The 282,129-nt window shown below is 39.6% G+C and overlaps 15 protein-coding genes and 1 long non-coding RNA gene across 35 annotated transcripts; 7 read left to right on the top strand and 9 right to left on the bottom strand.

Annotated features, from left to right (window-relative positions):
• The first annotated feature begins 1,965 nt into the window (after window positions 1-1,965).
• ALS2 (alsin Rho guanine nucleotide exchange factor ALS2) lies at window positions 1,966-38,590 on the top strand. Of its 2 annotated transcripts, none has more exons than XM_033064832.2 (34): window positions 1,966-2,015; window positions 6,092-6,181; window positions 8,096-8,250; window positions 8,710-9,626; window positions 11,927-12,287; window positions 13,156-13,324; window positions 13,777-13,873; window positions 14,276-14,353; window positions 15,318-15,494; window positions 17,121-17,292; window positions 17,680-17,860; window positions 19,549-19,614; window positions 21,982-22,144; window positions 22,916-23,047; window positions 23,274-23,402; window positions 23,717-23,787; window positions 24,132-24,198; window positions 24,488-24,690; window positions 24,834-24,899; window positions 26,291-26,389; window positions 26,904-27,068; window positions 29,159-29,270; window positions 29,565-29,642; window positions 29,752-29,885; window positions 31,739-31,906; window positions 32,177-32,294; window positions 32,775-32,932; window positions 33,669-33,791; window positions 34,292-34,468; window positions 34,863-34,908; window positions 35,413-35,474; window positions 36,086-36,235; window positions 36,490-36,586; window positions 37,860-38,590. In XM_033064832.2, exons 2-34 carry the CDS (start codon window positions 6,162-6,164, stop codon window positions 37,896-37,898), a joined length of 4,950 nt encoding a protein of 1,649 aa, XP_032920723.1. In that variant the 5' UTR covers window positions 1,966-2,015; window positions 6,092-6,161; the 3' UTR covers window positions 37,899-38,590. The 2 variants fall into 2 exon arrangements, with proteins under 2 accessions (XP_032920723.1, XP_032920722.1); XM_033064831.2 differs by having other exon boundaries at window positions 31,718-31,906.
• Window positions 38,591-40,091: 1,501 nt separating this feature from the next.
• On the top strand, window positions 40,092-65,863 carry MPP4 (membrane palmitoylated protein 4). 5 transcript variants are annotated; one of them, XM_033064704.1, is made up of 24 exons: window positions 40,092-40,605; window positions 41,041-41,097; window positions 42,631-42,676; window positions 44,603-44,717; window positions 45,297-45,394; window positions 46,281-46,358; window positions 47,059-47,139; window positions 47,693-47,824; window positions 49,854-49,935; window positions 51,079-51,164; window positions 52,158-52,229; window positions 52,659-52,855; window positions 53,941-54,005; window positions 54,771-54,788; window positions 55,779-55,817; window positions 56,528-56,548; window positions 57,817-57,831; window positions 59,251-59,292; window positions 60,075-60,245; window positions 61,001-61,081; window positions 61,991-62,084; window positions 62,888-62,996; window positions 63,885-64,019; window positions 65,406-65,863. In XM_033064704.1, exons 4-24 carry the CDS (start codon window positions 44,684-44,686, stop codon window positions 65,595-65,597), a joined length of 1,842 nt encoding a protein of 613 aa, XP_032920595.1. In that variant the 5' UTR covers window positions 40,092-40,605; window positions 41,041-41,097; window positions 42,631-42,676; window positions 44,603-44,683; the 3' UTR covers window positions 65,598-65,863. The 5 variants fall into 5 exon arrangements, with proteins under 5 accessions (XP_032920595.1, XP_032920592.1, XP_032920596.1 ...); XM_033064701.1 differs by having other exon boundaries at window positions 45,273-45,394; XM_033064705.1 differs by lacking the exon at window positions 46,281-46,358 and having other exon boundaries at window positions 45,273-45,394.
• Window positions 65,864-65,949: 86 nt separating this feature from the next.
• On the top strand, window positions 65,950-81,397 carry TMEM237 (transmembrane protein 237). Of its 2 annotated transcripts, none has more exons than XM_033064706.1 (13): window positions 65,950-66,869; window positions 68,992-69,023; window positions 69,952-69,962; window positions 70,483-70,539; window positions 71,909-72,022; window positions 72,383-72,497; window positions 73,033-73,190; window positions 73,817-73,940; window positions 74,890-75,081; window positions 75,668-75,741; window positions 76,232-76,325; window positions 77,113-77,234; window positions 78,732-81,397. In XM_033064706.1, exons 1-13 carry the CDS (start codon window positions 66,570-66,572, stop codon window positions 78,797-78,799), a joined length of 1,461 nt encoding a protein of 486 aa, XP_032920597.1. In that variant the 5' UTR covers window positions 65,950-66,569; the 3' UTR covers window positions 78,800-81,397. The 2 variants fall into 2 exon arrangements, with proteins under 2 accessions (XP_032920597.1, XP_032920598.1); XM_033064707.2 differs by lacking the exon at window positions 65,950-66,869 and adding an exon at window positions 67,785-68,262.
• A 3,148-nt stretch (window positions 81,398-84,545) lies between these two features.
• STRADB (STE20 related adaptor beta) lies at window positions 84,546-96,224 on the bottom strand. 2 transcript variants are annotated; one of them, XM_033064894.2, is made up of 12 exons: window positions 96,000-96,224; window positions 93,419-93,475; window positions 93,008-93,088; window positions 92,554-92,653; window positions 91,787-91,908; window positions 91,226-91,334; window positions 90,666-90,789; window positions 90,043-90,214; window positions 89,255-89,359; window positions 88,813-89,042; window positions 88,195-88,237; window positions 84,546-87,736 (listed from the first exon to the last, which is right to left on the bottom strand). In XM_033064894.2, exons 2-12 carry the CDS (start codon window positions 93,428-93,430, stop codon window positions 87,596-87,598), a joined length of 1,239 nt encoding a protein of 412 aa, XP_032920785.1. In that variant the 5' UTR covers window positions 93,431-93,475; window positions 96,000-96,224; the 3' UTR covers window positions 84,546-87,595. The 2 variants fall into 2 exon arrangements, with proteins under 2 accessions (XP_032920785.1, XP_032920786.1); XM_033064895.2 differs by lacking the exon at window positions 88,195-88,237 and having other exon boundaries at window positions 87,576-87,736.
• A 115-nt stretch (window positions 96,225-96,339) lies between these two features.
• On the top strand, window positions 96,340-123,020 carry TRAK2 (trafficking kinesin protein 2). Its single transcript, XM_042779446.1, is given in 18 exon segments — window positions 96,340-96,629; window positions 102,180-102,492; window positions 103,444-103,638; window positions 106,971-107,024; window positions 107,604-107,674; window positions 109,240-109,356; window positions 110,528-110,737; window positions 112,539-112,617; window positions 114,298-114,428; window positions 114,632-114,706; window positions 115,316-115,453; window positions 116,207-116,286; window positions 116,991-117,194; window positions 117,325-117,623; window positions 117,948-118,226; window positions 118,453-118,552; window positions 119,086-119,668; window positions 119,671-123,020. Coding segments are annotated over 17 exon segments (2,766 nt in total). The 5' UTR covers window positions 96,340-96,629; window positions 102,180-102,455; the 3' UTR covers window positions 119,785-123,020.
• A 792-nt stretch (window positions 123,021-123,812) lies between these two features.
• Window positions 123,813-128,401, bottom strand: LOC116998644 (caspase-8-like). The gene is made up of 7 exons (XM_033064635.1): window positions 128,065-128,401; window positions 127,706-127,811; window positions 126,472-126,607; window positions 126,268-126,383; window positions 125,638-125,776; window positions 124,624-125,125; window positions 123,813-124,339 (listed from the first exon to the last, which is right to left on the bottom strand). Exons 1-7 carry the CDS (start codon window positions 128,370-128,372, stop codon window positions 124,204-124,206), a joined length of 1,443 nt encoding a protein of 480 aa, XP_032920526.1. The 5' UTR covers window positions 128,373-128,401; the 3' UTR covers window positions 123,813-124,203.
• Window positions 128,402-131,667: 3,266 nt separating this feature from the next.
• Window positions 131,668-142,777, bottom strand: CASP8 (caspase 8). The gene is made up of 9 exons (XM_033065450.1): window positions 142,603-142,777; window positions 138,398-138,727; window positions 138,100-138,205; window positions 136,938-137,076; window positions 135,472-135,560; window positions 134,693-134,804; window positions 133,198-133,687; window positions 132,320-132,463; window positions 131,668-131,767 (listed from the first exon to the last, which is right to left on the bottom strand). Exons 2-8 carry the CDS (start codon window positions 138,706-138,708, stop codon window positions 132,331-132,333), a joined length of 1,380 nt encoding a protein of 459 aa, XP_032921341.1. The 5' UTR covers window positions 138,709-138,727; window positions 142,603-142,777; the 3' UTR covers window positions 131,668-131,767; window positions 132,320-132,330.
• Window positions 142,778-144,255: 1,478 nt separating this feature from the next.
• On the bottom strand, window positions 144,256-152,075 carry LOC116998781 (caspase-10-like). The gene is made up of 8 exons (XM_033064883.1): window positions 152,010-152,075; window positions 150,474-150,813; window positions 150,231-150,330; window positions 149,531-149,666; window positions 148,569-148,657; window positions 147,071-147,176; window positions 145,820-146,324; window positions 144,256-145,342 (listed from the first exon to the last, which is right to left on the bottom strand). The coding sequence occupies exons 2-8, from the start codon at window positions 150,785-150,787 to the stop codon at window positions 145,171-145,173; spliced, it is 1,422 nt and encodes a 473-aa protein (XP_032920774.1). The 5' UTR covers window positions 150,788-150,813; window positions 152,010-152,075; the 3' UTR covers window positions 144,256-145,170.
• Window positions 152,076-152,893: 818 nt separating this feature from the next.
• CFLAR (CASP8 and FADD like apoptosis regulator) lies at window positions 152,894-168,495 on the bottom strand. Of its 2 annotated transcripts, XM_033065142.2 has the most exons (11): window positions 168,239-168,495; window positions 164,462-164,893; window positions 163,481-163,586; window positions 162,467-162,602; window positions 162,207-162,304; window positions 161,521-161,572; window positions 160,721-160,770; window positions 159,684-159,762; window positions 156,187-156,682; window positions 155,113-155,261; window positions 152,894-153,732 (listed from the first exon to the last, which is right to left on the bottom strand). In XM_033065142.2, exons 2-10 carry the CDS (start codon window positions 164,755-164,757, stop codon window positions 155,126-155,128), a joined length of 1,449 nt encoding a protein of 482 aa, XP_032921033.1. In that variant the 5' UTR covers window positions 164,758-164,893; window positions 168,239-168,495; the 3' UTR covers window positions 152,894-153,732; window positions 155,113-155,125. The 2 variants fall into 2 exon arrangements, with proteins under 2 accessions (XP_032921033.1, XP_032921032.1); XM_033065141.1 differs by having other exon boundaries at window positions 152,894-155,261; window positions 168,239-168,494.
• Window positions 168,496-171,444: 2,949 nt separating this feature from the next.
• On the bottom strand, window positions 171,445-175,235 carry NDUFB3 (NADH:ubiquinone oxidoreductase subunit B3). 3 transcript variants are annotated; one of them, XM_033064339.1, is made up of 3 exons: window positions 175,164-175,235; window positions 173,263-173,410; window positions 171,445-171,709 (listed from the first exon to the last, which is right to left on the bottom strand). In XM_033064339.1, exons 2-3 carry the CDS (start codon window positions 173,406-173,408, stop codon window positions 171,553-171,555), a joined length of 303 nt encoding a protein of 100 aa, XP_032920230.1. In that variant the 5' UTR covers window positions 173,409-173,410; window positions 175,164-175,235; the 3' UTR covers window positions 171,445-171,552. The 3 variants fall into 3 exon arrangements, with proteins under 3 accessions (XP_032920230.1, XP_032920231.1, XP_032920229.1); XM_033064340.2 differs by lacking the exon at window positions 175,164-175,235 and adding an exon at window positions 174,686-174,968; XM_033064338.1 differs by lacking the exon at window positions 175,164-175,235 and adding an exon at window positions 174,439-174,617.
• Window positions 174,959-224,882, top strand: FAM126B (family with sequence similarity 126 member B). 5 transcript variants are annotated; one of them, XM_033064333.1, is made up of 14 exons: window positions 174,959-175,044; window positions 175,585-175,628; window positions 194,011-194,113; window positions 195,011-195,089; window positions 195,989-196,090; window positions 201,542-201,721; window positions 203,610-203,690; window positions 204,337-204,452; window positions 205,204-205,299; window positions 206,161-206,277; window positions 206,952-207,039; window positions 210,795-210,954; window positions 212,120-212,287; window positions 217,028-224,882. In XM_033064333.1, the coding sequence occupies exons 4-14, from the start codon at window positions 195,039-195,041 to the stop codon at window positions 217,630-217,632; spliced, it is 1,764 nt and encodes a 587-aa protein (XP_032920224.1). In that variant the 5' UTR covers window positions 174,959-175,044; window positions 175,585-175,628; window positions 194,011-194,113; window positions 195,011-195,038; the 3' UTR covers window positions 217,633-224,882. The 5 variants fall into 5 exon arrangements, with proteins under 5 accessions (XP_032920224.1, XP_032920223.1, XP_032920227.1 ...); XM_033064332.1 differs by having other exon boundaries at window positions 175,036-175,092; XM_033064335.1 differs by lacking the exon at window positions 174,959-175,044 and adding an exon at window positions 175,141-175,202.
• A 451-nt stretch (window positions 224,883-225,333) lies between these two features.
• ORC2 (origin recognition complex subunit 2) lies at window positions 225,334-242,972 on the top strand. The gene is made up of 16 exons (XM_033064343.2): window positions 225,334-225,467; window positions 226,447-226,590; window positions 226,868-226,954; window positions 227,834-227,923; window positions 229,173-229,204; window positions 230,412-230,469; window positions 231,343-231,527; window positions 231,975-232,073; window positions 234,133-234,242; window positions 236,951-237,083; window positions 237,486-237,582; window positions 238,671-238,817; window positions 239,970-240,141; window positions 240,382-240,443; window positions 241,138-241,256; window positions 241,870-242,972. The coding sequence occupies exons 1-16, from the start codon at window positions 225,374-225,376 to the stop codon at window positions 241,954-241,956; spliced, it is 1,716 nt and encodes a 571-aa protein (XP_032920234.1). The 5' UTR covers window positions 225,334-225,373; the 3' UTR covers window positions 241,957-242,972.
• Window positions 242,973-244,145: 1,173 nt separating this feature from the next.
• Window positions 244,146-249,505, bottom strand: NIF3L1 (NGG1 interacting factor 3 like 1). 2 transcript variants are annotated; one of them, XM_033064344.1, is made up of 7 exons: window positions 249,465-249,505; window positions 248,749-249,183; window positions 247,889-248,051; window positions 247,329-247,455; window positions 246,824-246,962; window positions 245,434-245,517; window positions 244,146-244,555 (listed from the first exon to the last, which is right to left on the bottom strand). In XM_033064344.1, the coding sequence occupies exons 2-7, from the start codon at window positions 249,173-249,175 to the stop codon at window positions 244,371-244,373; spliced, it is 1,125 nt and encodes a 374-aa protein (XP_032920235.1). In that variant the 5' UTR covers window positions 249,176-249,183; window positions 249,465-249,505; the 3' UTR covers window positions 244,146-244,370. The 2 variants fall into 2 exon arrangements, with proteins under 2 accessions (XP_032920235.1, XP_032920236.1); XM_033064345.1 differs by lacking the exon at window positions 249,465-249,505 and adding an exon at window positions 249,369-249,453.
• Window positions 249,506-249,544: 39 nt separating this feature from the next.
• PPIL3 (peptidylprolyl isomerase like 3) lies at window positions 249,545-254,362 on the top strand. Of its 4 annotated transcripts, none has more exons than XM_033064346.2 (7): window positions 249,545-249,618; window positions 250,269-250,316; window positions 251,477-251,551; window positions 252,340-252,433; window positions 253,103-253,170; window positions 253,561-253,679; window positions 253,965-254,362. In XM_033064346.2, exons 2-7 carry the CDS (start codon window positions 250,314-250,316, stop codon window positions 254,089-254,091), a joined length of 486 nt encoding a protein of 161 aa, XP_032920237.1. In that variant the 5' UTR covers window positions 249,545-249,618; window positions 250,269-250,313; the 3' UTR covers window positions 254,092-254,362. The 4 variants fall into 4 exon arrangements, with proteins under 4 accessions (XP_032920237.1, XP_032920239.1, XP_032920240.1 ...); XM_033064348.2 differs by having other exon boundaries at window positions 249,581-249,641; XM_033064349.2 differs by having other exon boundaries at window positions 249,602-249,622.
• Window positions 254,363-260,540: 6,178 nt separating this feature from the next.
• On the bottom strand, window positions 260,541-269,640 carry BZW1 (basic leucine zipper and W2 domains 1). Of its 2 annotated transcripts, XM_033064931.1 has the most exons (12): window positions 269,515-269,640; window positions 269,020-269,093; window positions 267,158-267,334; window positions 265,490-265,584; window positions 265,185-265,250; window positions 264,789-264,924; window positions 264,122-264,231; window positions 263,836-264,006; window positions 263,420-263,566; window positions 262,962-263,100; window positions 261,988-262,110; window positions 260,541-261,768 (listed from the first exon to the last, which is right to left on the bottom strand). In XM_033064931.1, the coding sequence occupies exons 2-12, from the start codon at window positions 269,081-269,083 to the stop codon at window positions 261,737-261,739; spliced, it is 1,260 nt and encodes a 419-aa protein (XP_032920822.1). In that variant the 5' UTR covers window positions 269,084-269,093; window positions 269,515-269,640; the 3' UTR covers window positions 260,541-261,736. The 2 variants fall into 2 exon arrangements, with proteins under 2 accessions (XP_032920822.1, XP_032920823.1); XM_033064932.1 differs by lacking the exons at window positions 269,020-269,093; window positions 269,515-269,640 and having other exon boundaries at window positions 265,579-265,584; window positions 267,158-267,235.
• Window positions 269,641-272,256: 2,616 nt separating this feature from the next.
• Window positions 272,257-276,613, bottom strand: LOC116998422. Its single transcript, XR_004418391.1, has 3 exons — window positions 274,696-276,613; window positions 273,443-273,568; window positions 272,257-272,379 (listed from the first exon to the last, which is right to left on the bottom strand). It is a non-coding gene; the product is annotated as an uncharacterized LOC116998422 (long non-coding RNA).
• Between the last annotated feature and the right edge of the window lie 5,516 nt (window positions 276,614-282,129).

The following is a 282,129-nucleotide window of genomic DNA, read 5'->3' as shown; positions in this document are numbered from 1 at the left end:
ACCTGAAGATGGGGAATTAATAAATCCAAACTTTCTGCTAGTTTATTTCATCTAAGAACTTCCAGTGTAGTAAGCTGGATAGTGAAGGGATGGGTTTCACATAGGAGCAGGCCTCGACTTCTCTCCCTGCCTGCAGCAGTTCTAGGTTTCAGACTTCAGCTTCTAGGCCCTCAGGTGAGCTTTCTGAGCACTGACTGAGCTGTGCTTTCTGCAGGAGCTGTACATTGACTTGTCCTTGCTTTGGCATTTACATCAGCAGGGCACCTGTGTGTCCCTGTTGGATTGCGTGTCTAAGGGATGTGATGAGTGGTGGCTGATAGAAAACAGTCTTGTCCATATGTCAGAATAACCAGAGCAAACTGATTAATCCTGCCCACTGAAGAGCAGGGAATACAAGGGATTTACCCTGGATGTGAACAGACAAAAGTCCCCTTCTTTCAGTCCTGCATGAGCAGGACTTACTGTGCAGCTTCCTAGGAGTAACACCCCACCCACACACAGAAAATGACAAGGGGCTGAGGGAGCAGACATTGTCCTGTGATATTTTTATGCTGACCCATGAGGTCCTTCAGTTTTCATTTGACTGCATCACATTAAATCTTCCCTTTGCTTCTCTGTTTTGATGTCCAAGAATAACACTCTTTCCTTGAGCAAAAGGATTTCTTCAAAGCAAAAATGTCTTGGGAAGGCAGAAACAATTTCTGTATCTTGGTGCAACCAAACCACCCAGCCTTTGCACAGTAAGAAGGAGCTAACACACCTGGAAGGCTTGCTTTCCTTCACATGATTTTCTTTTGCACCCCCATTAGCCATAATTTGCTAAATAGCTATCATCATGGACTTTGGTCTTCTCTTTATTTTCCAAGTATTCTTTGAGCCACCAGGAAACAGCAGTAATTTAGATGTGCTGTCCAGGCATGAGAAGGGTTGTCTAGATGCAACACACTCAGCACCAAACTGGTTATGTAGTCTTTTATTCTGGAAAACACTTTTTGCTGTTACAACCAAATAATACTTGTATTTTCAAAGAATGGAAAGATAAACACACAAAAAGTGGACAATATAAAATGTACATGAAAAATTCATATGAAGATTGAAAATTTTAATCTTGTGTACTTTTTGTGTCAGGGAGTAGAGGGGAAATACTGTCACAAAGAGAAGTAATTCAACTTTTGCCAGTTAGCCAGAGCTGATAAATGAAGAAACCATGCTTACAGCTGGTGATTGTTGTTATTGAAAAAAATATGGAGTAATCATTCCAGTTAGTGGAGAAAACACTCTAATAGAAATGTTTAATAGCTATCCTTAGAAAATGTAAGAATTTATAAAGGAGAGCCTATAGCTGTCTTTGGAACCATGCTTTTTAAATGAAAGTTTCAGGCAACATAAAAACGGATCGACTGAGAGGTGACATAACAGTAACAGTACGTTTGTAAAAACTCATTCAAATAGAAACACTTGTATATACCCATAAAGGGATATGTGTATATATATACACACAAACACACACATATATATGTATATTATGTATATACGCATATTGGTGTATTTATGTGTACATATTTCAAATGTATTCTGTGAAATCCATGCCTGTAGAAAAGCACACATAGACGTCTGTGCACGCAGCACGCCGGTGGCATCACAGCTATTCACACCAGGCTGGTCCTCAGGGGAAGCTGTGCATTGGGCCCTGCGGGAGCTGTGTACAGGCCCGCTTCCCGTTAAAGCAGTAGCTGACAGGCGGGTTTGCGGAGCAGGAAGGGCCGGGCGGGCGCTGTCGCTGTCACCGATCCCGCACGGGCCGGCCCCGGACTCTGCTCTCGCCCCTCGAGCATTTCCTGACGCGCGCCCACGTGTCGCTGCCGTCCCTGCCTGTTTTGTCCCGGGCAGGGACCCGTCGGCGCTCGCGCGGCGCTGGCCCCGCCCCCTGCGCGTCCCGCGCCCCCGCGTGAGTCAGCCGGGCGGCGCGAGGGGCCGCGGGCAGCGCGCGGCTGAGGGCGGCGCGGCGGCAGCAGGTGCGGGGCGCGCGGGGTGCGCGGGAAGGGGGAGCCGCGCCTGAGGGCAGCCGCGCGCGCCCCGCGCCTCCCTCACCTGCGCTGCGGGACGGGAGCGCCGGGCGGCACCGGGGACACCGGGCAGGCCCTGCGCCACCGCCGGCTGTGCCCGGGGACCTGGGGAGAGGCTGAAGAGCAGCTCTGACGGACCCTGGGTGTCCGGCTCTCACCGCGCTGTGATGGGCTGGTACAGCAGAGATATCGAGGTGTATTTCTGTAGGGTCTGAAGGGTCTCCCTCTTGGTGAAAAGCGACCCCCGCACTGTAGCTGACATGCCTTTCATCTCCTTCCACCTGCGTTTAAATGTCCTGTGCCTTTGCGTGACTTGCTTGCTGAGGGAGAATGCAGTTCAGCTTTTGGAGTGTGTAGAGTGCTGCTGTGGCTGCAGTGTCCTGTGCAGGTGGCACAGTGTGCTGTCACTGTCACAGACCTCCTCTGCCAGAGCGAAGGTATTTTGGTGAGGCACCGGGGAGCAGCCGGAGTGGTCATAGATGATCTGTAGTTAATCACTGCTGTTGTAGGGCACAGCTTATGTAAACTAGCTGTACGTACCACTTTCAGTTTCTGTGTTTGAAGGGGATACATATGAGAATGTGCCAAATTAATGTGTAATTTCAAAAGAAAAAGTGGTAGAAGGACATTCAGAATTTTTTGAGTCTCTTACGAGTGTGGTAAATATTAGATTTTTAATTGCATGCTGTAGCAGATAATTTTCAGCTGTGCTGTTTTTATTTTTTCCCCTGATTTCTTTATTGCTGTATTTTGCTACCGTCCTGCATTTGCTGGAACTGATATTAAAACCTTTGTACCCTTATCCAAAGAGATTGCAACCCTCTTTCAGTGGCCAGTTGTTTTATTTTGTTCTGAGCAGATCTTAATCACACAACATTAAAAGCAGTGGTTAGTGCTGACCAAAACACAAGGGCTTCTTTAACTGGTCGTACATTGTAAGTAAACCGTGGTTGCCAACAGTAAATGATGTTGACAACTCTGTTTTGAATGAGGAAGCTTGCAGATCACCTCTTCAGAACCTGACTAGGTAATTCTGTACAGCAAATAGGCAGTCTTAGTCCTGCAAGTTATTGCTAAATGTGATGCAACAAATTTATTAAAAATGTGTTTGGAAATACTTAAGTAAACATGCATGAAAGCTGTAGAAATATTGGCAGTGTTTATTGACACAGCAGGTAAATGAGCACATCAGGCTCATGGGAGTTCTAGTGTTTCTCAGAGTCAGAGGCATAGCAGCTGTTGCTGTTCAGTAATGTAAGGTTACCATACCTGTGGTGCTCGCTCAGAAATGGTCAGGGAAGAGCACAGTCTGTGATAATGAGAGTAGTGTTTGCTCCACGTCATTCCCAACCATGGAGTCATTACGGTGTGGTAGCATTTGATTTCTGGAGAATTAGCCTTTAACTTTGAAAGTGGAGAGTATGACATCAGTGTCATGCCAGTGACCATCTGTCTGTAGCACAAACCCATTTCATAATTGGCACTCCTTGCTGCTTTCCACTTGCAGTGTTGAGAGAAAAATGTAGATGGTAAAAGTATGGGCAGGGCAGTGAAGGTGCTGGTATCACACTGAGCTTCCATGCAGGAATGTTGGTTTGTGCCTGGGTGTGCACCTCTGTGAATGCTAAATCCAATAACAATTTAGGTAATCTTAGTGGAAAGGAAATAATGTAGTTGTAATGTGAGAATAAACAAGGAAAATTACTTGTGTCTATTGGGAGGAAGGAACCTTTTGTTACAATTATTTTATTTAGTTTGTGGCTGTGGCAATGCAACTTGTATTTCGCATTGGCTGTGAAATGGGCATAATGTTGTGCTGTCCTAGGAGCAAATGAAAACTTGAATTGAGCTTGGAAGTGATTTCAAAATGTCTTAAAGATGTCTTGCATGGAAAGAAAACAGTTTGACTCTTGATTTCCCTTATATGCATAAATGCTTGATAATACAACCCTAAGTGTGACTTCTATAAAGAAATCTATCACTGCCATCATGTCATGCTCTTAGTTTCTTCTTCTTAGTTCACCACTGTTGCAACTTTCTTACTTAATAATTATGTAAATAGTTTTTCAATTTGGCCTTGAAGGGGGATCTTGCAAAACAACTAATCAAATGCCTGTCTTTAACTCTGTTAGAAGCAAAAGGTTTTATGACAATTACAATATTTTTTTTTGCAGTTGAGGCTCATAAAAATGAATAAAATGCTTTGAGTCCTTAAAAAAAGTTTATGAATTCTAAAAATAAAGAATTTTAAGCCTCAGTTCTTTAACCTCAAATAACTATATGCAATGTAAATGGTGTATTTGTTGATATTTCAATTACTCTATCAAAGTGTTCATCTCTTTGATTCTGTGATCTCCTGAGTCTTTTCATTTGAAGATAGAGTACTTCACAAAGGAGTGGTGCCAGCATTTTCAAGAGAATGTATTGTAGGGTTGGTTTTGAGTGGGCTAAAGAAAACCCTAAATGTACTTGTTCTGAGCAGGGACACATCAGGAAGTTATGGTTCCAAAAACATGCTTCCATTTCCTTTGATGTTTCATCTACACCTCTGCTACCGAGGCATGGAATGACAGTTCCCTTACATTTGTGAGACTTCCTTTGTTAATATTTTAAAAGTTAATTTTTACAATTGTAAGTGGTTTTTTTCTTGTGTAGTTGAGGAAGGAGATGCTCTCTTGAAAGCGGTATCTTTCTGGTGACAAGTGTGTCCTTGTGTTCCTACAAAGTATGCTCTGTTTTTTGGGTTTTTTTAGAGCAGGGTACCACAATACCATGTTATCAAATCTTTATCTTTTTGAGGTCTGTTCCTTGCCAACTCTGAAGCCAAAATCACTCTTTTTAGGGTATCTGAAAGACCAGAATTGTTTGTGTGCCGTGTTGTTTCTATATGCGAAGGTCTCTCTGGTAATTCATTATTCAGAGCACTCCAGTGAAAGTGTTGGAGGTTTTGTTAGTTATTTTAATTATTTATCAACTTGATGATTACTCTTTCCAAGTGTGCATTGAAACTTCTGTATGAGAGTTGTACATCTGAATATATTTTGTGTCTTGTATTCATGGCTGGCCATATTTATTTCTGTTTTCTGTATGCAAAAGATTCAGACTATTTATTTTGGGTCTTAAGATTTATACTGACTAATTTGTTTTCTGATTTTGTTAGAGTGGATATCAGACAGCTATTGTAATAACACAACAGTTCTAAAGCGTTTATATGTGAAACTTTGAATGAGTGTTTGTACAGAATGCATTAATGTAACTAAAACTTGTAATACTTCATATAGTAAGGCAGTAGATCAAGAGAAATCGCAGTTCTTTTAATACTAAAGAAAAACTAAACAGATCATAAGAAACAAAGATTAACTGTAGCTTTGTTTTATTCCAAGAAAAATGTGTCTTCGTGAGGATGGGAAGGTGTGAGGGTGAACTTGCAAAACACAAAATCTGAGAGCTAGAGCAGGTCCTTTTTTCCCCTTGCCTTCCGTGACTGTCTTTTATCTCCATAGGCATCTGTTACCAGTTTGCATGAAGTGTTTTGAACTCTGCTTTCTGCATTTTTGCCCAGGCAGAATTGCACCTTCTAATGGTGATGTGTACTTTGGTTCAGGAATGAAGTTACAAATTCAGCTCCTGATCGTTTTCTGCTCATGCAAATCTGTTCACCTTAAATTTATCTGAGTATTGAATTCTGTCTTCTGACTGAAAATGAATCAATTTGGTGTTTCTTGAGTGGTATAATGAGAATTGTATAGAGAGATTGATGTAAATTTCTGCCTTTGAATGAGGTTTTGTTCATTCTGTCCTTACAATAGACCCACTGTGAGCTGAGTAGTTAGGACAAGTCTGGCTGTTTTGCTTTTGTCTGCCAACTCAGTGTGAGTGAACTAAATATAAATACTTGAACCATCATAGCAGTGTGGAAGTGGTTATTTATTGAATGTAGGAGCTAAACCTTTGGGATTTTTTGGGTTTTGTTATTATTGTTTTATGTTATTTGTGATTAAATAGCTGTTTTTTATGTTTTTCAGTTTATAAAAATTATATTGTTCCTTTTGAAAGAGGAACAATTTGATGGTGATGGAGTGCTGCCACTGACAGATGGACTCACAGGAGAGAAGGTGAGAATGAACAGTTAGGTGTAACCACAGAGGCTCCCTGAAATAGGCCAACTCATGATCATACTGAAAAATTGAGTGATACCAGCATACTCTTTATGTAACTTGTCTTAAAACTTACAGTAAAGGGAAGATTATTAACTTAGCTTCAGTTGTGGCTGGAACACTAAAGTTGCTGCAACAGCAACTTCTTCTTTAAGCTTATCATTGTAATTTCTGGAGCCATAGCCACAGGCTGCAAACTTGAAAATAACATTCCCAAGTGAACAGAAAATCCTGTCTGGTACCTGCACCTGTGAATTTTGATTCTGGATCAGTAGCCCTGCAGTGGACTTTTTTTGCACTGAGATACTTGATAGAGGTCTGATGTTTTTGTCACAAATCCTGTTATGTGAATGTCCAAATTTGTTTTACACTGTTTTCTGAAGACCTCTTAAATAGATAAAAGCACAAATATCAGGGGTTGAACTGATTTGATGTACAGTATGTTGATAAAAATTCTCAGTGTTATCATTTTGTGTTCTTTGGAGTGCTTTGTCCATCTGTGCAAAATCTGTATTTTTATCTTAGGTGAAATATTCTTATATTGATACAAAATTTTTAAGCCTTTCTTTTTTTTCTTTGTTTTGATTGGTTCCTTTTTAATTTACTTCTGTTCTAAACACAAGTCCTATGTATTTGAAATGCAAGGTGAACTCTGCATTTAAATCTGTGTTTGCTTTATGGAATAATGTATTTACTTGAATTTTAGAAGAGTTCTCAGCTGTCACCTTTTAATTTTTTTCCTTTCTGTTTTCTAAAAAAATAAGGATATTTGGGATGGGCACAGGAGCTAAGAGATAATTGGATTTCTTAGCTATTCTTAACTTGAATGTTTCAGAGGCAGATTGTATGAAGATGTTCATCTTGTGCACTTCAGTTAGTAAAATATGTAGTTTAACAAATCCGTAGTCTGCAGGAATAGGGCTACTTGCATGAGTTTGCCTGCAGTGTGGTGTATCAGAATAGTTTCTTTGGGGCGTTGGTGCAGGTTTGGAGTGCATTTAATTTCTTGTGCCTTTTCTTGTAGACAAAGACTGTAATTCTATCAAAACTTTTCTTGCTATCTTAAAATATTTAATTTCACAAGTTCATGTCAAGCTGCTAGAACTGATTTATGCAGGGAGTGGAGTGACTTGGCTGTTGTCAAATAAGGAGCTAAACTATTTTCTTTCTGAGTAGATAACAATCTGGTCTGTATAAAGTTCTAAGGAAATTTAAGCATGACTCTTAATTTAAGTGTAGTCTTAATTTAAGCCAGTCTATATTGATGCTTAATGTAACCTTTTGTATTTAAATCATGGCATTCTGCAAATTGTTAAAACTGTGGGCTTGTCAAAATTCCGAGGAATTTCCTTGTGCTCAGTTGGAGAAGTTGCTGATGGAACATTCAAACCACAGTGTGTTGAGGTGCTAAACCAGTTTTGGATACTTCCAGTCACTCCTGCAAGCCCTGATGCTCGCACACTATTTCAGGATTTTTTTTTTATGGTTCAGTTGATTTGAATACCTGGCTCCTTTGAATATGAGACACTCATCAAGAATTTGCAAAAAAGGAAAAAATCCCAAACAATCAAAACCTCATCAATCCCTAGAGGTAGAAATGGAAGTGTGTGAAGGATGAACTCTTACAGGTGTAATGCTTTAAGCACACTGTTAATGGGAGCAATTGGTACACTGAAAAAAGCTTATGATTTCAAACAGAAGACACTTATTCATTTAAATAGCATGTGCTTTACAATTTGATAATAGTAATTTAAATATGTTGTCTTGAAAGTAAAACTAATGTCTGAACTACCAAGCCTTTCCTACGTAGGTATTACTGAACCACAGGAAACTTCATCCTGATTGTGTTCCAATTTCATCCAATCTTTGTAGCTCAGAAGAGGCAGAAGGAGCCAAAGAGAGAGGCCTGGTCTATGTTTGGAAGGCTGGTTCCTGCTCTATAACTCCAGAAAGGCTTCCAGGCCTCAGTGGAAAGACAGTGTTACAGGCAGCCCTTGGAATCCATCATGGGTTACTTCTAACAGAAGGTAATGAACACCTTAATTGGAACAATCTGGGGCAATAACAATCTTCAGCTATTGTTGAGTTTTTTTCTTTTAGAGATGATACTAGATCTGTGTTTGGAAAGGTGAGGACTGTACTTTGTGCTCTTCATACACATTTGTATGTCCTTAGTGTGTTCTTAAGTTAGAAAGGACCAGTGAGTACTCTTAACTCACTTGACTTAAATATAATAGAACTTCTAGCAGAAAAGCATTACTTACTTTAACACTACATGTGTGTGCAGGGTCACATTAATGTGAGGTGTAGAATTCAGCAGCAGCCAGTAGCCTTCTTACATCAATAGCATCAGTAGTTTGCTGAGCCTGGAATAAGCTAGGAATTCATATCTCTTTGTCTAAAGCAGTCTTCATATTTTTGCTTTGGTTTAACAATTGGTTTAACACTTTTACTAGGATTGGTTTTGGTTTTTTCTGCCCTCCCAGGTGGAGAGGTCTACAGTTTTGGAAAACTGCCCTGGAGATCAGGACCTGAGGAATGTGTTAACAGTCCTGTCTTAGAAAATACTTTGCTTGGACATCGTATTATTACAGTGGCAGCTGGCAGCTTCCATAATGGAGCGGTGACGGACAGCGGTGTGGTGTACATGTGGGGAGACAATTCTGCTGGCCAGTGTGCCGTTGCCAACCAGCCGTGTGTGCGAGAGCCCCAGCTCGTCAGCATCTGTGATTCTGAAACCAGCCCTCTGTTATCAGTACGGATTTTGCAACTGGCATGTGGAGAGGAGCACACGCTGGCACTATCGCTGAGCAGGGAGATATGGGCCTGGGGGAGCGGCTGCCAGCTCGGTCTCATAACAACAACTTTCCCAGTGACAAAGCCGCAGAAGGTAGAGCACCTGGCAGGACGTGTTGTGCTCCAGATCGCTTGTGGGGCCTACCACAGCCTGGCTCTGGTACAATGTCTCCCTGTGCAGGAAATGAAACCTATCCCAGAGAGATGCAATCACTGCAGTCAGCCTCTCATTACCATGACGGACAAGGAAGATCATGTAATCATTTCAGATAGTCACTGCTGCCCACTGGGTGTGGCACTGTCTGATAACCAGCCAGAAAACCACGGTTTCTGTCCGTCATCGGACACCCCCGAGGGCAGAAGCGTGATAGCTGGCCAGAGTGAAGACTGTCAGAAACCACTTGTGGAGCAACACAGGCTTCTTGGTTTAGAATCTGATGGACGAAGTGGCCTTTCCAGCAGCAATGGACGGGAAGATAGTGCAATTTCTAGTTCAGGAAATACTCTGTTCTCGGATAAAAAAGAAGTGAAAGAGTACTTAATTGGTTTGTCAGATAACTCATTAAGTGAGAACCTGAATAAAAACATCTGTACAGAGCCTGAACAGGTTGGTACCTAATCACTAGCTCATAATTTGCTATAACTTCTCTTCCATATGTGACAACATTGCTCTTGTTACAAAAGAAAAACTTAGTTTAATATAGCAATGGTGTTTTTATAGTTTCCAAGTGTTTTTTTCACTGATGGGTCTCAACTTTTAAGTGGAAGATTTTTTTGTCCTCCATTGTTGTTCAATTGTGAACCTCCATTGTGGGCAGCCTTGACAGTGCCGTAGTCTCTCCTCGTCACAGTTTGCAGTACCAGAGCCACGTGAGCCAATTCCTGATGCATGGATTTCCATTTGTGTGGGGCAGTAACAATTAGTGAATCTTACTGGTACTCATCTGATTTATCTTTAAGGTTTAATTTTTGTACCTGGAACAAATCCCTCACAAATCCATCTGATTTCTTAATCAGTTAAAAATTGTGGATTGCAAATTGCTAAAAGTTTTGACCAAAAGGTTTCTAATGCTAATAATGTCGGGGTGGCATAAACTCATAAAAAGGGATGGGAGATGTGTAAGTACTACTCTGTGTGGTGTGGAAAATGATTCAACAACACTGTTTTGATGCTGTAGCATCAAAGAAACAGAACAGTCAAGTAGTCATCTCTTAGTAAGCATCAGAAAATGCTTGACTTGATGGTTCAGGGGCTGTTTGTGTTTGTTCAAGAGCTGACAAAATGCTGTTTTCTGGTTTAAGTTACTAGACAGAAAACTAATCCAGCATCTTGCAGTGCAGTCTGGCAGTCCTTACCTAACTGTTGGCCAGTGAGGAGCCCTGCTGCTCTGTGGCCTAATTTGCAAAACTGACAGTAGAGTTCTGAAAATTTCTTTTGTCATTTTAAAGTATTGTGCAGACATATATTTGTTTATTTTTTTAATAGTTGCAGTAAGACATTCTCCACGGTGGTTCTGGAAAATAAATTTCACAATACCTAAAAAATAGTTGATTTTTCTTACTGCCTCTGATGGAAACAAAACCCCCATAGTTTTAAAAATCTGTCCAGTAACTTGATGGTTCAGCAAGTTATGCTTTCTTACTCTGAGGAAAACTTACTTTAGAGAAGTGGCTATTGTGTAAATACATTTGCTCTTTGTTTTGCTTTTTGCTGTTACAAATGTATTGTAGCAGCTGTGGGCTCCTAAGACTCTTGCAAGAACACCAGCATTGGGAAATGACTGAAAAATGTAGTTTCATGCTCCCTTTCTCAATTCCTTGTTCCTGGCGTATTTCCAGAGCACTGTTTTCCTTGCACTGTTTCAGGACTCAAGACTGGAATTGATTCACTGAGTCTTCTGTAATTGGCATATATGTGAAGAGCAGAGATGAGATCTAATGCAATGTTTCAGCCTTAGTAAAATCCATTTTTCTTTGCTTTCTTACACAAATGAAATTTTCTTTCCTGTATTGCTAGGTGTGTCTTTTAGAAATACGATGAAGTAAACAGAACCAATCCCAGCCCTTTAACCTAAGCTTTAAAGAAGCTTAAAGAAGTCAAAGATTGTTTTTATTTTGAATAAAATGAATTGTAATAATTTTAATACTTGTAATGATACCATTTTCCGCTGTGTATTAGATGGAAAAATGGGACTTTGCTGTCTTTATTTTAATATCCAAACTATTTGTCAGAGATCATTTTGGGCATTGTTTCTTTTTTGGTGGGTCAGCTGATTGCCGTTACAGGTAATGGTATGCTAGGACTAATAATTGCCTTCAGCCAGTTTGTCCCTCCTGTGACTTGATGATTGTTGACCAAGCTTTATATGGATACAACAGTGGTTTAAGGGGACACAGCCCAGACTGGTTTTAAGATAGGCCTTGCAAAATGAATCCATGAATTGCTGTTTACCTTTTACCATCTTGAAGAGAGAACTTGTCTTTCTGAAAATAGAGTATGCTCACTGCTGCACTTTCATTGGTGGCAAAGAAGTTGGTAATAAGCTTAAAATTATATCCCTTTTTATATTTGTTCACAAAGATCCTTCTTCTGTTGGTATTTAAAAACCCCAGACTTAGTCTCTTATGGATGAGCTACGAGACAGGTGCAACAGACAAAGCCCAGACCGTTTAGAAATGGTGTTTGGTGCTACCTTTATAAAAATTGTTCTGAGCAATGAAGCATAAAAACCATAGATAATTTATACTATATACAGTTAAAATACATCTATAACTTACAGTATATACAGTTTGTAATAAACATTGTGGTGTTCAGTCCAGCCCATGGTTGGTATAATGACTGTGTATCATCATCCTACTGTTCTGTGCTGTCTGCTCTGATAGTTTCCAATTTCCATTTGGTTTTAGCCATCTCAAGAGGAACAGCTCAGTGCTTGTATCCCTGGCCCTCCAGGTAGCAGCACATCCACCCTGAACAGCCTGGTGGCCTCGTGTGCCTCAGCAGTTGGGGTGAGAGTCGCTGCCACCTACGAGGCTGGAGCCCTGTCCCTGAAGAAAGTCATGAACTTCTACGGCACATCGTCGAGTGAGCCAGGGCCTCAGTCGGGCAGCAGGTCCCCAGGGCCTGAAGCTCTGAAGGACAGCCGAGAAGAGCAGGTCAGGCTGGAATCCATGCAGGGGAAGAAGAGTTCCAGTTTAGTAGATATTAGAGAAGAGGAATCTGAAGGAGGGAGTCGAAGGCTTTCCCTGCCTGGCTTGTTGTCACAAGGTAAACAAGCATGTTGGGGAAAAAACACTGGGAAACTTATTACAATGTGGGGGTTTATGAGTGAAAAAAACCCAAATATTTATTAAACACAAATCTAATGATCTCTCAAAGGTGTGTATGAATTCTAAACAATTTCTTAGGACTTGAAAGCAGAGGGGAGAGTGAGGACTAGCAGATACTGTGTGCAAAGAAAACCAAAATCAGTGCATTTACAAATGAACTGTCTTGTTAAATTAAGGTAAACTGAGCACGTTGGAGGAATCATATTGCCAAATTATGCTGAGATATCTTTCATGTTGGTTTTGCAGCAGATAAAAATCAGTGTGGTTTGTAATCTGCACTGCACTGAGCTGGTTTTGAGCCAGGGACCTATAAGTATTCCAGTTCCCACTGCTGAACTTCAAAATTAATGATCTTCTTGCCTCACAGATTTTAGTGTTGCTAATTGCTCTGAATATGTATATGGTTTAGTTCTATGTTGGTCTTGGATCTGAGAGGAGTTTTAGGAAGTATTGAAGTATTCTCTTCACTGCAAGGATATATTGTCTTCCAAAACACTTCAATGTATAGTTTGTTTCAGTTCACTTGCGTCATTATAACTGCATGGTTCTTATGTCTGCTATCCTTTTTAGCAGCTGGTGAAAACTACTTGACAATTGTCTGGTTTTAGCACCTGTGTTACTTCTTTGTATCCATAACCTATTTGTCTTGCCTGTCAACCATTGTTCTCAGGCTTGAACTATAAACACTGCTTTAAGAAGTTCGGATCACTTGCTGTTGACTAGTGCTGTTACTGTGTAACACACAATCTGAGTGATACATTCACCAAAATGATCACAAATTTTTCTAATTCTTGACCTCTGCTCAGTTTCCCCAAGGCTCTTACGGAAGGTAGGACGGGCAAAAATGAGGACTGTGGCTCTGACTCCAACCTATAGTGGTGAAGCTGATGCTCTTTTGCCCTCTCTAAGAACAGAGGTGTGGAGCTGGGGGAAGGGCAAGGAAGGACAGCTAGGGCATGGTGATGTTCTGCCAAGGTGAGATTTCATTGATAAATTTTTTTTTTATTTTATTCACTATATTGCTAGAAAATATATTGAGTATTGAACTCTCTCAGCTTCTCAAATCTAAACATCTGCCATGCATTGTATTCTTGTTGTTTTAAGTGTTGTGACCTAAGTTTCTCCAAGTGACATGTTTTATGCTGCATTATTACCAAGCATCAATCAATTAGAACTTTTTCCTTTGTAATCAGTAACAGCTTTGGTGATATTTTGATTTTGTCCAAATTGAGGTGAGATCTATCATCAACTTTTGCCCTTCCTGGCCATTTTTATTAAGCTGGTTTATTGCCAGAAGGTTCCATATATCTTTGTTTTTCTAATTTGTTTTGGGGAAGAAAATAAAACCTTGAGTGTTTTTGCATTAACAGTACCTTTGATAATATTTTTTGTTTTTCCCACCTTCTACCCCTCTTCCCTCTTGACAGGCTTCAGCCACTGTGTGTGAAAAGCCTTGATGGAAAGGAAGTGATTCACGTCTCTGCTGGTGGCCATCATTCCTTAGCACTCACTGCCAAATCCCAGGTACAAGTGATTGTTACCATTTACTGTTTAACTCTGACATAATTACCATGTTTGGTCTTTTCTAGTTTTCAGTTTCTTTTGCTTCTAAACTTCTGTTCCTGTTTGCTGGGGGCAGCATGGAAGTAGTGTGAGATCTAAATTCTGTTTCTTCCTGAGTTCTACATGTACCATCAACATTATGTTTAAAGATTGCTGTGACTTGATTTGGTGCATTCTGTTTCTAAATGTGAGAAGAAAATCTGAGAATGTAGGAAGGCAGTGAAAATTCAGGAAGTGCTTCTCTGTACATGAATTCTGTAGCCTTGACTTGTGGGTTTGCACACTTTGTGTTGTACTGTCACAGTTCAGTATGTTTCCATGTATATAAATGTACTTTCTGATGTTCACCACTGCTTCTTGCAGGTGTATTCCTGGGGCAGTAATATCTCTGGCCAGCTTGGTCACTTGAACTCCCCAACAACTGTCCCTCGTCTCACAAAGGTACTTTGTTTTTTGTGGTTTTACTCTTTTAGCTTAGGGTCTCATCTTGTACAAGTGAGTGCATAGTAATTTCTGAGAATGACCTTCTCATGGATCCATGTGCTATTTAATAACAGAGCCCTTGATTTTCTTTGGCTTATGCTGTGAAATGATCTTTAGATGAGCTTGTGAAAATCTACCCAAGAAGTCATTTACATAGACTTCCGCTGGGTTTTGACCACAATAAAGTTCTAGAACTGAGAAATGTGACTGGTTCTATCTTCCTATCAGATTTCACTTGGAAATTATGTTTGGTTTCTCTGATATTGATGTTGCAGGGTTAAAACATCTAAATACTTCAGAACTCTGTTTTTATTCTAAACAATTGTTCCTAGCGTTTTTAGCTTGCCTGGACCATGGCCACATTTGTTGTTTCTGTATTTCCAGAGCTTTGCAGTATTTTGGCAGTGGGTTTTTCTCTTTGTTTTGAACTTTTCACCACATTGAATGACTAGCAAAATAACAATTTCTGGGTTAGACCACAGCCTTCCCCATGTTTTCTGGTGCTCATCTTAATGGAAAACTAGCTGCGCAATTTTCCTGCTTAAGCCTTATGCAAAGTAATGTACAGCAGATTAACTGTCTCCCCAGTTTATATAGATTTCCCAGTTAAATGTAGAGGGGAGAATAGTGTTCCAACTTTAATCAAGCTCACTTGATGCCCATTTAAAAATAAAACTGATTTGTAACTGAAAGACAAAAAAACTCGGCCATTAGAAAGAAAACTGGAAAGAAAGAGTTTTCAGTCTATGTGTAAGGAGTTTATTTGTTATGAGACCCTGAAGTTGAAAAATTGTCCAGTTATTGCGATAATTTATCTTGGCAGGTGTATTATGTATGTGTACGATTAGCAGAGTTATGTACTTTTCTCTCCTTCCAACTTGGGGTGATGATTTTCAATGTCTTCCTTCCTCTTGAATTTTAGGTGTGTGGTGATGGTATTTGGACTACAGCAGCAGGACTAGATTATTCTCTCTTCCTAGCAGATGAGAAAGACTTCCAACCTGGATTATATTACTGTGGCCAGGAGACATCACCAGAAAACAATATGAATGAAAATAGCTGTACTAAGAGTCCAGTTCTGTTAGTAGCTTGTAGTAAGGTGAGTGTTGTTTCCTTTAAGTCAGTGCAGATCATACTGGCGCTCTTAGGAGACAGCGCGGTGCTGGTGGCTCCATGAGCTTCAAGGGTGTTAAGCCACGTGGTTGGTTCCTGGTAGTCAAATGAGGAGCACATTGGATGGAGGGCAGAGAGGAGGCTGAGTTAGTATTGTTCTCTCCCCTGCCTGTTTCTTGGCTTTCCCTTCTGTTTGAGGGACAACAAGGTGTTTCTAGTGTGTTTAATCCGTTTCCTTCTGTCTGTGCATGCTGCAGAAATGCACTCAAAAGAGTGCATTGTGCACTGTTTCACCAGTCTTTGTGTTGAGTCTTCACTGCTCTTGCTCTTCACTTCCTGGTCTCTGAGCTGCCTGAGGCCACTGGCTGCTCTATTCTGTTACTCCATTCCAATATTCTGCCTCTTGTTTGTGACTGGGCAGAAGGTCCCTGTGAGTTCTGCACCATCTCCTTCCCTACCCCTCCCTTTCAGGAGTACAAAGGGGGATGTGAGCAAAAATATGCCTCTGATGTTAATGGGAGACAGGAGGTGCCCCTACACAATTTTTTTTCATGAAACTGAATTTTACATATGCCTTGAGGTTGGCATGAGATAGGGGTGTGAACTCTGACTGCATGTCCTCCTCCAAGTTGTGTATAGTTTCAGACCAGTATGAATTTAAGATAACTAAAAGGAAATTGTGAGGGTAGAGAATGCCTTAGCTCCTCTGGGTATCACTGCTATTTCCCTAAATTGAGCAGAATAGCAGTTTGGGAAGTGTTTTGAGGAGGGACAGAGATTTAGACACTGGGTCTGGGTCTGTGTCTGTGCATGCAGACACACACGCCTGTATTCCTTCTGTAAGATTGTTGCTAGCCATTCCCTTCTCTTCAAGGGAGACTGGTAGGCTCTTGCATATGAGAATTGGTCGCTTGTTGAACAACTCTGGCTCAGTGTTTCAAAGGAATCCTCTATTTAGCAATCAAGGAAATAAAAGTAGAGCTCAAACTCTGAATTATTCTGTGGCATTGCAGGTGAGCCAGAATTAGTGAGGAGCCACAATGCATCCCTGGCACTTGTGTTGACTCTAGAGAAGAATTTTGCTTTGAACTACTGTGGAAAGCAAGTAGTACTGTTAGTAATATTGCAGTATCGATAAACTGGACTCTTATCAATAAATTGACATATTCCGGGTCCAGAAAGGACCTGTCCAGAACACAGTCATAGTTCTAATAAAAGCTTGTTCTTCTCTCTTTGCATTTAATAGGAGAAATGTACGATGTAATTTGATAACATTGTTGATATAAGCATATTGCAGTTCTAAAGTGACTGAACTTAAGGTCACTATCACTTAAACACAGAATGGTTGTATGAGCCACCTTAAAAGGTGGTCTGTTTATTGGCTCTGTCAGAGTCAGGAAAATGAACAGCAGTGGCTATAAATGTATCTTCAACTTTTGCCATTCTTGTATTAAGCCATATTGAATGGGTTGTTTCTCACTGAAGGTAATTAATGCTTACTATCATTTAGTGGTCTTCAAAATATGCTTTATTTGCATTAATCTATTTTTAAATTGGAGTATAAAAAGAAAAACACTAAAGCTGCTGTTTTTTTCTCTTTTTCATCTTTCAGATAGGGTACATAAGCAATGTGATAGCTGGTGGTGACAACTGTCTGGCCTTAGTAGACAAAAACGTAATGGGATATATTGCCAGTTTGCATGAGTTGGCTGCTACTGAGAGAAGGTTTTATTTCAAACTCAGCGAGATCAAATCTCAGGTTCTTAGACCTCTTTTAGGTTTAGGTAAGACTTTCTTTTCATGTTTTCCTTGATATTGTTTCCCCTACATTCCACAACAAATTTCTGTTACGCAAAATTTGAAAGTAATAATATATTTTCAAGATAAAACGAAGGTCTTGCTTTCTCCCCTGCTTGGATGAAGAGGTGAAAGACAGTTGCATTCTGATAGTGTGGCATTCTGTTAATGTTTGCACTTTGCTGATGGTTTCACCTGAAATACCTTTGTTATTTGTGCTGTGTTTAGTCTAAAACTGTTGAATTTCTGATTCTGGATAATGTAGCCATGAAGTGATGCTGATAAAACATCTAAACAGCACTATGTTGAGGTTGTCTCTTAATGGGTGCTGCTCTTTCATAAGGTGAGCTAAATTGCTTTCTGGTCTGTTACAGATAATTTGGGGAATGCAAATGCAATCCAGCTGTTACAGGAAATGGCAAGCAGGTTCAGCAAGCTCTGCTATCTCATTGGTCAACATGGAGCTTCTTTAAGTAGCTTTCTTCATGGAGTAAAAGAAGCCAGGAGCTTGGCCATCCTGAAGCATTCCAGTCTCTTTTTGGATAGTTACACTGAGCAAGTATCCAATTCCCTCTCATCTTGAGTCTCTGCAGGCTTAATCTACTGACTGCAACAAGCCCTGAGTTAAGGGAAAGTAGGTCATAAGGAAAGCTATGTAACTGTTGTATTGTTGTGATTTAGAAATGTATGGAGAGTTTTACACAAATGGATTCATTTTGTAGTGAGATGTATTTACAAGTCTTCACCAGTGGAGCACATGAACAGCATCACCTTCCTTTGTGTAAAACTCTGGGTACAGACTCTTCCTTGGTTGCTGCCTGTAAGCCTAAATATTCATCACTTATTAAGGATCTTGTAGTATAATGTGATAGGCTTAGCATTGCTAGGCTGCTGATTAAAGCTACCTTGGGGGGTTTATTTATGTTACAGGATACTTTTTCAATAGTCATTGACTAAAGACTGTTTTCCAGAAAAACTACTTCTGTCCTCATACCTGCTAAACAGCTTCCATTACACCTGTGACCCAAAAGCTGGAGCCGCTTTAGTACTCAGAATTAAGTCTGGATTTTCCTGGTTATTGTTTTTATTGGCTTAATGCTTTTGGGAGCAAAGATCTGTGCAGTTAGGCTGTTTTCTGTCTTTTCTGTCAGTAACTTCTGGTTTCTGGACAGTTTTATTTAAATGTGACAGAAGTCTCATCATACTTAATACTTAGAGTTTTTTGTGAAAAATAATGGCTTACCCCAAAGTTTAAAAGTGTCCTATCTGAATGTAGCCTTGGATACCAGGTATCTGAAAATATCTAAGGAAACAAAATTTTGAGATTATTGACTTCAGTTGTTATGCAGTAGTTGTCAACTCCATTATGCAGCAGCAGATTGAATGGACAACTAGTTGTACTTTTTTTTAACAAAGGCACCACCAATAACATTTTTGCTAGGTCAGTGATGAGCTTATGCTGTATCACCCCAAAAGAAGCTTCCATTTCTGTTTATAATTGTTCATGATTCTAAATATGTATTTTCTCATTTTCTTACTTAGTCTCCAACTTGAATTTTTCATGTAACCTGGATTTTTAAAATTGGTTCTCATTACTCAAAAATAGAAGGTTTTAATTTCTTCTTCCTCAAAGACTGAGATACCTAATCTCTGTTCTCACTACTGCTTGTCTTGTGCTCTCCCCCTTTGCTCCCTGTTGCTTACATGTTTTTATATGTATGGCATCAGAACCTCAGAGTTATGCCATGAACATCTTTCAAGGCAGCACAATTATAATATATTAATAAGCTAAGCAGCAACCTCTTCCCTTGGAGAAAGGTGGTTTTGTTTTTCTTTTTAATGATGATGGGGAGAGGTCATAAAATGTTGAATAGCAGGAAAAAGAGAAAATTCCTCTCTTGAAATTTCCTTCGTGACTATAATTAGAAACTAGCAGTACTAATGGTTGAAACAGGTGGTTTAATCTGTACATGCCCAAATCTGAGAGAAACAGAAATTAAATTAAAGGAATCTCTCTGCATTGTGGTAATGGCAGCAGAAATGTGTGGTAATGCATGATCAGTGCTCCATGTGGAAGGTGAATGCCAAATGTTCAGTAACACTGAGCGTTGCTCAAGTACTGTATGACTTGTGTAGTAAAAGATGTTACAGATGACATTATGAACTCTTGGACATTTCAACAGTTTCTACTTCCAGGAATGTTTTCATTTTGTAACTGAAGATCTTTTTCTTCCCTGTGTTAGGTATTGTACTTCAGTGACAAACTTCCTCGTAATGGGAGGATTTATGCTCCTTGCAAAGCCAGCAATGTAAGCAAACCTTTAACCATTTTTAGGATATTTTTCTCAATTAGTAAAGAACTGTAAAGAATGGAGAATGTGTAGTAATGACCATGCAGAGACTTGGTCTCAGCATACTTAAGTTACACTCATTTCTTTTCCTTCAGATCAAGAGAAAGTTACCTCCTTTTAACTGTGATAAAAATTTAGGTTAAAATGCTGCTGAGTTCAGTTAGTTCATCTTGAAGGTGGAGAAAGGAGGAAAAAATTTGTTATTGGAAATTTCTTCAAAGAAATACAGTTTAGATAATGATTTTTGAAAGCTTTGGATAAATGAGGTTAAATGTTATTATTCAGTGTTCGTGTTTATTCTTTCAAATGTTGCTGTTAAGAAATGATGCAAAATAACATTTCTGCACGTGCATCTTCTCTGCATCTCAAGATTTGTTTGCTCTGTTTCATGCGGAGATGCTGTAGATGTGAGGAAGGAATTGAATTTTAAGGCCCGAGACAGTACAGTTGAGGTTTCTAGAACACAAAGCTTTTTTCTCATTTCTATAGTATTTTTGTCTTGAAAATAATGACACTGGATCTCTCACCCTAGTACTTTGAAGAAGTCGTTGTACTGAGGGTAATTTTTTATTTGTCTGTGGAATTGCTGCCTTTCCTTCACAAATTCTGTAATCTGGGAGTGATTCAGTTAACGTTTATGGAGCACTTTGGATGCAGTGTAAATTATGGTACTGGAAGTTCTTGGAAATGCAGGTACTTGCATGAAGAATATTCTGCCCTTGAGAACCAGTTCCAAAGTCTAAATACAGAATCCCCCTGCAGAGAGACACTGAGAATCTTTCTTCATTAGTCAGGATTTTTAGGGTGACTTAGAGGAAATCTTTGCTCAAGTATAAGCTTGTTTATAATTCATACTGAAATCGCCCATGCTGAATTCATCACATCAGTTGTCATTGTTGGGTGTCGCAGCTTCTCCTACTGCAACCAAGATCTCATTAGGTAAATAACGCTCCAGGGAAGAGGTGTTGTGCAAGTTTTGTTCTGCTCCTTGCAAAGGAAGGTTAAGAATATCTTTGCTGCTAAGGATGAATTTCCCCCTCACTCCTTCCCTGAGGGGTACTGTCTTAAGTAAGTGGTTAATGGTGTCAGCCCATCTGTTATGGATGTTCTGCAGCATGAATGCATTAGATGTAGTCCTGACTTTTAAAAGTGCCAGTTTCAATGGAAGATGGCAGGTTTTTGAGCATGTCCTCTAAAAGAGCAGCCAAGCTGTAGTGAGTGTTGTCTGTTATTGTTTGATGCTTTTCAACAGAGAAACCTCCTTATGAGGATCTCAAAATTAAAAAGAGCAAGCTGTCCAGAGGCATAAATTTAAAATTAGGAAAAACAGACTCCTCTCTCTAAAGAAGACTTTATTCCTAAGGCTTGTTCAATAACAGTGTTCTTAAATACCACTAGCAGACCCGGACAAGGTACAGTATTTTGTGTGAATGGGATCTCACTAACAGTGTAGCATTCTTAGGGAGCCTGCTGTGAACTCTGCTCTGTTTTGCTGTCCATGGGGCCTGCTCTCTCAGCTCACCTGATTCTTGCAGCTTGTGGTTTAAATGTTTCCCAGCTGGTTGTGTTTCAGTGCATGTGTCCTATGTGCCAGCACCAGTGAGTGCACACCTATGGTGAAGGAGAGGGAAAAATAGGTGTGCTTTCCTTTTAATGAAGAAATCCTGGGTTTGTGTGCTAATGTACTGTCTTCAGAATCATTTCTCTCTTCTTCTCTGAACTAGATTAGTTCTCCCTCTTGGAAATCAGACTGAGGATTGAATAGATTTCCTGCCTTTCTCTGAGGTAGGATGTAATTTTTGCAGTTAGGGGAAGAACTACTCAGTTACCTTGAAAACAGCAGGGAAAGAAATTATTTCAGTATATTTAGGGAAGTGCACTAGGGCAAAGTTAAGATTTTTTCAGGCCTTCTTGTATAAATCAACAGTGTTAGAAACTTATTACTCTAAAGACAATGGAGAAGTCCTTCCACCTGTTGGTTCTTTACTAATCAAGTCATGAAGAGGAAAAAGCAATTGGTTGCACTCCAAATGAGCAACATAGTCAGCTTGCTTCAGCCAGTTTGATGATTGAGCGTATGAAATTAGTCGTACAAAAACAAGTCTTGTGTTGCAGTTTTAGCTACATGTCTTTACTACTGTACTTCTCAAACTAAATTGTGAATAGATGAATAAACAGCATGCATTTGCCCTTATAATTTTTATTGGTTTATGATAATCCAAAAAAGGGTGATCTGGGCTCATTTACATAAAACATTACTGGTGTCTTAATGTCTTTTTTTTTTCTTCTCTCATCCCTCTGTTTCCCAATGGTCCCATAATTTAGAGACTTCTTGAGTAAAAACCAGGAGCTGTTACAGAAACTGTCTGAGAAGAATGAGGAAAACCTCCAGCTAGTGGAAGTTTTGAATGCTCTGTTTTTCATGCCATTCGGACGACTTCATAATTATGCCAGAACATTGCTAAAACTTGCCACGTGTTTTGAAGTGGTAGGTTGGCTTTTCTATCTATAGTTCAATAAATAAACACATGAAATTTACAGCTTGGAATTAACTGTGTGGAGCAAATGGCAGGTAATTAGAAACAGTTTATTCCTCAGAGGAGCTACTTCAAACTTGTATTTGCTGCAGGGAAGATCTTGTTGATATATTTGCATAACCTTACACCACCTGCCTGGATCATGTGAGAGGTAGAAACTTGTTACCTTGCCAGAGCTTATTTGTGTGCCTGAGTGCTTAATTGCAAATATATTGTTTTGATGTTTACCTGTTGCTTTTCAGTTTCATCTGGCATCATTGCTGTAGCTACCCTTGGCTCTAATACTCTACTAAAAACACTACATATATATTAGGCAGACTTTTACCACCCATTTAGATGTATATAATTGCTTTGTTTTGAAATAAAAGATGACTAAACAGGAACATACTTGTACATTTAACCAAATATAGTAATTTAGAATATGGTTCCTGCAATTATGAGCACTACTTGTTAAGCTGCAGAAAAATAGATCATGTAATTGTGTATTAATCATTCTCCTTGTAACATTCAGGGACCTTTGTATAATTTTTAAAAACTATCAGCACACCAACAGACTATGTTACCAAGAAGATGAATTGGTCTGCTCTGTTTATTACCCAGACCAACTGTCATGCACCCAGTGCTGATTTAATAAAATGAGCAGTTTTATTGCAGCTTGGTTGGTGGTGTTGGTACAGGGGTTCAGAAACGCCCTCAACTCTCTCTTACCTTGTGCCCTACAGGCATCCCCAGAATACCAGAAGCTGCAGGATTCTAGTTCATGTTACGAGAGTCTTGCTGTCCATCTTAGCAGAAAAATGAAAGAAGCAGAGTACACCCTTGGCTTCTGGAAGACTTTTCCTGGGAAAATGACGGTATGGTGACGATTGCCAGTCCATTAACAGCTTGAATCTCTTGCTCTTAGTGCCTGTGTCTATTACTGGTGCTGCTGTCCCAGTTGCACTTGCTGTTTCTTCTAGCTGTTGTTGCTGTAGTACTCTTTACTTGAGAAAGGTTGGACCTTTACTATGAAAGACTAAAGCACTGACCTGAAGTCACAATCAGTGAGAAGTGGGATTTTCCCTTTGACCCCACCTGCAGGACTCCTTGCGGAAGCCGGAGCGGCGTTTGATCTGTGAGAGCAGCAATCGGGCCTTGTCCCTGCAGCACGCAGGAAGGTTCTCTGTCAACTGGTTCATCCTCTTCAACGATGCTCTGGTACATGCTCAGGTGAGCTAGCTTGCAACCAGGAGCAAAACCTTTTCTCTACTTCAAACATTACATACTTTTCATACAGTGAAGTTTTTGGGGTGTAAAAATAAATCTGAAATTATGTGTCTTTTTACCATTTGATTGCATTGCTCTATGGCTGGCATGGTTTCTGTTGGCTGTTTCTTGAAGCAGAGTGGTAGAAAGAGTCCCTAATGCTCAGTTTTTCTTAGTTCTCAAACAAAGGGGAAAAAGAAACTATTTGGAAAAAAATGGATCAGTTAATGGGTTAATGGATCAGTAACTGTTAATATTTCCCTTCTCCTTTCCTACAGTTCTCAACACACCATATCTTTCCCTTGTCCACACTGTGGGTAGAAGCTCTTTCAGAAGAAACTGGTAATGTGTGAGTATTCTCGCTTGTGATGCTGAAATAATCTGATATTTTGGGAGAGAAGATGATCATTTGGTGTCCAGTTATTGTGAACTTGAAGTGGAATACAGTGATTGCAGCCATGTCTACCCTTTTCTCTTGTTTCAGAAAATGTATTTCTATGTCTTAAAAAAGGTTGTGTAAATATCAGAAAGAATAAGGTGGTTGAGCAAGTCTTCTTTGCTGCTGCTTCTTTTTATTTCTAACTTAAAGGAAATTCTAACAGGGGTAGGGAAGAGAAGATACAGTATCCAATAACCCCACCTCAGGGTTTCAGGATGGAATTTCGCAGATTAAAATACTTTTCCCCCATGTAGGAACGGGTTGAAGATTACAACACCAGAAGAACAATTTGTTCTTGTTTCTTCAACACCACAGGAGAAGGTAGGCATTTCTACAAATTTGACATGACTTCAGTGATACAAATGAGGCTTTTTCCCCCTACTGTGAAACCAAACTGGGAGAAGGATTGCCTGAGTATTCCCCAAGAATGAAGTCTTTCTGCAGCTGAGTGTGCAGGCTGGCTGTGCATGGTGCCTGGGTGTAGCAGTGTTGCAGTGCACAGCACTGTGCTGAGCAGTGCCAGGGACATGACTGTGCTTGCTGTTAAGGTGGGAGTCGGTGTAAAGAGAGGTGTTGGCTAAGTCCTGTAATGAACCACTTTCTGTTTCAGACCAAGTGGTTGAGGGCAATAAGCCAAGCAGTGGATCAGGCCCTTAGAGGGACTTCTGACATGATTCTGTATGGAGCTGGTGGGAATGTGCCAAGACAGGAACCTCCTATTTCTCGCAGTGCCAAATACACCTTCTACAAGGACCCTCGATTCAAGGATGCTGTTTATGATGGGAGGTGGCTTTCAGGAAAACCCCATGGAAGGTAAAAGTGTTGGAATGGAGCTGTTGAAATGAAAATGAAGTGGTTGTTGTAAGAATAAGTAGACTCACTTACAGAAGGTATTTGGAAAGTGCAAAGTGAACTGATTATCTTACATATTTGCATGGGTTTGTATCTTTTTCCAGAGGGATCCTAAAATGGGCAGATGGACGAATGTACTCCGGGACCTTCCGAACTGGGCTGGAGGATGGGTAAGATATTCTAACTACTTGTGGAGCCAGGCAAGAAATACTTTTTGTTGTAGGAGAAAGCAACAAAACTTTTTAGTTAAAGGTTTTGCAGTGAATCTTGCTGGCCTTTCTTACAACACAGTGATGCATCTCCTCTAGTGTTTTCTTTGCTATATTTCTGGTAGAGCAAAGGCTTAGTAATTTAGCCAAGAGACAAAATCATGAGTTCAGACTTCAGGGTCTGAGTGAAAACTACTGAGAGTATGTGATCTTGATGATGAAGATAGCTAGTACAGAGAAGATTGAAAGTAGGCTGAATGGAAGGTCTGAACATTATCATATTATCTGGTGAAACCAATTAAGCCACTTGAAAATAACTTAATGTATTACACAGCTTTCTCTGCACTACATGGCTAAGAATCTGCTTAGAGCACTGTTGAGGCTGAGACATTAACTTATTTCCAAAGGCATTTTTATATGCATCTTGTGAGCAGACATGTCTGTACTGCACAGGATAAAAATATATGAGGAGTCCTGCTGGCTTCCAGATGTATTTTAAAAATATTGGGTTGGAGGAGAAATTGAAATGGGGTCTGACTGCAGACAGCTTTTCAAAATTCCTCTTGGTTATTGATAATAATGTCCAACTATAAAACAAGGTTAGAACTTTGGTCATTTGTAACTAAGTGTAACTAATCATGGAGATTTTAGAGTTGTTGAAGATGGAAATGTTGCAAACAAATCCCAACCAAAAATTAATGGATTAGTATTTAGCTGTAATTACTGAAATTATTAAGTGTGTTTACTTGTGTTTCAGCATGTGTGTTATAGTCTCAGCGCTTAACAGCAGTGTCTTGTTGGGTGGACACGCTCTTAGGAGAACCCTCAGAACTGGAACTTGATCTCTTTTGGAAATTAAAATCAGTAAATACAGTTGTGTAGCTCATTTTTTTTCAGGCATACTGAAATTGTGAATAATTCCTTGTCACTGAGCTTAATTGGAAGCTAGCATCTTTTGAGAAAATGTTTTTTGTAGCAATACATGCCCTTATCTTTTCCTGGAATAGTGTAATTGAATTATCAAGAGCTGAAGAAAATAATAAAGGTAGAATCAGTCTTAAGATTTGAAAAGACTCACGACCTGAGAAAAATGCTGCAGTGTGGCTGCAAGAGCAGTATTTACAACATGTCACAATCAAAGAGGAGAGAGAGCAGTATGGACTAAATTGTCCTAGTGATGCTGGAATTCTTACTTTCTCTCATAAAAAATACCACCTGTGGCTGCTGTAGTTAGAGATGCACAAAAATGAGAGGGAGCATTATGATTTTAGAATGGTTCTGTGATGTGCATCTGCTCTGTTAATGAAATGCCTTAGTGTTACACTGTTTGTGTTCCATCTCTGCACTGGCAGGTACGGTGAATACAGAGTGCCTAACAAAGCACTGAACAAAGAGGACCATTACGTGGGATACTGGAAGGAAGGCAAAATGTGTGGGCATGGAGTGTACAGGTAACTTGTGGCACTTGTGTTGCTGTCACTGCACAGCTGCAGGAGAGCAGGGCTCGTGCTCTGACCAAACCTCTGTGTGTAGCTTTCTCACATTGCAGACTGGTGGTCGTAGTTAGTGTGGCTTATTTCTGCTTTGCTCACAATGCAACTTCTGCAGTGGTCTGTTATTAATGTGTGCTCTAATGTTGATGCCACCTTGCAATAAGAGAGGATTCTTTATTCTGAGAGAGAAATATAACCTTCAATGGCCTTGCTTGTTAGGCAGAGATTGGCTTTAAAACAACAAAGCATCCAAAGACTTGTATTAAAGGGTCACTTTTATCCCAGACATCCTCTAACTGTAGCTGCTGCTTGGTGTGGTTGTAATGCAATTCCTAGAAGGAAAAAGGGAGGGTTTATCTGTTTGGGGGAAGCACCCAACAAAACAAAATTAATCAAAAACTGCAAAACCAGCCCCCCAACAGAGCAGTAGATGATGGGATCTTACTTGTTCTTGTTGTTGTTGCTGTTCCAGCTACGCCACCGGTGAGGTGTATGAAGGGTGTTTTCAGGATAACATGCGGCACGGGCACGGGCTGCTGCGCAGCGGGAAACTGACCTCTTCTTCTCCCAGCATGTTCATTGGACAGTGGATAATGGACAAGAAGAGTGGTTATGGAGTTTTTGATGATATCACAAGGTAGTGCTTCCACAAATCCTTAGAACTCGGGTCTGACATGCAATTGTGAAAAGAGTAGGAAAGGATTTGATTTGTTAGTACCAGTAATAGTGCATGTCTCTTCTTTATTCCTGGGCTTTCTGGGTTGGTGGTTTAAAGAAACAGGTCTAGGAACTGCTTTTGGGTGCTGCTTCTGGAGTGAATTGTGGAGGGATTGCACTGTTTTTTTCTGTCTTGCTTTTCTATCCTACTTCTACCTGAAAACTGGCTCTGAATATGGTGTCTTACTGAGGCGTTGTGTATGTGCTGAAAGTGTTTATGAATTCATGTGAGGAGTATTCTTTCATCTCAGGCCTATGAGACTGGGTTGTTCAGTGGCAAATAAAGGTGCTCGTGAACTTCAACTCATGCTCAGGTTTTCCATTGGCTTGTTCTGACAATGCAGTGGAGGGGAGATGCTTCCTGTCAGGGCAGATTACTGAAATGATGGTTTCAGAGACAGACTTGCACTAAACATGTGCAGTAAATGAACCCTGAGCACTTCAGTCACCAATTTATTGGTTGTTTTTCTGGAAAGAGCTTTTGGTGAAAGCCCAAGGGAACTGTTGTTAGTTTAACTGACTGCCCACTTCAAAAACCAAGCAGACAAAAGGCTGGGGTGTTTTTCTGAAGCAGAGCTGTTGTAACATCTCTAGGTATTTCCTGATGTCAGGTTTGCATCTAGGGTGGTGGCTGTTCTTACACTGTAGTGCCAAGATGTCTCTGCATACTTTCTTTAGTCATTTATTTACCTAGGACAAGTAGATATCAGCTTTTCTTGCAAATCCTCTCACCTCCAGAATTTGTAAATGCAGCACTAGTTCATGGTAAAGGGGGAGTGTGGCGTTTGTGTTTCACTCCAGAGCTGCTCAAACATGAGTGAGCTGCCCTGATGTAGTTTTGTTTCTGGTCTCAGGGAAGTAATCTGTGCATCTTTGTGTCCTCAGGATTTGTTTTCTGCACTTATTCTGCAGCCCAGACAAACAAGGAATAGCTGCAGACACTTTATTGCCTGCTGTCATTGTTGCAAAACAATTATTTGAACAAGCGGGACTTTGAGTTTCTTTACTGGTAACTGAGCATGCGGAATGTCTCTCCGAGGGTCAACAGAGGCCCCTGTGTCTGGGAGGATGATTCATCAGACAAGCTTCCTGCCACCTTGTGGGCCCAGTCAGCTGGGAGAGACCCCTGAGCTTAGTTTAATGGTTGAGCTTACTCTTTACTATAAACATAGCTTTTCCTGGGTATGTTTCAAGGAAAATGCTTGGTAACAAGCAAATTGTATCAAATCAATTGCTAATTTCCCTGTAAAAGCAGAAAAAAAGGCCTGGACAAGTTAATTTTTTATTAATTGCGTGGTGAAAACATTGTGTTCTCATTCAGAACAACTGGAAAAATAGGTTATTTCAAAATATTTGAGACTTGCATTAAGTTTCAAACAACTGTAGCCTGACATCTGTGCGCTTATATGCAGGAAAAAAAAGTATTTTAAAATAATCTGAAAGAAGCTGTTATTTATTTGTAAGCCATTTTTGTCTAATAAATTTTTTTATATCATGACCTTTGTTAGGCTATTGCACAAAAACTTTCTACAATATGATGTGTTTCTTTGCAATATTTGCACTCTTAATATTAAAAAATGTCATGTATTACTTTCTAGGTCTCCCTCCTATTCCCCAAGAAGAGCAACTTGTTTTTTCTTTATTTTTCCTTCTCTACAATTTGAGTTCACCTGACTTTTTATAAAAGAAATAAACTTTGAAAAACAAACACTGCTCAGGTTCCTTGGGGCATGCACTGGGCTTAACAGGGCTTCAGCACTGTCTCAGCTCATCAGCTTGTTTGGATATCAGCTCATCAGTTTTCTTGAGAAAGAAAGTTCACTCTAATTTATTTATATCAAAAAGAGTCTGTACTTGTGGAGCTGGCAAAACTAAACTGACAGACCCAAAGCAAATGCTCTATGACTCTCTTCTGATGATTTCTGTAATGGTCAAAGGTGGCTGTAAAGCCAAAGAAGGAATAGAAATGTACTCTTTAGACTCTGTTTTTCTTACTTCATTTTTCTTCAGAGGAGAAAAGTACATGGGAATGTGGCAAGATGATCTTTGCCAGGGCAATGGTGTTGTTGTTACTCAGTTTGGACTGTATTACGAAGGAGCCTTCAGCACCAACAAAATGATGGTGAGTTGGACACTGGACCCTGGGCTTAGGGCTTCTCCTCTAAGAGTGGCAGCTTTCTGAGGCAGATGAGTGTGTCAGGCTGTGGAAACTTTCTGTTCTAATCTTCTATTGTCCATGCTCTTAGAATTGTCTTTGTTATCCCTGCTCTGTTTTATCTGGGACTACTTCAGAAAGAGTTTAAAAATTACTGTTTGCTAAGAACTAGTAGCAGGTTTTCTAAAGCATGTCTTTAGATCTGTGGTCTGGCCTTCTCTTATAATTGCTGCTTTGTGTTCTTTGTGATTCTTTTTGTAGGGGACTGGAATTCTGCTTTCTGAGGATGATACAGTCTATGAGGGGGAATTTTCAGATAACTGGACTCTGAGTGGAAAGGTCAGTATTACAGTTGTCACTTGTAAACTCTTACCATCTAAGAAAATAAAAAGGTTGTAATTTGGTTCTCAATGGATTTTAGTTAATTTTTTTATTATCTTTTCTGAAGGGAACACTGACCTTGCCAAATGGAGATTATATTGAAGGTCTCTTCAGTGGAGAGTGGGGATCTGGAATAAAAATTACTGGAACCTATTTCAAACCTAGTTTGTATGAGAATGAGAAGGACAAACCTAAAGCACTGTGAGTGTTGAATAATAAATAATTTCTGATATGGTTCAGTAATACTTAGGAACAGAACGATTGTCTTTTTTCAAAGACCAGTCAAAAATACTTCTTTGAAAGAAACAGTGAAGTTTTGAAAACATTTTTCCTCTTTCTTGCTACTCAGGAAATAAGATAAACATATTTTTGTAATTATTCTTGCTTTAATTAATACTTGAATATGCAAATAGTGACATGAAATAACAGAACAGCTGATATGCTACTACTGTGCTGTAGCAGTCTCAAATGTTTTTTTGTTTATGTTGGAACTGTCTGGTAGAACCTGAGTTCACAGCTGCTGCTGACTTTGGAGCTCCTGAGAAAGACTAAGTTTTGTTGGAGCAGTTAAGTTAATCACAGGCCTCTCTGCCTTCTGCCAGTTACTTTGTTAGCAGCTCCATGAATTAAGTCCTTTAGTAATGCCAGTGGGGATATATTTGGACAGAATTGACTAGATCCTCCACCTGTGCTGAGCAGTGTGTAAGAAAAGAGAAGGTTGCTGATTTGCAAAAGAGCATTTTAATACCTTGACAAAGATTACTTTGCATCACTCTGTGTAGCAGATGCATTAGGGCAATTAGCTTAATTATTTCTGGGGGAAAAAACAAAGATGTTTGAGTTATAACTGATGTATCTTTGAGTAGAAGAAGCCTAAGTAAAGAGTTGGTAGTAGATGTTGGTATGTGGTAGCACCATGTAATGGTTTAGCAATTGCTGTATGGGATTCAGTATCTTGGAAGAGTGCTCTGAAATTTCAGATTAAAATGGGAAACATGGCTCTCATATTTTTACATAGATTACTTCTCAGTTGGCTTCCTGAAGCTTTCACTGGTAATTTCTTTTGACAGTGCTGACACCTACAACAGCATGCAAGTTAAGCAGGGCCTCCCTGCTGAACTGAACACTTGCAGCCTTTGCAGCTGTCTGCTTTTTACCCCAGTAGGGAGTCTATGAATTAATGTATGTACATATTTTTGAGGATTGCTTGTGAAATAAGGGTTTCATCTACCCTCTTCTGACTGTCTTCAAGTTGAAAATCTTCTGGTGTAATTTCTGGAAAGGCTTAGAGCTTGCTTTTTCTGCTTTGTGAAACTGGCAGCATGGGGAAATGCCTGTGTTGCTAGTTCTCATCTCAAATGTGCTGGAAGAAATATTAATGAAAGGTCTGACAATTTCTGACACTTGATTTAAATCAAGATAGAACTGTTAACCCTGACAGCAATTATTTGTTTTGAGAAGCCTTTCAAAACCCTAAATTTCATTACATGTCTGAGATATCTTTGTCTGTATACATGAGAAGAAGAGCTCTTGGTTTTCTTCTGGCTGTAGATGATCCTTGAGCATTGTCTGGCAGTGAACGGATGCCTGGTTTTGCTCTCTATCAGCACATCCCTAACATGTCATGCAGCATTATCTGTAGCTACTCCTTCAGGGTCAGCAGCTGTGCACCCATCCTTGGTATTTATGTGGGTAGCTGTGCCAGTTATGCACTCCAGGATAGCAAGATATTTGGGGCTTGTGCTGTGTCCTTGCTGCATTAATGTTTCCTGAGATTTCTGAATGAATACCAGTGGTGAAGTTAAGCACCAGCTCTTTGTTGTACTGCTTCCTGGAAGGCTGCAAGAAAGAGTAAAACTAACAAGGTTCATAGCTGGTTTTTTCATGTAGGTATTACTAGTGGGCTCTAACTTTATTCTTAGTGATAAAACTTGGTTCACAGTAGCTTTTGGTAAAACAGTGTGAGAGATTAGATTGACATTAGCCATGGATAGTTTTCAAGCTGAGTGTGTTGTTTCATTGCTATTTAACAGACCCACTGGTCATTTTATTAGGCGGAAACTTGGGATCCTGGCAGTGTCCCCTGATGAGAAATGGAAGGCAGTGTTTGAAGAATGCTGGAACCAGCTTGGTTGTGAGAGCCCTGGCCAGGGGGACAGATGGAAGGCTTGGGACAACATTGCGGTGGCTCTGACCACCAACCGACGGCAGCACAAAGACAGGTTGGCTCCTACAGAATGTGTCAGCAAACAAAACAGGATGAGGAGGAAGCTGGAATTGCACATGGCTCTAAGCTAGAAACTCTGACTGTAAAGTTTTAGTTACAACAATAGCAAATCCCAAGTGAAATCATAACTTTATTGCTCTGCAGTACAAACCCTTTCAGGGACATATTGATGTGTATTACTAGTTGAGTTGTTCATGTTAGGGTTTTTTTTTTTCCCCCCATTGTATGTCTCAACCTGTACAATGTTTGTCTTTTTAAACTGCAGCCCAGAATTACTGAGCCGCTCACATACTCAGACACTGGAAAGTTTGGAGTTCATTCCACAACACATTGGTGCCTTCACCCTGGAAAAATATGAAAATATAAAAAAATATTTGATAAAGGTATTGTGACTGAAATGCACACATAATAAGGCATGGCAAGGCATGACATGAAGCTCACTTTGTAATAGCTTTCCTAATTATTTCCATATTTGCACTATTGTAATCTATAGTTCATGCTTATCACTTCTGAATATAGTGAAGTCCACAACTAAGACTAAAATCATTGAATACCTAATGAATGCTCTCTTGAACAGTTCAGTTACTGTTTTCATTCTTTAGTGTTGGATCCCCACAAAGCATCTTGAAATACTTGCTATTTTTTGCATGTTAATTTTAAGACTACTGGACAAATGTCTAGTCCAAGTAGTAGCACAAGTTCTTGTACTGTCTTTACTCCTATAAATTGTGTTTAGCTGCCACAGGAATCTTATAATCCAAATGGCAATTTGTTATACATAGCTCATGTCTCTTGGATTCCATTTGTTTTAACTTGCCTGCCATTGACCTATCTGACTGACCAATTAATATCCTTTGTCTCAGGCTTGTGATACTCCTCTCCATCCTTTGGGCAAGCTGGTGGAAACACTGGTGGCTGTCTACAGAATGACCTATGTTGGAGTAGGAGCAAATCGACGACTGCTGCAGGAGGCTGTGAGAGAGATCAAGTCCTACCTCAAGCGCATCTTCCAGCTGGTCAGGTAAGGAGACTCATTTCCAAATCAAACTACTGCTGAATTCGTTAAAGCTCTTTCATGTACTGAAGCTGTCTAGTGTTGTACAGTTCAAAGGTGCTGGCATTGTTACTTAATTTTGGAGGTTGCTTGTATTTTCCTAATCTTTTTAAGGAGTCTTGAATGCTTTGTCAAAAATGGAAAAACTTAACTCTTTATACCTAGTGTGTTAACAGCCTACATTGTACTTTGAAACGTGGCTTTAAGAAGCTCACCTGGAATACAGATTTACAATTTAATGTCTGTAGATATTGGTGCTGTGCAAAGACACTGGTCAAAGGGTATAGAACACTAGTGGGGATAGGGAATCCCAGTGTATTCCATAAAGTTCTTACCAATGTGGCATCAAAGTTCTTGCCAACATGGATGAACAATCTTCCTATGAAGAGCTGGCTTAGATTCTTGAGAATAATTTCAGCTTTGTATCCTGCCAATCTGAAAGAGAAATGCTCCCAATTACTAACAATTAGCAACCTTGTCTGAAGGGAAGTGATATAAATGTAGGAAAGGTGTCCTTGGATTAGAGGGCTTGGCCTTCCTAAGTTTTCTTCCAGGGAGCTGGTACTTTGTGTGTGTTAGCTGTACTGTATTAGCTCACTGTGTATTATTTCTGCTGACTTTTTTTCTCTCTGATCTTGCTTTAGTGCTGAGATCTGTGGAAACGTTGATGTGACCTCAAATGCTGTTGTGTGTTGCTGTTTAGGTTCTTGTTTCCTGATCTCCCGGAAGAGGGCAGCACAATTCCATTTGTGGCTACAGAGCCAAAAGGAAGGAGATCGTTTTGCAGTGGGAAATCTGATTCCAGATCAGAATCTCCTGAACCAGGGTACATAAAGGAAAAACAAATAAAAACTAATAGAACCTTTATTTTATTTGTTGTGATTGTTTTACTTGGGTGGGGGAGGAAAGATAAACGATATTCAACTGATGGTTCTAAGCAGTGGTTTTTTTTCCCCTTTGGGTCTGATGGCAGATTCTGATAAGCAAACATCCACGTTATGGCTAATAAGTATTTCATACTTGTCCATGCAATGGCTCTTTATTTAAAACAGAATTTGCTCTCGTCTATTGTGGGTAAGCAAGTTAAGGCTTGGGCCTGGGCTTCAAAAAAGTGTTTGGGATAAGAGCACTGGAGGTAATTTATAATATTTTCTTATCAGAGTTGCTATTTGATGGATTTGTACTTATTTTTTTACTCTTATCCCTCGTAGAATAAACTCATGCTACACGAAAGATTTGTTCCAGTGGTTTTCATTCAATTTTTATAGATAATTGTTTTTTGTATGTCTTCCTATGCAAACCATCCCCTCTGTCTTTTTGTTGCAGCTATGTGGTAACCAGCTTTGGCTTGCTGCTCCCTGTATTACTGCCACGCCTCTATCCCCCACTGTTTATGTTGTATGCCTTGGACAACGAGCGTGAGGAGGACATTTACTGGGAATGTGTTTTACGCCTAAACAAACAAACTGACCTGGCTCTTCTCAGCTTTCTTGGAGTGCAAGCGTGAGTATGCTACTACAATAAAACAGAAACTGGAGCAGGTTATGGCATGTAATTAGATAAAGCAACTAAAACCCTAGTTTTCTAAAGTATTTTCTTAGATTTAAATACATCTGAACATGTCTTTAAGCTTATTAGAAGGGTTGAGAGAGTGAATCAAACCTTCCGTCTTCCAAAACGGGGAGGTGGAAGGGATGGGAAGGAGGTAAAGATTGGTGTTGTTACAAAATCAGAATGAGACATTTCAAATTAGATCGTTTTCTGGGTACCTGTGGGAGGTTTAGTTGATCCTGTAGGAAGGGCTGTTGTGTCTCAGAATATGATGACTTCATTCTTCTAGTGGGAAAAATACTCTGAAATTATGTTCTCTCAATGGACTGCATTGGGTTTCTTGCAGGAAATTTTGGCCAGGAACTGTATCCATCCTTGGAGAGAGTAGAAAGGTATGTTTATTGGGCTTTGTTTATATGTTTTGCCCAGTACTTCTTTCAAGAAGCTGAAGTCATCAAAGTGATCAAAGAATTTTTAGCCAGGCTTTTTGCTTAAGATATGCCGTTTTATTGTATTTCCCTTAAGTTTGCTTACTATTTAAATGCTGCAGTAAGGACTTAGCAGGGTCACAGGACTAGAGGGTCTCCAGAGGTCCCTTCCAACCCCAGCCATTCTGTGATTTCATACAGTGGCATCAGTCCAACTTTGTCACTCACTGACTGACTTGGTAATGAATTCAAGAGACCTTTGCTTGGTCTCTCATTATGAAAGTCTGAGAAAAAAAGTCTAGCAAGGAGATTTTCAAGTTGCTTAATTAGAGGCTTGTATTATTATATACTTTCTGAATAGAAAAAATGTGTAGTTTACATTCTTAATCGTTATCTTGTTCAAAGAGGTTCAACATTGAACAGTGGGGGTGCTGAACCTGCCTGATAAATCTTACCATGATTACACAGGTGTCATCAAACACAAAAGATGCCTGCTTTGCCTCTGCTGTTGAATGTTTACAGCAAATCAGGTAATTCTCTTCAATTTGTCTTTCAGTGTTTTACTGTTTCTGCTAGACTAGTATCTGGTTTATTTGACTGGGATCCTTCACATGTCACCCTTTTTTGTTCACCTTTGTAAGAGAAGTCACTAAGATGTTTTGATGTTTTCCAGTTTTGAGTAAAAATGCAATTTCTCGTGCTGGGGAATGAAGTGTTGCCTCATAAGGTGTCTGAAAGGTGTCTGTGGGGCACCATTTAGAATCAAAGGCATAAGAATGTCTATCAAGTACACATGTGAATTTCTAAACAGCTATGGTAAAGTGACCTGAGCATGGGAAGATTTTCTGTGTCTGTTATGCAAGAATTTAAGAAATTAAAAATATTTTAGGAAGGAATTATTTTCATTTTACCACTGTATTAAAACACCATAAAAGTTTGAAGATAATCTGACTTGCAGTACTGTGCCTTGGTGTGGTGATTGTAACCTGGGTCCTGCACAGCCTGGGCAGCCCTGGCTGCTGCAATGTCAATGTCTGACGGACCTCTCTGGGCATGGGGAGGGCCAGCAAACCCTTCCTAATTTAAATGCGGATCTCTCACTGCTTCCTGTTATCCTGGTTTGCTTTTGCTCTCCAAATAGTACAACATTTACCCCAGCTGACAAGTTGAAGGTGATCCAGCAGACTTTTGAAGAGATCTCCCAGAGTGTACTTGAGACCCTTCAGGAAGATTTTCTGTGGTCCATGGATGACTTATTTCCTGTTTTTCTCTATGTGGTGCTACGAGCCAGGTAGGCACTAAGGATGGCATCAGTCATAAGCTGAGCATAGGCAGTACAAGTACTTCTGTGTTAAACATACTGCTGCTTGTTACAGGATTAGTTACTGGCTTTTTGTAACTATAAATTTTCCAATTTGACTGCTTGCTTTGACCTGAAAAAGTCTTGAACAGTTTGATGTGAAAAGGCCCTGAGTTCAGAATTAAGAAATTTTATACTGGCGCCTTCTGTTCCCATGTTCACTTTCCCACTCTCACATGTGGCAGGATAAGGAATTTGGGGTCTGAGGTGCACTTAATCGAAGACCTGATGGATCCCTATCTCCAACACGGGGAGCAAGGCATCATGTTCACTACCTTGAAGGTATGAAAATTATTCAGACCTATTAAAGGCTTTCTTTGGAAATAATCAGCTTTTAGCAATGAAGAGCAGCTTAGGATAAGTATATGAACATTAGTCTGTAACTTCTTTGACATTTTTAATTAAAATTTTTTACTAAGATCAGCAAGGAAATTTGATGTAGAGCTTTGGATAACCTGCTAATTGCTGGTACCACAAAGAAAAACGGTGCAATGTGCAAATGTGGATTAGTCAAAGGTAATCTCGGTTGCTGTTGACCTATCCTAAATGCTCATTCCCCTGTAGTTTAACAAACCTTACTGTCCCTATAAAAATTGAAATGAAGTGCTTCTTTGAAGATTCCGTTGAAGTTTGAGTCTAACATTACATCAAGACTTTCCAAGAATGCAGTTTTAGGGTAAAAAAACATACTCTGTCACTCGAGTGTGTTTGGAAGATTATCTTGTTTTACACTAAGACATTCACAATACTTTGTTCTGGTACCTCAAAACTGTTATCACGTGGATCTCGGCACAATTGAGCTGTATGGAGCCTTTTAGTGGTGGTGTTGTGGAGGGAGGCTGTTCATCTGAAACTGAAGTGTTAGGTTATCATGATTGTATTTTCTATCTGTGCAAACTCAAAATGCTTGGATCCACAGGATTTAAGACCTATTTGTGTCATGACATTGCAAAAAAGGAAGGTTTGCATTGGTGCAAATTTACTAAAGAACCTGCATGGTGGAAGCAGAAGTAGAATCTAACTTACCATGAGTGCAGGTCTTGTCTGAGACAGTTACATAAAGTTTCTGATCCTGGCTGACCTGACCCAGTGCATATTTGAGCCAGCATTAAAAAGTGAATAACTCTCAACAGGAGGTCAGGGTGATGGAAACCTTTACTCTTCAGTCCGAGTGCTTTTGAAATGCTCCATCCCTGCATCCTTGTTCTGTTAAATTTTTTTTTTTTTAAATCCTTCTGCCAAAGGGCAAAGAGAGACTTGTAACCCAAAATATACTTTCATCTTGGCATAGCTGGGAGCTGTGAAAGTATTGAGTCACAAATCATGCTGTCTTGCTTGATTAGGTGTTGGATGTAATTTGTAACTTAGTCTCCTGTTGCTCATTTTGCTAGCTTACATATCACAAGGTTCTCATGTGTTGAGTGCCACTGTACCATCACTGCTTGTAGAGAGCCTTGTCCTCTGTTTTCTTGTGTAGAAAACAATCAGGCTTTTTGTATGTGATGCTTTGCTGTGAACTGGCACCTGTGCTAATTTGAACTTTGTTTTAATTCAGGCATGTTACTACCAGATTCAACATGAAAAGCTTACCTAGACCATCATTTACAACCTGCCTCTGTGGGATAATCTACTCAGTGGAACTTCACTAATAACCACTTCTTCCCTGAAATGGCCCTTAGAAAGTACTTGGTTATACTTCTGCTGCTGCAGATGGAAATACTCAGTTGTTTCTTCTGAACTCTCAGAAGATTCAAAAGATTCAAAAACTGCAGCCAGAAGCTTTCTGTGAAGTGATCATGTTAAAGACTTGGTTTGTCAAGTACCTACCAAGAAGAAATACTTTCCTATTCTAACAGAAAGATTATTTACTCCTTTTCAATTAACCATGCTGCACAAAGGCATGGCATCTACATAGAACACATGTAAGAGTCTGGATCGCATGGCTTCCAAAGCAGTGGGTTTGTTTTTCTTATTCGTGGTTCGTCAGCAGAAATGTTTAAAGGGAATGGATTGCACCGCAGAACCACTTGGTCTTCCTGAATTAAGCTGTGTGTTTGTTTATTTAAGAAAATAGAAACATGTTAGTATTTATAATGGGTACCTATAGTGTGTTTGGCTATAATGGTTTTGAGGCATCTGTGTTGAACAGCATTGCTGAATGCAGTGTTCATGTGCTGTGGAAATAATCACACTCTTACGGACTTCTCTGTTTACTAGAATTGTAAATATATAGGCATTTACCATTCTTTCTGTTTATGAAATAAATAAAAGGCACTGACCACTTCACATTTTGGCACTGAATGAAATGCTGTGCAGTCTTCAGTTTGCTTACCCTGTCTCTGTCAGCCCTTGTGGAAGGAGGTGAGAAGGGTGCTCTTGAACAGATGGTGTTGGGTTGACCTCGGTTAACAGCAGGTGACCCCCAGGCTCCTCTCTCACTCCCCTCCTCAGCAGCAAATGTGTGCCCCTTACCAGGGCTCAGCATGCAGAGCTGTTGCCCAGAGGTGAACTCTCCTGGTACCAATGCCAAGCTGTTCCCACTGCAGGGAAGCTCCCAGGCAGTTCACCCTGCAGGCTGCGTTGGGTTTGCTGCTCCAGAGGGTTTGGAGCTGCTGCCATTGCTCCTGGTATTCTGCCAGAGCTGAGCCAGAGCTGCCTCTGAGGCTTCAGTGCTTCCATGCTTCCCACTTGGAGCAGGACACACTGGGCTGTCTCTCTTGGCCCTAATTACAAGGTGTTCCCTCTTTGGGAAAGCTTCTTCCAGTCCCTTAGCGCGATCCTGAACATGCCAGCTGGAGCAGTTCACCTTGGAGGCTGCAGAGAAGAAGATTCCCTGGGGAATCTGTGAGTGTGTGTGTGTTCTGTGGTTTATGGCTAACTTCATTTATACCAATAACACTGGTGAGTAACTGGAGTACTGTAATCAGTACCAGCACTGACTCAAAAAAATTAAGAAGGGGGAGAAAATGTAGATTACTGAATGTTACAATGGCTTAAGTTATGTTAGACTGCTATAGATAATATGATAAGCATTATCATATGTAGTAGTGGTCATGGCTTGTATATTGGCATGTAAATAGAAAGAACTCATATGGCAAAATACAGTTGTGTTGGACAACAGCTGTAATGTAGCAGTTTTCATAATAAAGTAAAAGTGATTGGTCTTTTAAAAAAATTTTTCTAGTTTTATCAGAGAAGGGGGAACAGTAATTTTGGAATGATATTTAAAACTACTGTTAAACTTGGAACAGACTGTAGTGATGAGAGAATATAGAGAGTGGACTTCATGTTTGCAAACAATTTCGTGTTGGCTTAATCTTTTTTTTTAAATTATACTGAATAATTCAAGGAGAGATAAGCAATAGTATGAATAAAAGGGCAGCTATAAAAAGCTAACTTGAGAAGGGGAGAAGACACACAACTAGGGGTGAAGAGCATAATGAAGGATAAGGCAGAATTGAAACACTTCACCTTGCACCAGATGCAGCCTTTCTATGGAATCATCTCTTGAAACTCCATGTTAAAAAAAAAAAAAGATGCCTGTAGGAACAGAGCTGATCTTTGAAAAGGGGCTATGCTGAACAGCTGAGGAAATCAATGGCAGTAATTGATCTGCAGAAGATGTGAATTCAGGATTTATTTTGCCTTTTGTAGGAGTGTAACCATGAAAAACAGATTTGGGATTGTTTTTTTTTCCCTGTAACTGATTTGAATTAGCATTTATTGTATTTGGATATTTCAGAAAAAAAGGATTTTAATATTATGCTTTGTTTCATGTGACCTAAGTACTACATTGATTCAGTGCTTTAAACCAAAAATGTAACTGGAGATGGGAAATTCTTCCGAAATATTGCTGCCTTTCAAGAACAAGGTGCAGCTACAAGCATGTAGCAACTTTAATGGTGTAACTTCATTTACTGTGAATGATACAAAGCTGAGAGCTACAAAACCTAAAGAATACATCTGCCTTTACATCTATAAACACAGAGAGAGGTATGTGTATATATATACTCTCAGTCTCTTAGAAAAAGTAGTGGTATCACGTATGAATTTAGCTTGGCTGATTAAGGGAAGCAGACAGTCTGGGCTGGATTATTTTTGGTGCTTCTGATATATGGCTCAGTTATTAGCTGAAGAGAATCCCAGGATTAAATGTGCTTCTGACACAGATTCCACTTTACAGCCGATCTGGGCTCTGATGCGCGAGGAAATCAGTACAGACCAGCTTTCATTTGTGTATTGCTTTAACTAACAAATAAATGAGTTAACCTGCAGGGCCTTTCCATCTGGATTGCTTCAGGGTAATTACTTTTTTTCTCTTTTTTTTTCCTTAAATGAAAAGCTGAGTATTTCCTGTGCTGCAGCAGAAATCCTGTAACCAGCCACAGAAGATCAGCACTCCGGTGTTACAGACTCTCACTGCAATCTCAGGCACGGTAGCTGCAGACAGAACCCAAGTGATGAGCACCCTATTGACTGGAAAAGTTGATGAGAATAAGAAACTATTCAAGTGAGAGAAGATGTAAAGTAGTTTTTTTATGCAAGAAAGGGGTTAAGGGGATTTGTTCTCTTCTCCTTGTTAATGAGTAGTTCTAAGGTTAGGTTTCTGCGGATTAGAAAGGAGAGGATGTCCATAGATTAGCTGGGGCAGTGGGGTTACTTGCTGTACTAACATCCAATACTCTTTCCCTCTGGAAATTCTGCATGAGCTGAACATGGCGTATTCTGGTTTGCAGGTAAGAAAATTTGCACTGTACTGAAACCACTGTACTGCAAGGATGCATTTCCCCCATGTAAGTGTGAAATTAGTTTCCTCTCATAGCTATAGCAAAGCTATTTAAACTTCTGATACCCGTTTCGTTCTTGTTAGCTAAATATTAGAGGGGTGTATGAATGGGGAGTAGGAGCTTGAAAGTGAATTTTTTCCTCAGTTCCAATCTTCCCAAAACTGTACTTGTTTTTAGAAGTAGGTTAGGAAACTACCTGTTCTGGTATGTTGAGAGATAATGTAGAAAAATGTGTGACTGATATGGGACTGTAAAACAAATCCTTTCTTTGAACAACCTAGCCATGTACTTCTAAGTTGATTTAGTATCAATACAGTGGTTGTTTGGTTTTTTTTTAGGGGGCTTTTGGTTGTTTGGTTTCTTTTCTGTAAGCCCAAGCTGTTGGCAGTAAACATCTGGAAGTAAAGCTGGCTGCCCCTCATGACTGCAGTGTGCTGCATACAAGTGTTCTCTGAGTGCTGCTCTTTTGGGGAGTGATGTTTTGGCAGTTTTTACCCCATGTAAACGAGGTACTCGCCCCAGCACTGCAGCTCTAAGGTTGTGCTTTAGAGGGAGGCAGAATGAACCACCACTAATAGATCTGAGTACAGAGAGTAACAGCATAAATTACCTCACATACACAGGTGTGATTCTGTGAAATCTCACAGAATGCCTGGTGTGAACATAACATTTTTTTTCTTTTTTTTTTTTTAAAAAAACCCCTCTACTGCCTCTGGCTTGCATTAAGCAGTGCTTGGGATGAGATAAGGATAAATGGTTTCAAAAGCTTAAAATATGTCAGTTTATTCCACTAATATTTAAGGTTGCTGTTTTAGCTAAAACACTTTAAGGTCTCAAAAAGCAAGATGGCTCTTTACACTGACTAGAAAAGAGGCTGTCAGACTTCAGTGATGACACTGGCCTGATTAAGCTTATTTAATGCAGAAAAAAAAATCCTGAACAGGGCATGTGGTTTGAGTTGCTGAATATCTCTCCCTGCCATTTTTTGCCTACTCACTTTGCTGATTTAGAATGGCTTATTTACAGCAAAAGGTTTCTCAGAGTGTTTTCTGCCCTCAAGCTAATTTGCAGTCTTTGATATGCCAAATTATTAATTTTGGCAAATTTATAGATAGGAGTAGTTTTCCTTTTAAAAAGTACTCAAGTCTAACACATTAACCAAAGCAGTGTATAAGAGCAGGGGGTCATGTTCTGGATGTCAGGTTCTCTGGTGGTGTTCCCTTTAGAGGCTTGACAAGATGCAAAATTGTCCATTTAAAGACAATTCTGAAACTATTATAGCACGGCTTAGGTTCCCTTGCAGCTCTAGCCTTGTATCAATAAATCCTTCTGGTCTGTTGGACAATAAGGGTGAAGGAATTTTATACTCTGCTGCTGATGGAGTAGCCCAGATTTGGGATAACTGATGTTTGCAGACTTGAGGTGACTGATTCATTTTGACTCAAATTCTGGTGCACTCAGTGAGGATATCCAGTTCTGTCTTTAACAACAGGCAAAGAGAAATGTCTTCTATTGATGAGCGTCTGTAATTGCTTGCAGTACACGTGAATGGGAAGGCCCTTATACTGCCTGGGAGATTAGTCAGGTAAGCCTTTTAGCAAGAATTTCCATCTAATTTATTTAGATCCCTGGATGAGGAGACCCTGAGCTCTGGCCTTGTAGTCTACATAAATATAAGTCTTAGGAAATAAAGGCACAGTAGGAATTCTGCATTTATTTGAACTCTGACTTTTGCCTTTAAGCAAGCAATCCAGTAGGTCTCTTTCTAAAGAAGCAACTCTTCCTCTCTTCTGGTATTGACCTTCTCAGTATCTGTTGCTACTGACAGTTTCTGAAACCAGGCTTCACAGTTGGAAGCTGCTTTCCTTTTGTGTAAATATGAAACACCTGTTAATTTTTGACTGTGGTGAGCTGTGGTGTTCAGAACTCAACAGATTTGATGTTTAAATGCCACTTCTGTTAGTGTGAACATGTACTCTGTGGTTTAAGATGAAAGCAGTGGATGGAAAGGTTATTGCGTGTTTATTCCTAGAACTCTGATAGCTGTAGCTGAGTGTTTCACCCAACAAGGCAAGCAATCACCATTCAGTAGCTTTTGCAGATTTTTGAGAAATCTGAGGTTAACATTCTAAACTGTGTCCAGAATTTCTAATGCACTCAACTTGCTCCCACTTCTATTCTCTATGGAAGCTGTACTGATACCAGAAGCTGCAATGCTCTGTGAGGAAAAATTAATCCCTTGAGTATTTTAAACGGGCAACAATATTGTTTGTTTTTTAGCAGAATCTGAAATATTTTAGCATCTCCAGAAATGTTGTTTTTGTTTTCATGTACTTTGTCTTGATTAAGAAACAGGTTTTCATGACTAGATTAATATGTCCTGCTTTGTTAAATCCATCATTAGGCAGATCAACTAAGCTTAAAAATGGAGAAGGCAAATTCTTAAAGGAAAAGAACTGAGACAATTGAAAAATATTGAATAATTGCATCTCAAACCTCAGTTATACTGTGGGAGGCTCCAACTATTTATTTGTGAATCTTTGAAAGAAGAAATCGTAATTTCAAAAGCTGTCTTCAGATTAGAATTTTAATAAGATGTACCATTGAGTATCCTGTAGAAATAACTTGAAATTCCCAGACTCGGTAATAAAATGTCTGAGTCATAATCCCATAATTTATGGGTTTTTTCTCCCTTAATTTCCACTGCCTTTTGAGAGCAGTTTTACGATTTAATAGGAGAGACAGGAAGTGTGTTCTAAAAATAAGTATTAAGTGCAGTAAAAGTGACAGTAATGCCTTCTGCTTATTTAAGCAGATCAAGATAATACTTTTCCTGCTTGTACCTTTGCTGTTTTGTCTGCAGAGCAATCTAGAGGAAAATGGCTGCCTTTTTACTTCATTAATCCAGGGATAAACTACTGTATATTTAACAGAATTTGGTAACGCATTCAATGTGCCATATGGGGGTTCACTATTGGTTGAGGGACTCAGATGTTTGATGTTAGGTTTTTTGCTTGTAGTCTGTTCTCTCTGGAGTGGCCAGTTGAAATATTTAGTTCTTTAAGAGTAATCTACAATACTGCTAATCATGACAATATCTTTACACTTGTATGAAGTGTGATTTGAAGTTAAATCAGCTAGAATGTAATGAAGATTTTGGATTACTTAAGAGCTTTCATACATAGATTTTGATGCTTTAGGGTATAAAATGCAGTGTGTGGTGTTCCCTGGGGAATTTCCATACTACTTTGAGAAGAAGAGTTCAGAGAATTCTCTGAAGCAATTCTATACTGCATTGTGGTTGAGTACAGTTGAGGTTTGTCTGTCTGCATCTTGGACACTACTGGCTAGCTCAGTTTACAGGTGGGACTCATATTTAATTTATTTTTGACACTAGTGTTGCATTTAAAAGAAGAGGTGGGCAATAATTTGTATTTAGTTTTAAATTCTACTTTCTTATCAGTGTAAAATACCTGACAGTATTCTGATATGAGGGTGCTCTTTTCCCTAGCTCAGCATGTATCTTTGTGGAACCAACGTGGTGTGAATGCAGTATTCAAAGTGGGTGGAATCTCCTTGAATAAAGGAGAAGATGGAGGTGCCAACAGTCAGCAGTAAAGATAATGGTAACTTTTGCATCTCTTTTTTAGTTTTCTTTCTCTTTGAAAAAAAGTTTTATTCCTTGATCTGTGTGACTCTTCTTCCACTGAGTCATGAGAGAGATGAATGTGTCTGAAGTATTACTACTTAATAATTGGAATGATTCTTGATGTTCATTGGTGGTATGCAGTTATTTTAAGAGAGCACCAGAGGAGAATGCCTGGCATTTGTTTCTGGCTTTTAAAGCCAAGGAATTTTTTGTTGTTTCAGCTCTTCTCTGTAAGAGGTAACAGCTTGAATCCAGACTGTTATGTGTGAGATTGCCTGTATGGTTTTCTCACAGGTCAGTTGCAAATTGCTAGTATTGGCCTAACCCTGCTATCTAATAACATGCCAAAATAGCCTTTATGCAACAGTGTTGATTGTAGGAAAAAAAGCAGGGCAGACAGGAAATGTCTGTGCACTTCTTAGAAGGGCAAATTGAAGAAAGGTGCATTTCAAAGGTCTGGGTCACTGTTTGGCTTTGGTTGGTCTTCTCTTTGTACTGAAGTGTGTTGCGCTTTTCTGTTTCTTGGGCTCAGGTGTATCTCATGTTCTGACTCTAGCGCTGCAAGAGCTCAGTTTGCTCTGTAAGAGAGATGTCAATGGCGTTGGTATGCTCTATGACCTGCTCAGATCTCGCTGGCTGCAAGCACTGCTAAAGGTAAGGTGCCACACACCTGGGAAAGCAAAGGTCACCCACAGGACAATCTCTAGGCAATAGCTACCTGATTTTGCCATATCAGGACAATAAATGCTTATTTACACTAAGTGATGATAGTCCTGATGTCAGTTCTAACATCAGCAGTCACAACAGACAAAACCACTTTTACTTTAAAGGAAAATAAAGTACTCTCTTCCATAATTTAGGCTTTTCTACTTTACCTGTCTGTATTAAGGCCAGGGGACAGAGACTGAACACATCATTGCTCAGTTGTCTTTCCTGTTCTTAAACTTCAGTATGGCTGTGCATCCCAATTCTTGGCCTGTGACATTGTATTTTTTATTTTGCACCCCTTCATCTGTTGTGTAATTGAAGATCTTGTGTTGTTAGGAGAGCAGATTTTTGACTTGTGTTTCTATCTTGAGAAGAGTTTTATCTCTGAAACAAATTTTGTACAAATTCTGCTTTTCTTTAAGAAGAATTTTTAAAATATTTACTTTCTTTTTTAATGGAAGAGCTTTTACTGGATAAGAATGCCCATAAGGGCATCATAAATGCAGCAGTTATGCCTTCAGCTAGAGGAAAGAAACAGGCTATGAATCAGAGAATTGACTGTCAGGCTACTGACCTGCTTTTCTTCTAGGAAAATTCAAAACTGCACTTATAACTGGCTAGCTACCTGATAGTATGGAAAGGCATTGAATTCAAGACTCAATTTGAGATCCATTAGATATTAAGAATTTAGATTGCAGACTCTGGGGCTCTAGTTGGACTGAGAAGTTTCCAGAAATAGTGTTGTCCATTGCCTGTCATGTATGTATCTGTATGATCATGTGAACTGGTCAATGCCATCATTCCTTGTTTTGTCTGTCGTGGCATGCAACAGATTTATGAATGCCTCCAACACTATCTTGGAAAAAGACCAACTCCTGTCACACTGCAGGCACGTGCGTTGAGTCGTGAGGTGAGACTGTATGCACAGTTTATTGCTTTACTCACACCCAGTGAATGGACTCTGCTGCAGTTAAGTGTTCTGCTGTTTATTCTGTGTCTCAGGTCCAAGTACAGTATGTAAACTTGAAACTCTCCTTGTGCATTTGTAAAACTACCCAACAGCCCTTACTGTGGCAAGAGGTGGGGTATGAGAAGTGGGCACAGCTGGGGTTGCTGGATTACACAAATCCTGGCCAGTGTAATGAACGTAAACGCTAATTGTTTAATCACTGATCATGTATTTTTCTTCCCATGTAACTCTATGGTTCAGTTTTATGGCTGCAATCAAGCAGACTGAAGTGAGGATATTAAAAAGCTTTTAGATTTTTATAATTATAATAGCTTAATTCTGAATCATTTTATTAGTGGGAGAGTTAATGATGAAGTAGAGAAACTGAGACTAGTGATGAAATTGGTTGAGAGATAGGAGCAAAAACTAATTTAGAGCACATGGCACTGTGCCTGAACTAAATTAAGCCTGACTGAGTGTTGTGCAGCTGTGGTCATATTGTCCAGTTCTAGAGCAATCCATATGACCATCTTCTGACTCATATAATGTGGGGGGGCTTTGTACTGTCTCCATACCATATTCCTTTACATTCAGTGTAGAGCTTTCTAAACAGATTGTCCTCTAGAATCCATCTCTGTGCTTTCTTTCTTACATTTATCAGGTGGTAGAGTTACTGCGTGAAGCCCCTCAGTCAGGAGAGATCAAAGAGCTAAGGCGGCTACTGCGTTCTCCACACTTTAAGGCAAGTTCTGCATAAGGAAATAAAAGGTTTGCTTATGGAGCTCTCTGCAGTGGGAATGGAAATGGATGGGCAGCTGTTCACAAGAACTGGTAAAAGAACCAGAAGAGATTTATGATGAACTAATCTTATCATGAGATCAAATGTGGACTATGTATGTGAAGTACCTGCAGTGGGCTGTATTTTACTTAAGGCTGTGTTTGAAAGATGTTTCTTACTAAGTTTTAAATTATGGACAGTTAATGCAGATACATAAATCAAATTTTCCCTGAAATTACAAAACCTACATTCTTAATCCAAGAGCTCCAAATGGAAATATTTCACCCTTTGTAGGTTTTCCACAAGAAACAGAGGAACTATTCTTAAAACTTTCATGGTTTTATTTCCCTGATGGAAAGAAGAAAATGTCAATATGAGCAAGGGATCTGTGTTCACAAAGGAACACATTCAGTGATTGCTGTTTTCTGACCAGTTGCTGTTTAAAGCTCTGCTATTGTATGATCTTTGCTTATGGGTTGGTTTGTTTGGTTTGTTTGCTTGTTTTCATTTCTAACAGGCCTTGCTATCTGCTCATGATACTGTGGCCCAGAAAGATTTTGAGCCAACCCTTCCACCACTGCCAGACAACTTACCTGAAAATGAAGAAGCTATGAGGATTGTCTGCTTAGTGAAAAACAACCAACCTCTGGTGAGGGACCTTCCCTGTGTCTGTCAAATTATTTTAACTTGGAAAGAATTGATAGTGTATTGGATGCATATTGGTTTCTTCCCAGAAATGTCATGGGGATTGTGTGCATTCTTGTCCAGATTTTACAGAATCATAAGAATTGAGGTTGGAAAGGACCTGAGGAGATCATATAGCCCCACACAGTGTGGGTGTAACTAGAATGGGTTGTTCAGTGCCTTGTCTGCTCAGGGTTTGAACATTTGGCAGATGTATTTTCATAATACAGGATAAAACCGAACTGGATTGAGAGGTATTCTCATGGTCAAAACAGAAAGGAAGAGAGAAGAGACTTTGAAAGTTCTTTGGAAATCATTTGTACTTATAAGCAGCAAACATTGTATAGCATAGCTAATCTGTTTTAGAAAAAGATAACTGTAATATTGTAGATAAGATTTCTAACTGTCAGTCAATGAGGTTCTTTTAGTGTGATGGAAGTTGAAGACACGGAAGGAGTTAGTTTCCAGGGCCCTAATGTATTACTACTACAGGCCTGTCAGTCTCACTTCAGTGCCTGGTAAAGTTATAGAGAAGATTATTTTGGGAGGTATTGAAAAACACCTGATGGACAGCACAGTCATTGGTCACAGCCAGCACGGCTTCATGAGGGGAAAGTCCTGTTTATCAAACCTGATTTCCTTTTATGACAAGGTAACCCAGCTAGTTGATCAGGGGAAGCCAGTTGGGGGCAAACCTGATTTCCTTTTATGACAAGGTAACCCAGCTAGTTGATCAGGGGAAGCCAGTTGATGTAATCCTTTTGAAATTCGGTAAAGCTTTTGATACTTAGAGTATCCTTCTGGAAAAAGTGTCCAGCACACAGCTGGATAAACACATTATGGGATGGGTGAGCAAGTGGCTCATGGGTTGGGCAGAAAAGGTTATGGTGACTGATGTTACATCAGACTGGAGGCTTGTCACTAGTGGGTTTCTGCAGGGCTTCCTCCTTGGCCCTGTGATCTTCAACATCATCATAAATGACCTTGACACAGGACTGGAAAGGGTACTGAGCAAGTTCATAGATGATACAAAACTGGGAGTAGCTGTTGTCTCCCTTGAGAGCAGAGAGGCCCTGCAGAGAGACCCTGACAAAGGAGAGGGCCGGGCAATCACCAACCATGTGAAGTTGCACAAGGGAAGGTGCCGAATTCTGCACCTGGGTTGTGGCAACCTTGGACAGATTGGGGAATGAGGTGCTGGAAGGCAGTGCCATGGAAAGAGACTTGAGGGTCTGGGTCAGTGGCAAGTTGGATATGAGTCAGCAGTGCCCTGGCAGCCAGGAGGGACATTCCTGTTCTGAGGGGTATCGGGCACAGCATCACCAGCTGGGCAAAGGAGGGGATTGTCCCGCTCTGCTCTGCACTGGGGCAGCCTCACCTCAAGTGCTGGAGGCAGCTTTGGGTGCCACAATATAAGAAAAACATTAAACTATGAGATTGTGTCCAAAGGAGGTCCATGAAGATGGTGAAGGATCTTGAGGAGAATCCATGCGAGGAGTGGTTGAGGTTACTTGGTCTGTTAGTCTGGAACAGACCTCACTGCAGTCACAACTTCCTTGTGAGAGGAAGAGGAGGGACAGGCACTGATCTCTGTAATGACCAGTGACAGGACCAGAGGGAATGTCCTGAAGTTGTGTCAGGGAAGGTTTAGGTTGGGTATTAGGGAAAGGTTCTTCACCCAGAGGATGGTTGGGCACTGGTACCACCAAGCCTGACAGAGTTCAGAAGTGTTTGGACAATGCTCTCAGGCTCATGGTGTGACTCGTGGGAATGGTGCTGTGCAGGGCCAGGAGTTGAACTCGGTGATCCTTGTGGTCCCTTCAAACTCAGCTTATTTTATGATTCTGTGGTTATTGCTATATCCATGTTGTGGTAAAAGGGCTATATCCCTCAATGCCTTTGTGTCAGTGTGAAGATCAGACTTGTAGTATGGAAGGAAATGTACTGGGGTCCTTCAGTGATCAATGTGTTTGTTCTTTGTCCTTACCTGCCAGGGTGCCACCATTAAACGCCATGAGGTGACAGGTGACATAACGGTTGCCCGTGTGATCCATGGTGGGCTGGCAGACAGAAGTGGTACGTGGAATTTGAAACAAAGTGATATTTCAAGTTCGGTTTTATGTAGAAGATATCTGAAGTAAGATAATACCTTAGCTTCTGCAATTAATCCTACATTATAGATCATGATGATGTATATGTGGGACAGCACTGTAAGCAGTGATGCATTGCAGTGACTTTGATTCTGGCTTCATAAATTTTCAGATGAATTTGCTTTTTTAGACTGAGTTGAGGTAGAAATCCAGTTTTCATTATGTGTTCTTGGCACCAACAGCTGGATATCCCAAATTACAGTGTACTGTGAAATGCAGCACATTCCCTAGTAGAGAAATGGTAAACATCAATAGTTGGTGATTCTAGAAGATAATGGGCTTTAAGGACTATATAATAATATTTTTTTGGCAATACTCTACTAAACACTTTGCTTAGCACTAGTAGCTAAGCAATCTTGCAAGGAGTTTTCTTGGAAATGTTATTACTTTGTCATCCTAGAATTGAATGTGTTCCATGTCCCTTACGATATGTAATGTGACTAAAATGTAAAACCTCAGAAGTAAAATTCACCTGTAATCATTATAAAATAGTTCCTTTTAGTATTTTCTGGGTTTTTGTAAGAAAACCCAACTTGCAGAAAATAGCCAATTAAGTTCCTAGTTTGACTAATATTTTAATTGAGTTAAAGGACCATGGAAAAGAAAACAATATTGTAAAGACTTTGACAATATTGTAAAGACTAAAGGACAGAGGGGAGTCCCAGGGCCTCCCACTGCACCTGGAATTTTAGGGGTTTGATTCCAAGTCTCATGGTCTACTAACAGAAGATAGGTTCATATGTTACTTTGGGAAATGGAGCAATATTAAAATGTTTATGCTAATTTTAAGGCAAATCATCAGTAGATTGTAAAGCCATCCTATGGGGGAATGGGAAGGATAAAGAAAGCTGAAACATGCAAGCTCCTTGTGACCCACAGCAGTCTGCAGTCCCATCCAGGGGCAATGCAACCTAAATCCAAAATGCCTTCTTCCATACATGGTGCAGGAGAATTTTAATGCTGACTTACAAACCTGTGGAATTTCTGTGTGACCCTGCCTTGCCTATACAAGATAAATTATGTTGTAGTAAAATTCATGCTGTTGTTTTCATATTTGTCTTCATGGTAGGGTTGCTGTATGCTGGAGACAAACTGGTGGAAGTTAATGGAGTTCCTGTTGAGGGACTTGAGCCTGAGCAAGTCATTAATATTCTGGTATTTAATATTTTTTAAATATGTTTTCTACTTTGTACTCTAAGGTTATTTGTATACTCGCTCTTTTACACACTCATCCATGAGAAAGCCTGAAATTTTTAACAGAAAATTCAGATTGTTTCCTCACTGTGAATGAAGTTCACAACTGCTCATGAAATCAGAATATATGAAACCAGAATTAAATCTAACTTGTTTTCTGGACAGAAGTTAACTGTGACCATTCCATCTGTAACTTCTGGGAAAAAGACTATCTTATTCAGGCTTCACTGATTCATAATTTTTTCTAGAAATGTCACTCAGTTAATATTCCACAAGAAAGTGGTGGAAAGCTGCTATTCTAATAAGAGTCCATATTACAAAATTCACTAAAGCAGAGTGAATGAGCTTGTAAGCTATACACCTCATCTTGGAAGAAAAGGGCAGTGTAATTATTGTTGCTAAAATTCTCATGAAGAAATCTTTTGAGATGTCCCTGTTTTGTCATTTTGCCCCACAGTTTTTCAGGGTTCTTGACTGCAGAGTGTTAAGTGCCAGCCAGTGAGATATTTCTGTGTGTAATCATACCAAATCTATGTGTTATTGCCCTGGTTGTGCCATTTCTGGGTATAAGAAATACAAACTCCATTGGAATGCCTAATTACTGAATTATGTTCCTCCCCCTTTATATCACTCATCTAACCAGACCCTGCAGCTAATTTAAATAAGATTTCAGTAGTAAAGTTTGATATGAATCAATGCTGAAATTACATATACTTACAATAAAACATAGGCTGCATTAAATTAAAAAGTATTTAGCAAAACTTTGATATCTCATTCTCGAATTTCCTTTTGGGAAAAAAAAGTATTGTCACATTGACCCTCTCTACCTGAATTCTATCTGTAACACAAACATTGCAGTATTCTCAAAGCCATGCTCTGTCGAGCTTGTCTTGCCTATGTTTCATTACTTGTGTTGAATACCAACCATATTTTAATTCTTTTCTAATCATTTAGGCTCTGTCTCAGGGGACAATTATGTTCAAATTAATTCCAGTTTCTGACCGACCTGTCAGCAACCAAACAACAGTAAGAAACATTCTTTTCCTTTTTCCAGACTGGTAGCAGTAGTGCCTAATTGTGTGATACAAAGACAGTGTTGCCTGGAAGTTGATTGCAATCCCTAAAGTGTTACCTTGCCTTTATGGCTGCCTCTTAGCAGACATCAGTATGTTGTTGCTGGAGCATAAAGACAGTAAGTAGAAATGCAACTGTGTAATAATGAAGGCACTTTCAGAGTGATCTGCAGGTTGGAGGTCAGTTCTTCACATAATGTATGAGACAAATGGGTTTTTTTTTCCTCATTTAATGAACAGAGAGAGTTTAGCACTTGATCTGGTTTTTAAAACTTGACTTCATGATTAGACTGAAGTTGCAGCAATATCTAGCCCTGTGATTGTAAAGCTCATGTTGTATCCATTCTAAACTTGGCTAACTCTTGTATATTTGCTTTACCAGCTTTACGTGCGAGCAATGGCAGATTACTGGCCCTTGCAAGATCCTGCCATACCATGTGCTGATGCAGGTTTGCCTTTTAAGAGGGGTGAAATACTCCAGATTGTGGACCAGAATGATGCTCTCTGGTGGCAGGCCAGGAAAGTTTCAGATCTCAGTGCCTGTGCTGGACTCATACCCTCAAATCACCTTCTTAAAAGGTAAAGAAATCATAATTTTCCTGATTTCTGGTTCAATAATCAGCTTGTTATTCACACTTTGTTATTTAAAATTTTCATAAGTTTTGTAGCAGTATGATTCAGAGTGACATCTGACAAAGATCTTTCCTCTTTCTGTTCTCTGCCTTCTTGTTCTTTTTCCCTTAAGAGCACCTGTGTGAGAACAAGCTTTTGAAAGCACCTGTATAATCTGAAACTACCATTTAGGAAATTTACAGCACTTGTCCAGTCTCCATGCTGGTGCTAAGACATCTGGTGGAGTGAAGCAGCTGAGAGATACGTGGAAATTGAGGGCCCTGACTATTAAAGAACTATCATCTATGCTGGAAAAAAAAAAGCAAGGGGAAAGCATAGTATTTTTTTAAAGATGTCTTGTGATGCATGAGTGACCTCTTCAGCTTTGGTCAAAACCAAGTAGACCAGTTTAAAAGAAAGGAGAAAAAACCCCCAAACATTCAAGAAAGAGCAAGGATCTCTTGCCTATAATTTTCTATATAAATAGACCGTTATTTTTACACTACATGCATTCAGAATCATAATTCTTGCACTGCAGCAGCAAACTTTTCAGTCTGATCCTTTAGCCACATGCCCTGTGGTACCCCCAGGATAACATAAGGCCATCCAATAGCAGATGATAAACTTCTCTTTGCGTTATGATAAATATAAACCTACCTGCAGTCTGTATAATGCAAGTTGAAATCAAACTGGATTGGGACTCAGGCTGCAAGCAAGAGGCTCTGGGTAGTAATGGAGGCAGTAGTACTACTACCCCTATCAGTGGCACACTCTTCTACTTCCAGGAATCTGTACCACAGTATAGCTTATCTCCCTGTAATTTTATATAAACTCCTAATACTTCTGGGCTGCTGATTTGGAAATTTGAATAGTTCTGATAGCATGTTGGTTTTCTTTCGGGACTTGGCAGTGAGCTAAAACATTGGTAATGTTGCAGTTCTTGCTGTCTTTGTTCAGTACTGATCAATCTTACATGTAAGCAGTGACTCTGGAGCATAACATGCTTGTGGACTGTTTTGTTTCTTAACTGTGATAAATTTATTTCTGTGTAGGAAGCAGCGAGAATTCTGGTGGTCTCAGCCTTTCCAGCCCCATGTCTGTCTCAAATCATCAATGTGTGAGTGAAAAGTTATTTGAGCAATACAGCAGGAAAGAAAGATCTTGTCTTTGTTTCTGGGGTACTAAGATAGAAGCTTACACAATTCAACTTAATTCAAAGACATTGTTTCTGGAGCCATATTGTAACCTTAGAAGTTTGTTAACTATCTCCAGAAAAACAAATACTTAATGATAATTGTACCTGGAGTACTGATGGTGGAGATGGTTATCTCCAGTGTACTTGGGATCTGATCATAAGAGAAGCTGTGAACTTACACTGAAGTCTCTAAGATCTGGGAACTCACTAGGCCAGCCAGTTCTCTCTTAGGAGAATTGGCTGTAAGTCTTGAGGTGGCAACTGCACTGGCCTGGCTTTCCAGGGACACCAATACCAGCTCTGCACTGAACAGTACCACATAATGTTTAAGAATGCTTCTTTGTCATCAAAGCTAATGAGTGAATAATAGAACTTCTTTTCCTGAGGTCTAAGATGAACTATGCTGCCCTTTAATTTATTAATGATAACAACCCAGAAATGTCCTCTGCCTACTATAACTTTCTGTAAATATGCTATTTTTCCCAGAAAAAGAACGTTCTTCCTGTTTCCTCTGTCCACATTTTCTTCTATAGTTCTTTACGCAAGTATAAAATTTTTCTCTCATGATAAATCCCAGAGGGAATGTGTTTCATTCCCTAGGATTCTTGCACTGGTTGCTTTGTTTGCTAGAGATTTCACCATAATTTTATTGCATTTTAACTGCTTCAATGGATATGCTGTGAGCAGTAAGCACTGTGGAAGAAGGTAGGAAATCACATCTGGACAGCATTGCATTTCTGTACCTGGAACCAATATAACACATGGTTTTACAGGTTTTTTAAAAAGTTGTCAGAAATTTTGATGAATACATGCAGAAGAAGCCCAAGTTCTTGGCATTTTGTGTGCTTAACAATTGAAATTCAGCCTTTTTTCGGCTGAAGTGGCAGATGCATGCATTGTCTTAGAGTGGAAACTTTAACTGTGCATTAATCTGTCAGGGAAGTGACCATTTGGATGAGTTCTTTGAGGAAAGAAAGACAACATTTTCTCTTTCTCCTTTCTCTCCTGGAGCAGCCCCAAGAGAGTATTTCTTTAAAGGATACATATGGGTAGAATATAATTGACAGATACTCTGACAATTGCCCTGTAAGCTGAAAATAGTTCCTATTGGGCCTGTCTGGAGGGGTGTGCAAGAACAAAACACAAACAGTGCTGTATTGTGAGCCCATGAGATTGTCTAAACTCATGTGATCACATTTCAGGGACATAAATTGATGTGGTCTGGGGATTGAGAGAGAGAGATGAATTGTTCTTTTCCTTTTTTGTAAAAGTTATAAAAAAATAAAAAACAATGCTTTCCTTGAGTGTAGCATTTTGGAAAAATATTTAAACCTATAGGACAGAAAATTATATTCCCTCATTGTAATACTTAATAAATAGATATCTACTGGATAAACAGATTGTCAGCCATGTTAAACCTTTCATTATTTCAAGAGGAGAATTCAGATTTGCATTTGTCTCTCTGCCACAAGTCCTTCAAAGTAGTCATGTAAGAGTTGTTGCTCACTGTACAAAAGGAACCTCACTAAATTTGAGTTAACAGTTAAAATCCTTAAAGATATTTAAAGACTATTTGAGCTTCACATATCTTGTTTCTGATGTCTGAGTTCAGTTTTGTAAGATCTGTAAGGATGTTTTTCCTCCCCAGTGTTTTTCTCATTCACATGAATTTTTTTCCCTTGTGTTGATCTGTAGAGGACGACATGCAGATTGATGAAAAGTGTGTGGAAACAGGTAACTGAATTTACTTGAGATTATTTGCTTGAAGACAGTAGCTAGTTAAAAGCCTCATTTCCTAGATAAAACCACTCATTCTCCTAGTGAACTTAATGGTAGAAAATTTTATTTTTCATACCCTGGAAACCTCATCTAGTATTAGTGTATTAAAATGAGTTGTTTGCAGTTCCGATGTACAGTGCTTATAGTCAAGTGTTTTGACCAGCACAAAAATATCTGCCTGAATGAGATCCAGCCTCTTTGATTCAGGTGTTGGTTTGTAGTTGTGAAGTTACCATAGTTTTCTGCCTATTGATATTTAATGCCACAGATTATTGTGGTCTTGGAGAACCCACACAATTCCTTGTCGAGAAACTGATCTTGGAAGAACAAGGAGCAGGAACAGGTTTTTACTTGTGAACACTGAGTGTAAAGATTGGTGGCTTGAGTTGCTCCCTAAAGCAGTGCAGTTCACTCTTCATCCTCCAAGGTAATTCAGAAACTCTCGTGGAGGGATGTGATCCTGTAGGACTGTATGAAAAGAGATGAAGCAGTTAATTCAAGCATGGTGAGCTGTATTTTGCCACCTCAGGGTAGAGGGAGCTGGGGAAAATACATGTGAGACAGACTGACAGAAGCTGGAAAACTGATTCTGATATTCATTAGAAATAAAAGAATTAAATTTTGAATTTATTTTAATATTTTTGCTATCTGGATTACTAAACAAGATGAAGAAACATTTGAGTCAGGTAAGTTCCTCTGACCTAACTAAATTCCTTGCTATTGTTCTGCTGCAAGAAGGGTGTTCAGAGACAAGCAAGTGTCTTAGAAAGAAGGAGGTGGCAAAAACCAAAGTGCCACTTTAGCTTCAGAAGCCATTCTGGCTTGAAAAGCCATTATGTAAAATCCTGTTGCTTTAAGTCTTCCTCTTGTTCTCTGATTACCTTAGTAGTAAGGTTTCTGTTCCCTTATCCCATGAGTGTGAATGTTTCTTCTCGTGCATCAGTAGCAGATGTGTTTATCCAATCCTTGTCAGTTGTATCCGTGCAAGCTGTGACAGCAGGGGCTGCACTGATGTCAGCAGATAATTGGATTTCCTTCGGTAATATGGAGGCCTGAATCCCCAGTGCCTGTAGGAGTTGATGTGGTAAAGAGGAAAGCTGCTTCTGGATTGCTGATTGTGGGCATGGCTGGCATACAGGAACGAAAAACGCTCATAAAATTCATTATTTGTGTAGAGAAAATGCAATAAATAAGTACTTTTATTTTAACTGAGCTGGTTTGGGTTTGTTTTTTTTTTTTTCTTTTTCATATAGGAAGCAGGTGCTTGCTTACAGCATGTTGAGAGTTCTGCAAAACTTAAGTCTTCTAAAATAAATAATTTCTCCCCTAAAATAAAACTACTGCTAAATTTCTCATTTGAGGTACTTGGTAATCTTGTGGAGAAGTGTCATTTTACCTTACATTTGCTCTTCTCCACAAGGTCTCTACTTGCCAGTTCTGCCAGTTCTTCTTTCTGCACCTTCTTTTCTTGTCACAAGTAGTTTGTTCTCTTCTGCCTCTCAAGCAATGCCCAAGGCTTTTAAGGCATAACCAGCAGGTCTGCAGGGCAGTTTTGTTTTCGTGCTAGGATGTTTCTGGTAGCTGCACTTGGGGATTACTGTTGCAAATCCTGCTCAGTGCTGAGTCAGCTCTCTGCTGTATCCACATAGTCAGAGGAATAAAGGTGCAAATTTGCTATCCTACATTCTACTTTAACCAGTAGTTGCAGATGTATTTTGCACTGCAGTACTGACACAGATGCTGCAGTTAAGTCTCGAATTCTTTGGGAACTGAGAATTCATGCTCAAAGAAGCCTATTTTAGATTTAATGTCTGCAATACCTGTTTTCTACATTCCCTAAATGCGTTGCACAATGCTGGTTGGATTTTTTTTTTTTTTTTTTTTTTTTAGATCATAGTATAGACTGTCTTCTCAAAACTAATTGTTTTATGTCTGTCTCTATCTGAATGTGCAGAGGAGCTTAAAGAAGGTAACACTGACATTATTCTCCCTCCTGTTTTTATGCTTTAGCAGTCTTCTTTCAGTACCTGGTAGCTGAATTGCTTGTTCCCTATAGAATTCTACCTGCTCCCCATATCACAGAAGAGAGGGTAGATAAAACAAAAATATTTAAATACGTTTGAATGATGACTCAGGAGACCTGAAGGTAGAAGTTATATGGGCATGTGTCAGCTGAACATTTCTCTGAATATTGCCCTGAATGAGCATTTTTGTTCCAAAGAGGTTTTTCCATAGTCATAAACTAGTTGTTAGTACATATAGAAATGCTGGAATAAAACTGTATTGTAAAGGTACAAGTAATGAGGAGTGTATAGATGTGAACGAGCAATTAATGTGACTAATTTTGTTTCAATACTTACATGCTTATGAGATAATTGTAAGAGTCTAGTGGTAGAAGCATTTCAAAGCTTTGAAAATGGAAAGAATGTTTTTCCTTGGAACAAATACTGCTTTTAAAAACATGCCTATGTCTTCTGTATTTCATTCTTGCTTTGACAAGGCCTAAATAAAGGGAATGCACAGCTTGGATAATTACATGCATGATTAGAGGAAAATAAGAAGTCCTTTTTGAAAAGAAAGTTAAACACTGGCACCATTCTTTTCCTTCACTATTTGTTTTCAAATTGCCTTTCTCAAATAGTTTCTAAACTTTCTGAATATTTATTTATTGGAAAATTGGTATATTTGAGCCTTATAAAGGAGATTTAATTTTAAAAAAATACATGCATTGTTTTAGAAGTCCCACCTGAATAGTGAAGCCTTCATGAGGAACAGCTTGAGAATGAGGGCAAAAAGAATTGGAGGAAACAGGTGAGGCTCACCTGCTGGAGCACAAATATCACTGATTCAGTGAAGAAGAAGAAATAATGAAATCAGGTCTTTGTTTTGCCTGAAAGATCTGAGCAGACACAAGTTACATTTTCAAAACATGCTATGGGGCGGAAACTGAGTTACAAATTTTTTGACTTGTTAGTTATTGTTTTAACTAAAGAGTTCTTGTAAGATAGATTTCACCTGAGAAGCTTAAATTATGTGGAGGTTTTTTCATTAATTTCAATTTCAAAACTTTGTCTGGTAATTCGATATGTTAGGAAGGAAACAAATAGAATGTTAAGTTTCAAATTTCATTTAGAAAATACCAAGACTGTCTGTGTTTATTTTTTCTTAAAATAACTCTTTTGAATTGGTCATTGGTCATGTGAAATATTTTAATATTTCATATTATGGAGTATCATGCTTTTAAAATTATATTAAACATCATACCTCCACATATTTACTCAAACTCCTTTTTTCCTTGGGATCAGCAATAGTTTTTTGCCATCTAGCTTTCAAGCTTTCTGTGTCCTTTTTTATTTATTTTCTTTTTTACTTGTTCTTTGTATTCTAGAGGAGGAAGAATTTGGTGAATTTGGTCAGCGAGTCTTTATTGGTATGCAATGACTAAAGATAAGTAAAATGTTTGGGGCTTGATCTGGATTAAGTGCTTGCCTAAAGTTAAATAAAACACTTTGTTCTTCTAATCACCTAAAGACTTACTAAATGGAATACAGCTTACTCTGTTTTCCAAACTTCAGGAAGTCTGTTTCCTCCTAATAATGTTCAATCTCTCAATTTAAATCTTTCTTCCTGTTAGGTTTCTATGGAGACTTGGCCACTGCTATTTAAACTTGACTTCATGATTAATTTTGCTCAAAAGTAATGTCATCCACTGAGAATAATCATGAGGACTTTCATTAGAAAAATACACCTATATGTGAAGTTTTCAGAGTTGGATGGTCAAGTGGAGCAACAAACCTATGTCTATGGTTATTAAATCATAGGGACCTTTAAAATACATCTTCTGGAGGCTGGAGCAAATGTTCCAGACTTGCTTCAAGAGAGTGAACCACCTACACTATCAAAAAAAGTTGACCTGTTCCCTAGGGATGCCGCAGATAGTCAGAAACTTCTCCAGCTTGTTTTGGGCATCTCTTGGAAGTCTTTAATTCTGACTTTCAGTGGGATTTTACCTACGCTGTAGCTGTTTATTTAATGCTCAGAGATTCTACCAAGCTGTCATATGAAGTGCAGCAATGAAACGCACTAACCTTCACCTTGCAGAAAGCTCAGAAAAGGTATTCTGTTGTGTGGCTTAGAAAGAGGCCCTGTGGGCTGAAGAACTAGCTGCCTGCATGTCAGGTGTATTTTGCAGTCTGCCTTTGCCCCCTGCAGCTGGGTTCCGCAGGAGCATGCGGCTGTGCCGCAGGAAGGCGCGGCTCAACCAGCAGTCCTGCTACTCCCGCTGCCCCAGCAGCTGCTGCGGCGCCCTGGCAGCTCCCTATGAAGAGGTGGTCAGGTACCAGCGGCACCCGACAGACCGCCACAGACTCATCATCCTCGTGGGTAAGAGGTTACGGCCTTCACGGGCAAATTTCAGCCTCTCCTGCCGGAGGAGAGGAACAGTCACGCATGGTCTGATCCATCGGGGTTTCCTGCTGCTGATTGCAGTGGTTCCTGACTCTGTAGGCAGCTCTCAAAGCAGCATTTCAAGAAGTATTGTAATTTGACCCCATTATTTGGGTTAAAGTTTAATGTAGTTACCATCTTCTTTGCTTGAGATAGTGAGTGTTTAAAAACAACAATAATAAAGTCCTTAGAAGGAGCTGTACAATTACGAATACTGGTTGATAATGGATTTTATTACAGAAGGGATTCAGTTTTATATTCAGCTGGACTGAAAATGATGAGAAAACACTGGGAACTTAATAGAAAACATCTTTACATGGAGGCATTTCTACAACCAGTGCTAAATGCATAGATGTGACAATAATGAGGATATTTAACTCCAGACTAGAACAATCTTGATCATGGACAGTATGGAAAGATGCCTTTAATAATACTTGTTACAGGACACACTGTACTAAGTGGTCTGCAGGCTCTCGAGGAGACTTTAGTTCTAGGGACTGCAGGGAAGCAGCTGTTCTGCACTGTTCTATGGTCCTGATAAGCAAATTGAGTAAAGGCAATTTTAAGTCTGGCAGTATTTTAGAAGTTTTTTTTGTTCAAAATAGTACTGCATTGCCTCCTGGGTATGGCTGTATTGCTGGGGAGTGATTTGTACCCTGTCAGTAACATTTGCTGCTTTCCCAACTTTCCAGGTCCTGCAGGAGTTGGTGTGAATGAGCTACGGCGAAGGCTAATCACAAGTAACCCACGAGAGTTTCAAAGTGCCACACCTCGTATGTAATGCTTTTCCTCTTTCCTCCACTATCCCCATTCAAACATGAATAGGAAATGCCAAGTACCTTCCTCTTGCCTTTGTGTATTCATACACTCTTTGCTCTATGGCTGTTTCTTCAGCTCTGCTGAAAGCCAGTAGTATTTGCTTTCATAAGGATTAGTTTAAAATACTATCTCATTTGGCAAATCAGACAAAGGTATGTTCAAGTTCCAGCTTCTGAAGCCATTAAAAGCTTTATGGAGGTGAAAAGTTACCTGCATGATTTGGTTTAATTTTGGTGTTTACTTCTCCTAGATTGCCAAAAAAAGGAATGTTTCTTGGAGATATTTTAAGTTCTTAAAGTGCTCCGATATGAGAATGAAGACAACAGAAGTTGGTGCTTAATAGGCTTTGCAGCTTTCCTTATTAGCCTTCTAGTCTCAGATGAGACTTATGCAGATTAACTTCTGACGTAACAACTGAAATTATTTCTACCTGTGCTTATTTGGTTCTTGTAAATTAGATAACCAAACTGGAAATTATGTATCTGAAGCTAGCTGAAAATTCAGGACTTAGTGCTTAAGATCCCAGATAAGGGGAAGGTGCAAGTGTGGGAAACTTGTGGGATTTTTCTGAATTAACTTTGAAAAATTTTGCCTCTGAAGAGTAAAAGAGTTGTGCAACCAGTTCCAAGACAGTTCCTGATTGCTTTCAATCACAACTATTTGGATTACACTACTCTTCCATTCCAGGAAATACGGTCTTACAGTATATGGGGATTTTGCTCTGGATTGACAAATGGAAATAACTCATTATTTGTTAAAATACTAAGTGAGAATTCTTATTGAAGTTCTCATTTTCACTTATAAAGTTACAATAATTTAGTTGCAGCTGATTTTTTTTTTGTGTGTGTTAAATCTTCCTTCAGACACCACTCGTGTTCAAAAAAGTTATGAAATGAATGGTCGTGAATATCACTATATATCGAAGGAAACTTTTGAAAACATGGTGTATAGCCACAGGTGAGTAGGAGAGATTAATTACATTTTTATTACCTAAATCCAAGAAAATACAGTTTTGTAGTTAGGTCCCAAATCTGCACTCCTCCACTCTTACTGTGCATGTGTGGTGTAAATTTGGGTCAAACTACTTGAGACTATTTCTTCAAAGACTGTATTCATGCAGTTGCAAATAGCTCCTCTACAATTAATCTCAGAATCCTTTGAAAAGGAACTGGACTCTCTAGTCCTGAGCTCATTAGATGTGCATGTAAGTTATGAGTTTAACTCTCCTGGAAACCAGACTGCTTTTGAAAATTTAGCAGTGAATCACACCTGTTCCTGACCTACAATTCCATTGCAGGATCTCTGCAGTGATGACACATGAGTAGTTGAAGTGTAACAACTAAATATTCAAAAGTGTCTGCTCCTTTCTATGCATCAGTAATGTCTCTGAGACAAACCAGCTCAGCATGACAGAAGAGACACTCTTTAAGCTGTGCAAGTGGTTTGAGATCTTTAGATTTAAGAAGTTATTTGTAGTATGTAATTGACAAGCATTGACAAGTAAAATCACAAGCTCTAAACACAAAATTCATAAAACCATGATGAGTGAAAAAGCATGTTTTGGAGATGTTGAATTCTAATGGGGTTTTGTGTTTGGGTTCCCAGTGTAGTAGGGAAGAACAAAGGTGAACAGTATTCACTAGATTTTATGATCATTCAGTCCTGATCACTGGATTATATTTGAAGACTTCCCCTTTAAATGGAACCTTTTTGAAACTCAAATGCTCTTTCATTTTCCTTCTTCCTCACCACTGTTGCAGAATGCTGGAATATGGGGAGTACAAAGGGTACCTGTATGGTACCAGTATTGATGCAGTGCGAACAGTCCTTGATGCAGGGAAGATCTGTGTAATAGATTTAGAACCACAGGTGAGTAGTAAAGGGGCAGGGAATCTTCTAGAAGGAAAAATAATTTTCTCTACATTCTTGAGCCGTTGGAGCAGTGTTAGTTGCTTTGCCTTATTTCCACTTTATTTCATAATAATAGATTATTCTTTTCATGTGTCTTAGGGGGTGGTGGTAGTACTACAGTGACAAGTATGTTGAGACAGTGCATTTTTTACCAAGCCAGCAGCTGCATTATGTTTGGATAGAATGGAAATGAGTTTTCATACTTACTTAAAGTAAGGATTAGTATTTCACATGGACACCTGTTGCATGAGATTTATTCCTCCTCCAAGCCCCATTTGTTGACAGTTCTGTTCCTCTATTAGCAATCTCAGAACAGCCTTTGGTAAAAGCAGCAATGGTTAATCAAGCAAAAGCCGAAAATTTTAGTGTGCCTTTGTGCCTGTATTTCTTTCCAGAAGTTACAGCTCTTAGTAACCTGTTTCTTCACTTAGATGTGATTCACTTTTCTTTTCCTTCAATTTTTGCATTGAATTTGCTGATGAAGATAAGGCTACTTTCTTCCAGCAAGAGGTACTTGTTCCAAAAGTAGCTCCCTTACAGGAGCAAAAGAGCAGGTTTCAAATGCATCTTTAGTGTGGTTGATTGTAGAGATCTGTTAATGACACTCTTCCATCATTCACTGGTATTGAAAGCCTCTCCTAATAAGGCTGCCAAGCAGAATGAAGTGATTGTATGCTACAGCTGCTTAACAATATCTGCTCAAAGGACTACTAGTGAGATCTTTTTCACATAAGTGTTCCTGACAAAAGTGTCTCCTAGGTCCTATGTTGTAAACACTTGGCTTTTTGTGGGAGTAAAACTGGGATGAATACACTTGAAATACTTCATTTTACTCTTCATTTGCAGGGTATACAGCTAGCCCGGACCCATGATTTAAAGCCCTACATTATATTCATCAAGCCACCCAGCATAGGTTGCATGAGGCAGACTCGTAAAAATGCCAGGATCATTACAGATTATTATGTGAACATGAAGTTCAAGGTGAGATTTGGGAAAAAAACAGATTGAGTATATTAATCTGAGATTCTGTTATTAGATCATAATGCATTCTACTATGCTACACTATTACTGTTTCCTTAGGATCAATTCTAATTATTCTTATCTTTTTCTGTGGGATTAGATTTTGTTGGGATATCTTTCCCCTTTCCAGATTGGTTTTGAAGCATAAGAAATGTGATTTCTAACCTAGGAGGCTGAGGCATTTTGCCTCAAAATGTCTTTAGAGGAGAAGCTACTTTGCGTATTTTTGTTTTAATTAGCTGCCTTTTGTCAATATTCAAGTCAATACATATATTTACTGTTTGTACTGAAATACTTGGAATGTGCTTTGTTCGGTCATATTATTATTTTTTCACAGTTATAAGAATGTATTATTATTTCATGTATGCTTAATGACAGTATCAGTCCTATACTAAATTCTGTAGATAAAACAGATCCTGCTTGCAGGAAAAGCAAGTCCTATATTTAGAATATATACAGCACTTTGACACAATCATTTCCATGCAGATCATGATCTAATTTAGCATCTTAACATTTTGGAGACCTCAGTTTGTAACTGTGTGGAAATTATTCATGATTACTATGACAGAAAGTAACATGGGCACTAGGATAATAAAGTAAAATTTGGAATAACAACACAAGCATTACTTTCCAGTCCCTAACATTCTCTGCCAACACTTACTATTAGAGTAACTTTTTTAGGGTAAATGGAGCATTCTGAGACCCAACGTACTTCCTTGGGAAGCATATGGCAGGCAGCTCTGGTTTTGAGACCTGGAACTGACTGTAGCAGATGTGCTTTATATAGTGATGCCTGGAAAGGCTGGCCTGGAACAGAGACTAGGCAGAGCAAAAGGAATAAAATAGGTATTTATTGAAAGGAGACACCTTGGGCACTGCAAGAACCCGGCTGGGGCTACACCCAAATCAAATCCAAGATGGATCCTGGTCAAGAGTCAGTACACTTTCATAAGTTTTGGTTCATCTACACATTGGGGTCAATTATCCAACCATAAGCTGTGAAGTCTCAGCCCCCTGGCTTGCCCCCTTTTCCCTCACCATCGTTTACGCATTTTGGGTACCAGTTGTCCTTGATTCTCTAGCTAGGAAGGGGATTCTTTCATCTAACTACCCTTTGAAGAGAACTTAGTAACACCTAATATGAAGTTTCAGACACTAAGCAGCAGAGAATCTGAAAAATATAAAAGCTGAAACCCAAGGCATGAACAGCAAACTGTAAACGAAATAAAGCAGACTGACACTGTCTATTCACCTCTTGTTTATGTGGCCCAAGGTGTTTTGCAGATACTGTGCAGGTATGTTTCTCTACACAACACTGAAGTTTTATGGACTTACTGTATCTCACAGGAAGAAGATTTACAGGAGATGGAAGAATCAGCTAAGAAAATGGAAGCTCAGTTTGGTCAGTTCTTTGATCACGTGATTGTGAATGACAATTTACAAGAAGCATCTGCACAGCTGCTGTGTGCAGTGCATCGTGCACAGGACGAGCCCCAGTGGGTCCCTGCAGTATGGATATGCTCAGACACTCAGCCCTAATTCTGAGCAGCAGGCAGCTTCCGAGAGATTACAGCTTATGTTTTACTCCAAGAATAATCCTAATGTCAGGATTGCAAGAATTTATCTTTGTATGTGAGGGATTTGGAAGAGGATTAGGTAAGAAGCTGCTACAGGAGATATAATCATACTATGCTCTGTGTGGCTCTTGAGCTTTTTATGTTACAGTTCCATCCACTTTTGTACAAAAAAAATGGAAATACTGTGAACACTCAATTACAGAATAAAGAAAAATCTATTTTGTTGCATGTATCTATGTTACTTACACATAAGTTCAGAAAAGTCCTTTCTTTTTATTATGCTTGTTCTGTTTCTGTGATGCCTCTACATTCTGGAAGCCTTACAAATGATATTAAGTCAGAATGTGCTTTTTTTGCATGGTGTCTGTCAGCAAAGTGTTATTTATGAAGGTATTGGTTTGTTGCTAATCCTTTTTACCTTTTAACATAGGAGTGGTGTTGGCATCATATGAGTTACTCCAAAACCCAGTTGTCTTCATAATACATGTAATATATCTTTTCTGCTCTTTCATCAACTCAAGTGAGTAGAAACAGACAGAATGTGGACTTACTAAAGAGGAAAATCATCAGAAACCTTTTATCTTGTTGGTTTGGTCTGTGGCAGCACGGTCTCCTCATTAAAGAGCACAATGCTTGTGGTAACTAAGTTCCTCACTCTCTTAACATAATGTTTGTAGCTGCCTTGCCACCTGAGGTACACAGATGGTTATTTTGTTGGCATACCTCATCTTGGAGGAAAATCAACAAAAGCTAGTTAAGCAGTCTAGAAAGAGGTTATTTAAAGTCAAATATTACAGCCACCACGTTCCCTGCTTGTTCTAGAGCCAGGGCTTGTATTCCCTGTTTAGATGTAAAATGGGAGAGACCAAAGCCTCAGTATGTCGCTGATGTGGGGCAAGTACTGGTGAAAGGTGACACAGCAGCCAGTTCTGTGATGCTGGCCCATGACCATCTTCCCCACTTCTGGCTCGTTCAAAATTTGTCGACTCTTTGGGGTTTTTTCCATTTATTATTTCCTACCTTTTTGGTGGGTTTTTTTGTTTTGGTTGGTTTTCTTCCGGTTACTTCATTTATCAGTTTTAGACCCTGGCTACAAGCTGAACTAGTCCAGAACCTTTTCCCCCTTGATTTTGCTTGTCTGCAGTCCGAGAGACGGCGACTGCCGCTGGAGGCCGCGGGGCTGGGCTCGGCTCGCTGCGTGCGCTGCCGGCGAGGAGCGCAGCCAGGAAGGAAGGTACGGGAAGCCGGAGCTCCCAGCGCCGGGGGGCGCAGGGGCGGGGCGGGGCGGGGGCAGCAGCGGCTCCTCCCTGCAGAGCCGGAGCCGCGGCCCATGGCGGCGCGGCGGGCGGGCCCCGGCGCGGTGAGGGGCGGTGGGGCCGGAGCGGGCGGGGGGCGCGAACGGCTCCGGGGGGCTGCAGCGCGGGGGGCCGGCTGCGGGCTTGGAGGGCGGCGGGAGCTTGGCCCGCCCGAGCGCTGCTGCTGGAGGGAGGTGGCGGGGCGCTCCCCGGCGGCTGCTGCTCCGGGGGGGCGGAGCTGAAGCGCGCCGGTGGCGGAGCGCGCCGGTGGCGGAGCGCCTCGGTGGCACGGCTCCTGCATCCCCGCTCCGTGCCCTCCCGGCTGCATCCCGCGGGAGCGGGGAGTGTTCCCCGCCGCAGGGACGCCTTTCCGCCCATCTTTGCTGCGGAAGCAAGCATGCTTTTCCTCCTTTTTTCATATACATCTCTCGAAAGAAAATCTCTAAGGCTTTAACAAATCTGTAAAGGCTGCTTGAGTGTTTTTAAACATTCTGGACACTTAAACCTTTCCTCTGTGGAAGGGCTGGGGACTGTCACACAGATGGACACATGAGTATTCACGACTGGCTGCTTGCATGTGGTTTCCTGTGTTGCAATGAATAAATCATACATAAATCAGTACACTTGCCAGTTGTTTTGTAGAATGTAATAAAATAGAGATGTACTCCAGAGTACAGAATTACTACTGCACAGGCAGTGAATGCTGTATAAAAGGTTTGTGGCTGTTTATGGGGTTTTTAGCTTTTAGTTTTTTTAAATACCACGTGTCTTAAACATTTAATATTTACTGCCACAAGAATGCTGGAAACAATAAAATAATGAGATCTGACCTTTACCGATATTTTTTCCCTTATGGTGCACCAGTGCAATGTGACCAGTCCCCACCAATTTGCTGAGTGCTGCTTATGGTGTGTAGTTCGCTACCTGTGTAAATGGTGTTTGCTGTCAGTCTTCAGCATGGCCAAAATCCAAGTGAGAGATTTGAGGTCTAATCCCACAAACCTTCCTTGCATGAGGCATCTTAGTTGCTTTGGGTAAACAAACCAATGCAAATTTCTTATAGGTTCATGTACCAGCATGCAGAGTTAAGGGGTTTTTAGTGCAAGTAACATTTGCTGCCATTGAACAGCCTGTCCTTGTTTCAGATGGGAGTAGTTCTGGGTCCTGACCCAGGGGCAGGAGGGTTCATGTCCAGCTAATCCTGGCTGCCTGAAGTTTATTTTTAGTTTAGAATTAGCTGAGGTTCAATGTGAGCAGCCTGAGGGAGCATAGACCAGTTCACAGTGCCTCTTTCAGGGAACGACTTCAAATGCTATGGGAAAGAAACAAGTGGTAAGTTTGTGGATTCTTGAGTCTTACCACTCTTACAGCCCTTTTTATTTCTGGCATTTGTATTTTCTGAGCATGGGAAGTATTTCTTTGTGTATATTCTTTCAATATAATTGTGTAGTACAAAATCAGAAAGTTAACTCCTTTTTCTAGATGAGAGCTCAGTTTTAGATTATTATCAGGAGATACTTTTAGATTTTAGGTGTTTGACCTACTGGTAAATATGTTCAAAATTATATGAAAAAAAATTATAATGTTTTAAAGTATTTTTATAAGTGAGGTTATTTCCTTTTATTGTTTTTATTATTGTTCTGAATTTACATTTTCATTAATAGAAAATGCTCAGCTCACATTGTATACTGTACAATTATACTGAATGCATAAATTATTGCAATATTTTATATTTGTTCAAATAGAATGACTAGTAAGCTTTCTAATGAAAGCGATGCCTTACATGAAAAGTGAAAATTATTGAAGCTGAAATGCAAACTGTGCCTTATACACAGAGACTAGCTCTATGTTCCTACTGCAGTGCCCATCAGAACTCTGATAAAGGCATATCATCCCAGCGTCTTTTCCGTCCTGCTTTTAGGTAGCATCTCCATTAGGAAAGTTTGGCCATTTAGGAGGCATACAGAGCAAAACACACCTTGGATGTTGTGATCTGAAGCTATTTTCTGAGGTGGTTTCATACTGACAGAGGTTGAATTTTGTCTCTCTCTTGTCTTTCAGTGCCCGCCTCGTGCCCTTCCTCCAGTGCCAAGGTAAAATCATTGCATTGTGTGGAACTGATCATGATGGTGTACTGCAGTTTTTGAAAGTAATAACATTAAGAGAAATAAGTTTGATAAAATTGCTTCTCTTGCTAATTTATTGTCCCAAAATGCTTTACAAGGAATGCAAAGCATTTTAAAGTTCTAAAGAAGCCAAGAAATTTTACCATGTTACCTCCATTTTAATACTGTGGAGAGATAAACCCTTTAAAAACTTTTAGATGAATAATCCAATTTTAATGCCTAGTATAGTTTTATTGTTGTCCATTTTAATGTCTTCTTCCTCCCTCTTTATTTTGTGTTTAGTTTATTTGAATCACAAATCCTTTAAAACAGCAATTGGCTAGATATTCTTTAATAGGGATTTAAGTATCTGTTAGTTTGATGTAGTATAGGAAAAAATTGGGCTTTTTTCAGTGTGAAAGGAAAAGCAATTATGTAGTTTTTATGACATGACATGGTACTTCAGAATTCCTTCAAAGTACCTGCAAGTAAATGTGATGTTTATGATTGTTGACAGATAGCATCTCTTTATGTTCATACAGAACATGAATCATAAAGATTCACACATCTTTAGTGATGTATGGGCGCAAATGTTTCATAACTTTTGTTGGTTTGTTATATACCAGGCAGTAAGACAAGTTTTAATTACCTAGGGGATTAAACCTTTTAATCTGATCCACAGATAGCCAATCAAGAAACTGTGCATAGTCACCAGCAAAGTGTTGAATCTTGCTGATTGCTTTGTATGCTTAACCCTGTTATACACAACTGCTCATAAAGAGGAGGAGGGATAAGTAAATTAACCACAAAAGCAGCAGTGTGAATTTCACAGTTGTGAATTGTAATTGATGCAAAATTAACTTTCTTTTCATCTCTTTACACTGCTTGTCAACAACTTTTCTTCTTCAATATGAAGTGGAACCCAAGGTGAGTTATTAAAGAGAACTACAAACATTGGTAGTTCCTTTTGGTGCCACTCATTCTCTCTCTAAAGATAGAGCTTTATACTTTTCCTAAATGCAGGCTGATTATTTAAACTGGATACCTGTGCATTGTTAGAACTGTTGTTTTTCTTTGTTCTCTTTACTGTTTGCTATTTCCTTCAAGGTAACTGAAATGTTGCCACTGTTCTTTAAAGAATAAATGCATTTTTCAGAGCATTATTCAGAGTATTTCAGTTTATCACTTAACACACATGCATGTGTGCATTGAGCCTTTACTACACATAAGACTTCTTATCCTGATTTGTTACCCTGTTTTCCAACCATCTTCTGTACTCCTCCACCTTGTGTGAACTTGTGACTTGTCATCTTACCTGTAAAAACAAAGGATGTCATCATTTGTAAAAAATAATCGATTTCTTAACTTGCAATAGGTTGACTGTTTAAAAAAGGAAATGGAGGTTTCTCCTTGCTGTGCACTCATACTTCTGTTTTATGTTATGCAGATGAAATTCCACTCAGTCGTCCCAAAAAAAGAAAATCCAAAGGAAAGACTCCATTAGGTAAGGGCTTGCCAAGACTGAAAACTGTTCTTGTATTCCTGCCATTTTCTCCTTTCTAACTTCTTTGCATAATTCATTAAATAGTCATTTCCAGCTCTAAGCTGCTTATGTTCAATGTGTTAAGCATTTGAATTTCTGAATGAACTAAGATAAAACTCATTTGGCAGTCTGGTTCAATTTCAGTTCTTGGCCAAATAAAGTCACAAGTTAATCACTCCATTATTACTGGAGAGTTGACTGTAAAAGATTATTGTATCAGAGCTTTGTGGTTTTACAAGAAGCAGATCTGCAGAACAAACATATTGTTTTAAGCAAGATTGTAAGTCTGATCTGTTTTGATAAAGCAGAATATGTTAATAGAATCTAGTGGATTTCTGTAACCAGTTGACTTGGGTCCATGTAAAAGTTTGATGAGTGAACCTCCTTTGTGTACTTAAAAGTGAGTCATCACTGACAGACCTTTAAATGCAACAAGTGGAGCTGTGCTAGCACGATATCCTAAGGATTAAGTTTTGTTTACTGTTACTTTCATTGAGCTGAAAGATGGTGCAAAGTACACCTTTTGCCATTACTTTGCTGGTTAATTTTGCATTTTTGTACCATAAAGTTTATAGAAGGTGGGTAAACCTGAGTTTGAAGTGGGAACAAAGATTCAGTTGTTACCATAAAAATTGCAGTCCTTGAAGGTGCTATTAAAAACAGGTGTGATGTAAAATGGAGAAGTAATTTTTTCTTTCTACATCTGTTCATGCAAGTTGATGCTGCTGCACTGTAATATGAATTCATGTTAACTTCTTATGGAAATATAATTCCTCCAAAGTATAATAATTCGTCTCTCAGACTGGAGTAAATATCCTCCAGTGGGTTTTTTCTGCTCCTTCATTCCTGTGCTGTATGTTTAGCATTCAAATTTTCCTTTAATGTGATGCCATTTTGCCTTAGCACATACCTGTGTGGATCACCTTGTAATAAACTATTAATTTTTTCCTGGATCTTGCATTATAATCTTTGCACATAGAAAAAAGAAATACAGAAGTGTAGTTCTTTCTGATGATGGATTCTTTTCAGGCAGTCCTCTGCTGTAAGCCCAAATGGGAATTGTGCTACTTCTTGGATACTTGAATTCGCTCCTGAGCATGGAACTGTTACAGTGAAACACCTTTGTGTATTTCTGTTCGTCATTGATTCCCAACTCTAATGGGAAATATATATAGGAAATATATATGGGAAATATAATTTCCTATAGCCAATGCATTTTCATCTCAGTTGTTGCTCAGGTGGGCAGCAATGTAGTAAATGGCAGTTTTCTCTGGCCTGTTTCTCAGTGGCTCTGAGTTCAGGCTGCTGGGTGTTTCCCTGTGGTTTTTAGATGGCATTGTGCAAGCAGCAGTTCGTCGGCAGTCTGAGAGCAGCGAGCCCCTGACTCCTGAACCTCCTGATGCCCCTCCTCAGAGGAAACGCAAGAAGAAGAAAGTACCTACCGGTATGTCAGATAGTTGTCGATGGGAAAGAGCAGTAAATAAAACTTGGGAACACAGAAATACTATTGGACAATGTGTATTTAGGTTTCAAACATTTCATGTGCTTTTTTACCTAAAACAGCTGAAAGTAATCTCTGGGTGAGTGGTAGCTTAGGGTGGTAGCTTCACTTTCTGGTTTCACATTTCATAGGGTACAAACCTACATGAAAATGATGGATGTACAACTTTGGAAATTATGTAATATTTTACATCATTCAAGCCACTCTTTTAATATAATAACTATTTATGTATTTAGGTGAATGTATTTCCATTTTTATGAAAACTCTGAAACTTTTCTGATTTTTTTTTTTTTTAATCTTCAGATTCTGAGACCTCTTTTACCCAGAAAAATGTGGCATCCCTATTTCAGAATGGAAATGGCATGGATGTCCCTGAAGCTGAAGAAACAGTGACCCGCAAGCAGAGAAAAAGAACAAAGTGAGACAAAACTAGTATAGCTCATAATCTGGAATAACTGTGACAGTGAATGTGGCTGAGGAGTATTTTATGTTGGCATTTGACAAAAATGTAAAATCTTGAAGCCCACAATACCATTCAACCTGCGTACAGTTCTCTCTGAGATTAAGATCTAACTTTTTTCACTTCTTCATTCTATGCATATCTGGATGCATCACAGCTCTAAATACATTTTCATGAGCCTAACAGCTCAGTCACAGACATGAAGAAGTTAGAATTTAGAACTGCTTTTTATCATTCTTATTATCTTAATTTTACAAAAGTTAGCATTTTTTCCCAATTGTTCTAATATATTCTAATAATTAATTTCTTGATATGGAATTAGTCTTATGGTTTTAGTCAACTGACTCCATGGGGACATTAGTCCTTAAAGTTATAAACAGGGTAATACTATACAGGTCATAGCCTGATGGATCAGTCAGGTTAGACATGTTAGATGTTCATAGGAGGCTTTGGATTTAGCACATCACCTCCTGTTCTTTCTCTGTGCCAACAGGAAACCTCGGCCAGCCGAAGTGAGCTCCAATGAGCTGGAAGTGGAGGAGGAAGACATCATTGAAGATGAGCACAGGAAGAGCCCAGATCAGCAGCCTGTGTTTGCTGCTCCCACTGGAATTAGTCAGCCTGTTAGCAAAGTGTTTGTTGAAAAAAATCGTGAGTTCTTCTGGTGATTTAAGTAATTTAAGAACATTTTTGTAGTTAGAGGAAGCATTATTGTATCTAAAATCCAAATACTGTAGTATTGGGAAGAATTTTTCAAAAAGGTTTCCAAAACAAAAATTATTTGGAATTAAATATACATGATAATCTTTCAACAGTGAATGCTGTTGTTGCTGTGCTGATATATTTGGTTGAATTTTTAAATTCCATGATGAGGGTGAAAAAGGTTTCAGAGTACCCAGCTGAGCTTTTTTGACTTAATATTGTCACAGTACCTTGAGAAGAAATTATTACTTACAAAAAGTCTTTCAAGTGGAAGTTTTTTGCAGGTCATTTGTGTTTGTTGTTTTATTTGAGTTTTTTTGGTCCCTGGGAGCACTGAGTAGTTTCCCAAAGTGCTTTGCACGTTGTTAACTTCATAGTCTGACCCACCAGGGTGCCTCACTCTGACCAGAGGCATCTTATATCAGTGTAAGCTGACAAAGGGCAGGAAGTGGGGAAAAGAAATTTTCTAATGGAAATTTAGATGCTTATAGCTTTTTAACACTAATAAGCATTAATGTAGAAATTATGGTGAAAGGAAACAGAGTTCTCTAAAACTGATTTCTGTATACTTTCAGGGCGTTTTCAGGCAGCTGATCGTGCAGAATTGATTAAAACCACTGAAAATATCAATGTACTTCTGGATGTGAAGGCTTCATGGACTACTAGAGATGTTGCCCTCTCAGTGCACCGAAGTTTCAGGTGAAAGATAAATGTTCTGATGTAAAGAAACATAAATCAGGGTTTTGATTTGGGGTTGATTTTTTTTTTTCCTCCCTGAAAATCAGTGTCTTTCCTCTATAGCTCTGGTGTATTTTTATTTATTTTGGATATTCCTAATAAATGGTGGTTCAGGATTCAACAGGTATAAAGTTTGTCAGTCCTCTAGCTTTTGGTATTTGTTGTCAAGATTATGTATTTCCTGTTAAGACATCACATGTGAAATAGAACTCATAAAAAATAACTAATAAAGCTATGTTGCAAAGATTCAGAGAAAATCTCAAGAGCTTGAGCTGATAACCAAAACATTAGTCACCTACAGAAATGTGTCAGAAAAGAACACTGACCCATCATGTGTATCACCAGAATAAAAACACCTGAATTCAGACAGTTCTCAAAGAAAAATCCTGGTTGCTGGAAAAGAGGGAGGAGTGAAATTGCACTGGGGGAATAAGCTTGTATAATAAGCTTATAATAGCAAAATAGCATATATAATAGCAAAAACATTTTTTAATGTGCAGTTGTGTTTGATAGAGAATGGGAAGATAACAGCCATTTTCTTCTGTGGTGTATTTTAGCTGGAAGCCTGGGCTTCCTGCTCAAAGCTTTTCCTTAGCAATGAAGATACTGAAAAGATTGCCCTGGGGATAAGTTAGATTGTTGTGTAAGGGGCAGTGGTCTTGGGAAACTACAGGTATTTGATTTGTGGCTGTAATGAAGGGAAGGCAAAACATCTTTGTTTCTAAGTGCTTTTTCTGATCTAGTTTAAAAAATTCTAAGCAAGAGTTCTGTTTCCTCCCATCACACCAGACTGCACCAGAATCTGAGCACTTAATGAAAACTACCTCTGAACAGCCTTGAAAAGCAGAGTTTTCTATCTCTAGCTAATTCAAGATATTAAAACTAGTCTCATGTTCTTTCATCCATTCAGGGTGTTGGGCCTCTTCACCCATGGCTTCCTGGCTGGTTATGCTGTATGGAACATCGTGGTTATCTACATTTTGGCAGGAAATGAGCTTTCTATGGTTTCTAACCTGCTTGAGCAGTATAAGACAATAGCATACCCAGCTCAAAGTTTGTTCTATTTTTTGCTGTCTATCAGTACAATCTCAGCCTTTGACAGGTAAAACATATTTGTATTTGAAAGGTACATATATATAATTTGTGTATAATTCTCCTTTCTATGGCACATTTTGATTTGCTGTTGATGATTTAATTGATGTACTCAAAGAATGATTTTTCGTGTGGCTGACTAAACACAGAAGGGGTGTACTTGTGCATCCAGACCTTGGTACTCATTTGTCTGATGCTTGCACTTTGCTTCAATATACTGCTGCTGTTTGTGGGATCAGGGGGTGAAACAAATGTAGGATCTGACCTGGTTTTTTTTGAGGTGGGACTGTGAAGAGGGGTGGAGAACAACGAATGTTTCTATCAGGTTCGCTTTCCATATTAATCCATTGCCTAGTCAGGTTTGGAACACAGCTGAGGGAACAGCTTTCCTGGCTTAGCTGGGGCTTCTACATTACAGATTGAGTGGGAATGAAAAGAAAGAAACTCAAAAAAGATCATTAACTAGACTAGATGAATGGATGTTACAAAGACAGAAAAAGTACTTTGCAAAAAGTAAAAGAACAGTAGAATACTGGTAGAGGAGCAATATCATTGTCTCACTGGGCTGTGTTAATGACTCTTGATTTTGTTATCAGGATTGATCTGGCTAAAGCATCAGTTGCACTGAGGGGCTTTCTTACCCTAGACCCAGCAGCACTAGCTTCTTTCTGTAAGTATTTTGAAGTGGATAGGAAGCTGTCCAGAAAACATGGTAAATGGAAAACTCCTCCATATTCTTTTTACTGAAATCTTCCTCCCAGGTTATTTTCTGCTTTAGAATAGATGACTTGCTCAGTAGTTGGTAATAGCAAAGACCATAAACACTTTGTTCCTTATCTTTGAAAGCATTGGTAATAAAAACATTAGTGGGGCTGTTAGCGAGATTGTTCTTTTCCATTTCTGAATATAGAACACAAACCTAACAAAAAAAAACCAGAATCACAAGATGCAAGCTTTGCTGTAGCTCATGGATTGCAAAAGTGCAGAAACCAGATTTTGATTAAGTCAGGGGAATGTTAAAGAAAAAAAAATGTATTTAAGCAGACTATGATTGGAGGCAGTGGAGTGAAAGGAAAGAAAATGTAGTGATTAGTACCATGTCATGATGAGACAGCATTTTGGGAATTTATATCTGACACTACTAATTCCATTTCTTCCAGTGTACTTTGCTGCTCTTATCTTATCCTTAAGCCAGCAGATGACGTGTGACAGAATCAACCTGTACACACCGCCTTCGGAAAACGGCAGTATCTGGTAGGAAACAAGGAATCACTTCTGTCAATTATAGCTCACTTAGGGACCCTTGTCAAACTGGCAGGTTGAAGAGGTTGTACAAGATACGTAAGAAGGTCTTGATGAAGGATTTTATTTCTGAACCTGCCTTTGAGCTTGTCCTGAATATTTGATATTTTCACTGAAAAATAAAAACTCAAGGATGTGTTTGGTCATGTTGGTTGCAAATCCATTATACCTCAAACAAAAGTTGGAATGATGCTGGAAATGTTATCTGGCAGGAGCCTTAAAATCTCTTTTGCTTGAGAGTGGGACCCTACTGAGGTAACCATTTTGGGTTCAAGGGCAGGAAATTCTGTAGACTCAATCAACACTGAGTCTGCCACAGGATGCATGGGCTTAGCAGACACAGCTGGCATTTAAATATAAACCATAATTTCATGTTGGGTGATCCCATCCAAAACTGTTACTTTCTGAAGTACCTAGTAATGGACTCAAATTCTGGTAGCACAAATTTTTAAAGTAAACCAGAAGAAGTAGAAGAAAAGCATTTATGTGAAAATTTGCAGGTTTGGGCAGTTAGTTTTGGGGGGATGGGGGATGGAGATTTAGGATTTCTGTGGTCTTTGGTAGTTGTTCTCTTTACCAGGCCTTTGCAATGCAGGACCACCATGATGGTACCAGTAACTCTCTTTTCACATCTGGATTATCAAACTTGTTTTGATTTTACTCTGTTGCAATAATTATTGTTATTGTATTGCCCTTCTGTGCACCAATGATGACTGATGGTTTGATGTGTCTTTCCCAGGACCGCAGGTACAGAGGCAGAAATTGTTCATTCGTGGGTTGTGGTGAATCTCGTAGTGTCTGTTCTAGTTGGGACAAGTTGGATCTTCTTAAGTTCCCGACCAGAGCTAGACCACAGTGAAGGTAGGAAGCATTGATAGGCAAAATATTGTTTATTCAAGTTGCTGGGGTTTTTTTATCTGCTGTGCTCTATATTTGGTGTTTAAGACTAGTCCTGAGAAATTTTGTGACTGAGGAAAAACAAGTATCTCCGAGCAACCTTGTACAGCAAGCAGTTCTTAGGATGCTGATGTCTGTGTTTTGTGTTATAAACATTAATTTAAAAAGAAAAGCTTTATTTGTCCTGTCTGAAGCAATGTAAATTTCAAAACATTACGGCTCTTTTCAATGAAGAGAAAAGTAATTTAAAATACTTGACAGTATTTTAAATATGTGAAATGTATTTATTCTACTTGTGTCTTAGAAAATTCCCTAATGTTATTAATGTTCCTTCTGCAAATGCTGAAATGGGTTACAAGTTCAGTGTTATTTTCAGTAGTTTTGGGAACTCCCTAGCTTTGGAAAGTCAGATTCGTGCTTGCAGAACAGGACTTCGAATGAGGACTGTGCTGGTCCCAGACTGGAGCAGGGGGTAGCAAGTTCTTCTCATAGAAGAAATTTGGCTAGAAACAGGGCCTTCTTCCTTTTGTGTTCCACCTGGGATCCAAAAGGTGTGTCCTAAGTCAGCATTCCTGTCAAGTGCATGCAGCCTGTCACTTGAAGGTATGCTATACATAAAAATCCTAAAAGTCAAAAGGTATCCTAAGAACAACATGAAGTGAAGCACAGATTTGTGTTTTGGAGGCTGAGGATTCAACATGCCTCTTCAGATTACTTTTGAATTTTAATGTACAGGTGTCCATATTTCAGCTGGCTCCAGTTACTATGTTAATTTCTAATAAATTATTTAATGAGTTAAAAAACCCCAAACAACTAATTAGCAGCCTTTACACTCCTCAATGGTAAAATTTACAGTAGATGCTTAAATCATATTTAAAACCCATAAATAATAAAGACTTACTCAAAGAATCCAGTGGCAGAATTTTACTCTAGTTTTGATTAAATTTTTGATACTTACATGTGCCTACTAAGATTGGAAAACCACTTTGGAAATTTCTAGAGAGAAATTCATTAGTGCTTATTCCAAATAGCAGAAAAAGTTTGGTTTGCTGAGCATGGGGTGTGCTAACTTAACACTGAGACACAGAGCAAAGACTTCTCAAAGTTAACAAGTCTCTAAACAGAAGTCTTCCTTCCTGAGGCTGACAATGTCAAAACTTTAACAATCCCTCAGTCTAATTCAGAGTTGTGTTTCAGTGTCCACATTGAATGCACAATGGTACTGCACATGATCAACTGCTAACATTGTCACCAATTCTGTCAATTTTGGGGAGCAGAGATAGTTTTCTAAAAACATTGGTGACCCTTGCCATCGCTGAGTTGTTGATAGTATGATTGGGATGAAAAGCAGGAGGAAAAGCAGGAGGCTTGAGGGAATGCTGGGGTACTTTTCAGGAATTAATGGAATTGTATTCAGGTGAAAGTTTTAAAAAAACCTTAAGTCTTTCCTTTCTCTTTTAGAATTGATGTTTCATTCTGAAATTGAAGAATTTCCTCACGGAGATGTCATACCCAGAGTCCAGCCATAAGTGTGGAACAAGACTGTATACATTGTAGCTGTGACTGATGGCTCAACATGTTGTGTATTATAGCTATGTATTATAATTTTCATAAAGAAAAAAATGTATTTTTATATTGTATATATTTAATGTTGATCTTTTTATGTGTGTTACAGTTTCCAAATGTGATTGACAACTTTTATACGTTTGCTTTTTATTTTACAAAGTAGATTATCCCTAGTGCATAAAGTGAAGGTGATTTTGTAAATACTACTACCTACATAACCAAAGACACTAGAGGGATGCAGAAGATCAGGTGTTCAGTGCTTTTTTGACTGCTGTGTAGTCTTCAACAACCTGCTTTTGTTACCAATGCAAACAGCAGTTAGATTATCTGATTTGGTTAAACATTTTCTAGATATTAAAAAGAAATCTTACAAGAAGTAGTCTAAGGAAAATTTATAACAAAACAGAGTTAGGAGACATAAATGCCACCAAGTTAGTAATCTTAAAATAATTACATTTATTTGTCATTAAAATATTTTTCTAGAATAAAGGATTAAATTGACAGGGATTTTGTTTAATAATTCATAAAAGAGGTCACTTTTTTATCTTGATTTAGTTCTCTTGACAAGAATCTTGATGATAACAAGTTCTTACATGCTGATGTAGATACGAGACAAAGAAGTTTTAATGTTCCAACAGTTTGGCCAGTTAAATACATCTTCTCATCAAACAGGATGTTTTTGTGTTGCCAACAGGATGTATCTGTGTCCTGTAATTTCTCAGCAGTCAGGAAGCATAACTATTCCAAAGCCACTCAAGGAAAATGTTCTGATGTATCCTTACCTGGTATGGCAAGAACAATCATTTTATTCACTACTCTTTCTAAACAAACATGGATTTCATAGATGTTACAAATGTTCTACTCCTACCTGTTTTGATGGCGATTGCTTTCCGCCAAATTGTTGATTTGTGTTAGGATAGAATGGGAAACTTCTTCCTAAAATGATAAGAAAATGCTTATTAAATCAACCCAAAAAGTCTGCAGCAACCCACCTTCTATGCAGTGGGATAGTAGCAATTGTGGCAGGTGATGGGTTTTGCTGGTGAGAAGCAACATTCCTTTTCCTTTATATTGAAGAGGCAAAATGAAAGCATTGCAGATGTGAATAAATACAGATAGATTGCAGGACAAAACGATCTCCTTGGTAGACACAGACAAGGTCTAATTTGAAAACCATTTATAAGAAAATATAACCTAAAGCCCAAAACTTGTTTATGTGTGTACTTAACATATATTGATTATGCCTTGTTTGATTTAATACGTGTGGGTGGTTGTAAAAGGAGTGTACTTGTCAAAGTCCACTGGAGAATTACTGAACTTTTTTTAGTAGTGAAGTTAAGAGTAGTCAGATAAGACTTGAAAGGAAATGTCAAAGAGCTTTCGGTGCTTTCTGTGCTAATTTTGTGCTGTTACCTGAGTTGCTTCAAAACAAACATGGGAATGTGAATAACTAGGGCTGTTGCTGCCCTGTTGAGGACTTGTGTTCTCTTGTGTCCATTCAGCAAATTTCAGTTCATGGCGTCTTTTAAATACTCTGGTAATCTTGATGGGGAGGAAAAAGGCATCTACAAGCATTAAAAGATGTTCCATAGCTGTTGGCTGCATTCTGAGGCATTCAGCTTGCTGTGGGAAGGAGCCCTTAGCCTCTTTCGGAAATTGCTGTGGCTCTTGTGTCTGTATTTTTGTGAAACTAGAGCTAAATGACAGCTGGCACTGCATTGTACATTAAAATGGAGAGATTTGGGGTGATGGTCTCCTTTAGTTGTGCGTTTGATGTTTTTGCAATGATTTGACTGTAGGAGATGAGACAGGAAATAGTCCCATGTTTGCCAGTACACTTTCTCCTGATGTTGTGTGTTTGCTGTCAGAGTCACTGACCTCCTGAAGATGAGATTATTAATGGCATGGCTGCATCACTTTCATTTTGGTATGGTCAGAAGTGTAATTTTGCCCATAAAATACAGAGCTCAGCAGAAGTATGCTAAGGCATCACATCAGTACAGGAAAAACTTGGATAATATTTGATTTCTGACATTAACACTAGGAATTGGTCTTCCAACTATCCCTTAGACAAAGTGATGCCAGCCAAGACCCACATTCATTCTTATTGTGAAATACAGCAGTTTTTATATGGGATTGAATTAGTGAACTTCATGTGATCAGTATTTCAAGCCAGGCTTGCCTTTCCAGTGTGTATTTTTAGGAGGGTCTGAGTGTATCCATATTTAAATTAATGAGTTTTGAGGTTGCCATATAAAAAGCACAATAAATAATTTGATGGCTAATTATCTATTTTACAAAATACTTTTCATTCCATTCAGCCTCACAGTGGAATATGAGTTTAAGTGAGCTTTTTTTTTTTTATTAGTTTCTTGGATAGTCTTGGAATGAGTTTATAAAGTAGATGTTTAATTCTAGAACATGCAATACTTGTAGAAGCCTTAACTGAAATGCCTTTGTGCATTTCCATATTGTTTTTAATGCATTTGTGTTAATGAAAAAAATTTTTCAGATATGTTGGTGCCAAGTTTTTGTTTTTACATGTATGAAACAATTAAACAATTGCTGTAAACTAGTTAGAAATGATGGTACTACTTTGTCTTATTTCTAGTTGTTTAGTCTGCTTAAAATAAATCCGTCCGTCTGAGGTTTTGGGATGGGAGGCTGAGGGGCTGTCTGGGGTGCTCCAAGCTTGGGTGGACAAAGCCCCACGCAGCCTGATGGGAGACTGGACCCCATAGCTAAATTCTTTTCATTACTTAAATTGTTCTAGAAATTTAATGTTTGGTTAATTTCGACTTGGTTTTAACGTTACTCTCTCAAGGCAGTTTTCTCAACGTGAAGACAGGTGACAATTATTTGCAGTGTCTTTTTAAAGTAGTTTTGGTTTTGCTGAGATAAACTTCAGGAGAGTTATGACTAGGTGAGAATTACTCGCGTATTTCCATCAGAATTAATTTAAATGACTGAAGACTTTGGGAGATCAGAGGAAACCTACAGCTAAGCCTAAATCTTACTTATCTCTTCCTTTTTCCTCACAGAGGTGTGGAAGGTGCTATTGCATTCCTGGGGCGGCTGCGCTTGAACCTGCTGTGTAAGTCCACAGACACTTGCAGAAAGTTGGTTTTGGTGTTACTTCTGTACTGTGCTCCCGGGGCTGCTCGCTCCCTTCTCGGAGGGCAGGGAGGGTCCCAGCCTCCCGCCTGAAGCCCCCGGTTGCTGTTTCTGGGGACAGGTGCTTTAGGGGATGTTTTTTCCTGTCGTGTGTCGCCCTCCCGTCCCCGGTGCGTTTATTTGCCGAGCAGCTTGTCCGCCGCGGTCACCTCTCTCCCCTCATCCCTGCCCGCCCTGGTGATCCCTCTCTCTCCCCTCATCCCTGCCCGCCCTGGTGATCCCTCTCCCTCCCCTCATCCCTGCCCGCCCTGGTGATCCCTCTCCCTCCCCTCATCCCTGCCCGCCCCATGACCCCCCCTCTCCTCAGCCATTTTCCCGCCCCGCCCTCGCGCCGCGCGGGCAGCGGTAACGGCCGCCAGGGGGCGCCATGTCGGACTCGCCTGAGGGAAGCGGGCGCGGTGCCGTCGGTCGGTGATTTGGGGCGACGCGATCTAAATGGTAAAGCCATTTTTCCATTTTTTCACAAAGAAAAAATATTACCAGGTGCTGTTACATACGAACCAAGCAGTTCGCTTTACTAATTCTGTATTTGAAATTTCTGTAACCTTTTCTTCGACGTGTAAAAGTTGTAGAGTCCTTCCTAGCTGAGAATTCCCTGTACGGTTTCCCTGTACTGTATTCAGTAAAATAGCCGTGAGAGCACGGCTATTTAGATGGACGCACGCAGGCCTCAGACAGCGATACAGAGACAAAAAGCTTCTCGTGGATAAACATCCACACCCACTGTCAGATGTAATAGTTAATCCCCACAATAAAAATAAACAGATTAATGTACTTTGAGGGGGGTGGACCTTCACCCCTTCTCAACCCAGCAAACAAACAAAACTTAAAGCAATCCCCCAAAATCCCAAAACAAATCAACCAATAGCCACTTTCAGAAAGGAAAAAAAAAAGAAGAAAAAGGAGAAATAACTGTAAATTTTAAATTGTTAAAAAGTCTCACACTAAAAGAGTAAGAACAAACTCTGAAACAGTAAAATTCTTCCATTTTAAATGCTTGTGATGCTGATATTTAAGCAGAACATCTTTGTAGGCCATGGCTCACCAAACTGCCCAAAATGTGTCATTTTACAAGTCTAGCATAGGGAAAAAGAAAATTTGCCAAAAAAATCCTGACTGGAAGTCAAAAGAGAACAATGTAGAGAAATGTGCATTGCCATGCCATCAACATCTGGGTCAAATATTAATAAATATGTTATTTAGGAAGGAAAGCCAAACTACTTTGTCCTCAAAACTAGTTTGAGGAAATCTAGTAATGTGAAGAAAAATCATGGAAAGTATGCTGAGCCACCTTTTTCAACATCACATACCGCAGGCTAAGGATTCAAAATCACGTGTTCTCCCATGATAAGGAAAACTTGAAGCAGAAAGTGGAGCAGGAAAAAGAGCGTGACAGCCAGCCAAATACATAATTCCACAGGGCTGTGCTGGCTACATCAGCTACTGTAGAACAACAGCCACCTCAAACCAGGAAAGCATTTAAAGAAAACTCATCTATAACCAACTTGCCAGATTTCACATGGGCAAAAGGAAATCTGCCTCTAAGAATATTTTTCTTTTGACTGCATGAAATGTGAGGATTAGAAAGATAATTGATATTGAATGTAGAATGAACAAACTTTGAAAATAAAATGTAGTAGGTGAACTCAGCATTGATACTCTTGACCCATATGTCGTGTAAATTTTGACAAAACAGAGGAAAACCTCTGCATCCTGCCAGCAATCCATTCTCCATTGCAGATGAATTTCATGAGAGGACAACTGAATTCCATGAATCTGGGTATGTAGGTAAATGCAGTAATAATGGTATTCTATAATAATATCTAAAAATAAAACCACCTCTTGATTGCAGCTAACTTCATATAGGCTTTTGGGGCATTTTCTCAGAAGTTTCTGCTACTTTCAGATAAGAAACAAACGTATATGTAACTAATTTATAGAGTAGAGCTAGTTGTTTTCATCTGGGAATTATGGAGGTTTCCACAGGCACCTGTTTAAACCTAATACTCTTTCCTTCATCCTATCTCAAGTTTCTGGATAGATTTAATTATGTTAAATACCAAATGTGATTCTGCTACCAGGTTATTAGTAGACGACCTCAATTTTCAGTGGTTTCTTGTTTTATACAGCCATGTCTTTACTTGTCTGTACATGTGATTGTTTCATTTCATAGTATGGTTCTTAGAGTCCCTTGAGGTCCTTGCTGTATTGTGTACTGTTTCTGGATTTTAGTACTTTTTCCTCATTCATACAGGACAGGGATGGCCATCATCAGAACGGGTCATTACTGCTACCTTAGTTGTTTCAGAGGTTTATTAGACAAGCTAATATACTTTAGGAAGGCTACTTAATGGCATTAAAGGCAGGGTATGTAAGTCACCTACTTTGGTACCTGCTTCTTGTCAAGAGATGTTCAGAACAAAGGTTTTCAAATGTTTTCCCGTATTTTTACCCATCCTCTAGGTTAAAAACTACTTTGATAGCACTTGAAGAAAAGCAGAGGGGTAGGGAAAAGAGAGAGGAACAGTAAAACTCTGTAATTAAAAAAAATTATTTATTTCTGTTCATCAAGTAGAAGAAGCTGTTCTCTCATCAATGGGTATTTATTGCATTGAGACTCTTTGAAATGAAGAATTCATGTCTCTGAGCCAGTTGATTCTGAGTAGATCACATTTTTTTCTCTGTTCATCCATTCAGTCATTCACAAACTGCTGTGGTATCAGACCAAGACAGTGAGACACTCAACAGCATTGAGCATATATTCAGGATAATGTTAATTAACAGAAGTTTTCTATTATACAGGTATTTATTTTACACAGTGCTAAATGGTAACATAACAAAAGGTGGCTGAAAAAACCCACTTGGGTTGTTTTCACAAGTATTTCAACCAGGCTATAGATTTCTGTTTCATCAGCCATGAGATTTTGCAAATGTACAGGTTTCATAAGCTCCTTTGAAGATCCATCATATGAAGCCTAAATGCAAGATACTTGGAAATGTCAACCCTAAGTTTAGTTCTAATTCACATGCTGATAACACATATCATTGGTATGAGCAGGAGTAAACAAGTGTTCTGAAAAACCCAACAAAAAACTATTGAGCTTGAAACTGTCAGCTTGGAATCAAAAGTCTCTGCAACTTCAGTCTTAACAATGCAGATCATGAACCTCAGATTTTGAAAACTTGACTGTATGCAAAACCTTCATATTTTCAGAACAATTGTTTCCCAGATCATCTTTTCAGTGACAGGTAGTTGAAATCTTAATAACATGATTATACATCTTCCTTCCCAACTAATACTTTTGCCTTATTCCTTAATAGAAAGCATCACAGTTAATGAGCAAAACGATATGAAACCTTTCAGTAAATATAATCCAGGGAGTATTTTCAAGTATTTCTCTTTATTGTAAGAAGTCACAGTGCCTCTCGGTTTTGTTTGAAGAGACACAGTTGTTGAGAAGCAGCAGTTCTAAGAGTAAAGACTTGTGAGCTTTTAACTTACAAAAATTCTACATTATTTTCTTCTTAATGTCAGTACAGAAATGGAAGTGTTTAGAATTTTTTTTCACAGAGAGGGCAGCAAAGTAACTCCACTGAACACGTATTGACATTGTTATTCATATCCAAGTTCCTTTTTATAGAGTCCATAGCACTTGTACAAGAGAAGCTTGAAAATTAACCAGCAGTTAATCTGCCTGGAATTTTCTACAGGTTTTAATAGTGGTAATATTTATTCAGAGGTCTGTAATTAAAATATATAAAACTTAATGTGTTCTCTCACTTATTTGACTTGGTTTTTACATGTACTGTTAGTCAAAACTTAATTGTAGATGTTATCTAATGTATTTTACTTGCAAAGAGTCAAAATCTGTAGTGGTTAGGAATTAGGAAGATGGGGTTCACATAAAAATAGTATCTTCTCCAAGAGTACACAAGTTGTTAATATTTTTAAATCAGAATAATTGTGTAGTTTTGACAGCTATTTCCTTACGTAATGATTGAAGTACATATGATTTCTTTTTTCCTCTAGTAACAAGAAGCTAGTAGAATGGCTGGACTATGGTGAAAACAGAAGTCCAAGAATTACAGATATAAATGGAGGCAGATAGGGTAAGTTTATTGACAAGTCTTTAATCTCAAGTTTCACATGTTAAGTTTAGAAATATAGAGCTCTATTCACAGCATAATGTGTAGATTCAACTTCTTTGTTGATACCTCTATGTGGTCATTTAGAATTTTATGTGTCTCTCAGGCTTATGTTTCAGTCATTTGGTCTTCAAAGTCTTGTAGCAAAGCTGCTGGCAATGCAGTAGTATTCTCAAAGTTGGCTACAAGCCTGCTCAGCTATGGAAAACTTGAAGACTTATGTGGAATGTTGTTTATGTTGAAAATTTAAAATATATCCATCCAATATCTATTTATACGTTTTTTACCACCATCATGCTTCCATCAGTAAAGTACTAGTACACAACTCTTGCTACAACACGAGAATATCCAGGTTTTTAAAAGAAAAAAGCCGCTTTTGTTCAGTTTGAGTTGCCTGGTACTGTATGAGAGATAAGAATTCACTGAATTGTTGGGAGAAGACAGTTTTTCATCTGACTTAGAACAGGCAAATTCACTAGGATCCTACAAGGGTATTAGGTTCTTACTGCGGCTGAATTGATCCACAGGAATTTTACTTGCCTTGCAGAAGAGGCTGGTTTGCCAGCACCAGTGCCAGTGAAGCTTAATGCATGTTGCCTTTTCTTCTAAGAAAACAGTATTAGGTTCTGGTCAATTCTGGTGGTGAACAGGAATACAGTATAAAAAAAATATGTACAGTAACTTTAGATTATTTAATACGACCCTTCAAAATCAACCCATACCTGCTTCAACTTGAGACTCACTTTGCATAGTGAGACGTCCTCAGATTAACTGCTAAAATGACACAACAATAAACAGGTGGAAAAGCCCAGATTCATACTAAGAATGTGAACAGATGCAAGAGCAGGAGTCCCACATCCAAGAAGCTTAACTTCTTTGGGAAACACATAATATTAAAACTGCATGAAAAATGAGGCATAGCTAACTTTTGGCAAATATGACAGCATGTCAAGTGAGAAAAATGTCTTTCGAGAGAGAAACATTTATTTACATAAGCAAATAATCTGTGCAGTTTCACATTTCAACTTGGAAGTAGAGGATTTCTCCTTACTAAAATGATTTGGTTCATAACAAAAAGACAAATAGATATTTAGGTAAGATCACAGACAAAGCCCAGGCCTGAATTCAGAAAGGCACGTGGACTTCAGCGCTAAGAGCTGATAATACAGTACAGAGTAAGATTACAGCAGGAACCCTCCTGTTAAGAGAGACTTTGAAAGAGAGAGGTGAGCACTCAGCCATTCTTTAGACAGTTTTCCTTACAGGCAGAGAATGAGGCACGCTGCATTTTGTGATGCCAAGAGGAAGATAATGAATTAAAGCCACTGCATGGCATTTCAAGTATACTTGGTCTAACTGTATTTTAACCATACAAAAGCAGCAAATACAAATCACATTTTCCTTCTTTGAAACACTGGAGAGGTATCATTAGTATTTATTTAGAATTCCCAGTCTGTATCATCTTGATTTGTAGCAATACGTCCAACTGCTGTTGAGGGCAGTGCCAAGAACTCTGATCTGTTATTTTGAATAGGAGGTGGTAGTAGGGACAGTAGTGAATTCTGTGTTTGTTCCTTTATCTAGAAAGAAAAGAAGTTAAAATAAAGCTGCACACAGAAGTCTCCATAACTTTGCAACTGACTTCATTAAAAGCATATGAAATCAGAGCCATGTTCTTGCATGTTACAGTACTGAAAGTCAAAGGGTGAGAGGTTTTGCTTTCACCACTCATTAATAGTCTTTCAAGACTAATGAAATCAGCTGTGCAGTTCTGCTTAAGTTAAGAATATTAACCATTTTTAAAAATTAGTTAGGCTGCCTTTAGTTAAGTTAAATCAACGTCATCAATGGGGAAATGGATTAATCTTATGCTTCCTATACTCTATCAATACCATTTTGTTAAAAAAAATTTCTCAACCGGGTGTGCTCTTACAGGATGCTTTTTGGCTCCAGGTAACTTCATTATTTTGTAATCTATCTCTTTTTGTGGCTTATTTAGGTTATAGCTGTGTCATTTAACAAAATATAGAAAACTCACCTGTTTGAAGAACGTATGCGAAAGCAAACTGCTTGCTGATGGCCTGAATCATAAAATGAATAATATAATTATGTTTTCGAAAGTAAAATACTGCATTTGGATAATGGGCCAGATTGACAATTAAATTCAAGCCCTGTGGTTTTTCCTCCACAGGACAAATGTGAAGAATGAGAAAAGCAGCACACAATTCCTACATTCTATGCCTCAATTTGTAATGAAAGCACTACTGAAGAAATCTCTTTTTAAAGGCCTTTTCATGTTTCTGTTTAAAAAGGAATTTAATTCAAAAGAGACATAGAACTGAAAACATGTATTTCAGATTTCTGGGTTTTTTCCTTGGACAAAGTTCATCTTTGAAAGTTAATTTTACTTGTTACAAAGCACACAATACTTGTCGTATTACAAGAAATTCAGGGGTCAAATGACTGTAAAAGTTTGATTCCTTTATCAGACAAGGTAATTCATAAAATACAGATGTAAGTGCATTGTTTTACATAGTACATCTGCTCTGAAATTCTGACTCTAACAGCATTCAACTGATTGCTGTATTCTAAACCATGGGCTATACTTGCTCTTCGATTGAAGTGACAAAAAAATTAGTTTTCACCAGAATGTTACCTTTTCTCAGGGTCCTGTTGCAAGCAAAGTTCTACCAAGTTGTGGAAAGCAGGTGAAAATGTTTTGGAAAAGGGCATTTGAAGTCTTTCACTGGTCATTGTGCGTGTCATGCTTTCACCAATTCCAGAATCAACACCTGAACGGGAATTCTTCATCCTGGATTCCCCCCGGTGAAAGGTGTTTATATCCCAAGGACAGTAGGTGGGACCTTTCAGCTTTTGCAGCAGCATCTAGTAGGAAGGAATAGCAGTATGAGAGTTCAACAGCTATCCAGACCTATTCAGGGTAAGCTCCCAGGGAGGGAAGGATTATTTGTTCTAGAAAGAGGCATGTGTATCTGAAGTAACAAAAAGCAGCCACTATTTCACCAGTAATAGCACTGGTTTCTCTGGGTAAAACAGCTCAGCACATTTTTAACTAGAGATAAAGTTTAGCATTGTACCTGAGTGCGAGGCATGTCTTGAAATGGAACATGTCCATTGGCTAATTCACATGCTGTAATTCCCACACTGTAAATGTCAGACTTCATGTTATAGCCAGACAAATCCTGTGAGAGAAGACACTACTGATCACTGAGGCCATTGAGCAGTGCCAACAAGAATACAAGTGCCTGCTTCAAAACAAGATTCTAATACCCTATTGTTGGAGACAGTGAGCCAGGTCTCTGAATTTTTCAGAGAGAAATTAGAGTGCAGGGATTGAATTAGAGTTTTTGGATGGATTGAAGTATGTTAAGCTACTCATACATAAAGTAGAGGTGTAAGCTTAAGTTTTAGGATGAGTGAGTCAGTAAGTAAGTTTTAGAATGAGCTTTGGTGCTTTTAGTGAGTGAAAGGTGCACATGACAGTTTAGAAGTGCGAATTTTAGGGAAGGTTGAAAAACATAGTAATGTTTTCAGTGCAGGCTCCAGAAGCTTAACCCTAACCCATAACCTACACACTATTGAAGCAATTAAATTGTGAAACTTCAGACTTTTTTCAGAAATCTGATGACTGTACTGAACACAAATTTCGGATTTTGCAGTAGTTTCCAGGAAGTTTGGGTAAAGAGATTTAGTACATCATCACCTTACCAACAGCTTTAGAACTGGTTCTGTCTAGAAGAATTAAAAATTCAGTATGTACATGTTTTTGACATATTTTGTTACAATTCTACAAGCAGACTTAAGTTGGAAATTGAGTACTGCTACTAACTTGGAATAGTAAAAATTAAGTGTAATTTATACTAACCTGTCTCAGTAATTCAGGACTCAGCCAAGGAAGCACAGATGTACTAAACTGGGGGAAATCATACACCACCTTTGACTTCTGTCCATTGCTAACTAAACTGTAGAGGTTGTTTAGACCAGAGAGAGAAACCAGCCCATCCTCTGAAATCAGAATGTGGCTAGCTTTAATATTCCTGTAACATAAAGTCGTAAATTTTAGTTATAAGAATTACTCAAAGCACTACGAGAACAGAAAGGCTTTCATATTTCATTGACTTATAGTGAGATGCTAGCATGGAGTTAATTTCTCTTTTAAATAGAGATGATCAGGAAAAAAGTGCCAGAAATTGGAGAAGGACCCTTCTTCCCTGCAAGGGGTAAATTAAGAAAGCCCTTTCTATAACTCTGGTTTTCTTCTGCTTCAAAGAAATAAAGCCAGATAGATGTATAATCCCTGTAACAATTGGCTTGAAGAAATGTATAAATACATTTCTTGTTAAAATTTTACAAACATGGTTCTGCTGTATTATTGAAAAAATTGTTACTTGTGCATTGTCTGATATAAGAAAGTATACAGGAAAAGGAAGGAAACAATACTTAAAGTAAGATGCTGGTTCTGGTTCTTACCTATTGACATTCTCCTACCTGTGAATATATCCATTCTGGTGCATGTAATTTAATCCTCTGATTGCACCAAACAGAATGTTCCCTATCAAAGCTTCACTCATTCCTTCAGGAAAGTAAGTCTTCAGCAGGTGTCTAGCTGAACCTGGAAGTTAAAAGAACCTAGTTAGGCCTAACAAGTCTTGTTAAATTACTTATTTATGCTTCCCTCACTATACACTCATCAAGAGCAGCATTCTCATGTTTATATTGACTCTGGAGCATTATTACATGGATGTAACTGATGCCCCATGTCATGCTTCTGTTAACTGAAGTCTGTGCCCAACCTGTATTTAATGTAAATAGGTCTTCTGTTAGCAGAACTTGTATAAAGCCAAATACATCTCCCAGTTACTGTTCCTCATATGGTGGGTGCTAGGACTGAGTAGAATTTAATGCAGTTCAAATACCAGTTTTCACTGGGGAAACAAGTGGTGTGGGAGAGTTTGCTATTTCTACAAGACAGATGGTTAAAGAGACCATGTGGTCCAACTTGTATCAGCCCTTCTTCCTATTCCAAAATGGCAGTTAACAGTTCTTACCATAGGCCATGAATGGGGAGATGACCCATAGCCAGCTTCCAGCTGTAAACACTGTCCAAAATGTCATTATGTTGGGATGCTGGAAAAAGTGTGATAAAACCACCTCATTCTGTGGAATGAAATGAAAGTGGATGTTTTAACCACAGAACAGCAGTCCTACCAAGAGCATTACTACATCAGTAATCAATAAAGAGAACTCTTTCTTTGCATTTATACAAGTTTGCAGGTGATGTGCATAGCCTGCAACAGAAATGTTAATAGCTTGCCCATAACTGCATTTGTCTGAAGTAAATCTAGTTTGTTCATAGTCCAAACTTTTGTTATTAAATAAGAGCACAGAACATGTTTCAAATAAGTTGTACAATTACAGAAGGATCTCTAAAGCAATTGTCAGCTGCTGTCTTCAGAAACTAACTCTCAAATTTACACATGCACTGTCTTTATTGTATTCTACTCCTTTGGAGGGAAAAACTTGACTGAAATGATCCTGTGCAAACAAAGGCTACCTTTGTTCAGTAATCTCATTCTTCACCGGGCTTTGCAGAAATGCTGTTCCTTTACCTGTAAGGCTTTCAAGTGCTCTTCAGAACAATTTTCAAGGTCTGTGATCCTTACAGCAACTTGCCTGTCTGTAGGTGTGTGCCGTGCAAGGTAGACTGAAGTTAAATTGTTGAACCTCCTTCCTAAAACCAGAAATGGCTACCTTAACATTGGAAAGCATAATAATCCATCACATGGTTTCCTTCCTATTTAGAGATCATTTTTCCAGTTTTAAGACTGCAATTGATAGCAGTGTGTCCTTTTCTTTCAGAATGCCAAGACCTTAAGTAATTGCAGCAAAAAGCATATGCAGCAAATTAGTTGAAACATGGCTTTGCTATTTTGATAACAACTGAAAGTGTTTGAACATATGTCAGCATCAATTATACATCTAAATGAACAACACTTATACACTTATAACACTTGTACACATATTCATATAAACATATGCATGCATAGTAGGATGGGCAGCCATCCTTAGAACAATCAACTTGGGTAGCCAAGTTACAAGACATGGTTTTACTTAAGGCTGTATTTACTGTCACATACCACAGATTTTGAAAACTGACATGCATATGCACAAACATCAAGAGGCAATTTCAGGTAATTGTTGATTTGTCTTAGATCTTAAAATAAGAGATTACTAAAATATGAGCAATGCTTTGCACTTCTCTCAACTAAGGAAACACAAAAATAGTCCTTCATTTTCCAAATTTAACATTTACTGCAGTTAGCAATAAACTATTGATAAAAGGAAGAAGAAATATTTTAAAGTCCATATATGTTACCTATTTCCAGCTGGAGTTCATAATGAGAAACATTAGAAGAGCAAAATATCATTTCATTCTTTCCTGTAGATGGGGGAATCCAGGCTAGATCAGAATCGGCCTAACAGAGAGAAGAAACAGTTCTCAAAATTACTATGTAATTTAAAATTGTTTATATTTTTTAAATTATGCAAAAATATTATTAATGCTAAAGTCCAGTACTCAAGAACATTCAAGCTGGTACTTTTACCATTACTAAGACTTAGTTTTATGAGTTACAAGTTTTTTATATGTGTTTGTTTTCAGTCTGGCACCTGATTAACACTTAGATAACTACAGTCTTCTACCAAAGTGGAAGCCCTGAAGTACTCTGTTGATTTTTGTTGTCAACATTTCAAGAAGTACTCCCTAATTTGGCTGGTTTTAATATGCACCAGCTTAATATTTAACTTTGGGAGTTAGTTTCTATTCTTACCAGGCATTCATGGGTGCTGCTCTGAGATAGCTCTTCTGGTCTGATTGATTCAACTGGTGTACGGAGAATACAGGAGCAGTCCTTGAGAACAGAAACAAGTGAATTTTGGGGGAGTTGCTGCAATTTATTAAATATGGCAGCGCAAAAATATAAAAGACTAGGCTTTATAAGTAGCAGTTCAGAAAGCCTTCTGCTACAAGTCAGTCAATCAAGGGGTTAAAAAACAGCATAAAGCACATGGCAGACCTAGAGAGACACTAAAGTCTGCCTCACCAAAAGCTGACAGAATGAAGTTGAAACATTTAAGCACTGTGGAAATCCCCCCAAGCAAGACATTTTACCGGGGCTTTTCATATTAAGGTACAGCTGGGTAACAAGGTACAACGGCCAAAATTTTTAAGACAAACTTACCAAACAAGACATGGAACCGCTTTAGATCAGGGGAAAAGTGATATACACCCATTTATCCTAGAAAAAAAATAAAGTAGCAAAGTACGATGATACATAAATCTGTGATAAATTTAAATCTCCTTAATCAGAGCTGTGAGGCATTCCTGTCAGCTCTCACACACAAAACCCCAGAACTTCAGCTCAGGGAATGTCTGCTTCTGTTTAAGCAGCATATCACTTTCAAACTCTACACTGAGGACTACATATCAACTCAAGGCTTTAGAAATTTTATTGCCAGTTCTGAATAAACAATTTAATTGCAAGTTAACTGCACAAGTGCAAAAAGTAAAAAAGAATGGACTCGTGAATCCTTGGCAGTTTGTAGGAAAAGAAATCATTGTCTGTTTTAAAGGAGCGCAGCTGTGCTAGGCAGATCTTGGCTTGGCTCTGTGCAGCTGAACTAGCTCTCAAAAAAAAAGCAAGGCAGAAGCAATTGCACTTACATTTCACAAGTGAGGGAGGAAATACTATTGTAAGGGATTTCAGTTTAAAAGAAAAAAGAAAAGCAACTTCTTCATAGATCAGAGTAGCCTCTTTGAAAGTCCTCTAGCAGACTGACTTTGTCTGATGCTTTGAAAGCTTAGGCAGTGAGAGAGATGTCTAGTAAGGGTATCAAAGCTTCTGTAAGGACAGAATGGGACTATTTTACCTCAGCTATAAGCAAGTCTTCAACGGTAGAATCATTAAGGTTGAAAAAGACCTCAGAGATCAGAGAGTCCAACCATTAACCTAACACTGCCAGGCCCACCATTAAACCATCCTAAACACCACATTTACATGTTTTTTGAACACTACCAGAGATGGTGACTCTACCACTTCTCTGGGCAGCCTGTTCCAATGCTTGACAATCCTTGCAGCGAAGAAAATTTCCATAACATCCAATGTAAACCTCCCTTGGTGCAACTTGAGGCCAGTTACTGTCATCCTATGTCTTGTTACTTGGGAAGTCAGTTCCCACCTCACAACGACTTCCTTTCAGGTAATTGTAGATGAGAAGGTTGCCCTGAGCCTCCTCTTCTTGAGGCTAAACTCCTTCAGCCATTCCTTGTAATGCTTGTGCTCCAGACCTTTCACCAGCTCTGTTGGCCTTCTCTGACCACCCTCTGGTGCCTCAATGTCTCTCTCCTTGTGCAGGGCTCAAAACTGAACATAGTACTTGAGATGAGAACTGGCTTCACCAGTGAGTATAGAGGGACAATTACTTCCCAGGTCCTGCTGGCCACATATTGCTGACACAAACCAGGATGCCACTGGCCTTGGCCACCTGAGCACTCTGCTGGCTCATGTTCAGCCAGCTGTCAAACAGCAACCCAAGGTCCTTTTCTGATAGGCAGCTTTCCAGCCATCGTGTGGAATCCTACTTGGTGGCTGATAAAAAGTCAGCTACAGGAAGTAGTTCCACGTTAATATGCAATTTTTGTATGAAAGTTAACTTATAAAAGCTGAAGTACATACTTATACCAGAAACTGACACTTTTGTTTATTAAGGAGCTAAGTTTGAGTATGTCCTGCATTTAAATTATGTATGCTACTTAATCAAGGGAGCATTCTTGAAAAGCTAACAAGCCCCCACCATTCCATTCACTGCCAAATACCCAAGCCATTCCAGTTACATTTTTACCCTGAACTTGTGCTTGGAGATCTGCTGGAATTCCTTGTTAGAGATACCAAATGGAGACAAAAGTCGATCCCTAGCAGGTACTGGGCACCTGCAGAGGATCAGTGCTTGACTTAAACAAATTCACTGAGGAAGTTTGTAGCAGAGTAGAAAAAAAAAAGAATGCATGTGCTTCAAGCTACTGCCCAGCACTGTAACCACTACAGCATCCTTCTCCCACCTATAAAGATTCTGCTACACAAGACAATTTATTCTGCTGCTTGCAATATGAAACCACAAAAGGAAGCTAAAGAATAAGGTCTTAATAACTACGATATACTTTAGTCAAATTACTGGAGACTTAGTTCAAAGATGTATAGCCAGCCAAGAGAAACATCGTGATGCACATTTATTCAAGTAACACTACCATTGTAAAATTTTTATTATTTTCTTATGTAGCTTGACATTGTTTCCATTTTTCAATACGGCTTTGGATCATGTCCACATATAAACCTTTTTTCCCTGTCCCCACATTTTTCCTTATGTATCGCAGGCTGGTTTTTTTGTTTTGTTTTGGGGGTTTTTTTTGTTTTTTTTGTACTGTAGACAGTGACAGTGTTATATAGGTAGAATGATACATTAATCGCACTTTGGCCAACGCTTCAGCCAGCGAACAGTGCAGAGCAGGAAAAAACTACAGAAACCTGTGCCTGTGAGGTAAGGGAGTGTGAAGGCTCCGGAGCGAAGCCCCGGTGCCGGGAACGCGCGTTATGGGTTCTGCTGACGCTGAGCTGCAGCTCCTACTTCAGCGTTCGCAGAGACTGAGGCAGCTCTCTGTCGTGTATCTCGAGTGAAATGATCCGTCCGTGATAAAACATAGGAATGTGCGGAAGGACGCCCCGCAGGCTCCCCCGCAGTTCCTCACTCGCTCCGTTAAGTTCGTACCTCGCCTTCCTCGCTGGGCCCCCGCCTCCCTCTGGCCTCCCGCGGCGGCTGGGACAGGGCTCCGCTCCCCGCAGCCGCCTCCCGAGCTAGATGTGCGCCGCTCCCTCTCCCCGGCCCGCCCGGCTTCCCCCGCAGCGGGGTACAGGGCGCGGCCAGCGCGGAGCCTCGGCGCAGCCGAGAACCCTTACGGGGCGGCAGCGCCCGTTCCTGCCCGCCGCCGCCGGAGTCAGGGCCGGGGGCCGGCGCCGCCGCCGCGCCGCCCGCCAGAACCCCGCCCCGCTCCCGGCCCAGCCGAGCCCAGCGGCGGGGGCCGCCCGCACCACGCCGCCCGGCGCATTGTGGGGCTCGTCACTGGCGGCGGCCCGCCGGGGGCTGTAGTTCTGGGCGGCAGCCGAGCGGAAGCTATCGGGGCCCTTCCTCAGTCGCCGCTGTGTTGCATGCGGGGCTGCGGCGGGAAGGAGCGGCAGCGTGGGGCGGGTAAGCGAGCGCTTGGCGCCGGCCCGGAGCTGCTCTGCCACCTCACGGGCGAGCGGCGCGTTCCGTGCCTCACACCCCTGCAGGGGTTAACCCTCCCTCCTCTCGCTCTGGGGGCCGTTCCCCGCCGGGCCGCGGCACCACCCGGGCTGGAAGGTACGGCGGGCCGCGCTGGGTACGGCGGCTTCCTTGCGGCTGGTTGGGGTCGGAGCGCGGGGCCCGAGCGTGAGGCGGTGTCCGGGGCTGGCCCCGCGCTCCGGGACAGAGGAGGAATTCCGGCGCCTGTCCGGCTTGGCAGCTGACAGGACTCTTTTGGCGGTGGTGATGCTCTAATGTAACGTAGCGCTGTGTTGAGCTCCGTCTGTTCGGTGTAAGCGGGGGCGGCGGTGCCTGCAGGCGGTGCCCGGGGTGACCTTCAGCAGCCTGGGGTGCCCGTCACCCAGCGGACTCCCTGGAGGGTCGTGTCACCGCGAACACGAGGCAGCCCGCGGTGACATCTTAGTTGTTGTCCTGCTTGGGCGTGGAAGGCAAGGAAATTTTGGCTTTTAGCAACTTAATTACATTGTTGCATTTTTATCAGCTGATTAAATTGGAGTACGAGTATCTGTCAGTAAATGTCATTTACTCTGTCGACTATGCTAGTGGAGAAATTTATGTGGAGTGGCATGCTCGTATTTTTATCTTTAATGCAATCTTCAGCTGTTGCAGAGGTGCCTATTTCTTGGTTATATTTCACAGTTATTGTTGACTGATTATGACAGTCTGATGCAGATATTGATATACAAATAAATAACTTAAATCATTAGAAAGTGACAGTCGATTTTAGGTTTGTTTTCAGATACTTGTTTTCTTTCAAAAGATGTAGTTCTTAGTAAAAATAGGCAGAACTTCTTTTTAATTACACTTCTGACACTGAAGCTGAATTGAAAAAAATTATTTTCCAATACATTTTTCCACTCTGTAGTGACAGTGTGATTATTAGAGCTGTATCTGTTTATCGAATTTCTGTTATGAGTATCTGAAAATGTAGTTTGAAGAACATTGGAAAACCACAGGCTTTCCTGAGGGTGGTTTGCCTCTAATAGTGCGCTTCCGGAATTACTGTTGTGCAGTAGAAACGCTGTCTTTCAGAAATGATAATCATGATTTGTTGATTAGTTTTCCAAGGAGACACAAATAGAGCATTTTCACAGAGATAGGTACAAAAAAGAAGACATCCTATTTTTCTGCTTTGATTGCTAGTGATATTGTGGTGACTGAGTCATATAGATCAGTTTGGTTAATTCTAATACAGAATTATAACTTAAAATGCTGAGCACTGGCTGGAATATAGGTCAAGGAAATGAAAGTACTTTTTTGGGTGATCAACTGTACATCAACTGAAGATGTTAGTGATTTCAGTTGAATGTTATTCAATTTCCCTTCAAGTATACTTTATAGAAAAAAAGCTTGAGTTTTAAAAAAAGCTGATTACAACCTTTGTAATGAAATATTAACAGAGAACTTAGCAGAATGAGGCATTAACAAAATTCCTCAAGAGCATTTATTGTATTTTATACTCTAACCAATAGGCAATTCATGATAGTTCTTGATTCCTTTGAGATCATAGCATTACTACATATATATATAATTTCTTCTGAATAAAGAAAATTTGCAAGAAAAGATGCATACAGGTAGTATGCACGTTTTGCAATGTTTATACAACATGCAATGTTTTGATTATGCATTTACAGAAAAAATTTAGGAATTAATAAAACATAGTGTGTGTCTTTAACATAGGTCACAGTCATAGTTTGTTTCAGGCTAAGGGATACTTCAATTAGGCATTTGCTGGTTTTTCATAGTACTAAGGGTGATACAGACAACCTCCAAATGTGTAAGACTTCATTAAGTCTTAAGTGTCAAGCTATATTCAACAGTATGCATGTATACATGTACATAAAGCATATATACATGTACTTAACAGGCAAGTGTTGCCACTTTGGAGAATATGAGCGATTACAAATGACAGCCAAGGAGAATGAGTGAGCCTGGTTTGGCGTAGCCAGATGAAATAGCATGAGGGAATGTTGCGGCCAGCTTCATGATCCCCATGCAATTCATCATTCTCCAAGAGGTGTTCTCCAGCTTCCCCTCTTAAGCCTTACCCCTATCCCAAAAGAAAAACAATCCAGAAGATGGGGGATATTTTGTTTGCTTTTGTACAGTTTCTTATACCATTTTTTAATGATTGAAAGTCTGTTGCAAGGTTGTTTATTATTATTACAGTTTTTTTAGGATTGTAATGGCCTATTCTTTAAAATATTTTTTTCTTTACTTGAGAGAAACAAAAGCACTAAATAGATTTCTGTAGCAATCATGTTGGCTGAAAATAACAGGTGTTAGGCACAAAGCAAATGTTAATTGTGATAGGCAAAGTTTGTGTTCACATAGATTTGTTTTTCAGTTGATAATCCTTTGTCCTTCATCTACTGCTGGATGGTGTTGAAGAATTTGGCCTCTGCTTCTGAGCACTAGTCCCAGGAATGTTTTGGCAGCAATTCAGTGTGGTCATGTTTGCTATAAGAATAGAACTGTTTAATTAACCTTGAAATTTAGAGTATGTTGATTGCTATTAGCTGGCTTGACAGCATTCCAATTTTAGCAATGGAAAAAGTACTGTGTTAATGACTTGATACAGTTTTTTTAATTGCGTACTTACATGGCAGTAAAATTTGGCATCCGAGAATAATACACTTGTTTACTTGGCTTGGTTTTGGAAAATGGATGTTGTCTTCTCTTTTAAACAAGTTAAAATCTTCTTTGTTAGGATCTTCTTTGTTGTCAAAATTTTGTTTGTGTTACTTGTGGCCTAATGTCTTGCATCCTGGAATTGTACAGAGTAGCAGACCTAGTTTAGTCTTTCCAAGTACTTGTGGGGAGTCAGCTCTCAACAAATGGAAAAATAGCAGGAATAACAGTTTATTTATGTTGAAGTTCAGGTATTGTCAATATAGATGCCAATATTCTGCATAGTTTTTAACTTTTTGTGCACAAAGAAATAACACATACAGCTGTCTGGTTACCAGTTGTAAAGCAAATCCCTCACCTCTCTCGTAGTTCAGATTTGAATTAGAGTTCTCTAGTGGTAGAATGTCTCCAGAATGATAGTCTATCTTGAGGTGCCCCAACTCTTTCTGCGTCCATCTGAAATTGCTCAAAGTGGTACTTAGAAAGACAAGATCAGTTTTTAATGCTTTATAACTATTTGATCTTTCTCTAAGACTTGAGTCAATATTGCTTTTTCAAGTTAATCTTCACTAGGGTCTTGCGACTCACTGAAGGAGAAATTTATAAAATCTCTTTAGAGCACCTTCGATTCTCTAGGGCAGATACAAAAGGTGTAGGAATAGTTCCCACTTGTACAGGAAGTGTGCTTTATGTACCCCAGGTTTCAGCTTTTTTTACTTGGAGACAAATGATAGCTGATATGTGAGACACACATTGGGGAGTAAAATTTAATCCAGAGAGTACAGAAATAGTAAGACTGAGATAGGTATGCATGTGTATATATAAAATGTTGTCTGGTATTTCCATCTCTCATGAACCTTCCTTGAAGAGAACACCACTGCTACATATGGGTTGTTCTCCAGTATTTGAATTTCCCTTGTTTTTTTCCATGTTCAATTGACCTATTAGTAAAAGATGCAAACATAATGGGAAATTTCCCTGTGAGGGAGTAGGGGGACTAAACTAATAAGGTATAGAATTAATATAGTAAATTGACTGTAGAAATAATCTTCATAAATAAAGATTAAAATCAATACCTGAGAAAGTTTTCTGTTTTCTCTTTTGGACATGTCCTTAAAAGCCACATTGTAAATTTTATGGGTTTTATTTAAATGTATTTAATTATAGTTGTGACTTGCAGGAGGAATCTGCAGTTAGGAAATAGTTTTATAGTTGTGGTGTAGAAGGATCATGGAGACACTTTCAGGGTGGAACTGCCCAGTGCTTGAATTTCTACAGAAATGCCCCATGGTACAGGAAACTAAAGCTATGAGGAGCACTGGAAGTGCAAGCATTAACTTTTATGGTGTTTGCTTATCTAGTAAACTTCTCAAAGGTTTTACAGATGAGTTTGCCCTTTCATTTCAATAGATCGGTGTTGGCCTGGTGCTCTAGAAAACATTTAGCCAAATCACTTTTTTTTTTTTTTCGCTCTCTTTGGCTGAACTGAGATTGACCTGCCACAAATAGCGCTTCTGCTTTGCACTCAGAAGAGAGATTAAAACCAATCTTGAGAAGTAGCAGCATTCATTTTTATATTTTTAAAACTCAAAGGAAAAAGGTTGAGTTACTATACTGCTGTACTTTCTCTAGCGGTAGAGTGAGTCTTTTTATTACAAAACAAAGTAATTTGCTTGTGTGGATCTGCAGCAGTCTTCTTAAATGTCTTTCATTATGCTGTATAAAGCTGCTTTAGAGAAGGGGGTATGTATAGTTCATGCTTTTCAGCAATCCGTTTGAAAAACAACCTCTAGAAAATAAACTTTAGAAGCATCTATACATTCTGATGGAAAACGTTGCTGAAATTTTAAGTTTTTTCTTTTCTATTAAGTGTTTAACATGCATAATAATTACAGCTGGTAAGCAGAGTACATACATACAGAAATGAATGGCAAAACAAGAAGATACTGCTCACAAGTATGAGCTGACCTTAATGGAAGAAAGTTCTTTTTTGATCTCCTGCCAAAGTCTACAAGCAGATGAACTGACAGGCTCCAGGCTTGCTTTAAAAAGCTCCTGCACTGTCCATTTTAATCTTGTCAAATGAGAGGTTGCTACAGAGAGCAAAACAAATCTCTGATTGTTGTGCTTGATGATTAGAGATCTTGGGGAAATTGTTAAGAGCAAATTTTAAATTACTGAAAGATTTTAAGAGAATTTTATGTTAACTGAAGAGGAGGGAAAAAGAGACTTGCTTTCAATTTTATATCTTTCTGACATCTAGAACTACTGTTTTATATGGAAGGTGACTAATCAGTCTTGGCAAAGGAAAAGCCTATTTTTATTCTATTAAACTTTTCTGATAGCTTATCTGAATCAGTCGCAGTAGTTTCATTTTCTGGCTTACATGAGTCCCTGCTGAAGAGAAAACACAAATCTTACCACGATCCACAAAATATATTTCTGATAGGTTCAATTTTTCATTAACAGACTCCTAAAGGAAAAGAGACTCAGGCAAACAGTTGTATAAAACTTAAATTTTTTCACAATAGAAATGTTAAGGGTGATGTTTTTAAAATCCTGCCTTTAGAATCCATCACTTTAAATAAATGTAGTGACCTGAAGAAAATCTCTGTTTAGTTGGAGCTGCTGTCTGTTAGCATAAAAAGGAAATGCCTCATTTCACTGAATGACCTGAATACACTAAAATTATATGAAAGAGGATGAATAGTACAGACAAAGAGATATTTGACCAAATCCATGTTTAAGGTGAGATGTCCACAGGGAGAAAACATATTGTAATGCTACCTTTTACATTTGCTGTGTAAACTGAAATTTAATGCTTGAATGCTTGTATTGCTTTTAAAAAAACCATAATTAATTATAGTGCAGAAGGAAAATTCAGACTGAAGGAGACAAAAGTCACACCAATTTACCTGTCTCTCTTGAAAGAGTGAAATCTGTTAAACTTTGGCATTCTTTGTGTTTTATTTTCAGGTGATGGGTGAACTGAGAAGCTGGTGAAGCTCACATGAAATACTTCTACTGATCAGTAGTAGCCCAGGTGAAACAGGCATATCCTAAGATGGCTGTAGATCTGGAGTATGAACCAGCCTATAGAAGCTGATGCCAGATTTGTGAGTCTCTGTGGCTTGATGGCTCTCACTCTGTCTCTAAACCAAAGCCATCTTTTTACCAAAGCAGTAAAGGAATGGTGCACAGCTTGATTACAGAATGCTCTTTCCAAGGAATTGAACTGTGAAGGAAGGACTCATGAGTTTTGATCCCAGGGGCTTGGAGAGCGTCCCTGGTAAGTTGAAGAATTACTATTACAAATTTTTAGTGTGTCTAATGTCATAAAACACCAACCTGAAGGCAGTCTTACATTTCACATTCTTTGTACTGCTTATGTGGTTGCAGAGTCCATTTGACTCACTTGTGAAGTCAGTGTGCACTCTAAAATACTGCTTGTAAAATTCTCACTGTCAATAGTCAACACTGGTGTTTTTTCCATTTAAAGATACTGCAGACAGTATTCATCTTGAGTGGAAATCTTGCAAAGATAATCGTTGCATACTGTTGATATTTTACCAATTTAGTGTTAATGTGGAGGTTTTTGCAATAATTGTGAAGAGATTAAGGGACACACACAACACCCCACAACATAGAAAGAGCTAAACTTTGCAGGAGTTTTAATATCATGATTCTCAGAGTGTGATTCCATAAGGATGATAATGGAATTTTATACTTGCTCTCTGATCTTAAAGCAGTATTCAATTGGTTTTACTTTTAAGATTGTTTACATCTATGTCCAGTATCAAACCAGTGCACAAAACAGATGAACCAAAAAAAAAGTGAGTTTCCTTCAGAAATGTGAAGTGTAACAACTGTGAAAAATCAGTTAGGATATAGGAAATCAATAGCTGGTAAAATGTAGGTTTGTGTTTTAGCTCAATGAGGAAGAGGCAAGATGTTGCAGCTCATTACATACATTATATTCAGAAAGTTGGAGGGACACAGTATACCATCTTTTCAGGAAATTAAGGGTCAGCTGGGGGTGAGGAGCTTACAAGTATTGCAGTATAAATCAAGTGTACATTCAGTAAGTATTCTGGTGTTTTGTCTGGTACAGATTAATTGTTTCCAAATCTACTGAAGATTTATGAAGTATTTTATAGCACATAAAGTGCATAGTACTGTAGCAACACTATTAAATTTTACATATATTTAACAATGCACTATTGCTGGCATTTACTCTCAGATGGCTGCTCCAATGAGGACCTTCCTGAGGTGGAGTTGGTGAGCCTGCTGGAAGAGCAGTTGCCAGATTACAAGTTACGAGTGGACTCTCTGTACCTGTATGAAAATCCAGAGTGGATCCAGCCCACGGCTTGCCATGGCCGGCTGCCGGAGATCGCTTCTCCAGCTCACCAGGAGGACTCCTTCCGTTACATGAGTGAGTCGGTGTTTATTTCCCCAAATATTGAAGTTAAAAATCTAGATACAAAGAATTGTGCTTGAAGAGATGTAATACTAGAGGTGTGAGTGTGCAGCAGCTCTGTTTGTTAACGGTGCTGTGGTTGATTTGGGGATGTTCCCCTGATGTTTTGTGTCAGCAGTGTTTGTGAAGTGCTGTCAGTGGTTTCTTTTGGAGATAGAAAAGGAATAAATGGCACATGGGTGGATACTAGATCAGTGTTGATCACTGCTTTCCAGTTCTGAAAATACTAAGTTACTTATTCCTAAACCTATCAAATCTTAAAGAAGAAAATGAACTGCTGCAATCACATCAAGAAATCTTTAATATGTTGAAAAGCAAATGTATAGGAAGTTACCAAACTCAACATTTACTTGCCTGTAGTTTCACATTGTTTTCATGTGAGGAGAATGCATTGTAATCTCCTGAGAGAAATGGGGAAGTCCTGTTTCCTCCATATATTGAACTAAAACCACATAGAAGAGTAAACTTGTTATTTATGTACAATCTGTAATGATTACTTTGTCCTTGGTATATGCTACCTCTAAAAGAGTATTTTGTAGTTTAAGTTTCCCAAGGTTGCATAGCAAAGGAGTAAGGAAGACGAAAACATTCCCTCCCAGGAATGCAATACTCAGCAATTTTGAGTGATTTGTTACGAGTTGACCTTGCAGGCTTTGAACTCTTGTAACTGTGGAAAGTAATTGGAAAGCTGCTCCATGTTTATTGCTCAGTCTGTTTCTGATAATAATATTGCAAGCATAAATGATTTTGTAGTCAAGTGAATGCTTTTGTAGTTTGCTGGAAGCAGTTCTGTAGTTGGTAGGGTGTGTACTTGCCTCTGAGTGTTAATTACAAAGAAGTGGGATCAGAGTCTATCTGTGCTGGAAGGAGCTCTGTCGAAGCTTTCTTCTCAACACCTCACCTGTGTGACGAAGCACAGGCTCCGAAGGAGACCTTCAGTCACTGTGATCATGCGTTTTCAGCCTGCAGGGAGAGGGAGGGGTTTTATCAGCAAAGTTTTCATAAAACCTGTTGTGCATTATTTGGCTGTCAAGGTACTGCAGAAAGGGCTGTGTTCCTATTTCTCACACAGGGAAGTTCTTTTCAGAGAAGGTGTCCTGTGAAAATAGTAAACTGCTTGTAGGAGTTTTTTAAGCAGCTTTTTAAGCTATAAATTTTTTCTTGTAACAATGAAATTTAATTAAAAGATAGCTGTTAAGCTTAGCATAAAAAACTAATTCTTCTATAATTTAAGAACACTTTCATAACTGCTGAGTCATATAAACTCAAGATAAATATGGTTTATGTTTCTCCTGTCCAGACATTGGTTACACTTGAAATCATACTAGTTTTTTTGAGACTGGTAACCTATAGGGACATGCTGGGAAGGTCCCAGACAAATACAGATATAAATAAAATTCTAGTTTTAATTGTTGTTGAATAACTTGTTAGGTGAAATTTTAATCTTTCTTTGTTGCCTGGAATTGGGAATAAATGTGACATGAAGCATGACATGGGGTTTTAGCTGTGTATCTTCCTCCCCCTGTATAAGTATGGAAACATTTTTATAACCTTTTGCAAGAGAGAATGCTGAATATATGGTTTGAATGAATTTGCAGTTGAGAAAAAAGCCCCAAAACAATACAGCAGTTCCTGCACCTGAGCTCCTCCTCTTTTTATGGCTGCTTCTGCCTATAAGAAGGTCTGTCCCATAACCAGTTAGGTTCACACTGACAGTGTTTTCAGTGAGGTGGAAGAATATTTTCTGCTTCGACTGTGCTAGCGTAAGAAATCCTGAATTAGAAAAGATCTCTCTTTGGAACTACTTTGTATGTGTGAATAAAGTGTAATGGCACAACATAACAAGAATTTTAACCAAAATGAGGAGTTGCTTGCAACTTTCATTTGGCAAGGTGAGTATTGCATGTGCATGTGATCTTAAGAGAGAATTCTGATAAAGTGTGTATAGTTTTGATCCTGTACTGAGAGAAAATACTGAAATTTATATAGAGCTCTAAGTTTCAAAGCTGTTGGTTCTGTGATTTCAGTTATCAGAGTAAATATATTTGCTCTTAATTTTAGGAACTTACCTACCTGAGTAACCTTGTATGGAATTAGTGTAAATTTTTATTAAAGGGACTGGATAGAAACTTGTAACTTGAAATCACCTGCTAGGAACAGTTACCACAGGAGAGCTGGCTATAATATTCTGCCTGCAATGGCTGTAACTTAGTTATGTATGTGCAATGAATTTTCCAAATACTGATAAGCTAGATAAGTTTGCCAGCAGCAGCCAGTATCAGCAACCAAGTAGTACAGTAAAATTGTGCTCCAAATGCATTTTATGCTAAGCAACCAAGTAGTACAGTAAAATTGTGCTCCAAATGCATTTTATGCTACTGATAGATATGTACTTTAAATTTAATAGAGAGTTTCTATTTTTTCCCTGCTTAGAAATACAATTAATAAGTGGCAATGCTGTAAGTTCAAAGCTCCTGCGTACTTGAACAGCATGTGTTGGGTTTTTATGTCTACTGGTCTACCTGATGAAAAGCATTTGGTTTGCTATTTTGATATATATTTTTTTAAGCTTTTAGTGAAACAGTATTTGTTACTAAAATGCAACTTGGTTTTAATCTTAGCACAGCTGTAGTGTTATGCTTTAAAAGATTGATTGTGGGCATTATGTATGTAAAGGGTATAGACAGTTTATATAACATATGTAAATAAAGTGTGTGTGCACTTTAGCTTGCCGCTTTACTATCCCATAACTAAGTTTGCAGTCTTCAACAAAACAAACAAAGGAAAAAACTGATAATCAATGCACTCTGTATTCAGAATAAGAATGAGATTTAAATAAGGTAAAAGAGTGAAGGAAATCTTGAGATCAAATCCATATTAATCTCATTTTCCAGTTCAGTGAGGTTGAAATTAGTTTCTAAACAGGTTAACATAAACCTTCAGCTGAAGCAGATACTTCTGTAATTTTTAAATTTATATTGCTGCCTTCTTCACTTCAATGATTCTGACTTCATAAAGCAAAAACAGCAAATTGCTCTTGAGCTTAGTAGAAACTAATTAATCTCCTGATAGATGTATAATTCTGCTTCTGAAGGAAATAATGTTTAAATGGTTCCCTAAAAGGCCTAAAAAAGCATTAATAGTGAAAAAAACTATGTTTGCACATGCATTTATTTTTTGATTGTGGTAGATGCATGGCAGAAAATCATCTGTTTCTTTACATTTTAATTCTTTCTCCTCTTTGTTCTCTTTTCCCTCTACATATCTTTCATTGTCTGTCACTTTAGCTCTTATTGAACTTCCTTCCTCCTCCTTGGATGGATCTCACAAATTTGCACAAGGTAATTAAGATACCTTTGTTACTACCATCTTCTTTTTATCAGGACATGAGCAGACCAATGCTTTACAGTTTTAGCACCATGTTTTGTTCAGAGGTGTCGCAAATTCTTCATGCTTTGCTTCTTCCTCACTCAGTTCCTCTATTTCCAATCCTACTGTTTCTCAATTTTTTAATAGTTCAACAAACTCTTCAAACCTTGGAGTCACTTGATTACTAAGATAGCATTTACTGCTACATCTAATCCTCCAGCAGGCTGGAGGATTCGGTTGCTTAGCTGGATTCAAAAAGTTACTCACAAGAGATTTTTGTCCTTTTTCTAAATTTGAAGGATGTGTGAGCACCTCAAGTCTTAGTTAACATTGCTGAAAGGTGTAAATGTTCAATATCTCATTTATCAGTCTCCCAAATGAGTATTGTTTCACATATCTGAAGCTGAAGATGCATTTTCATAGCCTCTGCTGGCTTCATCAACCAAGTACTGTATTTGTATATAAACAACATCCTCTGAATTCTGCTCTGCCACTTCCCACAATCTTCTTGTCTTTCCTTCAATAAAATAAGCATGTTTGTCTCTCTTCAGTCCTTGGCACGGATAAAGTGGAGCAGAAAGACTATGGTGAAGCTGACATGGTCAAACGTCTGTTAGCTGAGGTATGCTTGTCTCTGTCACGTTGTGTTAGCCCAGGTGAGGGAATGTATTTGAGGGAGGGCTTTATTCACGTGCTGACCATTTTGATTTGGTTATCTTCAAGAGCTGCTTATCAAACATATGGGTAATGAGAAACTGCCCTTTTGCTTGCACCACCTCAGAAACAAAATTTAACAAAACTATGGGTATCCATGAAAACAATGAGTATAAGAAAGAACGAGCTTTCTTCTGATTTCCTGTTGCTTGTCTGCTTCTACCCTTTTACCACTGTTTAAGCTGAGCAGTCTGTTCTGGAGAGTGTCACTGGAAAGGGCACAGGCCTAAGTAAATAAGATTTTTGTGTGTGTGTGTGATTCAATAGAGCCCACGTAATCTTTGTATTCAGCACAAAACCCAAAACTGTCCCCAGGTTTGGTGCTTTCCCCTCCTGTTACTGCAAATGGCTGTGGAAAAGAATATGCTGTATCAAAAAGCACAGTTATGGATGTACAGTAAATTCACGAATACAAGCCGCACTGAGTATAAGCCGCATCTCTGGGTGTTGGCAAATATTTCGGTTTTTGTCCATAAATAAGCCACACCCAAATATAAGCCGCTCTGTCGTTCGCAGCGAGGACCCGCGTGCAATTAGTAACAGAACGGCGGGAGGGCGGGGTTTACTGGCTGAGCTAAGGCTGTGCAGGCTCGGCCCGCTAGGGGCTGCCGACGGGGCCAGGTGGCCCAGCCCGGTGCTGCCGCTCGGGGCCAGCCGCCGCTGCCACTGGGCTCGGTCACCCCGGGTCGGCGCTGCCCCGCGGTGGCAGGCAGGGACGGAGCTTTCCTGCGCCCGTGGCGCCGGCGGCGGGCGCGGACAAAGCACCCCGCCTCCTCCCCAAGACGCGGCAATGGCGGCGCGCACTTCCCCCCCCCCCCCCGGGCCGCGGCAATGGCGGTGCGCACTTCCCCCCCACTCCCCGGGCCACAGCAATGGCTGCACGGGGCTCCCGTCTGCTCCCGGAGCCGCGGCAGTGGCGGCACCCCCCCCCCGTCCTCCCTGAACCACGGCAATGGCGGCGCAGGGCCCCCGTCGGCTCCCCGAGCCGCGGCAATGGCGGCGCGCCCCCTCACCCGTCCTCCCCTGGGCTGCGGCAGAGGAGGGAAGAAGAGAGCTCTCCCGCCTCTCTTCCCGCCCCCCGTGCTGCCTGCAGGGAGCCAGGGCAACACGGTAACACTGTAACAATCGCGAAATGCCGGCTTTTACTGGCAGGTGCTTGGCTCGGCGCCCTGGCTGGCACATCTGGGGTCAGAAAATTATTCACATATTAGCTGCCCCCGACTATTAGCCGCACTTCCGGGTTTCCACCAAAATTTTTGTCAAATTGCTGCGGCTTGTATTCGTGAAATTACTGTATTCTGGATCCAAGTGATTGAAGCATTAATAATTTTCCAACAGTGTTGATCCATTTGAGAGTGAAGTGGGACCTCAGAGTGGTGATGCATTGAGCAATATCTAGGAGAATCTAAAACTACTCTGAATTTAAACCTTACATGATCAAAAGGAAACGTTTTTTTCTCATTTTGTGAGCAGAAAGATCGGGACCTAGAACTGGCAGCTCGGATTGGACAAGCCCTCCTTAAGCGAAACCATCTGTTGATGGAACAGAATGAAGCACTGGAAGAACAGTTAGGACAAACTCTAGACAGAGTAAGTGGTTGCTTTTCTTTCTTTTATTTTTCTTTATTTAGGGTTTTTTTTTAATTTTTTTCTCTTTTTTCCCCATTTGTGATGATGGCAAGAGGATTAATAGAAATATATCATTTCTTAGTGAAAGGGGTGATCGGGCTAGAAGTGTGCTTAGATGTCATTCTCCTGATCATTGTTCTATCACTTTTTTGCAGTCCAGGAATTGAATATGAAGATAACATATTGTAATTACTGAGAAATTATGAGAATGCTAGATATCATTAGGGTATATCTGACCAGCAGTCTCATTTCCCTCCATTAAACTAAAAATGGACTAATATAAGTCAAAATAAGAGATTGATATCTCACATGAGTTGCTACAGAGCAACTTCACAGGTGAGGAAACAGACAGAAAGTGAGCTATGGGGTGCTTAAATTAAGAGTAAACAAATGAATAAATAAAATGTAATGAAAAATGAATTCTGATCAAGATCTTCCCTCCTTCTCGTCCTGTAAGCACAAATTCTTGATCTAACATTTTCTTTCTTTTTCTTTCTTAAAAAAAGAATAAAATAGTTAACCAAAAATAAACAAACACTGTGGTCAACAGATGTAGTGTAAGCTACAGTGAAATGGATTCAACTGCTTGTATAAAACAGTATGCTAGTAACAAAGATGTACTCATAATCAGCTGTATGACAGCATAAACTTAGGTACTCATATAAAAATGTAGATAGGCAAAATAGATTTTATCTTAATGAGATCTGTCTCTACTTTTGTTTTTAATTGTCCTGTGGCTCGTGGTACCATGTCTTCATGGCTGGAGGGTACCACTCTAAACATGCAAATAGTTGTCTCTCAATCCTTTTCTCCAAGAAGTCAAAATTCAGAATAATGGTCATAATCAAAATGATAGCTAGCATGTTGAAATGAAATAATGTATCAAGGCAACTGGAGAATGATTTTGCAGTAAACTATTTAAAAAGTAGGTTCTGTTATTCATTTTTGTGGTGTCTTGAATTTTCTGTCTCCCTTGCAATGGTAAAATTATGATTTTGCGAACTTCCTATGAAATAAATGGAGGTGTGAGCTATTCAGGAGCAGTGATGTTCTAGAGGCTGCATAAATAATGCAGTATGATACTGTGTGTGTAAAGTGTGTTTCACATGGTGGTGATCTTCACTTGTCCTAGGTTAACCAGCTGCAGCATGAGCTGTCAAAGAAGGATGACCTGCTGCGTATTGTTTCCATCGCTTCTGAGGAGAGCGAGACGGATTCCAGCTGTTCCACACCACTGCGTTTCAACGAGTCCTTCACTGTCTGCCATGATCCACTGCAGCTGGATGTCCTGCAGGATAAACTCCGAGAGCTGGAGGAGGAGAACCTGGCTCTGCGGTCCAAGGTACCTCTGACTGACAGCTGGTGCTGTATGTGCTGGGTGTGAAACAAATCAGAGTGTTCAAAATCCAGCAGCAGGGTTTCTCTTGGAGCACATGGCTATTTTGTGTCACTCTATGCCAATCACTGCCGAGCACTTTCCCTCCATGCCCACATCCTTCTGTTTCCTTCATTCCTCATTGTCTCCAGAGTTCTCTAGCAGTCTGTTCTCAGTGCAGTTGTGATACATGAAAAAGCATACATAACGTACGTAAGCACCCAGCAAAAATACTTGGACACATCAGGCCCTCAAGCTCAAGCAGGTTATTTTGATATAAATCTGACTGCAATGAGCAGGTGTATTTGGGGAATTCCATTCTGTTGCCGTTGTTTTTGTCAGAAGATATTTAAGGGTTAATAAGCTTCCACTTAAATTATTTTAAAGATACACTTAGTTATGACTCTGTGATTAGTTTCTCTGTTTTAACTGGTGTCTCACGTGTGTGAAACTCTAATACAGGCTCTAGATATGCCATTAGAAGGATAGAGACTAAATGAATGGCCGGACAAAAAATGGCTATAAAATGGAACCAACAGCAAAAGTTCCAAGAATTGAAATCTACAGATGCAGTGTCTTGTCTTTGGTGGTGAAGAGTGGAACTTGTAAAATAGGATATTGTTTGAAGCTGGATTCTTTTTGTTGCGTTTAAGAAAAGGGGGCATTGTTTGTAAGAAAGGTGAGGGTTGTGGTGTGTGTGTGTGTGTGTGTGTGTGTGTTTGTGTGTGTGTGTGTGTGTGGTGTTTTGATTTTTTTTTTTAATGTGAACCTTTCCCAATATACTTCAATACTTTTTATACCAGTACTAGACTACATTCTTTTAATGTCAGCAAAATACTACTGCCCTTGTCTTGTCTCCAAAATACTCAGCTTGAGATGCACATTCTTCCCAAAAGTTCCTAAGGCCAACTGGATATTTTAGTGGTGCTGTAGGCTAAGAAAGAGATCAGTTTGCCTTTATTTTTCTCCTGAGCCTGTATATGATTGCACAAGTTTACAGACCAGCCAGGGCTTAATCGTTCTGTGATATAACATAACCTTCAGTGACTTGGAATAGGCTCAATTACAATGAGCCTCTATTTGCTTTTTTATTTCTTTTCATGTGACAGGACTATGTAAAGCAGTGTATTTGCCTGTACTTGTGTAAATGTACTGTTTACTGGGATAATCTTTAAAACCATTTCCTGAGTTTTACAGTGTGAGTCCCTTACTGGCAAAGAGTCCTGAATATAGAAGACTTGTCTGTGCTAAATTTAATGTTGCCATCCTCACAGTCAGAAGTGTGAATGTGGAGAGCTTCATATTGTTTAGATATGTTGTGATACCCAGTCTCTGGCCCAGAAAATTTAGTCTAAATAGACAAGTTGGGAATATGGAGAAGAGCTGTTCTACCAAGAGCTTTTCAGTGCCATAAGGGAGTTGGCTAACATTAGTCAGTTTTCAAGACTTTTTTTAAACTTAAGTTTTTTGAATCAAATTAAATTACTTATTTCTGATTTCTGTCTAGGTTCACTTTTCCTACCAAGTTACATCTTTTTGCAACGTTTTTTTATTAGAACCAAGATACCAGGCTTTGTTCGTGTGTGTCTGTCTTTCACTCAAACCACCTGTAAAATTCTGGGAAACAGGTTATTGAGGAAAACACAGTTGCATATAATTTTTTAAAGAAAGAGAGGAGATTCTTAGTTGCAAGAATTTTAGAAGTAAAAATTTATAACTTTATAGTTAAACTGAAATTGTTATTGATAAGTAAATAATTTTCTCAAAGGCTTGCCATCTGAAGTCAGAAACCATTACGTACGAAGAGAAGGAGCAGCAGCTGGTCAATGACTGTGTCAAAGAGCTCCGTGAGTATCCAGGCTGTATTTTGCAGTGGCAGGATGGTAGGTGAAATACCTAGTGCCTAGACCTTGTTAGTTAACCCTGAATCCAAAAATGAGCTTCAATAATTTATGCATATCATTGAAGTCTTGCCCTTTGCTCAAGTGCAGGGTTGTTTCTGTATTTCATCAAGTTTCACTCTGGCATTCAAATTCAGCTCTGTGTGTCATGTTTAGAAGGGGAAAATGAACACAAAAGGTAATGTCCATAAGCTTCCTAAACTGAAGCCTACAGATGCTAGTAAATCAACAAAATACTCTTCTTGTATATTCAGCTCACTTGACACTGAAATGGGTCAGTGTATAGACTCTTAAAACTATGAGCATATTCATTTTAAAATATATGTTACGAACCAAAGCATTTAAATTAGCAAGTGGCTTTGTTTGTCTAGAGCAGTTGTCTATATTTGCTTTGGGAACTGCTTATTTGCAAAGAACTGCAGCTACTCTTATAAATGCATGCAAAGTATTTGAAACAATAAAGAACAATACATTTTTTTATCTGTAGTCATTTGATCTGTACTACTTCCTTTGTGCATGATAACCTTAAATTATAGTTAAGATTATTTTTTTCCATACTACCACCATAAAGAAGACTGGATTGCTGCTTTTTTTTTCTTATTACAGATGGCCATAAAATACTATGAATTGGTACTTAGTTGGTTAATTTACTCTGATCCTGCTGAGAAAATGCACATATTTTGCAAATAGGAGTTAGTTCAAATATGCTTTCCTTCTGTGAGAATGTCTGTGAGTTCACTTTTTTATTCAATTCTATAGCATGAGTAGGTATGCTAGGTAATTTAGACTCACAGAAAGAATCTTCTCCTCAAGCTGTGTTGCCTACAGCTTTAAAATTTGCATTTTCAGGAATAAGCTTGAGTTCCCACAGACCCATAAACAGGGCCTTGTTCTTGAGTAAATGTGTGAGGTACAACAAGCACTGAAGTTGTAGTGTGACCTTTATGCAAGATTGATCAGACTTTCTTATGACTTTACAATGCTTTCAGGGCAAGTGTACAAACAAGGCTAACTGCATAAAAATGTTTCAACTCTTGGAGTTGTGTTGTCATCTCACTTTGTGAAGTGCTTGCTAAAAGAAAAAAAAAAGAACCAGGGAATTGTCTTCAGTGGATCTTTGAGAATTTGGGGAATATATAGTGACCAGGATCAAGAGTGTATGTTACAACTGACAAGGTTTGACAAAATGCTTTTGCTTACAATAGTAGTTAATAACAAGACTAATTCAGACCCAGACTTTTCCAGCATATTCCAAGTCTCGCCTTGGTCATGATTCATTATGTCATTTGAAATTGTTTTATTGTGGTCATTTCATGTACTGGTCCTGTGTATTTCAGATTCTGCATGCTTAGTTCTTAATATGTTACACATTAAGAAACATAATGCATTAATGCATTTGAAATTAACTCTTTTACCTCCTCCTCCCCACTGTTAGTCTTTTCCTTATGGAGTTCTAAGGCACTTACTTTTATATATTATGAATTGAATTCCTAAGAGTATTGGTGGGTTTGCAGTTTGTTGTTGACTTTGATTCATCCTTTCTGGGATTCAGGTTTGGTTTGGTTTTTGGTTTTGTATTTTTTTTGTGGGAGAAGTTCTCAGTTAAGTTCCTTTTGTGTTTTGTAGGCCAAACAAATGCTCAGATTTCCAGGATAACAGAGGAGTTGTCAGAAAAGAGTGAGGAGGTGATTCGCTACCAGGAAGAGATCTCATCCCTTTTGTCCCAGATTGTTGAACTTCAACATAAACTCAAAGAAGTAAGGGAATGCTGATAAAGTGTCAACATGCACGCGGGTGGCATGCAGCATGCGCATGCCAGTGCTTACAGCAGGCAAAAGCTGACTTGGCAGGCCATGGGGTTGCACTGCAAGAGAGTGGCTGTTCCAAGAAGGTCTGGCAGAGGATCAGTATCTTGGGGAAATCAGCTGAAAAAATGATGAGCATCTTTTTGTGCTTTCAGAATGTGATTGAGAAAGAGGAGCTGAAACTTCACTTACAAGCCTCCAAAGATGCTCAGAGACAACTGACAGCAGAGGTACTTAAGTCTTCTATAATATACATTTAGATAAATGTTTGGGATAGAACACAGGAGAAAGAAAACAGAGAGAGAGTGGGAACTACTGCTTTTTACTTATGTAGGATTTTAGTCTTTCATTGTGTTGAGTCATATGATTGGAGGAAAAGAGGAATTATCTTAAGCCTACACAAATGTTTTTGTAGTTCACAGGAGTATGAAAAGCAAGGAGTTTTCAAATCAGGAGGTCTTACTATTCTTAGTTATGAGGAAAAGAATGCTATAGTGTGAATATTATTGATTATATCAACAGTACTGTGGCTCATTAGATTTTAAGGCAGTTCTCTTTTTTGCTTCTTTTGCATCAGTAGTTAGTGTATTTGCATTTTTTCAATGTATTTTCCTTTGAATTTCGTCATGCTTTTTCCTCTTTTGAATCTTTGTGCTTTGTCACTAAAACCACTCTGGGTGCTGTGCTGGCTGTTGTCCATCCAGTAGTGGGCACGTGCCCTGCAGCCGTAAGAATCTCAGAGTGTTGAATCAGCCATTCTAGGCTACTGTAGGAGTTCATTCAGTTTCACTCTGTCTTCTCTCTGAAGAGATCATGTGATAGCCTCTGTTCTCTTCCAGCTCCATGAGTTGCAAGATCGGAATGTGGAGTGTCTGGGGATGTTGCACGAGTCCCAGGAAGAAGTGAAGTTGCTGCGCAGCAGAGCCAGCTCTGTCGCTTGTCTCTGCCACCCGCAGTCCCGTGGAACGTTTCCTGTGGTAAGCAACATGTCTAACGTGGCACACACCAGTGGCACACACAACTGTGGCAGTGAGCAGCTCTAGGAGCACAACAGCCTTTGCAGAAGCTGCAGCCAGAGCTACTTTGTAGTAGGTAAAGGAGCTGATCTGTTGTTTTTTTAGTTCTTCAATGTGTGAAGAACTTGTGAGAAATTGAGGAAATTAGTTAGGAACTTAACTGTTCACTTGATATATTGTGACACTGCAATTATTTTTCCGTTTTCTATGCCGTTTCAGTTTAATAAGGGAATTGGCATGTTCTGTAGCTTATGCTCAGTTGTGCTAGTGTCTTGTTTGATGTTGGTGTGAATTTTATAACTCAACAGTGTTTCTTTAAGAAACACAGCATCTCACATACTCAAAATAGCTGGTAATTCTTCAGGTTTTGATTGGTTGTTCTGTGTGTACAGAATCACTCGCGTACACTTGTAAGAAGTGCTCTTAAAATTGTAGCTTAACTGAAGCAACCAATGTACAGAGTAAATAAAGAAACACAAGGAAAAAGCAGATGTTGCTAAAGAAAACTGGACCCATCCTGGTTACACATGGGTGTAGTTATGCTGGAAAACTGTCCTTTCTTCAGAGGCAGGAGGGTTTGTCAAAAGCATACTGATACTGGGCAAACAAATACAGATTGTTAGAAGTAATTTTTACAGATATTTTCTGCTAAAATTGTCAGAAGGAAGAATTGAATCTAATTTGTCAACTCTTACGGTTTCCATTTTTCTCTAGGATTCCATTGCAGCAGAAATTGAAGGGACAATGCGGAAGGAATTGAGCCAGGGTGATGAATCTGTTCTCTCCAAGCAAAAGTATGTTTTTGTCTGTCTTTGTGCTATTTTGGTATTTATCCATAGGCTTGTATTAATTAAGGTGAAATTGATTTCTGGGACTCCATAAGTGCATATATTCCCTCTTTAATGTTTTCATTGTAAATAAAAAAAGATTTGCAGTATTTGGTAATCTTTTCAATTTTGAAACCTGCTAGTCTTATTTGGTTCTATGAGAGGCTGGGAATTGCTAAAAGGATGTTATTATTTCATTCTGTAATTTGTGGGATTTTTTGATCCAAATTCTCTGATGCACAGGACTAGTTTTATCCCTTTTAATGCTTATAGAAAAATTGCCAGACAGATGACATTATAGCTGAAAGACACATAACAGTTTTCAAAACCCTGAAGATCGGTTTCTGGATTTCGTCGTTCTGACCAAGAAGTAATAAACTAAATGTGTGTTTCTGAAAGCATATACAAATTAAATAAATAAAATACATATTCTGAATAGTCTAAAGCAGTTATCAGTAGAGGTTCACATCATTCAGATAAAGAAGTGGTAATTCTGATACTTAATAGAGTAGATCTCCTGAAGACATGAGTGTTTTGGGCAATCATGTTTTTCTGAACATCCCTTTAGTGAGGTTTCTGCAGACTTTTCAAAGTTTGTTTTTCAGAAATTTTTCTTTATTTTATCTTTTATGCTTCTAAAAACCACATTTGTTTGCTTGTCTTTTCTGCAGGGATCAACAGAAACGAGTGTTTGACACTGTCAAGGTTGCTAATGTCATCCGTGGCCGCTGCTCTTCCTTTCCTGCCCCATTGCCAATCCCTGGATCAAATCGCTCAAGTGCTGTTATGACAGCAAAGCCCTTCCAGTCTGGCATGCACCACTTGGAGAGCCATGCGCAGACAGCCCCAGGGAACAGCTCTGAGAAGAATTTGAAGTAGGAAGCACAGCCTGTTACCTTTTTCTGAAAAGAACTGGTTCAAAACTAAAGCCAGACTGGACTTCTGCTGTGTAATAGAGAAATAGTTAATTTAATGGGCTTAATACCTATTTGATGTTTCTCACAGAGATGCTCACAGTCCTGGCCAGCCGGGAATCCCTGGAGACAATGAGGTGGTCACAGCTCTGCACAGGCTCTCCCTGCGTCATCAGAACTACCTGAGTGAGAAGCAGTTCTTCGAGGAGGAGTGGGACCGGAAAATGCATTTGCTGGCTGAGCAGAAAGAAGAGGCTAGTGGCTGTAGTACACCAACAGAAAGCTCTTTTTCCCCAAGTACAAACTCAGAATTCACGGATCTCTCTGCCAGCTCTAGTAATCTCCGTGTTCTCCTACCAGAGAAGTTGCAGATTGTCAAACCCATTGAAGGTAAGAGGATGATCCTCCTCCTCTCATTAGCAGAAAAGGATTTTATATTTGCCAGCTAATTCATTGTGTGTATAGCTAGGTATGATGTGCAGTAACAGGAAGCAGTAGTGGTAGGCTTCATGCCAGTGAGCTCATCACCATCGCTTTCTATTTGGCTTTCCTAGAGGGTGCTAAGTGTTAGGCTGCTTCTTGGCATTGCCATCTGGTGGATGTGTGGATCACAGTGTGGGCACCAGCCAGCTACACTTGTTTTCTTAATGCATTCTTGTGACTTGATACAGTAGTAGGTAATGGCTCTGAATCTCTTCTCTTTTGTCACACCAGGATCTCAGACCCTTTTCCATTGGCAGCAGCTTGCTCGACCCAACCTAGGCACCATTCTTGACCCAAGACCAGGTGTTGTTACTAAAGGCTTTACCCCTCTGACTGATGATACTGTGCACCACATTTCTGACCTGGAGGAGGATGATGAGGAAGAAGGTGAAGGAGGTATAACATTTCAAGCACAACAGTCCTTCCCGGAGGAAAAGAAATGTGCGTTGGCAAAGCCAGTGGCAGGGATTTTCCTGCCACCTATTACTTCAGCAGCAGTACCACTCACTGGTAAGAAGCACAGTTATTGTTTCCTCCTGATTCTATTTAGCAGTGTCCTTTTCTCTGTGGAAAGTGTTTGACTGTGTGGTAATGCTGTCTTTGCTGGTTTTGTTCTTTACTTCAAAAAAAAGGACTCAGAAAATCAGCAGTGATAATAACATCGTCTTAAACTTTTGTTTCATTTTTGTACATCTTTATTTTGATCCTCAATGGATGTAAACTCTTCACATTGCAGCCTCAAATCCAGGGAAGTGTCTATCTTCAACAAATTCCACATTTACCTTCACTACCTGTAGGATCCTTCACCCATCTGATGTCACTCAAGTTACTCCCAGGTAAGAGGACTGCTAACATCCTAAATGTTGCTGCATAGGGGTAAACAGTTAGTTTCTGGCTTTTGATACACAGACCAGTTTAAAAAATACTATAGCAGTTAGGCAACATGTAGGATGTTACTAATAAAAATGGTTGTAGCTACAAAGGGAAACTTGCACTTCTCTAGAGTGAGGGTTAAAACAGGTTAAGGTAACTTGAAGTAAATTTTAACTCTTAAGTAGCAGATACCTTGTATCATATAGCCATTGTGGAAAAAAAGATTCCATTATAATTTATTTTCTGTTTCTATTATATTTTTTTAAACTAACTGGACAACTGTGTTAATGTTCTATCTACTAGAGTACAGGTGATCACAGAAGGTAAATTCATTGGTACTTCGCAGAACAATAATACTGAGTACTGAAGCTGTCACAGCTAATAGCAATAGTTAAGGTTTTTCTTGAGTCTTCTGTATACTAAAAGGCAAATGAAGACTGGATATTAAAATGTCTAATGTGTGTATATTCTCTGTTTAATTTTTATTGTCTTTCAGCTCCATGGGTGCTCCATTTTCACTGGGGAATACTGGCAACAGTACTGGAAACTCAGTAGTGAGCACTCCAGCCATTCCTTACAGACTCAGTATTGGAGAATTTCTCACCAACAGAAGAGACTCAACTACCACTTTCAGCAGCACAAGCAGCCTGGCTAAGCTTTTGCAAGAACGAGGCATCTCTGCCAAGGTTTACGACAGCCCCATGTTAGAAAAACTGCCTTTGCAACAACCCCCTCGAACTCTTCCCATTCCTTCTACTCCACCAAATTCTCCTTCGCGTTCACCTTGTCCTTCCCCTCCACTGTTTGAATCTCGAGTACATCACTCAGAGAATTTCCTGGCTTCTCGACCAGCAGAAACGTTCTTGCAGGAAATGTATGGCCTAAAGCCCTCCCGTAACGTCCCAGACGTAGGCCAGCTGAAGATGAGCCTCGTGGACAGACTGAAGAGGCTGGGCATTGCCAGGGTGATCAAGCCCCCTGAAACACAGAACCATGGCAAGAATCAGGGGCCAGAGGTTGGCTTGCAGAGGCAGGACTCAGCTGGGTTTTTAAATGCAGGTAGCAATCTAATGGCAGGACTGAGAAGAAACCAGAGCCTTCCAGCCATGATTGGAGCACTGGGAGCTCCTGTTTGCACACAGTCATCAAAGATGAATATACTAAAGGAAGACTAACTGGCCTGAAAGGTGTTTGACTTAGAGCACAGTAAATAATTTGAGGGATGAACATCCAGTACAGACAGGCATTGTTAGGTATGTTACAGAAGAGTTGGAGAAGGCATGTGCATGTTAAAATGTGGGAGAGACAAGCGTTGGGACCAAGGAGCAAAGGAACATTGCTTGGGTTTGAGGAAGAAGGTTTTGTGGGAGGTAGAAAGGTAAACCAAAGCTTTATTTCAAGACCCCTTCAGCATCTTAACTTAGTCAGAATTGAGGACTATTGTGGACATTTTCAGTGTTTTAACCCTTTAACCTGTACACGTAGGGATTTTATTTTTTCCACCATACACTTGTAGTATTTACTAGTTTGCAGTCAGACTACATAATTTAAATATAATATTAAGATAACAATCAGTCTGACCAGCATTACCAGCCCAAGTTCCTCTCTGTAGCAAACAAATATGAAAACTTCAATTTTTTTTATTCTTTTATTTTCCATTTCAGAAACTGTTCTCTTTTGAACTCCTCACTTTGAGAAGCGGGAGAGAACCTTTAGCTCTGTGTAAGAAAGTAACAATTCCGTTTACAAGCACAGGATTTATATTTTGAAAGAATGCAATTATGTTAGTGAGATATTAACGGAAGTTATTTTCTTTCCAGAGCTTGTGAACAAAGCACACAGAGAAATGTGCAATGAATAAGAATTAAGAAGCAGGAAAGTGTGCATTGGAGTGAAAACGTCAAGCTGATAAATCTTTCCAAAGTGTAGTGTGCATCTGTTAAAATGAGGATAGTTTTGTGTGCACACACCAGTATCTCAGGCACATTTCAGCATTGCAAAAGGAAATAAACCCTAGGTGCTTGATTCAGGGTTTCTTTTAAAAGACTTAAATGGAGAGCATTTACTTTGAGGAAAGTGTTGGAAGTTCAGAAAACTGCCTCTTGTCTTGCCAAGTTACACATTCTGTATATTTGAGAGTTTTCCACTAAACTTTATGCCTTTCATTCATTTATGTCTCATTTTAAGCAGGATTTTGTTTAAAAGATTTCATTAAGAGCAAAATTTGCCGGTCTCTATATAGAAACAGGAAGAAAAAAGCTGGTGTTTTTCATAGCATTTTAATGAATATTGAAATCCAGTGATCAGTGAGGGAATGTGGTTCTGAACACAGCTGAAGCAAACTTTCCAACTCAAAAAAGAACTTCATTTTAGAAATCTACTTTCTGAGTTAATCATCAAAATATTACTGCCCATGTTGCTTTTTTGATGCCTTCCTGTCCAAGGTTCTAATCATAAGTGAACAATCTACAACAGATTTTTTGTGTAACTTACAAAAAAGTTGTCTGTGCTAATGACTTATATAGAAACAGTTTCTTAGTCATTATGTAAATTTTCACTATACCTATCAACATTATAAAATTATTTGTTTCCATACAATTAGATTAAGCAGTTAAGTTTACCTTGCCTGTTACCATGTAAGTGGGGTATAGCTGGCAGCTGACTGGGGGTGTGAAGCATCAGTGCAATTACAATGATTTGCGTTTGCCATCAGGCACACCCTCCATAATCAGCACCCTCATTGCTGCAGGGGTGAGTGGAGTAGGGCAGGAAAAGAAAGCTTCTTAACCTTGTTTATAGGAAATTTGTAATGTGGCCTTTCTGATTTTACAGTTCTACAGATCTTCTGATGACTCTTTGATATTTTTGTTTTGTAAAAGGAAAAGGAGTAACCACTTCAAACGTGCACAGGGATTCTTAGCAGAAGCTTGTCTGTCAGCAGCGCACAGAAATATTCCGGAACTCCTGGAGTTGCCTTTTGCTCTCTTAAGCAAAACCTTACATTACAAAAGGTGAATTTTATTTAAAAGACTATATACGGGTTAAATTTTTTTTTTTAATGAAAAGTATTTAATTTTTTCATGTAAGTATTTATGTTTGTATGTACTTAGCTGTGCATAGTGTCTTGCCTAGCTACATTAGGTAAGAGTGAAAGGAGGGAGTGCAGTGTTGTTCTCCAGTGGCCTGAGATGGGTATGTTTGCTGTGTATCTGTAGCTTCCAGGCAAACAAGTTAGCAAAAGCTTAGACAGCTTGTATCAACAGAGAAGTGTGTAGCATGTCAAAAGTCCGTCCATTTTATGTGTTTATTGTAGGAATACCTGAGTTACAGATAAATAGTTGAAGGTATTACACTGCGTTTCTAAGTGGCTTCATAAGATAACTCCAGCCATTGGATCAGCAGAGTAGCAAACCAGCTAAGGCAGAATTCCTTTGGCAGACCATGGTTCAGGTAAAACTAATCTACAAGCATATAAATTAAATGCATGTTTCTCTTGGGGACACCTCCCTATTCCATAGCCCAGCAATATAAACTGGCTCAGTTCAAACAATGCTGTGGATGTTGAGAGGTCAGTTTGTTCCGTAGCTGAGGTGTATCATCAAATACTTTACATAAGGCAAAAAGAAAATGGAAGAACCTTTATACCATGATGTTTGTGTGTGTTTACCCAGTTGGTTGATGCTGGGGTGCAGTGTTGTTCAAATTCTGTCATGCATTTATGTCTTTGGATGGTCATGCACAGTTTGGGTATATGTGTCTGGCTTGCAGTAACAGGGAAAATTGATACTTCTTGCAAGTTTACCATTTTGTGCCAAAACCTAGAAGATAAACCTTTTTTTAATAACATGTTTCTGAGAACATTTTAGAAGTTACCATGATTCTAGGAATGATTTGGCTTTTGTTGTCTCCCATAGGAGAGGTAAGAGGTGACAAACTAGCATGGCTGACATCCTGCACCAGATCTTTTGTTTTAGTAGAGGTAGACCTAGGATGAACGGAGAATTACATTTTGGCAAGGTTCTGTTATCTTGCAGGTTTGAGTCAAACGTGGATGCTAGAAAGGACTTAACTATGCTTGTGCAAGTTACAAGAGACAGAAGGGAATTGTTGAATTTATCTTATTCTGATTGTCTTAAAGCACAAAGTTAAAGCTTTCTAGTTTCACTGTTAGTTTTTGATAAACTCAGTGATACCTGCATGCTCAAAATACCTGTGATCAAAGTTAAACATCTACTGCAGTCAAACAGTAACAGAGGGAAGGAGAATAATTGGTTTGGGCTTCATTTGGCTGTTACATGAGGGGATTACACACAATGTTTGAACAGTCTGGGATTTTCATGGTATTTTTTCCATCTGCTTTTTGCACTTGTTGTTTCATAGTGGAATGTAAATTTGATAATAAACATGTATAACATGCCATTTTTTTCAGTATATTGCTGATCTTCTGTGGTTTGTTCCAAATGTCATCTTCTCTACTACAGTGTTCTATAACAAACCTAAAATCAGGCTTTTTTGTGGCTAAAATGTATAGTGTATGATTATTATACTGTACACAAGCTTAGTGAAGTAAGTTGGGATCTGCAGAAGTGGTGGCTTTAGAAGCCAATAAATTGATTTAGACAGTATTTAAGTGTTTTAATGATTAAGTACTTAAGTGATTTAAATGAATCTTCGTATTTTCTGGTACCTCAGAAGGTTTGTGCATAGGTGGTGCTTTGGGGTTTTTACAGCAGCTAGTGTGTTCCTCTAGGATAACAGTTAGCACTGCAGCATTGGCTAACACCACCACAGATGTTTTTTCATCTCAGTAGCTGACGTTATGTGAGCTCTACAGATTTGTGACAAATGGGGGTAGACATTATAGCAGTTCTGTGTGCATGCTCACCACGGGCGGCAAATATAAAATGTTTAAGGAGCTGGGTGCTTACCTAGTGACTTTTCCTGCGCTTAGAAATAAGACTCAAAAATCAGCAAGGTAAGTGAACGTAGGATAACTGGACACCTTCAACCATGAAGCTGAAGCTGTAACTACAGCAATTGATTTTCACTGTTGAGACTATTCTATGTAGAGCATACTCTGAAATCCAGGTCACAGACAGATCCTGCTGAGGATGCCAGATGACAAATGCTTAACTTTATCTTGAAGTGTACCAAGCCACAAAGAATAAATGATTCTAAGTGATGGGGACAAGTAACAAAACACAATGATGTGAACTGATTATATCCTATAAAATTTACAGCACTCCTCCCTTTATTTTGCAAAAGTTAGGCATAAAGTACACAAGGTTTTATAATGGTTGTTTACTAAAAGTTGCCTTATAAAAGATACCTTTTGAAAGCAGTAGCAATATGGTACAGCTGATAAGAGGACACCAAGTGTAGTTTAGCCAGCAAACCACTGAGAGAGATCTGAAATGCTCTTAAGTATAAACTGTTAATACAAATTAATGTATTAATACAAATTTATTATGGCTTTTCTCCTCAGTTGTATTTTCAATTAAAAATATCTGCTCTTGTGCTAAGAGCAGACACTGTTGTGCTGGACTGAATTCTGAGCTGAAACCAGCCGATTCCAGGTTGCAGCAGCTCTCTCAGCCATGCAGTTCCCTCCCATTTAGTTTACAGGAAAGATGAGCCTCTTCCTTAGTGTGAAACTGGGCTGTGGCATCTGCTTCTTTGCATCCCGGTCACACGTTTTTCTGCTCACTTCTTGATTTACCGCTGTCAGGATGGTGAGAATATCTTCCCCTCTGCAAAGACACAAGTACAGTTTGTACCAGGCAGTTAACATCAGCATAGATATACAATATAAATAACATTCTCACTCTCTTGATAGACACCTGTTTTTAATAGGCTTCAGAGCACTTCCCTAAATTGAATAGTTTGCATGGTGCTGCTCTGTCCTACATCACTGTTCCACTCTGAGCAAGCATTCTGACTGCATATCATCTACCTCTGCATCTAAATCAAATTCCTGTCACCCAGAAGGAAAATTTAGGTGTTGCCAAAAATAAGCTTATGGAAACATAGGTACCGAGGACAGCTGTACTCCAGGTGCTGGCACAGTGCCTGTATGTACCAGGTTCCTTCCCTGGGACTTCTGTAGGAGACGTAATCCTGCAGGGTGGCCATGCCCAGGAGGAAGTCTGCCTCTGCAGGGATGCAGTCGAGCTGAAACCTCGCATCCCGCTCTACAGAAGAATCTTGTTCTCCAGAATCTGTTTCGATGGTCACACCTTTATGGAAAGCATCACCTTGGCAGGCCTGAATAAAAAAAACTTTTGGTTTTCCAGCAAGTGAATTGCAATTCTGTGCAGTGAAAGAAGTGGTCAGTTCCCGGATAGGTACTTCCTGCCCATCAACACCATATATAATGCCTTTTTTCCCATGAGACAGGATACAGCAAACAAAACAGTCCTTGTCCTCATGGTCTGCACTCCGGAAGATGTTCATAGTCTTACGGATTTCTTCTGCAGTCAGGTCTCTGTATTCTTCCACTCTAAAATGAAGCTTGCTAAAGACATTCCTCAGAGCCGCTGGAAAGCAAAGAGAGGGGAAACTGGAGACACTTCATGATGTGAAAGTTGGACTCTGCAACAGCAAATTGCATTTCTAGACATCTGTTACGCGACTACATCCACGTAGCTATATTCCTGGTTTGAAAATACTCTACTAGTCTAATCACTAATCATATCTCTACTGAGTTCCCTTAATTGTCATTAAAAGGTTTTGTTGTGTATTTCTGTATAGTTTAGAATTAGTGTCCATAAGGCTGATTGCAAAGCTAGCCTAGCTTGTAAAATCCAGGCTCAGGGTGCTGCTTAAGGTTGCATTAACCTCACTAAAACTGCAAAATGCAACTGAATTGTTCAGTGTCAGGCACTGAAAACTTGATAAATTGATTAGGGCTTGTCAGCACAGTAAACAGAGCCAACTGAACCACTACAACAAAATTAATCCTAGAAAGGAAAGACTGAAATTCAGACCTTTAGAAAGAGGAACAAGGTTTCAATATTTAAAGATTCATCAGCTCTAACATTCACTGTACCTGCATCCACATCTGTCCCATTCCGATCCTTCATGTGTTTGTGTTCCAGCATTCCTTCCCTAGCTTTTGCAAAATTGTGATTATTCAGGATCAGGCACACTCCACAGGGTCGGCTGGTCATTTTGTAAGCTTCAAGCAGCTGAAAAGAAAGACTCCTGGTGAAATTCCTGCACTCTCCTACAAGTGCTCCTTAGCTGCTGGGAGTGGCAGAGCAGGGTACAGAGCCAGCTGACCTCCTCTGCAGGCAGCTCTCCCCCAACAGCTTTGCTACCAGGGCCAGGCACTACCCACCCCACTGCCTTGGGCAGCCTGTGCAGGACAGCATCCTGCTGGACAACCAAAGTCAGGCTCAGCCCACACAGGGTGCTCTGTTCTCTCACATCTCCGTGCCAAGCCAGCTGCTAACTGCCTAATTCCTGGTATCATAAACTCAGCCTACCTTTCTATCCTTGCAAATGTTTCTCAACTACAACACTGCAGCAGCTTTGCCTGCAGTGAACAGAATAAAGAATGCAGAGTTGTGCATTTTTCTTCTTCTAGACAGTGGTCTTAGAACAACTGTTCACTTCATGGAGGGATGAGCTCTTCTAGGACAAAATGATGGTGTTTCTAAGAAATAAACTAACTTACCTGGGAAGAGTCATTAAAACTGCCAGGAGGATGAGGTGCTACAGATGACACCAGATGTCCCTCACGGCGTCCTGTGCTTCCCCTCCCTTCCTCTGTGATGAGCATCTCTTCTTGGCCTGCAAAACATTCATCATTAGTACTGTACAATACCATACATCACTTCAAGAATAACTATGGGGAAGAGCTTGTTTTGTTCTGTTTTACCATACAGTTTTAATCCATCTTCAATTCTGTTCCACAGGCTGATGTTAATTTTTTCACAGAGACTCTTCAGCATACTTAGGTTGTCTTTCCCCAGAAGGCCCTTCTTCTCCATCTCAGTGAGAATGTCAAGCATTGTCTAGGTAATCAGAAAGGCAGTTTGCTCTTAGGGAACCTCCATGCTGCCACTGGGAGTGAAGCTGCAGCATGTGCACCTAAGCTTTAATGTAGTGACAGCACAACATGCAACCCACAGAGTCAATCCAGCTGACTGGGAGCTCAGGGGAGACCTCAGCTGAGCCAATTAATTCTAGTTCAACAAAATCTGCAAGTACTGTTAAGTACCAACATCTTCTCAAAACATACTCATTTCCTTTCTGTAGCTCAGAGGTGCCAAGATCTAATTAATATCTAGTCCAGGAAAACAGGAATATGTAACAATATTTTTAATGATTGCTTTCATTCAACTGTCAGTGGCTATCGTGCACTCAGTTGAAACAAGAATCACTGCACTGGCAAAAAGGGTATAACATCACACGATGGTGTAGAGGTTGCTCTGAAGCAAAAGGGGACCCAAGGGACAGAAACTCATCAGTGACTGGCAGAGCACAGTGGTCACCTCAAGAATTTACTAGAACAGCTTTCACAGTCTCCCCTTCAAGAAAAGAAGGAAAATCCTCCAAACTTTTATTAGAACAAAGTACCAAGGAGTCAGAACTGCAGGCTGGGACAGCATAAAAGCACTGGATCTCCTGCAAGGCTGCTTGTAAATTCCAACTCATTTGACTTATCCTTTAGAAGAATCTGCTGCTTAGATCTGTATTTTCTGCATTTAAAAAGAAAATCATAAAATAATATCCACAGCGGATCACTTTCTGTATTTGATAATGGCTTATCAAGAAAAAAAGAGAAGTCTGTTGGGCAAGATAAGTAAATGTGCTCATCAATTTTTTGTTGATTAAAGCCACTGAGTGCCCTGAGTCCCGTGTGGTGCTTGGATGTGATGGCCTCAGTGCCTGGAACTCCTGGCACTGCTGGCTGTGACTCTGCTGCAGAAGCTGTGCCCAACACCAGCACAAACAAGTCCCATATGCACCGGGGACACCCTTTTTCTTGTGGTGTTTGCACCGTAAGAGTGGCATCATAAAGAAGAGTGACGCTTGTTCCCCCATGAGCAACCCAAATGCGTCTGTGATTTACAGTAATAATTTTTTTCAAGTATTGAAGAGATACTTACAGTCGCATGGGTTAGCTTGCTTTTTGGTAATTCTTTCTCCAAAAGTAACTTGAAACACTTCAGCTCATCTTCCGTGGTATCTTCAGACAAGTGAAAGAGCAAGTATCTATTATTGAAAGAAGTAGAGGGCGTTGTTTAGTCGTGTTTCCGAGCACAACTTAACTCCGTACTACTGCCCTGCTCCTCTTGTCTGCTGTTCCCCCAGCACGTATTCCCCCTTTTTTCCGTTTTAGATGGAGGACACAAGTCCCAGGACCGCCTGAAGGGAAACCCTTCAGCCTGGTTGAGAGGAGGTGAGGGCTGTCCCGGACAGAACGAGGCGGGCAGCCGGGCAAGCCCAGCCCGCCGCCCTCACCCACCTGAGCGGCGGCACCCGCGCCCCGCCCGGCGCCCGCAGCTCCCTCTCCACCTGCTCCCGGCTGGAGCCCAGGTGGGTAACCAGGAGGTCGATCCGCCCGATACGGTAGAGCAGCTCCCTGAGGAAGGCCAGGCTCCCCGCCTCCAGCACGCCCATCTCCTGCAGCGCTTCGAACAAATCGTGCGGGCTCCGGACGGCTTCCAGCCTCCTCCTGGGGACGTGCTCCCGGCTAAGGAATTTCAGCGCTGCCAGCTCAGCCTCGTCCAGCTCCTCGCTGATGGCCAGCAGCCGCCCCCGGGGCAGCTCCATGGCCGCGTCCCGGCCGCACAGGACGGAGGGCGGAGCCCAACCCAGGGCGGCCCTTTCCTCTCTATTATTTAAACTTCCGGAGCTAAAGCCCCCGCAGCAGTTCTTTGGGGAGTGGCGTGGCTTGTGCTGTGGCTGCTGGCACTGCCACCTGGTCTTGAGCAAACCGAACCGGATGGTGTGGATGCAAAGGTCTCCCTCTGCCCAGGCTTTTTCAGCAGTCGCATCTCGCTGGTTCTCAGCTATTTTAATAGAAAGAGAAGGAAGCTTTTATGACACCACTGATTCGCCTTCCTCCTTGCGAGCCTTCTGGGCTGCTGTCCGAAAAGGCAGCACGCTCCCTGCAGGCGTTCGGCCCCTGGCAGCCGCCAGCCATGGAGAACCGCTCCCTTCTCACCCGTCCCACATCTGCTCTAGACTGTTCTACAACTGGAGCAGGCACTGCGCCGTGGTGAAGGGCCCTGGGATGCTGCACCACCTCCAAGTCACCTGGCGCGGCACCATGGGTAGATGGTATTTCACAACTGGAGGGGAGAGATTCTACCACCTGGAATTTCATCCTTCTGAAAACAAACCTTAACACCTTAATGCTCACTTTGAGCCAGAGAGCAGCCCTCAGCACTTCCATACTATTCGATAAAGAACCAGTGTTCTTGCTAAGCACTGATTTGAAACCAGCATCCCTTTCTTCTCCAAAAATCCAGTAAAAAACACTTTAACAATATATTAAACAGAAATCTGTACACTGTTATCCTAGAAGTGCCTTATCAATGTTCAAAACCCATGGGAAGATAACTGGTTACTACATGCATGGCAAGTTGAGTCAAAGGTGGAAGGAATCCAGAAAGTAAGGCACTTTTCAACAGGCCATAAGCTGACATCTCCTCAAGACATGTTAGAACAAGATCTTCCTTTCTTGTTCTAAGGACATATGGATCCATGTTTGCACTCACAGACCTAGACAAATCAAGCCTAAAGACAAAGTGGCTACATGTATAAAAGTAATGTAGAAGATAGGCTCAGATGGTGTGTCCAGGATAACATTCCACCTAGCTAGGAATGTATGCTTGGTGTCCACAAGAGCCAGTCACCTTTGGGGCCTGAGGAGTTCCAGTGGCTGTCAATAACAGAGCAGAGTGACAAGCAAAGGCACACTTACAGAAAAGACACACAGAAATTAATAACTGGGAATTCCCAAAGAATTTAGTACATTGCAAAGAAATCATTGCAGATTAAACATGCCGTTCTCTGTTCACCATTTGAAATATCTCGAGTTATCTAGTTAAAAGAGGAAGATTTGAATAATTTCTCAGAGAATGTGCCCATGTTATTTAGGGGTTAGAATAAAAAGGCTGAACACTCAACACCTCCGAAGAAAAATGTAGCATTGGACTCTCTGCTGCACAGCTTAATCTGCTTAAGGGTGTGTATTTTGCTTCCACCTCTCCCTGGTCTTCAGATTTCCTGCAGATCTTAGACATCACAGCCAGCAGTTCAATCAATCCAATCAGCACCTGAATTTGCACCACTTTGAGAACTGAACAAACCCTCACAGATGGGGGAATACTCAGGTGGTGGGAATCTTGCCACAGCCCTTGCAATGGGAGAAGTTGGCAGCCAGCTGAACACAGGCTGGCTCCTCACACGTGCCACCAGCCTGTCGCAAGAGCAGCATATTTTCAAATCATCCTAAAACCATTTGGGTGAATGACAAACTTCCCACAGGAGGTGGGTGTACTGCTGTTAAACTGAAAGAATAGGTAGCAAAATGTGAGTGACGGGGCAAGGACTCATGCCCCTGGGCAGCATTATTTCTTCTTCTTCAGCTAACAATCCTCCACAACTCTCAAGGAAGTGTTTTCCTTCTCAAATAGCACCACTCTGATCTTGCCTGCTTGCAGTTTAAGTCTGCAGGACTTCAACTCACCAGCTTTTCTTTCCTACCACACTTCTGGCTCAGTTTTCTAGTGGCAGTACTTCTGCTCTGAAAACAAAACAGAATTAAGAGCAAGGCTTTTGACTGGATTTGGCCTTCCAGCCATGAGTTAGGAGGAAAGAAGAGGCAAAGTAAAAAACAAAGCTGAGGGCTGTCAGAGAGAAAAAGTGATTGCCCCTCACCATTCTGGAGCTTGTACTGCAGAGAAAAAAAGTCAGGAAATTGCAGAACCAACTTCCTTCTTATCACTCAGCTCTGTGGGAGGGACACAAATCTGAGCAAAAACCTACCAGGCACACTTTGCTCAGAACCACAAAACTCAAAGTGTGTTTTCTCCTTCCGTGTGATTGCTGTATGATCTACATATAAATTCTTAGTATGGCTTTTTTCTGCAGTTCTTTGAAGGATTTTGATGGAGTTTTCTCTTCCTCTGAGTAGGTCTTCATCCACAAGTGCTAATAGTAAACTATGGAGGTGTCTGGATTTTAACAAGCGGAACAAAATTCCAAATCAATTTAAATCACAGGGTGTGACTAATCAGCATACTCTATAGCTCTCCCTCCAGTGGAGGACAGCTCAGAGGAGGACAAAAACCATACAATCTCAGGGAAAAACAGATAATAAAGAAAGACAAATTTACCTCAACACTTGGGAGGTTGGAGGGTGACCTTAGTTTTAGAGAAGACATTTGCTTCTGTGAATCATCAGGTACCCTAAGACAATGAACAAGGAATAATGTCGTCCTGAGCAAGCCAGGCCACCATGAAGGGTGTGGATACATGGTTCACTCCAACCCAACATAAAAGTATAAAACCTGGACAACTGACAAAACATTTAAACTTTGAAAAGAGCAACGGGCTTGAGCTGGCTTCCTCTCACATTCCACCATGACTGGGAATTATCCAGGGTCATGACAGATAGCACACCTATGTAGCTGTCTTACCCTACCAAATCAAAATCCTGTCTAGCCTCAAAGATATCAAATAATTAAATTTGATATTCAATTTCTCCTCATGTAGAATAGCCGAAAGAACTTGGTCTGAGTGTATTGAACTCTGACACAGAAATATGAGAAACAGAAATGCTAAAGATTTACAACTTCACTTCTGGAGCAGCTGCCACCTTCCAGCAAGTTTCCACAGAGGAAGGAGTTACTGAATGGCTCTACTGGCATCAACTGCCATTATCATGACAGTCCTGAACTTATTCTTTCCTACCGTCTCTCCAGCTGCTGCCCCTCAGACTGGCTGCCAAGAAACATTCCAAAAAGAGCCAAATTACTTCTGCTGGGGTAAAAGTGTTTGTCATGCTGACTATCCCTCAGAAGGCTCAACCAAGAGAGGAACACAGCACAAACTGAGGTGATATAAAAACAAAGAGAATTTATTATAACAGAAACATGATTATACAGCTTACTTCCAGTATTCCACAGTCATTCAAGACACACTGTGCCCTGAGATCTCTGAAAAATAACAAAGTGATAAATTTTATTATTACTGGGCTCCTTATTCAAGTAAATGATAGTTATCAAATAAACCAAATATTTAGAAGAAAAGAACCTAACTAACAAAATCATTATTATAAACTATCATAATCAAGACAGAAAATTATTTACCTCTGGGTAAGGCAGTTACAACCTTACACATGCTGCCTGCATTGTGAATTTGTTTATTTTTCCCAGATTGTAGGGACTTAAAACAACTCAGACACAGACAGGGCTTCTTTGACATTTCCAGTAACTTTTACAATATTACTTGAAAGTCCTTTTTCATCTTAAACCCAGACTGAACATACTCCATTTCTTCTGTAGGACAAAAATGATCTATAGTTTTTCACACCCTTACCCAACTGATCCAAGTGTTGGCAGACTGATTCAATATGGAAGTTGGAAAATTTAGGTCCCATGCCTCCTTAAAGGGCTGGGGCTACTACACAGATCCAGATAATTTCTTATGTAAACTCTCTTCCATTCTCTTCCACTCCAGATGTCACTCCTAACCGAGTGTATTCTTACTTGTCTACTTTTCATTGTGGAACTTCAAAGATCAATTGCTTCAGTAGTGTTGATGTTATCTTTGGCATCTGCTTAGATCCTTCTAATTCTCTTCCTGCTACTTCGTTGTTCACTTCTGTCAGGATGGCTGCGAAATCCACACGCCTTGAACAAAAATGAAAAGAAGTTACATTGAAACAGATGGTACTTGCAGCTCGGCCAAGAAGGTGCTGTGTGTTTGCCCCAGTAAAATGGTATCCCAGGGAAGGCTGGTATCTTCCTCTCCCTATTGCCACTGAAATTGCACATTCCATTGAATAACCACAGAATTCAGTGCGTTTGGGGGAAATGAAAGCAACCTCCATGTAGCATTGCTTTTGTTACAGCCAGAAGAGGTCACCAAGATGAAACAAACCTATACATTCTCCATGTCTTCTTCTGGATGCCATGATAAAATGATATCTGAAGGGAAATTCTATTTTCTAAATGAACTTTATGAGGGGATGGGTGGGAGACAACAATGAAAAGTATGCCTACAAAACACGAGGGGTTTTGTCTGTGTAATCACTCAACAAATTCACCTCTACTCAGGTGCCACCGGAAGAAAAATAATTTATCAGTCAAAAAATGTTAAAAAACACACATAAACATGCTTGTGTGTAATGTTGCTGCACTACAACCCTGGTTTTGTCACAGGAAAACCAGTGGAAATCACTTATACTTTGGCTCATCTGTAGAAGACTAACAATGTCCAATTTCAAAATAAATACTGTTCTCCACTGTCCTGCATGTAAAAAGCATTAATTGCACAAATGCAAACCACTGTGTTTCAGCACAGCATGCTTAAGTATGCACACCTGCAATACCCCAAATGTACAAGAATTAGAAATAGTACTTACTGTGGGCAAAGCAACTCCATCTTCTTACAGAGGGATTGAATGTAAACACTGCCAGTCTTACAAGAGCGGAAGGACAAGAAGTCCTCCACTGTAGACATGCCAATCAGAATATCAGCCTTATCAGGAATGGAAGTCAAAGGACTAGCATCCACCTCAAGGTGTCCAGAAGAGTCTGCTTCTACTGTAACAGACGGATGATGTTTAGAGCCTTGGCAAGCCTGGATGATAAACACCTTGGGTTTGCCAGCAAGAGAAGGACATTTAGTTCCAGTGAAGCAGGAGATTAATTCTTCAATATTTACGCATTCATCATCAACACCTTTTATTTTGTCTTTTTCACCATGGGAGAAAATGAAGCAAACAAAACAGTCCATATTTCTATGATCTTTTTTGCTGTATTCTTTAACTGTTTCACGTATTTTTTCTCCTTCTAGATTCATGTACTCAATTGTCTCAAACTGAAGCCATTTAAAAACCCTCTTCACAGCCTCTGGGAAAAAAAACAGAAGGAACTTGTTAAACAACACAGTGATAAGGAAGATGCTGAAACATCAGTGTCTGTGTGGTAGATCACATATTAGCAGAAGTGTTTAGATCCCACCAGTAAAATCATCTGACTAGCTCTTAACCTGCCTATTAGAAAAACCCAAATGCCTAATTTGCCTAATTTTATTTTTTTAAAAACACAACTGGGTTAAGTGTCATGCTATCTAAAACAAAAACAGGTTTCAGATTCTATGTTGTATTGGTACAAATTAGTGACATTTACTGTGTTAAGGCAAGCTTTAACTGTGCATTGCATAGTAGTCTCAGATGCCTAAGAACAACACCTGGCAAGTTAGAGAAGTGCCACCTCTTTAGAATGACAAATTCTGCTAATCTTAAATGAAGTAGGTCCCTCATTCTGTGAGAATGGTCGATACAGCAAGAAGGAAGTCAGAGTAACCTGCCCACAAATGCTATGAAGACTTCTCAGCAAAAGTTGGCCTAATTGTTGTGCGGGCAGAGAGAAAGTAGCTGGGAAGAAAGCAGCTGTAAATGGGCTGGAGAAAGTTAAAGTATCTGTGACATGTTCTTTCAGGAATCTGATTTTACTTTTTTACTGTTGTCTATCTTAAAAGTGACTTTCAGGAAGACAGGCTTTAAGGAAAGCTAAAGAGCATTTATTTGAGCATTGAAGAGAACTAAAATATTTTTCTATGATAGCTAAGAACTAAAAACAATCAAAAATTAGAAAGGTGGAATGATGATCACTTTTTCACTAGTTGTACACATAACCAATTAAGACAATGCATTTTGCCTAGAACAAAAAGTAGATCCTTCTTTAAGCCATAGCTAAATGTTGGAAGTGGCATATTTCCAATTGGTACATTGACTGTCATTCCAGTCTCTGGAGGCCAAGGAGTACCATTCTTCACAGCAAAGATTAGATAATTGTTTCGGAGAATTATCAGAGAAAAAAAACAAACCAGTTTTGGATTAAAAAAGTACTTACCTCCATCTTGCAATGTTCCCTCTCTATTGTGAAGTGGATTTCTAAAAAGGTGGTTGTTAAGAATTAAACAGTAACCATGGGGGTTATTTTTCATCTTATATATTTTCCCATGCTGCAGAAACAACAAAAAAAAAGCGGGTAGGAAAGCAGAGCCAACCATTCAAAAGGGAAATACACTATACACAGATTTCTGGTAATCTGATTTCAGATTACCTAAGCACACACACAAAAAAAAAAATACCACAAAGGCCGAAAAAGAAGAAAGGAAAAGCCTAAGGATACAATTTAGGTACACAGGAGAGGAATCTGTATTTTCTCCCTGAACCCTCTTCCTCTCTGTCTTCAGTCAGGATATGATTTTGACATGGGAGAAAGGATCCAGAAACACAAATTTGCATGTGCATAGGAAAAGCTCCTGCACCCCACCATTTTCTCTGAGGGTCCTTGTGTGATTCCAGTGAGGCAGCGGGTTCTGCTATTCCCTTCACATCTGTCCAGAAGTCTCCTGGCCAGGACTTTAATGTCCCAGTCTCCATTATCATTAAGATTGGTTTTCTTCACTTAACTGTACATTCATTTATTGCTTAAAAGGTTGTTGACAACCAGGTCCCCACAAAGAAGGCCTGATCATGTTTGGAAAATAGGAATTGTTCCAAGGCTTACATATAGAGCCAGAACCCCTCATCTCGGCTGCTCCACCTGCTCAGTGTTATGAATTTATGCTCCCTCTCCCAGGAGATGAATAAATACTTTGAAGGTAATCTTGAGGTATTTCTCACCTGTTTTGCTGCCTTCCCCTCTGCTCCCTGTTCCTCTGGATGTGCAGACTCAGACACAGGATAACGGACTTCTTCCCTAGAATTATTTTCTAGGAAGGAGAGGATAAACAAAACATTTTGGAACTAAAAGGATAAATCTTCCACTGTGCATATTTCAACACTCAAAAAGCCAGAACAAGGAGTGAGGTGGAGGGGTTTTCACACCAGTGAGACACCAGCATTTTGTAGAGCTGGGCCAAACACAGCTCCAGTTTCACAGACTGCTGGTCATTATAGAAGCCATGCAGGGCTGTGCTCCATTGCTTCTCTGCTGCTCTGCTCTTTTACTGGTAGCAAGATACAGGTAATGAAAGTTGAATGTGAATAATCATCCCAGGCAAGCCGTTTATCAGCATATCCACTGTGGGATATATAAGTGAAAGAGAAGACCCGCTTTTGTACAATAGTACAAAATGCTGGTCCCTTTGCTTCTGAGGCTACTGTCTCTTCTCCAGAGAATATTACTGTGCGAGTGGATGCAAGGATGCAAAATACCAGCATAATGAAAGATCTCCTCACAGTGCTTGTTTGACTGCAGCTTTCGGAAAAAAGTGAAGAAATCATCAAATCCCTGACTCTAAGCAAGGAAACAAAATCACAGTACTCATTTTACAAGTTAAAAAAAAAAATGTTTAAATGAAATTTAATTGTCAGGGCAACAAGCTCTACACAACACGCTTTTTTCTGCTTATCAAGAGGACAACATAATAACCATACTACTAGAAAGCCATTTTCCTGACACAGGACTTGCTTGCACCAGTCCCCCTTGGCAATTATCTTCTGCTCTTTTAGAGACGCCAGCAGAGGACAGCAGCACAAAGACCTGCAGCTCTGCAGGGTACTGCATGGACTGTTTAAATGTATCTGAGTACACTCAAGTCCTGAGACATTCAGAAGGAAGTTGTTATTGACTGAGACATTTTGTTTCCCAAAGGAACACCTCAGCTGCAACAGCCGGGATATACTGAAATCCTTGAAATTTCCCATCTGGTTACAGAAAGCTACACTTTAGCAAATGACTGCTTTTCAGGGACTTTCCTTTGACTGAGCAAAGGCCTGACAGAAGATTGTGCTGACAATCTCCCAACGCAAGTTTCCTCACGTCACCTGTCACTTTTTGTCTCTTGCAGTGATTTGGAAGTCATGATGGTCCAAATCCAGCACCACACTTTTTCCTGACATACAAATTGCATTTAAGGCAAAGAGGAGGCAGAAGAAGACCATTTACAAGACACAGAACATAATTCTAGGATAGATATAAGAATCCATGATGGGATAATGAAGTAGCAGAAAACTTCAGAAATCAGAGTTCTCCAGAGCTGTTCTGCCTATCCTAGGATACCATAAAATCTCTCTTAATGCTGGACTTTTTAAGCTGCCAAGGATAGTTCCATTCTGTTCTTGAGCAGCAGATGAAATAGATTTACCTTTTTTTTTTTCTTCATAGGCATCAATTCTTTTCTTTAGGTCAGGTCTAACTCTCTGTAATATATCTTTCAGCAATGTCAGGTTATCTTCTTTAATTAACCCATTTATTTCCATTTCCAGAAAGACCTGCAGCATTGACTGGTAAAACAAAAACACATAACCCAAACTCTTCCAGTGACCTTTGATAACCACAGTATCAGGCATCTCTGCAACAGGTTAGCAGACAACATCCTCATTCCCAGAGACTGACCAGCTAAAGAAAGACCTATTACTTTTTCCTCCAAACCTCATTAAAGCAAGGGTCAAGATGCAATGCAATTGAATAAACACATCATCACTAAGGTTAAAGCAGGACAATTAGAAATTGCCTATAACTAGGCTATCCTGCTTTGTTTCAGCAGTAGAAAGCACTGATGAGGATAATGTAACATCCTGTTGTGTCTTTGTGTTCTGATGAAGTGCTGCTAAGTCCTTTAGCTATGACATTTTGCCTTTTCTATTACAGAAAAGCTGTTCAGCACTAATTTTGTTAATTACAGCTCAATTGACCACCAAGTTGGAGGCAAATCTGCTAATTTTCCTCTAAGTGCCACAATACAAATAGGACTTTTAAGGAAGGTTCATAATAATACCAAACATTTTTATAACACAGCTCATTACAAATATTAAACTAGCTCACCCAACCTCTGAATACTTTGGGGGGAAGATTAGCAATATGTTGTTACTCCAAATTACAATACTGAAGAAAATTTGCCCATTGACACACAAAAATTCATGGTTGAACTCACATTAGAACTTGATTTTCTGTCCCATTGTTTTTCCTTTAGCAAACCACTCTTCTTAGGTATAGCATATGTCTTACAAAGACATTTGTCTTATCAATGCCAAGCAAAGATTAAAGGAAGAGCATGATGGATTTTGCAAGAAGACAAGATTAAGGAGACAGGTGTTGGAGGGAAAATAGAATCAGGAGAGCAAAAAAGGCAAAGAAACAATGCAGAAAATATGGATCCATTTTTTCACACAGCAGCTATTAGCTAACATCACAATTCTTTCTTCTTTCAAACCAGATTTTCCTGCTTTCTCTTTCCTCCCTTCTTACAAGAACTAGAGGACTCTGAACTAGCCTTGCAAAAAACTTCTCAAGACCACTTTTCATACAGCATTTTCCTGGAGCTTGTTCTTTGGTAATTCTTTTTGGAGTAGGAACTTCACACTTCTGGCATCTCCTGGAACCAAGTCCTCTGTAATTCCATACAGCAGTTGCCTGACAATAAAGAATAGAGAGACCTTCAAGAAAGCTGTAAGAAGTAAACAGCACAATTAAACATTTAAACTGCAAAATGTAAAACTCACAAGAATTCATGTGTAATAAATATAGTTATGCTGGGATATTCACAAGACAACAGAAAAGACAGTTGACACTGAACTGTTGCATTCTGCATGCTCCTGTGTTTACCTGTAAGCTGACACCTGTGCCCTGCCCTGGACCTGCAGCTCTCTCTCCATCTTCTCCCGGCTGGAGCCCAGGTGGGCAATCAGGAGGTCAATCCTATTGATCCGGTATAACAGCTCCTTCAGGAAGGACAGGTTCCCCACCCCGATCATGTCTTTCTCTTGCAGCACTTCAAAGAAAGCCTTGGGATCCTGGATGGCTTCCAGCTTCCTCCTGGGGACATGCTCCAGGCTGAGGAATTTAAGAGCTGCCAATTCGTCTGTGACCAAAGCCTCTGAAACTTCAAAAAGCAGTTTGCGGAGTTCTGTACTCATTTCACATCAGGATTTGGATCTAAACACAAACAGCAGTTGATTTCATTTGTCAGTGAGACTAGTGTAACAACTTGATATATAAAAGGTGTATCAAATCATGTAGAATAGCCCAAAATAAATACATGCAATCAGAAGTATTTCAATAGAGAGAGGCTGTCTTGCTCTCCTAGTTTTGATGCTCAGGCTCTTTCAGTTCTCTGGACTTAACAAAGGATATTAAAACCTCTGTACTAAGTGACATCAGCAGAGAAAGTCATAGATCATTCCTGCTTCCTATGGTGTGTCTAGACGGTGGAAACTACCAATGTACAGGATGTACAATCCTGGCAGGCTGCTGCTGGTTTTGTTTGAGTTTGGGTTTTTTTGAAGTTTGATACCATTTGGGAGAAACAGCCACTTGCCAGTCTGAAATATAGACTGTGTAATAAATGAGACTGCCAAATTTTACACCATAACAAGACTAATAGTCCACATGAATATAGCTACTCTAAGCTATATGGCTTCTCCTTTCCTTTTATGCTGCTTCTGGTCAGCATACCCAAAGCATCTCTTCCTGTTTTGGTTTATCTGCATCAATTAAACTCAGTTCCCAGCTGTCAATTAATTTGTAATATTAAAAGCTAATATAGATCTTGTCAACCCTTTTTAAAAGGCCAGAAGATTTCTTATCAAACTCTCTGTTTCACTGAGCATGGAATACCTCCTTCTCCTCCACTTTCTCCATCGGCTTTAGAAATATTAAACTTGGCTTATGGAATCAACTTTAGAGCACAAGAGGAAGTTAGAAAATTCCAAGCCTTCCAGCTATCTCCCCCTGATACTTAAGGGACCTGCCTCCGCTGATGTGACAACCTATGGGCATATCAGTGTCTGTTATAAATTCTTGTCTTGAACAAAGACACTGGACATGTGTCAGGAGCCCTCATTGTTTGATTGTACCATCTTCTTAACTGTGACAACCACCCCAACATTTAAACTCAAAAGGTATTGGCTAACATGCCCTTAAATTTATACTATACACTTCCACAAGAGTGGAAGCTAACAAGCCCTTAATTTTGCACAGTACACTTTACAACTCCCACAACAAACTCCTCAAAAGGTGCTGGCTCAAAAGCCCACAAGCTCCTTCCTTCCACAACAAACTTTGAAATGCAATATGAGGTAAAATATTTTAGCTGTGCAAGCCAAGAAAGAGAAGAAAGCAAAGAATATCCCCAGTCCTTAGATCCTGTGTTGATGCTGCCACATGGATAGTCTGGAGATGGAGAGAGAACAGAGAGGGTATAAAGGGCAGAGGGGGTGTGCCGTGGTTTAACGTAGTTTGGTTTTTAGTTAAGGAAAAAATCCATGAGCTACGGAAGCGATTCCCTGTAAGGACCTTGGCAGCTTCCTTCAGACCTGACAGAACCAATCAGCTGGGTAGTTTTGAATATTGACACCCTGTTAAACCACTTAAGAGAGCTAAAAATATCTCTGTGAAATTCCATTTAAAAATTAACAAACCCCAAGAAACTCAGATTAATAAACCAAAACCACTACAGGGTGTTTGCCCAACCCACTCAATCCATGTCCTGCTGTAGTTAACCTGGTGCATGCCCATCATCTAAATTAGATGTGTGCATTTTGTTCAGGTGTGCACAGCCAGCCTTTCCTCAGAAAGTGAGCTGGGCTGGGCTGGGCTGAGGACAGAGTGCGAGTCTCAGGGTGGAGCAGGGAGTTGGCTCCGCACAGCACAGCACAGCACAGTAAAGCACAGCGCTGCCTCACTGCCTCAGGACCCTCTCCCCTGATCACACCTCTCCTGTAGCGATGCTCGGAATGTTTGAGACAAATCAGCCTACAACTGGCACTTAAAGGACCTGTCTCCACTTCCTTCTAGTAAGAGACCCATTTGCCACTTTACTTTGTCTGCCCTAGGTGCAAGACACCTGGGGATCTCTGAAGAGAAACTATATACATGCATTCAGAAGAGTTCTCTTGTCTTATGGAGCAGTGGAAGACAGAAAAGTCAACAAAACTTCCTACTCCTAAGCTACTGGAGTACTGAAATCCCTTTTATTTACTGCTTCGGCAAATGTTTCAATAACAATACTCCAAGGTAGTTCAGTTGACTAACTGGCAATAATAATTAGCAGACAATCGTATTCTGCTCTCCTCCAAGGACCGCTCTACAGCAAAGGAGCTTTTTGTGGCATGCCCCTTGGTCAGCATTGTGTGGGTTAGCAAGAGTGAATGTACAACTGAATATGAAACCTTTGCATTTCAAGTGAATGGATAAAACAGTGAAACATGTTGAGACATAGCCCATACGATTTGTCTTCTGCCCTAAAATACTGTTTTCTTTAAGTCTACTCAAACCAAACTTTTAAACAGCCAAGAATCCATATCATTCAGGCCATATAAACCAGTAGTATCTGAATGTTCTTAACCTCACAATTCAACGATTACCTGACTTTGTATTGCTATATTTTCTTGGTAGGTAGCTATGAAGCTATCTTCTTTCTCACATAAATCATGCCCTTAATTTAAGATACAAGAGATACTGCTTATAAAAGCAAATCTTTCCTTTAAAGGGAATTTTCATTTTATTTCTCGACATCTGTAAGTTTCAAACCCATCAAATTATTGTAGTTAGAAGAGATCTACCACCTATATGTTACATTTAGGCCTGTCTGTAATTACAGGGAGCACAAGTAAAACAATATTTAACTGCCACGTCTTTTTCTCCCAGTTTGCTAACTTAAAGACACAACTGATAAAAATATAATTAATACTAATAGTAGTAGTAATTTAAAATCACTTACATGGGAGGACAACTCTGAAGAAAGTGAGACAGCCAGCCTCTAAAGTTCCAGGAAAATTCTGCCTTTTTTACAATACGGTATTGTCATATGACTTCCAAGAAATACATTACAATGGAATAAAATGCTAAAAAAGCAGGACATCCCTACTTCAGCTGCTTCACATTTCCATTTTCAGAGAACTTATTACTACAGAAGTTGTGAGAAAAAAATGGTAAACAAGCCATGAAGTAATCAAGTTTTGCTTTTGTTTTATGGCAACTAAGCAGCATACCTAGTGCATTCTAGCGTAGAGCACAGCTTGGGACTTTTGCTCATACAGAAATCCTGAGACAGTGAGAGATGGCTGAATCTACATATTTTCATTCAAAATATCTCACTCCCACTGCCCTGCTGTGTCACCAGATCTGCCATGACTCATGCCCTTCCTCCGAAGTCCCTCTCCAACCACCCTGTTTATTTTTAATAGGAAGATATTTTTAAATGAAGAAAAAAGCCAACTATTAGCACCAAAATCAGTAGTAGCACTCAGTAAATGCAGGGAAATCAACAACTAAATATGATTCGGAAATTATTTATGTAATATACTTCCCCATTTAAAGGAGAATTTGAACTAATTAACTTCTTACATCTTTGCTCTCTTTTAAGTAAATACCTCAGCCTTCAATGAAAGGCATGCAAGTTGCTGGAATCTTCCCTGAAGCAGGAAATAAAACAGTACTCAGTATGGCTACCAGACTCTCAGCAGACTCTCAAGGCAGCACTATGAAGAGACTTAGGAGTGCTGAAATTTGTTAAAATTTTGCAATGAAAGCAGTCAATCATTGATTTCAACCTATCTATCTTTAAAAATTCAAAATTATACCATACCCTTTGCTAGAATGAGGCATACAAATCCCTTTCAAAAGGTAGACTCTAGTACCAGCTCAGAAAACCTCGCTGCACTGGTAGGAATTGCGCCATCATCCAAAGGCTGGAAACAGCACAGAGGAACACCACAAGCATTCTTTCATTTTCAGATCCAAAATGTTTGTCTCCATGTCATCCCAAGTCTCAGCACCTCTTTCCCTCCATTTTATCTTCTGTGTCTTACCTGAACCAAGACTTCAGTTGCAGTCTGAAAGAGCCACCGTGCCGTGATATGCTCTGTGACAAGTAGATAATGGCTTCTCCTCTCGATCAGAAGGTCCACCCCTTTTGGCACTATTAGTTTCACTTTTGATTTCCCTTCTCACTCTTCCTGGAAATGTTACTGCCCTTTTTTAAAATTAGTCTCCCTCATTTCCCTCGGCTCCCCTGCACTCTGGTTTCCTCCAGAACTGTCTCAGTGACCCAATCCTTTCCTTGTACAGCCTGCCAAAAATTCATCTCCCTAGAAAGGGTGATCTTGAGGAAGAAAAACTGCTGTGGCTCCTGCCAGCTCAGCAACTGTACTGACTGTCCTTTGCACTGCCCCAAGGCAGGATGCACAGCTCCTGCACAAAAATGACACGAGCGACAGGCTACCAGAAATCTTGATTACCACTTTGAAATCATGATCTTGGCAAAATAGCAACTTCCCCAGAAGACTTTTTACACTAGTTCCACTTAAATCTATCTATACAGGGGGTGCAGAAGACACAACCCTTCCTTAATTTTGTAGGTGCAGAGTGCCCCAGTGCATGGGTCTTTATGCTATCAGTAAGCCTCAACAGCAACCAACCACGTTTTTGTTTGTGACTGGTTTCTTTCTGGCACAGCTCTGTATCACTGCAGTTACAAGAAAAGTGTACAGTGTGGACAGCAAGGAGTGATGAATACCTAAGTTGTACAAAACTGACCCACTCTCCCCAAGAGAGAGTCTCTCTCTCAATACCCTGCAGGAGATCCCACAGAAATGGCTGGATGGCAGCTGCAGTTACTGTTGCTGACAAGTACCACCACTGCACGGACTGTGCAACACACAAACACAGCCCTCCACACGCACAATGAAACATACTAACCAGGGTAGCGTAAACTTTGTTTAAACAAACTTCTTATGAGCAAGGGAGACTTTACCAGTCTTTCACACTTCTCAAGTGTGGCTCCCTCCTGCCACGGAACTCAAGGCTCAGTAAGCTCAGACTTTTCTGACTGCCTTTACCTACCTAGGATTTCACTGGAGATTACCCAGGCAGAAGTCTCTACAGAGAAAGCAAGAGAGCATGATGGCATTCCTTGTCTATCAAACTAAAAATGAAAACAAGATCTTACAAAGCAGAGTCAATGGTTACTCCATACTGATAAAAATACAAAATGAGTGCATCAAGTCCAAACAGTAAATGCAAGCCAGAAACATCACAATTCCATCCCAATGTTATATATTCCGCTAAAGGATGGAACATTTTTCTTATCCGTGGCATAAATGTGACTTCTTCAAGTGTGGCAGCCATGCTAACTCAGAAGACTTAAAATGCAATGGGTCACACAAGGGACCACTTCATTATCATATTCTGTTCTGGAAAACTGGCTGCATTTCAATGCTCTGTATGATGCAAAACTCCCCTCCTAAAAATAGTGCAAGCTAGAAATTGCACCCAATAGCACTAGACAGCATTCTTTCCTATCTTCACCTTAAGGTATTGCTAATCATACATAACAACAAGTTTCACTTCAGCTTAAACCCTGAACCAGTTAAAACCTCATTCATGCAGCCCAACAAAGTGCAGGAATCAGTCAGAAACAAGGATAAACCCTTACCAATACAAAAATTTTTATCTCACCAAGCTCTTTAAAAGTATGAATTTAATGCAGTAACAAACAGGAAAGGCACAGGCATACATAAGTGTTCATAACAAAAAACATGGCATTATTAAGTTAACTCAGAAAATTCTTAGCAGCTTAGTTTATGGGAACCTTCAAACTGGCAGCATTCAAGATTCTAAACCAACAATTGATAATTAAAAAACGTAATGCTTAACAAAGTTTATCTAAGTGCTGAATTTCATAGCATGCAAATCTTCTACCCTAAATTTTCCCAGAAGTGATGGGGAAATAACAATTCACAAGGTTTCACAGAGGGAATAATAAACAGCATTTTGGCTTCATTCAGTTTTGGAAAACTTCATTGTACATGAAGTTTATGTTAGCCATTAAAGGGTATCTCCGTGCACTGTCGAAGAAATTGCTGATTTAAGTTGGTAACTGGTTCTTTATTAAGTTAAAAGTAATTTTCATTAGAGATTGAAGAAATCTTTTTCCACTAACTACTTCAGGTTTTATCTCTTAATTCCCACTTTTTTCTCTCTATCAATATAGCTAGTGGATTTAGAAACAGGACCTAAAATTGTTAGCCTGCAAAATAAAACATGATGACTCTAAACCAGAATATTAACAATCCTGGTTTAAATATGAGAGCTGATATGCAATCGCCATGCTGCCAGGAAAAACCTTTTGTATCTGCTGCCTGTGCACATACAAAAATGTTTAACATGATAGAAGTGTGGTTCTTCCAACACTGAACTCTGAATATATAGATGACGTAAATAGCTAGCACATGGATTGTTTTAACTGTGTCTCCTCCAGTTTCACAGTTTGTTTGACAAAAAAAAATATGAGACCTTGCATTAAAGCTGACAGATCCTCAGGGTTTTGGCTATCCGTCTTAAAACTGTATTTAATGCAGTTGATAAAATGATGTGTTTTAAAAGCCTTGATGTTGCTCTGAAGGAGGAGGTTCCATAGGTATTGGGAATATAATTTTTTTTCTTAAGGTATATGCTGGTTGGGGCATTTGCTTCTTTGTCCCTGAAGGGCTAACACGTCTGGCCACATCTTCATTAACTTGTGTGAGAATTGACAAAATATCTTCACCCCTACAGCCAGAAGGAGAGAGGAAAAAAAAAAATTAGTTATTAGTGAGCAGATAGCAATCCACTTAACATCTCCCTGATCAGCCAGAAGAGAATGAGCATTTAAAACACAAAAAACATATACTTTCCCCCAAATTTCTCTTTTGTCCTAATTTGAGTAATATTAAAAACAAAATATCTTTCCTTGCTCTGTCTTGCTTAATTCAACCAATTAAAAATAGTGGAATAAAATATTTTTACCTATCACTCAATACACTGTGCTGTCTTAAAGATTACAGATGTGAGGTTTTGGATGTTTGTTCACATTAAACTTCACATTCTACAGATTACATGTATGGTACTAACAGAGTTAATGTAAATTTATCAGTGCAAAATCATCACTTGAACTAATTCCATCCACCTTAGAACATGGGTGGGTGCTCCTAGACGAACTACTGTTGGACAAGAAAAATGTAATCAGAGCACTAAGCCAAGTATTACCTTGGTACCAACAACTGTAGCTTGCTGCAGAGGGACTGAATATACCAAGCACCCTCCTCAATGTGCCGGAAAGCGGCACATCCGTCAACTGTGGCCATGCCTAGGAGGAAATCAGCCTCTTCGGGAATACTTTCAAAATAAGAATCTCTCTCTTGCATGGGAGATGAGTCAGGAGTTGATCCATCAGTATCAAGGAAGACAGGACGCTGCACATTGTCACCCTGGCATGCTTGGATAAAGAAGACTTTGGGTTTTGCTGCCAGCTGGGGACATTGTTTGGCAGTGAAGTGGGACATAAGCATGCGGATTGACACAGGTTTGTGATCTGTCCCGTAGATTGCTCCTGAGCTTCCATGAGATAGAATACAACATATAAAACAGTTCCTGTCTTTATGATCTTGCACATGCTGCCAAAATTCCATAAGATTTATAATATCCCCAGATGTCAGATTTGTATAAGTCTTCACATCCAGACCAAGCCACATGAATACTCTCTCCAGTTGGGCTGTAAATAAATGAAAGATAAAAGGAGAATTCGAGGCAAGAGAAAAACATTTTATGAAGTCACCATGCAAGCTAATCTAGGCAGGGGAAACACCTTACACTCTGACACTTCTGCAGATTCATCCTCATTTTAGTACCGACTAAATGTTAACTGGAATAAAAAAAGATGGCATCAGCTTAAACACAGAGTTCCTGGATTTTTCTGGACAGGCTTCAGAAAATAGAGCATGCATTGTCATTGTAAGTGAGCACACAAATGACACTGGAAAGCCCAAAGAATCTGCTCTTCCCCAGTTTCAGATAAGACCTTTCAAAACCTTCTTCACATTATTTTCCAGTTGCAGTTTTGACTATTAAGAGTTCCATTCATAAGAGATAAATAGAGAAAAGAGAACAAAGTAAGAAGTATGCACAGAGTTACTTGATTATGGATTTTTGCATTACATTAGGTAGAATGATGGTTTAATTTAGTTTAGTTTTAGTTCTTTACTATAGCTGCAGATAAAAGATAAGTGATTCTTAAAATTATTCAAGAATAATACAACTGAAAAACCCTGTGGTTACTCATCCTTTAACCTCTCCTCCCCCAGGATACACAAATGACATAATTTAGCATGTATCAAATGTTTTACTCTTTTAGAATATTAACTAACTATAGACAATAAAATATAGGGCAATATTACATAATCAACTCACCTGGAGAAACAGAGAGACTCATCCTCCAAAAATCTCACTTCGGTAACTTACCAGCATCTTTGCAAGAACCCCTCCTCTGACAATTATTGAAGTCAACATTATTAATTATGAGACAAAATCCTCTGTGTGGCCCATCCATTTTGTAGCTTGTCACAGTCTGTAGAAAGGAGAAGAAAAAAGTTTACAGTTTCAATGAATTTATTCAACATACTCTTATTTCTTTAACATGTCTCAAAATTGGCATTTGGGAGTTAGAGGCACCCAAGACTGTGGGCTATTTTTGAGCATCTGGAACGCAGTGATGCCCCCTCATGTGAAAAAACGCCAGTGAAACTGCAAGCACCATCACCATCCTGTCAAACTGTGGAAGAAGGGTTTAGCATCTGGGTTCTCATATGCAAAAGGCAGGATTCAGCAGCCGGACTCTGCAATCTGAGTTGGTGATGGGGACAGAAGACCCCAACTCTTTCCAATGTCAAAACAGTATTTTAGCTTCATGTCAGAGGGATCACAGTGAAACTATAGCACATTAGACATCTGAATTGTGTGTTTTTGAGAACAGTAATGAATACCTGGAGTATGTGATTCGTACTGATCCACTGGCAAAGGATGCAAGCAGAACAGAAATCTCAGAAGTGCATAAACCTTCCACATTACGGACTTTTTGGTTAAGCTTTAAAATTACCTCCCACTGTTAAAAAAAATTAAAGCTGAAAAGTACCAAAATTTCAAGTACCATGTATTTAAGTCCAACCTTGGGTTGAAAAAAAAAGCTCCATCCACTGGAGTCCCTTCCTGCTCACTAAAGAGCAATACACACCTCTTTTTGTGCATTTTAGTAGGACAAAATGAAGGCAGCACTCCAAGTTCCTTCAATAGCTTTGCAACACTCCAAGCATCAGGTGATGGAAAGACTTTACAGCACAGAACTTCAAGAAATTTGCTCCTTCCATATCCATGGCCATTGCAAAGAAAAGGCCAGAGGGAGAATTCAGTGGTTACACTGCTGTGGTTAAAGAGTGCACAAAAGGCCTCTAAGAAGAGATCTCATAAAGAGGTCTTTTCTCATGTACCAAGACTTCTGCAATACCTCACTAAAAACTCTTGCCTCCTTTTAATCCTTCTAACAAGGGCTTTGCATGCTACCCCTTATTTTCAAAATGTCCCAAGGCAGAATCAAACAGTGAGAACTGTGAAGCTCCATTTGTCTCTGTGTCTTGCACATTCTACTGCCATCTTCAAAATGCACAACTTAGACAAATGCAAAATGTTTTGCCTTTATCGGGAAGATAAGCACATGCACTGATGTGTGAATAACTTCAGAGGTATTATGCCCATTTTGCCTACAACATACCTTTAAACATTGCTAAATTTCTGGCCTTCGAGATTAAAGCACTCTTTGAAACATTCCAATTTATCAGTCAAGTCAAGAAACTTTACGAGACTCACAGATATCTCACAAGTACTTGCATGATAAATGTCATTTGAGAGAGGATAAAAACCTCACACCCCCAGGTATTCAAAAAGGACTTAAGAGATTGTCTCAAACCTTGGATTCATCTTCTACATTGCTGAATTCTCCATGTGGCTCCAGTTTTAGTTCAGGGAAGCCTTGTGTAAAATTGGCTGCCTTGTTATCTAGAAAAAACCCCAGCACAAATATTTGTGAAGATAAATCTAATATTTGTGGATGCAGCAAAAAAGAGTTTAGCTACAATACATCACTTTTTGTATTTGAAATACTGTTTCACTGAAAGGGATAATTCCTCCATACAAGATAGCATGGTATGTTCAATGGATCTATTCTGAACATTTTCTGGTTATTTTTATTATATTTACTTTTGTGACAAAAGCAGGGCTTCTATTTGTATCAATATTGCAAAACAAAGATACCCAAGGTACAAGGATAGATTCTATCCAAGACATTCAAGTGAATTTTTAATCTGGAAATCATCTTAGAAATTACCTGTATTTAAGAAGAATCTGAATTCTTACTACTGGAGTTACCATTTTTTATTTTTATTTTTTTCCTCCTGAATCACTGATCAATTTAATTTTTAAAAATATAAAATCAGAAATCATCTGTATGCTCATAGCCCGTGTATCACACATGCACACATAGTTTGTCTTGCCAGCCTATCAGCAGGCAACTGCCTTTATGCAGTGCACATTCATAGATCACAAAGTGCCTTTTACAGGACAGTCGTCATCATCTCAGTATTATTAATGGGGAAATAGAGAAGTAGGATATAACTATAAGTAGATTTTCAGTTTCCCAGCCTGTTCTGTATGTGCTGGGTTGCTCTGTGTGGCCTAAGATATTCCAGCACATCCCTGTATTTCAGGGATTCAGTTAGGAAACAATGCAAGCTAGGAATTGTTACGCCAGATTTATGCCACTCTAATTCCTGTTTCAGCAATACAAACATATAACCTTAAGTTCAGTTGCCCAGACCCATCTAGTGCTTCCTGCATTTTAGCAAATCTACTCCTAGACTGTGAATTTCTCACCTTTTGCCTTTTTGTAGCAGTCTATTGTCTCAAGGAGACCAGGTGACACACGCTTACAGACGTCCTCCAGTATCTTTACATCATCTTTAGTTAAAAGCCCCTGCTTTTCCAATAAAATCAGCAAATCCAAAGCAGACTGACAGCCAAAAAGAGAAAGTAAAGTACAATTACTGTTCTTTAGAATCAAAACTTGCTTCTCAGCCCTGTCTCAAACAATCACATTATTATCTGGTTTGCTCCCTACCAATGAGGACCGACAATTTTAAATTTTACATCACCATTAAAGCAGAAATGTTGCTTTATGGAAAACCACTGGTTGTGTTTTTATTTGGTATGGTCTTGTTTAAACAGATTCACCCAAACCATATTAGTGACTCGTGGCTTCAAGAAGGCTTCACTGCTGTGAAATAGTAACAATGACATATGGACATGAATCTCCCTTGCACGTGGCTCAAGCAGGGCAAAGATTTGATTTGCCTCCTTTTTATAATCTGATGCTAGACAGTGACTGACCATGGCACAAAGGACCAAATTCTACTCCTGCTGTCAACATCTTCCTTCTTGCTATCCCTATGAATACAACCAGCCTAGTTGCATATTATGCTCTATTCTGCCAAACACTTCTCACACTTTTCCTCCTATTTCCCGCCTTCCTTCTTCCCTTCCCACCATACACATGTTTGGCTCACTCCTCACGTACAAGAATTATCCATCTGTTTGGAAGATGGTTTTGCAGAAGGAATACAATTTCCTCCAATGTCTCACTGGTGATGTTCTCTGACAATTCATACAGCATCTGCCTGTAACAGAGATGCAGTGAGATAAAAGTAGAACAGAAAATGGCATAAAAACCAAAGGCAACCTAAGAATTTAAAAATGGAAAGGAAAACAGTATGGCATAGATAGCAGTAATGGAGGGAAGAGAATTCTGCTGCAAGCTTACCTGTATGGAGATACTCTTCCCTTCTCATGCAGATGTTCTTGTACTTTTTCCTTGGTGTAACCAAGTTTCTCGAGCAAGGAGTGACATTTAATTCTGTATAAGAGTTCAGCTAGTAGGAAAGTGTCTTCTGCATTCAAATATTCTTGAGCCATAAGAAGCCTGAAGATGTCTGCTGCTGACTTCACACTTTCTAGTTTACTGAGGTGGAGCAAGTCAATACAGAGAAATTTTAAAGCTGCTACATCTTCAGTCACCAGATTTTCACTAATAAGGAAAAGCTGCTGACGGAACTTAAAGCTGACATCATTCTCCATGTTGCTGAAACCAACAGTCTTTCTGCCTGAAAGCAGAAAGCAAACACTAGTTACACTTGAATCTTCAATACAGCAATTCTGCTAAAATTTTACCCAATGGCTGCTTGGAAGCCCTGAATTACCTTTTAATAAGTAAAGTTTTTAAATAAATTTGAAATTTACTTCCTTCTCTAAACACAAGACTACAAAAAAGACCAGATTTGGCAGAAGCTCTGAACAAGCCAGTCTATAATGGAAGTTAACCCTGTTCTCAGTAAAAAAACTGCACTAGGTGATCTCAAGGTCTGAATTTCCTTTTCTTTTGAACATCTTCCACATTCAGATCTTTGCTTCTTTCTGTTGTAACTGGGAAGAGTCCCTGCAGTAACTTATTATAACTAGGAATGGAGACAGCACAGTGGTTCATGCATATTCCTTGATCTGCAGTCCAAGAGATTCTTGTTCTCCGACTATAGGAGAGAGGTGTTCCTCTCTTACAAGGCTGACACACAAGCTGAAGCTGTGGAATAACCACCTACTCCCAGTTATAACTTGCTTGTATTTGTAGGTTGTATTTGACATTCGGCATAGAAAAACCCTTATAAGCCTCTTACAAATAAATGCCAGTTAAATGTAATAGCACTCAATGCTCAGTCAAAATAGGCTCTGCACGAGCAACTCGCTCCTACTGAAGCTCTTAATCTGCCTTCCACTACATCAGCTTCTTCCATGTAGCCTAGGCAGTTCTATTCTGCCCGTAGAAGGCTAAATAGGTAAGAAGGCTTCAGTGCCTTCTGGCTGCTGGAAGCAAAGGTTTCTAGGCGAGGGAGCACAATCAGTGAAGGATCTGCTCGTTGCCCAGGCGTGGCGCGGCTCACCCGCACAACAGCTGGACCCAGTAGGGCATCGACACAGAAAAAAGTAACAAATCCGCATCTCTGATGTATGCCTTCAGATATCCCCTCAGAGCAGGAAAATCGTAAGCAGGACAAGGATTGTAAAATTACCTTCTCTTTAAAGTTTTACTGACTGGAGCACTGCCCCAAGGGTTTAAACTTACTGCAAAGCCGCGGAGCGCCCGCAAAGGCCGGAGGCTCAGCGCGCAGCCCCACGTGGGAGGAGGATCCCGGAGGCCGCGCGGGAATCCGGGAGCAAACACAAAAAGCGAGCGGGAGTTAGGCTCCAGGCTCGGGACATGGAGCCTTCCTTTGTTCCCTCTCCATTTCAGCCCCACGTCTGGTACCTCTTACAGGAATTCCAGTCCCGATCCCTTTCCCGGCAGCTCCCTTCGCGGTCCCTTTTGCGGTTTGGCGCGGGCGGGCGGGCGGGCGGGCGGGCGAGGCGCGCCCAGAGTGCCCGCCAGAGGCAGGAGGTGAGGGGGCGGCGTCAGCAGCAGGGCGCAATGTGAGATCAGGTGGATAGGAGGGAAGGAGCCGGGAAGGGGCACGGCGGGCAGCGACAGCGAGGGCTTTCACCGAGGGCGGCGGCACCGCCCTGCCCCGCCGGGCAAACCCCGGCTGGAGCCCGCCTCCGGCCCCGTGAACGCTGCTAGGGACCGGGAAAAAGCTCCAGACAGCGCCTCCGGTACGAAGGGCAAGACGTGACCCGTAATTCATCTCGCTTCTGCTGCCAAGCCATTTTAAAACGGGCTACATTGCAAAAAGGCCTCAAGCAGTTTAGGCACATTGTTTTCATTGTTGTTTCCCCGCCGGAAGGAACCTTGAAGAGCAGTGCTTGTGGGAGAGGGCTGCAGTACCACTTGTGTGTGGGTCTGCATGTCCGCTGCACTAAAGGGAGGAGCAGGAAGGTGAGCAGACTCTGCTCAGTGCAGGCTCCTCGGGGCCTTCAGCATCTCCGCGGTCACCTGTATCCCCCCACAACCTCGGGTCAATGGAGACAGCATGGGAAGCGTCTCCTTGCTCATGTCAAAAGTTGTTGTCCAACACACGAAGAGCAGCCGAGCTACCTGCTGAAATGGTAAGGCTTGCTGTCCTTTATTAAATCAGCTCATTTTTATAGAGCTGTATACTTCACAGCCAAATTTAACAAGTTATATAAGTGTGCAGGATAAACAGACCAAGAATTTCAGAGTTATTTTATAGTCTAGAGGGAGACAGGGACAATCAGTCTGACTGCATACAGAAATTTTATTCAGTATCCATATATTTCAATATGCATCCCATTATAGTGTCTTACTGTTTCAAATACAGAAGCTGAAAAACAGACATTCTTTAAATCAGCCAGAGACGTCAAGGCAATAAATACTGCTTAGATGTATGATTATAGATTGTGTATGGCTATGGTCTACTGAGGATCAGCATAAAAAATCAGTATCTGACACCCATGAACAATGGGTGATACCCATGAACTGCACAATACATGTCTGTCCCCACAACTCCCCAGAGAGTTAGAACCACTTCTAACCAAGCAGCTGTACATGAAGAGTTCCTTCCTTTTCCACTGAAAGGATTAATTACATGAGCCTCTAGTTTTCAAAACTGTGTTTCTGAGTAATTTCTTATCAAAAGGGACATGGACTTTACTTACTGTGTCTTGCAGTAAGGCAAAGGATATATATACTTCTTAACCCCCAAACCAAACTTGTCACAAAAGTAAAAGCAGAATATATTCTACTGCTCATATTTTAAATAAATAATTGCATTTAGCATCACTCAAAACTGCCCAACCAACCAATCCACAAAACATCAACCAACTCACCACATCATTAGAGGCTGTAAGGATAGCCACTATTATTTACTTCCTTTTTCCTGTTTTCTTCTCCTTCCAATATTGATACTGTATTTCTCCTCCAAATCATCTTTCCCCTACTTGTTCTTCTCTTGATGCTCCCTACCATTCCCCTTCTTGCTCCTGCTTAAAATTTCCACATTTCTTTTCCTCATCTGCCTCCTTTTGGTTCCATTCTCCCTGCTTCTGGCAGCAGAAGTGCTTGTCAAATGCAAAAGCTAGTAAGGGAAATGGGAAAGTGAAGTTAATCTCTTGAAGAAGATGACATCTATTAACATTACTTAGATATATGTAACTTGAAATGACATCTTCTTTCTACAACCACAGGAAACATTTTGTTCAACATTGAGTTAATTTACCAGCCACCACAGGAAGTAACTTCTAAGATTCCACATCTCTCATTTTGTATCATTCTCTTTTTCCATTAAAAACTTAACCAGATACTAAGCAAGGCACACCAGGGCCTTGACTTTTTTTCCTGTCTAGGAGTAAAAATTAAATATTTACTTTACTAAAGTGACCTATTTTATATCACTAAGTTCAGTGACAATAAACTTCAATATAACTCATCCAGGTTATACTGTTACATAAGTAAGGTTAACTGAAGTTTTCATATTAGGCAACTGCTACATTGGAGAAAAAATTTTGTATTTAGGACAATTTTCACTTTTTTCACAAGAACAAGAGCACTTGGGAAAAAAATGAATTAATAGAGGCGTATTTTGCTTTTTCAAAGCAGAAGCAGTGAAGGTGGGGTATTTAACAAAATCCACTTTTAAAGGCCCATGGCTGCTACATACTACATTTAAGTTCAAATATTTTAAAGTATCTTTTTACAACTATGCCTGGTGCTTCAGCTTCTACAAGTCATCTGCCAAAAATTTCACATTTTTAAACTTTGTGGCTGATTACTGTAATGTCCTGTCACATGTAGACTCATTTTTGCATCAGCAGAAAACATACTTGGCCCAAAGCACAGCAGACTGTCTCATTTATTAACACAGAACCCCTGTGTGTTGTGGACAGTTCTAATGATGCAATTTTTAATTAAGCAAACAGATGGAATCCAGATTATTGAAAAGACCATCTCTCTCTCCCTTCTGTTTTGCCAGTCTTTAGAGGCATGCAAGCCAGAATTTATTAGCAAAGAGCTGGCATTACTGGGTAGGAATGCTTTCCTGAGATATTTGCCACTATTAGGTGCAGGGGAAAGTAATCTGTGTGTTTCAGTGGTTTGGGCTGGCTTGTATTTGTTTAAGTATTAACTGCTAGGAGGAATGTTAAAAACCACCCATGAAACAATAAAAACACTTCTGTTTTTTCTTGGAAAACCCAACAGCTATACAGTTAACAGTCTTTCCACTCTGTTTACCTGTTGTACTCAGTAGCAAGATATGCAGCACAGCTATACAATAGCTAGCATTCTCATCTAAGCTTTCAGAGACTATATATTAAAATACAAAATCCAGTGTCTTAGCACACTAAAATGCTTCAATTCCTGTGCTTGGAAGGTACATGTGAAATAACAATGTATAAAGTATGCATTAAACTGTTTGCATCATAGCAAATGCTTCTTGTTAACTGTTTCAGATATGTACTTTTTAAGAGCAGTTAAGTGTGAAAAAATAGTTTCTTCCTCAGTGTGTGCTGGAGCAGCAGTGAGTATTGTTGGCTTGGGTCAGCGGTCTTATTCGAATCATAAACTTTTTTGTTCAGTTCCATATGGATAGCCAATATACAGAGTTTCCTGCAGCAACAAAAGCAAAAGCATTCCATTAGAGAATGAAGCAAGACACCATTTAAGAATTCATAGGAGAGAAGATAACTTCAGACTCAGCATGGAGAAAATTTGCAATTTCAGTCTTTACTGCAGAGGCAAGACCTCTGAAATTTAAGGCTGTACATGCATTTTGAGACTCTCTTATGATCCAAATCATTGTTGTGATATTAATTATGCTGACATGATGATCTATGATTTCATGACAAGGCATTAGGGTTTGAAAAAAGTACTAAATGTTAGCACTGCAACTACCTTGAGTAACAGTTGTTAGTTCCCTGGTAGACCAGCTGTATAAATAAAACCTTTGTTGGCAAGTTATATATCCAAATGCATCTGACTTTTGCATAGATTCCTTTTGATCTCTTTAAGCAGACAAAAGTTTTCTGACAGTTTAAATTCAAGATTTCATATTGGCAATCAGTTGGATCTGTGAGCAAAGGTTTAATTACATTTAGAGAAAGTAGAAAATCCTTCCCTCTCTACTGCCTTTGTCCTGAACTTAGTACTGACCGTTTATATTTGCAAGCACAACTCTTCTTAATGGTGCATGGCAATCCTCAATTTAACAGCAGCCTGTTTATCTTGGAGAAGGAAGATTTCCAATCCTGTCTAAAGCACTGACATACATTACCCAGGACAGGTTCTTCCCTTCTCACTCTGCAAACCCCGATGCCATAACACACTTTAATTTTACTCTTCAAAATCAGAAACTTCACTCCTAGTTTAGGCTACCTTTCTATGCAATTGTGTGAGGATACTTGTCTTTTAGACTAGGATACTGCAAGAAAACACATTTCATTACCAGATGGGATGAAATTTAAGGTTTCTCATTCTCCATGACAATAAGCTATCATAGAAAAAGGGTTATTCCTTTCCATTTATTTTAATTTACCTTTTATAAGGATTACAGAGTAGTTCAGCCAGACAACGCAGATAATACGAGGATGAAGTTGGTGATTGTTCTAGTGTAGACACATCCACCTTGCAATGACTCCAAAAGATGTCTGCTGCATGGGGGATAGTGATTTCAGCACTGGTATTTTCACCCTTCCCATCAACTTCCAAAAGACTGGTACATTCTTGCTCATTTTCTGGCACAACATAGCTCTGAATAAAAAAAAGCTTGGGTTTTCCTAGGAGTCCAGGACATGAGTCTGCTGTAAAGTATTTCTTTATTTGTTCCAAAGGGAATCCAGAAAAGGTGTGGTCTGTACAGAAGATGCTCTGAGAGTTTCCACGGCTGACCAATATGCAAATGAAGCTGTCACAATTTCTGTGCTTCTGCCACCTTGCAACTTCAAGCAATGTTTGATTCATGGAGTTAATATTTAAATATTTGTGGCAATGAACGTCATAGCCTAAGTCTTTGAAGGTCTCTTCCAACACATCTGGAAGAAATACGATGTCATTAAATCAAGGCACACCAAGGCTCAATCTCAACTATTCTGAATTACAGTACTTACAGTGTTTTGTTCTTGAAAGAAGTAGTTTATTTCATCACAATAATTGAAAAATTAGGAGTACTTGGTGTTGACTTCGGTACATTACATACTTCTAGTGCTATATGCATGTTGTCTTTCCTGTGAGTTACATGTTTCATGACAGCAGAGACACTGTTACCTGTTTCACATTCCATAGCCATATGCTTTCCTTTAGAGCCAGTATTCCAAGTTCCTAAGACTTACAATATAAGGCAAGAAACAACATACTTGAAATTATAAAGAGTGATCTGGACAGCACAGGAAGTCTGTTTCACATTTTAATTTGTCAAAATTGCTCTGACTGCTTATTATAGATATACAGAAATACATAAGAAACACAGAGGTTCTCTTTCATCAGTAAAAAATGAACCTGCTACAATCATTTTTGCTTCCTAAAATTTTAAGTGATGAGCTCCAGGTGAAAAATGGACACTGGAGTCTTAACTGGGACAGAATGGCATTTTCAGGCAAAAAAGAAAGCTGAATAATGAACTCTTTCTATCGAGTTAGAAATTACCTAGGTAAGTAGGTACCCAAACTCCAAGACTTAACTCTTACTGTATTTGTGTTAACCTGTGCTGCAGGAAAATGTGTTATTGTATGTTTCTTAATATGGGATTGAAAGCAGATGGTGGTTAAACCCACAGGTATTACATGTTCAGAGAACCACAAGCTACTACTATGACTTACAGCTGTAGCATTGTGTCTTTAGTATAAGGTACATATACATTGCCCATGCACAGCTTCTGGTAGGAAATGAATTATCAAGTGCCATGTTTAGTAAAACACATAGGAATGCTTACACAGAGCTGTCTTTGACTTCAAAAGTTTAACAAGCCCTAATTAGCAGGCGCTATTTCAGAGGTAATGGCAACAAAGCAGCTGTACTACCACAATGTCTTCCCCAAAAAGCCCGTAATGAACACAGGAAACAGAACTCATAACTTTCCTCAGCAAAATAAAGGGTAGATATAAACTCTACACTATAGTGAGGTGATAAAAAAGAATTACAGTTTCATTCCAGTTCTGCTGGTTTTATTAAATTTTGTAAAATAATTTAAAAACTGTCCAGACGTTTTAAATTTGAGAATAGAAAGATAAAGCTCTGTTATTTTATGCAATAAAACATGCTCTCAAAATTCAGACTATTCAGGATCACTGTGGTCTAGCAGTCACACACTCGATGAAGCCCTCCATCAGTCAGGGGGTAGCAGTACATGTACAAAATGAGAATTACAGAAGTGAAAATGCTTTTCCTGTAATGTCCTGATCTCACTGGCACAGGCACATGCGCACACAAATACAAAACCTGGTGTCACCTTAGTCACCACACACACTAGCTGTCACAGTTTAAAAAAACCAACTCAAAAACTTAGAGCTAACACCTTAGTTAACAATTAATCACAAATTATACATGGTAAGCCTTGGATACTTTAAGGAAAGACACACCACAGCATTACATGCTGCAGCCTAAGATCAGAAACTACCTATTTCTTCAACACTAGCCACTTCCCAACAAACCTCCACTGACTTTTCAGTATCCCATTCTACACAAAATACTAGCTTTTTCTCCCCTCATTGTTTACAACGTAAGGATTAGGACTGATTTCCAAATGGGAAAATCAAAAGTAGCTATTTACAAAACACCAAGGTGCATTTCAGTTTGAATTTTATCAGCATTTGATAAATTCATGCTGTTTACACTGGGCATTATAAAGTGTTGTAATTCTTGATCCTACAGTATCTATTACTGGTTCACCTTCCTAAGATTAAATCTTGGGACAGCTACAGATTCTAATGGATGCCACAGATACAATTTCTAATCTTTTCCCTGCCCTCTTCTTTTTCTTCATTGTACTCAGACTTCAGAATAGTGTAGCACAACTACTCTGCCTTTCTAGCAAACTCCTTTAAGCAATGCTATACGCCCTGTCTCCTCTGAATCCCACTAGCACCATAATGTATTTCAGTGCAAGTCTTGCCTTTTATCATGTTAAATGCTGACAATACACTGGTGACTTTAAACATCTGAGATACAGACTTTCTGTGTGTGAGCACAACTGCTGCCCTTTAACTACATCAGCAATTCTAAGTTAGTTCACCTGCTGGACCATTATGTTTGAGAAAACAAAAGACATGCCCAGAAAGCCTCTCCTTCCCCTACATTTCCCAGCCTATTACAGAACTGACTGCAAATTCTCTGTTCATTTTTCATTTTTATTTTTAGCCTCACGTGTTACAGTGATTTAGAGAGTGAGGGGTGTTTTTGACTGTGCAAAGACCTAATTCTAGGATTCCACAAAGGCAATCAGGAAACCCCCACATTTCAACCATGGCAGTGACTACACTGACAGCTGTGGTGACACTTTCAGTTTCACTGTTGTGACATTTTCGGCTAAACATTGCAAGATAGGACAGAAGCCCAGGTGCATTATTAATAAAGGACCTAATAAAGGACCTCATGGCTATTAAAAATCTCTGGTGTCCAATATGACTGCACTTCAAATCCCCAACAGCTTTGGTTTTAGTATTGTTAATTGCTGGGAAACACTACCATCTCTGCCAATAACCTGCTCTATAACTGCTGTAAGCCTAATTTTTCTATTGGTTGCTGAACATTATTTTTGTCCCTCCCAAAATTCAGTCTATCCTCATCCAAGTTCTTTCATTCCAAGATTCTGGACCAAAAAAACCCAAATGTTGTCTCCAATAATTAGGACAGTTTGCTTTAATCTGATGTCGGCCCTTCCAACTCTTTGCTTTAGAAGTCTTACTAGAATTGGTAGATTAAATGACTGGGACAACACTATCCTTATCTGCTGGTAAATGTGCATTATATCTTTTATATTAAATTATTCTAATTATCCAAGATTAACAAGTTAAGGGACTTCAAATTCCAGAGACTTACCAGTGTCATTGCCAATACAATCTATTATCAGGCATATTCCTAAAGGCTGACTTTGCATTCTGTAGGAATCATCAGACATCTGAGAAATGTGAAAGGACAATTACAAAGTTAACACATCACTTTCTCAACTTTTAGACCATACTATTTTCTCAAATTTTATGTCAGATCTATTAAATAACATTCTGTTGATCTCCATCAAGGAGCTAGCAGAAATCTGTCTACTGGGTTGTAATGTGTCTTATCTATACAACAAAAAATCAGGAGAAAAGGACTAATGATTCTTTTCCTCTATTTCTAGTACAGGCTTAGATTTTGTGTCCTTGTGCTATGCAATCCCACTACCATAAAGATTCTTAAACAAAGACTAAAACTGTACAAGCTTCATACTGCCAACACAACAAATGTAGAGAACTTTTGTGTTCTTCAGGTGTGCAAGCAAGCACTGCTCATCAGAAAATTTATTTCCTTATTTAGTGGAACAACGTCCTTATTCCTAAATAATCCATAATGACTCTATCACAATTCCTCTCCCCTCTCAAGAGAATTGATTGAAGCAAATCAATTTGCTACAGGTTAGTTGCTGACCTACAAGAGAATTAGTGAAAATTGCAGTCAGCCATTCTTATCATTAATACCCAGAGTAGATCTGTCTTCTGCCTGGAAAGCAAGGGATGAAGAGGGAATCAAGAACAAAATTTACTGCATGCAAAGAAGCTCTGTGATTCCTAATGCATGTGGCAAGAAGCCTGAACTTCCACAGGTTTTAACTTGGCCTCCTCTAATAGCTGTACAAGTTCTGTGTGCACATCATATGTACATACATTTTGCACACTGCTGCTTCCAGAGTAGCAGCAAATATTTTATATTTAAAACATATTCTGCAAAAACAATCCACAGAACTTGTTTATGGCTGAGGATGTACCCATTGTTTTGTCTGCACACTCAAGAAAACCTCAAAATGAAACACAAAGAAAACTAAGGTAAATACCCCCAGAGGATATATTTATTTACATGCATACATATACACAAGCACATACCTTATGTGGCACTGTTCCTGACTCCTGAATGGACATGTGAACTGGTTCTGCTGCAGTTAAAACACACAGAAGTAATCTCAGTATGTAAGCACCAGTGGTATGTTTTTGTCACCAAATCAGTTATAAGGAAGACTGTACCTACTTCAGCAAAGTTCTCACCCATTGGGACCTTATAGTTTCTATGTATGCTACTGAAGCTTAAAAATCCCTAAATTATTCACCTCTAAAATGTTATCTGGATTTCATTCTACATTGCTTGGGATTAGAAGAAACAAAGAATCTCTTCTACACTGAAAGAATTCAGCCAACTAATTTTAAAAAATCACCATATTTGAGAGGTATTTGGGGTTTCCAGAGAAAACACAATACACATGGAAAGAACCTGGTATTCAGTGCACAACTGCCTGGCTTCCTGGTGGGAGTTCACTCCTGAACTGACACAAAAACTTCCTACTCCAGAGTTAATGGGCAGAACTGCACTACACCAGTACCCTCCAGAGCTGGCTTGTCAATCTTATCCATGGTTTTACCAATAAAGTATTTATTCTGTTAAGAAGTTTTGACAGTGGAAGCTTACAATTTTTAAGAATGTTTTAAGATGTGGCAGCACAAGCAAAGCAAATACAAGGCCAAACAGTAAGGCCAGGCTTAGTTCTGAGAGGTATCAAATACTCTCTGCTCCTGATGTTATTAACAGGATTAGCCATGAACACAACTATCAAACAATGTAATGTTTGATAGTAATGAAATTCATCATTTGGCTCTTTTAGATTATCAAAACCTAGATAAAATGCTCTTACCCAGAGAAAGATTTGATCCATTTTGTAATTTTTCTGTGTTCTCATTCTGAATCTGAAATTAGGAAAAAGGCATCATTTTCCTATTCTCCTTCAAGAATTAATAAATGTGTTCCAAAATAAAACACAGTAGTATTTCTTCCTTGATAAAAGGATATTTTAGATTAATTTCTATCAGCTCAATAGAATTACAACGTAACAGATTAAAAAACCTACCCAGAGCTGACTTTTTAGATACTGAGATATTTTCTTAAACTGAGTTTTAAACAAACCACAAAAAACATCCCCTGAAAATCCCTTCTTAAAGAAGCTATAATTTTCAGCTTCAAAAATTAAAAGCTCCTTTCCCTGAAAGGTCCAGAGGTACAAAGAAGAATATATTTTGCAAAGAACAGTCAAAGCAAAACTTTTCACTCCACAGTATAGTACAAAAAAACTTTAAAGGTACAGATTTTATATGTTCAACTAACAGGAAAAAAATCGCAGAACTCCTTTAAAGGGCATATTTCTCAGTCAGAAGATTTAAATCAGACCCTAAACTCAGCAAATAACAGGAATAACAGAAATAAACCAAGCAATATTTTAGTCACTAGCCATCTCTCATTCCTCAGGCTCTGAAAGATGGATCTCCTTTTAAAGTCCGGCAATATTTAGAAATAAAGGATTTGTTTCACTTCTTGTATACTTACCCCTGAGTAATAAGGAGGATCAATCAGACTGAGATTAGGGAGAGAGGCCTGATGAGCATTTACATATACTGGCTGAGAATGAACAGAGGACACTGAAGCTGCAAATTTAACAGAAACACACATACACCATGATATTTCAACTGTTTTAAAAACCTAAATCTATGAAGAATGCAAATGCCCGTATTTGTAAGTCACAGTTTTATCTTCAGCACATCTGATTGTTGCTATCAAGATTAACCAGTGCAAAAAGAGCATTTTACCTTCGTGTTTGTACTTCTGAATCTTCTTAATCAAGTCTATCCTGTGAATACTTCGAAAACAGTTTTCTATCAAATCCAGTTGATTAGGAGCCACCAAATTTAGCTTCTCCAGGTCAATTATAAGAGCTAGAAAACTCTAGAACAGCAACATAAACCCAAACACATCAGTAATTTTTTCTCTACCAGCAGTAACAAAGCAACACAGAAAATAACCATGGAGAGGTCATAAAGGCTGAATAAACAATTACAGACATTACACCTTCTAAGAAAATTATCTGAGAGACACATGAATCCTTGATATTATCACAGGAGTAGTAGAAGCTACAAAGCAACATTCTTAAAAATCAGTCTTAAATTTCTGAGGAAACAGTTTTGCATTTTGTTTTTGCTACAACGGCAGCCACTGGGAATGTCACCTCACATGCCACAAAGCAAGAGGCAAGAAAACCTTTGAGAAATCTTCAGTCTTCTCTGCACAATGGTCAAGGTTTCTGAATCCTCTCTACTGAATTTCTGCTTTCCCAGAATGCAAAATTTGTACAATACAATTTGTATTAATACAAATATTCAGAATGCAAAAGTATAAAGATGTAATTACAATATATCTGTTCTTCTGTAAGTGAAGCAGAGCACAAACAAAAAGTGACCTTGTAATTCAAGATACGGTTCAAATGATTATCAGTTTGAGATAATTCTTACATGAACCTTCAAGTCTGAAATACTGAAGAAAGACTTCTGTAAATGCCTTCTGCCCATGGAGTTCATCCAACCACCATACACTACAACAAGCACTGTTCCTTCTTACTTTTTCACTATTTTCCATGCTTCTTTCCTTGAATTAAAAATCCACATAATGGAATAGAAGCCACAACCCTTTGTCTGTTTCCCGATGTTTGTGTACTCCTGCCTTAATACTTCTTGCAGTACTGTCTCCTTTCCTTTGCTGTTTAGCTACTTAGTTTTTTACTTAAATGTCTCTTGGCTCCAGAGGAGAATGCCAGCAGGAAAACATACCTTATCTTTTGCCATTTTCATACGAGGTGCATAATCTCTGAGTAGAAAACCAAGAGAACCCACTTCTTCTTTTTCCAGATTTTCATTTATCTCTACCATCAGTACCCTGAAATAAAGTTGAGATATTTCTAAAGAATTAGCTTGTAGCAAGATTCCTCCCCTTCCCAACTACTCAACTTCTTTCCATGTTCTACTCTTAATCTACCATTTCTATAATAAACAGGTAAAAAACCTACCCTGTTTCAAGATCCAATTATAAAATACCTACTCTTGCTAATCAGCACCTGTGTTTTTCAGACTGACAGCCACTGTAATAGCCACTGTTAGCAAAACAGAAGTTTCCTTAATGTTTAATAGAGATGAAGTGAGAGAATGAGACAACAGAACACACCCTAACTTTTTTACCTATTAGTTAGAGGGTTTTTATTTTAGTGAGAAATTAATACAGGAAAATCTTGCTTATGAGTACATAGATTTCTTTCTGAAGTCTCTCAAAGAAAATAACTGGAATTTCTGAATTTAAGTCTCTCAAATCTAATAGAGTAAAACGAGTAAGAGAGAGGTCCCTTGAGAAAAGCTGTACCACATGGCTATGTGCCCAAAGCAAAGCAGAAAATATCTCTAAACAATGGTATTCCTTTAATGCTAATGTAGAACTCTACAAACATCACTGGTTTCATTCACAAAAACACGGACTCCTTAAATACAGATGCTTCTAATGCCATGACTAGTAAGAAACTACTGTAGTTTAATTCAGGGACTGAACTTGATATACTCTTTTAACTGTAACTCTAGATACAATGTCCTTTTCTGCTTTTCTTCTACCTTCAAGAAATATTCTCTGAACCTGTGAAGTATTAAAATCATAAACAAAAAAACAACTCATCCATACTGCCCTCTCTCCCCCAAACAAAGGAAAAAACCAAACCACTTATTTTGAACAAGATAGTGTAGCTCTGAAATCTGAAATAGATATATTACCTGTAATCAGGGATAAGTCTGAGACTCCTGGCAAGGTGAGCTTCCACTGTTGCTTTCTCAGTGTTCAGGATCCTCCTCAGCAAGTCAAACCTCTTAACTCTGTACAACAGCTCAGACAAGCCAATAGGAGTCAGTTTCTCTCTCTCATTCAAAGCCACCAAGATCTCTTTAAGGTCAGCAGTGGCCAAGTCAGGAGCAAGGTCTCGGCACAGGAAAACCATCATCTCTTCCTCTTCTTTATCCAATTCTTCTTGAATCTGATGAATAAGAAAAGCTGGCACTTGGCACCTGGTCATCACTTTGTTGCTGCTCCTTTAAAATTGCCAGCTTACTGGTTTTTCAACTGGAAACCAACATGACATGAAGCCTGTGTCTACCACAGCACTTCTCTTGTGTTCATTCTTAACTAGGTGCATTTTTACAAGGACAGTGCTGTGGGAGAGAATTAAAAGGGCAATAAATCAGTGATCAAGTTCACAGTTAGCTCTCCTATCTGAACTGTTTCACCTTCAACTATAACTCCAGCCTACACGACAGAGACCTCCTTTATTCAAGGGACTCTCCCAGTTGTTCATTACAAAACTAAAAGTATTTGAAGTCATAGTAATCAGAAAGACATGCGAGTTTTTTTAGAGTCAATTACCTTAACATGACTGTATATTCCATAGGAAGTGAAACAAAAGTCATCAGCTTCCTGATGAGTGGTAAATTAAGTATTTCCAAAAGCTCTGACCTTTTCCGAGCAACAATATGAACATGTAATTTTTAAACCACTAATTATCTATAAATTCAGGAGTGTGTGGATTTTCTTATTATTAACACGATTTAAAATGATTCCAACGTGGGGTTAAAAGGATTTTCCACACACACCCTCCACGCTCAAAAAGACTGAAAAGCCACTCAAAGAAAATATTCCAACCTCAAATATTCAAACTGGTTAATTCTGAAGGTATAGATAAAAGCACATACCACCTTTTTCATCACTAAACATTCATGTACTATCATACTGAAAACTGGAATAAAAATTCAAACCTAGAAAAACCCCCAGCTTGTGATTAACAAAATTATTAGGGTGCTGTGCTCAATTTCCCCTGCCACCAACTATGGAAATTCTATCTAACCTCCTCTGACTTCCATTACATACATGGAGAAAAGGCAGATGAGCAAACCTAAAGACAAATCTTAGTCCTTCCAAAGAGTTTGATCACTATACTGCAGAGTGTTATTGAAACCATACTGGTAAGCAAATGCCAATTGAACCTCAAACCCTAATATACCAAAAAATTCTAGCATCTGAGTAAGATTTTTTTACAGCATTTTCACCTTTTGTTACACATTTTGTAAGTTACAATCAAAAATATCACATATTGTGTCTATAATTAAGCAGGTCAGATAAATTAATCTAAAACAGAGGAACCTCTCATGTACTGTAATGTGTTTTGGAAAGTTTTCTATCAGAAAAAAAAGCATATTTATTGCTAACTGATTTTCAATCTAGCATCAAACACTTGTGAGAATTCTATAAAATGACACTGTTTTCATGACATAATACAGTCAAGAAAGGGGAAGCACAAAACACCTTCATATGAAAGTATCTCCCAAGTACATTCAGATGGGACTCTCACAAGAACTTGAAGTCATAGTTTAACTCTAAATGAAACAGGAATTTAACAACTTTTGGTCATTTTTGGAAATACCAGAAAAACTTTTTAACTACTCCAGTTGATTTTTATCTAATCTGCTAAAACTAGTTACAAAATAGAGGGGGGGTGTATGTTAGGGAGGAATTTCCTACCGAGTTGGAATTTCAGGCATGCAAATTTACTATTTATATGTGACTTAAAAATAATCTGCCTTTAAAACACACACATGAATCATCTTCTTCTGTGAATTACCTTTATACATGGTACATCACATGCTCATTATAAAAAAAATATTATACTATCAGTACTGAAATTATCTTGCCTGTATGCAAGTCTGTTCACAAGAACACTGTGAAACAGGCATTTGACCATTGCCAAATCACTGATCCAGACCCAGGACACACACTGGTTTCCATTCAGGATTTTCCAGTGATTACATCAAGTCATTCTCTATTGACAAATATTGAGATCACAAATTGCTGTGGGGGGGCTACATCCTAATTTAATGGGAGTGGGAAAACCAAAGAAAATGACCAAGGATCATTTTTCTGTATGACTGCAGAGAGCAGGAAGCAGTGAAGCAGGAATGATGCTCTAAACAAAAGGAAAACCAGCTGTGCACATACATTCATTGGGTACTGCGTGGAGAATGATTTAGAGCAATGGGAAGTAATTTGTTAGTGTAAACTAAAACAATTTGTAACTTTGCATCCCAAAACCGTGTGCCCATATTTTGATAGCAGGAATATCACAGGACTGGGGCAAGCCTGATACATTCTGTGTGTGTACATCTTAGCCAGGTCCACAAGAGAAAAAGGGCATCATACTCCACTCTCCCATCTGATAACCACTTTTCCAAATATCACAGATACAGTTATCATAGCTTCAAAATTAAAGAGAAAAAGCATTCACAACATAAACCCTGCAGCCTAGCTTTTGATTATCTGGGCTCTGCAACAAAATGACTTATTGAATGTAAATTCTCTACAAAGGGGAGAGAAAAATGAGCTTATCTTCTAAGACAAAAGAAAAAAGTTCATAGTCAATCAGAGATAAAGCTACCTTTGTAATTTTCGTGTTCATGCATATGTCCAATTAGGTGCTTGCCTTTTTTTTTTTTTAAACATCCTTGAAGAGGAACAGGAAATAACATACTAAAATATCACACAAAGCCGCACAAGGCTCCAGTTAACTCCATGCTGGCCCTTTGTACCTTGAACCTTTCACAGTCATCTTTGCAGCAACAAAACCAGGATATGACACCATGGGTGTCGTTCTGATTTGGGAAGTTATCTGTTATCTTTCTTTCACAAGACAAACTCGTGCGGAAGAGAACAGAAGATGGGAAGGAGGGAAGAAAAGATGGGAAAGAGGGAAGAGAAGATGGGAAGGAGGGCACAGAAGATGGGAAAGAGGGAAGAGAAGATGAGAAGGAGGGAAGAGAAGATGGGAAGGAGGGCACAGAAGATGGGAAGGAGGGCACAGAAGATGGGAAGGAGGGCACAGAAGATGACCTGGCTGCGGGCGGCACTGGCTGCGCTCTGTGCTTCCTCCGCTCCGCACTGTTTGAAGAGCTGGCGGCGGTGGAAGGACCGCACCTGGAGCCAGGGCCATCCGGCATTTTTCAAACTTGCAAAGCGGGCTTCACAGCTTTCAAATGTCCCTATTTCCTCACTGTCCCACGCCCTCTAACAGGAGTTGTGCAATGTACTGAGGAAAAACAGGGAATTTCCGAGGGACCCATCGCATTCCCTTACTACGCTTGAACAGTTTTCTCCCGATGTGAACTAGTAAGACCACGCTAATTTGTTTCAACATCCCAGTCCTCCCAATTAAAAAACAAACAGAACCCACCCCAAAAAACCCCAAAAAACAAAACCAAACAAAAAAATCCCCAACATCTAAATGTGGTTTATACAGCTTGCCAGTCATCTTTCTAACTACGTCATTTCAGATCCCATTTGGTTTCGGTTACGGGCACGAGCCCAGGCCGAGCTCCTGCAGGGCTCTGCAGACGGCTCTGGGCCCTGAGCAGGGACGGGGACCCGATGCTGAAAGCGCAGGCTGGAAGGGAAGTGTGAGGGGAAGGAGGGGGAAAGGAGGGGGTAAAGGAGGGGGTAAAGGTGTAACGCACCCAGACGCGTCGGGGGGGTTCTCTACAGCAGCCGGGTCTCGCCTTTGGAGCAGGAAGGAGACGGGGCGGTACCAGCGTGGGGCGGGGGAAAGGCAAAGCACGATAGTGGTTTTGGTTTTGTTTCCGGCTGTACCCCTAGGGACGGAACTCGGGGCTGAACTAACAAGGCCCAGCTCCCCCTGGATGGAGGCGGGACAGAGTCTGAGGCGCTTCCCGGTGCCTGTCCAGGGCGCGGACACTCGGCGGGGCCGGCGCTGCCAGGCATGGCGGCAGCGCTGCGAGGGGAGGCCGCGGCCGCGGCGCGGTCCCCAGTTCAGCTTTTGGAGGCTGTGTTTTTGTCCCGCTGCTGGTGTGGGCACGGACAGAAGGACTCTGTGCTGGCCCTGCGAGCTAGGAAGCACTAGCGAGTGTTTCGGGGAGGGTTATAGGCCTGAGGTCAGTGTGGGCACGTGTTTGGCAGGAGTTCAGCCGTTGTCTCAGGTATGGCTCATGTCTCACTCTGAATTTATTCGCTCACAGTGAGGCTAATGTACAGCTGTGTGAAAGTTGTATGTTTCCCGTTGTATAATCTTAAGTAAACATTGTGTAACACCTTGTTCCTGAAAATTGGGTGTTGCTATTCCCTTGACATAAACGAATAACTTTCATGAAGCTCTTTACTGCGGGATGCTAGCATTGCAGCTGGAGCTGCTCTCCAAAAGGCCTAAAGTTTTTCTGCTGAACTAGACAAAAGCTACCTCCATATATGGTGAAATCAGACACATATAACTCCCAGCTCAATGGATTTCAAAGCATTTACGAAACAGTGAGTCATTTTCATTTTTCTGCTGCTAAAAATAGAGCAGTGGAAGCGCAGCACTCTGGAATAGCACACACGAAGTCACGCTGTCTTTGGAACTGCAAGGAGAAAGGAGACAGAAAATAATCGCCCACACCACAATTTATACCAAGTGGCAGCTCTCTGTTCTGAAAAAATACTTGCATTCTTACCGAAATTGTATGGTCAGGCTCTCACTGTAGAATCAATCATTCGAGGCTATCACATTCAAGACTATCGCTGCTATTAAGATGTAGCTGATTGAGAATGAAACCAGCTACCCAATATGCACAATTTCTCCTTGGATCAGTTCCATACAGATTTCCACCTGCATTTCAGAAAGTGGAGCATCATCAGTTTTATTTTTTTAGACCTTACGATACAAAAAGAGCTTCCTGACTGGTATTACAATCACAAACTGCTGTTTGTGACCTTGGTTTTTGCACTGTAAAATATCTATGCTGGTAGAAAGGCTGTTTTAATGTAGGGACAGACATTGCTATGGTTACAGTGAAGACACATTTGGTACTATTATTTTAACACACAGGAAATACTCCATTCCCAGGCAGGATTGGTATTATTATACCTGTGAAATAAAATCTTTATGAGTATTTTATGTGTCACAATGAGACATATTCTACAAGATTAGCAAAATTATGTTCATCACAAATAAAATACAGTTATTTAGGGCAGTGGCTGCCATCTGGCTATAAAACCACCAAATGATACCACCTTAATTCACGAAGGCATAAATTTTACCAAAATTAGTCTAGTCTAACGGAATATGCTTGATATATTTGCTATATCAGTGGAGGGCTTTTATACCATTTAAGAAGACTGATTCTACAGTATGTCATTATTAACATTAGTAACATAGTAACAATTATTAACACTGTAATAATTAACCATGCTAGTTGTTTTCTTGAACAACCATCTGAAATTCAGTACTCCCTAGAAAGTTGTCTTGGAATCAGACAGAAAACAAGCAGCGAGTACCAGCCTTTGAAAATGTGTAGTTTGGTTGAGAGTACCTAAGGGACAATGAACTTACACAGTAGGTTCTTGTTTGGTTTTTCAGGGAATGGTGTAACTGGATAGGAATGTTTGGGAAAAGGATTAGGCAAGAGTTCACTAAAACTGTGTTTGCACTATGAACAGTGCCTTGAGCAATGTCATACAAAGATGACAAACCCCACTGAACAGTACATCTGCACTCAAATGTTGCATTGCACTGTAACAGATGTTGTTTATTGGCTCTAAAAATAAAGCTCTATTATAATCTCACTCACAAGGATTGTGTATGAATAGTTAATTTAAAAAAAAAGTATTTTAGCTATGTTGTGGTAGGACCTTCAACTTCCTTGTAAACCTGCAATTTGTGACAGGTTTGTTTAAAAATTTCAATTTCTTCACCATGGAGGTACACTATGTAATTGTTTAGTGGCATTTACCATTTCTCACTTGTCTGATTTTGCTTTTCATTTTAATGACAGGGGGCCTGTTGTTTGGATTGAAAAACGATGTAATATATCCTCCTTACTTTGTTACTAATAGCATAACAAAATTTACAGTAGGATATTCAGACAATTGTAACTCCTGTTACTGCGGAGGGCATATACTGCTCACAGGTCCTTTTCTGCTATAGTCCTCATTCCAGTCATTCTTAAAACACTCCAGAAGCTGCCAAGATAATTTAAGGAAAACCAGGACATTTAAAACAAATTGCTAAAAGACACTAGATGTAAAAATAAGTAAATCTATAAATATACCAGAGCAAAGGAAAAAGTTATTCTCTTTTTTCTCACTACAGTCAAGTATGTTGGAAGACATTTTAGGATAAGGTACAGTTATTGCTGAGTTAAACATTTTATTCTACTTTTGGCAGCAATATAATTTTTGATGTCTGGATATTACACAGCAGATTATTCTGGTGCATAGGGTCTGCCAGGATAATTAATTGTTCAACAGGGTTAACTATAAGCTTTGCTACTTTCATGTACTTTGGGTTTGAGTCTGGAGTTGGTTTTAAAGCTTTAAGCTAATATTTATTTTTATTTAGAGATGTAAGAGTGACCAGTAACAAACACTTCTAAGAAGTGACAAGTCATTCATTACCACTTACTGGGAAATAATAGTTATTAAACTTGTAATAAACGTGGTACAAATTTTCTCTTAAAAGTAACAAACTTTTCAGTTTCATTTAACAGAATCTTGGCAGGGATTGGAAAGAACTGGTCTGATAGTTTATCTTGCTCTTTAAAGGATAGTACAGCAAACCCAAGAGCCGTCTTGGGTGGGTTTTTCTCCCCCCAGATCAAAGCCAGTTAAATTGCTCTAGCCATGTTTTTGATCCTTCCACAGAAGTATAATAAAATCAAAGAAACACAGGTTTGCCTGTGATAGACTTTAATATGCACATTAAAAGTACAGAATGAGCAGCAGGCTTATGTATGGTTCAGCTTATGATTGGTACGTATTAAGGTGTCATATTTCATCTTCAGTGGTGGCCTCCATTCTTCTTTGGAGGAAACAGTGTATATTCAATGCCCAGAGCTATGATGAAAGCTGCAGCTCCCCACTTGAGTCCCCTGGCAACGATTTCTGTTATGGTGATAGGTCTTGCAAAGCCACCATGGTATCTCCACACTTCATTACTAGAAAGGAAAAGGAAACCAAAGTACAAAGATCAGTGGAGCCACTGTGATACAAATTAACAAGAACATATATATAAAAGGATGATGAAGGTATTTCAATGAGATAGAGGTTGAGGCTGTACAGTATGTACAGTATGTTCTGTAATTGAAGTATCAGGAATTACAAGTGAAGTTCATGATATGTACTCTAACTCTTATCATGTAACTTGAGATACTGCCAGCAAACAAGACAACTATAGGAATAGAATCACCCCCCTCAAAATCACTTAATTGTACTCTTCTGTTTTGACTCTGTAACAAATCAGAGCCCACTAGCCCACTAGCCCACATGGATTGGGCTAACTACAGAGGCTAGTCACTGTGCTAGACAGTATGTAACACAGTCAAATCTTACAATCCAGATACAGGTAGCTCATCTTAGTGTGGAGGCACTTTCTGTTTCATAATACAACACTTAACTATACCAGATTAAGATGATTTAAAAAAGAAAGATGGTGTTTAAAAAGATGGTGTTTAGCTTGAGCTACAGAGTATGTACAAACTTCACACTTGTTTGCCTTGCTGTTTTCAACCTCCACTGAAACATTAGTCACTGCTCTAACTGACTACAAATGTTTATTTATTTATAGCACAACCAGTGTAATCTATGGAAATGGGTGTAGTTTGTCTCTTGTAAGGACTCAAAAGAAAAGGAAAAAGAACTAAGCAATAAAATAAAAACTATCATTTTGGGAGAAGATATGGAGGTTAAAACCAGAGGGGCAGATATTTATGTTCACAGATAATCCTCTTGGGCAGATGGATTTTGTGACTCAGGGTGAAAGCATATTGGCATGGAAGAGTATCTTCCAGGTGCCAGTAGAGGGTTGCTCATGCAACTTTTCCCTTACAGAAGGACCAGACTACTCAGCACAAGACATTTGGTATTTTTATTCCCCAAGATGAAAGGGTGGTTGAACAAAGTACTTCATAATTCATGATGCGGGAGAAAAATTAAGCCTTGTTTTAACAGCTGCCCAAATACCGAAAAAGGAGAGGATATTCACTGTAGTGGTAGCATGAGAAATAAAAAGCTGATTCTCCATGATGTCATTCACAGTTGCATGCAATTCCACCCTGTATACATGTACATTTCTTCTTTTCAAATGAAGGCCTCCTGTGTATATGAGGGATGCTATTCCTACTCAGAACGTCAGTGCAAGTTACACCATTTTCATCAAGAACTGAGCACACTATCTCTTTGCAGAGAAGGACAGGATTATACACATGTGCAGAACCTAATACTACTTAGTTTTGGTAAATGAGGTGTTGGTCATTGTGCCTGATCTGTGTCAACATGAAACACCACAAAGTGCAAGGCTGCCTCACAAGACATGCAGACTGGTCAAGGTGATGTAAGGTGTGACCTTCACACAAAAAGTAAATGAAGACTTCACTGAAATTCTGACTAATTTTCACTGTTTTTGTTGAAGAAAGAATTATCTATAATGACAAGGACTGGTTGATGCTACCACATGACACATCAAGATGATTTTTGAGGCTCTTGCACTTACCGAGCCCACGGATCCCTCAGACCCCGTCTAGCCAGCCTTCTCTGCACCTCCTCGAGGGGAGTTCCCTCCACCTTCCACTGCCTGTAGTCGGGGAGCTCCACTTTGTCATGGCCATGGCCATGGCCGTGGTCACTTCCATGTCCCATACCTAGAGGAAAAGGTCAGCTGGTTACTTGGCAGAGAGAATCGTCTTATTTTTACACATTTGCAAAGAACAATCCCCTGTACAGAAGAGATAGAGGCAACAAGAAGAAACAGAGAACAAAGAGCTTTGTTCTGTAAAACAAAGAGCCAAGGGACTTTGTGCTGTGTTTCAGAGGTTGGTGATTACACATAGTAAAGTAAAACGTGCAGTAAAGCAAACTTAAGCATTACTGTGTTGTAAGTCACGACCATTGCTACACTCATGGAGCACCTATGTCAACCCTCTATGCCAGAGAACAGTGTAAGAAAGCCAATGGTTTCCAGTGTCTGTAAATGCACTTCAGCAACACCAGCCCCCCACAACTTCCAGACTTTCCAGAATAATCACAAGGGTTCAGAATAAAAATTTCTGACTTCTGGTACAGCTATGATGGTTAAGCTCTAAAGAAGAACCTGAGAAAAACAAAGACTTGGCTCCTCAGCTCCTTTTCAGCTGCCTCCACTTCAGTCAGATATAACTGTGGCATTCAACAGTGCCAGGACAGATGCATGGACAAGGAGATGCACCTTACCAGTTGCTTGATGATGCTGGAAAATGTATGCTCTGTTTATATACGCCTTTGAGAACTATAAACATACTAAGTTTCTCTAAAAACACATGTGAAGCTGAACATTTTCAGTGAGATCATGAAGGAGTGGAAGAAAATGATAGCTTTTAAGGCTCCATTTTCACAAAGCACTGGAGTCTTCTTTAAGCCAAGGTCTCCCATTTTAACGCATATCAGGTAGCAAAGAACAGATTCACTGTCCTTAACTTCTCGAAAATTGACTGGAATGCAGAACACAGCTTCAAAGCCTGTAACCCTTGAAGATCACTCCTGGCCATAAAGGCAAGCAGGGAGACTCCGTTGCATGAGAAAACTTGGAGAGCAGCATTAACGCTGCCAATTACCCGAAAAACTCCCCCCAAACTAGACGCCAGGGTTCAACCCTGTGATTGAAATCCGAGGCCTCTCTCCTACCAAAATTCACCTTCTACAAGAGAGGAGGTTATGCCCTGTCACGCACACGCCGCGGCCAGCGGGCTGCGCTGCAGCACCAGCCGGGCGCTCTTGACAGCAGGAGCAGCACAAGCTGTGCCCAGAGGTCGCACGGAGCGGGGAGCGAGGGCACGACCCGGAGTGACAGCCACCCCCACCCCACAGCCTGCCCTGCCCGCGCACGGACACCCCGGTGGCAGCAGCACGGCCGGTGCCGGTGCCAGCCCCACCCGCGGTACCTGCCCGCTCCGCGACCCCGCTCAGGACGCGGCCGCCACCCGGAACCGGAACACAGGCGAGGCGCGGCCGCCCCAGGAAGCACGGGCCAGCCACGCAGGTTCCGGGAAGCTTCCGTTCCGGCTCTTCCCGCCGTCCTGGTGAGGATACGGAGGCTCCGGAGCCACTGCCCGAGCCCCTTCCCGGGCTGCTGCCTCCCGCAGCGCTCCCGTCACGGCTCAGCGGGGCAGCTCCACACCAGGAACGGCACCGCCGGCTGGGGCTGAGGGGCCGGGGGGAAGGAGAAGGGCAGCGGAAAGCGGCCAATCCGTGCGCAGCTTCTTGCAGGGGGCGTGGCCCAATGGGCGGGCGTCTTGCTGAGGTGCGGGGCTGGCGGTGGCTGGAGCTGGCGGCGGGGGAGGAGAGCAGGGTGAGGGGGCGGCGGGGTCGGCGCCGGGGGTGGCGGGGCTTGGGCCGGTGCCGGGAAAGAGGATCTCTCACCCTTCGCGGGCTGCTTGTCGCCGTCTGTCGCCGCCGACGGTGCGGGAGGGACGGAAGCCCCGCAGGGTCTGTGCGTGCGGGGGCGCGAACCGTTCCCAGCACTCGCTCCGCTCGCGCTCCCTCTCCTGCCCCTGCTGCTCTGCTCCTCTCCTCTCCTCTCCTGTCCCGTTCCCGCTCCCTCTTCGCTCGGACAGTGGTCCCCTCCCCTGGTTATGTAAGCCCAGGCCCCCCGCCCTGCCCGCGGGGAGCGGTGGTGGGGCCCGGGCAGTGCCCGCTCGCTGCCCGCCCTCGGGGCGAGCTTCGGCTGGGGAAGAAGCTGGGGGAGAAATCGGAGCTCCCAGCGAGCCCGCCTGGCGCCAGGAGCCGAGTTTCGGTTCTCAGTGGGTATGTTTTAAAAGAGCGTTGGTGTTTGTTTCCACAGGAGAAGTGGGGCGACGTCCCGAAATCCTGGAAGTGCACTGAAAGGTAAGTGAGAGTGAATAATTCTCTTGACAGCTGCGTCTTTAGTGAGGTGGTGGCTTGGTTTCACTGAGTACTTGTGTCGGGAGCTCGGCGTTTGCATGTGTGGCTCTGTGACTGTGAAGTATCAGTTCCCGTAGTATCTGGTTAGTTACAATTATTTTTGTGTTCATCAAACTTGAGCACATAGTCTACTTCATCTGGAAAGAGACTGGTAAAAGTTAACTACACAGCGACTTACGAAGGCTTAAATTATTCTTTAGTTGTATATAATACAATATTGTTTCTGTTTAGCAGAATATAAACTGTTACATTAATTTTTGATACTCTTGTTAAGATAAGAATAAATATTACAGCATGATGCTGGCAGAACTTTGAGATAGATTGTAGTGTCTTTTTCTAATACATTTTGATGGAAATCTACTTCCGAATTTCAGGGTTTTTTAATAGGGATTTTGGAAGCGCATGAGAAGATTTCCAGGAGGAATGCCATTATCATGTTATTAACAGTGAAACTGTTTTAAATAGAGTGCCATCTGTTTAATCCAGACTGCCTCGGTCTGGTTTCAGCATTGAATGTTTTTCACTGTGAGATAAAGTCTGGAAGATTCAGAGCTGTCTTTTCTCAGGGTGAGAAGACACACATTAGTTTTTCTGTAATGTATTGGGGGGGGGGATGGAATTGTGAGAGGACTCTTTATTTGTGAGGTGCTTAAATCCCTATCAGAGAATGCAGTTCTGTCAGAGACTTGCAAAGTATTTCTTGTTTCTTACTGTGGCTGAAAGCTTAGGTGTATGTGTCCAAAGTCCACTGGTACTGAGGAATGTGGATATTTTTCTCAGTATTTTTTTTCAGTCACCCACAGGCATGTCAGATACCAGATACCTTGGCCTTATTCTTTGAGAGAAAGATTAAAAGTCCTAGTTTTATTTATGTTTGGTGCTTTTTCTTTTCTGTATTATTTGTTTTGGGGAGTTGTGTTTTTTTATTTTGTTTTGTTTTCTTCATGGTGCTTGGAAGCCTAACTTGAGTATTATGCACAAAACTATGCTGGTATTGCTGAGTCTGTCACCAGGAACGTTCAGTTCTGATCACAGAGCACTGGCTATGTGTGATCTGTTGTGCATGAACAGAATTACAGCAGAGGAGTGCACTTGTCAGGATTTGTCTTCAGGTACACCATCGCTTTCAGTGTTCAACAAGGTTTGGAGTTTTTGCCTTCGTCTTCACCCACCAAGTACATAAAAACTCCTGTTAAGAAAAACTTTGTGCAATCAGTTGATCTGTTCCTACTTTTCTTTTTCTTTTATTTTACTGTTCATACTTTGCTTTTTGTATTTCCTTTTCTTTCATTATGGACCATACTCTTTAAAAATAAAACTGCAAATATAAGGGATGTGATATTTTGGGACTATAGTAGGCTCTTTGATGCTGTATCTTCAAGTAAGTGAGTCTGCATAATTCCGAGGGGCCTACAAGTGTTACTACAATGTCTTTTGAGAAGGAAGATTCACCATAATTACAGTGTCAGTCTGGAGAAATCAATAATATGCACAAGGAAATGACATAAAAGAAATTTTTATGTTATGTAAAAAAGCCCCAACAAAAAACCGAACATCCTCTAGGAAGGAAAGGACATTGAAACTCCATGTACAAATAATCAGTACTTTGTGTGATTTATTCAGTTGGGTTTTGGTTTTCTTTTTTAATTTTTTAAAAATGAATTCATAGTGGTGATAATTACTGCAAAGATTAGGTGTTCTAGGCTAAAGTTATGTTAGCATGTATGCAGCCATGCTAGTTTTGATTTTCTGGGATTCCTGCTTGTGTTATTGTGCTAGAGGAAGGCTGCAGGGTTTCTTGGATAGCTTTCAAAAGTCCATGTTTCCAGCACTTTGTGTTGCTGTGCATTCTGGGTTAACAGATTGTGAGATACATTATAGGAACCACTCTTCTCTGCCTGTGCATGCAATATTCTCTCTAGCACTGGACCATGTTTAGTGCTATGCTCTTCATAATAACTTTCTGGAGTAGAGAGCTGCGTGACTGACAGTGACTTGAAGTGTTTTCAGTTTTGAGATGACAAGAAAGGCTTTTGGGGTTGTTGGTTTTTTCCCTTCAATATCAGAATACGTTCTTGAACTAGTTAAATATTGCATAATTTTCCCCTCTGAAATTGCATGTTACTTAATGTGGTGTTGTATTAGTAGTCAGTTATGTCACTGGAAGCCTCTTGTCATTTGAATAAAATGGTTAATGCTGCTTTAATTACAATAAGGATGGAAAAGATCTTTCTTCAGTTCACCTTAGTTTCTTTGAGTACTTTAAAAAAAAAAAAAAAGCTGTGAATGGTGGGGAAGGAAATTATCTTCTCAGGCATCATTAGAGAGCTAAATATTTTATGGACAGTATCACAGTCACTGTTTCACCTCTGTTTTAGAGAAGTGATGGGCAGGAGCAGTAGTCTTAGTTTCTTTTGTGTGTGGTGTTTGCTTGGTGGTGGGTGGTATTTTCTGGGGATGGGGGGGCAATGCAAAGACCATTTTTGACAGGAACAGCCACACTGGTCTGATCTGTTATTCCCTCTTGAAGCCTTAAGCTCTGAGACCCTGCAATGTTAAAGGATCATTATTCTGAGTTCTGCTTGTCTGCCAGAGCTGAGCAGGTGCTCGTTTGACCAGCGGGTGCTTTACTCTTACACTCTTTTTGAGAATATAGGGTTACTCCTTAGGTCAGCTCTCCCACTCTCAGTGGGGATGATGTGTTGTATGGATTTTTATTTCATGGATATATCTAACTTCTAAAAACTTATTGCAGCTACCATGTTTTCTGTCAGCAAGAGCTGTACTTCATGTGTGGTTAATAAGTCATTCATTTCTGTTCTGTTTTGAGCCTGTTACCTGAGAACTGCATGTGATACTCCTTGTTTTCTGTATGAGGTGAGGCAGACCTGGTTGGCTCTTTACCAAGAAGTTTAATGTGAGTTGAGAATCCTTAAAAATTGAGGTCATGTGTTCACCCATGTCTGGATTGGAAAAGAATTTTTGATTCCATGACTTTCCTTGATGCTTGTTTCCTTGTATTTAGATATGAACGAGTATTAGGAAGTGAAGGTGGAGGCTTCCCCTGCTGAGTTTTCTTGAAGGACATCTGTGCCATAGTAATAATCATTAAAGAAATCCCTTTCAGGGAAAACTGATCTGAGCAGAGGCAGTCACAAGTAGTACAACTGGACTGCTACTTCAGTCAGTTATTTTCATTTCTGAACAGAATAATTATGAGAAGTAGTTCTTGATTTATTTAATGCTGTTTTCTACAAGGTTTTTTTTGAGTAAGAGAGTAGTTTGAGTTTATGCTTATATAATTCACTGTAGATAAAATGGTAAGCCGGTTGAATTTTTCTCTCTGCACCTTTGCTTGGATAATTCCTGCTTCTAATAGCAAGACAAATAATTCAAGTGTCTTTTTTTTTAATTTAGTCATATGACAGATTTATGGAGGGACTCAATGGATCTTTTTTTTTTTATATGGAATTCTGACTTTAGTTTTTAAGCTTCAAATAAAAACTCAAGATATAGAATGAAAGAAAATATAGTTATTTAGGAAAACCCTACTGTAAACCAAAATTCTGTATTGCCAGGTGTACTACAAAGAAGAGAACATAAAAACCAAGATCAGGGACTGGGTAAAATAGTATATAGTTTGTAAACTGTTTCAGTCCATGTTGCATATTATCCATAATAGTTAAAGCTTTTTGTTATATGATGATTGGCTACACAGTAATTTTTCTTTCTTCTGTTAATGTTACATTTTTCTACCAAATATAATGAATTTGGGCCCAGGGTTCAATAGGTGCTTTATTATTAATCAATTCAGATGATTAGTGAAAGATAAAAATACCATTGGCAAGTCACTTTTTCGGTCTTCCTTGGTTGCTTTCTGTTCTGCAAGGCAGTCCAGCTTGCCTCTGCTGTCCACTGCCTATGTCAGATTTGCTGCCTTGACCTCTTGGTGTGATTCTGTCAATACAGATTTTATGGTCAAATTTGTTAACTTTGCCTGAAAATAGAGAGCCAGTGACATTTGGAAAGAGATCTTGCTGAGGCAGAGAAATAAAATGTTAGGTATATAACCATTGCAAAGTGGTAAACTATTTATTTCTTTATCTCTCAGTCATGATTATCATTGCTATCATTTGACATAGAAAAATGCCAAATTCCCTGACTGTGTAACATTGTTCAGCACAGGACCTGATGCACATGGTTAGTGCAGTTCAAAGCTGTTAAAACACTCTTCCAGGAATTCTTCTTTCTGCATGTTCTGTGGGTTTTTTTTTCTGCAGGACAAAGTAGTTCATGGCATCTCATTTTATATTGTATTGTTACACAAGCATTTGGCTAACATTCCAAAAGTACAAAGTGTGTGTTTTTGTGTGTAATCTCCGTAATCTAGCTAATTTTACTATGTTTTTATTGTAATTACTGTGGATCTTCAGAAAGCTGAATTGCTTAGATCTCCTTTAGTGGAGTCTGCATTGTGTATGGTTCGTGAGTTCTTTAAATAGTTCCACGTTGCTGTTCCTCTGAATTCTGCCTAACTGAAATGTGTGACATGGACATTTGTGCAGACTGCATGACTGCAGTTTGCTGATTCATACAGGGCAAAATTGATATGTCTGGAATATTTTTCTGTTTCCATTCCCTATATTTAGTGGTTTAAAGATTTTAAATTGTAATTTTATTTGGGGTCTTCCTTCGCTCTTCTGCGTTGCCTTGACCCATATGTGAGGTGGGGGAATTATTTGACATCTATCTGGAAAGACTGAGAAAATTTAAAAGAATAATCTTCTTTTTCATGGCCATTCAGCTGAGAAGATATTGGATTGAAAGATAATGAGCTGAAATATGTGTAAAATTTGCTTGGGTTTGTTCCTTCCTGTCTTAAGTTATTTTCTTTTTTAGTCAAATAATTTGGTTATTTTTGAGAGTTCTGGAGTCTATTTCATCTTTACATCTCCTCTTCTTATTTTCTGTTTTGTCTTTTCTGTTTTGTTTAGGTTTGAGGATATCTTGAGCTTAAGGAGAGGCTGGAGAGCAGCACTTCTGCATGCCTGCCTCTGTTCTGATTTGGAATAGGGCCACAAGGTAGAAAATTTGATTTAGAAAAGGTTTTGAAGAAGTCCATGGTAGTTACTCAATAACTTTCCTAAATATCCTGAGTGCAAGATCTTGGAGACACATGGGCATAAGCGTAGCAGATTTTGCTGTAAAAATAGCTCAAGTTAGCTTGAGCTATTTAGTATCTGTAAATTTGAATATTGTATTTCCTTCATGTGAAAAATTAGCTAACATTTCAATTTTTTTTTTAAAACATGAGCTTTGTGAAGATGTGGTGTCTTAAGACCACTGTGCCTGATGTGTGAGCTACAGTGGTGATTCTAGCATCCCAGTTAGCATTGTGATGGTTTAACATGAGGGTCAGTAACCTTTTAGACAAGACATGTTTCAGAAAGTGGGAGGCTTTTATGTAAACTTAGTTACAGAGGAGGTGGAGTGAGCAGTTTATCAATCACCCTGGTACATGCCATCAGAGTAGGGCAAAGAAGAGAAATCTAAATGCTCAGCTTTGAGTTTTGATACCTGTTTATTACTCTGGGTTAGAGGTATACCTTTTTGAAAGGATACTTGATACTTCAGTGTGTCACTGTGGTTACTCATGCTTTAGGGTTGGAAGCAGACATCCAGTTAAAAGTGGTAATTAAAAAAGCTGCCTGCATAGAATGGATGTTGTACTGGTCTTTAGTATCTGCAACAGTGAGATAGATGATTGGTTAAAGTCCATTTACTGTCGAGAACTTACACAAGAAGTGACTGAGGAGTTTAAATGATTGTAATGTGCCCTTTTACATAGAAATGTAAGGCATACTGACAAAGGATTTATCCCAGCACAAGCTCATATTTCTTTGTGTAACAGTTGAGAACTTTCCATTGCTTTTTTTTTTTTTTTTTTATGTTTTGTTGTGCCGAAACGGCATAGAGATGTAAGCTAAATATGGACACAGAGGGGAGAGTAAGGGGGGGTTTAAATGTGAAATGGAAAAATTACTAGATCCTTATGGCTGTGGGTTTGGGGTTTTTTTAAAGTGCCTGTTTCTTGTTCTTAGTATACAACAGACCTTAGACAAAATTGCTGAGCTTTCAAGGCTGCTTCTAGATTGTTAATTATGTATTTGTTCTGTTTGGTAATTATGTAATTGACAAGCCACCATACCCAGCAGTCTCCAATGCTGCATCTGTGCAGTAATTTCAGATAGTAGCATCCTTAAACTTCTGGAAGTTACTAAACCATTTTTGTGGCAATTTCTTGGGAAGAGAGATGCTAATGTTGTTAGACTTCATATGAGCCATTGTGATAGCTTTCTTCATGTTGGTGGACTGCAGCAAGTTGCAGTGCAAATCTTGTCAGAGTGGCAAGAGCTTCTTTAAAATCTCTGAAACAGTTCTGTGATACCTATGGGCATACAAATAGAGATAAGAGTCTTGGGCTGGAGGGCAAGTTGAATGCAACTAGGAAAGAAATACCTAAAATTCTCAATGGATTTAAGCTAAGCATTCATGAACTGCTTATCTACACTGTTTATATTCATAGACATCCTGTGGCATCAACCTTTCCTTAAAATGACATGTCACATGCATTGCACAGGAGGGCTGGGAGCAGCCTTTTCTGGTTGCTTAGATCTGTGCATCTGCCAAGACTTGTTTCATGTGTTCTGAGTCTTCAGCTTTACCTTCACCCATGTTAGTGTAAACACCACGTGAGTTTGAGAAGACTCTGTGTATCTGTTGAATAAGAATATTTCATAGCTTGTTTTTGTTTGTTTGGGGGAGAAGGAGAGAACAAGATTTTCTCCTCAGTACAATTTGTATTAGAAGTTGAGACAGCAAATAAAAATTTACGAACAGTTTAGGCATGACTTGTTGTCTCTGTGTCTCCAAAGGACCAATTGCAGAAATAACTGAGATGCCCTTTGGCTTATGCAGGTGTTGAGTGGACTTGGACTGTGTCTGGTCATGTAAGAACAGTTGCTGCCTTCAGAATATGCACCTCTTCTGCATCAGTGGTGGAAGTACTCCTGCAATCATTCTTTGTAGGTGCAGAAATGAAACTTCGTGGATGTTGCAATTTGAGATTTCCTTGTTGCATTTGTCTCCTCAGCCACAGAATAATTTTACTGAGGCATCTGGGTGTTTAAATCAAATGGCAGCTGTGTTCCACACATACCTTGTGTTGCAGGAATCATGGCATTAAACTCAGAGAGAGTACATGCTTTGCTTTTTCCTCTCTATAGGTGAAATCCCTTCAGTTAGCTGCAGGTTTTATGTTTTTTCACAGTTAATGTTACAGTTTACACGGCACAACTAAAACTGCACTAATTTCACTTCTTAATTTAAATTGAAATGTTAGCCCTATATATCTAGTTTTTAACTTGCCAAATTAGCCAAAATTAAACTCTGACATTTTTAGGGAAATGGCTGAAGATGCTCTAGTAAATTCCATCATAATGCTTATACGTTAACTTTGTCATTTTTTCCTCTAGCTACTTCAGTGTTTAAATTGAGTAAAATTTAGGATTTAAGGCAGAAAAATAAATGTGCAACTGTGGGATTTCACGTTAGTTGTGCACAAAGTCCTAATCAGGTTAAGATTGTGGATGGATTCCAGATCAGATTAGAGGTCAGCGGCCAATCCTAATTGGCATTGATACTGCTGAAATTGTGTAATTGAGTATGGTGCTGATTGTCACAGTGTGTTTTGTGCCACCTCTCCACTCCCTCCCTTTATTTGGCAACTTAAAATTCTCTAAATGTTTGAAGGTTAGTTTTGTTATTTCCTCTGTACCCTTTTTCTTAGACTTGCAGGTTCTGGTCTGTGCTAAAGACAGGTAGGTAGGTAGGTTCAACATATGAAAAGTAGAAGGAAGTTCAAGAAAATCGAAGTACAGTGTCTGTAGATATTAATTTTGTCTAATAAATGCAGAAAGCTTAAAGATTTGTTGGTCAGTGGAGAAGTGGAACTGCTGTGCCTTTTTCTTTTTTTATTTTTTTGGTCAGCTGCTAGGAAAGAGCTGCTTCAGCACAGCTTCTTGTCATTTTACTGAAACATATTGCAGGAACCTTATCACACTTGGCTGGTGGAGATGTGTGTGGGTGTGATGGTCCATTGCCCTTCTCTGCTGATGGTACTCCCATGATTGCAAACTACTGTATTTGATGGCTTATTTTGATAATAAATTACTGGTCTTGTGAGAGAGAGGAGGGAAAAAATCTTAAATGGACATTATCATGCTAATTAGGAAACCTTAATCACTGTTGTGTGTTGTCAGTTCTATCAAGTTTTGATGTATTTCAAATTTATATTCTAATGGGTAGCTTTTGAAAGACAAAATATCTTTCCTACAGGGAAAGGATGCAAGCTTTTCTTGGCTTTATGCAGAATTCTAGTAGTAGTTATTTTATTGCTATTTCTATGAACTGCTGGGGCATTCTGCTTTAGTAATGTGTGCTGACTTTGAACAGATTGCCATGATTATCTCTTTGTCTTTCTGAATGTAGACTTTAGAGCTTCCTGAAATATATAAGGATGTTCTAAGTAAATCCTGCATGTTTATGCATATGCGTCGCATCCATGGAAAATGGAAAAGGTTTTTATTAGCATTTCCTTTTTTATTGCAGGAGAATGTTTGAAGCTGCCATCTTCCTGGTTTTAATAGCTTAAATGAAACAGATAGAACTGATTAGGGAATAAAATTGTTAAAATATGTTATGAAAATCTTTTCAAAGTGCCAGTTGGATAGCTGGCAGATAAGGCAAAAAAGATGAGGATTTTACCCCCGAGTATGAAACCCTTGCTGCTCACTGAGAAGAAAGAATTATGGTGTAATGATCTTAAGTTGCAAATCTGAACATAATTGCAAGTTCAGGGGCGTTAGGGCTGGGTTTGTATTTTTTTCAGAACAGTTTTTTCATGTGCCGAAGGAGTCACATGTGGACTGTGTGCGTTGGTTTTGGCTTGTTCTTGGGGGGTATTTGTTGTCCTGGTGGTGTGGGTTTTTTACTTCAGGGTTTTTTTTGTCTTTATGCCTGATCAGCCCTACTTTTTGAGAAGTTACTCTACGTTCTCTCTGCAGGTCCACTGTGCATTCCAATTACCTCAGTATTTCTAAACCTTCTCTCTTTGTCCTTGAAAGACTCTGTGTTTTGTGGAGCATGCTGTATGAAAGATGAGTATATTACTTACACCAAAAATGTATAATCTAGCAATTTCAGGTGCCTGCTGCTTGAACTTTGGTAAATGCTGCTGATCCCTATCAGCACAATTGCATAGGGAAACAGAACAGGCTTTTAATTAAACTCAGGCTTTGATTAAAAATTTTTGATGATGTGTTTGAAGAGAATGAACTGAATTTGCTTTATGCCAGTATAACTAATAAAAGAAGTAAAAGGTCATAAATGTTACCCAGATGGGCAGAACCTGTAAAAGATTAGAGAAACTATTTATGTTTAGTATAGTTCTTGTGGGTGTATTTCCATTTGAAGTCGATGTAATATATGGAATTTCTCAAAGAAGATTAATGTTGCAAAAAACAGTAGTGTAACTGCTAACAAGTTAGATGGCATGTAAGGCCATCTCTGGTCTTTTTCCAAGGGTAAATGTATTCCAGAAACTTGAGGAAGGGAAAATCACTGTTTACCAACTGCTTTTGAAGTTTGTGGATTTTTTAAACAGGAGAACTATTCAGTATTACAAACAAAAACCCAGAGTGTCTCTGTGTACGGATGAGGTTATGTAAAAATGGCTGAAGATTAGAACACTGAGTCCGCAGTGAGGTTTTTTGAGTGCAAGAAAATATGTTTGAAAACATAGAACACTGTAAAATTAACCATCTCTATATAAATTCCATTCCCCCATCCACACAAAAAAAGCTTGGGGAAGTATACCTGTGAAGCTTGTTGCATGGATTTTCAATGCTGCCTCTCAAATCTATAATTTTTCATTATCTTGAAAGACTCACATTTTCTGAATATATATTGGGACAATATTTGACAAAAGCTTTAAATTTTGTTCAGGCTATAAATAGAAAATATGTATGAAAATAGCAGTGTGCATTTAAGATCTTGCTCTTGTTTCTGTGGTGTTGGGGGGAGGAGGAAAAAGGCTGTGTAGTTCTGCTAGAGTCATCAAACACCTGTGGAAGGCTGTTTTCTTTTTGTTGTTTGTTGTGGTTTTACACCACTTTTTTTTTTATCCTGGTCTATAGCTTAGATAAATGAAAAATATTTTGGAAAATCTTGCCTAACATGGTGCATAAAAGATTGGGCTGATTTAAGTTGTTTCTGCTGTGTATATGTTAAGTTCTTAAAGATATTATATATAAAGTTTTACCCTAGAAAAAAACAGTTTAAATTTCAGCATCCAAACACCCTCCCCACGTTATGTTAGTAACTTAGTGTCCACACTATTTTAAAAATACATGAAAAATGAATAATTTCCCACTAAAATATTCATTAGTCCTTTCTTACAACTGGTCGGTTTGTATTCTGTTGTAATGTTGGTTTAACATAGCAGGAGAATAATGATTGTAAACAATAGGCATCGTGTTTAACTATTCAGCAGTGAAGATTAATAATTAAACTCAACCCAAGACAAAGGGGGTACCTGGTGTAGTTGTTGCACTAATTTACATTTACTACTGTTTTAATTCTCACACAGTTATTTTACTGAGAAGCAGCATATGCTTCCAAGTAATAGGCCACAGAGTGCCAATTATAGTAATCTGAGTTTCAGAGTTTCATGAGAGGTTTAATAAGGTGAGGTTACACTTTCTTTAGAGACACTGTTTCTTTGGGTGTTTTCTGTGAAGGGGAGTTCAACAAAGGCCGTGTGATTTCCTGCTCTGGAGGAATCCTAGTGAAGTTAGTAGCGGGGCTGGTCATAAGCATCAAATTTGTAGCGCAATCACCTTAATGTGTTGGGCCAAATATATTGGTTGTTGATGTTCACACAGTTCATAATGGATCATACTATATAGAATTAACATGGTCAGGAACATGTTTTATTTCTTATGTGTGGGAATTCTGATTTGTACAGTCTGTCCAATCTCAATATTAAATTAAAATTAATTAAGTGGTTTTCTCTCTGTTTTGTGAGAGCATTCTTTTCAGTTCTTAAAACCCCTCTGTAACTTTGAGGAAATTAGTGTGAGACTGAAAATGACTGACAGTGAAATAATGCTGTGATGCATGCCATGGAAGAAGACAAGTTGGAATGACAGTTGGAAGTGCAGCTGACAGTTGGAGTGACAGTTGGAAGTGCAGTTGACAGTTGGAAGTGATAACGGCACCTACAGTTTTAACTGTGAAAGTTGAAGCAGGTCTTAGATTTCAGAATTCTTGATGCTACTCTGCTTTACCTCTGAATAGTGACCAGCCTCTGCATGTGACTGAAGTCCTACTTGTAAGTGTGTAGGGTTCAACTTGCTCGTATATTCCATTAGGTCAAACAGAAGAGATCTGGGCAGTTCTGAAATTGTGTCGTCTTGATGAATAGTGGCGTGATCAGTGATGTTTCATTTAACTATGTTTGCTGTTCAGTTTGCTTTTTAAAGTCTGGGAACTTGTATTGGAAAAGTGAGGCCAGCATATCAATCAGAAATAATTTTATCCTGTAAGACCGTGAATCTTAAATGTGAATGAAGCATCTGAGTCACATGAAATTTATGGCATAGTGCAATAAAACATTATGTCTTAAATCTTATGGATCTTTATTTTAACTCTGCCATTTTGGAACTTCGTATTCTCACTGCATCATTTTTTAAAAGTCAGCAAGATGACATAATTTTAGCTATAATTGAGGTAAATTCAGATAAATTTGGAGATTCTACTCATTTAAGAATTTGTGAATGTGTAAGTAAATGTGTGGATGGGGGGAAATTTGTCACTTCAGCTTAATCTATTTACACTCCTCTTCCTGGAGGTGGAGGTTTTACCATCTGGAAGTTGGAAAGATTAGAATAAGGGATTTCATTACTTTCAGCAGAGTATCCTCTGGGTTAGATCTCTTTGAGACTAGGGTAGGAGAAAGGAGGTTAGGTAAATTAATTAATGAATCTGTAACCTAAATTCCATTTTGTGTGAATTACAGTTGGTAGGGAATACTGCAGTGAGGAATATATACTTATATTGGAATTTAGATATTGGTCTGGAATTACTTCAACTTTTTGATGGATATTTTTATAATATAACAGGCATTTATTTCTCTCAAGTGACGATTTTACAGCTCAAAAGTGGGAAGCGGCTTGGAATCTTCAACTGGTATTTCTAGAAGTTTCTGCATTAATTTATTTCCTGATCACAGACCAGATAGTGATCTTAGCATAATGCTTGCAGTCTTATTCCAAAGTGCATATTGGGGGTGTTTTGGTGGTGTCTTTTTGTTGATTTGTTTTGATTTGGTTTTGAATTTTGTTTTGGTTTTGTTCCCACAGAAATTCTGTTTCAAGATTTCTCTTAGCCTGTGTCTGTTCATTTTCAGTACTTAGCACTGAGCGCCTTAAAAAGACCACCTTAACTGTGATTTTGCAAGTGTTAGTTTGCTGAGCCTTTTTTTTTTTTTTTTTAGGCTCCTTCTTGTACTATGCATTTTGTATCTTTACTTATCTAGATTTAATGTACTTCATGAACCAGAACCATGAATGAGAAGGTGTTTGGGAGAGGTAGGGTTACACGGAAAGTAATTTGCATGGAAATGTTGTTGTAAGTAAAGAAGTTAATGCAGACAAACGAGCACAGGAAGAGTTATTGAATATGAACTAATGCAAAGGGAGGACAAACCTGTATTGTCTGGCGTGGGATGGGTTATCACCAGGATCCTGACAAGAGAATGTTTTAGGTTTAGTGTAGGATGACTACATGGAGTTGTTTCTAAGGAAACTGGTGCTGAGAGAATAAGGTAACATTTCTGTGGCTAGCCTACGTGTGTGTGTGTATATATATTTTTAAGTGCGTCAGGTCCTTATAATAGAATAATTAATGTGTGTTTTGTGGTTTTTTATTTATTTTTTAAAATTTAAGGCTGCAGGATAATGTCTTTATTGCTTCCAAAATCCTGTAAGTAATGTAGAGGAGTAGTTTCTTTGAATACAGAAGATAAGTTTCTTGTTCCATGTTCTTGATCATCTCAACTCTTTTCTGCTTTATTTGTTGCATGAACTCCTAGGAAAGGGATTTAGCTATGAGTGTACAGTTGTGTCTAATTCAGGTTCTGCTTATCTGTCTCACTTAGGCAAATGGCACTTAAATTTTTCTCTATAGAGTCACCTGGTTTCTGTAACTCTCTACAACTACTCTGTGCAATATTATGGAAACATCGGCCTTAAAGTAATTTTTAAAACTATTACATGGTGTCTATTTCCAGTGTTGTATTTTCGTTCCCATTGCCCTAATTGTTTGTCCTCAGCAATTTTGTATCTGTAAAGCACGAGTTTCACTGTAGGAATAGTAGAAAGATAGAAGGTTGGCAGCAGAGCTTTGTGGTGCGTGAAAAGGCACAGAAGATAATTTAGAACTTAAAAGACTCAGAGAAGGCTTTTTGGAACAGATGGGCTGTACCTTTTCTTTACCTCTTTTTTGGTAGCTGCTGAAATTGATGTGACTTTTTGAAAATAAACGGATCTTACTATGCAAGTATGGTACCATGAAAGTTTACAAGACTGTTATCAGTCATCTTTGACTTCTCTGTGGTAAGGCTTTCTGCCATTGTTTTCACATAACTTTGTTGCTGATATCCAAAAAGAAAGCTTTTTAGCCTGGTTATTACTAGTGAGTCAGAGTGGGCAGGGAAGAAATGTCTTATCCAAGTTGTTTTGCATGACTAAGGCTTGTCTAATAAGGCTGGCAACCTAAATCCCACATACAGAATACATCAGCATTTATATTTTAAAGTTGGAATGCGTGCCTGTCTGCTGAAGCTTGCAATTAAATTACCTAAAAATTGGAGTTGGAAGAGTGCTCTTTCTATTAAGGAGAAGGCTTGAGCTGACAATAATAAATTAATAACCTGGAAGAGGTTTTGTTTCTTTCTTTGTCAGTTTTTACCTTGTTTCTCTGTACTGTGGAGCTGTATGGCCAAGAGAATTCTGGCAGAATGTTTGAACCTGTTCTAATGGCAAGTTGTCATTGTAACTCTGATTTGTTGAGGACAATAGTTTTTAAATTTATTATTTTTTTGTGTTCTTACTAAAATAACAGTTTATGTAAGTGTCTGTTGAATAGGATTCTGGTAGAATAATACATTTAGGTATATGGATACAAGGAGATCATTATGATATTTGTACTATATTTCTCATAAGAGATTTATATTACAATACATGTACTTTTAAATAAGTACAAAAAGTCATCCACCAAAATGGAACATTTCCAAGGCAGGTTTTATGTTTTCTTGGGATTAGATTAGCATAAGAGTCAGATCCTTTTCTGGTGTAGAAACAAACCATACTGTGGTTGTTTAGTATCTTCTGGTATGTAATTTTGGAGTGGCTGGATGAAGCTGTATACACCTATACGCTGAGTGGTTAAGCAAGGAGTTGCTTTAAAGAGAAGTTTTTTTGTAAAGCATATCAATGATGTGCTAATTTACACCATTACATTTTCTTCCTTACTTTCCTTGTTCCACAACAGAAATAAGTATGTAAAACAGGTGTTGCAGTGTTTATCTATGATAGCTTCTTATTGTCCTCATGATATTTTATGGTAACTTACAGTGTGAGAAACAGTACACTCTTAACAGTCTAAGATTTCTTTCTTGGTTCATTCAAACATTTTATTTTTTATTACTCTGTTACAAGAAAAAGTTCATTCTACCTCCTCAACCACTTAATTCCATGTACTTCTAAGACAAGGAGTTCTTTATTTCTCTGTTTTTAAAAAGTCATTCCCATATTCAGGTTAGAAGTTATTTTTCACAATCCTTGTCTTCAGCTGCTTCTTAAACATTTTTCTGCCTTATACATATTTCTTTTTGGGTTGTTTGCATTAAATGTTGGCCAGTATTTCAAATAAGAGCATATTACCAGTTTTGTACACTCTACTTTCATGTTTTCGGATTTACTTTAAATGACTTTGTGTAATCAAGCATCTTGATTTATTTTCTGGCTGCTGATGCATTCCTGATCAGATGTTTTCATTGCATCATCAAATGTATTACCTAGTCTTTTTCCATTTAGTCTTTTACACCTCTGCATTCAGGAATAGCTCATCACGAGAAGTTCAAATTGTGCTTTTGTTATCTGCACTTATCAGCATGTTGCCTGGTTTTCTTCCTCCAGAGTTTCCCAGTCTCATTAGCGTGGGTGTGTGGTGGGGAAGCTTCTTTCCTGTGTGCTTCTGACCACCTCATCTTATCTTGTCTTCTATCTACTCTGCTTTCCAGGGTGTTAGTCATGTTTAACACAGGTGCTCTTCTTACAGAGCGGTGAGCTTTCTGGCTCAAAGAAACAGAATGTATGTTTAGTTCAGAGTAAGAATGCATTCTTGGTGCTTTCCACACTACTTTTCTTATAGAGGCAGCATGGAAAAGTCTTTCTTCAAATAAGTTTCTTTCCATGCTCAGTAATGAATTATAGACAAGTGTTTACATAGCTTGGAAGAACAAGCTGTAATTGATAATGGAGTTTTCTGTTCTTTTGGACCTGTCAGTCCATAATGGTCTCTTACACAAGTGGCACTGTGAAGAAATCATGTAGCATGAAGCTCTATTCTTTTGGCTAGCATAATTCAGATTTTAATTGCAAATTATTCTTTTCATGGTCTTTAAGGTAAAAATACATAATATTTTCATTAATTGTGCAACTAGAACTAAAATTATGTTATATGCATCATGCTATTTAGTATATAATGGCCAAAACTGGACTCATTTTGAAGTGCATGTCCTGTAATGTAATCTCTCCCATGTATCTTTAAACCAGTATAAACTACTGGCCTCTTTAAAACAAACATACAAAGAAAAACCCTGAATAAAACACAAACCACCACCAAAAAAACCTCTGCATACTTGAATAATGGTATGTTCTTAAATATCATCAATTATGACTATGTAATTGGTGGCATTATATTTTTCTTTCTAATCCCTAGTGTTATAGTTGATAGTGTAGCAAGTGGTACTGGCTGAGATTATTTGGGTAATCATTTTGCTGTTGCAGACTGATTTTGGTTAAGTGGTTTAAATGGAGTCTGGTAAATAATTATGTACTCAGTATTTCTTCTAAATGTAATTTCTTACTCTAATTTCTTTCTTCTAAATGTAAGTGAAAAACAAGCTCTGATGAGCACAGTTCATTGAACCCTTTTTTATTTAATTGTAGTCAAAAAATGTTGGGGAGTTATCTGAGTTTTAACTTTTGTTATTCTACTAGTATATTGTTGGAATAAAGTTTTTCAGACTTTTATATTTTCAAACTCAAAAATATTGAGAATGGTGAATTCACCATCCCTGGAGGGATTTAAAAACCCATGTAGATGTGGCACTGAAGGACGTGGTATATTGGTGGAGTTGGCAGTGCTGTGTTAGTGGTTGGACTCGATGGTCTTAAAGGTCTTTTCCAGTGAAGATGATTCTGTGATTCCATGATTGCTGTGCATAGCCTGATCTAGGAGAGTGCTCTGACTTGGTAAAATTCTGTTTACATTATTCGCTTTAATTGACAGATGCACAGTACAAGAGTGTGACTTCCTTCAGAACAGAGTATTATGGCTTTAATATTAAGGATAAAGATTCCAGGTCTAATTTAACAGCATTATGTGTCCTATTCTGCTTGTTTATGCCAAATGAGTAAGTTTAGGAGAAAACATTTAAAGTGACATTTCTGGTGCTTTTATGGGGAAGCTTTTTGGTAATTGATTTTTTGTATCTGATTTTAACATTGAGTGACTGCATTCCTAACTATAACTTTTCCTGTTCCATGCTTTAGTATGAATTCAAACTTGCTTACTTGTTCAGTATTTAAGAAATCTTCATTAGACCATATGTAAAAATATTTTAGTATGTTTTATTATTACTGTTACTAATAACTAAATTTTTTATTAGTTATTATGATTCCTATATATTATTCGAACCTTTGAATCATAGTAGAAGAAAAATTAAATAAACATGAGAAATCTCTTATATTCCCTGTACTTTGTTTGCTTTGGGAAGGATGTGAACACTCTGGAAATGAAATTCAGTACTCTTGGTTCAGGCTACTTCAACCTTGAATAAATATGCACAGAGCTTAATGTATTGAACCAGTTTACTTTAGGGACACACCCACACAGTGTTTGATATATTTATATTTTTCCCCCCAAACGTACAGCAAACCAGGGAGTGAGTGTAAGCATGAGGCGTGCTTTCCAGATGGCCATTTGAAAATCCCAAGAGCCATCTGTGTGTGAGGCTGAGCCAGTCCCACAGCTACTGTGCCCTGAACAGTGGGGCACTGAGCTGAGGGGCTCACCTTGCTTTTCCTCAGTGTTCCTGTTCAGGGTCAGTGCAGCTTGTGTGCTGGGAATCCATCAGCTGCCTGTCTTCCTTCTTTGTACAAGTCCTTAGGAATGTCTTTAATATCCCAGCAGATAATTTGAAAGGGAGAGATGATTGGTCCTAAAACTGAACCAGCAGTGACCACAGCCAGAGTAGATGTGGACTATTTGACACAGCAGTTGTGGTTCTCAAGCTGACTTAGGCTGAAAGAAGTTCCCAAATAGGGCTTGCTTGAAGCTCAATGCATGGCAAAACCATTAATATTCCTAGAGTTGGTTCCTATAGGTGTTGTTTGCCTCATGCTCACTATGAAGGGATTCTTCAGCAAAAGGTGAACTTCAGTGTAATACGTGATCTTTCACAATGGCACTGAAATTTTGACTCTGTAAGAAATATGTACTAAAGAAATTAAAATATGGGAGAGTCTTTATTCAATTTAAGAACTACATGTTCTTCAAAGTCAGGGTATGAATTCAGTTCACATTTTATAAAATTATTACTCTCTTCTTTCCTCTTACACTGTTCTTTGTCAGTACTGTGCCTGTGGTACTGTGCACCACTAATTCAGAAGGATTTTCTACATAAGTAACAAAAGCCTTTCTTCTGGATGAAGGCAATTCCTCCCTTCCTCCTGCTAAAACAGAGTTGTTTTTTTTTTTAATGGCAAATTGCTTTATTGCAGAAGGATTCATGTGAACTTTGGATGATTTGATAAACTTCAATTTATAAGGCCCAAAAGTTTACATTAATTCTTGCTTTACTTTACTATACTTTTTTCCTAATTTTGTGATCATCATACTTTTTTTTATCTTTTAGAAAACGGGGCAGTACTTGAAGGCTTGACAAATGCATCCCAGGTTGAAAAATTTCTGCATTCCTTCTCCTCTTCCTCCTTTAGAAAACTGACTTCTTTAAAGAGGTAAAGTTGAATGCTGGCGTTTTTTTCCTAGGCAGAGTAAAGTAGAACTCATCTTTTCTGTAGCATACACTATGATGTTTTAAATTAAATTCTATACATGGCTCACTCTGACATGGTATCTGTTTCCCTATATCAAAAAGGATGTCTTTGTAAACTTTTGTTTGCAGAGATCTCATTAGTTGTTCTCATTAGTTATTTCACAGAATTATTTTTCAGTGTTTCTGCTGAAATAAGTCATTCAGGTGTTACTTGAATTTAAATTAATGTTGTTTCTGAATTTGTTGTATTTTAGGATATTTAAATATGCTTTAGAAATCTGAAGCAGTTCCTTACCCCCAAGAGAGTTGGTATTCTCTTAATGACTTCCTGCCAAGGGCCATTGAGAAAATGATACATTAACTCAAGAAATGTGTTGGGAAGCCTTTTATCTTATTTTATTTCACTTTTTGTTAACAAATTATGATCATTCTTAAATACAAATCTTTCAGAATTCAAAACAAGTAAGTTCTGAGAAGAGAATTGGTAATTCCACTCATGTAGTCTGGCTATTAAAATGTCATTTATTATAGGACTTCCATGATGTAACTTGTATATCAAACATGTAATTTTTTGTTGAACCTAAATATTTTTCAAAACGCTGAAAGACAACTGGCCTGAAGCACTGAATCCTTCTTTTTCCTGCTTCCCCATTTATGCACAGCATTTTAGACTAAGCAAAGAAAACAGTTAAATTACTCTTAAATAATGGGACTGATGGTCCAAAATGCAACTTTTTAATTGTTTTGTATTATATAGTTCTATTGGAAAGATATTAACAGCTTTCCATTGGGTAGGATTGTAAAAAATATAATTTTCTTACCATAACTAATATTTATCTTCTTTTTTTTTCTTCTAAAGGTAAGAGAGAAGCAAAAGAAGTAAGAAAATGCTGGGATCAGAACGAGGTGTTGTGGAAGAATGGCTGTCAGAATTCAAGGTGAACTGAGATGATAAATGATATCTAAACCATTGGCTTAATGCCACCAAACATAGTAGTGGGGTTTTTTAATATCAAATAATTAACATTTTCCATATCTGTTACTTGATCTTTCAATTTCCTATAATGCATAAAGTATGCAAATGTCTGTGTAATTGAGTTGGCTGGTACATAATACATAATGCATAATTCTAATAATGGTTTATTTTTATTGTTTATTATTGTGGAGCAGAACACTGCAATAGCACTGTTGTCTTTTAAATGTGTGTTTTGTATAGGTCATGCTGATAGAACTTAAGTAACTGCTGGATAACGCTGCCCAGATTTCCAATTGAGAAACTTTTTAATTTAAAAATAATTAGTATATGTTTATTTGGACTTCAATAAAACATCAAAGAAAAATACTTGATTTTTACCCCCTTATGGTCTGCATAAAATTCTTTTGTCATGAGGAATCTGAAGTATTTTGAAGCTATTTTGCATGTTGATAATTGTGCTGAGTGAAATACACCATAATACATATACAAGAAAACAGGATTTCATGACTGATAAGAAATTAGTCTGTTATTTAAATTAAGAATTAGTAATTTCTCACATCATTGATGATAGTAAGTCTTGTTTGAGTTGATTTGATAAAGTCTTCAAAAAGAGCCTGTTAAATACAGATGAATCTAAACTGCTTTTGGATTTTACCTGAAGATTGGTTAAGTGCTCCCAAATGCTGTTTGTGTGCAGAGGGACTTGTGCTCAACAGTTAGGTGACCAGTCTGAAAATTTACTGAACTTCAGGACTTTTCTTTTGATGTTAGGATGAGACTTCATTCTTTTGTGGAGATCTTGAATACTTGGAAGCATTTATTTGTCAGGGTAACCTTTTTGTTGTTGTTGTTGTTGTTTAGGCATTACCTGAATCACAAATTTCCAGCTATGCAGCTACATTGCACCGAAAAAAAACACTGGTACCAGCTCTTTATAAGGTCATTCAAGACCCAAATAATGAGGTAGGAGATTTAAAAAATCTATTTTTGTTCTCATTCCTGGATCTTTCACATCTACAACTAAAACTAAAGTAGTGGAGAGGAAGATAGATTCTTTTTCCTAATGTACTCCAACATGGGTATCATCCCTCGGTTTAGTCTCTTGTTTTTACTTTAAAGCCTTTCTAGTAAGACACAATCTCATCTGCTTCCAAAATTACTGTTTATGATGTCTGCTAGATTCTCCTTGCCACAGCTGCCTGTTGTCTTATTTGGCACAAGTTTGTTACGGTGTTTTGGTTTGGGGTTTTTTTTGTTGTTGTTTTTTGGAGGTGGATTTGAGTTGGGGATTTTTTAAGATTTCTTTTTTTTTTTTAGTTCCCAGAAACCACCTTTCAGTCTTAACTGAGACAAAGGAGGCCTTACAGTGAAACTCAGAAAGATCAATGTACTTCTTGTGTGGTGGCTTATTGCAGTGGAAGATGGAATCAATTTTTAAATGCCATTAAGATAACAAGATCTTCTGCTTATACTAGTATCACTTTTGTGTAATTTGGTTTACACTATTGTAAGCAAGAGCAGAACCAGGGCCCCAAAATATAAATAGACACAATAAAAACTTAGCTTACCCTTATACATGATTTATTTTGCAAGTGACATAAAACTGAGCTTTCTAACCCATTGGCTTCTGTGAGGAACATTTCTGGGCAAGTGTGTGAAAAATAACTTCTGAATAAATTGTGCAAGCATGCCATTCTCTGACATGTAAACTACTTTAGATAAAATGCATACAAATACTTGATGTATCATCTGTGACTTCTCATATATTTATAAATTAAATGAGTAGTGTACATAGCAAGGAAGTTCTTTATTTTCCCAAGTACAGCTCAGCTGTTTCAGGAAGCTGAATGCTTGATTGAGCTTCAAGGAGATTACATAATGCTCATGCAATTTATTAAAAAAAAAGACTTCATAGCTGTCAGCTTCATTTCAGTATTATAAATAACCTGCATAGTGACCTTTTTCTTTCTACTGAAAAGCTGCTGTTATTCTCTCTTCATGCTGAAACCACCATTGATGCTATGTATTTGTGTTTGTGTAGATTCCTGAAAATGTAAAAGCTTCTCATTGCTTTGAGAATAAGCATTTGATTTTTCTTTTTAAAGAGCAAAGAACCAAATCTGGTTCTTTGCTCTTTAAAAAAGGGTATTTTTCAGGGTGATGTTATTGCTCACTGAGGCTTGTCAAATATTACTCTTTGGAACAGCTGTCGCTGTTTGGGTCTGATTCTGATACCACATATAAGATAAGCAATCCTAGACACAAAGATGTCCAGCTTCAGGTTATACCTGTTAAGGCAGGAGGTATTTCCTTGTTGCACTTCTTCCAAAGTTATTTGCCTGTGAGGAATATAACCAAAGTGAATTCATTACTTTACATAATTCTGAGTAATATTTGTCCCTGACTGAGAGGGGTTTTTAAATATGCTTTATGGGGCATTATTTGTTAGGAGGGTAATTCATGTTTATGAAGATTAAGCATATGTGGTAGACTATTATACAAAGATACTTTCTGGATTCTTAAACTTGATGGGTAGGTAATTCTTTAGTAAAATTTAATCATAAAGTTGACTGATTTTTAAAACTTCTGGAAAGTGGCAAACATGATTTTTCTACAATCACATCATTCTATCTTGATAAGACCAGGATTGTTAATTTAACATAGAATCAGCATGCTTAGGAACCAAACAATCAAGTTGTTTCTCTCTTTTGGCAGGTGTCTACTAGTTTGTGAGGTATTAAATGAAGGCAAGCATATTGACAAGTTGAATACAGTTGTTACTATTTGCCTTTGAGGAAGTGCCCTGACTTTTTAAAATATAAAGATAAAGGTGACTGGAGCAGAAATTTCCATGAAGTGTAGAGAGTGATCTTGCTCATGAACAGCTAATTTAACTGAATAATATATTGATTTTTGTGTAGTATTTGAATTCAGAAGTAATGTGCTTTTGAAGTACTGTTTTTCAGATAGTTTTATGATTTTTAGGGTTGGTTTATGGCTGTAGACAGTACTCTATGGATGTCAAGGTAATGCACGACTGAAATTCAAATATTCAATATTCATGTGAGGCTAATTAGGTTTAACTCAGGGCAGTTGTGAGACAGTGAGATCACCTTTGAACTGCCAGGCAATCCCAGACCCAGTACTCTTCAAATAATAAATGCTTTCACCCATTGTGCTATAGTTAAGTCTAAAATAAGCACGTTTTATTTTCTACAATCGAGTTCTTCAAAAAGGCAAGTATTTCCAATATTTGTCATGCGTTTTATAAAACATTATATTTAACTTCAAGATATGACTCTTGGGTTTTGGCAAACTTGTAAAATAAGCCAAAGGAAAGCTATTCATCATCTTCTTTAAAACATGACTGCATCTCTGTGTGGTATAAAAGGAAGAGTGAAAATTAGATCATTGACACTCGCTGCATGTTAAGCCAGTAAAAATGTCATTTGTTTTTTATGCCTATTGCTGCTTATGCTGATAGGAAAGCTCTTATAATTAAAATTATTTTGTGTGTTAGGAAAGAGAGTATTAGAAGAGATATTTTGCTTTGGATTTTTTTGCTGACTTCTGTGCTATTCAGTTTGCTTTGACTTTGGACTGAAAGATCTTTGGAATTAAAAAATGTGTGCCAGTTCATGTATACACCCACTACTGATGACAAAAGCTCCATTTCCTCTGTTTACCCAGTGTCTTCTTAGTATGTGTATTCAGAGAATTACTTGGAAGAGGCTGTATCTTTGGAAAGCCAGATAACTAGGATGCAAGGAAAACATTTATTTCTTCTCAAGGTGTCAAGTTTTGTGCTTCCAGGTGGGAGACTATCATGCTGTAATTTTATTAAAACGTCCTGGGTGTTAGTGCTTTTGAAAATCTTGGTGTTGTAGCGTCTTTGTGATGGCAACTCTTTCTTGTGGAAAAAGCTTACAGCTTTTCTTACAGCTCTGAGCACACCAAAAGTGCTACAGTAGTTGCAGGTTTTTACCTAAATAATTGCAGTTGTTAAGCATTTTCCACAACAAATATGACAACTACTGAGAATAAGGAGAATTTGAATACTTGCAGCACCACTGACTGGATATTGCTTGCATCTTTCTAGGGAGCATGTCTACCTAGTCTTTACTTAAAAGACTAATTTTATAAAATTTTTGTTTGAAAATAGGTAAAATAAACTTAGTAACTGCTCTGGTTGTGTGTCATCTGACTTAGTTAAAATTATTTTTGCTTTTCCACTGTTTTTAGTGTGACTTGGATTAGGCTGGCTGATTTCAAATAGGAAACAGCTTTGGGCTGCTGTCATTTCTAATCTAATAGAAGTACTATTCATAGCACTACCATTGTATATATCTGTTTTCAGATAATATTTTTAGCTTTTCTTGTACTTGTCATCTCCCTGCAGATATGCTTCTATGTTTTGTTTTCAGAGATTTCTTTTTCTTTCTATTCTCTTCTTGATCATATTTTCTTTGAAAGAAAAAGCTACACATTTATTTAGTGATGTCCAAATCACTTAGTAACCACTTTTTAAATATGAACATCTGAAATGTGCTAGACCTTTCATAAAACAAGGATATGGTTCTATTTCTGAGGATTTGAACATTTACTGTAACAGCTGGTTTTAATAACTATTGTCACTTTTAGATAGGAGTTTCTACTAAGTAAATATTAATTAAGAATGGATATACTTACGCCTTTTTTGAACATAAAATGCTATACATGTATGAAATACTGGAATAAATATACTGCCAGAAAGCTGTACCATTTTTTTCTTTAAAATGATTGTAATAGAAACTTTACAGACTTCTAATTTCATTTAGATCCCAAAAACTTAAGTGGTCAGTTATTTCATATCTACTGTCTTTCTATCTGTCTCTCTATATGTGTATATAAATGTAGGTGTGTACAGATAGACAGATTTATGACTTGTAAAAATCCATTTGTTCTTAATGAGTGGACTCCTCTCATTCTGTATCAACATTGTCATCGCTCTCCTTTAGAGTCTCTGCCTCTGTTGTAAATGCTGGCTTCTAGCTTAGAGTAACAAGTCTGTCAATCAGAAGCCTTGTTACACAAGGTACTTATACCACAGCCTTGTTTAAGAAAAGATTTCTCTGAGAGCTGAGTTTTAGTTTACATAAATGTCATGTTATGACTTACATAATCAGTGGTTAAATATGGTGTGCTACATTGACCAGAATATTGTGTGTTGGAAACTATTTCCTGGGTGATGCTCTCTTAATTCTGTCAAATTTATGTTTTATGTTTGTGTTATACCAGTGTAAAATACAGAAGTGTAAATATAGGTGTGTGAAATTGTACATTCATAGAGCTTTATGGCATTGCACATTTATCAAACATTCAAATTCACTTGCAGAAATGTTGGTCCCTCTGCTGTTAGTAAGGGATTCCTAAGTTTTTTAAGAGGATGGATGGTTCACATTAAACCACAGAAATATATATTTGTGCAGCATAGCAAAAGTGTGACCCCAAATTCTACAGGAAATTTGTGGTACTATGATTATGATGAATAGACAAATTAATGAAAAAATAATGCATCAAAGTCCATGAAATATGCTACTAATACTCTGAAAGTCCTAAGGTGCATATGCCTGGGAGTGAAAGAGGGGTCATATATGCCTTATCTAATCTGTATGTCTGTATGGATAAGAGAGCTGCATGTAGCATGTACTGGTAGAAAGAAGACTTGAGATTCTGGCCTCTGTTTTCTGACTCTGTAGCTCTTCTATACAAATATGGTTCTTTCTGCTTTTTTTCCTGTTCCCTAACAGTTCCATGCATCTTGGGTATTGGTTTAGTATTGTAGGCTTTTAAAATGGCAGGTTTACCTCATGCTTTTATCACACTGACTTAATTGGGGCCTTTTTTTTCCATTCCTGTACTGAAACTTGAAGTGCAACTCAAAATTAAAAGATCTGTTTGCATTGTAATGAACATGCTCAGTTATTGGTTTTGAGACTCAAAAGGTGTGGGTAAAAAATGAATTAATATTTCTGTCAATGAACTTGTCATTAGCAGCTGATCTGTAACCTTTGTACTTTCTTAGACCTTACAACTGCACTGAAGTTTTACAGTGCACATAGTTCAAACCACGTGTCTGTCACACACCTTGAATTAGTACCTGTACAGAAAATAAATCTTGTACTGACAGCTCTAGAGAAGAATCTTCAAGCACTCATGGTAGTGGCCACATGTCCAAATACTGCATAGGTCTGTCCCTATGGATCTCCTTGAACAGAATGCAGTTACCAGTGTGATTCATTCACTCTTTGCCATCAGGAAATGCAATTTTTACTTACTGCACTGGCTATACCATATAGTCTCTCGATATGTTGTTTCATTCTCCCATATTAGAGAAGCCTACCAGTAAGTGATTAGCTTTTTCCCTTCCTACAGCTCCTGGAGCCTGTTTGCCACCAGCTCTTTGAACTTTATCGGAGTTCTGAAGTTCGGCTCAAGAGATTCACGCTGCAGTTTTTGCCAGAGTTGATCTGGGTTTATCTGCGTCTCACTGCCAGCAGGGATAGGCAGAGCAATGGTTGCATTGAAGCATTGCTGCTTGGCATTTACAACCTGGTGAGTGAGATGAGTGGGAATGGCTGAGGAAAGCTTTGATCTGAAGTTTTGCATCACTGACCGCTAGGAATAAAGTAAATTATTGGAACAACATATTTTAAATACCCTTAAAGGAAAGTGTATATAATGCAAAGAAAAACACAATGTAATGAAGGTTTAGTAAAGATGTGTTTGGAAAAATAATTTTTTTTGGTACTTTATTGTTATCTTTTTTGGAAAAAACATTTTCACTGAAAAGGATCATCTCATGGGCTTTCTCAAACTTTTATATACTTCTGTTTGTAAGGAAATTAGGGAGCTCTCCTTAATGTTGAAAATATGACTTCTTATTGATTTTCAGGCTCATATGCTTAGTCAACCTTGATGTGTCACTTCCCCTGCCCTTCCACCTACTCTGAGCATGTCTTTTTTAAGGGTAGTTTGAAGGTGAAGCCACCCTGCATGTGAGCACTCAGATACATTCATGTGTGCATTTGAGCCAGATAATTGTCTTCAGGGGAACTGTAAATGAGAATAAGTAAAAGTAACTGTAAGTTACCAGATTTGGCTGTTGGATGTAAAAGCAGTTTTTTACATCCTTACCCTAACCTGGAAATATTTTCTTTTATAATGTTATGAGACTGTTGCATAAATTCAGCAATACTGCCACAAGAGACATTCTCAAGTGGGAATTTCTGTGGTATGGACCTTAAAACATACTTTAGTGAAGTATCACCCTTCTCTCTGATGTCATTGTAAACCCCTCCTTTAAATTGTGAGTTGTATTTCTACACGTAAAACACAGAATAGCCAAACTGTGATTCTTAAAAATAAAATGTATTCTAGTTATGTGTCTGTAGATCAGGTCTAACAGCTGGAAGATCTAGTTATTTTAGATTTTTTCTGATAGAAAAAACCACTGGAACTTGCTTGGAAATGTTTTTTTTTAACTGTTTATTGGATTGAAGTAGCACATTTATCTTTTCTCTGTTTTTTAAATTAATGTTCTACAGTTCATTTGAAAGTCATGTTGGTGATTGATATTTTTAAAGGACAGTAATTTCTCCATTCTGTCCATATGCAGAAAGAAAGCGACCTCAAAATGAGCAGTGGCTTCCACTATTTTTTATCTTTAATGAAGCTGATATTTTTCTGCGTATATACTGAGAATGAATTTCTTTTCTGAATACTTAGAAAGTGAAAGGAATAAATTAATCTTTAGTTCTGACAAATTCTGTCAGCCATCCTCCTGTTATAATCCTTGAAGCCTACTATAAGTACTGAGCTACCTTGGGCTAAACTTTTAGATAAACTGGAATGACTGGAGCTTATTGTTTGAAAATTTGCTGTACAAAGTGCAGAGGCAGGATTTTAAACTCCTTTCTGGTCTAGTCTTATGTAATTGCTCCTAGTATATTTTCTTTAAAAACTGCAGGGTTTGTATGCAGGGTTATGTAGTAGCCTAGCAACTACAAAATCAGACCAGTTTGAAAGCCTTTGAAGAAAACACTGTGTGTATTTCCTCCTGAGGAAATTTTGCAGTCCCCTTGATTTCACCTTTTCTCTGTTGCGCATTTATTATGAAATGCTACCCATTGTCAGCAAGTGACTCATCAGCCCTTCTGTGTCAGTCCTTAATCTCACTGATTAAGGAGCCAGTGCTGGGGTTTTTTTTAAGTATTGCACACTAATTCTGCAGAGCAGTTTGTGATAGAGGTCTTTTCCCACTCTTTAAAACATGTATGTTGATATTTTGATATTCTGCAAATGCACGAAATCTTTGGAGTGTTAACAGTCTTATCAGATCAGGAGATCTAACTTATTTGTTACATTCCTTCTAAGAGCTCAAAGTTATTTTAACTCCTATCTCCTTACTTCTGTTTGAGTTCTGGTTTTGTTTTCAATGCAGGAAATTGCTGACAAAGATGGAAACAACAAAGTTTTGTCTTTCACCATCCCTTCATTATCGAAACCCTCAATATATCATGAGGTAAGAGAGCTGCTATGGTAAATTAAAATTGGATCTATTAGAGGAATGGAAACTGGATCCATTTGATGCCACAAGCTGTTTTAGATGCATCTTGTTGCAGTAAGTTGTCATTGTCTGTAACTTGCAGTTAGTGTAATAGAATGCAATGGAATTTGTAGAACAGGAACGTAAATGTTAAAAAATCTTTGCTGACTGCCCATTTTTAATAGAGGTTAGTTATGTTGTAGTTGCAACTGTGTTTTTTCCCTCTTACATGCTAGCATAAAAATAGTCTTCCTTCTAACTCTTCCTTAGTTAAGTTAGAACTTGGAATTGTTTTTCTTTCACTACTGTTTCTGAACAAAAGGTCTGTGTGATTAGAACAAACTTACTGTACATGGATGTACAAGAATCAAAGTTGAAAATTGTTCTCCTGATTTACCTGCTGAATTACTTAAGTGAGTAATTACTTAAGTGTGAAGCCTTTATAACAATGAAACTAGGTAATATTTTTAGATTTACTGTATTCTGGTGTAATCTTCATTTTTACAGATCACAAGAGAAGTGTGTCTTTTGCCTTTGGTGGTTGGGAGTTTTAATGCTTTTGGGGAATTTTTACTTACAACTCAACTTTTCCCCCTCCTTCCTTCCTTCTCCCTACTTTTAGCCCTCTACCATTGGATCCATGGCTTTAACTGAAGGAGCATTAAGTCAGCATGATCTTATCAGGGTAGTTTACAGTGATCTTCATCCTCAAAGAGAAACCTTCACAGCACAGAACCGGTAGGTGAATGTACTCTTAATATTAAAGGTGCTTCACTAGGCAGACAAATCCTTAAACAAAACAAAAATTTTAATCAGTCCTTTCTCAGCATTGAGTGCTCAGAAATAAATCTAGAGAACAGCCTTAGTAATCTTGAGGTATAATTTTCTTTTTCTTTGTTCCATTCTAGTATGTTCTTCTGCTAGTTAATTTTGAAGTATAATTTCTCTGTCATTTCTGTGTCTGCAAAGAATATCTTTGGTTTTATGATTGTCTATTCAATTTTTCCTGAAAGTGTAACAAAAATCAGTTTTGGATCAGGGGCTGTGACTCCTTTTTTTACCAGAAAAAGGGAATGGAAGCTAAGTGGACAGACAGTACCAGGAGTGAGAGAAATTGCCCTGCTGTTTAATGACTGCCAACTTCACCTGTGTCTAAAGATGGCACTGGGTAAACTGATAAAATAGTTTAGAATGTGTTGCATTTCCACTTCTGTAACTGTCCAAATACTATATCCTGTTTCCTTCATAGTTCATGCATATGCTATGTCTTTCAGGATTTTCAGAATAATAAATTTAAGAGTTTAGAGTGAACCTTTGATAGCCTGTTTCAAGTTAGTGAATTATAATGAAAGAGGATTAAAGGATTTGTGTGTTTACTTCTCACACTTCTTCCTGTGGGATGCTTTTTGAGACTTAATTGTAGATTTCTTGTGTTAAATTTCAGTGAAATATTAAGAATATAAGCAATTCAAGATTTTGCTCTTTTCAGGTTTGAAGTGCTGAGCTTTCTTATGCTGTGCTACAATTCAGCTATTGTCTACATGCCTGCTTCTTCTTACCAGTCACTTTGTACAATGGGTTCCAGGTGAGACACTTGCCTTTGAAGTAGTCTTCAGGGTCATCTAGACTTTTAAATATTCATCCAGTAAAGAAAAATGCTTTCTGATGGGAATGGATAGGTTCTTGGTATGCTTCCATCATTTTCACTTGAGTTGTGACTATGCTAAATTTGCCAAATAGGTTTCATTTCCCTGCATCTGAAAATTAGATCTGTTCTTTGAGTAGAGAAGCAACATTTTATATGCAAGGGATTTCTGTTGTTTTGGAGACAGTGCCACAGTTGCTATGTATCAGTGGCCATGTGTTGTTTGCATGATGAAGATTCAGATAGTAAATTGATGCAATAAGGATATAATAAATTATCATGGTTTTAATGTAGGCCATATATGGGAAGGCAGGCCCCTTTTTCAAGGGTCAGAAATATTTCTTACAAGGTAGATGAGAGCAGTTCTCAAACACTGTAGTATGTGTGTTATCTGACTTCAGGTATAAAATAAATGGCTGCGTGTTGTCATCATACATTAGATGGGAGCCACACTTCTGTACCACTGAAAAATTTCCTTTAAAGAAAATTCCAGTTACTGAATTTTAGGGAGAGTCTCCTGGCTGGTAGTAGATAACATCTTGCCACCCTTGTTCTTTAGAAGCTGGTTGTGATTTGAAGAAAAGAGGTGGAGTTATTGGCTACATGGGAGTAACACTGGACTGTCAGAGCCACATATCAAGGCACTGCTACAAAACTGCTCTAATGATGAGGCATGCCCCATAAGAATGTTCTGTGTTGTGTATTTATATTTTAAAAAATAAATTTGAAAAGAACTAAAATCTCTGTGATATAAAGAGACTTTGTGGAGTTAATACTTTCTTGTAATGGTGGTGTTTTTAGGCTGTGTGTGAGTGGATTTCCACGGCAGCAGGAGAAACGCTGGAAAGAACACTGTGGTAGAGTGGTGTTAGACCCTGACTTCATGGTGCAGCTGCTCACAGGTGTCTATTATGCCATGTAAGTGGACAGGGTTTTCTTACTTGAAGAGAAACGTCTGCTTTTACATGAATTAAAATATAAATGCCACTTGTTTTATAATTGAAAAAAATAGACTCATAACACAAGTTTATACTCAATTAGTGTATTTCTCATTACTTGCTTATCAGCCAACAGATAATTTGAAAATATTTTTGTCAGCACTTAGGTGATGAAGACTCAGCAGTAGGTGCTGAAGAGAGTTAGGCTTCTGGTTTCAGCTTTTTTCACCTTGCCACTACCACAAATACCTTCTGTTCACAAGCATAATGAGCCTGGATGCCAAGATAAATTGATGAAATGCAGACCTCTTAAATGTCAGTAGCATCTGAGGTAGCAAGAATGTATTTCTAGTGCAAATTCAGTTTGCTAAGTAGCATTAATGTTTACATATTGACCCCATTTTTTAAAAGTTTGTCCTGATTATGGCATCAATTTTGTCTTGTTTGAAGGGAACATGGAAGAGCTTTCTTGTTACACCAACAAGGTAATGAAATACATTGTACTGTTAAAAGAGGTGAAAGTACACTGGGGTGTACGTACAGTTGATGAATTTTCTTCATAAGCTGAGAAGTGCAAAGCTGAATTTGGGCAGAAAAAAGGACAAGTTTGTTTTCATAAGATGTGGAAGATAAATGCCTGTCTTTACTTTTTAGATATAATGGTCAATGGGAGCTTGGCCAGGAGGTATTGGAGGACATAATTTACAGAGCACAGCTTGAACTCTACTCACAGCCCCTGCTGGTAAGAAACAATCCATTGTAATTTATGTGCTTGGTTAAGAGGAGTATGGATATGTTTCTGAAGTGGACTGGTAATGAAAGCTTTTGTGTCCATTCACTGCACTATCAAATGCAAGTGATTTGTTAACAGCTGGTGTTTGCAGCATAGCTATTTATACCATACTTTTTCTGCTGTGTATTAAACCAGGGTGTTGGGATCCTCTGGGACTGATTGAGACTGAAAGCTAGGGTTTTGCTAATATATTACAGTTGCCTCAAAATGTTTGTTGATTTGACACAAGCTAATGATGAGTGGTTCAAAGAAGCTTACTGAATAGTGGTATATTGTAGGGCACTGGTTGCAAAAAAAGTGTTTTCTTTGCTTCTAGACCTTCATCAGGGTTGAGAATAAGCTGTGGGTTTTAACTGATAAGTAGAGAAAGCAACAGCAATATACAGGTGAAAGTGAAAAGGAACTCCAATCCCAGAGTCAATGCCAGATTTTGTTTGAGAAAAGTCACACAGATCTTAATCTTACCTTGTTTAGAGAACAGCAATAAAATGGAGTAGTTCTGATTGAGGTGGGGATTTTTTCAGTTTTCACTCTATTTGATGTTCCAATCATGAAAAGAGAGAAGAAAAATGGGGAAAGTGGTGAAACTGGACTTGGATGCACATGGATGTGATAGGGAAGGATGAAAAGGTTGAAAGAGAGAAGGGAGAAATTTTTGTCAGATGTAGGAATGAGAATCAAAAGAGGGAAAATTAAGGAGAATAAAGTAAATTAGATTGCTGGTTCAGTTTCTGTATCAGAATTGTGGCTCGAAGCTTTTAGTTCTCTGAACTAACAGCAGTAAAATGTCACTGCTTTTTACATAACTGACAAAGGAGCAGATTGGCAAGAATCTTTTTATGTGGCACTGAGATCACTCTTTTCTGAACTAAATTGCATAAAATTATTCTCCAAATGTATTAATATTGGCTGTAAAATTTATCTACGGGCTTTCTGACACTGCTGCATTTAGAATGCCTGCTATCCATTGAATTATTATAATAGTTGGTTCCTTTTGGAAATGACTCATCACTCCATCAGATTGAAAGTTTCAAATTAAATATTGAACCTGCTGAATTGGGCCATCCTATCAAACTACTACATTTGAAAAGTGTGTAGGAGGATCTGGAACTTGATGATATGACAATTTTTAGTTTCCATTGTTTATTTATAATCAGTTTGCCCTTAGAGATTACTGCTAGTTGTAAGAATCTTCTAGAATGTCTTTTTTTCCAAAGCTCCTACTGATTCTTCATCCCATTGTTTGGTGATATCATGACATACCAATTTTTATCCTTCCTGGTTGTCAGGTTTCTCCTGGATTTGCATGCAGGCCTATTGGGGGAGGGCTTTTTGTTTAATACCCTGATTATTGCCTGCTTCCTGTCTTGTTTTACTAACATTTTTTAAAATAGCTTGAAGAAATTGTCCACTTTATTGAAAAAATTACCTGCATTTCTTTGCCCTAATGCTATATATTCAAGCAATTTGACTTTTTCAAAGATTGGAGCCCTTTGTTTTCCTTGCATTCTTCAGGAGAGGTGTATAATTTAGCAGCATTATAAAATTCTGTATTTTAAATCTAAAACTACTAGCACCAAATAAACATCATCTGGAATGCTTCACAGGGAATTTGCAAAATTCAGTTTCTGCCTAGGATTTCCTAAGAGAAGCAAATTCTTTGAAGTCTATCTGATATTCAGTCAACCCTCTACATCAGGATTATTTTTAGATACCTGTGTTCAAGTATCTGTTTGTGTAATTATGGGACTACCATCAGTCATCATTAGTGACAAACAACATGATCCCTGTGTTTGTTTTTTGGAGAAACATTTTTGACCATGTAGTAGATTTATGCTCTTATTTATATGGGATTTTATTGCCTATAGGTAAAAAAAAAATTTGGAAAAACAGCAGCAGAAAGCTATGAAATATCTGTAATGTAGAAGTGGTTTTCTATCATTCTTACCCAGAGACTACAAGGGAAAGGTTTTTCCTGATTAAAGAAAAGTATTCCTGTGAACAAACACTGGGTACTGGTCAGGAAACTTGAGAGTTTCTACAGAGCCAAACTAGTCACTGAGTGTCAGAATTAATAACATCTTGTACCTGGGGAGCAGACTGGTTCCAGTCAGTCTTTTCCTCTGAACAAAGAGTTCTGCATGTTTTTCAGACAGAAATCCCAGTCTTTAGAGCAGAGACACATAGGCTTTACAAGGCCAGTCCACAGGAACCCTGGATCAGCAAGTCCCTATTTTGACAGCAACTTTATCCAATGTATTTTATTGATGCACTTACTGCTCTTATTGAATGTTCTTTCCTCAGAACTCCTTTCTGGTAGGCAAGAGTGGATGTCTGGCCTGAAACCAGCCTTCCTTTGTCATTGATAGCACAGACTTGGCTTGCCAAGTCTGAATTGTGCTGTGTGTTTGTTTTTCTGCCTTTCAGTGCTGGATTAGACATCGTGAGCAAGTGATTTTGCATCCTGAAAGATCGTGGTTTTGAGGGTGTTTTTGTCAGACAAGGACTGTGACTCATTCAGACTGGTTGTTTAGATTGTTTCAAAGATTTACTGTTGCATTGATTTTTATCTCCATATGGTTTTCCTCAGTCCCCAGAAGTACAGTTTGTGCTGCTAGAAGGGGACAGCTGTTAAAAGGTTCAACAAGCAGAAATGCTCTGTCACGATTCTGATCATGGTGCAGAAGTATTTTGCTAAGAATTTTTAGATATTTTTGTGTACTGACAAGAGTGTCAATTCAAAAGAGGTAGTAACTCCAGTGAGTAGAAGATTTTGGAAAAGCAAGGTGTGTTCATTTCATGGGTTGTGGTTTTGGGGGTATTTTGAAGCTTTAAGTAGTACTTTGTGTGCATCAGCTTTGTTATTCTTGAATATTGCACATGCCATAGAGAACCTTGCTTTTCTGGAGCTGGTTCACTTTTGTTGAACAATTTACTTGTAAAGTAAGAAGCATTACTGAAAGTTGTTTTTGTCTTTTTTAAAGTAAGCCTCTAATCCCAAAGGCATTTTATGGGAAACTCAAAGAAGCAATTAAAACATCAAAGCCAAAAGAAGTTACTTGTTCTCCTCAAAGCTGCAAAACATAACTTCTGACTTTATAATAGGCTATTACAATAAAAAAAATAGGTTTCATAAAGATGAATGTATTTTAATATCTTGGTGCTCATTGCTTAGGTTGCAAATATTTTTTTTTCCTAAATAAATCTTGCAGGTACCTGCAGTCTAATCCCCTTGGTTAGGTTCTGTTGGGGTTGTTTTTAGGGAAGGGTGAGGAGCGGTATGGGGAAAGGTGTGGTGGAAATCAGCCCTGTCCCCCTGTGCACAAGGCCACTGGCTGTTTGCATTGGCTTGGGCTGTAACTTAGTTTTATTGATGCCCTTGTCATAAAACATAAATGGTATTTGCCTTGTCATATTGCAGTCTCTTTTGGATGGAGACCTTCCTGTATGTGTTGTTAACGTCTGTCACTACAGATGGCAAAGACAGAACAAAATTAATTACCTCAGAAATATGGAGAAAATTAACTCTGGTTTTGAGAATAGGTTTGTGATGGGCTTTTGAATCCTGGGCATGGGCTCATCCATCTTGAGGGGAATCTGGCACAATTCTTGCTTGTTCTCCTTTCTGTCTCCAGCAAGAGATCCAATATTGCCATTAGTGCAATCAAGGACAGTAGCAGTACAGCATCTTACTTTTGTCTTAGGTTGCAAATGCCATGAAGAACTCACTGCCTTTTGATGCTCCTGATGCATCACAAGAAGGCCAGAAGGTACTGAAAGTAGAAGTTACTCCAACAGTTCCAAGAATTTCTCGGAGTGCTATTACAACAGCTTCTATCCGTCGTCATCGCTGGAGGAGAGAAGGTGAGCTTTCTCTGCCAGGAGCACATATTACAATGTGCTGTAATCATCATCATCACTGTAATCTGGCTTCTGACTTTAAATGTTTATGGAACACTGGGGGGACTTTTTGTTTGTTTTTGAAAGTGATACTCCATAATAGTATATAATATACATGTTCAGAACACTGCATGAACGTGAATATTTTGGGTGTTTGTTTTGGTTTTGATTTTGTGAGAAACTGTGAGGTAGATGAGGAAATGGAGAAACTAGAAAGTGTTTAATAAGACTTCTTTTTTTCTCCATATATAACACAGGGGTAAAGTGTGGCTTAGAATTGGAGTTTTTTATTTAATCTACACTAAAACTCAACTACCTCCCATTGTAAATAGCTCAGGGAATGAATGCTAACATCTAGACCTTAATAGGATTCAAGCTGCCTAAAGCTACAGATGGCAGTGGGAGAGAAAAACTGAATATCACACCTACCATCATATGACCCAGTTTATTGGGGAACTATTAAATAGGTTTGGATAGTTTAGAATTAGTCTTTCCTCAGTGAATACTTACATCTTATGGAAGTGTGCTTGACTGTATGAAGGAAAAAAGGTAGTGATCTTTACCTTGATATGATGACATCTTCAGTGTAGGTCTGGCAAAGAATTTGCTTTGAAATCACTTTGTCTACTTTAAAACCTTTGTTACTTCATTTATAAAACATTAGTTTAAAAAAGCTGCATAAATCAGTGAAGGTAAAAAGGAGAATAACATAAGAATCAACTGAGAGTAAAAGGTCTGAAAACAGGAATTACATATTTTCCTGTGGTACATTTCTTTCCCCTTTTATTTTTTATTATTATTCTTGGTCACGTGCAAAAGGATTTGATGACCTCGGGTCTTTCAGCTGAATCAGGATGTCCAGGACAAGTGGCTGTCTCCTGTTTTCAGGACTCTGCATCGTGTTTGTCTTCACTGTAGTTCTATTCAGCCATTATATTCGTTTGCTGGTCTCTGGTCTGCAGTACAGCCCACCTGTCCCTTTCTGTGGATGTTCTCACCACTTCTACCTAAGCATGGGTAGTGTTTTGTGTTTGTTCCATGTCCGCCTAAACTTTCTATTTTCCCTGCCTGGGTTGGAATGCCAAGAAAGGAATAGAAAAGCACTAAAATGTTATATGTTGAATCCCAGATGGCTTTGACTTCTCAATCGAGGCTGACTCAAGCATTCCTGGCTCACCGATCCAACACGGCTCCACAGACCTAGGGATCAAACGTGAGCAAGAGGGGGAGGTGCTGATGCGCAGGACCCCTGAGCATGGCTTCCCGGAGCCCACCTTGGCAGCAGCCACAACAGAGGGTAGGACAGAGATGAGGAGGCAGAAGTCAGTGAGGCAGTTGCTGGAGGAGGATCCTGGCTCCTTATCCCCAAGCAGAACTTCTTTCCATTCTAGTGTGTGTTTCCGCTATCCCAGGGTGTATTAGCTTTCTTTGCAATACACACATCCCCTATATACCTAACATCAGGTCAGAACTACCTTTTGTTATCATGTGGGCTGGCCCGGGGCTTGCTTCTGTGTGGTGAAACACTGCTTGGCATGGCACAAAAAAAAAAAAAAGATAGGGGTGATGTCCAAGAGCTTTGGGATTGCTTGGAAGCTTTCTATTACTGAGCATGTTTAATCTGATACTAAGAAGAAAAAATATGCACCAGATGAACATGAATCTAGCACTGAAAAGTAGACAGAACAGAGTATAAATGGATTTGGCTCCATTTTAGTTAAAATAGTGTCTTGTTAGTCTGCAGTTTTTAAATTTTCAAGAATGAAGTTTCCTGTTGCCACTAAGTCAAACCTATCTAAAACAGATATACAATTACTGATGTTTTATTTGTCAGTCATTCTTTAATTGAAAATTCATATATGTACAACTCATTTAGAGCTGGCTAATCTACAAGCACCAAAAAGGTGCTTGTATTTTCAGGAAGAAACGAGGTTGTCATGTTTCTAAAAACTTGAGAAACAATTAATGCTTTCTTTCTCAGTTGTGCTGTCCACACAAAGGCTGTAGGGCTTCAGAGGTCTGCTTGGCAGCCAAGAGTAGCAGATAGAGTAGATGGTAGAATTTTATTTTACTTAAGTTCATCTACTTTTGAGTAAGATGATTTCCTTGATGAAAGAGACAGTTTCAAATACTGAACTTGAATCATGATTTTTCCTCAGAGAAGAGAATTAATTTCTTGCAAATTTAGCTCAACATATTTTCAAGAAATTTCCTATCTTAAACCTTGTTCTGTATGTGAACATGGCTTTGGTGCTTCTAGCCTCTATAAGAACATTAGTTGATCATAAATGAGATTTATTTGCATATTCAGATATGAGCTACATTTGTTCTTCAGGAAACAATAATCTGGAGAATTTGGAGACTTAAGTGTAGTGTTATCACAGAAGTGCTACACTTAAAGTTGATATCAAACAATAAAGCCTCATGCTTTTGTAGAAGAGAGAGGCATAAAAATATTTAGTGCAGGTTTCTAATCTACTTGGTGCATTATGAATTTTGAGCATGCTCAGTAAATTATCCTGTCTTCTCTTAAATTCACTTTTCACTTGATCTTACTCCGTTTTATAACTCTTTGCATGTGCATGACCTGAAGGATATAGAGAAGTCCTGAGTTGCAGAGAACCTTCTGGGACAGACTAGGAGTAGGAAGAGAATTGATAAAGATGATGCATTTTAACCTTGTTTGAAGCCATTGATATAATTTGGCATATTCTTGGATAAGGCATCATTCCACATTCTCTGCTTCAATACAAATGGATTGAATACCATTTACTTCTGTAACATTAGCAATGTGTAATTGCATTCTTGATCAAACTGAGTTCTCCAGCTGATAGCATCTGGGAGAAAGCCAAGGAAAGGAGTTTGGCTTGATTATCAGCATAAAATTGTGGGTGTATATCCAGGGGTCTGTTCATTTTCTGATGCTGATTTCACAGAAAGCTTCAGTCAGAAAATTTCCTCTCTTAAATACTAGTTCAATGTCAAACAGCACAAGGAGAGACTTATCACTTCTAGTGACTTTTCAATCTTCAGGTACAGGAAGGATAAACATGCTAAAAGTAATTTAAAAATTACTTCTTCAGATCAGTGTTTTGACCCCTTAAATAGGAAAAGACAAGACTTGAAGAATGACTCAGTAATGCAGTACAAGGTATTCTGCTTCTGGGTGGTTGCAGCTGCGGTTAAGTGCGCTATTTTGGGTCAGTTGTGTATATGCACAGATAGCAAATTATTGGAGGACAGATTTATCGTGATAAGGAACAGTGAGAGTCCTGAATATACACTGTAGTGCAATGGATATTATTTCTGTTGGGTTGCACTGTCTCTCTTTGGCCTTAAAATAAAGAGTATTTGGAAGGGAGTAGATTTTTAGGTTTTGTTTCTTTGTGAAATTGTCTTGTTGGTCTATTGGAACATAAACAAAACCAAAAACAAACAAACAAACGAGAAAAAGAAAACTTTGTTGTTACATCATCCTGTTTTCCTTCCCAGAGTATGTAAGAACTCAGACATTTTTTCTGATGGCAGTTTTTAGAAGAAAAAAAAGATCATGTTTGCTGAATTACTTTAATCCCGTTCGGAAATTTTGTAGGAATGTGGGTCTGACTAGACAGAAAACTCTCTTGCATGTTATCTTCTCTATCTTCTTCATTTCTGAGCACTGCTGAGCAACTTGGGCCTCTGTATAGTTGCAGCATCCAAAAGCTTGCAACAACCCCTCTCAGTCTTATCTTAAAATCCTGTGCATAAAATGCCACTTTTTCAGTATAACTACTCTGCTTCACTGTCCCTGAGTAGTATATCTGCTTTAGCATCCTGTTACTCAGCAAAGTTTTAACGTAAACTTTGAAAACTACTGATGTTCTTGTAATTATAAAAACCTTAGCAGTGTTGTCTGGAGATACAAGTTCCACATCTTTCTATTGGATAAGGGCTTGAGAGGGGGCTTCTGCTGCTTCTCTTGCTGCTTGTAGCTGAACACGCTTTCATTCAGCTTTGCATGGTTATATAAAGAAACCTAAATGTTGGTTAATTGAAAAAGTGGTCTTGCTTTTGGTATGTTCCAGTAGTGTCTGATTTTTATCAGTACCTTTGATTGTGTGTGGGAATGCTGGAGGGGGGAATGTCGATGTGGATAAAATATGTCACTGTCTTGTGTAAGAAAAGACAAGTACGTGTCAAGGAGAAGAGGAAGGCCTAGTTTGACCAAACAGGGTGGTCAGGAAGTGGGGAAAGTACATGCATTTTAAATATGGTTACGGGAAGTTAAAGCAAACAATGCAGCGTTCATTTTAATAATGCTCTGGGAACCTAAGGAACTTCTTTTTCTAAGGCTTAACCAAGGAAAGAAGACTTCAGTAACATGAACTATATTACTTTTCTGCTTCTGGGAGGCTAATGAGTCAAATAGAATTATCAAAAATTACAGAATCATCTCTCATTGCATTGTTTTGAGAGAGGCTGAAAGTGGTCTGATTTGGATTATATCTGATATTATTATCTGATTATGTCTAAATATCTTTCATAAGCTATTACAAAGTAATGGTAATTCCAAGGCAAAGTTTCCTGAAAAGAAGTAGTAAATGTAGAGCAGAGTAATGAAACCTCCTTATAAAGTTTTGGTTTTGCATTACACCTCAGAAATGTGAAATTGGATCAGGCTGTATTCCTGATACACAGAGGTGGCAACAACACCAAAAACTTTCTGTCTGTTCTGTTTGCCATGATGTAAAATGTTCCTTAGCTAGCACTCAGCATGAGAGGATGAGCTTCCACTCAAATGTTAGACTCTCTCAAATACTTGCCACCACGTTTCTCTCATTCCGCAAAAAAAGATTTAAACGTGTTTGCTTGCAAGCTGGGTTGAACAATTTTAACAGTAGAGCACCACAGTGGCTTTAGCTGGGCTGGATCTGTATTTCTTCCAAATAATCAGACTCTATAGCTTTTACAAAGAAAAGCAAAATTCTTATAGCTCGGGTCTTTTTTGCTAACATGATGAAAATTTATGCCTTTTTCCCATTGAAATGAGATACATGGAGAAAAAACTGTAGCTCCATTTTCAGTTTTGAAATTTGAATGCTGCTCAGTTTTCTGCTGAAACAGTAACTTCTTCTGCGAACTTGGTGCTCAGAAAAAGACTGGAGTAAGATTAAAAGAAAAAATATTTGTGTGCAGGCCTAATCATATTACAGACCGAAAAATAAGGATTTAAGAAATAGTATTATAATGCTTTTATTTTCCCTTTGAGATTCCAACCAAAGCACAGTGCCTGTTCTATAACAGAAAATGTTTTAGAGATTTAATTTCTCTTAATGGAACGGTTGCCTTTTTTTTTTTCTCTGAAAAAATTAGATGTTGAGATAAAAGCAAATATGGTAGAAGCATCTGGGATTGCTGTAAATTCAGGGAGGATCGAGTTTTGGAGAAGAGAGAAATGGGAATTAGGTTAATCTCCAATAGAAAGTATGGTCAAAGTCCAGCTACACACAAGAGAAACCTTCTACCTCTGTTGGAACATTGATTGCTAGCCTAGGAAGTAGCCTAATTCTCAAGCTTACTGAGCACTCACCAGAACTTATTCTGACTGGAAGAGATCCTTAGATCTTGCCTCAAAACAGGATAAAAATAGTCTGAAAGTGTAGTGGGTTTGTTTTGGTTTGTTTTTTTTAAATGGCATGTAGTAGGAGAATGGGTAGCAATATCTGCAGACCAAGCTAAAACAAATAAACCAAATGAGGCCCAATTCTTGTTTATAGACAAAGTTTGAGACCAATATTCTGACTGATAAAAGTAACTACAGATGAAAGGCCAATCAAGCTCAGGGAACACTTAGTTAGATTCTGTTATTCTGCTAAATATGGCAGGAAAATTGGCTGAGAATCAAAAAAATTTAAACAAGTGGAATCCAAGTGGATTAGCAAATGAGGTTTGTTTTGATGTTCTGTGTACATCTTTGTCTTCATGTAACTTAAATACATTCTGTGTTTTCTGATTGATATGGGGGGTTTTTGGTTGCTTCTTTTTTTCTTAATAGATACTGAAGGTGTAAATGGAAGAGAGGAGTCTGTGAACCTTAATGATGCTGATGAAGGATTTTCATCGGGAGCTTCCCTCAGCAGCCAGCCAGCTGGGACCAAACCTCTCTCTTCTGTATCCCAGAAGGGCAGCTTAAGGAAAACAGCAAGTGGGCGTTCCACTAAGGAGAAAGAAACCTCTTCTGCAGCAAAATCCAATGAGAGCCCTCGGGATTCAGTAGCTCGGAAGCAGTACACGCACCAATCCTCTGACCTGGATGGAGATGTAATTGAGATGACACCTACTAAGAAACACCTCAGCCTGCCTGCTGGGCAGGTGGTGCCAAAAGCCAACAGTTTGGGCCTGATCAGGACCGCCAGTGCTTCCTCCAGTAAATCATTTGACTATGTGAATGGTAGTCAAGCAGGCTCCAGCGTTGGAGCTGGTACAGAGGGTTTTACCAGTCTAGCAGCTGGCAACACCAATCGGTTTTCAACTATCAGCCTACAGGAGGACCGGCTAGGCCAAGCTGGGGAAGGTAAAGATCTCCTTTCCCCAGGAGCTCCCCTAACCAAGCAGTCTCGATCTCCAAGTTTCAATATGCAGCTCATATCCCAGGTGTAACTTTGACTCCCTTCCTTAGTAGTCCCTCTTCCCCCTTAATCCCTGGCAAGTTCATCTTTAGACAAAACATAAACCATCATCGCACAGTGTGAAAATACTGACTGTTGTGATCTTGTTTGATTTGGTTTAGCTATCATACTGTATTACTGAAACAGCAATAATTCTTCCCTCACCTTCATCCTCCTTCCCCCTTGTAAACATGGTTGTGAAGCAGTATATTATGTACTGTATGCCTTTTTCCATGCCTTCCTTTCTCCTTGGGTGATGTGCAATCCATCGTAGGCTGATCAGTCCCATTTCAACACTGTGAGACTGGAGACACCGGCAGAAATGGTGAATGTGATCCCTATGAGATGATGCTTTGGCTTTGTTAAGAAATAGAAACGGGTTTGTTTTCTCAGTCTACAGTACTGCAAAGACTACTGGATCCTGACTTGTCTTTCTCAGAACCAGGAGTGCCTCAGAGATTCTAGTGTGACTTTGGACCTCTCTGAGTCTGTGCAATCAGTTCTGGGGAGGGGATTGTCATTGCTGCTCCTGGCTGCCTACAGCACTTTTTTCATTAAAATGAGGGTAGTTTTTTCTTGACTGCTCCCAGTCTCTCATCCCAGAAGCTTTTGATGTTCAGCAACTGAGATATGCATATTAAGAAGCTGTTTTCCCTTGGAGAGAGGATTCTAGATTGATAATGTAGGTTACAATGCACTTCCAATGGCGTTGTAGCCATTTGTAATGTTACATGTCTTCCCCTCCAGGACACAGGGTCATTCTGCATTTAGACTAAAAGTTAGACACCACCATGCTGTTAAAGCAATTTGGTTTGTAAGTGGGAAGGAAACATTACTTCCCCAAGAAATAATGACTAGCTCTGCTTCATTTTTGTTATTGCTGTTGTTGTTGTGAGGTGCTGATCGCCGAACTGAAAGGTGCATTCGGGTAAAGAGTATTTCTCAGGCTGCTGTCTTTTGTGTCGTGGCTGTTGGGATACCCCCACCCTTTCAGCTGCTTTCTCAATGTCCCTGAATTCAATGATGGAGTCATTTGAGTAATCCTGCAGTCCAGACAGACCATACTCTCAAGGTGCTGTCTCAGGGATAGAGACAATAGTTTGCCAGAAACACTGAAGCTTCAATGTGAAATGCTTTTCTAGCAATGCTATTTGTGCAAAGGGGTACCGACAGTTCTTTTTTCCCCCAGAAGGATCACACTTCATTGCCTTGGTATATATAATCTTTTGAGGTTTTTTAACCCTTATTTTTGTGGATTTGCCCTACTCTAGAAAATGCAGAACTCATGCCATTGAGCCAAGCCTCGAATGTATATGACTGCGTGTGGGCACTGGCTGGTACTTATGTTAGAGGACATTACTTGGAAGCACATTTCTGGTTACACTGGAGAATGTTTGGCATTCTCTCTCCATCTCTCTGTATCTCTTTTTGGATTGATAGAAAAGGGGAAGGTTCATCCTCTCTGCTTAAGTCCTGTGTGATATCCTGGAAGTTTACAAACTGTAAACCCGCAGGAAAGAGTTACTCTTTGTATGTGGGCACTTTGGTTTCACTGTCACTGTGAAGGATAAATATAAGCAGTTACAAACAGCAGGCTCTCTTTGAATGATACTCTTTAAGATATTCAGAACAATGAATGACCTAGTGTGGTATTGCTGATAGTTGATTATGGTGGGGATTTTTTTTAAGCTTTTCAAGTAGGTTATTTTTTTTTTCAAATTTACATTAAAAGTTATTAAAATATTTGAAGGTTTTTTGTGGTTTGAGTCACTTTGGTAGCCTAGTCTTCATATCATACATTCATAAAGTGAATTCAGTGGCATCTGATGCCGAAATTCAGGTAAAGATTAAATAGACCAGGTTTCTAAATGGAAGTTGATTTTTAAGGACACCAGTCATGCACAGATGGAACTAAGGCAAAGCTGAGATGAAGCTACAAGGCTTACATTTCTGTAAAAATGTCAAAAGCTGTATATGGTTAAACTCTTCATTATAAAATAAAATATTCCTAGTGGAGACAAATGGTAAGTCATGACTGGAAGTATCAAGTTTATACTTTGTAGACTATCACAAAGAAAATTTGCTTAAGTATTTGGGAAAGAAAAGGTCAGGAGTGTCAGCTGATTTTCTAAGAAATACTTTATTTTAGTATTTTAAAAAGTAAAGTTGTTCATTAGCAAGGTTCTCTGCTTTCTATATTTGTCATGAGATGTATTCATCCAGAAGTTTTAGGACACTTTAATTGAGATCAAGTCAAATTTTACAACTTTTTTTTAAAAGCTATTTTTTGTGTGGGGTCCCACACTGTGAAAACTATTTCAGCAAAATGAAACAGCTTTACTGGCTTCAGATAGGGAAGTCAAATGTACATGTGTAAATTTAAATTGGCAAAAACCCCAGTCAAATTACCTTTTAAAATATTTTTGCACTTCTCATTTTGATCAGGCGCCTTTTGTTATGTTTCTTTCATTCACTGTATTTTGGTTTGTTCTTGTGTATATATACCTACTCCATATCAGTCTTTTGAAAAAGAGTTCAAATTTATCCCTGTAAAAAAAAAATATTTTCTTTGTGCTGATGTGGTACATCTGTGACTTCTCACAAATTGCCCTTTTAGTGCAGTGTTTTAGTTGTGGGAGCTTGTTTTGTTGTTTTTCAGCCAAGTACTGCTGAACATTTACCTTACAGATCAGGTCATCACAAGTATCTACACACCAGCTGTAGTAGCAGGCTCTGCAGTGCTGTGCATCATGTTTATCATTAATGCTTCTAGAAGTGTCTCAGACTATGCTAAGGTGTGTCAGGATCGTAGCAAATCTTTATAATGTTCAGTACATTCCAAAGTGCTGTGGCAGAAGTAAATTTGGAATTGTCTGGGATATGGGTGGAAGAAATAATCTGCAGGGTTTCTGATTATATATGCTAAATACTAAAAAAAGTACAAAACATACTTAAATTTTCTGACACCTGTGACAAATGTTTAGACTTAAATCAAACCTCCTTATCCTAAATTCACTCTGCTGCTACTGCTTTTAGAGCATTTGGTACTTGAGGCACTAGATTTAGATTTCTGCACTGTTTGAATGCAACTGCAGCATTATAAAAGGACAAGAAGCAGAACACTATGATTTTTCCCTCCATATGTGTGCATGCATGCACATACTTGCAATTCTTAGGTGAGGAAGGGTAGATTCTGTATTCTGATAGGATCAATATACTTCAGTAGGGAAAAAACGAACTATTCCTTGATGCACATCGTGACATGCTGCCATTTTGCAACTCATTTATTTGGACTTTGTAATTTTAAGAAAATACAAAATGTTGGGATTGTGAACTCTTGCTTGATTATCCTTTTCAGGGTTTTATTGTAAGCAGCTTTCTGGCTGAAAGGTATTTGAAAGGTGAACTATATTTTCATTCTACAGAGAGCAAAGTGATGAAGTAAAAATACCTGTTAAAATTAATGTTGTAAGATGTCCATTTAAATTGCTGTGTTATCCCTTTAGTTTTCATTTGGAAAATTTTATAAAATTGATACTTCCTTATCACTTCCTTTTTAAGTACAGATTTCTTTGTACATCCTTTCTGATGTGAATTTGAAGTTTTTTAACAGCATACTTCATTCTGTAATGCTGAACATCATGTTGCAGCCAGTAAGCATTAGCTCTACTATTTGTAGTTTGCAAGTGTGTTGGTCTTAAATGCATTTCCAACATACTCCTGCTAGTTTTAACGTAATCAAAGTCATCAAAATAGTGAGAAAAAGAAAAAAAAAAAGTGTTTTCTGACAAAGTATTTATTTGCACTACTTATCAATACTGGAGTTTACTGGGACAGGGTTTTTTCTCACCATGTGAGGTTTACTTGTGTGTGAGTAGGTACATACATTTGTCACGTGTTGACAATCAATTGCCTCAACTGTGTGTATACTGTATGTAAATAGGAACGTATTTTTCAAGATTAAAGGGGAACCTGCATCTTTGTGGTGGTAAAGCTACTCTGCAGTAAGGTGACCCCAACTCTGCTTTTTGTCTTCAGATACTATGTGGTTTGTTTTACTTCTTTAATGAAGTTTATTAGTGTTCTTGGAAAATTGTAGCTCCAGGGAAATTTTCCTCAATATTTAATGTATAACGTGTTCAGAGAATTATATTTTGAAAAATTAATTTTGGAAGAGAGAATTCTATGCTATGGCTGTATTTTAACCTAAGAGTTTGAACTTGTCCTATTTTATCATGAACCAATGGCTATCTCTGTGTTCAGCATTTTAACTTTGGTCACAAACCAGACATTTTTGTTTATCTTGGCTTACAAATTGAAATTAATTTGAAGACTTAAGAGAGAATCAATAATAACTCTTTGAATAAAATTATAAAAATCAAGCTGTATAGTATAGTACTATGCTCATAATCCTAGAGGAGGTGTGGAAAATATAATGGAATATGTTTGAATGAAATGTATGTACTGCACACAAAACAAAAATACTTTTATGTTAGTAGGTCTAATAATCTCATCCTTAAATTCTGTCATTGCCAAATATATTGCTACCTTGGCATGTTTAATCTAACATTAAAGCCATTAGCTAGGTGTCACTTGTAGTAGGCATTTATATCATAGGAATCGTTTCAGAAGAGTAAACATGCCTCTTTTATTTCAGTTTCTTGTTTAAGATAATTGCAGGATTAACGTTGCAAAATATTATCCTTTTCAAGCATGTTAAGCAAACAAGCCAGATCCTCTGTACTTGCATCACATTCTTGATTTATATAACTTTTCAATATTTTATATTTCCTTCAGTATTCTAAATGCTCTTTGTTTCTAGCATAGGGGCCTTAATCTCTGTTGATTATTTTTTGTTTTTCCCTCACTGGCACTTGGATAAACTTTGCTATTTAAAGCTTTTCTCTAGGTGATTCAGGGTAGTAAATCATGACATGGGTGTTGTGTTAGTGAATACACGTATCAGTCTGCCAAAATTTCTGTCATGACCAGCTGAAGAGACAAAATACTTGCCTGCCTCTTCCATAGTGGTGGAAGATGATGGTGAGCTGTGGGCAACTTGTTTTGTTCCTGAAAATAATAAATAGATTTTGCAAGACTGATACTTACGAGGTTTTCCACATAGTAATTATAAAATTTTATTTAAAATAAATCTTGGAACGGGATTTTAAAACAACATCCAATCATTTTAGATAAACTTGCCTAGTAAGTTTGTCAAGTGTCAAGGCCTGTGGTATTAAAAGTCTAGAAGTAAGCTGTGCAAGTCTTAAGGGTACCTTACAGCTTCAAGGAAAGGATTTAATAAAAATCCATCCCATTTTAATCATCTGTATTTGAGATTTAATGAAAAAAACCCAGATTTTTTTGTTTCCAACATTTTACATTTTTTTTCTCTAGACTATACCTCTTCCTGAATTTTTTTAAACTGTGTTCATTGTATTTTACCACAGGTAGTATCTGAGGGACCAACTGAATTTAAAATGGGTCCATAAATTATCTCTTTTATCATAAAGGATTACTAAGGTTTTATTGTTAGGAGCTGTAGATGGGAACAGTTGTTTATTAAAGTGTTTTATCTGTACAGTAAAACACTGTCCTGAATTTTAGCTTGTGCATGATGAACAGAGTGATGAGATCAAGTTTTATTGACCAACTACTTGGTTGTGAGCTCCCAGTGTTTTACAGTCCAAGATTTAAGCGGTTTTAGAGAAGATTATCTGCATTCTGATACAACTTTGTAATGTGTGATTAATAATCTATTCAGGAGTTAAAATTTAAATAGCTTTAAAATGTGGTTTTGATTTTAGAGGGTAAAATAGTCAGGGGAGATTTCTGTTTAGAAGTATCTGCTGGTAAAGTGTCTCTATGGTGCTTTGTCATGGAAACTTCCTTACAAATCACTAGTGAATCCTATGTGTTTGAGTCCTCATCGTCCTCAGAACTGATCACAAAACAGAAAAAGTAGAGCAACCTTTTACCTTTAGTTCTAAAACAAGTACTTGGGAGTAACAGAAATACTGGCTATTGACACTGTTCTTTCTATTCAGACAGTTACTGTTGTTGTGCTAGAATTTCATGTTATTAGTTTATGAAAAATGCAAGTAGTAAAAACTTTGTGGCTTCAAGTATACAGTAGATGTGAGTTAACAATCACTCAGGATAAATCAACATGTCAAAGTATTAATAGATTCCTAGTACTGGGGTGTGTGGTGTGGTGTGTGTGTGTGTGTGTGTCAGTGTTCAATGATTACTTCGAAACAAGACTTGTGTTTTCTTGCACATAGTACATACTTTAGGGGTGGATATTACTAGCTGGTTATTTATGGACAAATACCATATGATTAAATAAAACAGTTATTTAACACCTTTTTCATACTGAAGATTCCAGGAAAAAGCTAATAAAGATTTTTAATAATCAGCTACTCAATACATTTTAGATTTACTATAGTAGCTTTTATTTGCTATTATAAAAGACCCCAACAATTAAATTGATAAATACCCCATGCTGCATTTTTTTAAATTTGTAATTCCTGTACTTGACGATGGGTTTTTTGATCTGTTTTTGTCCTTGTAAGAACACAGGACTTGCTCTCTGTTTTACTAGCAAAAAGAAACATTCTGCAAGGGTTAAAAAATTATTTTCTTACTTTTTCCGTCATACTAGGTTTGTTTCTCTGAACTAAGGTTTCTGAGGATTTTTACTGATTTAGCATTATGTAATCTCATAGAAGGAGCATAAGCAGCACGTCGCCCACTTCTTGTGGACACGCAGGCTAGGCCAAAGGACGCGGAGCGGTGTGCGAGCCCCTCTTGCCCAGCACAGCCCTGCTTGCTGGTGTGAACCCCAGACCTTCGAGATTCGGTACTGGTGAAGGACTAAATCAAACAGGTTTTTAAAAACCGTGACCTCTGCTGTATGATGTCCTTTAACCTGGGGACCAGGGAAAGTCTTCATTCTTAGTCCTGAAGAAGGCACGTATTGAAGATCATGTTATTGGTGCATGTAAGCCATTATCTTTAACTGTCTTACTGAGCTGGTTCATGCTGTTGACTTGTTGAAATGTGAAATGTAGTTACTATTGACTTTGTAAATACCTGCCAGAGAAGAAATATAATTATTTTAAATCATTGTAAATAGAGATGTATAAAACTCGACACAATCTGCAATGCAGAAAAAATTATATATATATATATAAATATATAAAGATGTTAAATAAATATCGTGCTGTTTCTGAACAGAAATGAATACCGCTCTGTGAATTGCTGGTTTTCAGAAGTGTGATTGGTGCCGGTGCGGGTGGGCCGGGCCGTGAGGGGAGTTCTGTGAGGGGCGAGCGGGCGGGGCCGCGCTCTTCCGGCACGGGGCTCGCGCCGGCTTCGCGTCGCCACAGCGACCCCGGGCACGAGCCGGGGGCTGCGCGCGTGCCCGCGGCGGAAGTCCCGCCCTGCAGCCGCGGCGGGCTGGGAGCGGGCCGCGGGTTGGCCGTAGCGCAGGTCACTCAAGGCACGGCGCCCGGGTTGGCTGCCTCGGGGTGGGCCGCGGCACCGCCACTGGCTGGCACGTGAGCCCGGTTCCGCCTCCTGCTGCCGCCGCCTCTGCCGGGGGTGCGGGGAGCGGGCGGCACCCCGGTCCCGCAGGAGCGGCACCGTGAGGGCTGAGGCGCCGCCGGTCCGCGCACCCCGGCGGCAGCGCCTCCCGGCGGCGGGACCGCGCCCACGTGACGGGCGCCGCCATGAGCCGGCCTGAGGAGACGCGCAGCAGCCGCTCCCTGCAGGTGAAGTTCGTGCCTGACGAGGACGTCCTCAAGCACATCACCGACGACACAGGTACAGCCGGCCCGGCGCATAGCCCAGCCCAGCCCCGCCCGCTGCTCTCAGGACGCTGGGAGAGGGGTCCCAGCAGCCGCGGCGGCCCCCGGGAAAGGGACTCTGCAACACCCGAGCTGGGTGCTGTAGAACCTCGCAGAAGGACGAGGCCTCCGGAGTCGTTCTGCCCTGCTTGAGCCCCCGGGAAAGGGACTCTGCAACACCCGAGCTGGGTGCTGTAGAACCTCGCAGAAGGACGAGGCCTCCGGAGTCGTTCTGCCCCGCTTGAGCCCCCCGCGGAGTGTCTGTCCCAGCCCGGCGCTGGACAGGCTGCGGTCCGAGCTCCCCCGGCAGTGTGCACCGGCTGCCAGCGGCACAGGCAGCCGGGAAACTCCTCGGGCCTGACGCGCTCAAACACTCGGTCAAAGCGGAACGGGGCTCCAGGTGTATGCCATGGGCGTGTTTTGCCGAAAGTTCTGACTGCTTCTAAGGTAGTGAACTTCTTCTAGCGGGATGCTTGAAACGGAACATCCGATTCAGACTTCACTGCTGGTTCTGTTTCAAGCATGTCATGCAGACGGTCACCAGAGGGCTCTCAGCCTAAATTCTCCCATGAGTGTCCTGACAGCCTACAGGCAAATATTTTCCAGTTGCTCCTCTTCTCTAGGAAAAATAAGGGTTGACGAGTACCATCCCCTTTGCATGCAATTTGATGCTGTAATATGAAGCACTGTCATTTCTCCCATTTCTGTAGAGCTAGTGTTTGCTGAAATGGGTGTCTTACCCTCATGGACTGCAGGAGCCAGCATTTGTGGTGAAGGAGGGATGAATGGCTGTAGGTCAGCTACTGACCAGCTGTACTTTTAGCAGGTCATCTCATCGCTGAATTTGTTTAGTCATTTGCACAACAGGAACCTGGTCTCTTGAGTCGGGTGGCTGCATACTACTGCAGTAGAAACAATGAACTAGCAGGAGGTTAAAACTTTTATTACAATTCTAGGAACTAAAGTACGGAAGGACAAGGCTCAGCTGAGCGTCAGTGTGAAGAGATTTGTGAAGAAGCTTGAGAATATTTCTGATAATGAAGCTCAGGAGATCCTGGAAGAGAAGAACTATGTTGCTGTTCTTGGAATATGTGCCCAAGGTATTAGCAGGGGAAAACCTAACTCAGCTCTGACCTCAGGAGATTCTTGCAGTGTTAGGGTTGTACAGTGTTGGTGGAATTGTTTATGAGGGCTCAATCTGCTCTGTCTGTGCTTGTGGTAAGTGGTAGAATAGAAGATTATGATTCTAGGATTTTATTATTATATTTGACACCTTCAGTATAAAGCCAAATTGTGAAATATTGCTTTCTATCTTCCTTGGGTTGGGAACATGATCAGTGCTTTTAAAATAGCTGCAAGTAACATGTCTTTTTACAGATCCAGTGAGAAATGGCTCAAATATTGGTGGTGGTGAAGTTTACTCATTCCAGACTCCCAAACGCTCCAATAAAATGTCAGAGCTGGGTATGTTTTGCTCTTTTTTCTGTGTGGACTTAGGAGAAGCAAGCAGAAAGTGGCAGTTCCAGAGAGGGTGGACTGTTTTTGTTCAAATAAGATTCTTGAGCTAGGTTGTCACTCACTTGGAGAATCCAGCACCATCTAAACTTCATTGGTGTTTTTTTGTCAGAGCTAATGATGCATCCCAGAAAGGATGATCCGAGGGAACGGGATCATCTTACTGTATCACTATACAGAAACTGGTTTTGATGCCTCTTAGTTTCTGCTGTGTCTTGGGAAGTTGTGTTTCCTATCTTAGACCTCCTTCTGCAGCAGGGTGGATTTCCCTGGTGCTCCCTCCTGGAGCTATGACTCAATTTGAAAACTGAGGGAAGTCATACTATGACAGTCTGTTAGTCCCATTGCTGTTACATGGGGTAAGCTGTTGGTCATACAGTGGTGGGGACTGCTAGCAGGGTATTTCAGATTCAGCTTGTACTGATAAGGAGCAGGCACAGGTAAATAGTTCCTCTTGGGGTACTGACGTGTTTGCTGTATCTGATGATCTGTTATGTCCAGCTGAGCACTCTTAAAAGACTAAGTGAGCCTGACCAAACCTTTCTCTAATTCAAAGATGTGGTCTCCCAGGGAGCAAAATGTGCTCTGCCATTTACATCAACCATATTTGTAAGATTTATTAATTGATGAGTTCTGCCTTTGAAAATCTTTGCTGAGGAATACAGCCACCTTTAGGGTTAGAGAAATCTGCAAGTATTTGGTTCCTGAAATAGCTAGGGAATTAATATGTAGATAGCATTTCAGGTGTATGGCTCCATTTCTGACTAGCCAGAGCTGCAGGTTTTGTACCTGACATGTCCTTCCTTCCCTTCTCCCTATTTTCTTCAGCCTCTGAATTAGCCTGTACACCAGAACGGAATGTGACACCTGATCCCTCCAAGTGCCCTGAGAAGATGGCCAAAACACCTCAAAGCAACAGTAAGTCCTGTGATGCTTTGGGAAGCTGAAGCTGAGTGTATGGGGGTTATGTTTCTCTTTGGGTGGTGGCGTGGATGCTTGAGTTCTAGCTTCTGTCATGCTTAGATATGCAGGTTAACACCATGGGCTGAACTGTTTGGTGGTCATGGCCTCTGCTTCACCTGGGTGTCAGATCTCTTCTGCCCTGCTGCTCTAGAGGAACATGAACTTCTCTCTCATCTGTTGCTGTGATATTTAAATACTTCCTCTCTGTTCAGCAGAAATACTTGCACTTGAGAGAGTTATGAGCTGGGCTGCTGTGTTAAACAATGATTGGGTAGAACTGTGTGGGTGTTCATGTGTAAATTCACACTTTATTATATAATATTTAACATCTAGTGCTGCAGAGAGAAATACAGATGGGAGAAGTCAGTGGAGGTCAATACTGGCAAGAGCATGTGCATTTGTTCTTGGAAGTGGAGTCTGATGTGCTCAGGGAGAGAACATTCGCTCATTTTTCAGCCTGCTCCCTCCTGCTGGAGTCTCTTCGTCTTTTCTGGCCTCTCAAAGCTGTGACCAAGAATTAAAAGCTGCCTTCTGTGGTAATAATAGTGACTCTTGTGTGAGTTGACACAGGCAGGCTGCTGGAGCCACCACAACTCAGCCAGAATGCAAAGAGTAAATTTATTTCTATAATCTTTCTGAAGCAACACCTGGGCAGAGGGATGTGAGTGGAGATGTAGGCACTGAGTGCCTACAGTCACCCTTAGGTGTGGTTCAGTGTTAGAGCCAGCCTGCTGGTCTATCAGTGATTTTTCACATGTGTGGTTTATTTCCATGCTGTGATCTTCACTATGTTCTGATTTGTTAGGGTGCCTCCAAGTCTACCAAGCACCTATGTTAGCTATACACAGATGTTCTACTTCCCAAAGCATACACAGGGTGGACAGCAATAGACATGGTATATCTGTTTTTCTGCATTGCTTTTTAAGTCTTTGCTATCCCCAGCTTCATGGTCACTTGAGTGTATTTACAATTCTCCTTACCAGTCTTCCACTTCTAACCCATTCTTCCAAGCAATTCTTTTTGTTCTCTCCTTGCCTACCTGTGAGGAGCTAGAGGCTTCCCTCATAGGATTAACTATCCAGGGAAGTGACATTCTGGTGCAGTGTACCTTTGAACAGTGAATGCTTATTTTTCTAATGGACCATCTTGTGCCCACTGTTGAAAATTTTCAGTACTCCGTACAATGCCGTTTCTTCCTTTTCAGAACATTCAAGTTCAAACAAAGTGCAGCAGAGGGTAAGTAGTACTTTACATTGGTTGGATTTTGTGTTTGGGTTTCTTCCCCACTTGTACTGGCCAATTACTTCAGTTCTGGAAAGGAAGGACCTTGAAAGGTGTAATCCACAGTAGAGATTGTCTCTTCTGTTCTAACCAGACAGGAGTAACTCAAGTGAGAACCATTAATCAGGACTATGGGGTTTGGAGTCAGTAGGCAAATAGTAGGTTTGACAGTTTAATTATCATGGGTAGAAGCTACTTCCTTGCATTACACAAGTGAGGATGCTAGACAATCCCTTAATACACAGTTAAACAGCTTTCCAGTTTCTCACTAAAGGAAGAAACAGCGCTAATTGTAAGAAATGCTGTTAGAACATGTGAATGTTCAGAACTGTGATGCTGTTCAGCTTCTTACTTACCATTGGTTTATAAAGAATGAATTGGGGTAATGGGTGGATGTAGATCAATGTCGTGTTTTGTGACACTACACAGAGATACAGTCCAGCCAGTTGTGGCTATGGAGTGAAAGAGCTGGCTTTCTAAAATGGTACAGCATCATAGTAGAAATGTGTGCACAGCTTTTCTGGTATGAGGTTCCAGGATGAAATACACCTGAAAAAGACATGCCGTTTGGGGATGCCATATTCACTGCTTGATGATTTCACATCCACTTTGTCAGGATCAACAAAAGTATTTCCTAAGTGTTGCAGACTTGATCCAGTGTCTGAGTCAGGCATGTGCTTTACATACATGTAAGGAAGATGTGCCACTACACCTTGGTGAGCCCAGGCAGCTTGGATTCCTTTGCTGTACTTCTGGGCTGAGTATACTGAGTGGTCTTCTGTCATTCTGGTAGTTGTTTTCATAGAGGACTTCCAGATGACTTTGAGTAGACAGCATGATATGGAATGTGACTGCTATGGGGACTGAAGCATTTCCAGTTTGTCATTGCTTTGGTTTGACTGTTCCTGAGGGGCCAAGGTTGGCATTTTGGTTGGAGATTTCACAGTTTTCTACTTGAGCTGAAAGAACTAAGCTCCTTTTGGAACTTGATCCTGTCTCCCTCTGAACGGGAAAACAAGAACTCTCTATACTTAACTGCCTCTGCTTTTCCAGTTTCATGTGGGCTGAAACAGTTTGGAAATGTAACCTGTCTGCTTGGCAGAGGGCTGTTTAGAGGAGGGAGATGTTTCTTCTAATGCATGTTTTTTCTTTGCTGTTCCAGAATGAAAAGAAAGAATTTGTGTCCACCACACCTTACAGACTCAGAAAGAGACTAGGAGGTAAAGATCAGCCACTGCAGTCAGCTGGCACAGTCAGTGAGGCACTGTGTTCAAGGGAGAGTGTTTTCCTGTTGAGCTTCTGTCTGTGGTAGCAGTGTGACTGAAACAACTGAATCAGTGTGACTGATTCATCCTGCAGAGAGTGTAGAAATGTCCTTAGGGAAATCTATGTAGACCTTTCCCCTACAACTGATTGCTGCTAAGGTGAGGGGTGGAAGGGTTAGATGCACCAAGTTACTGAACTTCAGTAACATGATCAAGAGACAAAACTACCTATGCTGACATTTAGTGTGGCCCAATTGCTTGAACCTGGCATAAAATTTTTTGTGATGGCTGGGATATCCATGTCGAAGTATTTCCAGTAACTGGTTGGCTAAACCAGAATGAATGCAGAGGAGAGTTTAGTACATGGTGTTTCAACTTCTTTTGTGTTGAGAGACCGAGACTGAGCCAGATTTCATCTGTGCTCTTCAATCAATGCTGCTAACAGAGGTATTTTGCAACAAATTTTTGGGGAATGTGACATAGAAGGTACTCAGCCTGCATGATTGGCATTTAGGAAAACTGACATAGAGATGCTAAGAGAAGTAGGGAATTCCATATCCATTTTTAGTCCTGTTTTATGGTACGATGATGTTTCTTAGTCGGTATCAAGGAGGAAGCTTTACTTGACAATATTTTGTGATCCTAGAACTGCAAAAGAAATGTCCATCTGTGTTTGCAGTTCTCTTAAGCATTGATTTTGCCTTTCTGTGAAATACAATTAGGATTAATATGCTTGCAGAACATCTAGAGAATGTGTGTGAAATGGTGCAAAATGAGTTCTGTGTAAAAAGTCTTTCCTAGCTTTTAACCTTAACATTTATGCTCTAGCTCCAGATCCCTATTTAGAAAGTGAGAGTGAGTATTCTGCTTCCTGCTCAGAAGAGGAGGATGAGGAAGAACAGAAAGAAGTCAACACTGTTTTATCAGATCAAAAGACTCCAGCAAAAACTAAGGCTGCATCTACACCTCCTCCCAGAAACAGCCTAGCCAAAAAAAAAAAGGAGCAAAAGATGGTGAGTTTGCAAAAATACATCCCTGAGTTAGCAAACATGAAGGGATGTCTAGTGACAGGAGAAGTCTAAGATGTCCATGGAGCAGGAGACCTTATATTGAGACAGGATGAAGAAACTGATTCCTGTAGTACCAGAAGGAACACGCATTACTGTTCTAGCTTGGTGTTCAGCTTAATGGTCTTACCTCCTTCCATCACCAGGGATCCCCACACCAATTAAGAATTACTGTTATGTTACCTCTCTCACAATCTCTTTTCTGGCTCTCTCTTAAAGAAAGAATCATCTGACCGGGTTAGCTTTGGCAGAATGCTGCTATAGAGGCCATTTTTACAAATATTTTCTGTCTATATTCACCCTTGCTCTATGTCTCATTGGCCATCTTGGCCTTGGGGAGAGGGATAACTTGATAGCAGGAGGAGTGTTGCTGATCTTGCTGTCCTGTTGTAGAGCAACCTGGTGGAGGAATACTTTGAAGCTCACAGTAGTTCCAAAGTGCTCACTTCAGACCGAACACTGCAGAAGTTGCGGAAAAGAAGATTGAATCAGGTAAAGTTTATAGTGAGCCACAGAACTCTGGGTTTTTGATATGATAGATAGGGAACTCTATATGATAGAGTTCCCTCGTCAAAATTTCTGATGTTGCTATTTTCACTTTATTTCTGCTGATTATGTGGTGAGTGGTAATGCTGATTTAAGCAGTATGTTTTCTACTGCTGCTCTGAGCAGGGACAGTGCCCAGTTGTTTGAACCTGAGACAGTAGGGAAAATGTAGAGAGAAGGCACTGTCAGGTAAGCTCACAGCTGAAAGCTGCAGTTACCAGAAAATGTGAAAGTTTGCTTTTGGGGGAGGAGAAGAGAGAGAAGCAGAATTGTAGAGACTTGCTTTAAAACATAATTTTTGTCAATGAAATGTTAGGGGGAATTACGAACTTGTGTGTAGAGGAATTTAAGAGAGCTGATTTAATCTGAACATTACTGGGTCAAACCACTTTCAGAACTGGAACAGCTCTAAATATTGTCACCCACTTTGCTAGATGTACTTTGTTCCCTTGCAGTTTCTAGGAGACAGGAATAGTCTGATGGTGGTGACTGAATTACAGTAATTTCACAACTATAAGGCGCACCCTTTTGACTAAAATTTTGGCCCGAACCCAGAAGTGCACCTTATACTCTGGTGCGCCTTATATAATGTACAAAGTTCGGAAATTTGCCAACCCGGAAGTGTGAGCCGTGAGCCGTGGGAGGAGCCGGCAGGGCTGCGGCAGCCGGGTGGAGGTGGGCCCACAGTGCTGTAGGTGCTGGGTGGAGGTGGGGCCGCGGTGCTGTGGCAGCCGGGGGAGCCTGCGGGGCTGCAGCTTCCGGGTGCAGGGGGGCCTGTGGAGCCACAGCAGCTGGATGGAGGCAGGGCCGCAGCCAGCAACCGCGCGGGGGGAGCCGGCGGCGGATCCTCGCTGCAAAAAAAAAGTGCGCCTTATAGTCCGGAGTGCCTTATATATCGGCAAAAGTTCGGAAATTTGCCGACACGCGGAAGTGCGCCTTATAATCCAGTGCGCCTTATAGTCGTGAAATTACTGTACTTTATTTTTCTGCCCATGTCACTTCCATAAGACAGTTCAAATCAAGCAGCTGTACCCTACTAGGACAGGTCTCAAGGATCATTGTAGAATACCTGAAGCTCTTTTATCTGTGACTGCTTTTTGTATCCATTTGTGTTTTAAAAAATGGCATATATGCAGCTTGCCTGTGCCTGCTGTTGTCTGGAATTGCTGCCCAGAGTAACATCTGGATTCTTAACAAGTTCTTTCATAACAGCTGTGGAAGGAAATCAAGGCTTACAGCATTACAGCTTGGCTTCAAAGTAGTTGAAGGTTTAGCAGTTCTGTCTCTCAGTACTTTGTCTGGTACGTTGCAGCTGCCTTTCCAGTGTGAACTGTCTTCTACTGCGAGGGAGTGGGAAGCAAAGCTGTTAAAATTGAAGAGAAAGGAGGCCAGTGTAGATTTGATGCTGACTATCATGCTACTGTGCTGTTTAAATGTCAGCATAACAGCATATCTTTAAAGCTGAATTAATCCTTTGATTCTTGATGCTTTTCTACATTGAGCTATCAGCTGCAAATTATATCCTTTCTGCTGTAATTTTTTTAAGATGATGGATATTTTAAGCTTTCTCTTAGAGTGACAAACACCTGAATCCTTGCTAAGCATGTTGATTGGAGCCTTTGTTCCCACGAGCAGGGATGTGATGTTGTATCTCATTGGTACAGTGCTTGGTGGAGTGTAAGCTCCATGTGTATCCATTTCTCCTGTAGTGGTTTTCCCATACTTGGCAGGAAGAGAAAAATACACAGTGTGTCATCTGTTCTAGTCCTACTCTAGCTGCCATTTACCATGCTAAGATTACTTAATCGCTGCTTTGTGTCTGCAGTTGCAAAACTGTGCTTAGTGGGGTCTTCATGGGAGGGGAAAAAAAAATAATAACCAACTACTGAGTTCACTGACAATGAAAACTGTTCTCTCTAGATAGGGTGCTAGAGGGTGTTTTAAGGACTCCAGGTATATCTCTTTTTCTCAGCTTTGAATGACTGTCATCTCTTTCTCAACACAGCAAACACTGCGTGATCTTTTGAAAAATGCTCCCGTTCCTTATGCTGCTGAAATTAGAGACCTTAACCAGCAACATGAATCCTTGTTTTCCAAGTGGATGCTGCAATTACAGTAAGTATGCAAGGAGAATCACTGAAGAAACTTAGTTAAAAGACAGTGCCAGTAAACTTGCCCTCATGTCAATAACATCTTGTGGAGCAAATTTTGTTCTTTGATTGCTTAAATTTAAAAGTGTGTGGCATTAATTTAATTCAGTGCTTCCTGTAGACCAAATAATATCTGATTAATTCCTTGAACCGAATGTCTGAAGTGCAGTGAAGTTGCATTCTACCTGGTTAGTTTGCCTGTGCCTCTCTAAACCAAGCTAGAAGGCATTCACAAACAGGGAACATGAATAGTGAGAGAACAGGGAAAATGAATGATGAGAAAATTGCTCTTTGTGAGGAATCAGTTTTGTTTACAGCAGCGAGTTAGTGGTGAGTAGCCCACCCTCACCTTCTTCGGTCTGTGGCTATCTCCAGTGGTTAACTTCCAGTGCCTGAGGTACCTAATGATCTGGGCATGAAGAAACCCTAATGCTTTTGGAAATACTGGTAATATAAATTTTATTTGACTTTGTGTGTATCTCCATGGGAAGGACAAGGGTGAACATTCAGGAAAGCAAATGGAACTACAGAGGCCCTGTGAGATTCTGAAGCACCTTATAGAAGGCAGACCACCACCTCTGAGGCTGGACCCAGTACTGATGATGAGAAAGCTCTTTGGAAACTTTTGTAAGGAAGTGGAGTATAAATAAATTTGTGGCCCATGGGGAGGGACAGAGAGTATGAAGAAGACATCAGCTTTGAAAGCTGGAGAGTTGCAAGAGGGGGAGTTCTGTGTTACTTGGTGATTTGGGCAAGTGGTTAGAGATGTATGTGGCAGGGCAGAAGAAACAAATCCCTTTGTGACAATGAAGGCAGTGATAGCTGATGAACACCTTAGCTTTGGACAGTGCTATTTGAGTAGCCTGATACTCTTCTTTCTGATTAAGATAATGCTTTTCCTGCTTGTCAAACCTAAACAAAGCTTTGTATTCCTGTGATGACCCACACCTGAAAATAAAGAAGTGCTTAATATTCAAAAATGCTCATTGCTTGAAAGGAATGACAGAAGTCAGAGGGTCCACAAACAATCATAGAGTTTTATTGGTAAATCACACACTTGGCATGGAAATTGGTTTGTTAGTTCCTGACCTACTATACAGGCACATGGCACTGGGTTTTCTATAAAGGGGCAGGGTGAAGGGAAAAGAGAAACCAAAGAGCTTAATTTTAAAAAGGAGAGATGAATTAAAAATTGAAAAACAGATCACCAGCCTTCACTTCAGCTTTGAGCCAGCTGAGGGAATGTGATCCTGGATTCAGCATTGATCCAGATCATAGGTTATGATCCAGCTGTGTGCGTTGGGCTGATGAGATGTCCACGGTCTGGGGGGATCACCTGAGCTTGTGCAGGGGGAGTTGCCTTTCTGTGAACAGGTGTCTCTGCCCCAAAGACAGGTTTGTTGCTTTCTATGCTAATTAGTTACCATGCACAGTTTGTTCTTTTAGGCCTTTCTGGAAAAGGGTCTGAGGGCTTTGTGGGTTTTTGGTAGTCCCTGTCCACTTCCTGACAGTCATTCCTGTGTTTGCACTGTACTTTGTTGTTCTTTCTGATGGAAAGGTTTTGCCTATCTCCACCTGGGCCCAAAATTTGTTCTTTCTCACAGCATGAGAAAGAATCAGTACCTACCAGAATCAGTATCATGAGTACCAGTAGTTGTTGGTTATTACCAATTATTCTTGTCTGTTACTGCTTGGTGTGCTTCACAGCCACCCAGTTAATGATGTTTGAGACATACAATCAGTCAATTACCTTCTAGGAATTGAGAGCTCAAAAAGATCTCACTCTGGACCACTGCTTGCAGTGTTGTTAGAGAGTGGGCTTTAATATGCAGCAGCTCCCCATAGTGGAGAGCTCAAAGGGTCTCGCTTTAGATTGCTATTATAGGGGCATGAGACAGTGGGCTTCAGTCAGGCATTTTTTCATCCTGGCCACAATTTGACTTAGTAACTTTCTCTGAAGGTTCAGCAGCAGAAATATTATTCCATTTGTATTGTTATTCAGACAAGAAAAATGAGTTTCCAAGGTTGCTCATTAAAAAACAGGTGCTCATTAGACAATATTAGTTCCTGGGAACAGACAGTGTTTGCTGAGCTGGAGAGAGTAAGTTTAGTCTAGGTGCAGTTCATCAAGGCTGAGGCCTAATGAGCATTTCCCATATCATAGTGCAGCTTGAGAGAGGGTGAAGAATGCGACCCAACTTTTTTGGGTCTGAGTGTAGAGTAATTTTGCTTTGAAATTAGGCCTGAGGATCAGAGTGAAAAAGCAGTATGAAGGTTTGCTTTTTTTTTTTCTTGTAATTACTGTGACCTGTAGTAAACATGTAATTACTGGTGAGGGGATGCGTGTAAATGTTGATTACCATTTCTTAACCTGAAGTTGTAGATCTAGTATTCTCTTCTTAGTTAATAGCATTTTCTTCCATCAATGTTTTGCTAAGTTTGTGAGCCTCTAGGCTGCTAGAATGATTAATTTGCTAGGATGCACATGCCAGGTTCCAGGTTCCTTGTAGCTAACCTTATTTGTCACCTGTAAGCTTAAGGTAAGTGTGGAGTTGACAAAACGTAGAATTTTTAAAACCATAATTACGATGGATCATTTTGCTTAATGAATGTATGGACTTTAAACCAGATTTACACTTTTTTGATCCAGTGTATTTGCTCACTTTTGTGCAGCTTGGGTTTCAATATTGTGCTTTATGGACTGGGCTCAAAGCGTGATCTGTTGGAGAAATTTCGTACCTCTCTGCTGCGGGATTCTGTTCACCTGGTGGTTAATGGATACTTCCCCAGCATCACTGTGAGATCTGTAAGTGTGGGAAAAGCTTGTGGGTTTATGTAATCATCCTGTGTTACAGATGCCTCTAGAGTCTTTCAGTGTAAAATGTTAAGGAGCCCTGCTGCACCCTATAGCAACAGATTCTGAATGAAGAGCAGTTCCTCTCTCTTCTAATACTTTGAAGAAATGATCCCATACATTTTGCAAGGAATTGCAGTAATTTGTGTCATTAATAGATATTCATCACTCTAAAGCCTTGTTTTATGTCACTGTTTTGAAAAGGGGTATAATTTTTTCATTAATATTTGCTGTTTTAGGGATTTTTTGGTAATAATCAAATTGTCTCTCACAAGGCAGCGAAGGACTCAGTTTCACATTTTCTGCACTTCATTGTCAGAGCCCTTCATAAGGAACTCCTGTTTTCTATTTTAGATTCTCAACTCCATCACAGAGGAGGTTTTGGACCATATAGGAACCTTCCACAACCCCCTTGACCAATTTGAATTCATTACCAAAAGGTTTAAAGAAGGTAAAATTACTAATTTTATGCATAAAAATGTTAGAGTCTACTTACTTGTTAAGGGAGCCTGGACATTTTTTTCCCTTAGGATTTTTATACAGGCAGTTACAGTTTCTTAGTGCATTGTAGCTAGCATACTTTCTTGTTTGTAATTTATGCAACATCTATGAAAACATGCATGCAACCAGAAGTATATGTGTACCTACTTGTGTAGCAATTTCACGTAAGGTGTTACCTCAGTCAGTGCTTTACAGCAGGGCAGCAGTATCAAACCAGCAGGTTAGAATTGGTTGCCTCACAAAATGCTTGCTGAATTATTTCTGAGTGTCTGTCTTAGTGCTTGTATATTTGTACACAAATTGCCACGGAATCTTAATTGTGCATGGTATTGGTGTTTCAGTGTTTACATTCTGGTTTTCATCATTGCCTTACAAGCATTTCTGGTGGAACTAAATGAAAAAGGCAGGGTAACAGCAGTTCCCACCTGAATGTACATAAGTCAGTCTTACAGTATAGCTGATCTGACTGATTTCCATTGGCAGACAAGTTTGCATGGATTTGTACAAAAACTGGTTACAGTTCTAAAATTGTTTCTGGACTCAGGAAATGGAGGCTAGATGGAAATTTTAACATCTACCATTTGCGTTATCTGAGCTAGGCCTCTTAACTTTTTTTCAGAACTTGTTAAAATTTTCAATGAAGTTATGATGCTTTGGATCCGACTTTGAATAGTAAATGCATTTTTATTGTGAGAAGGAGCTTAAAGATCCTAGTCATGTAAATCAAAAGCAGCTAAATAAACTGTGCTTAGACTTCCATTCTGAAGTATATTTCAGTGATCTTCAATTGCGAAAGAAACACAGCTAAAAGGGGCGATTCCTAGTAAAGCTGTGAGCGAGTGTAAAGTGGATTATAACAGAAAAGCTTCAGGTGGAGAAAAACAGCCTTGTATCTATGATGACACTAAATTGAGAAAAACCCTTTTAGGTGCTCAGAAACACTCATTATAGGTTCAAACTAAACTGTATAAGGAAAGGGATATTGCTTGTGTGCAGTTTCTTTGATTGGTTCTCTGCTGTTTTTTTCTGACCTTGCAGATTCATCTCTAGAGCTCTATGTCCTCATCCACAATCTGGACAGCCAGATGTTGAGAGGAGAAAGAAGTCAGCAGATCCTTGCACAGTTATCCTCCCTGCCTAGCATTTACCTCATTGCCTCTATCGATCACATCAATGCTCCTCTCAGTGAGTTCCCCTTGGCCTGACCTAGCCAAGAGAAGGATCTGTGTTCTTCCGCTTTGGGGCTGCTAAACATGTTTTATAAGTTCATGTATTGATTACCACGTATTATTATTACTTAGTATGTATTACTGTTGATGTGTAGAACAGATCTGTTGATGTATGTATAGTCCTGATTAGGAGTGTGGCTGTGCTGAACCAAAACTGTATAAAGATAATGAGAAATACCACTAAGCGTAATACAAAAACATACTCCAAACTTTTGGCACCCTTTGATTTTAGGAGCTTACTGAACTGGAGATTGGATGTTATGTCTGTCATTGCATCTAAACAATTTTCTTTTATCAGTCAGTGTTGTGGGCAGAATGGGAGCTTTAGACAAAGTTTATTAGAGAAGCTTCCCTGTTGAGCTAGGTGGTGCAGAAAGGACCCCCTTCCTTTCTAAACTCCTCAGACAGGATTGAGGTGTGGCTGGACCCAGTCTTAGCTGATGGTTTATTGTTTAAGGATTATATAGCTGTAATTGAACTTTTGTCTCACAAAATTAAGGATGGCAAAGCAAGTATACTTAAATAAATTACTTATTTATATTGATTAGGACTATGCTTTGACTAAAATATGCTAATCAGAATTATTTATACACAGAGCAAGTAGCTATAACTATTAGTATAGTTTGCTCTTTTTAAAGCAATATTGAAGCAGTTATATTAAAGCTAGCAAAAACAATACAAGTGGAGATTGATGTTACTCACCCATACCAACAACCATGAGCAGACCTCTTCAGCTCAGCCTGGAAGGGTAACCTTGAGGGGCATTTCCACTCCAGGGGAGGAATCTCCTCACACTCTGAGAAGGGTCTTGTTTCAGCTATTTTACCCCCTCTCTAGGCAGGGCTTCCAGCTACAGTCAGAAATTGTTTGCACACTCCTGACTCTCAAGGATTTATTTACACTGTATCTATGGAAAAGGGATGCCTGCAAATGTTTTGTTGCAAAGTGTTTATCTTACTGGAATTGCAGTTTTCAGGGTATATGTAATGTGAATTTCACAAGCATATATTGTTTCCTCAGTCCTACTATGTGCATTTTAATATTGCTTGTTTAACACCTTAGAAAACATAAATATCCCAGTTTTGTCTTTTTTTTCTCTCTTGTCTAGTGTGGGATCAGGCAAAGCTGAGCCTCTATAACTGGCTTTGGTATGAAACAACCACATTTAATCCTTATGTGGAAGAAACATCTTATGAGAACTCGCTTTTAGTACAACAGTCTGGATCTTTGGCGTTGAGCTCCCTGATGCATGTCCTGCATAGCCTCACTCTCAATGCCAGGTAAGACACTGTAACACTTCACAGTAGCACTTACCAAGGCTCCAGTCCTTATAGTCTCTGTGTTCTGATAATAGTGTTCCAGACGAAGATGGTAGAACCTGTTTTGCAAATGTTGTCCAGTGATGAGATTCACGGGTCTTTGTGCATAGGGCAAAATTAGTTAATATTTTCTAATGGTGGGAGTTTTGGACTGTTTAAATTATTATTATTTTGATTTTCCCTTTTTCTCCTTTCACTTAGAGGGATATTCAGACTGCTTGCTCAGCACCAGCTGGAGAAAAAGGACAACCCATCTTATCCAGGTAGGTACCCACCTTTTCTCATCTGTTTGGGGTGCTGCTGTACACAGCAGCCCTGGGTTTTGGTATGCAGGTTATATCTCCAGTAACAGAAGTGCTGGAACAGTTGGCTCAGTGAGGCTCACTTTCTTTCTAGTGGCACTGTGTCTGACTCAGACAGGAAATCAATAGACTGGCTGGTTCTGAAGGGCTGCCTCTTACATGCTTAGACATGACTGAGATTGTTGGTGGGAGGCTGTGGAGTAAGAAAAAAATTAAATGAGGACTGAATTTGTATAGCTTGCACTGAAATGTCCTCTATAAATGACATGCCCCTGGTTTCTAGGATACATGTGGAATATTCTGTCATTGTCTGGAATAGGTGTTGCAGTGGATATGAATAATTCTTTAATGGTAGAGAAAGCAAGATAGAGAGTTGGAAATTAAGAGAGATCAACGATTGTAGAAAGTGCATTTAAAGTGCTGTTAAAATTCCATTAGGCAGCAGGGTGACTGGAATGTTAATTCAGCTGTTTTCCATTAATTACTGAAGTATTGCCTTGGCTGTATTACCTGCAAGAGGTGATGTTACTGTAGCCACTCTGGTCTAAGCCAAAGCAAGACTTGCAGGTGGACAATATGTGTGTGGTGTGCGACCTGGAAAAATCTAACAGTCTTACTAGTTCAGTTTCTTGTTCTTGCCTTTTTCTGTCTCCAGGGCTGTCTTTCCAAGACTTTTACCAGCAGTGTCGGGAGGCTTTCCTTGTGAACAGTGACTTGACACTCAGGGCACAGCTGACAGAATTCAAGGACCACAAGCTCATCCGGACCAAGCGGGTGAGTCCAGAGAAGAATTCTACTCAGCCACTTTGAAAAAAAAAAGATGCTTTATTGCTGTATTGTTTTAAGCACCTAGGAACTGGCAAGGGGCTGAAATTCTGTAATTGCAGCTCTTTCTATGCCTCCAATATGCCAACACCCTTTATATGGGTGGGTTTAGAGGGCTATAGAAACACGGTGTGCTTTGTTTATTCAGCAATCTACATTCAGCAGTCTTCTTTCTGAAGACTGTGAGAAGTAACAGACTATGCAGCCTGCCAGTCTGCTTCATAGTATTACCTGTATTTCTGTGAGGAAAGAATGCAGACTTGTCATAATAATGAGGCAGCATAGCAGTACAAGATACAGGAACACAGTGTTAAGGAGCTTTGTGGTGTCAGAGAAGCATAACCCACCAGAAGATTTCTAATTTCTAATGACTTTTCTTAGTATTTGTGTATTTCCTGTGTTGCTCCAGTGAAATATTCCAGGTTTTCAGTAATGTAGTTGTTCAGAATGCTGTCCAGCTCTAATCCAGACTGTAGATAAATTCTAGCATTACAGTGCTGTCTCGTGGCTTGCCTGGCACTGTACACTGCTGTTAACAATGTCTGTAAATGTCTGTTCTCAGGGAGCTGATGGTGTGGAATACTTATTAATTCCTGTTGATGACAGTACCTTGACTGACTTCTTGGAGAAAGAGGATGAAGATGTGTGATGTCTCTGTGTCCTCAGTGTCTACAGCAACAGCTCTCAATAGCTGCTGGAGAATGGCCTGTGCTCAGAGTTCTCTGTCTCCAACCTCACAGCTGCTGCACTGATAAGTAGCAATTCTAATGATTCTTGCTCATTGTTCAGCTACCACAGGTAGTCTGGAATGATGACTTCTGTAAGCAAGGCCTGTCTTGCGCTCTAGTTGGATTTGTCTGCTTTGTCTCTTAGCTCAGACAATGCCTTCTTCCTATTTGTGCAGCCAACCTCACAGCCAGAAAAACAAACTCGGTGAGATTGTGCCTTCTGCTCTCTACCTCAGTAGACATGAGGGCTTTATTGGAGCAATTTACTTGGGAAGTGCAAATCATAAGATGGTCAAGAGCTTTATTTGTACTAGTGGTGCAACTTTTCTCAACTGAGTGCTATCCAGTACTCCTCTACCATTTAGGCAAAACTAGCTTCCAGTGTATGAAGACAAGATTTATAATGCTTCAAGACCTGCTTTGACTGCATAAGGAAAGGAGAATATTTGTGGGTTTGGGATATTGCAGGTAACTTCGTAAGTTCTGGCAATAAAACTGAAGGACTTGTCTCAAACCCACATCCTTTTATAAGATTTAGATAATCAAAATTATGATCAACTCATGTCATTGCCTGCTACTTTCCCAGGTGCAATCCAGGAATATGAAGAGGCTATGAAGCTTTTTTATTTTTTTAAAGCTTGATTGTATATTTATATTTTTTACATCAGGAGTGTCCACTGATACTGAAGGAGGCCTTAAATGCCACTTAAAAGCTCTCCCTTTTTTTAAACTCATAGAGGTTGGGAGACTGCTGAAGTTTGACATCTTTCCTTCAATTTTTTTCTCAGTTATGTGGGAGGAAGCTCTGTAGTTCCATCATCTGTGGTCTGCCAGCCAGACTTCAGGGACTCTGTATGCCTAATGTTTGGTAGCTGTGTTACAGCTCTGTGTTGTAATAGTTTAAAACAATTGAAATAAAGTACTTTATTAATTTTCATTAGCTTGTCTTATCTTTCACAATCTTTTTATGTTACAGGAAGATAGAGATCCTTGTGGCAGTTGTGCAAAAGCTTGATTTTCATTGTGTCAAATATCTGTGCAGAAGATTTGAAACTACTGAGTAGAAATACTTTATATTGCTTACATCAAAATCAAGAATCGTTTATCTGCCTTTTAATACTGGTATATAGCTTTTGAAGAGAACCAGAACATCCCTTGGAGTAATAGTTACCTTATCTGCCCCTCTCTGACAGAAGAAAGATAGGTGTATGGCCTGGCTTTTGTATTAGAAACCTGGAGCATCTACGTACCCCCCACTATCAACTTGATTCTTCATATAGGTCCTTTCCTTATACTTGGGAAAGAAATTTCTTCTCACTTCTCAGCATCCTGAGGTGTCTTCCTGGTATTGGTAAGAATGATGACCTTTATATAGCCTGGGTGGCTTCAGATAAACCAGTCATCTCTTTCCACTTACATTTAAGTGAAAGACGACATGCAGTAGATAGAACTAGTATCTTTACAAATCTGTAATGAAACATTTACCGTCCAGAGATGGTAGGGTATACAGCTGTGAGATTTTTCTTTTATTAAAAAAAAAAACAAAGAGAAAAAACTAACTTGGAAAACAAAACTCATTATCAGTGGTAAAATACAACTTGTTCAGATTTTAGTAAATAAAAGCTGCAGTTACAGAAACTGTTTTTAAAAGAAAATAACAAAGGCACATGAATTTACAGCTTTGTTAAGGACTTGAGTTTCAACCTTACAAAGCTTTTTTTGAATTGAGAGTTCCTCTTTTGAAAAGCCTTAAAGCTGCATTAGTGGTAGATCGTGCAATTGAATACTAGTACCAACAACTTGCTTTGTGTTCTCTATTTGCATCTGAGAGGTGCCTTAGTACAGCTGTTAATGCAAACTGTTGGTCTCCATCCTTTCATTAACTACTATTTCTGAAATGTATTAGGTAAAATATTCGTGACTTGCAGTGACATGATTTGACATAACTGTAGTAGGGTAGAACTGCTGCATAAGCTTAAATCTGGAGATAAGGTTTTGTATATTTTACCAAAACCAACCCTTGAGTATCATGTTTATCAACTGTATCTAATAACATTAAGCGGTAACAGTAAATTTATTCAAGTACAGTCCAGTAATAAGTAAATGAGCCTTTGGTATTCCAAAACAAACATTTATTTTTCTGACATGACAAAATTTACCCCAGACTTTGAGGGACCATATAATACAATCCTTCTGTGATTGAATGCACCTTCATTGACTCTAGTCTTCATGGACTAATTGAAAGCACCTTCATTAAGCTCTGCAGTTGGATAGGTCTGTGCAGGATAACATAATTGACTGAATTTCCTCTCTCTCTCTCTCCAGTTTTTTCCCCCTATGCCACCTGGAGAGGATCCCTGTCTTTCTCAGACACAATGATGTTGATTTTGTTCTGTAGGTGGATAGCGAGTGCATCACGCAGCTCTGAGAGGAAGCCTCGCTCAGTGTTACTGTGCTCACACAGAATAACACTTATCCCATTGGCAACTGCATCCAGCACATCATGGTGGGACATCTCTCCTGCCATTTTGAGAAAGAAATGTCAGAGAGATCACTAATGGTACAGTTCAGGTAACCAGGTCTCTGCAGTGTGTGGAGCATCTCAGCTAAAAGCTGTGGTGATGTAATGGAATGTAGGCTGTAAGCAGAAATGCAACAGCACCTGCTCAGTGGGAATGTGGAACACTCCTGCTCAAGGGTCCTTTGAAAAACTCAGCTGATACCCCTGTATGCAGCTGAGTCAAACCACAGAAATTCCTTGCCATCTTTGAATAGTTGTAAATTCTGCCAATTTGGGCAGAAAATAAGAATGCTCAGAGTGGTTTGGAAGAGGATGGAGGAAAGCAGTTGGGAAGCCTGAGGGTCAGCTCTGCAGGGCTACACATAAGGGGGAGAAGGGGCAGAATGCAAGGCAGCCTTCACATTGTTGAGCCACAGGGAATAGCTGTCCCACTGCTGGAAGAGAGAATAATGGACTAAGTGTCCCTTTGGTTAGACACACTACGGAGTTTCTTTGGAAGGTTCTGTAGACTACATTATATTCTCTTTTCCATTAGGCGATTCTGTAGGGAATAGAAGAAATATATGTTCCCAAAGGAGAAACACTGAAAGTTGCAACTTAGTGCCATCAGCACTGATTTTGTGTTGAAAAAAATGCTGTAATGTTTTAATTCAGATATCTTTCACCATGCCATACTGCCATTTGATCCACATTATCTCTACTTTATGTTAGTTTATCATTCCAATAACTAACTGTTTCTCAAATGTAAATAACAGGTAATTTTTGCTTTTTAATCTTTCAACAGCCAGTCAACCCTCTTATTTTTTGCTGGGGTTTGTTTGTTTGTTTTTTCTCTAATGATTATTTTTATAAAAATAATGAAACAGCAGTCTTTTACCTGTGAGATAGAGGTCAGCTTCTGTTCCCTTCAGGACACTGCTCCCAGAACCAGCACACAGAGCAGCTTTCTTCACTGGTGATTCTGCAGGATACAAGGTGCCACAGTTAAATTCCTTCCCCTTTGTTCAGCCCTCATGTGTATTGCTAGTAATTGTTTCAGTTCAGTACTACCTTGATTTTTGAGTAAATGTAAATTTGTTGGAGGAAGAGACACATCTGTCAGTTTGAGAGAGTCATGGGCCTATAACACCTCTGACAATACAGCAAAATCCTTTGCGATAGATTTTTTTTTTCAAGGGGCAAGAAACCTTGCAGAAAACTCCATCACAGAGGCTGGCTGCTGGCAACCTTTCTCCTAGTGAGGTGTTAGTTAGGTTTCTGAACTCTTTATTAGGGCACTCCTCTTTCCAGGACTCCTGTGTTCCACCACTGTTAGTTTCCCAACTAATGATGCCACTAAGGCAGCATTTTGCCTCTGAGATATACAGCTCTCACAAGGCCAGTCTTAAAGCAAGTTGGAAGCTGTTCTGTGCCATTAAAATTGTCCATTTGCTGTGATTGCTAATTCCAAGATACTACATATATGACAGTGACAGGAGTTTTAATTCTTTATATACATTATATTCACTCAGGAGAGAGGGGAGACAACACAGGGAGTTTTTAAAAATCTGTTAAGGTTTTACAGTATGTTGCCTTGCAATTATTGTTGATTTAAGAGGAGTCACACCACTTCAATCCCACACTATAAAAAGAGGCTTTGAAGTAATTTGGGGATTTTTTAGTGTAATTGTCAGTCTAATAAGATTTCTGCCTCCTAAGTTACAAAGAGTTCTTAACAAATTTACTCTCACAAATTTTACTAGCTGTGCTCCTTGGACATTAGGATAGGTAGCTGAGATAAAAGGATATTTACTGCACATCTTACTAAAGACCCCACTGTTTGAGTTAGTTCACCTTCTTTATCTTTCATCAACACACGGTTCTTGTTTATAATGATACCATGAAGTATCTTACTCTTAAAGTGCTCTGAATTGTAACATTCAGTCACAAAAGGGAACATACAATGAAACAGTACATCTTTGTGCCTGATATCCTGGGCAGGAGAAAAAAAACCTTCATCATTATGTAAATTACAAGAAATTATATCTTTCATTCAACTTGTGCTGTCTCTTCTTTACCACATCAACCAGTGTAGTATAGAATCCCATTAAAATACAGATGAGATTGTTTTCATATGACTGTAAATTCTAAGGTGCTGTTTCTTAACAGTTCTTGGATGTAAACCTGTTAAAGACAGCAATGTTTCCCACTGTCATGCCCACACTGCTGCTCCCTGTGTTCCTGCAGTGCCAGTCCTAGCAGGCAGCGTGGCCCTCAGGCCCATTTACCGAGTGTCCTGCCTGCTCCCACGGCTACACGGACGTGGGAGAGCTGCAGGTGGCTTTTGACACGCTGGATTATGTCTGACAAGGAAACCGGCTCGCTCAGGGTGCACAGGCGTCCCATTCCGGTATGGGGAAGAAGAGGCTGGAAAAAAATAGAATTACTGTGAGAAAGCTGGCTCCAGGTGCTTGCATTGCTTTCCACACTGTCACAAGATGAGTATATTGGGCTTGCATGAACAACACTTTACAAAAAGTACGTATGCGATGTTTTCAAATGTAACACATGAACTATGCCAGCTACTGGAATTGATTTAAGAATTACAGACCATATAGATAGTTTCATTGCTTTGGAAAATGTGTGGGCTTCAAATCCCCATTTGCCAGTATTTCAGAGCACTGGGGTAGCACTGGAAAGCTGTGATGCCATTGACTACTGCATTTCAGTGTTTAGGATACTCAGCTCCCACAAGTAATACATTCACAGGAAGTAATTCTGTGATTTTGTTACCTTCTGTAGTAAGAGAATCTCGGTCTTGGGGTAAAGAAGGCTGTTCTGGGACAGTAATGCCACCACCTCCAGCAGTGCTTTCTGAGAGCAGGTCAAGCTGACTCGTGTTTGCTCCTCACCTTCAACCCTGAGCAAAGACATACCTAGTGCTTTTCAAGAAGCTACATAAGATTTCAGCATTGTAAGTATCATATTACAGCATTATAATTATTTATTTTGGCATTATAATTATTATTATTCTGTCTGTCCCAGAAGCTGTTCTACCACTGAGAAAGGAAAAAAAGGCAGCATTTTATTAAATCAAATTATTGATCATGAAATTTCCTGCTAATACTTTTCTTTAACACTCTTATGTAATGCTAGACTTGAGTTGCTATTACCATTTAGCATGACACAGTTTGACCAGAAAGGGATGATTATTCCTTAAGTTTCTCGTTCTGTTGCTTAAAAATACAGCAGCAATGCACAGAGGAACAAAATTATTAGAATAGTAAAAGACAATTACAGCAACTTGTTTCAAACAACAGGAAGAATACAATATTAGAGAGTGGAGCAGATACCTAGCTGGAAGAGTAGTGAGACAAGAGATCTCTGGGATGTCTTTGATTTTGGACAGCACTGCATCCAGATGCTCAGCATCTGCACAGAACTCTACCCGGTGAGTGCCCTCAGCTGGAGAGCTTGGCGCAGTTGATGGATGTAGTGGGACAGAAGTACAGGCACCTGAGAAAACAGTACAAGATTGCTGGTTTATAAAGCAGGGTAAGTATCCTAATACTGATTTAGCATGCATCTAAAAGAGATGTGGCACAAAGATGCAAATTTTGCACTTAAATCTTTTTTCCCTGACCAGAACGAAAGGCTTTTTGTTCTCCCATTTCCATTAGGCACAGTCTAACTTAAATCCAGAGAAACTTTGCCATTCTTAATGCCATCAATTTTATCCTAAGGATTGTACAAAACCAGAAAGAATTCCTGGTTTGTATGACAGGTTGAAAAAAACACAGCTATTGTAATCTGTGAGCCACAATACAGGATGAAAATCTAAAATAATTTCACACAGCTTAAATGCTTTGCAAACATTGAGATCTTGTATTTATAAAATTAAAGGTGGTGATTTAAAGTCAGTGGTCTTAGTGTTGCAACCACAGTGGACAAAAATATGCTCCACCAGTGCCAGATACATCCAATAGTAGTTATGTATCTGAAAATATCCTCTTGTGTTTGCTATCTGGTATACATCACCAAGATAGATTTCCTAAAATATATTTAAGGTTACAGTACTATAAAAACATTAAGAAAAATAAAAACAGTCCTCAAATCACACCTGTAAAAGCTGGAAGACAAATTATGAAAGATCCACCTAAAATAACCTACATCTTTAATAATTTTAACTTGTTTGATCTTAACAGAATCTCACCGAGTCCCTTTGCTAGCCAGTTATTAACTCCGTGAGGTACTGCATCGTATGCCGTATGTGGAGAATAAATCCCGATTCTGTTCTCCAGGGCTCGGACCACCAGCCGTTCCTTCCAGGTTTTCCACGTTACTCGCTTGAGTGGTGTGAATATAGGAGGGTGGTACGAAAGAACGAGGTCCGCTTTCTTCTGCACTGCCTCTTCCATCACCTCCTCAGTGAGGTCGTTAGTGAGGAAGAGGGTGTTCACATTGTGGGGAGGACTTGGTTCCACCAGCAATCCCACATTGTCCCAGCTTTCAGCCAGAGAAGGGGATGCGAAGTCATTCAGGGCAGAAACGAGCTCCCGGAGGTTCATGAGGGCGCGTACGGGCGAGCGGCCCAAGGCACGGAGGCGGTGGAGAGGCCAGCGGAGCAGCGGCAGCCGCATGCGGGGACCTGTGCGGGGCAGACACAGGCTGTGAGCCTCGGGCACCCTCCGGCCAAAGAGCAGCCATCCCCGCTCGGTCAGCGCGCCCTCCCACCCCCGGTACCGGGTGCCCTCCCCGCACACGCCGCCCTGCGCCAAACGCGCGGAGCGCAAGCTCCATCCCCCGTCCCGACCCAATCCGGGCAAACCCGACCCGCAGAGCCCGGCCGCTCAGGCGCTCGCTGCTCGGCGGTGGGGACCGAGCGGGACAGGCGGGCTCGGGGCGGGGCAGGGCCGGCACCGCGCTCACCTCCCGCCGGAGCAGGGCCGGCGCTGCGGGGCGGGACCTGCGCTCGGCCCCGCCGCTTCCGCCGCGCTCGGCGGGGCTGGGGCGGCCCCTGCGCTGCGCCCGCCCTGAGCTGCGGCCCGCGGGGCAGCGGCGGCTTCTCCGGCGGCGGGACTGGGTCTGTGCGCGGCTTCGGTGGCGGTACCTGGGGCAGGGAGGGAGCTCCGGCTGCCCTGGGGTGGGGCGAGCCGGGGGCAGGTGGGTTGAGGTGGGGACACGGCGCTTCCCCGGGCTCTGCGGTGTATAGAGGAGATGTTCGCGCGTAAATACTGTCGGCTTCCACGCAGCCGTGGTTTTATCACCGTCATTCGAAACGCTTTATTTGAAAGTATTACAAAAACTGGAAAAGTCTGATCCCGTGCTTGGGTGCAGGTACCTGTGTGTTGCAGGCACTCACAGCTGTCACGGGTTAGCCCCAAATCGCGCTTCTGTTAGGTTCTGGCACGGGGCTTTTACCTGTGAGTTCCTGACATCTACTGTTCTGCCGTAATATTTGCAAAAACTGATTGCTTAGTATAAATTTTCATCCTAGAAAAGAGTGGGGTTTTTTCCCCTCTTCCCCTTTCTCTAAGTGGTCTTTTTCTACTCATTTTTCATTCTTTATATGCTGTGTAGTTGCTTAATGCAAGAATTTAGCCACAGAGTCACTGGAATGGCACCGTAGAACCGTGTAGTGTAAAACCATGTAACCAACAAATATTTTAGAATTAAAAACAAATGGGGATTGGCAGGAAAAACCCCAACAAATTTCATATTTTATTTTTGCAGGAAATCGCTGTATAGAAGTCTAGCTCAGCTTTTTGATAAGCAAGCATGGTAAGAATAAAAGCACATTTTATATGTTTTCATTTTTTCTGAAATGGTCATCTCTTGGAAAGTGAATAGCTGCTTTCCATCTCAAAGGATTACACGTTTTACTCTGATGCTGTGAGGAATTTGTAATGAAAAGTTCAGGATGTTCATTTCAAACTTATAAAAAGATACTGTGAAAAGGAAAGCAGGTTGATTTACATCAGTCTCAAACATAATTATGCTTTCACTTTAGAGATCCCAGATTTTAATGCTATTTTGGCATGCATTTAATGATCTAGTTTGGTTTCTTTTTGCCACAGAAGCATTAGTCTAGTTGCAAGAACATACCTCTGCTTCAGCATATGTAGACCTCTGCACTCACAGGCTTTTAAAACTTTAGCAATTCAAGAAGTGGAGATAAGACTATGTGTGTCTTAAACTATTCATACATCTTCTATAACATCTTCCTGGGCAGTGTGGGCAGCTGTCTCCTTTCCTTGTGTACTTTTGGAACAGTATGCCAGTATCAATGTGATGCTGCTTTTTATTAGTTTTGCTGTACAGTTATCCCTACAGTGATTGTTTTTGCATAGTTTAGCACTTTCCATAGAAGCACTGTGATATATTTGGCCTGTGGAGATAAATTTGCTGAGGTCACTGGGTTACAGATTTTAAATTTTATGAAAGTAACCTATAACTTCTTAAGAAAAGTAAGTTCATTTGTAGATTTACTTGTCTGTGAAGCCACATTGTATATGCTGCCATTCAGAACTAGCCTTATCAATTAAAAGGCTGCAGGCAGCAGTTGCTCCTCTAGCTGTGATGCAGTGAAGTGTGTGTGCACCATCCAAAATAGACATAACCTTGATTCTTCACCTTTACATTCAGGTGACTGAGTAGGTCCTGTTTGCAAATGAATAATGTTATTTCTGGAGTGTAAGAGCATGCAACAGCTACTGCATTACCATGGCAAACTTGATTTGTCCTGAAACTAAATCAAACCGAGTGCATTCTAGTGATTTTACCAGAAATGTAGATGGTTTGTGACAGTAGCCTTGCTTATGGCCAAATGTTGAAACGGTAGTTGTATGTAGTACAAACATGTTCTTGGTGGGGCTGGGAAATAAAACAGTCTGTTAGTATTTTATTGCTAATTTAATTACTGTTTTCTGCCTTTTGCTTAGGCTGTCACGCTGCATACTGATGTGGGAGATATTAAAATTGAACTATTCTGTGAACGTACTCCAAAGACCTGTGAAGTAAGTCAGGTACCAGGAGTAGGATTGCCCAGTGGTGAAACAAAGCAGTAGGAATAGGGAAGACTGTGGAGGAGGTGAAGTGGCTTTTGAAGTTTCACATTTTCATGTAATGGAATACCGACATGTTAAGCTGGTGCAGTATCTGTTCCATTCATGGAACCTGTGCTCTGTCATACTGCCCAGAGTTTGATGCCTGTTTCTCACTTGATAAGGTTCAGCTAAGGGATGCTTCTCTTGGAGCTCCAGCATCTCCCAAAGTGTCCTTTGCCTTTAAAGAGAAATTCAGCACCTAGAGTGGGATTCCCAAATTTCCATAGGTTTACTCATACCCTCACAGACTTAATTTTAGTTTAAGAGTGAGATTCACTCAACAGTTTGTCAGGGACCCATTTTGAATTTTTTTAATAAGCTGAAATTGAAATAAATTAATTGTAATGAAAAAGGTGAGGCATTAACTTATTGACTACAAAATTACATGTGCAAAATAAAATTGTTGAATGGGAATGATACTTGAGAGCATGTCTTAGGCTTCTTGTTTGTTCCTCGAGTCAGGCAGCCTTGCACTGGAAGCTTTTTATTCTTTGTGTGTGTGAAGCTTTTTGTTCTTTTATTAAAAGAGTTTATTAGCTGTGATTTGTTTATGATTAATCTGCAACAATAGTATGTGGAATTCACATGGTCACAAAGCAAAGCAGAGTTAAAAGCACTGGTCTTGCCAGTGCTGGCATTTTAGTAAGATAATACTATATTTCAGTTGTTTGTTAATATGGTTTGTTTGATTTTTATAGAATTTCCTGGCTCTTTGTGCTAGTAACTACTACAATGGATGCGTATTTCACCGAAATATAAAGGGCTTCATGGTTCAGACAGGGGATCCATTAGGTAAATTATTCTGTGGTGGTCTTTCTATGGAAAAAAGTGTACATAAAAATAAAATGTAAGGAAATAAAAAGGAATTATAGGTATAAAAATAAAATGTAAAGAAATAAAAAGGAATTACAGGTATTAAAACCAAAATGTAAGTAAAGTAAAAATAAAAGAGTTATTGTATTGTTGGTATGATAAGAGGTTTTTATGATGAGATTAGTTTTCTGTGGTGGGCTTGCAGAAGTGCAGGCATTACCCCACTTCTAAATAATTGTGCATTCTACAAACTTGAGTTTTACCAGCTGTTTCCACTAAATATGATAGTGCTGTTGACTTAAGTAGAAGCAGCTGCTACTGTGCTTTGTGTGGTTTCTGCCTAAAAGGCTGCATCTAAAGCGTTTGGGGGAAATGTCCCAGATGGTGTCAACTGTTTGGGAGAAAAGCTGATTCAGTTGTGTCTGTTCGTACTCATACTGAATTTAATTTGAGGATATGTCAGTGTTTTGTTCTGCTACTTAATAGGTTCCATATATAGAGTTATGTCTCAGTGCAATGTCAAGAACCTGCCTCAAACTAATTGCAGGCTGTCTAGGGTCTTTGTTGTAAAATGTTGTAATAGAACATGATTTCTGGGTTTTTCACTCTGAAAATCCAGTAATTTTTACTGTGGTGCTTCTTTGTCAGGCACTGGGAAAGGCGGTAACAGCATCTGGGGCAAGAAGTTTGAAGATGAATTCAGTGAATATCTAAAGGTATTTCTGTGCTCTCATTATGCATTTATCTGTTTTCATCTGTATTTTCTCTAAAATTTTTCTCTAGGTTGGAGAACAATAGCTTATTATTAAAATAGGAACAGGCATTTTCTGTGCTTGGCAAGTTAGGTTTGAGAGTTTTCCTAACTGAAAATAGAAGTAAAAAGAATTTCTGACAGCATTTTTCATGCACTGAAGGCAAAGCAGTAATTTTTCACTGTAAGAGCCGTTTTGAGGAGCTAATTACTGATTGTGATAGAATGTATTAGCAACCAAGATTTGCTCTTAATAATGGTGTTGAGGAACAGCTCTAAGTCATAGAACACTTTGCACAGGTTAGTCCTGGTTTCACAGATGTGTATTTATGCTGAGGTTTTTCCTCTTGTTCAGCACAGTGTCCGTGGGGTAGTTTCCATGGCAAACAATGGTCCCAACACCAATGGATCGCAGTTCTTCATCACTTATGGCAAACAGCCACACCTGGACATGAAGTACACGGTGTTTGGAAAGTAAGTGATTCAGCTGCACACCTCTGTCAGAGTGTGTGAGGGATCTGAGTACTTTAGGGCATATGCAAATGCTTGAACTTCTCAGAGTCTGTCATGGATGCTTAGTATTTCCTTTCAAAATACATAATTTGCCTCATAAAATGTTTTGGTTTTCTTATTTTATATAATTTGCTTGCAAAGTCCTTGCCTTGTGATACTTAGCTATAAAGTGTTTTGAGATACCTCAACTGTGAAATTTGAATCATTATTAGAAGGCAGTTTACAGCCCTTCTGTTTTTCTTGCAGAGTTATTGATGGTTTGGAGACCCTAGATGAGCTGGAGAAACTGCCTGTGAATGAGAAAACCTATCGACCCCTTAATGATGTTCGCATCAAAGACATTACAATTCATGCCAACCCTTTTGCTCTGTAGCCACAGAATGCCTCAGCACATTCTTCAGACACTGGTCAGATAATTCCGAGATTATGGGATTTAAAGAGCCATCAAACAGGGTTACCTCAGCTGGGTCCTATCTTTGCTCATTGAATGCACAATTTTCAGACGCTTATGACATTGTTTTGGAGTTGTCACAGAGAGGTCTTGAGCTTCAGAAGCCAGGTTTTCCAGAGTATCTTCCAGCATTTTGGTTTTGAAACTTTGTTTTTTATACTTGTAAAATAAAAAAACCTAATTTTTTTCCTAATCTTTGGTTTTTTGTGTTAACTTTCTGAGTGGTGTTATGTTAAAGCAATGTCTTTTGCTATTAATTTCATGCTACTAGTTTTGTGAAACTTTGTCATAAAGTGTCATCTTCCTTACTCAGTTTTTTCAAAAGAGTAAAGCAAGATATGCAGTGTTTTCCTCTAGGTGAGAGCAGTGTCATAAATAAATGAAACTTTTCCCTCCCGGAAGATTAAAGAAGATATTTAGAGGAGTGTTTGCTCTTGTGCTGCTGTGTTGGAATGATAACTTCCTCAGCCTGCCTGAAAGGTAGATTGGAGTAATTTCTTCTGCTTCTGGCACAACACTGTTGCTATGAATGAGTAAGTATTTCTATCCTTACAGCTGTTGATTGAAGTAGGTAACATGCATTTAGTGTAACTTGTTTTTCATCACTTTTTTTTCAGAAAGTCTAAGGGATAAACACAACAAAGAGCACTGTCAAAAAGGCTGTGGTCACATGATGTTGAACAGATAAGAGAGTTATTTTGGACTTTTTCCACTCAGTGAGTGGAAAATCCCCTAGCAAACCCCATTTTTAAATTTATAAATATATATATATGCTTTGTAATCCTCAGGAGGCTCAAGATTTAGCTGACTTGCAGTCTGCTTCAGACTGTTACTTGCTATTTTGAGATTTGGCCTCTTAAAATGAGAACTCATATGCAAGAGAAAGGCAAAGGTATGGCAGGTACAGATTACTGAGGCGTTAATGGGAAGGGTTAATACCTTTACAGGGGATAGAGTTTCTGTAGTCTTCATGGAATGTTGCTTTGAGCTCCCAGCCCTTGTTCCATATAATTATGGAACATGTATTTTATATGTTTTTATATGTTAATATATTTTAGTGTAATACTTCAGTCAGGTGAAGGATTTGTTTCTTGTAGCTCTGTGCTCTCGTCTGTCCCTTATAACCAGCAGCAGTAGGAGTGGACAGAAGTGAGCACTGGCACGCGTGACTGACACTACTGCCACGCTGGAGGAAATTTCCTACAGTGCAGGGGAACTGTCAATAATTAATAATTTAAAATTGCACTGAACTGGAAACTATTTCAGTTGGGTTTTTTTGGGGGTTTTTTGGGGGGTTTTTTTTGTTTGTTTTGTTTTGTTTTTTTCCCCCTGAAGGCTGTTACATAGAAAATACGAAATATGGCAGCAGCAAGTATTTTGCTCTCTGGAGGATACACATTAAATGTAGATAAGAAAAGAACGGTGCATGATCTTTGAACAGTGCCCAACTTGTGGGTATGGTAAGCTGATTCCACAGGACCACTGACCATGCCCAGGGCAGTACAGAGACGATGACCAGCCTGCTCAGCAGGGTAGGGAACGAGCGTTCCGCAATTGGGATTCTCCGCCCGCCCCCCTCAGGCCGCCATGTTCTCCGCGGCGCCTTCTCGGGCGGCAGAAAATGGCCTCGGCCGCTGCGGCGGGGCCGGGGCCTTCCTGCCCGGAGCCCCTGCCCGGGCCGAGCGCGGAGCCTTTCCCCGGGACGGCCCCTCCTGGCCCGTTGGATTCGGGGCTGGCCCCGCGTCCCCCTCGCTCCGCCCGCCCGGGGTGTCCCGGTGCCGGCAGCGGCCGCCGCCCTCCGGCCTGAGGCGGCGGAAAGCGGGATGGGTGGATGGATAATGAGTTAGTTCGCTTTTCCTCATGGGACAAACTAACCGGGAGATTACCAGAGTTTTATTGTCTCCCATAGAAAAACGTCACTGAAATCTTGAAAAGCCCACTGGGCAATATTTGCCCTTGTTAAGCACACAGAAGCCTTTTTTCTTCCTAGGGTAATTCAGCACTGGGGGCCAGAGTAGCTTGGAAGGAATATCCATACCACAGTATGTCTTTAAAAGGCTTTTTTAAAGGAGAAGGTTACAGGTTTAAGTTCCCCTATCAAAAATAACTATTTTGAAAAAAGCTCTTGAATTAAAAAATAACTTATAGCAGAGAAAAAGGAAGAAAACGTGATATTGAGGAAAACCATGATCTTCATTATAGCTTAAATTTGGTAATTAGTGGCTTTGAAAATGAATTGTCTGTCTGTGAGGTGTAATTCAGAGTAAAATATCTTTGCTACACCTGGATAATTCCAGTCAAACTAATGGTCCTGACAGGGATAAGAGAAAAAGACCACTTTGCAGAAGGTGTAACAATGCTAAGAATGGAAAGGGGCACCATTGAAAAGTGCACAGGAGAAAAAAGTGCTGCAAACATCTTTCTGAAACTCCTGGCAGGTAAATAACTTCTGGATTTCTGAAATTAGCAGGGATGTTTTAAGATTTTTTTTTATTCTGATCAGGTCATGTGATACCAGATTAATATTTGAGTTGAAGGTGTTTCAAGAAAGCTGTCTTGCAGCTTGAAACAAAAAGCTGCCTTCATAGGGGCACTAGAATGATTTTAGTTACATTTGCTGGATCCTTTTTTTGATAGTATTGATTCAGAAACCAGTTCTGTGAATGAAGGAGCTGTTGTCAATAACACAGTTTTGATGTTTGCAGTCACAAGTCCAAGGAAGGATGTGACACTGGGCATCCGAGTAGATGGGGATCTGGTCTAATGTGACAGCAGCTGGCAAAAGGAAACACAAGACACTTTATAATACAGGTTATCCTAAACCTCCACCAATTTTAGTTTAGTTCGGTTTTTGTTATTTTAAGAAGGTAGATTCTCATCTCACAGTAGTAATTGAGTGTCAGGTCTGGGGAATTCTGTGGATAATAGAAGTTTATTCCTTTGGCTCACATTAGTAGCTGGCTGTTTTTTGCTAGGATTGCATTTCCTTCAGTGAAAATGTATAGTTTGCACATATGCTTGTGATACCACAGAACATGGTCCTGCTGTTTGTTCACTGAATGTATTTGAGCAGATTAATGAACAATAACCATCAACTGGATACTTTCAGAATTCATTATTTATATTATTTGTATTTTATAACTATTTTTTATAATATTATATTTTTAAATTAATATTTATTATTTTTTATATTTATATTATGACAAGCATTTGCTTAACCCCACTCTAAAATCCAAGGACAGGCTTTTAAACTAGATTTTGACTAAGTATCACTGAAATAGCAAAGGGGTCATGCCAGACCGACTTTTTAAATTATCAGTGAGAAATCTGTAGAATTAACTATGGATGTCTTCTCAGTAGCAGGGTGGGTTTTCTGATTTTTGTTACACTGTTAAAAAACCTGTAGTTTGGAGTTGTAAATTAAGATTTTAAGCCAAGCCAGGGTAAAGCAAACATATATGCGCTTTTATGATTAAAAAAAAAGCTTCTTGTCAAATACTCATACAAGTTACTTCAAGTTACTTAATCTTGATTGCCTGATGACTATTTTAATTTGGACAAAAAACTATTTAAAAACATGTGTGTGTATATATATAATATATATGTGTATGTGTGTATGTATATGTGTGTATATATATATCTCAAGGATAATTATTAAATCTGTACTTTTAAGAAAAACAGAGGTCCTGAACTCATAAAGTAAAATTCAGTGAACCAATCTTTTAAAAGAAAAACAATTGAAATTTTTTGTTGCCTTCTTGTTTTGTGTATCTTATCTGAAAATCTGTTCCTTGCCATGTTAATGTAATATAAACTCTCTGAATTTCCAAGGACTGAATTTGAAATTGCTCCTACTGACTGTTTGTGCCCTGGTGTCTATCTGAATGTACTGTTTTTCTGACCTGAAGTTCTTTTAACATAAGATCTGAGGGAAATTTCAGACGACTTTCTTTTTCTTTTTTGTTTGGGGGTGGGAATTGTTATTTTTTTCTGTAGAACCTGCATATATCTATTGTTGATTTTTCCCTTTTTTCACTGTAAATATGCCGTGCTGAGAGTTGTCCAGTAACAGTTCTCCAAGTAGGTATTTACAGTAATACCTAAGGTTTTATGTTTTCAGAATTGATAAATGAAATTTTAGTTTTTTTTAATGCATAGATGAACCTTGGTTATACTGTCAGCATGTACCTTTTTTAAAAAGGTTGCCATTGCTATAAACAATGTTTACCTGAATATTCTTAATTAGAAGTAGTTGCTCATTTAATCACTATTCTAATCACTGTTCAATCCCATCTTTTCAAAATGAGGCAAAATGTAGCTGTGAAAATAATCAAAAATTATGGTAGCTGCTCTGGAACAGTTTATGAAGTCCTAGTACTGGAATATGTAAAGATACTGGATGCTGACAGTACTCAGTGAATATACAAAGCCACCTGTACTTTGGTTAGGCTTTAGGATTTCTGTCATGTTGCTTTCTGTACTGTGGGATGTGTCTCAGCTTTACTAGAACTAATGCAAGGTGTCCACGTGTCAGAGTGGTTTGAGTACCGTGGACATGTTTGAATTGGTTTTGAGCTCTAGGGACTACTCAGCACCTTTGCCTTCAGAGATGAAAGTTCTGGGCTTTAGTGTGCAGTATTTGATGGGTGTATCAGCCACGTTGGTGCCCACAGGCCAGTGCAGAGCTCCTGCAGTTACCCATGGCCACAGCGGCCTGCCAGGCTGGCCTCTCATTGAAGGGTGGGGTCACACACTCCAGCAGGACAGCGCTCACTTTCTTGAGCTCTGTGACTGTTTTGGAGTCTGCTATCAAACAAGAACCTTCTGAATCCTTTCACGGCACTGGGACAGTCACAGCCATGAGATGTCTGGAGTGTACAGTGTATGCTCATGGAATACTACCTTGGAGCAGCACTATCTCCTGTAAGTTACTGTGAACCTTAGAATGATGCAGCAGCTGTGATACGCCTCAGGTGGGTGAAAATATGCTGGAGAGGCAGGGACGGAGGGGAGTGATTTATGAAGAACTTCAGCTGTCTTCTTCCATGATGCCAAATTGAAGAGAGAGGCACAAGGGAACAGTATGAACAGAACATTTCTACACATTGCTTTCAGTCAACATTTTGGCAGCAGCTTGATGTGAAGGATCGCCCTCATAACATTTGTAATTTGCAAGCCATGCTAGTAACAAATGTAGCTTCATCTGTCACCATCAGCAAATTTAAATACCTCAGCTTTGTCATTTTGGCAGTACTACTGAAACTTGAGATTCATCAACAAAGTAAAAAAAAAGTTAGGGTCAAGGGGAAAAAACCTCAAGGGATAAAACCTAATACAGTTCACCTTGCTTTAGGAAACAGATTAGTACAGCCTCTTTTTTCCTTAATCAGAAGCTGATTATTGGTTGCAGTGTACAGTGAAAAATAGTTCTTGATAACTTCCTCTAACAATGAACAAAAACGTCTCTCTGGATTTCCCTTCAGAGGGAAGAGAACTTGGGCCCTTGCCATATCACATGATAAGAAAACCAGGTAATTATGTTTTTATGTACCTGGACTGCTATAGTTTATTTTAAATATTTTCTAGTTAGGTTTAAGACCCAGCCATCTCTTTGACAAACTGGCTGCTCTGGTGGAGCATTCCCAGATCACTTCCCAAGCTGCAAATACACATATTGGTGAACTTCTACTGAAGGGCCAAAACAGAGTATTTGCTTAACAAATGCAGCCTGCTTGTCTAAGGAAATAAACATTTTTCTGTCAAGGACAGCTGGACTGGGATGAACAAAATCCTGGTGGCAACCCCCTGTAAGCCACTGAAAGTAAGATGCTTTTGAGGACAGAAGTTTTAAGCATAATTATAAGATTAACAACCAAACATAATTTTATTTTCTTGAAGGAACTCATGACATTCCAGGATTCTGAGCACAAGAACCTTTTTGACCTGGTTCAGAAGGTGCTGGATTATGTCCAAAACAGGTACTGCTCATATTGTGCAGCACTTTCCTTTCTCTCTCTGTTGAAAGGCACAAAGAGGGCACAGGCTCCTGCAGCAAAACGGGCCGAGTCCTAGGGACCACAGAAACACCACCAACTTTGAATTTGGTTATAAGTGCCTCACTGTTTAGTATGACTTCTTGGATACTTACCAAATACTGACATAAAACTTTAATACTGATGAACCTGGTTTTCAAACCATGGGATATTACTGCTTTTACCATGGAAAAGAGGACCATATCAGCAAGAAAGTATTATTTTAATTGCATTTTATTCAACAGTCCTTGAATTAGGCAAAAGACTGTGCACTGCTTTGTACCCTGTAGTGTCACCGATGCTTTCTTTTCAGATAAGGAGCAGAGACAGCCCTCAACGTTAAGTGTAAGGATGGCCTTTATTTGCTTAAAAAAAAAGTTACAAAGTAAGGAAGATCACTGTAGTATTGAACAGATTGCATTGTGATGACAAATTTTTTCATTTATTTTAGTAGGTGTACTCTGGTTACCAGTATTTCAGTTAATGCTCACTGTTTGCTTACAACAGTACAGACTTCACTTTTTCCCCCCAATCTTTCTGAACTGTCCTGAGAATTTCCATTAGGAATTAAAGTTTCAGGGAGCAGATAAGTTGTTTGGCTTAGTGTGTGAGCTGCCAGCATAAAACAATCTCTAACCATCAGGGGGCAGGGCTGGAGTTCTGGCTGCCTCAGGTTGGCAGCAGCTGTGCAGTTACTGAGCACACAGAGCAGCTGCTCCCCTGCCCCAGCCCTGCCAGCAGCAGTGCCTGGCTGGTGAAAGCTGCTGGGCAGCTCTGTATGGAACAGTGCAGCTTGTACTTGCATGAGGGAAAGGGAAAAGGATGGCACCCCCAGAGCTGCAAGGCACCTGGCCCCCCCTCAGGAACATGGGCCAGCAGCTGTGACAGCCAGCAGGCTCAGAGATGCCACTCTTCATGCCCCACCATGGTAACCAATTGCTGCCACCACAACAACTTCTTTTCAGCAGTGGGGCTCCCACCTTCCCCAGGAGTTGGAATAGAGGATTGCTTTATGCTGGAAGCCTGGTAAAGGGATGACAAAGTACTGGGGGACAAAGACAACCACCTGTGATGGGGGCTATGTGGTGGTACAGACTGCAATGCCACACAAGCGATGGCCTCTTCATGTGGGAGGCTTTTTTGTAGTTTAATCTGCAAGCAGACTGCCCAAATCTCATTCACCATATCACATCTACTCCAATACAGACAGAAATCCCAACAGATGAAGTGGATTTCACCGTGGAAGGCCTTAAATTACATTATTACAGTAGAAAATACAGGAGGTAGAAGGTAACTGAAAGGACAAATGCAGGTTAAGAGTCAAATCTAACAGCTCCTGTAAGCTACTTGAACATGGTTTTAAAAACTAAATCCAGTATTTCATTAACTATAGAAAACAGTTAAAATAAATTGCCATGAGAGCCCTTATATCATGCTTGATACAGGGAGGTAGGATGTAAGAATCAGAAGGACACATGAGACATGACACTTATCTACAGCTCCTGTTTGCTTTAGTGAGGCCAGAGTTTCACAGGTCAGTCACCCTCCTCAGCTTCAGACTCCGACTCTGCAACAGAGAGACCTCATCAGCAGCCTGGCCATGGCTCAGCTGGTGCCCTGCATCCTGCACAACAGCTGCCATTGGATCCAGATGGATTGTCCTGGCAAGCTTTTCTAGCCAGGACCAGGGGAGGGGCAATTAAAATCCCCCACTCCAAAACACAGCATTATTGCATTAGGTTCCCAAAATGAACAAGCTCCCCATATGAGCTAAGCTGCTGCTTACCTTCTTCAGCGTTCTTGAGCCATTCAACAAATTTCTTCATCTGCTCCAGAAAAACACTCTTTCCTTTTGCAAGATGTGCATCTTTATACCACTTGAGGATGGGTTCTTCACTCAGAACTTCAGCTGTAAAGATATGCAAAAGCAGTATTAACACAGCAAACTGCTGAGAACCTGACTGGCAGCCTTTGCTTCTTCCCCTAGAAGCATCATGTACTCAATCTCCAGGTAGAGCTGGACAGATCTGCACTAGGAGTGCCTTCAGTTTTCAGACTTGGAGAACCAGGCATTTTGGATGGCTTCTCATGCTGGGAGTTTCCTCAGCACAGTATCCAGGAGCTGTAGTTTCACTCCCACTAACAGTCTGGAGTGTTTCAGAATTATTTGAGATGGCATACTAAGCACAGTTTCAGTTAACAGCAAAGAGGAAATGCAAATTCTTTTAAAGTCCAAAGTAAACACTGCCTGTGGTGTAGGTGTTCTTTAAATTTTGCAAGTACAATACAGTCTTCAGTTTAACAAGTTTCCATAGGTGCACAGCATGTTTTTCAGTACCACCTTTTACCAGACATTTAGAAAGAGCCTAGAGCAGCCCAGAACACATTGGTGGTCTCAATCTTCAGCTGCTCACAGTCACTGTTACGAGAACAAAGAATACACTATCATGGAACTGGACAAAATGTCTTAAAAATCTAAATTTAGCTTTGTTCTGCAACTCTTAAGCAGATCAACTGTAGACAGGCAGCATCTTTGTCTTGCACTTCCCACTGTGCAAAGGGCCAGCCACATGTATTTTTACAAATGGGAGATAGAAAATTCTTCAGTTTATTGAGTGCAATGTTGTAGCACTGATCTCCCCTGAAGAATTTATCAGAACCAAAACATTCTGTTTCAGAAACTTTAACAAACCCAACCAACCAAAACCAACTCCTCCAAAAGCCCACAAACCCTTGAAACTACAGCCCCACAGAAGTTACCTTTGTAGAAGAGCACCACTATTTTCTGGAAGGCCTTCATGAAGTGAATGTTGTCATAACAATACTCCTGAATCTTCAACAGAAGAGTCAGCTCTGACTGACCTTGGGTGGTGAAGGCAGCAAGTAGAGGGCTGTATTGCTGTAACAAGAACAACAGATTGGCACACACAGGGCACACTTCACATTTACCACCTGACTAAAGCTGGTTTTGCAGTTTCCATCAGCCGCTGCTTAAAAATTTGCAACCACGGCCCCACCCCAGAGCAGTTCTGCAGCAGTCACTGCCTCTGCCTCAGGCCCTTGGCCAGCAATACTCCTCACAAGGGGGGGAATTCCCCATCTCATTCTGTCATTGCACTAGCAGAGTTACAGCCTTAACACGTAAAAGGGAGCGGCAGGCAGAAGGAAAACCAAGCTCTGCCAAAGGGGTGCACAAGTCCATACTGAAGTTACAATACCTTCAAATGCTTAATGGCTTGCTCTGCTACCAGCTCCTCCTTTTTGTTCCACTCCACTGTGCTCATTACACTTGACCAGATTATCGCTACCACAGTCTGTTCTGAGATGTTGTTTTTCTTCATCTCCTCCTTCACGTACAAGATGATCTGCCAGGAGACTAAGAGTCAGCACAAAGGCCACATTTGGCACTAAGCTAAATTAAAACTTCACTTCTAAAAGTAACCCAGAAGAGGTTTAGGAATGTCAGCCAACCTCGTTGATCACACAGCAGGACTCAGGACATTAAGGAAAGACCATAAAGCTAGTATCAACCCCCCGCCCCCACCAGTTCTCATTTTAGTTTCCAGTGAGAGCTAAGTTCAGTATGAAAGAGACAGGCACAGAAAGCACCTCCCCCTTGTCTACAAACACCTACATCCTTGAATGGATCTCCCCGTGACATCTGCTCCTGCAGTTCTTTCTGCAGCTCCTTCCGAGCTCCTATGGATTGCTGGTTCCGAACATACTCAGAAAGTTCCTTTAGTCCTGCTTCAGTGAAGTACTTGGAGAAGTGTTCAACACTTTGTTTGTTGGCTGGGAAGAGTTCCTGAAAACAAAGTTTACAACTCTTTTGTAGAAGAAATGTATGCTGAGTTCAATGCTGTCAAATGCTGTTCACTAAACTGCTTATGGAGCAGCAGAGTAGCTCCAGTGGTACTCACCATGAGCCTGTTGTCCATGTTTACTTTGCGAAGACTGACAGCCACTGCATTGATATCTTTCTCATTTATCCATGATTTGAACAGCTTGACTGCAAAAGCTGCAGAAACACCTGTGCAGTCGGAATAGTTCTATTATTAGTGAAATTCACAGGGAACCATAAGGCCTGAGTACAGGGTACCTCGTTTGTGAGAGTGTGCTCTGAGCAGCAGCTGTGCTTCCAAGCAACCCCAGCACAGTCTGCAGCACCTCCCCCTGCCCAAGGACACTGTAGCCTCCAGCACGCCGGAGTTTCCTCCTACCACTCAGCATCACAAAGTCTTCTCTGTACTAAACTCTTCTTGCTGCCGTTTAGGAAGCAACCTAAAGACATGACACACCTTTTGTATCCTGAAAGGTCCCTCTCCAAAATACAGTAGTGTCTTGCTGGCAATGCTAGTGACAGCAGTCCAGTGTCATACAGGGAAGGACTACACAAAAGCTTCCCCAAGAAATTAATTTTCTGAAGTCTTAACAAGATATTCCAGATTGTGGGGCAGCACATTTACCTTGGCTAATCCTGTAGTCAATCTATCACCAGAGGAAGCTCACGAGGGTGTATTGTCATCCTAAGTTTCCACCTACTTGTCACGGTTCTGTCTCCCTAAGGAAGAGCTGGGCCACGCTTACCTTCTTTAACCAAGTTCTCATTATAGAGACTGTTGAGAATTGATGCGTTGAGTGTCCCGTTGGCAAGCAGAATACCCGTCAGCATGGCCAGTTTGTTCCGCTCAGATTCTGTGAACCCTTTCAGAAACAGCAGCAACTGCAGGACAAGTAAGAAGAGCTGCATAAAACCCACCACCTCTCACTAAACTTTGGCCACTGTTTCTGTGTTAAATACTTGTTTCATAAAGCTAGCAGAAGTTAGCTACTGGTAGTTATGCAAGCCAGCCATTCTTCTATGAACAACTTTCAAGGGTTGTATTTTAATGATCCATTTTATGATGTAACCCTTCTACAGTGATTAACTAGCAGAATGTGAAGGTTTATTTGTCTGCTGATAAAAAAAAACCCACTCCATACCTTTTTGACTTCATCTTCAAAGCCTTTCTCCAGATACTTGTAACGCCTGATTAGCTTGTTAAAAACCTAAAAAGACAGAGTACATTATCTTTTGCTGTGAACTATCATTTGACTAGAATTTTTAAAAACTAAGTTCAGTAAAATAGATCTGACCTCTTTACAGCAATTACAGCTTGGAACACTGCTACTCTACCACTTCCAATATATTTAAAGCCATGCATTATTTTTACCTTAACTTACAATTACAGTTTAATTTTTCACCATTAAACAGCTTTAAGTTAAATTGTCCTCATTTCAGAACTAACCTGAGCAAATGCTTGCATGGTTTCTAGGTCTTCCTGTGCTGCAAACACACAGACGTTTGTGCGTGTCATGTCATCTGCCAGGGTCCCGCCTGGGGCTGCAGGAGGATTTCAGCATTAGTAGTGTTCCTGCCAGTGAAAGCACTGAGCATTCTCCACAGCAGAACTCCAAAACCCATAACATGCAACACGTTGTCCTTTCATTATGAACTCAATGACCTGATCACCCAGACACCCCTGCATTTCCCTCTGTTCCACTGCTGCACCAGACCTTCAAAATCACCTTAGATTTGAACATTTAAATATTCTGCCCCCGCTACTCCTAAGGGGATTGACAGCACATCTTGTTTCCATATGAGCTCCTCTTCCCCTTAAAGGAAGCCACCGAAGCTGCTTAATTCTAGCAAATGTATTTTCAGTGTCTGCTGCAATAGTGCTGCTTTCACATGACAGTCAGTCACAACAGTAGGCTGAAACATGTACAGACACAAAATTCAGTGCTGCAGAGATGAGCTTGAAACTTCAGTTATTTAGGCTGCTTCACTAATGAAGGTGCATTCAGGTCACCAGCTTCACTGCCAGAACACCTCATCATCAATTTCTATGCCATTCTACATACAAAGGAGATCCCTTTTTATGTGTTAGTCAGAAACATGACTTTAAAACCAGAGATGAATATTTCTGGTAATAATATTAAAAGCTGGTAAGGCAACAGGATGTCAGTTTTTATTCTGGCCTCCTCTGACTGAAGATGAAAGCTGGTCTGCTTAGCTACATGTTACAGAGAGGGAATTGAATAAAACACCCCAGATCACCATTAACATAGCAATGCCTTCTTCCCTTCCTCATCAGCCTCATTCCTAGAAGGAACACTTTCTAACACAGGATGCACTGAATGTAAACCCAGATACTGTAACATTTACAGTATGTGCTTACCTGGTTGGTGAGCATCTGTTCCTCTTTGCTCTGTACAGAGTGTGTCTGAGTTTACAAGACTTTTCATCATCACATTTCACTTCCTCAGTCTGTGTTTTCTGCTGACTCAACCACCCTCTCATTTCTCACTCCCTGACGCCTGCTAGAGCCCATGACCCCACTATTGTCAACAACAGATAATTTGTAATAGCATGTTCAAGACTAAGCGCTTCAGATTCTTCTGCAAAGAAGTTTCCTTTCCAAAATAACAAGGCAAGATGCACAAATCATAGCACCATGTCAGAATCTTTCAGGGTAACTACCAGTCTTGCTACCAAAGACCACACACCTGAAAAAGCATTCATCCATCTCTCATCATTAGAAGTGATCTTGACCAAAGTCAAGATCTACTGGTAAAAAAAAAAAAAACACCAAAAAACTCAACTAACAAAAACTAGCCAAACAAACGAAACCAACCACACCCACCACACCCAAAAATCGAAAGTACTTTCTTCTAAGCAGAGTTTGTACAATCTACACTTCAAGGAATGCTAACAGACTCCAGTAAAACTGAGGTAGGCTATACAGAGTATTTCTACAGTAACTGCTCAGGCACCAAGATGGTCAGGTGGTTTACCACAGATAAACTCTGTTCCACATACTCAATGGGCTCTTTAACTGAGATTTTACACTGAAAGAAAATGGAGCTTTTGTAGAGTGAATGAAGCTGAAAGTAGCCACATCAAAGGGACTTACCCAGCATTCCACCAGCCACCAGGATGTCAAAAAGTGTTTCTGCATAGCGGCGATAATCAAGTTTTGCACCAGAAGCATCAAGAAACTTTGCTACTGCCTCCAAGTCAGTGCCAGTTTCAGTTAAACCTTGAATAATACAGTCCTGGAACTGAGTAGGGTCAAACCTCTCTTTTTCATCTGTAAAGCAAAAGTGTTGAAGTAAGATTTCCACGAAGAGTGCTTTGTGATGAACATTGCTTGGCTCTAATAAAGCTTACCTGACTTCTCAGTTTGATTCTTGTACCCTATTCTCATGTTAGATCACTCCCTCCAGAACCAGAGACTTAGTTCATGCTGGAAGGCAATTTTTAATACATGTCCGTATAATTTTGTACATTTGATTCCCTTACTCATTACTCATTGTAATAAAACATTACTCATGTTTTATCTCAGCTTTTTAGGCCTCTCTCTGTTTTGGATGAAGTCTTCTGACTGACAAACTGCATACCATTATCTCATCCAAGTCACCTGGCAATTTGCTTTTTGGCTATGAAGACCATCCCCTCTTAACCTGCAGTTAAGGCAGTTTGAGGCAATGACTTTTCCTCGAGTGCTTGGGAGAAATGTAGACATATGAGCTAACTTAATGGACCATAACTGCAGATCTATCTAGCATCCTTTGCTGTTACTCAGCGGAACACACCTGATGTATCTTCATACCTGATATATCAGCTGATCATTGCCTTGTTTTTACTACAGGCAGGGCATAGTCAACATGCAACAAATCCACCCAAGTAACTAATAGAAAGCCTTAAAGAAGTCTTTCACTTTCCTCATCTCAATTTGTCCTTAGATAATGGAAATCATTAGATGAAAAACTTCCAAAGACAAGATAAGTCAACTGCAGATCTTATTTTGAGTGCTGTCTACAACAGCTTAACCACTTCTGTTAGCACCTAGCGTGTCAAAAACATCAGTAGCTGGGTACAAGTTTGGAAATACTGGATCAGTTATTTTCCAGGGCAGATCCATGGAGCTCATTGTTCCAGGAGAGCTGCTTCACAGCCAAACTATGGTTAAATGCTTAAAAAGAGACTAAACCCATGGCTGCTGGCATTTCATCTGCTGGCCAGACCACAGCAAACTCTATCATTCAAGAGATTTTCAAGGTGCTTTGACATTCAAACAGGTTCTATAAATCCAAGTGTGCTTCTGCATGTACAGCATCCCTGAAGCTGCCTGTTGGAACACCGCTGGTATACAAGTAAAACTGTACTGAACAGAAACCCTAAGTGTCCCCACTTCCTCTTTAGGTTGGAAAAAAGTACCACCAACGTGCATCACACCTCTGCAATCACTAACTTTCTTACAAAAGTAATTGTGCACGTAGAAACACAGGCCTTTGCACATGCCATATTTTGGGGCCTTTTTGGATGTTTACTGGGGGATAGGTGGATTTGGGGGATTTTGTTGTAGTTTTCCCTGTCAATTTAAAAAAAAAAAATTAAAAGAGTACAATGCAGTTTTTATCCAGTGGCAAAGTCAGAAATTCTTACTATGTTAGATACTCCTTAGATGCATTAACCTGCAACAAGCCTATGCTGGAGCTGCCCTGTAATACCGGGTTACTAGATCCTTCTGCTTACAGGCTAAACACACTCAGGATAGTTCTGGAATGACCATCTTTTAGGCAAAGGTTATCACAGTAAATTCAACGACAATTCTGACTAGCAAATATTTTTCATTAGCATAGAAAATTCCAGTCAGCCAGCCTCAAGACTGCATTTAGCATGGTCTCATATGAGCGCATGAAGACACTGGCTGGTTTACTGACAGAAACCGACCTTTTACTGTAAACACAGCGCTGGCAGCCCGTAACTCACCTCTTTTCCTGGTTTTAAAACGCTGGCCCGATAGTGTCGGCTTCTGCGGCTTTTGATTATTCATAAAAGACACCCTGCAAGGAAGCAGAGACAGCCGTGAGGACGCAGCGGGCAGGGCCGCGCCGCTCCTCCCCGCAGCTCCCGCGGCGCTGGGCGGCTGCGGGCGGCGCCGGCCCCCGCCCGGCTCCCGGCACGCACCGGGCTCCCCGGGCGGGGGCGGCCGCAGGGCGGAGCCGGAGCCCGCGCGGTGCCTCTGCCCGCGCCTGTGCCCCTCGGCCCTGCCGCACGGCCCGAGCAGGCGCCGCCGCCACCTTCGCTGCCGCCAACGCTGCCCCACTCCTGGGTACCCGTGCAGGGCAGGAAGAAGGGGAACAGCACCTCCCTCCCCCGGCCTCCACCGCAGCGCGGTGCGGCGCGGCCCTTACAGCCCAGGCTGTCACAGCCGCTCGCAGCCAGCCCCAGTCGGCCGCTCCCCGCCCGCGCCCGTCTCCTCACCGACTTTAAGGCAGAGAGAAAATGCCCGAGCGGCCCGGAGCGGAGACGGGCAGGAACGGCAGCGAGGAGCAGCGGCAGCAAGAGCTCTGCGAGCGGAACCGACGCCAGAGGAAGAGGGGAGGGCCGTGCTGCGCCCCGCCCGAGAGGGTGGAGGGAAGGGGCGGGGAACGGGGCGGGCTCTCCCGGAGCCGCCTGTGCTGTGGCCCTGCCGGCTCCCGTGGTCTCTGCCCCGCGGACCCAGTGCGTGGTGCCCTCCGCGCAGCCCGGCCCCGCCCGACGGAGCCAGCCCCGCACCGCAGGGGCATCTCCCCCTGCTCTGGGCCCTCGGAGCGCAGCTGCTGCGTGCCGGGGGCAGCGCCGGGCCTGCGGTGCATCGAACTTCAAAACCACACCTGCTGCTACTAGGCCCTAGATTTGCTGTGGCAGTTGTAACAATTTCTTCTTTCAGATCCTGGTGATAACAGCACCGCACAAGCCCTTGACATACATGTAGCCTGTGCAGACCATGAGTTACATACAAGCTGTGCCATTTGACACATAGCAAACCCCTGGGCTCTAGAAGCGCTGGCCTTCTCTACTGCCGTCTAACCACGGGTTCTTTCTCAAGCAATCACCTCCACAGGTCTCGTCCTACCTTCAGGCTGTAGGGCAGTCTGTTAGCAGACAGCATGAACGCACCCACTCTGTTAGTGGGGGCCCTTTAAGTACTATGTAAAAAGGCTGCCAAACTCACACAGCAGCACAGAGCTAGTGACAAGGGGAATACTCTCCGTGCTGTGGTAGGACGGGGATGCAATTGCAGCTCAGTTCTTTGCTCCCCAAAAGGCCAAACCAACCTAGAGAACGCGTCTGTCTAGACCATACACAGCAGCAAATTTCCACCAGATTTAAGTGCAACGTTCCTGTGACTACAGCTCTTGAAATGACCAGTTATCAGGTGTACAAACGGAACAAATCACTGGGCTGCAGTGATCATTCTCATTGTCAGTAGGAGCCAGATTTCATCTCATACCATTTTTGTTATATTTCTCCTTGAAACAATACTGGTGATAGATCCTAGTGCCATGAAATAGCAGTACAGGGCCTTACAAGTTTTATTCAATAAACATTTTTGCAGATTCCAGTTAACAGCCCAATCAATCCACAAAATGCTAACTTCAAAAATGCCACATTCAGAGGAAGCATTTTCACCTTAGTATTAGCAAATATATGTCCATTAATTCTAAAGCCAAGGCACTGATTACACTGGTGCTCATTCTAAAATGAGAGCATTTGTCTAAATCACAATTAATTAAAAAGCCAAGAAGAAAAATCAGGAATCATTAAAATCACATTTTAAGGAAAGGAAACACAAAGATGTAATAATTCCTGTTGTCAGCTCCTTAAAGTTTTTGATTTGACAAAATTGCAAAGCCCACTACCAGCTGAGCTTTTCCCATTAGCTGTAGTTTCTCACAATTTACCAAGAGAAAGGAACGGGAAAATTTTACCAATGTAAAGGAATAAGATCTTTTTATATCTCTACAGATTTAGATTAAATGTGACTTAAGGGTGTGTGCATATACTATACTATGCTAATTTAAGCCTGCACTGTCATAATTGAAACAAATGAAAATAAATTTGTGTTTATGTAAATGAGCACAGGATCTGAACTAATGCAATACCTGTTGAGCAGAGTTGTTCCTTATGCTAGTGTTTTGGGTACAGAATGATGTTGTTAAACACCACTGTTAGGAGAACAGCTGGTACTGGGATCCTGTTCTGCTGCTTCACCCTTCCTACCTCCAGTACCACTCCCTCACCTTGTGCCCTCTCCTCATGTAGGGATGAATGCATCAACTTTGTCCTGCTTCACCATTTTGCTGGAAAGAAGGGATAAAACTGTGGGTAAGGCAGAGGAGGAGTGAGGGATGCCAAGGCAGTGAATAGCAGTGATTATATTCTACCTCTGGAAGAGGCTAGAGTTGACAGTGGTTCAAAGAGATCTGATGATGTGGAGCAGGCCGGAGGTGGGCTGCCAGGAAGCAGAGCTAAACTGAGGTGGTAATGTATCAGTGCCTAGAAATATTTGGCAGTATGTACTTTTAGAATCCCTACTGAAATACCGATACACTGCCCATCACTAATTTGTACAATGTCTCATTCTATCATTCTAATCTTTGGGATTTTCCTATGCTGGAAGAACAGAAAAGACAGGTAACACCAGTTGTGACTCTCAAACTGGATGTAGAAGTGACAAAATGGTACTATTTGTGATCTACTCTTTGTTGCAGATATTTTCAAAATTGCATGCAAATTAAGTTCTTGAGGTAACTCCAGAACTGTTCCAGTGCAGCACGAAACACATTAATTACAGGTCTTTTACTCGGCAGGACAAGAGAACTGGTGCTTATATCTTGTTCTACCAAGATGGTCTTACATATATATGTGTGTGTGTGTGTGTGTGTGTGTGTGTGTGTGTGTAAGTATGACAGTTCTAACTCTTTCTTGCAGGAATGCTTGCAGTCAGTAAGTGGCTGAAGGAGTCATCTGGTTGTCTGATCCTTAGGAAAACTACTAATCTATATCAATGGCCCACGGCTTACAGGTTCCAGGTTTGTCTTTAGGAAACTGAAATAAAATATTTAAAAAATAATTTTGCTATGGGGAAAACAAACTTACTGTAATTCACAAATGCATGTTCCTTATCAGCCATGCAAATATTATTGCACACACATATCTCAATTTTCTCAAGTTATAAAAGGTTGGGAAATCAACGAACTTACCTCTAGTGAACAGTGGCATTCTTGTAATTGAGCAGGTAATTAAGGTCATATCTCCATAGCACAGGTGAGTTCCCAGCCCAAAAGGCTCAGATCCCAGGAACTGAAATACAAGATTCCACTATGCAATACAGTTTAATGAGACTGCATAGAATCGTGGGGGCCATGATGTTTGCAAAGAAAGCTTACAGTTCTTGGTGCATTCCTGGAGACAGTACATCATCTCCTGGTGACTGGATAACAAACTCATCTTTATTTAAATTCTAAGTTGTTACTAAGTTTTTGCACAATACTTAGCCCATGAAGGTTCTTGATCTTGGTTATGGCTTCTATGAATATAAGAAGTTCTATCACTGAGAAACATTTTGACTACTGGAGATCCAGCACAGAAGGAAGCAGAGGTGGATGGATGCAGAATTCCCAGCCCAAACCTCCAGGCAGGTTGTGATAGGGGTCTGTACCTGGCTGCTATTGGAAGAAAGGGGCCTGTAGGTCTGCCTGACATAATTTGTGTACCTTTTCATAGCGAAATTTTTAGTCCAGAGCACAACAGACTTGTTGAAACTCAGGCTCATGGGGCTTTTTAAATGGAAAGCTTTAATTAATGGACCTTGACCTAGTTTCATCAGATGTTGCCCATTTTCCAGTTACCCAAAGTATTTTTTTTAGTTTGCTTTCTGACTGGATATGCATTGATGGGAGAATGGCTAGTAAAATCTTGCTCTTAATTTAATAATTGCTCCTGTGCTTTACCACTTCAATTTTTTATTCCTTTTTTTTCCTGTTTAGCTTATAAATAAACAGAAATTTGGGCCCAGTGACAAGGTATTAAGCAACTCCAGATGTATCTCCTTTTATAGTGCCAAAGGATTAGTGCAATGGAAAACCTGTGAAGTGGCTATTGTCAGGAAACAGTGTCATCATTGCCATCTTGCCCTGCTTGCTGCAGAAACACTTGTGTAATCATTGTTGGCTGGGACTGATATAGTGAGGGAAGTTGGCTCCTGCCTCATTCTACAAAAATAAGTACTCTCCAGCAGGCTACTGCTCTGTCCTGCCAACCTTTGGAGTGAGGGAAGTGCAAGACAATGGGAAGAGCAGATTGAATTGAGGGCATTACTCTGGAAAGACACAGAGAACTCGAGGGTGAGGGTGCATTTTCTTACCATCCTCATTTTGAACAAAGCAGAGGCAAAGCACACCAGCAGTTATCCAAAAAACTTCAGTAACTCTGGATGACATTTGAATAAAAGGGCATAGTCCACTAGCTCTGGGTTACATGTTCCATCTGTCTGAGAGAGAAGACAGGGCATGTGAAAACCAGCCAGAGCTGGTACTGTATTGCACTTCCAGAGAGGGCAATAGTCAGGTAATGGATACCCAGAAGAGTAAGAAATACATATGCTACTGACATATGTCAATCACAATCTCATTCCGTGTCTTATTGCTAATGCAAGATTTAACAAAAAATGAAATTTTCCTCCTTTCTTTTCCCAAACCACTTCTAAACCTATTCTAATTGTAACCAGGGTTGAACAGTATCTTTGTGAGCAATATCTTAAGCAAAATTAAAAATACAAACAATCTGTCCCAGAAACAGTCATCAGCTAAACTCTACGCTCATGCAACAGTCCACAGAAAAACCAACTCTTCAGGTCTTCATTATCCAAACCATACTGAACCATAAAACCTGTCCCAGAGGGTTTTAGGGTGATCAATTCATACACCTACCACCATCACTTACCAAGATTTCAGTGCTGGCACTGCTTACCTATTTATTTTTAATGTGAGGATTTAGAAGTCAGAAGTAAGAGTTTACTACAAGTTGGATCTTGCATTACCTTGCAGAGCTGGCTTTATATCTGAGAAGTGGCTCATATTCAATTCTGAGTTACATATTTATCATCTGCAGATGGATAGGGCAGTTAGGATGTCAGCAGTACTCCAAAGTAAAAAAAGGGGATGGATGGTCCTGCTTTTTCTGGATGTTGCATGGGCTCTAGGATGACAGTTTTTGTTTTGATTCATGGCATTCATCAGGGTACTCTTAGAAGGTTGGTGCTGGGTTAGGCTTTCAGAAGAGGAGAACTTTGGTTTCCTCCTGTGTCTTGATGTCAATGAAATTACGCTGATTTACTTCAGAAGAAACTATTAGCCAGTAACCGGGCAAAATACCTTCTCATGTCACTCACTTTTTATTTTCCAAAGGCAGGGTGCAGTCCAGCACTGAATAATACATCTAGATTTCTTTTCAGGACAAAATGGAGTGGACACCCACTCCTAAAAGGAACATTAGAAAAACCCCCTTTTATTACAGCCTCTTGATGGAGATTACAAGCGACATTAGGTGTACATGCCCAAACTCCTAGTGGTGGCAATAAATCAGCCCATTCTAAGTTTTAGTTTCTTATTAACCTACCATGCCCGAGGTTAGGCTGATTCAGCAAGTTCTTCTTGGGTTTTTGTTGTTTTTAGTGTGGTTTTTTTGCAACAGTAACAAAGTAGACGAAATGAGCATTCAGTAGTTTTCACTTCAGCTTCTCAACAGGGAGATGCAAGTTCCCTGAAGAATGGACAGGACAGGGAAAGGAAAGGAAGTCCAAGTACAGGAGAGCTGTGGCACAAAGGGCTGATGTGAGTGCACCTATGTATTAGGATAAAAACCATTTTCACTGAATATCTGGAGTGAAATTCATGCCACCATGCCTCAGAGAAGCCTGAGGTTTTTTGATGGGATTTACACAGATCAGTCCAGAGGGAAACTGCCTCCATTCATTTGTTCTGGCTTTCAGACAGTAAATGAATACCATTGCCAAGAGGCTAGAGAATTTTCAAGCCTCTATCCAAGATTTACTGCCAAAGAGATAAAAAAGATGATGTCATCAGGATAACCCTCCAAGGAGAGTTCAGGACTGAAGTTCCTTTTGCATTTAGTCCTGTCACCTTTAATTAATTTTAGTTAAATCACTCCTTTGATTTAGTTAAATCAACTTACTTGTTGGCTGCCAAAACTGCAATTACAACAAATAGTGATGGTTTAGTACCTTCCCCCCAAATGCTCCACCAACATGTTAGACATAGCAAACAATTTTTTTGGACTGGAGGTTTAAAGCTGAAGTCACCAATTCCTGCAAAAGTGAACATCCAGAATTTTACCTACCAAAATATGTATTTTAAAAGCCTGTTTTCTACGACTATCTATTAAAAGCTATCAGGTTTAAGACTCTGGGGGCAGAAAAATACAGTTGCTATAGGAACAAACAAACAAACAAATTTGAAACAAGTAAAAATGCCACGGAAAGCACAATCTAGTCTTTAAAAGAACAGTGGAAATGTAAAAACAGCTCTGCAAACTATTTTGATTATCTGATGCCAGATATGATAATCCCTATATAGAACTGCATGTTGCATCTGCAGCTGGAGATAAAGCATGCACTAAAACAGCAAGCCAGCTGGAACTGAGGGATTGTTTACAGCACACAGTCAGTGTCACCAAAATACTGACATTGCATTTTGAAAATACCTCCTCTGACAGTGCTTCCAAAGATGTAAATAGAGGTTTAACTTGTCAGGCTGACAAAAAGAAAAGCTTTAAAAATGCAAGCCAGTGATGAACTGCAAAAGCTAATACTAAAAATGTAGAAATTAACATGTATTATTTGAAACTGTTGCTTGCTACAAGCCTACAATCCAACTCTAATGTTAACTGGGACCTGTTAGCTTTTTTGCCCCCAAAACTTCATACCATTCATATGTTATCATTATTTCCATATTAATTTATTGTTATTTACACATGATTCTGACCCCATCATCATCAATGTCACTACTCATACAAGCAATGCAACTTGCTTGAAATACACTTTCTCAAGGAGAAGACACTGATTACTGCAATAGAAGTGATTGTCCAGGACTGTACTGATTATCACTAATTTTAGGAGGATTTGACCAATATGTCGAAGACAGAATTAGTCTTTTCTCAACAAGAAGATTACAATCATATTATCTATCCCAGATACCCTTAGTTCATCCCATAGTAACACTGCTCATTTGTGTCTGTACTGCCTTATATAATACCAATGGCACAAGACTTGCTGTTCCATTCTGCTTCAGCAGCAGCAGTCAGGACACTTATTTTCATAAAAAGATTCAGATAAATTAATGTGAATTGGGAACATCATTAGGGAGTTTCAAGAGAATCAGAGAAGGCTGAAAGCAGCTCCTGGTCATGTAGTTCAAAGGTAAGAAACAAATATGACAGAATCAGAGAGTACTGTGAGTTGGAAGGGATCCACAAGGATCATCGAGTCCAACTCTTAAGTGAATGGTCCATATGTGCATTGAACCCACCATTAATACTTTGTTTTACCTGTACATCGGGTGCATTCTGAGTTGACACATACACAGCCACTTCTTTATCTTCCACTCTTGGAATAACAACCAATTTGTTTCCATGTAAAAATGTTCTTGCCCTCTCATGTGCAATTCACCTGTTATGCATATAATTATAGGAAAAGTAAACTGGGTTTCAAATGAACTGCAAGGGAATTTATATTTGACTATGTATGTGTATAGAAGGCAGAGAAAGAGTTTTGTCACAGAAGAAAAAAAATGTTCATTTATTTTATTTTCTTTGAATCTCAGGCTTACACCTCCTCTATTTATAGACCTGTGTTTTTTAGAAGAACATTATTCAGTCAGTATTGATTTAACATCTCATGCTTTTTCCTTCTTTAGGAGGTGAAGGTTACATCTCTTCTGCTATAGCAAGATTACATCTTCTGAATCATTCTATGAGTGAAAATACAACTTTCCTATTCCTCTTCCTTTTTAACCTCTTTCCATCAGTAATACTTTTTCTACCCATTATCTACCCACTTTTGTACCATTTTCATTAAAGAGCGGGAAATCTGTCAGCACAGCATAAAAGTTAATTCTGCAAATTCTCTGCTTTACCCTCAACTTTATGCCATCCTTGAGTGTGACAATATTGGCCTGGTGGTTATTCCTGAAACATGTTCCTGAAACAGGGGTTCGTGCAGGAGTAATAGGAATCAAAACTGAAGCCACTAAAGGGTGACATGACATTTTCTTGGGAACAGTCTGAAATATTAAAAAGCAGAGCAGAAAAAAATCATCAGAGGTCAGAACCTATGTAGAGAAGATTGACAGAACTGAGGTGGATGAACCCAAAAAAGTGAAGCAAGCCACATCTTTGCAGACTTCAGCATCACCACTGCTTCAAACAATCATATTTCATACTGTTTACTTCAGAGAAAACACATCTGAAGTCAGAAATACAGTCAGGAATCATTCTAATTCCTTCTTGCCCATCTTGCTAAAGAGACAGGTAAATCATTGTTCTGGCCAGTGTTGGCTAAACTGAAAAATGGTTTAATCCATCTTTTTGCTATTTAAATTCTCATCATCAATCCCCTCTTATTATTTCAAAGTCAGCCTGTAATTGAAAACATTTCAGACCTACTTAATTAAAATACATCTTTGTGCTCTTTATTGTTGAGCTGCTGATAGTTCACATTAACTTCAAGTAGACTATTATCAGGGACCATGAAAATCTTCCAACATTTATGTTTTGGTTGGGCTTTTACCGAGTAAAGAGTATGCTGTAAAATGTATCATTTTAATTTCTTACAGGACAAAAAGCAAATTCTTGGTTGATGCTGAAAGTTTTTAGTGGCAAACTGGTAAGAAGCAGCAAAAATTTGATTTTGAAAGTTTTTAAGTTTTGCAACAAAACAAAACAAAACAAAACAGGTAAATATTCACGATGAAATTTGAAAAAATTTTAATTGAATTCTTCCAATGGACAAACTTTTTCACATGCCAATCACCTCTTCCTTTTCATACTGCAGCTTTGTAAATAGATCTTTCAGGCTTGAACAATCACAGAGATGCTGCAGTAAGTTATTTCATTTATTTGTCCTGAGGCCCACTGGACAGTTTAACGAAATTCTGCTGAGCTCTTGCATCTCTGGAAGCTGTGTCCCTGTTTGAGCTGTGTCAGGACAGCATGATCTACACAAAACCTTGAGGGCAAGGAGTGCATCTGCACCCTAAATACCAGGAAATTGTAAAAATATAAAAGATTGCCCACAGCATCAAATGTTTCAGCAGCTTCATGTTAGAATTAGTAGAAGCTTAAGAATGAAAAGTTAGGAGGGCAAAATACTCATTTTAACAGTTCCAGACAGAATCTGAAAAGAAAACAGACAAGCAGAACTCCTCTATATTCTACTTTTCTACCCAAACCTGGTGGAGGGAGAAACATTTCCTCCATCACCAGTCTACAACCTTCATTCAGCATCTGATCATTCCACTGCCTGGTAAAAATAAACCCTAGACCAAAGTGAACACACACCTCTTTATAAGTAACAAGAAGCTAAAGATACTGTGAGAAGTACAAGTGAATCTGTGTTAGTTTTATCAAGAAATAATCTGTTGTTAGAGAGGACAGGTCAAATACAGATTGTAAAAGGCTCGCAATGGGATCTCTACTGACAGTCAAACAAACCTCATGCTTCGCTCTATGTCTCCTACATTTTGGTAAAGTCCATTAAAATATCCAGTACCTTCCTATAAGAAAGTCTTACAGGACCTTCTTGCACTGAGTGTGATTGAACCAATGCCTCCAAATAAAATACTCAGATCTACAACGGTGTCAGTGCCTGCAAGGAAGAGGACTAGCATTCCACAAATCACTGTGGACACTGCATTTCCTGTCTTTCAGCCTGCCTGAAGACTGCAATAAAGTCATCCTAATGGGAAGAAAAAAAGAAGGAAAAATTCCATCAGCGGCAGAAATTGATCAAAATATATTGTTTCTTGTATTTGAGCTGTTACCATTGCCCAAAGTTTAACTGAAACTTTTTATTTTTCTTGAAGTACTAAGCTAATCCTAGACAGTATACTAAGTGAGGACATTATTTGAGGTTATCTACATGTAAGAAAACATGCCAAAATTTTAACTTTATCAGCAGTTTGATGATTTCAGAGTGCTGGAAAAGCACTCTGGTCCTGGCATATATATATATGGTCGGTATATTCTTTTAGTTTAATTTTAACTCAGAAAATGGTGGTTTCTTCTCCAGGACATGGAGGCCCCACTGTGATAATGACCCTGATTTTGTGAAGATTTTACACTCAAAAAATTCAAATTTTTATGCTATAGTAATGGCATTTACAGAGAGAGGCACTAGAGGCAGCTGGGCTTTCTATAGTCAGAAATATTTTGTTCTGGGGCAAAGCCACGTATTTTGAAAGAAAATATAACAGCAGTATTTTTTCAATCAGGCACAGATGAGTCTACTGAAGAAAATCTATAAAGTGCTCTTTCTGTAGCCCAAGAAAGAAACTTCAGATTCAGATAGCCACAGAACTTTTAAAGTAGAGGTTACAAGGTTTGATCTTTACTATGTAATACTCCCATGACAAATGTAAAAATCAGGATTACATGTTATGTCTTGTCAGAGATGGAAAATCCTCTCAGCAGGATTTACATTTCTTTACTGAAGCAACAGTCACATCAAACTACCTAAAACAAAGAGCCAGCAGCTAACAGGGACAAGAGAAAAACTGACAGCCAGGTTTTCATCTGCACTTTCTGTTGACAAATTTTGCCAAAAAACCCAAAAAAACCAAGGAAAAAAAGGTACCTTTTCATTGTGTCAGCAGAGTTAATCAAAAAGGCAATTCAGTATGAAAGTGAGTGGCAGAAGAAGCCTCCCAAAAAAGTGGTATTAATTTCCCTGCTTAAACTCACGTTATTCATGTGACAGTTGATAGACAATCTTCCTCCTCTTCAAAGTGACCTTTTGATTGCCAGCAGAACTATCGTATTTTGCTCATTTTGTTGTCCCCACCTCCACTGTTCTTGGGTGCAAACAACTCTCTTTGAAAGGCAAGACCCTGAAATATTTTCTGTGATAGCTTTAGCTCTGTGGCACAACTTGTCATTGGACAAAGCAGGTTGGGGTTACTTTTTTCTTTTAATTTGTGGAAGGAACTAACATGTTTCTCCCGAATTTTCTCTTCCAGGCTGTTTGTTTCTCCAATCACTGCTATGACTCAAAACTTCTGGGCAGCAGAAGCACCTTTGCTGCTGCCAACACAAGTTTTGAAGGCTTTCAGTCCATAGGAATCCCTTTGTTTTTCATGGGAAACCTGCCACAGCTAGCCAACTTCTCATGGGCAGAGGCACCCATCCAGGGTGAGGCCACGCACGTTTAGTGAGCTGCACTGCAGTGAGCAGCTGCTCTGGGGACTGACCCTCTGATGTGAAGGTTGGCAGAGACTCCTGTGGTCACTCCTTCACTGACTTCAATCACATCACACTGGTTTGTGGTCGGGTCTCGCTCTCCCCACCCCGTCCTTCTCCTCATATCCACTAGAGGGTATCGATACCTAAGAGCACAGGAACAAGGACATTTCCTCTGCCCCTAACCCATAATGCCACGTGCTGCCGCCTTCGGTCACAGTTGTTAGGACCTTAGTTTTTGAATAGTTGCAGTCACAACTCAGGATTATTCATTGTAAATCGCTAATTAGTTAATGAGAGGCGGCCAGAAATGAGCTTTTTGCTGGACACCATGTGACAATATGGCATTTTTCCATATACTCCAAATATCCAGGCAGCCTAAATTTTATCTGTGAAAGGGGCATAAGCGCACATTGAAGAGTAGGGAAAAAACAGTAAGAGGCCCAAAGAAGCAGCTGGAAAAAGTGGGAGAGGTGAAGGAGGGATGCCAGAATTTTCTTAGCTACTTCCAAGCAGGAATAGACTACATGTTTCAATGCCTACTGGAAATAATGGAAATATTCCTAAAAACTACACAGGAACCTGAACAAAACTTCTGAAGCATTAGAATCTTAGCTTTACAGAGTATGGGATAAGAAAAGAAACAGTGAACTCCTTGGCATTTATGTCAGCATGCTCACAGCCAGCAAGGAACTGATCATTCAAAAGAATCTTTTACCATCTGTTGGAGAAAACTCTTGTTTGTTATTGGATGTGAAGCAAGAATGAAACATTTCTGCATTGCAGATTCAAATTTGGTTGAATCTGTGCAAAGGAATATATTAAGGCCAATATGGACTTAGCAGGATCTAGCCTTTGAGCAGAAAGGCTAATACTTATATAGATTTTCCTATATGAATGCCATACTTCTTCATCATACATAAAACACAGAGTATTTTATACTTTCTAGAAAATATATGTCTTAAAGTGCTAATAATGGCCAGAAAAAAAATGATTTAGGATTAAATACAGCTATCCTATTTCTACTCAAAAGCACTTCAGACAACTAAATCGTTAAATTACAGTAAGCAACTATCATACCTGAAAAATAAAAAAAACCCTCCTATGTGTTTGTGGAACCAATCATAATCTTACTGGTATGGACACCTTGTTTAGGCTGGAGAAGCAGTGCTCTCCTCCTGGAAGCTCAATCTGAATATGCAGAGCAGATGGTGGCATCTTCTTTCTGTGTGACCAGCTTTATCAACCAGCAGCAGTTCAGCCAAGATCTTTAATCCAAGTGTAAAATTTGTAAAACATTAATTTAATACTTGCATTCTTAAAGCATGAGTCTCTCAAAGGCAGGGCAGAAAGGCAGATTTACTTCCTCTTTCATGGTTTTTATAAAGTTTTTTATGCCTTACTATGAATATTCTGCACTGGGAGGCAATCATTAAATAAGAAAGGAGCAAACAGCACTCTGTCATATCATGACAAACCAAAAACTTGTGTCGTGCATTTTCAGAACTCAAATGAACTTTTGTGCTTGTGAGGTGTTGTGTAATAGCAGCAAGAACTACCCACGAATATTTGCAAAAGGAA

This window comes from Catharus ustulatus, chromosome 7, assembly GCF_009819885.2.
Source record: "Catharus ustulatus isolate bCatUst1 chromosome 7, bCatUst1.pri.v2, whole genome shotgun sequence".
Taxonomy (NCBI): Eukaryota; Metazoa; Chordata; class Aves; order Passeriformes; family Turdidae; genus Catharus; species Catharus ustulatus.
The sequence above is the reverse complement of the archived record's forward strand: the minus strand, read 5'-3'. Positions and strand labels throughout refer to the sequence as shown.

Coding starts and splice junctions, on each gene's coding strand:
- ALS2 (XM_033064831.2), top strand. CDS start 6,162: ATGGACTCACAGGAGAGAAG. Junction 29,271..29,564: donor TCAGCACCAACAAAATGATG/GTGAGTTGGACA, acceptor TTCTTTTTGTAG/GGGACTGGAATTCTGCTTTC. Junction 32,933..33,668: donor CGCATCTTCCAGCTGGTCAG/GTAAGGAGACTC, acceptor GTTGCTGTTTAG/GTTCTTGTTTCCTGATCTCC.
- MPP4 (XM_033064701.1), top strand. CDS start 44,684: ATGGAGGTGCCAACAGTCAGCAGTAAAGATAATG. Junction 47,825..49,853: donor TGAAAAACAACCAACCTCTG/GTGAGGGACCTT, acceptor CTTACCTGCCAG/GGTGCCACCATTAAACGCCA. Junction 51,165..52,157: donor AGCAAGTCATTAATATTCTG/GTATTTAATATT, acceptor CTAATCATTTAG/GCTCTGTCTCAGGGGACAAT.
- TMEM237 (XM_033064706.1), top strand. CDS start 66,570: ATGCTGGCCCATGACCATCTTCCCCACTTCTGGCTCGTTCAAAATTTG. Junction 72,023..72,382: donor GAAGAAGAAAGTACCTACCG/GTATGTCAGATA, acceptor TTTAATCTTCAG/ATTCTGAGACCTCTTTTACC. Junction 73,941..74,889: donor TCAGTGCACCGAAGTTTCAG/GTGAAAGATAAA, acceptor TCATCCATTCAG/GGTGTTGGGCCTCTTCACCC.
- STRADB (XM_033064894.2), bottom strand. Junction 90,215..90,665: donor CAGAATGGATATATTCACAG/GTAGGAGAATGT, acceptor TTTATGTTACAG/GAATATTAAAGCTAGCCACA. Junction 89,360..90,042: donor GTCCTGAATTACTGAGACAG/GTTAGTATAAAT, acceptor CTTCTCTCACAG/GATTTGTCTGGCTATAACAT.
- LOC116998644 (XM_033064635.1), bottom strand. CDS start 128,372: ATGGAGCTGCCCCGGGGGCGGCTGCTGGCCATCAGCGAGGAGCTGGAC. Junction 127,812..128,064: donor GCGCGGGTGCCGCCGCTCAG/GTGGGTGAGGGC, acceptor TTTCAATAATAG/ATACTTGCTCTTTCACTTGT. Junction 125,777..126,267: donor GTTTTAATGACTCTTCCCAG/GTAAGTTAGTTT, acceptor CTTTCTTTTCAG/CTGCTTGAAGCTTACAAAAT.
- CASP8 (XM_033065450.1), bottom strand. CDS start 138,708: ATGAGTACAGAACTCCGCAAACTGCTTTTTGAAGTTTCAGAGGCTTTG. Junction 137,077..138,099: donor ACAAGCTCCAGGAAAATGCT/GTATGAAAAGTG, acceptor TTGTTTTACCAG/TCAATGCTGCAGGTCTTTCT. Junction 134,805..135,471: donor AGGGGAAGGCAGCAAAACAG/GTGAGAAATACC, acceptor TTGTTTCTGCAG/CATGGGAAAATATATAAGAT.
- LOC116998781 (XM_033064883.1), bottom strand. CDS start 150,787: ATGGAGAATGATGTCAGCTTTAAGTTCCGTCAGCAGCTTTTCCTTATT. Junction 148,658..149,530: donor CTGCTACAAAAAGGCAAAAG/GTGAGAAATTCA, acceptor GGTTTTTTCTAG/ATAACAAGGCAGCCAATTTT. Junction 145,343..145,819: donor CTACAGTTGTTGGTACCAAG/GTAATACTTGGC, acceptor TTCTGGCTGTAG/GGGTGAAGATATTTTGTCAA.
- CFLAR (XM_033065142.2), bottom strand. CDS start 164,757: ATGACCAGGTGCCAAGTGCCAGCTTTTCTTATTCATCAGATTCAAGAA. Junction 162,603..163,480: donor TGAAAATGGCAAAAGATAAG/GTATGTTTTCCT, acceptor TTGCTGTTCTAG/AGTTTTCTAGCTCTTATAAT. Junction 156,683..159,683: donor TTGTATTGGCAATGACACTG/GTAAGTCTCTGG, acceptor TATTTCTTCCAG/ATGTGTTGGAAGAGACCTTC.
- NDUFB3 (XM_033064339.1), bottom strand. CDS start 173,408: ATGGGACATGGAAGTGACCACGGCCATGGCCATGGCCATGACAAAGTG. Junction 171,710..173,262: donor CTGAGGGATCCGTGGGCTCG/GTAAGTGCAAGA, acceptor TTTCCTTTCTAG/TAATGAAGTGTGGAGATACC.
- FAM126B (XM_033064333.1), top strand. CDS start 195,039: ATGCTGGGATCAGAACGAGGTGTTGTGGAAGAATGGCTGTCAGAATTC. Junction 203,691..204,336: donor AACCCTCAATATATCATGAG/GTAAGAGAGCTG, acceptor CCCTACTTTTAG/CCCTCTACCATTGGATCCAT. Junction 212,288..217,027: donor GGCAGCAGCCACAACAGAGG/GTAGGACAGAGA, acceptor TTTTCTTAATAG/ATACTGAAGGTGTAAATGGA.
- ORC2 (XM_033064343.2), top strand. CDS start 225,374: ATGAGCCGGCCTGAGGAGACGCGCAGCAGCCGCTCCCTGCAGGTGAAG. Junction 229,205..230,411: donor CAAACAAAGTGCAGCAGAGG/GTAAGTAGTACT, acceptor TTGCTGTTCCAG/AATGAAAAGAAAGAATTTGT. Junction 231,528..231,974: donor AAAAAAAGGAGCAAAAGATG/GTGAGTTTGCAA, acceptor GTCCTGTTGTAG/AGCAACCTGGTGGAGGAATA.
- NIF3L1 (XM_033064344.1), bottom strand. CDS start 249,175: ATGCGGCTGCCGCTGCTCCGCTGGCCTCTCCACCGCCTCCGTGCCTTG. Junction 245,518..246,823: donor GGGAGCAGGCAGGACACTCG/GTAAATGGGCCT, acceptor TGTATCCTGCAG/AATCACCAGTGAAGAAAGCT. Junction 244,556..245,433: donor AGCTGACCTCTATCTCACAG/GTAAAAGACTGC, acceptor TCAAAATGGCAG/GAGAGATGTCCCACCATGAT.
- PPIL3 (XM_033064346.2), top strand. Junction 251,552..252,339: donor GTACTCCAAAGACCTGTGAA/GTAAGTCAGGTA, acceptor TGATTTTTATAG/AATTTCCTGGCTCTTTGTGC. Junction 253,680..253,964: donor AAGTACACGGTGTTTGGAAA/GTAAGTGATTCA, acceptor TTTTTCTTGCAG/AGTTATTGATGGTTTGGAGA.
- BZW1 (XM_033064931.1), bottom strand. CDS start 269,083: ATGAATAATCAAAAGCCGCAGAAGCCGACACTATCGGGCCAGCGTTTT. Junction 265,251..265,489: donor CCATGCAAGCATTTGCTCAG/GTTAGTTCTGAA, acceptor CTGTCTTTTTAG/GTTTTTAACAAGCTAATCAG. Junction 264,007..264,121: donor ACATGGACAACAGGCTCATG/GTGAGTACCACT, acceptor CTTTGTTTTCAG/GAACTCTTCCCAGCCAACAA.